Genomic DNA, 288,358 nt, shown 5'->3' on the forward strand with positions numbered 1-288,358 from the left:
TGGATAAAGAATTTCTTCAGCTACATTCAATTTTTTTGCCAGATTTGAAATATGTAACCATAAACAAGAATTATGGCAAAAAATAATTTCCAATTATAACGTAGAGGATGCTGCAATTCAAACTTTAAACCCGTTTTTCGCGAAATCAATATTTTGTCACTTAGTCCGGTCTGACTTAACACCGACTATTTCAATTATGCTACAGTTACCAATCGATTGAAGATTATTCGATTACCATGGCTGTTAATCGATTAATCGAATCACAATCGGACATCCCTATTAGGGACCATTCATAAATTACATAATGCAAAAATTGCCCAACATTGACTCCCCAAATTGTCACAAATTTCTCCATCCCCCCCTCCCCTATTACGTAACAAATTCCCAGAAAAAAAAATTCTTGGGAGAAAACATGTTACGTAACGATCTAGCTAACTCCCCCTCCCCCCTATGTCCCAACATGTCACAACTTGTTGTACCCCCACCCCCCTAAAACTGTTACGTAATTTATGAATGGTCCCTTACCAACGTTGCCAGTCTGATTTCAAGCTGAAATAACTCATCTTGTCGATTGTTAGCAGAAAAAAAAATTTAATATCTAATTCGAAGCATCGATCTTACAGTTTTAACTTTTTGATACATTTCAACACAGTTTTTTCCTGCTTTATTTTTACTATCCCATAAGCGTATGGTGACCAAACTATAAAGGCATAATGGGTAGTATATATCCAGGGGTACATTTAAATTTCTCATGGAGTTCCCATAATAATGATTGCATTCAAAATTTGCATGCGAGAAAACCTTACGTACAGCTTTGTATCGATCTTGCATCATACATTGCTCGCTAGTTGATAATATGAAGAACGACAAAACGATGTGCGTCTTAGCTACAGCGCCACACAATGTCTAGCGGACTCTAGTGGAAACACAACTTTGCTTGCAATAATGTTTAATCGATTCTCCCAGTGTCTCGGGTACGGCGTAGTAAAATCGGCTAACTTGGATGGTTCGGTATCGGTTCGGTTTTATTTTCTTAGTCTAGCTAAAATTTTTGTATCCGGACACGGACACGGAACAAAAAGTGGTGCCCCTCACGTGAAGTCAGTGTCCTTTTTCTTCAAATTTAAATGTAGATAGAACGTGACTGACGGGAAACGGAAACAGTTCTGATCGATTTTATGAACGCGCTAACATCACAATGTTTCCAGACGATGAAGTCATCGATTAATTTGCTGGTGTTGAAGAGAAGGGTAAGAAATCGTTGATGACCGGGTTTTTAGCTTATTTTAAAATGTTAAGGCTCAAGTTACCTCAAGGCTTGGTAGTATGCGTAAGAAAAATTGTGTTCAGCTTTGCCACCAGATTATCCATTTATACCTTTTCAAAACTCTAAAAGAAGAATATCAGTCGATTTATTAGATCATCAGGATTCAATTCATGCAAAATACCTGCTGGAAAAACCATCAGCTTAGCTGGATGGTGCTTTTGAAAAAGTGGCTGTGATTTTTCATCACACTACCACACCGAGCGGGGGTACGCAACACAACTGCGCAATGAAAAAACCACAGCCACTTTTTCAAAAGCACCATCCAGCTAAGCCGATGGTTTTTCCAACAGGTATTTTGCATGAATTGAATCGTGATGATCTAATAAATCGACTGATATTCTTCTTTTAGAGTTTTAAAAAGGTTTATATGGATAATCCGGTGGCAAAGCTGAACACAAATTTTCCTACGCACACTACCAAGCGTTCAATTCTAACACATGCTTAAAAACGGTAACTTGAACCTTAATAACGACAAAAATGAAATCAGGATCGATACATTGTAAAGACAGCATTTAAAGGGAAATTGATAGGTGCGAAAGGCAATTTGTATGTATATGCAAAGAAGGCAGATTCGCCGAATGAACTATTTTCCAGACCATTTTGAGGGTTAGTTGTCGAGAATCTTAACCCTAGAACGTTGCACTGGGGTACAAATGTACCCCACGCCTTCTTTGGAGCCGTGTGAAGACGAGAATTCGGCATTTACCGACCTGAGATCCTAACCATAATTCAATTTAGAGTTCCTAGAAGGAGTAGGAAAAGGTGGTATAGCCAGTTTGCTTATAGCCTTCATAGAATCAGGTGTCAAAGTTGGCGTGGGGTACATTTGTACCCAACTGTACGGTTGCCGTTAGCTTTTCGTCAGGTTTCGTGCTGTCAGTGGAAATTTGACTCGTGACAATATCAGTTTTAATACTGGTTGTTTTACTACGTAAGTAACAATTAGTATTATAAAAATCGTTTTTAATCATTTATTCAATTAATGTAATTTAATTTTGAAGTTGAAAAAAGATCGTCATTTCTGCTGATTTTTATTTTTTTATAGTTTTTAAAAACACTTGTCCGCAAGTATAATTTTCGCACAGTAACTGCTGTAACAGTAACGTTGCGTGTTACCAATGTATTAATGTTAAAAAATATTACTTCATTTCAATTTTCATCCCATTTCGTGGTATTTTCCAAAAGCCGATTTCTAAACATTCACTCTTCCAAATAATTGCACTTTTCAAAAATATCGAAATTCCATTTCATACCGTTTCCAGACCAACCTTCCAATTTTTAGAACCATTTGGTTTTTTTTTAAATCGGTTGAAAATTCGCAAAGTTATAGTAATTTTTGTGAAAAAAGTCATAACAGCGATATTTTCATTTTTTTCGTTCACTCCAATTTATGTACCATTTATTCAATAAATTCCGTACTTTCTCTTATGCAGCTGTTTTCGCAATTAAAAAACGAAGAAAATTATGTATTATAAATTTCTTTTGGTTGCATTTTTACCTTCGAAAATTGCGATCAAACGCGTGGGGTACATTTATACCCTACCCCTAGGGCTAAAAATGTATTAGTCAATTTTTTTAGAAGCACGTAAAAACTACCTTTAAATAATAAGTTCAACCTTCGGTTAGGTCTTTGATATACCTCACTCTTATTTTCTACAATTTTCATATCGAGTTCTAAGTACAGGGGTGGATCTAGAAATATTTTTTGGCGTGGGGGGGGTGATTCTTAAATTTTGATTTTGAAATTAACATTGTACAATACGTTATATGCAATAACAATATTTAATAACAATCAGCAAAAAATTTGATTTGAAGGTTTTGTGTTTGAAACTATTTTAAAATTTCTCAACATGTTGAAAGCCCCCATTAAGCAGTTTCATTGAAGACCATTAATTATTCTACTTCAGTAAGTAAGTGCCCTTTATTTCACAGTAAACTGTTGTCTGTGCTCCTTGCCCAATACTATGAATTTCGGATACTGGAAACTCAAACCTAGAATTTGCTAATTTCTAATATAATTTATTTAAAATTTAAATACATATACGTAGCATTTTCCTTCGTTAAATTATGAAAACTTAACAATCATCTTATTTTTCTGAAAAAAAAACTTGATTGCAAACTTTTCCGGACACGCTAGATCCTTGCGATATATTTTTACAAATTGCTTCGATTATGTTTTAACTCCTATTTTCTTGTAAATTCCTTATAAGGCAGCCATTAATTACATCCCTATGTTACATTATACATCATACGCCCTAAAAATTTCCGAAAGAAATCTAACATTTTGTTTTTGATTCTTTTTCTTTTTTTGCCTTCTAAGATATGATTTACGAATAAATTTATTGAATAACGTCTGTCACTATTTGAAGAAAAAATAACTAGAGCACTATAAACAGACTTGGTTGACTTCGCGCTGTCGAATTTTTCATTTATCATTACTCTACATATTATGTTGGCATCACTCTGTCCGTTTTCATCTCAAGTGTGAGTTTTTAAACATTAGTTTTGATCAATTATTATGGTCGTGGTTGTTGTTGGCTAACGATTATGTACATTCTTGTGGCGTTGAGTTTGCCAGTGATTTACTTGAGAAGTTGCGGTTGATGGAACGAGAGCTGGCTGAACGATAGAGGAACGTTGCAAATTTATAATATTACACTGTTGTTTACTCACTCCTGTTTACTTCCAAACGGGTGCCATTTGTTCGGTAAATATTTATCCACTCGGTTAACTATCACAATTCAATATTTGTTTTGTTTTTTTTTCACGGTAAATATTCATGTATAGCTTCTGTTAGATCGTTCTAGAATTCAACTTGTTCTGTCACCCGTCTTAAATTTGTTTGCTACAGTATTTAATGGTTTGTGCACTTTAATGATAGTTGTGGATTGCAATGAACTAGATTATAAAGTTATTCGGTTTTCTTTTTGAATGATATTTGTTGAAGAACCGAAAATAGTTTCCTTTTTGAAACTCGACGATCACTATACCTAAAGTAAACTGTTTTGAGCGCACATGATTCGTTAGATAATCGTAAGCTCGTTGCCAGACACAGTTTTATCTATACACAAAAATTGACTCGATTTACTCTTTAGTCCTTATCGCGTCGGCGGCGGCCTTCCGCTTGCCCGATAACGACGATGTTAGCTTCGATTTAAAAATACAGACTGGTTGTCCGGATTAGTTATGCTCACGGACGTCACCGAACCCGTGACGTCCCCGATTCGCTAGGAAGGTTGCTGCAGCCGAATCCGCAGGGTGCACCGTCGTTGTTGTTTCTGCCGGAATCAGATTTTCTGATCCGGTGTCGTGATATAGTCTCCGGCTCTCGATCGACTTCGCGTGACTAAGATGGGAGTTTTCGGTTTGGGTGTCTCGGTTAGTTTGATCTTGACGCGTCCAGTTTCCGGCGAGTAGACCGGACTGTAGCGGTCTGATTTGGGCGATGTGGGTGCATAGATCGGACTGTAGCGTTTGGATTTGGGCGACTCCACAATGTTTGAGGGTGGTTCGGGATGGAGATAGTTGGGGTTGCCGTTCGGCGGTAGGAACACTTCATCGTTCTGTGATGGCACATTGTGTTTGGGTTGGTGAACTCCAGCAGGATCACCGTTGCTCACAGGAGACAGGGTGCCGTTACCGTTCTGGAGCGGGACCGTATTATTATTGTTGTTATTTTGAGGCATATTTTCATAGAGACTTTCTTTGCTCTTGTTTCGGTCAGCAGGCACTGGTTTGAAGGATTCCATTGCTGACTTATCTAGCGAAGTTCGTTCTGGTTTGGTCGGTACGTAGTTATTAGACTTATCATTGAAAATCTTCTCAGCATCTGATTTGTCATTCATCAAAGGGGTTCGTTCTGGTGGATTGTGGCCGTTCTTTTCCACCGGTTTTCCCAGTAAAGTCTTATCCATGTCTTGCAGCTCGCGTCCATTGGCAGCTTCTACATCACTCTTATTACGACGGTTTCTAGCATCAGGCTTACGCTTGCACATAACCAGTAAAATTAGAGAAACAAGAAGAATTCCCAAGATTGTCAACAAAATATACGTTCCTTGGCTATCAGCATCAGCCCGGGTTGGTTGTTCGGAAACTCGTAGTTCTTCATCAGCAACAGTACTTTCGGTACCGGTAGAAGGATCTTTAGGCATCTCCATTCGTCCTCCCATGGGAACAACCGCTGCAGTGGTCTCTGTTGTCGTCGACGACGACGATGACGTCGTATCATCGTCGAGTCCTTTACCAAAGATACCCAAACCGTCCGGTGGGGTTATTGGTTTCTCTTCACTAACTTCCTCATCAACATCCTCAAAGCCGTCATCAGTACCAGGGCCTTCAGAGGTATGCGCTTCCTCGCCAATTCCACGTGATCCGTAAATTAGAATACCTCCTCCGCTGCCACTTCCATCATCCGCATCCTCACTCCCTTCAACAGCATTCTGGATTTGAGCTACTCGAACAACCGGTATCGTTTCATTCTTTTCTTCCCCGGATCCTTCCGATGCTCCAACATCAACCACCTTCCTGGCTTCAATGTTCTCTTCTACACCAATATCCACAGGAGCTCCATCTCCTGAACCCCCATCCAGATCTTCATCATTCTCGATCTCAATCGGAGGATCCTTCGCCTTCAGCTTTTCCCCGACAGGGAAATACTCCTTATTAAACTCATCCTCCTCCTCTTCTTTCTCGTCGTCTTCACCCAAATTTGCCTGATCGCCCAGCATCAGATCATTCTCGTCCTCGTAATCATCCCAGTTGTACCCACCCATCCTTCCGACTGCTTCGTGACAAACATCCGCCTGTTTAACCTGCAGCCACGGTCTACCCTTGAACTCTTGCGGGGCACTGCACTTGATGTGTTGGTCGGACCATACGTGCCTGGTCGTCAACCAGTTCCGGATGTGTAACGTCTCACACGTACAATTGATCGGATTATTTGCCAGCTCAATGTAACGGAGCTTCTTCAGTTTCATCAAATGCAGTGGCAGGTAGGTGATTTCGTTGTGTGTCAAATTGAGCGACTCCACAAACGACGGAACCTTTGCCAGCTTCCCAGACGTAATCTTGTTCTGACTCAAATCTAGCTTCCGTATCCGTTTGCCCAAGTGATTCACCTCCGAGAGATGGTTGTTGGATAGATCCAGTTCGGTGATGTTTCGAATGTTCTCCAGCTGGGCGGGAATTTTAGTCAACTCCAGTCCGGACAGCACCAATCGCTTGATGGGCAAGCTTTTGTCGATATTTCGTAAACCGGAAATGCTGGTACACTTGACAGTGGACTCATCGCACTCGCAACCATGTGGACAATTGAAGGGAGAGGTGGAAGAGCTGGTTGGTAGCAACAGGAGTAGTGCTATTACCGTCAGCGACAGAAGTTGCCGGGACAAGGGTTTCGCCGACGGTAGCATCCCGGACGGCGTCATCCTCGGTGAGCAGTGGAAGACAGCGGTGGCGGCGAACGGGGGGTAGTTGCGAATCTGAAAGAAGAAAAAATGAAAGTAAGATTAGTGTTCAGTTAGGGGAAAATGGAATGAAATAGATACTATTTTAGGTGTTAGGTTCGTTGGGTTTTTTTGAAGAAATAAGACTATCCACCAGCAATCCCAATGGAATTCAGCTTTTAAGTTGAAATTTATTCATAATTACAGAGGTTAAACAAATCTAGACTTGTAATAAGGTTTCTCTGTTTTAGGTTTGTTAACCTCCAATTCATTATAACTCACGTCTTTACCCGAAGGTTACCATTCGATATACGATATGCGAATATTTCCTCGTTCTTCGATTCAGTCGTTCTGGTTATCTAGAACTATCATCGAAGTTACTGTTGGCTTGCACGTGTTATCACTTTTGTTCTTTTTTCTCCCGCCGTTTATTTGATGTTCGGTCGATGATAGTTCGCAAATGGGGAGCGTCCGGAGTTCACGTCCTTGTTCGTTTGGTTCCAGCGGTTTTTAACATCCCCCTGCCCGTGTAGTTCCGAAGATTCCTCTTCTGCACCTTCCTTTTGGTCTAACCAAACATCTAGTAGTGCTAGCTTTACAGTCGGTCGAGTGAGAACTCCGTCGCTTGCCTGCACCAGCGTTTTCCGAACTTGTCCATTTATTGCTGCTAACTCCTTGCTGATCCATCATGTTAGCCATCCATTTCGTTAGTTCTCATCGACTACATACAATACGTCTCTTGTTTTCAGAGGTTTGGTCGTTTGAAACCACTTGGTTCGTCGGCAGATAATCACGGTCCCATCTTCTCCAATACTGGTCCACCAAGTACTGAGTGAGCTTCCAGCTGTCCTGGAGTGTTGATGCTGCAGTTGCGAACTCTGTTATTGAAGGGAAGACACCTCCAGCATCATAAAGCAAAAAGTGGTTGGGTGCGAGGGCCTCTCGGTCAACGTCGTCTAGCGGAAGGTGAGTTAGCGGTCGCAATTTGACCATCGCTTCCACGTCCAGCCCAACAGTCTATAGCACCTCGTCAGTGGAAGACGGGGATGTTCTGTAACTGCTGCCATAGCTGCTCTGACGGATCTGCTTCCAGGATACACCTATATGTGGTGCTGATAATGGGATGAAGTACAGGCTGGTTGCGTTCGTGAACGTCTCTGCGCAGTTTCCATGGATGTTCTGTATATGTTCTGATAGTAGGTTACTGGACCCCTTAAAACCCGTACCATAGTTGGAGTAGAATGCTGCTCAGCTCACGATTCGACGAATCGCATTCACGCAGGACTGTGTCGATAGACTGTGGACAAACTCCAGGTGGACCGCATGTATACTGAAGCATGTAAAGAGCGCAACCCATTGTTTCAGCAAGCGATTCTGTTTAACTAGAATTGGACCGAAGTAGCCTACGCCAGTGTAGCTAAATCCACGGATGTGTGGTGTAAGTCGAACCTCTGGAAGTGGCGCCATGATCGGCGGCTGGCGTGTTGTCTTCTTAATCTAATAACGCTGACAATTTTTGACGACACGTTTGATGACTGCACGCAGTTGCCAAATTCTGAAGCGCTGTCGAATCTCGTTGAATACCGTATCGTCAACTAAAATGTGCGTTAAACGCTATCTTTCGGCAAAATGATTCGACACTTAGCTTTAAATGGGGTGGTAGGTGCAGCCCCAACTCGGTTGTTTATCCTGATCACCTCTGCATTGTCCAAGAAAGGTGATGTCTTGTAGAGATTGCTACACTTCTCGAGCTGCTTCGGTGTTATTTCGGGGTGTTCCTTGTTATACTGTAGCGTACAATATTCGTCGGGATTGGATTGGCGTTGCACTTACCGCCAAAGAAAGTTTCGATTTCAATGGGAAAATCTGTTAATATTGACCATTGACGGCGGTAGTTCCTGTGGTGGTAAAACGCTGCTCGATACTCTTCATTCGTAGTACACTGCCTCTCGGCTCTCCACCATTCGATGTACAGAAAAGCTGTCGAGGTGTACGGTATGCTACTTGAACAGATCGGGTAATCCAGTGCTGAGAAGCACGAATGATAGTTTTCCACATAGATACACACATAATCGGAATCGTCGAAGCCCTACCGGGTAGCTCGTGAGTAGGCTAGATCCACCGCCGGGGATTGGACCGAGTAGACTGCGTTGAATATCTAGCAGTGGGTCGTTGGGGCACTGGCTAGCCCGTTGAGTAGGCTAGGTCCACTGCCGGGGACTAGACCAAGTAGATCGGGAAAAGCGGGAAGCTAAATAGCTCACGACAACGAATATCGGTATCGGGAGAAATCTTCCGCTCGGTTTCAGGAGTAACTCTCTCTCCGGGGAATTCTCCGTCGGAATAGGCTTGATCCATCGTCGAGGGCTAAACTGAGTAGTTCGCGAACAAGATTTTAGTAAAGTTGGGAGCTGAATGGCTCATCGGAGAAGTGGGGCGAAATGGAACGAGAGGGAAACCAAATGGCTTGAAGAAGTTGCGGTGCTAAATGGCACCGGTCAGGTAGCCAAAAGGCCAAGAAGTTGTGGTTCTAAAAACAAGGAAGAATCGGTAACGGGAGAACTTCCTTCTCCGGGGAACTTTCCGTCGCCGTAAGCTAGCTTCGCCACCGGGGACTAGACTGAGTAGACCACGACGTGAAAGCACCAGTCGTGGGTCGTTTGGGTACCAGCAAACTGGACACCCTGCTCCAAAGGAATCGCTGAACTGACCTCGACACCTGGTTGGTTGGCTCGGTTTTGGGATTCTCCCGTCAGGGAATTCTGCTTTGCAGTAGGCTAGGTTCATCGTCGACCGAGTAGTTCGCGAACAAGTCAGGAGCGGGAGTCGGCGTAGCGTATTGGTAAATCAATTGCCTTGTACGCAGCGCACCTGGGTTCGAGTCCCGACCCCGCACATAGGGTTAGAAATTTTTCCTAAGAGATTTTTCTAACCCGAAGAGGCGAATGACCTTAAGGTTAAAACCTCTATAATTGAAATAAAAAAAAAAAAAAAAAAAAAAGTCAGGAGCTCAACGAGTAAGTAATGCTGAGTGGTACGACAAAGGAGTTGTGGTACTGAATGGCACAAGGGAGCCAAGTCGTGGTGCTGAATGGCACAAGGGAGCCAACGGGCTCGGTAAATTAGGACCGGTTGTATCCAACGGGGAGAAACGATCGGAAATAGTGAGTGAAGCTAAGCAATCATGTGAAAAAAATTCCCCCCAGAGGCGGGTTCGCTCCCGTCATACCTCTGTTCACTGGGCAAGGGACCAGAAATCGACAGTTTTCATTAGCTGTTTCACCCACCGAAGTACGATAGACATCAGACGATAATAAAAATCCGGGCCTTGGTATCTAGCGGGAAATTAAATAGATCAAATGTGTTGGGGTGATCAGCTGCTGTTGTGTGTGATTCTCGCTTTGCAGGCAGGGTACGATCACCGTCGCCAGTGGGATAATCATATGTTCTTTCTAAGATGTCACCATACCCAGGGATAGCATAAGGGTTAGTGCATTGGGCCGGAGTCTCAAAGGTTGCGAGTTCGAATCTCGCCTCTGGGGGGACTTTTTTCACATGATTGCTTACCTTCACTCACCCTTTCCGATCGTTTTTCCCCGTTGGATACCACCAGTCCTAAATAAGGTATTGGCACTTAAGTAAAAAGACCAAAAATTGAATTATTAGTCGGTAAATTAGACAATCTGAAGTTTGCCGCCTAGATTGTCTTCGTAGAGGAAGATCACTAAGTCTCGACCCATAACTAGCTTTCTGACTGCCATGTAGAAATTGCCCGTCTGGTAGTGTAGCGAGAAGCGGTGATGTAACCCTATTAATGGAACTAAGTAATAAGTAGTAATAGTAGTCTTGCATTCTTAGGGCCTTTTTGAAAGTTTTTTCTATTCTCCGAAAACACACACACAGGGGGAAGCAGCGACTGGAAGGACAAGAGTCTAGGGAATTAAAGACATCCCCCACCAACGGCGAGTTGGGGAGGCTTGCTAAGATATGGTTGGGTTTGAATCTGCTAAACCTCCAAAAAAGCCATAACTCCGAAAGCAGCTCCGACGAAGCGAGTCTATGCCGATCTTAAGATTTCAGTAATCTAAGATCTTAGCAATAAAAGCACCCTAGTTCAACTGGAGTGCCAACCGGCATATCAGGATCGACGTCAGTAACGACGACCCTGGCAGATCTCCGAGTACGATCAAAACTCGTCTCCATTTAGTTGGTGGTACTAGGTTCGGTTGGTGCATTCCCGTTTTTACGCCGATCCGGCTCTGGACACTACTCCCCACGAAGGATAGTATGAACCCTAGCATGACCTCCCTGTTTGCATAGATTACCATGAAATAACAAGAGGCGACTACGTACAAAAGGTGGAGATAACGGCCCCGAGTTGGAACTCTAGAAAATTGAGGGAAAGAAAGAAACCCACGCGGCAAATCCGTTCGCCAGAGGTGATTTGATTAGGTCACCACCAACAGCAGCAGCAGCAGTTATTCAGTAAAGCAGAAGGAGGAGTAGCAACAGAAACAGTCACAGCAGCAGGTGTAACAATGGCAGCAACGGCCAGAGCAGAGCGGCTGAGCCAAAAGTAGTGATAGCGAAGTACTTGATGGAGGAGCTTCACAAGTTTGTGGACACGAGAAACAATGTCGATAAGGATATTAAGTAGATGGTTTTCAGAATCCGCTAGTGTCTGCCGTGAAGGAGTATGACACAGCAATATTGGCGTCGGCTAAGGCTACGATCTTCCTAGTCCCCCCTAAATAGGGAACGAAGATGCTGGATGGAGTGGAGAACACGCCATGACTTCAAAGAGGACAAGAGCCTCGCCAGGAGAAGGAAGACCAGGCGGGTCCATCAGGCAGACGCGTGAGGAAGGAGAAACACAATAAACAGCTAAAGCGGGAGGAGGAGAGAAAAGTGAAGCAGAAAAGGAAAGAAAAGCCTTCGGCTCGCCTTAAGCCATTAAAGGGAGAAGCCGTGCTAGTCAAAGCAAATGACGCAATGACGTATGTAGCGCTCCTCAAGAGTGTCAAATAGGATCCGGAGCTAATGGATTTGGAGAAAATCGTGGTAAGAACTAGGAGTACCCAAAAAGGTTAAATGCTCTTTGAGTAGAAAGAGGATTCAACGATTAACAGCTCGACTATGCAGGAGACCACTTCCAAATCACTGGGTGAAGAAGCAGAAGTTAAAGCCTTGAGCCAACAGACGGTGAATGTGTGCAAGGCCCTGATCACGACGGAAGACGAGCTGAGAGGTGCATTGAAGTAGCAATGCAACCTGGACGAGGTGCAAATGACGATCCGATTGAAAAAGGGATACACAGAAACTCAGACAGGGATAGTTTGTTCACCGGTAACCGCTGCTGACAAGTCACTGTAGGTAGGCAAAGTTACGGTTGGATGGTCGAGATGGCCATTAGGAGCCGCCTCAAGACAGAATAAACAAGCGGTGAAATGCTTCAAGTATTTGGACATTTGGCAGTGGCTTGCAAAGGCCCGAATAGATCCGAATTGTGCTGGAAATTCGGAGAGACGAGAGACTGCACGCAGAGGCCGAAGTGCTTTCTTTGCACTCCAGCGGACGGTAATGACCATCAGACTTCAAATGCTCTGCCTACAAGAGGACAGCTGCAGGCCAACGATAATGGAGATGACCCAGATAAATCTGAATCAATCCTTGATAGAAACGATGTGTGATGTTAGCTTTGATTGCAGAGCCGTATAAAGTCGCGGGATAGATCGGAAGCGACTGTGATACAAGTTATGGGCAGATTCACCACACCATTCAAGAGGTGGTAGAACGCTCATGCGAGGGCTTCGTGATCATCAAAATCAACGCCGTCTTCGTGTGGAGTTGTTACGCTCCTCACAGGTGAACAGTGAAGCAATTCAGCCTAATGCTGAAGCAGTTAACCGAGCAGTTGATCGGTCGGAAGCCGTCATAGTCATTGGTGGTGATCAACGCCTGGGCTGTGGAGTGGGGCAGTAGAGTAACCTACACAAGAGGGTGTATCTTGCAGGAAACTCTCGCGAAGTTAGACGTGCGATTGTGCAAAGACGGTTCCATTAGCACATTTCGGAGTGACGGGAGGGAGTCTATTGTCGTCGTCACATTCTGCAGTCCTTCATTGACGGCAAACATGGATTGGAGAGTATGCGAAACGTATACATATAGTGAACACCAGGCGATTCGCTACCTTATCAGCCAACGGAACCCTGTTGCAGAGCACGGAGAAGGATGACCGGCGAGCGACAGTGGAAGACGAAAGTCTTCAACAAAGATTTCTTCGTAGAAGCACTTCAGTCGGACAGCGGGACCGAGAACGTGGATGTGGCTGATGTAACAAAAAGGATTGTTACTGCTTGTGCCGCGAAAGCTGGAACTACGCAGTAGACGAAATCCAGCTTGTCTCAAAGCCAGAAAGCGGCTCAGAGAGCAGTATCGGCACCAGATAGAGAAGAGTGTAAGGCAGCGTTTCGAGAAGCTAGGGCCGCTTTAAAACGGGAGACCAAGCTTGGCAAATTGCCCCAAAAAGCTATGCCGAGAAGTTGATGCTAATCCTTAGATAGACGCGTACCGAGTCGTAATGGTGAAAACGAAGGGCTCGTCGGCGCCAACCGAAATAAACCCAGCTATGCTGAGGATAATCGTTGAGGGTCTCTTCCCGAAGAACGAATTTTTTGCAGGCGTCGGCGGTAAAACATAATGATAAGTTATGTTCTATCAACAACCATGCTGTGGACTTGGGTGCAACGCCCAACTCCTACTTAGCAGAAGGCAAAGGATTCTTCACATTTTCTTTCGAACATGTCCATATGAGCCTGCCTAGTTCTAGTTTTCCATTCTAAGTTTATAACTGATTCGCTCTAGCATACCTATCCGTTTATCAATTTCTTTGCTTTCGTTTCTCTTAGTCTTACATTTGCCGAAAATAGCCAACAAAATCGATACAGTAGAACCTTGCGGCAATTAAAACATAGTAACAAAATGTATTTAACAGCGCCGGCTAGAAATCCATCGCTGCACACAATTAGGGTTCCCGACTATCTATGCCAGATCCTGAGGAGCTATTTCCAGAGCAGAGTGCTGATGTACGAGACGAGCGAAGGGCAGAAGTCAATGTAAGTCACAGCGGGCGTCCCTTAGAGCTCCATTCCCTGTCCAACTCTTTGGGACGGGATGTACGATGTGATTGCATCGAAGCGTGCACTAAAGCAATTGTGAGTGATAATCAGCGACCGGTTGAGTTTCAACAATCACGTAGACTACGCGTGCGAAAAGTCGGTGAAGGCAACGAACGTAATAGCGAGGATCATGTCAACCGTCGGCGACCCGAGAAGCAGCACGAGACGTCGGCTATCTAGTGAAGTGTCATCGATACTGCGACATGGAGTTTTTGCGTGAAGTGCGGTGCTGAAGACAAAGGAAACCGTGAAATGCTGAACAGAACGTTCCGGCTGATGGACGTACGAGTCGCGAGTGCGTACAGAATAATATCGTCGAAGGCAGTATGCGTTATTGCCGGGATGATCCCCATCTACATCACTCTGGCGAAGATATCGAGTGCTACAATAGGAGAAACACCAGAAACGTGAGGAAGATGGATAAAATCGGGATACTGGGCACGCAACGTCCCTTTATGTCCGGAGTGTGATAACGTCGAGGAGACACCGGAGCATGTGGTCTTCGAATATCCGAGGTTCGGAGAGACACGCAGGGAGAAGCTTGAAACGATAGAACCGAACATCAACCCGAGATATGTCGTCTACAGAATGACAATCGACGTAAACGCGTGGAAAGCGGTCAACAGAGTGGTGACGCAGATCATGACCGCCTTCCAGCGGAAATGGCGTGACGAACAGCGAGCAACAGTTTCGGGAGAGCAATCATCGCCGGGAAACTCTTCGCCAGAGTAGGCAAGATCCGCCGAAATTAGTCGAGTAGACTGCGCCAAAGCACCGGATATGGATCGCCGGGGCGCCAGCGAATAGGACCCCAAGCTCCACCCAGAATCGCCGAACCGACTACAGCACCCTACCCCTACTGAGAGAAATAAAGCGAAACGCAACGAAGAATTGGTACCGGGAGAACTTCTTTCGCTGGGGAACTCTCCGTCGACGTAAGCTAGATTCAACGTCGGGGACTAGACTGAGTAGACCGCAACGAGACTCCACTAGTCGCGGGTCGTCAGGACGCCAGCGAACCGAACGCCTTGATCCACCGGTATCGGCCGAACTGACCTCGGCATCTGGTTGGTTGCATCGGTTTTGAAAGAACTTCTCTCGACGGGTAATTCTCTGACGGAGTAGGCTAGGTCCATCTTCGGGGACTAGAACGAGTAGTTCGTGAACAAGTCGGTAGATTAACGAGGAAGTGGTGCTAAATGGCACGAGAAGGGAGTCAAAGCGCCTAAACGAGTTGCGGCGCTAAATTGGCTCCCAATGAGCTCAAAAAGCTGTGGGGCTGAATGGCATAAGGAAGCCGAAAATCTCAATAAATTAGACAATCTGGAGTTTACCGCCCAGATTGTCCTCGTAGGGAAGCTAGCTGTGGGTCGAGAATTAATTCTCGACCCACAGCTAGCTTCCCTACTGCCATACAGAAATTGCCACGTTGTGTGGATGGACGACAACTGGTAGTGTTTCGAGCAGGTGTGCTGTAATCCAACTGAAGGAACTAAATACGAAGTAGTTGAATTGAAGAGTGTACTGTAGATTAGAAAAACCTCTCCCTGAAGATAGGCCGTGAGATAGTGTCGGGGAGGAATTGTTTTAGCGGGTTGCGGTGACTACCCAAACCAGCTCACGGAGTGGGTTTTTGTACATTTTTTCCTGTTCAGGGTGTTTTTGAACATCTTTTCTGGTCTTTAAAAAAATTAGTAAGCTGAGTCGATTCGTATATAATACTCGGCTCTCCGAGCCTCGAAAAAATCTTGAAAGCTTAAACAAATTCTATACATTTCGTTTATTAGAATTGACGTTATGAATGGTGCCACTATTCAACATCAGTTTGACCGTCGACATCACCACAAAATAACTCATCTACTGTTGTCCATCCATTTTCTTAAAAAGGAAGCAACCTGTTCTGATGTTATCAGCATAAAATGCACCTTTGAACTGACAAAACCGGATCCTTACTCTACTAAAATTTCAGTCGAATATGACTGGTCAATGTTCCGTTCTTGTACAATGATTTACAATGTTTACCCCCTGGAGGCAGACCTCATTCCTATAGCAAAGAAAACTAATGTCTTAAACATAACACGCAAGAGCGCATCCACCGGCAATGATTAATCGCACCATAACCTGTTGCAAGTCTTACGTACTATCCCCCACCACATTCTTTGAACTTGAAACGTCCGAGTTATGAATGGCAGCCGACGGACGATGTTGATTCTGTTCTGCTGCGGCGTCCATCGACCGTGGCGATTTGCGCTCTGTTCAATGAAGCACGCTTGCCCACTCAGTAGTCGGGGTACCTACTATGTAGCTACCGGCATATACTACACACCCTTTTCACTTTCGAGATGGTTCAAACTCTGTACTGAACATAGTCCGCCGGTCTGTCGACCTTGAACCGTTTCCTGAAACCATACGTGTTTGACGCCCTCGCCTTAACACAAATCACAGCAGGTTAGCGCGAGCGATCGGTCGAACGGACGGCGGCGACCGGCGTCTGCTAAATATAAGTGCCTCGGACGACACCCAGCGCCGCCTGACTTGAGGAATTCCACCGATACTTTCATTCTTTGTCATGTTTGGATGAGAGCAGCAAACCAAGACTTCTTCACGATCGGATCAGATGGACACTATTTCCACTGCAGATTCGATTACATATAGATTTCACTTTCGTTGAAGATGCAGAAACGGTTCGTCAAACAGATTTGCCGAGCGGAACGACCACCGAACAACTGCAAGATTAACCGAATGTATACTAGTCTCTATTTTTGACAAGGCAATTTTTATTTTCGCTACTTTGTTCAGCCCGTCTGTTGTTTTTGTTGCACTTTCGAACGAGGGAAGAAATATTTCACACCCATCTGTTTATTTGGTGAACTTTTGCTCTTGTGCATTCTACCCAAGTGAATGTAAATAGATTTGAACGTGAAAATTTATTCTTGCTTCTAGAAATACGACCTGGGTGGCAACTAAAAAAATGTATAGCAAATTTGAACTTTCCATTCGAGAACAGGATTCTGAGATTAAGCAGATATACACAAACTGAGATACTTAGCAGAAACCTGTTTTAAAGACGCTTCTATACATTCGTAAATATTTCTCAACCGCACAGATTGGCTGGCATTTGACCAACCAGGCCAAACCGTTTCGAAGATGCTCAACATTAATAACACACTGCGGAATTGATTTATTGTACAGATTAATTTATCACTTCGGAAAAGTAAAAAGCCAACCGACGGGACATAGGACCAAATTTCCATCTTAAGAACTGACAGATTATTGGTAGTAAATATCGAACTGAATACTAGTATGTTTATACTGGAAATTACACAGAGACGTTCTAATATTCAATTGCTAAAATCACATCTTTCTGTTCGCGGTTTCCTGGTCAGGCACGTAGCCAGAGGGGGGGCTAGGGGGCTAAAGCCCCCCCCCGAAAATTTTCAAAAATAAATTTAAGAAACAACATGTTTTTCGGTGACTCGTAAAAAAATTGTATCTTGTTTGGTTTCAACAAATTAATGCGAGAATTGTGAGGAAGATTGCTATTTCGAACCACCGAAGACAGCGGTCAGGATATCTACTCAGTATGCTGAGTGTGATAAAACAGTTCCCTTCATATTGTGTGACTCGTCGGAAGACAAACGAAACTGTTACTTTAATTCTTGCTGTGGGGATCTGTCGAATGATTGAGTCGCAGAAGCAAGAAGTAGTGCTCCAGCCAAATACGGAGGCTATTGACTTCAGGTCTTTTCGCATAAGATCGATCTTATGCGAAAAGACCTGAAGTCAATAGCCTCCGTATTTGGCTGGAGCAACATTAATGATGTGAAATATTTGCTGAAGGTGATTATGGAGGTTATGCTTACGAACATCGCCTTTAACGAGTTTAACCATGTCAGGCGTTCAGTGCTGATGCCATTTAACAAATTAGCCCAGGCGAAACCAGTCATTTTGCATAACAACTTGTAACATGTGGTTGATCCTCATATATATGGACGATGAGAAAATCAATGCTCGGCTACAAGATCTGATACCACTTACTTGCACCGTGGCTATTAAAAGATTCCTGTCACATTTGGAAAAAATGGTATTCATTATAAAGGACACATCTAGGAAGTATATTAAATGGTGTTTTTGTGGTGAAAATCTAGGTGAACAGACATATTTCCTCCAACCTGACCCTGCACGTAAAAACTGAATGCGATAGTATTATTTTACACATTATATCTTTGCATATACATAGTCTCCAAAACCATTTCCTGAAAAACAAACATTTGCCAAATTTTGGCTGCTGTTCGGATAATATTGACGGCAAAAACTGCGTCTAGTATCTCAAAATCAACGGTCGGCACCATCATTGAGGAAGTCGACACTCGTGACCCGTCGGAAATTCGCGAACATGGACATGGCAGTAACCACTATGATGATAAGGAAGTGTACGAGATAGAAATGAACACCACCGCGACACTGTTGGTTAGGAAAAATATTTCTCAGCCTAGTAAATAGTTCTCCACATGCAATCGCTAGTTGTTCGCACGAGATCTGTAGGACAACCATTTACGTTTTATCACTTTCATTGTTCACATCATGGAAATATATTGAAGGCACAAGGCTTCATTCAGCTAATGCATTGAACCGAATAAAATAAACGAAATATATAATAAAATTGCAGAAGTTTTATAGAAAAGTGAGCTCAAAAACTGTCCCAAAATGAGAACTTTATCGCTAGTGGTTGTGTCTAACAAAACTCAGATATTATGTTATATATTAGCCAGAATAAAGTTAGTTAAAGCATAAGCAGATTGAATTTCTGTAATAGGTTAGTGCACTGTACGCTTAGTAGAAACATCAGGCATCTCACTCAAGCGTGCTAGACAAAAACATTTCCGTTAGTTGATGACAATATAGTCGAGAAGACAGTTTTTGTTTTCGCGTCATTTTAATGCAATAGTATTTCTGTTGACACTCAATTTCATTTTATGCGGAGAATGCGGTCCGTATTTAAACATTATTAGTCCGCAAAGTAGTGATATTTTAAACAATCGAACAATAAGCAAGAAAAATGCCAAAAAATAAACAAGCCAAAAAGTGGTAAAACAGCGGTTTTTCTGAGGTGTTCATCAACCCAAGAATTGTATACCGTCGTATATTACTAATGTTGTTCACATACAGAAACGTACATAGTAGCGGTAGGACTATCTGTTGTGATTTTATCCTTACTTTTCAACGGATGTCAATAGATGCTAAACCACATAATAGTCAATCAATCATAATAAACTTAATGTTGTAAGCAGCAGCATTTCTGTCTCTTTCGATGGTTTCCAATTAATGTCCATGTAAGTCTAAAAACGACGTGACGATACAGTGAACAAACATCAGTAGCCTATCACGGAGAGCGACTAAAATGTTGTAACTAGTTGAGTCTACAGTCAATAAATTGGGATTAATGTTTCGATTTCATGTTTTCGTTTTATTTGTGTTCGTTATGGAATAAAATGAGAGAGATGAGCAGAGATCACGAAGAAAAGGAGAGAAAAAATAATAAATAAATTGAAATCAACCCAAGAGCAGCTGTTCTATATTTTCTGGGCACTCAACTACAGAACAACAAAAATCATCAAAGAAAGTTGGCCTTACACCTACGTTACTCTTCGACAGAGGTGAAGTAAGTGCGATGTATACCCGTCCATATGTCGGAATAAAGAGATGCTGAAATTATTGAGCTTGTTCATATTTATAATATTTCTTTTTTTTTCAATCTAAAATTTTATTTGAAACGGCTCAATGCGTTAGCACAACTGATCCGTGGGTCTTTTAATTTTTTTTACAATAAGTAAAAATAAAAAAATTCTAAGAATGTCGGTCTGCCAGATCTTGTTGACGCAGTTTGCTGCTGCGTGTTGAGATCTTTTTCCTTGGCGGTGAGGCCGCTTGGTGGTCATTCAGTCTGCCTTCTCTCGCGTTATCGTTCCCGTCCATGTCGTCATCGGTACTGCTTTCTTCCTGTTCACGATCAGAGGTTCTTATTTGTTTCTTGTTCTTATGGGTCGCTGTTGTATATCCGTCTTCATCGGTATTTGCTTCTTTATTGGCGATGCTAGTTGTTGGTTTGGGAGCGGTTGTCGTGGTCGTTGTACCTGCATTATTGGGTAATTGGATCGTTGTTTTAGGTTTATCTGAAGGTATCGGTGGCTGCTTGTTAGAGTTGGCTGTAGTAGATGAGTTTTGACTAGTTGCTTCGGCGCATGTTTTTCCGTAGTAGGCTGTATAGTTACAGAATTGGCATGTTGGGGTCTGCCCGGGATATGTAATTAGCGTTGTTTGCTTATAGGTCACGCCATCCTTCGGTGATTTGCATTCGATAGTCATGTAAGAAGGTATTGGTTTAGTCACTCGCATTCTCACAATACGAACGCCATTGGGAATGCCGGAGAAAAAATTTCTCCAGGTGTCATTCGTAATAGATTCTACTTCTCCATATTGCGACATGATTTGTTTGATGAAATCCTCCTTCGGGCGCGGGGCCAAATCATGGATACGCACGTCCACCATGTCGTTTTCCATATGCACGGGGATCTTGATTCTGGTGTTATTAAATTCGACCTCGTGTTGCATGTTGTTCTTTGCAATAAAGTTTTCGGCCTGTGCTAAGCTTCTAAACGTGATCAAAACACAGTTTTTACGTGATGTAGCTGAATGTAGGTAACTTCAGCGAGATTAAGCTCCATTTTCACTTTAACTAATTGTTCCACTTCCTTAACTGTTCGTGTTATCCCGTAGCACAGGCACTTTTGCTTCATTTGGCAAACTCATTTTACTCCGCAGCCGGGGGCAACGATACAATTTGTATGTGCACTGATATAGAACAATAGCTAGCTTGATTCACTGGTGCCTGTAGCCTGCTATAGCGTAGCGATTTTTTTTTGCTTCTGCTTTTTGCGACATCAGAAGGTAGACCTTCTAGTTCTTTTGGTAATACATTTAACAAATTTCACGTACCGTCAAGTCCCCAGTTACCGTGCGTTTAGGTGGATTTGACGTGACTTCAAATCCTGTTTTTTTATCAAAATGAAAACCGCCCTCATAGTCACCGTAAAAATACCTATCTAAATACGTCACAATTTAGAAATAATATAAAACTATTACCAACAAAACGAGAATAACTAGTTGAGGACATTTGTTTGGCACCAGTGCACGTTATATGATCAACTTACGGTGTATTTAAAATTTTGATTCAACTTTAGTTGGAATGTTTCAATAAAACGATGAAACGAAAGGATTTGGGATCTGGATCTCTCCGATGGATTTAGGGAGCTAGTTCTTTAAATTTCGTGATTTTGAAACTGCACGGTGAACGACACATGCACGGCGACTGGCGATTTGAAGGAAAATTAGAAGATATTAGTAATCAGTGTTTTCATTCGATTTGTAGACAATTTTCTTTAATCAATTAAATTGTGGGCAGTTTCCTTCAGTTGATTTAATCATTTAAATTTATATTTTGATCCTATTGATTACCAAAAATCCTTCCTAACTGGGGTTCTAATCTACCCGACCAAGGCTAGTCTTGAAAATAGTTTCATTTAAATAGAATATATCAAAAAATTGTGTTAGCATGATGCCTTGGAACTGGTAATACTCGCAGAACACCAGACAAAGAAAATAGAAGTTGAACCGTCTCTGCGCATCTACAAATCGCTTGCTAAATCAGAAGATTTTGTACGAATTTCGACATTCTCATCGTTCGAACATTTTATGGATATTTTTCTACTCATTTCGGTTTAGCATCTTCTACGCCTTTTAAAGGTGTAGCTTGGAACACCTAGTGTTTTCCAGCACCGTCAAGCATTGTCATATTCGGTTAGCGCATAAATACTGTGAACTCTAGAATATACTTTGTTGTAACGAGAGTAAGTACTATAACCTTTCTTGTGACAATGAACATATTTTTAGGATTGTCTTTGATTTGGAATTGATTTCATTATGAACTTTTCAAAATTTAATTTAGTTTCTAGTGACTATATCAAATTGTCAGAATTAAAAGCTTTATGCAAATTTTTTTAAGCCCCTCCCGAAACAAAATCCTGGCTACGGGCCTGTTCCTGGTTCAATTCCTGAATCCAAAACCACAAACAAATCATCCAAAATCAGCAACCGTCACACGGATTGTTTTCCGCGAAACATACGTCGAATTGGTTTTTATCGGATGATCAGTACTTATTTGGTAATTGCACGATGACAAGCACCATCATCATCTGTTCGTCTTTGCATGGTTCGCTTGCTGCTGCAGCAATAACTGTCAACCGGTTCTCACACATTCCACCAGTTCGAGGGAGGCCTTTTCTTTGGTTGTTTGGAGCGAGGAAAAACCGATTCCTAACCTAGGCAGGAAGTATGTTATGTGTGGGAAATTGAACGTAGTTCATCTGTTCTGCGGGTGTTGCAAAGATAAACCGCAGAGTTGTACCGGCTTTAATGGGCACTACCGTTGCGATGGTGGCGGGTTGTCTTCAATAGGAGAGAGCCATGAACGGTGGCCGCGTGGTGACCGCAGTGTTTCACAACGAACGAAAAACTAAATGCATCGTTCAATGTACCTACCTGTATCTATACAAAAAAACTGAGCGGTGATTCAGCGGTACTGATAGGACCTACCCAAAAGGGGACATTCTGTTCGGTTCTTTAGACAACTCAATTGGGATTCGTTGAAGGGACAATTCGCGGACAAAAGTTTCCAATTCGATTGGCACTGGACGATAGCAGCAAATTGCGGAAATCAATCAACAAGTGATGATTTACATCGAGATTTCAATCACAAATGTGATGTGTGCCGATGAGAGCGGGGCTTCGTTCCGACATCTCAATGATTAACCTTTTAGTGGCACCGTCATTGGCCTGCGCTTTTTCGACCCTGCGTTCCTCGCGGGGTTAGCGCAAACACCGATGGCAGATACATATGGCTGTTATTAACCACACCTCAAGGTTGGCTATCCATCACGCAGCTCATATATTGACAAGGGTCTAACGACAATCGAACTGGTGTCCGTTTCAGAATTCTATATGTTTACATTTTCTCCTGCTGCGTAATTAACAGCCGCGTAGAACAATTCAGAGTTTTTCGTTAGACTTTTTATTGTGACACAAAACATGACATCTGCTAGTTTTTGTCCGTTACACGTTATTTTTGCCCCAATATCGCACTTAAAAAATCGTCATTCAAACTTATTCAGTTTACACTTTGGTAACAAAAATACTGGCTCCAAGCAGGCGTGCCTTTCTCAATTTAAAGCATAATCAGTCTGAAAGCTAGCACTTTCACCGCGGCCCGGAGGGCCGCGTCTCATATACCATTCGACTTAGTTCGTCGAGATAGGCAAATGTCTGTATTTGTGTATGTATTTTCTAATCTCACTCACTTTTCTCAGAGATGGCTGCACCATATTGCTCAAAACTAGTTAACGAACGAAATTCAATACAACGCTCGCATAAGCTGCTATTGAGTTTTTTGTCGATCAGAATTCCTGTTCCGGAGTTAAGGCTTGAATAGTGCTGTCACACAGCCATATATAAACAGGCGGTACCGTGGTGGCCAAATGATGTAACACATAATAAAATAGATGCGGCATTACTTAGATTTGCGGATCTAGCTAACCAAAGATCATTCAAAAAACTACAAGGGGCAGCCCTATGGGGTTGCACGAGCTGTAGGCGTAGGACTATACTACTTAATGTAAAATATTTATTTTCTTAGTACATTTATAGTAATAATAAATCAAACATATTTCTTACGTATGGTTTAATCACAACCAATCAACATCGAATGTTACATATTGAACCAAACCTTCTTGGTTATCAGGTCATTTCATTTGTAGTAGGTGATCGAATTCGATTAAACTTATTTAAGAAGATCTGAAGAAAGTACAGAAAACTGTGACCGACCTAATATCTGGAACTAAATCTTTATAGAATAAGATTAGCTTGTAAAACCTTTTCGATTGTGTGTGGTAAAAAACCCGGACCAGTGAAGAATAATCAAAATTCAGGCAATATAATCACATTTCATGTGTAGACCATGCATTCTAGTTATATTTTGTCATTATTATAACTTTCCTAAAGTAATCATATATTGAAACTATAAATTTATAAGAATCGAAAACAATTTTATATATGCACAAGATGCGTTTTTGCAACGGTTTTACAAGTGGCAGTGTATTCATTCATAAATAGGCTTTGTAGTATGTACCTATTAGTAGAATCAAAGTACTATAGGCTGAGTGGAAATGAATCACGTGATGGGGAAATGAATCAATGAGTTGATCGAACGTAAATAATAAACTTTCGTTGTGCAATTTAGTAACAAATGAGATCTACCTACCTACACATTCGCCTCAAACATTAAACCCAAGCGCACAAAGCAAAATGAATCAACGCTGATGATGATCGGTAGAGCGAAAGAGACAACTAATACCACGACACTATGTTAACCGTGTTTGCAAATGGTTAAGCTTGCATGTACAAACTATTTTGTGTACGAATAATTATACATAAAAATGTGCTGGAAACGAGTACAACACAAAAGATAGCATACGGACAAGCTCATTCGCATTCACTGGGTAGCGTACCTCCACAGGCAGTGTAACGGACTTCTAAGTCAGCTACACTGGCTGTAAAAGAACACAGCGCAGTGATCTGCTTCGCCTGCCGCTCAACAGGCGACTGAGCTGCTTCGGCGAAATCCGTCCGTTTAAATAGTCGATGATGACGTCATTCATAGAAGCGTAGCGCGCTAGGTACACAAATCTGTCGTGCTGGACTAGGGAAGCGCTATCTTCTGTGTGTAAAGCGCGATATTTTGACTAGGTTGTTCATTATTTAAATTTTTAATGCCATGATATCAAAAATCTTTGGGTTTATCTATTGGAATCTATTCATAGAAGTATTTCGGGACGACATGCGCAAAAAATTTGAAAATTTATCGTGAGATGGCTGAATTATATGCGTTTAAAATTGGACCACTTTTCGTTACATGCCATTTTTGTAGAATTTGCAACGTGCACCCATATATCGAAAACAAAGACGTAGTCCTACGTCAAAAGTTTTGACCACATTAGCCGCCTATGACGGCTATTGATGCTCTCAAGGAATTTGCCAAGCGCCAAATTAATGTCAAACCTTTTTCGAGGCGAATTCTAGGCTGATTTTAACAAAAATGATTTCAAATAAAAAATACTATAATCCCATGGACTGCAATTGAATTTAATTCATGCCTGGCATTTGGTTCCGGAGTTACAGAATGGTTACTGCGACTGTTTGCGCCAGCTTTTGAATTAGATTCATACGAGGTAGTGAGACTTCACTGTAGTACAGGACAGTTAGGTATAGCATAATGAATCGAGTAGATAGGCGTTACGGAACAATTTGTTGCGTTTCGTTACCCATACTAGAGCTAGGTTCTAGATGATTCTTACTTCCTGAACAGAACAGTTGTGTTCATCTAATAGTGGTAGCAACCTATATATAGTACAAATTACAATCAGAACAGTCAGTCATCATACAAGATTAGTTACCACCAACAGCTAGAAGGTATCATGTCGTAGTAAAATACATTGTGTTATCTACAGAACAGTACAGTTCTTTCAGTGCATATGCACATAATTACTTCTCCTCAATAAACCCACTGACTTTAATAGTAGTGACCGCGAGTTCTTACTGCACCGCGAACCGAACAGTTTCCCTCATCATAAATATCCGACAGCTCTACAGACGCTTGAATGTGCGCGAACAGCGACCACATAGGAATTTTCCATATAAACCGGTACAATCGTCAAACTTCAAAGATTGAAACTCCATTGAAATTGACATTAAATTACTTCTATTTGCAACTCTAGATCACCGTTGGCCAATCGAACATTCTTTGAATGTATTGTCCATTATCGACAGTTCCGGATCTCTTGGGTTCTGAACGTACTCCAGAAGTAAAGTCACATCGGCTCTTCGGTAATGACTGAACCGATTTTCATAAACCATGTCTCAAACGGAGGGTATAATATGCGGTTGGGTGTTGCGTCCTCCAACAATCACTAAACCACCCCCTCCCCCCATACCCCGTTCTCCTTGCACCATCCTTCCCCACATTACCCCCTCCCCGGGTTGGAGTTACTTTTCCAAATTTATTAACTTTCTGTTCAGGAAAACAATACACTGCGAGCCGTTTTGACACAAAAAATGTCATTTGACACATTCCGCGGGCTTGTACACCAGAATGACGTTTTTGTTTTGTCTAATTTTGGTATCACAATATTTTTTCCTAGATTCGGTAGTGTTTAAACCATTGAAAAGTTATGTAATCCAATCATTGACATTTCGACAAATAGTTGAAAAATATATAGAAAAGTAAGTTGAATTTCAAGGAAAATGGCTTCTGAATTATTAACTTCTAAGAAAAGTTCTATTTCATGAAACTATTATTCAAATTTTTATCTGTTTAAAGGAATTTGTTCGTTATTGAGTGTAGTACTGTAAAACTAGAAAGATTTTTTTCTTGATTTGACCTCTAATACTTTTTGAAATAATAGAAGTTTTGACTGTTTCTGCGTTGTAACGTCACGAAAAATACCCATTTTTTAATTTTATTAAAAAACTAAAATTTTGTTCAAATTTTTATTCCGGATTCTCTTTGTATTCAAAAATATTTTTCTAAAAAGCCTACAATTTCTTTTATTGGATATGCGGAACTAAAGTTAGAACCTGATACACTTTGCGTTGTAACGTCACGCAATTCAACTTTTATCAGACGCTTGAATGATTTAACTGATATAGTGTCAAATTTTCCTAAGTATGGTTTATTTAAACGCTTTCAAGTTGTTTCGTGAACAGGAAATTATACTAGCGTGATATTCATAAATTCAAAATGTATATCCTTAAGTGCTTAAGGGGTTATATACCATCGACACATTCTTTCGTAACGTTACAACGATTTGACCAACCTTCATTCTATAAATCTGTTATAACTTTTTCAAATGAACTCCTTCATCAAACCTAATTATAGATTTAGAAAACAAACAAAATTTTATATAAGATTTGATCTACAACACTGGGGGAGTTATTTTTAATAAACGATTGAACAACGTCACATTATATTTCTTTGAAAGTCCACCTACATGATACGTTCCGATGCAATCACGCTAACAGCAACGTAGTCCAGGACATGCGATGGAAGGTTGTGAGGGATTTTCCGAACTTTGTTCTCGGGTTAGTATTTAGCCATGAATAATAATTCGTTCCCTGAATATTTTTTTCTCTCAGTAATCAACCATTCCACACTTCGCCATCATCGACGAGACACCCGTTTTAAGGTTCTCCGCAACCTCCGTTGTAGTCGCACGTACCGTCAGTTAGTAACTAACCAATTCTTCCGTTACAAGCCCAAATACATCATCGAAGCAGCTACATTATAGAAATGCCTGAGGTATTAAATCCAATATTGACGGGTATCTATTCAAATTTACGGGAGGTTGTAAAAAAATAATTGGGTCTACAGAGACCTATCTGGGTGACCGCACTAAATCGTCTCAATTGCTTAGAGACGGATAAAAAGGCTTTGACTTATCTCAAATTAGCCCAAAAAAGATAGATGAGGGAGTGTTTATTGGTGTTTGCAGACTTTTAAAAACCCGTCGAATTGACGATTGGATGTAACGCATTCTTTCGCAACAAACATGGTGACGTGTTCTTTTTCTCTGAATCTTTGCAACTATAATTTATACAATATTTCAATATACTTAGCACTGTCGATTGTCTTAAATTGTGCTCGCTTTTTCATATAAATCCACTTGCTTAAGCCCAACAATACAAATATCATACTATAAACTCGGATCGGGAACTTGATTCCTTACCAAATTAAGCAAAGCAATACTGCCAGTTTATTTTTGTTTGTGAAATATGTGATAAATGCTGCTCTTCTGGCTCCGTTAAACCACCATATTGAGCCCTGTCGAATAAATAAATGTGTCAAATAGCTCAAATCTATCCACAACAGATATGGAAAAAAATCTTGGTTTGATCAATTATTAGTGCTACAATAAAAAAAACTGTAGCGTGATTTTTCGACAACCCCATATTGTTATTCGAGTAAATTTTTATTAAAATGGCTAAATGTGATAAATATTTAAAATTTTACTCAAAACAATAGCCCCACCGTAACTTACAGAGTTATAGAAAAGTTGAAAATTTTCGTTACGTTACAACGCAACGAGATATCGCTTTTCTGAGAAAGGAGCGTTGTAACGTCACGAAAGTTAAAAGATGTTTAATAAGAAACAAAACAATAAAAAATTTAATTAATGACACCTAGTTATGCGTATGCTATTTAGAAATACACCATAGAAGATAATGTAACTGATAATGTAACGTCACGTTACATTATCAGTTATAAAACAATCCTCTTCCAGTATATTCAGTTTATGTTTATTGAATCTTTAGTGAAATTTTCTCTACTTTCCGAATCTGTAATAAGTTTTGATGTAGGCGTTCATTTGATAAAGTTATAACATATTTTTGGAATGAAGAATCGTCAAATCGTTGTATCGTCACGAAAGAATGTGTCATTTGTGTTCGGTTACTCTAGAAACAAATCGTTCAAGAAACCCTGCGAGGGTGGCAGGAAAGGGATGTAAGTCAAGTTGGTCGGCTTCTCTGAATCGGTTAACGTTTCGACAAGTTTCGATATTAGCAACAGTTGTGAGTTGATCAGTTACACAGCGAAGGTCGATCAGCGGAATTAAGGAGGAAAAACACGAAGTTGGAGAAAATCCGGATATCGTAGTTTGGAGAAATTTCATTGCCTTTGATCTCTCCGTCGTAGAGGCTGACAGCCAAATGACTCGCGAAAAAGTGCATCGGTATCGGGAGAAATATCGCCGCCGAGGAACTCTCAGCACCAGCTAGCAGATGCATAGGAACGTATAGCGCCATAAAGGATAAGAAACCCTTCGAAGGTAATTGTAAAGAGATGTAAATCATTGTGGCCGACGCTGGCTGATCGGTTTGTGCCTGCAGCAGGCCTGCGCAGGTCGCATATACTGCGAAAGTATAACATCAAGCAAGAAAAAGCAGCAATGGAAAAAATATGATCATTACGAAATAAAACGAGCAAGAGCGCAATCCCTACTGAAGTAGAACATAACAGTCGCCTCGCATGGATGAGGATTGCGAGGTACAAGAGGTTTAGGTTTAGTCGGTAAGCTTAACTACTACAAACCAACCTGACACTACCACGAGCCAGCAGAGAGTCTGTTGAAATTTCTTTCTGGATAACAGACATTTATTCAATCTGTTGAGCTGAGTCGATTGGTACAAAAGACTTGGCCCTCCACACCTCGACAAAAATCTTCAAAGAATAGGTGTTAGTGGGTCATATTGACCAGGATTTCGAATTCAGTTTTAGGACACATCTTCAGTTAAATATCTCTGTACTTGTACCCAAATTGTTTGTTTGAATTTCAATTTACAGTTTCTGGTAAATATTACTGTTTTTGACTTGGTTGGCCAGTATGAATCTGTGCCGAATGGGGTTATGTTTGGCATACATAGATGTATGCAGAACCGTCATCATAATCGAATGATATACCCTTATACGTTTTCGAAAATATCTCTGAGCTCTAGGCAAAGTTCGGCACGGAAGTTCAGATCTTCGAAAGTCATTATGTGACCATTTTCCAGTCATTACTACGAATCTAACCCAATGAAACAAATATTTTCAAAATAACTTGAGTGTTCTAGGGCTAGATTCATGAATCGACCAATTTTACGGATGTTTCGGATCTTCTGGAATATTTTCAAGCAGAATCCAAGGTCAATAGTTGAGTCCAAGTATCAATATCATTACAAATGGGATTTTATATAAGCTTTCAAGAATATTACAAAACTTTGAGAACAGTTTCATATTGAACACATTGTAGCCTGTTTAGTATGATGAGAAATACTATTGAACCACCGGAATCAGCATCGTAATCCGGAACATCCAAGATCGGTCATATCATATACAAAACTAATATTTGCATTCTTAATATTGTTTAGTTTGTGTTTTTTTATTAGTATTCTGTCAATAAGCCTGTGTTTTATGATGACGGTTCTGCATACACCTATGTAAGTGCTCTTTATGAAAAAGGAAAAGTCAGAATTTCTAGGTGCAAACCTTTAAAATATATCGCATCTTGAAAGCTCATTTTGGGTCATTATGACACCTAAAGAAGGTTAAATTTTTTTTTGTTCCAAGTATGTCATCGTCGACATACTGCTCATTAAGTTTGTGGCAGTCGTGCCCTTGTAAATATGTACCAAGTGTTATAAGAATGTCAAAGACATTTCCACAACCATTTTGAACATAACCAGCTATTGGATCTATGAGAAAGGCACAATTGCACCACTAGGGTGCTTAACAGAAGTTTTTTTTTTTTTAAGAGAAGCGCCAGTACTTTTCAAGGCTTGTTAACGATATAATAAGCTGTCATCCATGCAAATTTGAAGTATCTCGCATGAGGATTTTGACAGATGCGCCGATCAGAAGTTGGTAGCACTTCATATCAGCCACTCTGTATTTTATTTTTTTTTATTTCGATTGCAGAGCTTTTAACTTTAGGGCCATGTGACTCTCTTTTCGTGTTAGAAGAATTGGAAATATCTCTTACTCTATGTGCGGGGTTGGGAATCGAACCCAAGTGAGTTGCATACAAGGCAATCGATTTACCAACTACGTTATGCCCGTCCCCAATAGAAACATCTGTTTTTTTTTTGAAAAATCTCTAACCGTACGGTGCGGGATTGGAAATCGAACCCAGGTGAGTTGCGTACAAGGCAATCAATTTTATTTCACCTATCGATTTAATGCACTTTTTTAACATTGTTCAATTGTTCACTTGAGGAGCTGAACTCATTTAATTTATTTATTCTGTTAATTTGGTTTATATTATTCATTTTACTTTTCATGAATTTGATAACCTATTTGCCAATTTCTTGCATAACAATTTGTATAATTTCATTTGTTTTATTGATTTTCTACAATTCAGTGAATTTAGCTTTTTGCAGGGTTTATTCGTGCAGGACTCGAAACTGTTTTCATCCTACCTCTGGTTGGCGGCCTATTTCGGATGTGTTCTGCAAACTAATGATTGATTCAACAGTGATATGCGTAAGAAATGTACCATCTCACTGATAGGTGGATTAAGTCCTTTTTTGTTATTAATCAAGGCAGGCCCGTGTGCAAGGGTGGGGGGGGGAGGTTTGGGTGTTGAAATCCTTCCCCCCATGAGGGTTTTGAATTACTTTTAAAAATTTATTAACTTCCTGTTCAGGAAAAAAATATACTGACACATGAAATGTCATTTGAGTTTGGTCACTAGAAACAAGTCAATGAAAAAACCAAGGACAAAACTTTGCGAGGTTGGCTGGAAAAAGATGTATGTCAAGTTGCATGGCTCACGTTTCGACAAGCTTCGATATTAGCAACAGTAATGAGTAGACAGCAGATGTCGTTCAACGGGCTAGCAACGGCAGCTAAGGAGGAAAAACGCGAAATTTGAGAAAATCAGGATATCGTTGTCTAAAGAAATTTTACCGCCCATGATTATTCCGTTGGAGTGGCAGCGAAATCAATCGCGAAAATGGGCATCAGTATAGAGTGAAATACCGCTGCCGAGAAGTTCTCAGCACCAGCTATCAGATAAATAGGAACGACTAGCACCAAGAAGGATAAGAAGCCCGGCGAAAGTAGTTATACAGAGATGTAAATCCTTATGGTCTACACCTCCGGATCGGTTCATGTCTCAACAGGTAACGATATTTGTAGCAGACCTGAGCAGGTCAGATATATCGCGAAGGTCGGTCGCCAAGTAAAGAAAAGTAGCTATGGATAAAAACATGACGATTAACACAAAATAAGGAAGAACTCAAATTCCTAAAGCAGTACTTAACGGTTACCCCGGATGGATGCGGATTGCGAGATACAAGAGGTTTAGGTTTAGTCGGTTGGTTTAACAACTACTACAAACCAATCCGAATCCACCACGAGCCAGCAGGCTACAGTGGTCGGAAATGCCAAAAACGTAAACTTAATTCACTGGAGGCCAAACCATCGAATATATTCACAGGGTGGAGGAATTGTTCTTATAAATATACCCCACAATCTGATAAAAATTAAATTGGGGCATGGCTTACTAAGTTGGTGTCTTCCATAAAGTTTTAGAAATGCTCATAGTGAAGAATGTTGCTGAACAACTTGAAGTTGTAGGAATTAAAGTTATCGATTTATAAAGCGTTTTCTAAGGCAACCCCCTTAAATTTAGTTTTGTAATATAACTTTTTTCACAGTGACTTTTCGTGCAAATGATTTTCCACACAAATGTTGAGGTATAAAACCACATAATATTGTTGAAGACTGCATGTAAAAGTTTAATTATTATCAAAGACTGCATGTAAAAATATTGTTGAAGACTGCATGTAAAAAATTTACCTGGAATCGGCGCACACCTATTGAAAAATACTCGTTCGTTTTAGAGTTATTGAAGAATTTTAAATATTTTACACCAACTTCAACTTCGTATAAGAGTGCAAACCAAAATGGACGAGCAGGCACTACTTTCAATGTCCAGACTACGCATAATAAAGGTAAGAAGGTTTGATGCGTGGCACTCTAGAAACGTATGAATAGGATAAGCTCACTTTTTAATGTTTGTTTATACTTTTTCCATAAAAAAATGAACGAAAAAAATTTCGGTTCATTTTCGTAAAATTTTGTAATTGCTGGTAAAAAATGTTAAAATCTTCAATAACTTTGAAACAAATGAGTATTTTTACTTACAGTCTTCAACAATATTATGTGGTTTTAATGCCTCCACATTTATTTGGAACATGGTTTGCATGAAAAATCACAGTGGAAAAAACGATTTACAAATCGATAACTTTAAGTCGTACAAGTTCAAGTTTTTCATCAAAATTCTTCATTATGAGCATTTCTAAAACTTTGTCCAAGTCACCAACTTTCTACATCCTCAGCATAAAAAGTTATTTTTTTAGTTTGAGTGTAAGCCATGCCTAATTTTAATTTTTATCAGGTTGTGGGGAATATTCCCACAAAAAATTCGTCCAAAGATACCCTGTCAATATATTCGATGGTTTGGTCTTTAGTGAATTAAGTTCACGTTTTTGGGGTTTCCGACAACTATGCAGCGGTGTCTTTTGATGACTCCTTCTCGATAACGAACATTTACTCAATTTGTTGAGCTGAGTCGCTTGGTTCACAAAAGACTAAGTACATGCCTCTGAAAAAATCTTAAATGTTTGCGGGTTTCTGTACGTTTCTTTTAAATAAATCTTTAAAAAATCAAGAAATAAGAAAGTCAGGTGAGAGATGCGTAACATTTAGTAACAAAAATAATACCTGATCACAACAATCTAATCATTACGTATCGTAACATTGCATAGGGTAATGTGCCTATTTTGACCCTACTAGAGAGGGTGCCACAATATTTCATTATTTCTTAATTTCATTAGACCGCTTTACTTTGTTCTTAACAGTTATGTGTCCAACAAAGAAAAAAACCTTTAACAAGCCAACGAGGGTACCCGGGTACCCACAAACCACGAGATACAGCCTACCGATGAAATTCCAAGAATTTTGATACCCATATTGCTAGTATTCCATTGAAATTCACAAACAGTATCCCAGCACTGGAACATGCTTCCGAAAATCCGGATTCCCGGGCATTGAATGAAGTATCCCGATTCATTTTATTAATTCCAAAAGTGGATGAGTTCCTGTATCCAAAACACTCAAAAGTATCAAAATCAGTTGGAAATTACCTTAATTATTGGCATTTCAGTTTTGTGGGTACCTGAGTACCCACGTCAGCCTGTTACGTAGTAAAAAAATTTAGGAGCCCTTCCTCAATTCCCCCTCCCCCTTACCATATCAACAATATTATTAACCCAAAAGCTTGACTTGGTGAAGTTCTGAGATGTCACAAAGTTTCAATTTCCAGCTATGGATAAACATGGGTATTTCATTAATTGAAATCTAAAAAGGTACCCGGGTACCGCGTCGGGCACGTAACGGTTAAGGTTTCATCTAAAATAAAAATTTTCGAGTGTAAAGTGTCAAAACTGGCGTCAGGCTCCAGTAAAACGTGTTTTGAAAACCGATATAGGTCGCAATTCGTCGTCTACAAGCAGCAAACCAAAACGATCCTGAAAATTACATTCCGTATAGGCACCCCAACTTAAAAAAACGTGAAAAAATTCGATATAGCAACAAAATGGCGGCCACTTGAAAATAAAGTATCGCTTTTGGCCGGCTGTAAAAAATCGTTTATGGCCAAAATATTGCGATTTTGTAGGTTACAGAATTTTGTCTTCTTTTAGGCGGGCCAAACCCGAAGTTGATTGGTTGAGTGGTTCAAAAACGAGAATGCCCACAGATTCGAAAAATCTTGTGCGAAGAAAACCGCGATTTTGGACGTCATTTTTGACACCTTATACTCGAAAATTTTTATTTTTTAGATGATACCTTAGTAAACATTTTGTTGAATAGCTAAGTCATTTTACTGCTTCAACAAATTTTTTTTAAGCATTAGGTACTTTTTCCACTATTATATAAGAGACAAACAAAAACTATAAACAACATGAGCAAGAAGGAGTTATTCATTAGTAGATTTTTAAAATCACATTCACCGCTGACATCGGTGTGTAGAATCGACCTCGACGAGAGTAAGAAAATCCTCACCTGACAGATATTAACACGCATGTTTTCATACAATGTAATTAAACAATTTGCATAATGAGACAACCAAGCTGTAGTCATGCTGTAGTAGCTGACCCATTGCTCGTAGCGTGCGATGATGTGAGCACTACCACCGAAACGTCTAGCCCGTGCGGCTGAACGTGAACGTGCCATGATAATCTTTGATGAATGAATCAACCCTGCCGTCAGAAGTGATGTGGTTGCCTTCGATTGATTATTACTCCTGTTCTCCAATCACCGTAAAACGTTCCCACTTGATGTTGGCGGAACTTGAATGGCAAATTTCATTTACCTCGAGCAATTTGCTACAATTAGTCAATCACATTTTTAACTTCAGTTAATGACAGAACGATAACCGTTGCTTTTTCAATTTCGCTTAATTGGCTCATTCTGGGAGAATTTCGCAACCTGTCGGTGGTGTGATCGTTCTGCCGTCTTGAGGTTCTACCATCACGCGCGCGCAAATGACTGAAGCCCCCTCGGGGCTTTTGAAAATTATGTAGCCACAGCATAGCCAAGATCACTCTAATAGCACCCGGTATTGCATGACAAATTATGATTGCTACCACAACGCCACCGATCAGCAATACGTACACTATTTACCTTCTGTGTGCCATATCCACCGCTTCGTGGCGGTTGCTGAACCAAGCCTTCAAGGTCCTTGTGCTAACAGAATAGTCGTACGATTTACCTCCACTCGCACCAAAAGGCCGCAAAAACATGGTCAGAACCAGCACAATTGTTGCAACCACGCATGTCTTACTCTCGGCACAGACCTCGTAGGCCTTCAACGGAAAGTACACGAGTCTGATTGACTTGCCTGCTCACCTATTAAAAACACGGACCAATTATGCCAAGTGCGCATTTCTTGCCTCGACCGTAACCAGCCGGCAGGAGGTATAGGTTGGCTTAGTCAGCCAAGAGCTTGAGCCGATTGGCGGACAAATATGAAATCCGAACGCGGAACCATATCGTGGTACAGACGTACGCGCTTGAAAGTGAGAGTAGTTCTATCAATGGGAGGAAGTTGCAACATGATGAAACATGAGGTGTGGAAAATGTTATGGCCGTCGGAAGTCGAGCTAGGACGATGGGTAGCAGAATAGTGCATGGAAGTAGAACATGGTGTTGCGAAAGAATGGTCGACCTTACTATAGGCGTTGTAGGTCTCTGACCGTGTTCAAGTTTTTTGTAAAGACCGGCGAAAACCTTGGATAGGTCACAAATACAAACCAAACAATTGTAATTACTGGTGTCTTTCTTAAAGCACTATACAGACAACGACAGGCCCAACAATGCTGGTGGAAGTAAAAGTTTTAACTACGATTTATTTGAGAGGCGTATTAGTTGCAGTTATTTATTGGCTCTAAATCAAATGTTGTTGCACATGCGTAGGATGACCACCACCGGACTAAACTTGAATTATTGATTACTTTGCATGCTATAGCTTGCTGCCATCCGAACATTCAACGAACCACGATGTCCGACAAAGTTGCAAAGCATTTCTCGGGACGTTAAGTTTCACGGCGAAGCTAATAAAAAAAGGAAAGCATATTAGTTCCAATGAGAATGATTTAATTTCTCAGACCGGCCCCATTCGCAATCACTCGGTTCCCTGAAGACAAACAAATTTATCAGCTCAATTTTTTGCATAATTTACTTCCCATTACATGCTGATGGTCTACTGGGGCAGCCGGCCTCTCGAGACTGCTGTCTCAAAGAAACGGTAAAAAAGATATAGCGAAAAAAACACTCTTTTTCACCCGTTCGGGCAAATTTTACGGTCCGGACCGGGGCAACTTTCTAAAACAAACACACTCAGCAATGAGTCGTAAATTATTTTCTCTAGATACATTCCCGATGCAGTAGGTACGATGGCAATATCTAAATCCCTCCCCGCCACGTGCTTCTATGAGCGCAAACTGGGTTCAGGACAGGATTCTTTACGAGCCACCAGCAAGGTCTCCCTGAACGGAACAAGTCAATCTCGGTGAGTTGTTAATTGATTGTAGACAGCGTGTTGGAACAAATTTAGCACTTTCCCATCTACATCTTGAACCGAGGAATCTTGGACGCAGTCATTCCGCAGCGACACGCGACGTTCGCTTCTGGTGGAGGGGATTGTGGTTTATTGGATGTGCACTAAGCTGCTGAAATAAGGGCGTATGTACTGTGTGGCATGGTGGCATGATGTTTTCATTATGATAGCAGGTATGTTGGTTCATATCTGCCGAAAGGTCGAGCCAGTCTACCATAAAGTCAGGGATTGAGGTGAAGATGTGGCACTTTCTAAATTGCTACGGGGTGAAGATGATTTCAACATTTGCTATTGAGTATGAGCACTTTTCAACAAATTGATATTTTTTTGGTGTTGTTGAGTTGAACAGATTTTTGTAGCTACCGAACGACGATTAAATTTCTTTCTATAACTTTTGATTTTGGTATTTATATTTCATTAATTCATTTTCTTCAGAATATGCGGTACTGATGAACAGAGCCGTAGCGTGGTCTTCTGGTGCCCTTGGCGGAGTCTCAGTTGTGCGCCCCTTTGGTGTTTACTTTGGCTTTCTTTTTCAGTTCGACCTTCAATAATAGTTTGTGTACATGGAAATGGAACACCTATTCTATACATAATTCATGTTTGACTGTCGTTCATTTCATGTAAATTCCATCCGCAAATCTTTCACTGTATACTTATAAAATCGTTGACGCTAGGTGTTTGTAGGCGACGGAGGGATCATCTTTTCAGAAGACTGTATATTAGGGTGCCAATGCATTGATACCCTAATATACAGTCTTCTAAAAGGATGCAAAAAAAAAAGATATTGCAATGGCATGTATGGAAAACTAGTGATCATCGAATTTAATAACCAGACGCACCTCAATAGCATTAGAACCTCGAAAAAAGTCTCTTTGCAAAAGTTTAGCTTAATCGGACACGATAAAGGGGTTGTGCTGAACGCCCATAGTGCAAAAAATTTCTGTTGTGAAAACACGCAAAAGAACCCAAAGAATATTCAAAAATTGTCTTCAAATTTTTGATGCTTAGAATGTAATGAACCGTCGAGATCTACTGCCACCCTGACTTTTTTTTTAAAGATAGCCTTTATGGAACTTGGAAAATTCTGGATTTGAGTTGATAATAATAGGGCTTGAAAAGGCTGCTTTTAATTTATTTTCTATGCTAAATGTCTTAGAAATGCTTGATATAACGGATCTGGTATCTTCTCGTGAAAAATTGTTTTGACAATGTTGCCTCTCTGGTAGTTTTAATTAATAAACTGAGATCTTCAAATAAAAAAATAAAAAAAATTCGAGTTAAGACCATATTTTGACATTTCACTAATTTTTAAAACATTTGGCATACAAAAAAAAATAAAAACTGCCTTCAAACTTAAGTCCCATCTAAATTCAAGAATTTTCCTTGCACCACAAAAAACATTTTTTTCAGCTTTACACCAGATCTCGTTGCTGACATTGTTTTTCTATTGCGCTCAAATATTTGTATGCATTTTGAAATGAACATTAAATTACTTCGATACTCAGGCATAGATCACTGATAGCGAATCAAAGATTATTGGAATATATTGTCCACTATCGATAATTCCGGAAGTCCCGGATTCCGGGCAAATTCCAGAACTAAAGCCGCTTCGGTTATGCCTGAACAATTTTCACTAACCTCACTCAAATGGAAGGTATAAGATGCAGTTCTGGGTTGAACCCTCCATCGACCGTTCCTCCCCCTTCCTCTCAACCAACCATCCCCTTTTAGACCAATCACACGCCTGCATTCCCTTCATCCAACCCGTATACCAAAATAAGTTAGGTGGTTCCCGACGCATTCTCCTTCTCCCACTAGTTATACTCCTTCCCTTCCTCATAACCCCGCATTTCAAAATATGTTAAAATGAAAACAACTTTGAACTAACGTTGATTAAGCTGTTTAACTATATTTTTGTTTGTTTCAAGTGTGTCATCGTCGATATATTGCTTATCAGGTTCGTGACAGTCGTGCATTTATATATGCTTGTTAAGTGTAATAAGAATGTAATAGACATTTCCACAATGTTATATTGAACGTAATCCGGTATTAAATCATAGTTTTGATAAATGAGAAAAACACAATTGCACCACTAGGTGGATTAAAACGGGTTTTTAAATTTCAAACTAACTGATGTTCAAAACTGAATTAAAATTACAGAATAAAATCAGTATCATTGCAAATCAAAATGCATTTAACAAAAATCTTACCAAATGCAATAATTGTCGAGATATTTGGAATTTTGCTCCAATAAAACGATTAATTCGTGTAATTATGCCCTTTTTAAAAGTTATTCGCATTTCCCCATTATAAAATGTCAATAACCTAATATTTATCATTTGAAAAACGTAAAAAAAACTTTTTCGATATTGTAAAACATTTGAAAGCTACACGTAAGCAACCAAAATTTTATGCAACCGTAGGGTCTGATGTGAGGAATTCCGCGATTGCATCCGTCCGAAATTCTCTAAAATCGATGAAACTTTATAGGTTTCACCGGCATGCAAGACTAGACATTTTTAGATTATTATGACTCAAGAGCTTTTTTTGTTCTATGATTCTATTTTATACAGCAAAACTATCTGAAAACGAGTTACAGGTAATGAATACTTCTTCACGAAAAAAATATACACTGAAAAAAATGTTTTTGACAAAAACAAAAAAATATGTTAAAATTTAAAATTGCAAAAAAAACATTTCTTTAATTTTTTTTAAATTTTGCCAAAAAAAACCCTAAAGTGATAAGAGACATTTTGAATGTGATTGCATGATGGAGAACTTATTGGTAAAAAAGTTTTTCTAACAATAACTTTAAATATGTTTTTAAATTTCATTTCTAATTGACGTACAAAACTGTAATTTTATTACAGAATATAATTCTTAGTATTATTATAAATCAAATTGCATTTAACAAAAATCTTCCAAAATGCGATAGTTTCCGAAATATTTAGAATATGGCTCCAACAAAAACAACTAATTCGTGTAATTATGCCTTTTTTGAAAGTCACTCCCGTTACCCCATCATAAAATGCCAACAATCTAATGTTTATCGTTTTAAAGACATAAAGGAAACTTTTTCAACGTGTTTGGATCATGGAGAAGCTATCAATAAAAAATTGTTCCTAACAACAACTATTGACAAATTTCATAATTCATCCTAATTGCAATCAAAAATACATTTTTTTGAATATGAATCTAAATGCCATTTTAAATCAAAGTGATCATAACAAAAAATTTCTGAAAAGTGGTAGTTCTCGAGATACTTTAAATTTTGTTTTAACAACACAATTATTCTGTTTTATTACGATCTTTTCTAAAGTTATTCACATTTCACCATCAACAACGAAAAAAAAAACAAAAAAGCATTTGAAATATGGTTTTCTCGAAGAATTTTTTTTTCGATTTTATGGAGTATTCTCACTGATCTGTCACGTTACAACCAGAATCTGTCACGTTACAGTTCTGCATTTTTGTTGAAGGAAGGCTATCGAGACAGTTGTACACAAATCATCCTTGATTTTTGAAATATGTTTCAGGTTTTTATTAAATCTTTTATTTTTTTCCTGCACAATGCAATTACATTTAAAACTTTTTTTTATTCGCAATTAAATTTTTGCGTTTAGTATTTGTGAGTAACTTATTAAAAGGTCGTATTTTCACTACCAGATATTTTTGTTGATAAAAGAAAACAAAATATTTCGGAAAAATTTTCTTAAGAAATGATATTCAGTATTAATATTGTATAAGAAATTCATATTTATGACTGGCAAATACCGAGTAATTTAGAAGTATACTTAAAGTCATTGTTAAAAATGCTTTCTTACTAATAACTTCTTAATAATGCAATTACAGTTTCTTATATATTAAGGCTTGCGTTAACAAAAAAAGTCATTGTGTTTTGTAATTTTATTTTTAGACATTTTCTCTCCTTTTTTGAAAAAAATCGCCGAAAAATATTCACATAGAAGAATTAGGTCCCTAGAACTCGCCAGCATATAGTTTTGCTGAACAAATGGCGATTTTCGAACAATATATTTTGAAAGAAGTGCATTCAAGTCCTCATAGCCCTTTTTCAAATATTACTTATGAATAAAAATTGTTTGTTTAACAATGCAAAATAATCCCATTTAGATGCGACGTAAAAAGTTTCATTAAAATCGAAAATGGTCACCATTTTTTATGCAATTGAATCAAACTTGATGGAATTGCTTTACAGCAGAAAACATCTGTCACGTTACATAAAATCAACTGTGTTTTCTCAATAATGAATAAAACTTTAAGGTTTTTACAATACAATTTCAAAAAGTAGACTCAAAGTAGTAAGAAAAAAATATAGGTTAGATATTATATGCAAGCTGTTGGTGTGGTTCACAAAACTTTTTCGAATTTTTGAACAGTCACGTTACAAGTTATTTGTTTTTTTATTACTTAACAATAAAAAATAATCATTAAATCATATTCATCTCAATTTTTTTTAGCAATATCATCAAATTGAAATTAGACTACGATGGAAACATGTGGTTTCAGGCAAAAAGTTGAAAATATGAATTTTGTTTAGGGGAACATGGGGAGACTTGACCAAGCGCAAAATTCTATTTTCGGCTATGGCGTCTTCTATTCGATTCTTAATTTTTTTCAAAAATATTTTTATACTTGTTTCGATCTCTTAAGGTAATTTTGAAAGTTTGGAGTAAAAAATCCTTTCCTTGCAGAAAATATTACGTGATTAATAAATTTGCATTAAATGATGTAATTTTTTATCAAAATTTGTATGGACATATCTACTCGACTACTAATTACTATTAAAGGACTAATATACCATCTTAATCCTTGTGAAGCAGTGAAATGATTTTACATAAACTGTAACATTGGAATAGTTATTACTAAAATTCGCATGAAATTGAACGCAATAACTAAAGCTGGGGAGACTTGACCAAGATTTTATGGGGAGACTTGACCAAGTGGCGATCAGTTGAAGAAAGATACAAAATTCCTAATATTTATTATGCTTTGGTATCTACTGTTAATGTAAATCACGCCATAAAAAAATCCCACCCCAAACATAAGTCTTTATATTTTAAAATTTGTAAGCAAAGTTAGCAATAGTAGGACTGATTTCGTGACGTGTGAACATGCAATGCAAGCAGTACAGTTAATCCTTAAAAAGAAATGCATTTAAAAAAATCAAAATTTATCAAATGCAACTCTTTTATATTTTTTACTGCTACCTAAGGATCTCGACAATATGGGAAAAAATAATTACAGTATGTTTTATGTCATTATTTTTGGTTATGATTTTTCAAAATTCTCTTGGTCAAGTCTCCCCATTGCGGGGAGACTTGACCAGAAAAAACGATCACAGAAAAGCTTTTGTAACTTTTCAAAAATTTAATAAAAAATTCTGCAAAAAATCATGAAGATCTGTATGATTTTTGGGGGATTGAAGGCTTTTTTAGAGATTTATGCAGTTTTAGCTGAAAACCTGGTCAAGTCTCCCCATGTTCCCCTACCTTTTTATCTCCTGGCGATCTTTTGTCATTTTCAGGTCATGCAAGACGCACCAACAAACTTTTATAGATGACAGACATAGAATGTTTCCATATTTTAATATTAGAGGTTATATACATGCGGAAAAAACAGTTTAACGCAAAATTTGAAAAAAAAAAAATATTTTCACCTGTGGTTGCCATTTTCGGAGCCTTGACCATGAGTAAACCACCCAAGTAGCACGAGTTGTTACTGTATTCTGTTTCAAACTCTCTTGGTAACAATTATGTTAAAGAAAAAGTGCACTTTGTTTGTATGTTGTGCAACATGTTTCTAATTTCAGCAATATATTGAGAATGATGGCTGTGCATTTTGTCGAACACTCGGTAATCCGACAGTTCAGTGCGATGATGGAATGAACTTTTAGACTGTTTGTGTCCGCTATGTTAGTAAAGTTTCTGAATAGTTTCGCAACTATTAGTTAGTGAATGATGCATATTTGGCATTATTGACCAACTATACAGTGGCGCAGTGGCATAATCAGTTAAGAAACACGTGAAAAAACGCTTTAAATATATGTATCAACCAATACAAAATTTTGTGTGACAATTGAGTAAAATTACAAACTTTCAACAGGTTGCAACTGCTACTTGAACAAACCGCTTAAAAATGAATGGCTGATGCATTAGTAGCAACGAAATGGGTACGCCTGTGGCTTACACGATGAAATAATCCGGTCGATAAGATTTTCAGTTCTCTAAATGATCGATGTTGTTCGGAACTTCGTACCATACATTCGTTGGTTAAAACTAAATTACTTGACCACTTGAGACATTTCGTGGCATTCCATCTTACCCGTTAAGTGTGTGATTTACTGAAAAAAGCTACACCAGGGCGTCGCTTCAGAACCCCTAAAAAGGTAATGGCTAAGGTTGATGATTAGTCGAGCAAGCTGGGTATTCCATCTATATCTATATCTATATCTATATCTTATCTATATAGAAGCACGCACCATCCGAAGCAGATAAATCTCTTCGAATGCTTCAGCTATAGGTGAATTTGTCGTATCTCCGATATCATCTACCATCCTCTTAGTTGAGGTTAAAGTTCGTGGGTTCATTTTTTTCCGCTGTCCCTGACCCGAACGCTCAACATCAAACAATACATTGCAACATTATACTCATTTCATCGATGCTCCTTCGTAATCACTTGTACACAAAACATCGAGTATTTCGTATATCCAAACACAAACAGAGTGCCCTCTCACTAGCCCACCTTGAATTATTACCCAACCCACGTGTACACGTTCCGTCAACTGCTTTTTTCCGCCAATCATCACCGGTTGCAAGCGAAATTAAACCGACTCGAACAACTTAATGAACAACAAGTGCGATGCGATGCGATGCGACCAGATGAGATGTCGTCGTGGTTGCCGCTATCGATCAAATCAACTTGAAACTCAAAATCCTACTTGGACTCACGTTTTCCGTTCAGTGCGCAGACGCCGGATCGGATACGCGAGCTTGCCTCCAGCTAATAACGCATAAATGGATCTTCACATACCGGCATACAGGGTACGGCCTGCAAGGCGGGACGTGTTGTTTGAACGGGACTAGCGACGGACGACGTTTGTTGATTTAATCGGTCCTGTAACTCTACCGCAGCCAGCAGCTTATCTGGTGTCGCGTGGATGTAAACTGACTCGCAGTAGATACATTCATACAGACGGAGACTTTGCAGTGGTGACTGGAAATTGGACCATCTGCCAACGCGTGCGCCTGTTCGGCTGGACTATAGGGAATAGTCACAGTCGAACAGTGCTTGCACTTATTCCTGCTCGACGTCGCTTCAGTTTGTTTATTTATGTTTAGTAGTTTGAATCACATGTTTCCCTGCTCTCGCTCGGTCTCGTTGTAATGTTTGTTGTTGTTTTGATTAGGCCAGAAGTGGATAATCATTATGTATGGCAATAATAATCACAAACTGCTCAGTATTCGGTGGATTCCCACAAGGGACAAGCGAGATTGAGGTGCGCCCGCTACTTTAGCGGCTTGACGTCGTAGACTTATGGGTGACATCTGGATGACAGGATGTGAGATGTAGCGTTTCTATATAATTCTGATGAGAATTAGTGGAAGGTTCCTTTTACACTTCAAAATCTATAATCTATTAGTTATAATCAATAATTATAATGAACTACAAAGAATGTGTTATCATCTATACTAAACTATCCATTAGCGATTAGCTGAAACAATTTACCCGCCACTTTCAGATGATAAGCTTAATGCAGTGTCCCGCTTCGAAACGTAGGCCGAGCCAGCCCACATTATCCATTGAGAAATGAGCTTGGGCATGTTTATGCAAAAATATTTCATTTTTACGACTGAACCGAAAGGCGTCGTTGGACATTGCTAGTAGAAAGCACGACCGCAAAGAGAGAGGGAGAGTGCAGTGATAGTAAACCGATCTCGGCGTCTCTCATAACGGTGTATACAACGCGGAAAAGTTAAAAACAATTTAAATTAAAGCATTTCAATTAAACAGATTTACGACTTGCACCAGAACAGGAGAACTGGATTGTTTTGAATAATTGTTGATCATGGCAAGATCAAGGGTTGCTGTTCAAAATGCTTATTGTCATTTGTTGTCAAAAAGGATTTTTACGACGTGATACCCTAAAAAAACATTTTCATTGTTCTACCCATTACAACGATATTGCTGCTGTCGCATTGGAATAGCTAGAACAAAATCCATATTGAATATTTTTTGTAGCGTGTGTCCTGTCGCCTCGAGTGCGTACAGCTTAAAAGAAACGGCTTTGAAAAATATCTCCTTCTGACGATCTTTAAAGAACGAATGCGGGCTGTCTGTTGTTTGAAGTCTTTTTTATGCGGTTTTTTTATGCGACTTTTTTATGCGGATTTTCAAAGTTATGCGGTTTTTTATGCGAATTTTTAAAGTTATGCGATTCTTTTTATGCAGCTTCCTTTTAATTTCTAGGGCATCACCTGAAGCGACTTTTATCAAAAGAATGCACATGCTTAAACAAAAGACATAAAATGTTCATATTTTTATTTTAGGTTATAAATTACTAGACTTTGGGTTAAGGATATGAGAAGCATTCTTGATGCAGTAAAAATATAAACAGAAAATGACTGAATACCTTTTTACCTTTCTCATAATAAAACTTATGCAATCGGTCGGAATTTCGACTTTTTAACCAAGGCCCGCAGAGCCGAATCTTTTATACCATTCGACTCAGTTCGGCGAGATCGGAAAAAAGTCTCTGAGCGTGTTTTTTTTTTGACTTGGTGATAAAGCTTTTACGCCGACCCGGCACACGTTCAGTAGTTAGACCATACTACCGATTTCGTCCACCGTGTGCCAGAGTGAGGGACTCTGAACAGAGAAGATAACTTTGAACCCTATTTCTTTAAACTTCACCAAGAAGTCCGACATTTGCCTGATCTCCCGGATTCCATTTGAAATGACTACTTTTGGGTGGAGGCGTGCTAATGCACTTCACTTGATTCTAGGTCTAGCTGGTCGCGCAAGATTTCGCTTGTCTCGTAACCGCCATATCAGTCCTGCACGGCATGATATTCTACATGCCTTCCTCTCTACGTTGACCAGTTGGATGCCGTGGTCGATCTGGCGATTCCGGTTGGAGGGTGGCTTCCGGTTCACTGGTGCCCCAACGACCAGGCTCTGTCGCGTTCGGTGCTACTCGGCGTAGTTCCCGACGGTGGAGCTAGCCTACCTCGGCGGAGAGTTCCCCGACGAAAGAATGTCCCCTGCAACCGTTGACGGACACGTTATTCTTCCTTAGATGCAGTCCGGCAGAATGCCGAGGTCAGTCTAGCGATTCCCGGTGGAGGATTGCGTCCGGTTCACTGGCGCCCCGATGATTCAAGCCGGCGATTCGCTACGGACTACTTGAAATAGTCCCCGACAGTGGATCTTTCCTACTACGACGAAGAGTTCCGAAACCGATACTACCCGGGCAGATGCCGAGGTCGGTCCTGCGATTATGGGTGGAGGGTGACTTCCAGTTGACAGGCGCCCCGACGAGCATCTGCCGGAGCTACTTCCCGATCTATTCGAACTAGTCCCCGGCGGTGGGCCTAGTCTACTTCGACGGAGAATTTTTCCGACGTTGAAATTTCTCTCGAAATCGTTGTCTCGAGGCCGGTCGGTTAGGTACCGAGGTCAGTCTTGCGATTCCGGGGAGTCACGGTTCCGACAGCATAAATCATTAAGTGACTTTTCGCTTGTCTGGACATGCCGCAGACTCAGGTGGTTCGTATTTAATGCCAAAAGATCCTGACTCCTGCGTAGCAGAAGAAAAAGAATTAAGTAGCCATGAAACTCTAAGCTTGCTCATATGACCCTACTCCACGCTTTTCTCTAAACTTTTTTACTTCAAATCCTTGCTCTTCCTTCAGTACTATGGCTCTTAACATTGAAAAATATTTCACACCCTATGTGTTTTTTATGCGGATTTTCAAAGTTATGCGGTTTTCTTTATGCGGATTTTTTATGCGGTGCGTATCCCCCGCATAAAAAAAACTTCAGTGTATTGTTCAAATAAATTTCAGTTCAATGTTGTCAAATTTGACAAACCCTCAAAAAAGCTAGGTCGGTTAACTGTACGCCTAGTTCATATGGGCCAACGAAAGTGTCTTACTACATTATTAAGCATACTGACGACTATCATGCGTTTATGATTCTATAAACGCAGTTTTCGAAAATATTAGGCTTCGCCGCAAATAAGCAATAGAAAGAATCCACAATGCCACAAAATTAAAAATTGTGCATTTCAAGTTTTAACGATTCAATATACTGCGCTATGCTATATTTCTCCTTAGTGGCACTTAACTAGAAGTATGATGAACACAGTTTTTAGTCCTGCACTAATAAAACATAGAATAACCTTAATAAATGGAAGAAAATCAATTAAATAAAGAAAATAAAACAATAAAGCAAAAAAAACCTGTTTAAATCTACCTAGTGGAGCAATTGTGCTTTTCTCATTTAATTAATTGCTGGTTATATTCTATATAATTGTAGAAATGTCTATTACATTCTTATTACACTTGGCACATATAATTTTATGGACTTTCGACTGGATTATTGTTATCTAGAATTTTAAACGGCTTTTTACTGTCCTTAGTGGATTAAAACAATTTGTTTGTTTTTAAATCCCAACGTTTCGACGCTTTGTTTGCGCCTTCTTCAGGGGAGAAAAAACTGCTTATCGTTCCTTGTTAATATCACTGACATATAATAGACATGGATATAGTGATATTAACAAGGAACGATAATCAGTTCTTTTTTTCCTCTGGAGAAGGCGCAAACAAGTGGTCGAAGCGTATGGATTTAAAAACAAACAAGTCGTTTTACTCCACTAAAGACTGTAAAAAGCCTTTTCAAATTCTAGACTTGGACTGCCACGAACTTGATGAGTAGCATGTCGGCGATGTCACACTAGGAAAAAAATACAATGTTTATGTAGATAAATTAGAATGAGTTAAATGTTATCTTCGTGTTAGCATATTTTGTATTGCAATGGGAGGGGATATTATAAGTGTAAAAGAGGATGGTGGGTGGTCAAGTTTGTGCAAAAGGGGTCAGTCATCACCGAATAACCGGTGTGACTTTAATTCTGGGATGTACCCCATGCCCAAGAGTTCCGGGAATATCGATAGTATTCAATATAGTCAAAGAATTTTCAATTGGCCATCAATGATTTTGAGCTGCAAACCGAAATAATTTCATGTCCATTTAATTGGATTTTTAACGTTTGAAATATTAGGATTGTACCGGCTTATATGTAAAATTCCTATGTAACCTAATAACCAACTTGTAATACCGGAACCAAAAGTCAGATCTGAATGAAATCCCATAGCTGTCAATATGAGTATTGTATTTATCATTTGAAATCATGTTTCTAAAATTCAGTTAGGAATTTGTTGAGAAATAGACGTCACATTATCTTAGGAACTTGGCAAGCTCCCCGGAGGTTTAAAGAGCCGCCAGAGGCAGCCAATATAATCCAAGTTACTTTGATTGGTTTTTAGTTATCTGGAACCGCTAATCTAAGTAATGTTACATTGATTCTAATATGTATTACATCATTTGGACATCTCAATGGTGCAAGTTTATATGGAAATTTGCGGTGTGACCGCACTCTTCAACCCGTATATCCGGAAGTAGGATCAACTAGACACTCAATAGCAGCTTATTGGAGCGGTATAACCTTTCATTTGAAAGTAAGTTTGCGTAAATCGGTTCAGCCATCAAATTGAGAAAATTGAATGGCATTTTTGACACACACACAGCCATTTTGCGGTCTCGACAAATTTAATCGGATGGGACACCCAAAACGGCGCGCTCAGATTTTCTGTTTTCTGGCTCACAATCTCATTCCCAACAGCAATCACAGTTCGAGAGCGAAAAAAACAGATGCATTTCCGTTCTAAAAGATTCGTTTTGGGTGTATATGACACTTAGTACTCCGGGGCAGATCGTAGTAACCATCGACGGCGAAGGTGGAATTTTTCACTGTCGTCAGTTTTGCCTATAATAAAAATTCTACTCTTGAAATAAAAGAAAATATGAACATATCTCGGAAAAGTGTACCTTGGCAGTGAAGCGAGTTATGATAAACAGCACAATGGATTTCTCGTTATTAGGTTTACTACATTTGTGCTCGAAGAAATTTAGAGGCGAAATTGCTGTACTTTGTTGTATCTGAACCAGCGGTGTAGCTTTGGACGACCAGGGTGTGCTATTGTGGAGATAAGGCAGACTAAAAATTGAGCTTCCGGAGCTTCGGTCGTGCACAGATAAATTATCGTGGATGTCATCTGGTGAGAGATTTCCAATTATTCATGGTGAAAATGATGCTCTTATGTTATCTTATATAATCTTTGTAAAGTCTACAATGGGATCGTGTTCTGTGGTAGTCTTATGAGTTTTCACAGTGGCCTAGGAAGACAGAATACTTTGAAGTATCGGAGGAATGTAAAACTGACGGCTTTCATTTTTATCGTTTTGTTCCAGCTGAAATGCAGTATTCCATTACATATATAATCAAGTGCCCACTTTATGATTTGGGTCGTTGGACTTGCAATGGGGCCTTCACCGTCTATCCACAGGGCTTAACTGCCTATGCTCGCAAATCTGTCCCATAAAGATAAGAAATTTCATAGAAAACAGGACAAATATGCGATCATGAACAGTAAACATGTTTGCATTTATAGGTATAATTAAATAAACAGATGCAGACATGTGTCTTCCATGGAGGTGTTGCCAGCCAGTGCAGTGGTGGATTGGATTTTATGTTTTTCGGTTCTCGGAGTTGTTTAGGCGTGTTTGTCTTTAGGTTTAGTACTAATTAACTGATTTCGTCAATTTGCTCTTTCATTATTTCAGAGAGCGAGTATAGGCGCTATAACCGTGGTCGGTACAGCTGTCCACGTTTCTTTCTTATTCAAGGTTCAAAATAATTCGTTCGTCCGCTAATCGTAAGTTATTCAAACATGAATTTTGGCATAAAACATGTCACAAAAAAATATGGCAGGCCCTACATTGTAAAGTACAGCCTTTCAAATGCGTTCAACATAATTGGTTTTCATTTGCCTCCTTTTTATATATGAACCATTGCGGATCCCCTATCATTTAACATGGTTTTACATGCTTTTTAAAAAAAATATGATATTTATTCAGCCTATAACTTTGGATGTAAAGTGATGACATATACAAATTTACACACCAATCACCAACTTAGTGTGCCTCCGTTTTTTTAAATTACTTTCTGTCACTCCACTGTGCAACAGATGACACACGTTTACCCGGTTGTAATTTTCCGAAGAGAGATAATTAACCGTTATCAACCTATTTGTAGACCGCAATCCATTATGGCAGTGGGCCGGGTCATTAAGCCTTTATTATTTATTTTCACACCTGTTAATTCAATTTACTTTCCAGTTCTCCAGCAATGATTTAGTCATTTCCGCACGGTGTTTTTTCGCTTTCCATCAGCTGTTTAAATTGCTCAACAATCATCTCTGTTCGAGACAAACAGAAAACGTTTCTATCATTTTGTGGCAATTATTTTCTACTAAAATGGATTATAATAAATCGCAGGCTAGGATGAAAAAAGCAAAATGAAATTATTTAGATTGCAATGCTACGATTCAAACACCATCTAAATTTTTTTATGCGATAAAGTCATTTCCAGATAAAAGTAAATGTTTCGAAGGATATCTGCAGGTTCGTTCGCTACATCCAATCACGGTTTGAGAAAATTTGTGGTTCTAAACGATTGAACGAGACAGTCATGGCTGTCGGGGCACTAATCATTTAGTTTGATTTAGAAAATCATCGCAAATAGTCACTACGACTTCTTGCACTATTTCTGAATCCAATTTCACGTTGTCAACTCTTTAATTTGACCCCATAGAAAGTGTCGGGCAAATGCCAAACCGCAGACGCTACGCGGTTTTAATAAAAAATGGTTTTGATTTACGAACCTATATACAATGTTATTATACATACGTTCCGAATCGGAGGGTAGAGTGACTGAAAACAAAAAAAATCAACATTCCAAGATGCCGTTGTTAACCGTAATCAATGTGATACACAATCTACCACAAAACGTCACGCACGAAACAGCCAAAAACGGAAATATGACAAACGAAATTATCAAAATAAATTATCATAAATTACATTCGTACGATTCGTTTTCGTTTCGCTTAACAGTCACAATGCTATTACAGTAATCAGCGTCTCCGGATATAGTGGCAGTCAGTCACTTATTTTTTTTTTTTTGACACTGCTCGAAGAATGCAGTGGTTGTCTTCATAGCCTTGCTAAGGTCAGAGCAATTCTTTCGAACCATCGACCAGCCTAAGCGAGGTCCAATTTCGGCATTGAACGAAGCCGAGTCATACGTACGCTTCTTTCACTTGGTAATTCCGCCCCAGAGAAATCGTTACTCTCTTTGCGAAGCTTTGATCTCAGCTCTGCGGAAAATAATCGGTCCGTAATGAAATCACCATGCCTTGAAACCTCTCGGTAGGTCCGTAAACTACAATCGTACAATCGAACCATTCAATCGAGGCATTTCCTGCTTGGTAGATATAATGGTGATTCATTTTGGGGGGTTTTCAAATGAGATGTGGTTGATTGCGTGAGTTTGGGACCTACCGCTGAGATGTTTTCTAGATAATATTAAATATATTCGTTTGGATATCATATTATTCAAATAATGATGGTCGTTGAATTGATTTGATGGAGTGAATGAATGATCGAATTGTTTCAAATAACTTTAACATGCTGTCTATTACTAGATTTCACTGTGCAGCGTTCCAGTTTATAGTCAACAAATGCGCTCTGCTAAGGTAAGTCCAAGCCTTACAAAACTTTAAATTTAGAAAACTGTTTTTATTATGTGACAAAAATAGGAAGTGATTCTGGAAGAGCTAGTCCGGAAGCAGGAACTAGTATGATCCTTATGATATCTAAGGTGATATCTAGTAGACCATTCGCCATCTTGCCGAGATTACATGTCAATTGCTATGGTTGCATTCTCCATTTAATTGAACGGAAATGACATAGAACTAGCTCCAAAGAGACTTCCAGGATCCGGAAGTAACCAATGAACATAATGAGTCAATGCCCACAACCCCTGAACAAATAAAGGTGAATTGACCAGACGATAGAAATGGTTTCTGGTTGAGCTTCTTTGGAATTTTCATGGTACCGATTTTGGATGAACTTGCACAGGACCCGAAACTGTCCATATGATTTCTGATAGACCTGAAAACGTCGCATAAGACTTTTTTTACGTAACCCTTTTATTTTTTTTATCGCATAGAGGGTTCCAAACCAATTTTCTCTTGAAAATAGTGGGAATAAGAAACATAAAAAACCATTTTTCAAAATTATTTGTTTATTTGTTTTTGTATTTGTTTATTTGTTTATTTGTTTATTTGTTTATTTGTTTATTTGTTTATTTGTTTATTTGTTTATTTGTTTATTTGTTTATTTGTTTATTTGTTTATTTGTTTATTTGTTTATTTGTTTATTTGTTTATTTGTTTATTTGTTTATTTGTTTATTTGTTTATTTGTTTATTTGTTTATTTGTTTATTTGTTTATTTGTTTATTTGTTTATTTGTTTATTTGTTTATTTGTTTATTTGTTTATTTGTTTATTTGTTTATTTGTTTATTTGTTTATTTGTTTATTTGTTTATTTGTTTATTTGTTTATTTGTTTATTTGTTTATTTGTTTATTTGTTTATTTGTTTATTTGTTTATTTGATAATTTGTTTATTTGTTTATTTGTTTATTTGTTTATTTGTTTATTTGTTTATTTGTTTATTTGTTTCTTTGTTTATTTGTTTATTTGTTTATTTGTTTATTTGTTTATTTGTTTATTTGATTATTTGTTTATTTGTTTATTTGTTTATCTGTTTATTTGTTTATTTGTTTATTTGTTTATTTGTTAATTTGTTTATTTGTTTATTTGATTATTTGTTCATTTGTTCATTTGTTTATTTGTTTATTTGTTTATTTGTTTATTTGTTTATTTGTTTATTTGTTTATTTGTTTATTTGTTTATTTGTTTATTTGTTTATTTGTTTATTTGTTAATTTGTTTATTTGTTCATTTGTTCATTTGTTCATTTGTTTATTTGTTTATTTGTTTATTTGTTTATTTGTTTATTTGTTTATTTGTTTATTTGTTGATTTGTTTATTTGTTTATTTGTTTATTTGTTTATTTGTTTATTTGTTTATTTGTTTATTTGTTTATTTGTTTATTTGTTTATTTGTTTATTGGTTTATTGGTTTATTTGTTTATTTGTTTATTTGTTTATTTGTTTATTTGTTTATTTGTTTATTTGTTTATTTGTTTATTTGTTTATTTGTTTATTTGTTTATATGTTTATTTGTTTATTTGTTTATTTGATAATTTGTTTATTTGTTTGTTTATTTGTTTATTTGTTTATTTGTTTATTTGTTTATTTGTTTATTTGCTTATTTGTTTATTTGTTTATTTGTTTATTTGTTTATTTGTTTATTTGTTTATTTGTTTATTGGTTTATTTGTTTATTTGTTTATTTGTTTATTTGTTTATTTGTTTATTTGTTTATTTGTTTATTTGTTTATTTGTTTATTTGTTTATTTGTTTATTTGTTTATATGTTTATTTGTTTATTTGTTTATTTGATAATTTGTTTATTTGTTTGTTTATTTGTTTATTTGTTTATTTGTTTATTTGTTTATTTGTTTATTTGCTTATTTGTTTATTTGTTTATTTGTTTATTTGTTTATTTGTTTATTTGTTTATTTGTTTATTTGTTTATTTGTTTATTTGTTTATTTGTTTATTTGTTTATTTGTTTATTTGTTTATTTGTTTATTTGTTTATTTGTTTATTTGTTTATTTGTTTATTTGTTTATTTGTTTATTTGTTTATTTGTTTATTTGTTTATTTGTTTATTTGTTTATTTGTTTATTTGTTTATTTGTTTATTTGTTTATTTGTTTATTCGTTTATTTGTTTATTTGTTTATTTGCTTATTTGTTCATTTGTTTATTTGTTTATTTGTTTATTTGTTCATTTTGTTTATTTGTTTATTTGTTTATTTGTTTATTTGTTTATCTGTTTATTTGTTTATTTGTTTATTTGTTTATTTGTTTATTTGTTTATTTGTTTATTTGTTTTTTTGTTTATTTGTTTATTTGTTTATTTGTTTATTTGTTTATTTGTTTATTTGTTTATTTGTTTATTTGTTTATTTGTTTATTTGTTTATTTGTTTATTTGTTTATTTGTTTATTTGTTTATTTGTTTATTTGATTATTTGTTTATTTGTTTATTTGTTTATTTGTTCATTTGTTTATTTGTTTATTTGTTTATTCGTTTATTTGTTTATTTGTTTATTTGTTTATTTGCTTATTTGTTTATTTGTTCATTTGTTTATTTGTTTATTTGTTTTTTTATTTGTTTCTTTGTTTATTTGTTTTTTTATTTGTTTATTTGTTTATTTGTTTACTTGTTTATTTGTTTATTTGTTTATTTGTTTATTTGTTTATTTGTTTATTTGATTATTTGTTTATTTGTTCATTTGTTTATTTGTTTATTTGTTTATTTGTTTATTTGTTTATTTGTTTATTTGCTTATTTGTTTATTTGTTCATTTGTTTATTTGTTTATTTGTTAATTTGTTAATTTGTTAATTTGTTTATTTGTTTATTTGTTTATTTGTTTATTTGTTTATTTGTTTATTTGTTTATTTGTTTATTTGTTTATTTGTTTATTTGTTTATTTGTTTATTTGTTTATTTGTTTATTTGTTTATTTGTTTATTTGTTTATTTGTTTATTTGTTTATTTGTTTATTTGTTTATTTGTTTATTTGTTTATTTGTTTATTTGTTTATTTGTTTATTTGTTTATTTGTTTATTTGTTTATTTGTTTATTTGTTTATTTGTTTATTTGTTTATTTGTTTATTTGTTTATTTGTTTATTTGTTTATTTGTTTATTTGTTTATTTGTTTATTTGTTTATTTGTTTATTTGTTTATTTGTTTACTTGTTTATTTGTTTATTTGTTTATTTGTTTATTTGTTTATTTGTTTATTTGTTTATTTGTTTATTTGTTTATTTGTTTATTAGTTTATTTGTTTATTTGTTTATTTGATTAATTGTTTATTTGTTTATTTGTTTATTTGTTTATTTGTTTATTTGTTTATTTGTTTATTTGTTTATTTGTTTATTTGTTTATTTGTTTATTTGTTTATTTGTTCATTTGTTTATTTGTTTATTTGTTTACTTGTTTACTTGTTTATTTGTTTATTTGTTTAATTGTTTATTTGTTTATTTGTTTATTTGTTTATTTGTTTATTTGTTTATTTGTTTATTTGTTTATTTGTTTATTTGTTTATTTGTTTATTTGTTTATTTGTTTATTTGTTTATTTGTTTATTTGTTTATTTGTTTATTTGTTTATTTGTTTATTTGTTTATTTGTTTATTTGTTTATTTGTTTATTTGTTTATTTGTTTATTTGTTTATTTGTTTATTTGTTTATTTGTTGATTTGTTTATTTGTTTATTTGTTTATTTGTTCATTTGTTTATTTGTTTATTTGTTTTTTTATTTGTTTCTTTGTTTATTTGTTTTTTTTATTTGTTCATTTGTTTATTTGTTTATTTGTTTTTTTATTTGTTTATTTGTTTTTTTTATTTGTTTACTTGTTTATTTGTTTATTTGTTTATTTGTTTATTTGTTTATTTGTTTATTTGTTTATTTGTTTATTTGTTTAATTGTTTATTTGTTTATTTGTTTATTTGTTTATTTGTTTATTTGTTTATTTGTTTATTTGTTTATTTGTTTATTTGTTTATTTGTTTATTTGTTTATTTGTTTATTTGATAATTTGTTTATTTGTTTGTTTATTTATTTGTTTATTTGTTTATTTGTTTATTTGTTTATTTGATTATTTGTTTATTTGTTTATTTGTTTATTTGTTTATTTGTTTATTTGTTTATTTGTTTATTTGTTTATTTGTTTATTTCTTTATTTGTTTATTTGTTTATTTGTTTATTTGTTTATTTGTTTATTTGTTTATTTGTTTATTTGTTTATTTGTTTATTTGTTTATTTGTTTATTTGTTTATTTGTTTATTTGTTTATTTGTTTATTAGTTTATTTGTTTATTTGTTTATTTGATTAATTGTTTATTTGTTTATTTGTTTATTTGTTTATTTGTTTATTTGTTTATTTGTTTATTTGTTTATTTGTTTATTTGTTTATTTGTTTATTTGTTTATTTGTTTATTTGTTTATTTGCTTATTTGTTTATTTGTTCATTTGTTTATTTGTTTATTTGTTTACTTGTTTATTTGTTTATTTGTTTATTTGTTTATTTGTTTATTTGTTTATTTGTTTATTTGTTTATTTGTTTATTTGTTTATTTGTTTATTTGTTTATTTGTTTATTTGTTTATTTGTTTATTTGTTTATTTGTTTATTTGTTTATTTGTTGATTTGTTTATTTGTTTATTTGTTTATTTGTTTTTTTGTTTATTTGTTTATTTGTTTATTTGTTTATTTGTTTATTTGTTTATTTGTTTATTTGTTTATTTGTTTATTTGTTTATTTGTTTATTTGTTTATTTGTTTATTTGTTTATTTGTTTATTTGTTTATTTGTTTATTTGTTTATTTGTTTATTTGTTTATTTGTTTATTTGTTTATTTGTTTATTTGTTTATTTGTTTATTTGTTTATTTGTTTATTTGTTTATTAGTTTATTTGTTTATTTGTTTATTTGATTAATTGTTTATTTGTTTATTTGTTTATTTGTTTATTTGTTTATTTGTTTATTTGTTTATTTGTTTATTTGTTTATTTGTTTATTTGTTTATTTGTTTATTTGTTCATTTGTTTATTTGTTTATTTGTTTACTTGTTTATTTGTTTATTTGTTTAATTGTTTATTTGTTTATTTGTTTATTTGTTTATTTGTTTATTTGTTTATTTGTTTATTTGTTTATTTGTTTATTTGTTTATTTGTTTATTTGTTTATTTGTTTATTTGTTTATTTGTTTATTTGTTTATTTGTTTATTTGTTTATTTGTTTATTTGTTTATTTGTTTATTTGTTTATTTGTTTATTTGTTTATTTGTTTATTTGTTTATTTGTTTATTTGTTTATTTGTTTATTTGTTTATTTGTTTATTTGTTTATTTGTTTATTTGTTTATTTGATTATTTGTTTATTTGTTTATTTGTTCATTTGATTATTTGTTTATTTGTTTATTTGTTCATTTGTTTATTTGTTTATTTGTTTATTTGTTTATTTATTTATTTGTTTATTTGTTTATTTGTTTATTTGTTTATTTGTTTATTTGTTTATTTGTTTATTTGTTTATTTGTTTATTTGTTTATTTGTTTATTTGTTTATTTGTTTATTTGTTTATTTGTTTATTTGTTTATTTGATAATTTGTTTATTTGTTTATTTGTTTATTTGTTTATTTGTTTATTTGTTTATTTGTTTATTTGTTTATTTGTTTATTTGTTCATTTGTTTATTTGTTTATTTGTTTTTTTATTTGTTTCTTTGTTTATTTGTTTTTTTTATTTGTTCATTTGTTTATTTGTTTATTTGTTTTTTTATTTGTTTCTTTGTTTATTTGTTTTTTTTATTTGTTTACTTGTTTATTTGTTTATTTGTTTATTTGTTTATTTGTTTATTTGTTTATTTGTTTATTTGTTTATTTGTTTATTTGTTTAATTGTTTATTTGTTTATTTGTTTATTTGTTTATTTGTTTATTTGTTTATTTGTTTATTTGTTTATTTGTTTATTTGTTTATTTGTTTATTTGTTTATTTGTTTATTTGTTTATTTGTTTATTTGTTTATTTGTTTATTTGTTTATTTGTTTATTTGTTTATTTGTTTATTTGTTTATTTGTTTATTTGTTTATTTGTTTATTTGTTTATTTGTTTATTTGTTTATTTGATAATTTGTTTATTTGTTTGTTTATTTATTTGTTTATTTGTTTATTTGTTTATTTGATTATTTGTTTATTTTTTTATTTGTTTATTTGTTTATTTGTTTATTTGTTTATTTGTTTATTTGTTTATTTGTTTATTTGTTTATTTGTTTATTTGTTTATTTGTTTATTTGTTTATTTGTTTATTTGTTTATTTGTTTATTTGTTTATTTGTTTATTTGTTTATTTGTTTATTTGTTTATTTGTTTATTTGTTTATTTGTTTATTTGTTTATTTGTTTATTTGTTTATTTGTTTATTTGTTTATTTGTTTATTTGTTTATTTGTTTATTTGTTTATTTGTTTATTTGTTTATTTGTTTATTTGTTTATTTGTTTATTTGTTTATTTGTTTATTTGTTTATTTGTTTATTTGTTTATTTGTTTATTTGTTTATTTGTTTATTTGTTTATTTGTTTATTTGTTTATTTGTTTATTTGTTTATTTGTTTATTTGTTTATTTGTTTATTTGTTTATTTGTTTATTTGTTTATTTGTTTATTAGTTTATTTGTTTATTTGTTTATTTGATTAATTGTTTATTTGTTTATTTGTTCATTTGTTCATTTGTTTATTTGTTTATTTGTTTATTTGTTTATTTGTTTATTTGTTTATTTGTTTATTTGCTTATTTGTTTATTTGTTTATTTGTTTATTTGTTTATTTATTTATTTGTTTATTTGTTTGTTTGTTTATTTGTTTATTTGTTTATTTGTTTATTTGTTTATTTGTTTATTTGTTTATTTGTTTATTTGTTTATTTGTTTATTTGTTTATTTGTTTATTTGTTTATTTGTTTATTTGTTTATTTGTTTATTTGTTTATTTGTTTATTTGTTTATTTGTTTATTTGTTTATTTGTTTATTTGTTTATTTGTTTATTTGTTTATTTGTTTATTTGTTTATTTGTTTATTTGTTTATTTGTTCATTTGTTTATTTGTTTATTTGTTTATTTATTTATTTGTTTATTTGTTTATTTGTTTATTTGTTTATTTGTTTATTTGTTTATTTGTTTATTTGTTTATTTGTTTATTTGTTTATTTGTTCATTTGTTTATTTGTTTATTTGTTTTTTTATTTGTTTCTTTGTTTATTTGTTTTTTGTTTATTTGTTTATTTGTTTATTTGTTTATTTGTTTATTTGTTTATTTGTTTATTTGTTTATTTGTTTATTTGTTTACTTGTTTATTTGTTTATTTGTTTAATTGTTTATTTGTTTATTTGTTTATTTGTTTATTTGTTTATTTATTTATTTGTTTATTTGTTTATTTGTTTATTTGTTTATTTGTTTATTTGTTTATTTGTTTATTTGTTCATTTGTTTATTTGTTTATTTGTTTATTTGTTTATTTGTTTATTTGATTATTTGTTTATTTGTTTATTTGTTTATTTGTTTATTTGTTTATTTGTTTATTTGTTTATTTGTTTATTTATTTATTTGTTTATTTGTTTATTTGTTTATTTGTTTATTTGTTTATTTGTTTTTTTCATTTATTTGTTTATTTGTTCATTTGTATATTGGTTTATTTGTTTATTTGAATATTTGCTTGTTCAAATATCAGCACAATCCTCGTATTCCAGAACCATCAGCGATTGATAATTTAGTAACCATTTTGGTTCGGACCGTTTTTAAGTTGCCGTGTTTTGGTTTTGCTCAGATAATTTCGAATTAATTTATCATAAACCTTCTTATCTTCGAGTGCGAAAGTCGACTAGCGAAGTAATTACAAAGGCTTTGTTATGCTGAATTAGTTTTAGGATTCGAGTCGATTTAGGTTCGGTCTAATGTTTACAAAAGCTATAAAAATGATAGTTTCGAGCAAACCTAGAGCGACTCTGATCCAAAAATGAAATCAGCATTAGTCGTGGTCACTCAGTCGATTTGGCCGTTGTTCTATGGCAACTTGATATCCGGTCCAGTATATTCCGTTTCCAATCATCTAAATTGCTAATAGCCATAATTAGCTACCACGGTTGTCGGTTGTCATACGACGAGTAGCGGATCTTATTTTTTCCACTTCACAGCAGCCGGTAGTAGTTTGTGTGTTCCTAAGTGTATATACAATCGCGAATAGACAATTGTGAGTATCTTGGATTACACCTCGCACCCAATCCGAACTGCATATAACTCTACCCAAGCAAGTAGCTGCTGGAATACATCGTTGAGTGAGAAAAACCCATTACCTCGACTCTTAGGCTTGAACAATGCAATGGCTGTGATTCGCCGGCCGGTCACTAATTGGGAGCGGCTGCTAAACACGTCACACCGACCTATGCGAAGGCAGAACGGCGATGCCTAATGGTGCTGGCGCGGTGTACAAGGTGCTGCTATTCAATGTCAGGCCACTTAATACTCGCCTGGCGACGGACGCGACGATTCTCCACCAATATCTTATCAGCTCACTCAAACCTGAACTGCACAGATAATAGCAAGCAGGCATAAAAAAAACAATCAGTTTCGGGTCTACACATCATTTGCTGGGTGTTACAAAAATATAACAACGATAACATTTTAGTGTACTGCCTTGGCGAGGTACATAGAATGTTGAGGAACGGTTTGCGCAATCATACACAGAGCACTGATTTGCAAAATGACGCGTACCCTTGTCGGACTGTCACGGTGGACATGGTTTCGGTGGCGTCGGATGGTGATTGTGGCTGGGTGCGCACCGGACCGCAGAGATAAGGTGATGCACTTACGGAAAAATAATCGATGTACTTCAAATGGACGGTCCAAAGGAAGACGGTGATGACCAATGTGCTGAATTTCCAGTTAAGAAATATGAGACATTACTTCCTGCATTTCTGAGCGGTGTGTTGGCGGAAGTTGAATAGGGTGAGCTTGGCCAAATTACAATAGCATTTGAGTTTTGTGAGTACGTACTGATTTGCTTACAATTTTTAAAGGTTTTAAATCTTAAAGAAGCAATGATACATTATGTTAATTTCAATGTTTACAAGAATATATTGTTGGTCATCTAGTTTTGGTCATCTCGCTGTAATATTTTGGCATGTTAAATCGATCGACAAATCGGACTCTTCATTAAAATGATGAGTGAAAGGTGACTTACATTTACAACTAGCGTTTGCCATTGTGAACCATTTTCAATAATTGTTAAATTTAACTTCAGATGAACTCAATTTCCTGAAATTAAACATGTGCGAGTAGCCATTTTTCCTTTTGGAACTAGGGAAAGCAACAGGAGATATAGCAACCTTTATTACATACCGCGGTCTCCACAGATTCAAACGCGTTCCGTCCAGCTTAGTATCAGCCCCTGAAATACTCAAACGAGCGATGGATGAGATTCTTGCAGATGGCGAGAGAGTATACTGGTATCTTGATGATACCGTACTTGACTGGAAAGCAGTAGAAGAATACGATTTTCGTTTGAATAAGGTATAAATTTCGTCTGAATAATAAAATAAGCAATGCATATCTACGTTTGAACTTCTCTATTATGCTGAAAATGTCCTTCAACGCTTCAACGATACATGTGTTGTTCTTAACTGGGACAACTCTTAATTTAGGGTTACAGAATACGAGTTCTCAGGCTTCAGAACTAATCCGCAAGGAACACGAAACAAGATGCAGTAGAGAGTTTTAGGCAACCAGCTAAAGAAAGCAAGAAGGAGGCTTTTTAGGACTCGCCAACTATACGGGAACATTTATACCAAACTTGGCTACTGCTGACGAACCTCTGAGGAAGTTAACAAAAAAGCGAGCTCGGTTCCTTTGGGGAGACGCAGAAGAATTTTCTTTTCGGGAAATAAAAACAAAACTTGTCAGCTGTCTTGAGTATTATAAAACAAACAATAGAACATGTTTTGGGAGCCATTGTTGTCCAAACGAAAACCGCGAAAGAGGCAGGTTATTGAGTCAAAATCACTAACAGATACAGAATGAAGGTACTGTGCAACAGAGAAAGAGTCACTTGCATTAGTGTTGAGCGTTTTCCGTTATACCTAATTGGTAGAGAGTTAGATCTGATGACAGATTGTAAAGCTTCGACATATCTTTTCATCCCAGCCTCCCGTTCTTGTTCCCTGTATCGAGTATTGTGTGTTACGACTACAAGGATTCAAGTATAAAATAGGGAATATTACAGGACAAATAAATACAGCTGATGTAGTATCGAGAGCTATCTAAAACTCCTGCGAAGCCTTTTGATGAAACTGAGGAACTTATGGTGTGTGAAATTGTTGTATCGGCTGCAATAGCTACTGCCTTGAAGTGGGAAGCGATAAAAAGAGCATGTACGGAAGATGACGAAACTGCTTGTAAAACTTCAACTTGGGTGGATGCTGTAATTATTTACCCCTACCGTTCAAAATGATATCTGCGTCTGCCAAGTTGTGGTGGCCAAAGTTGGATCAACATGGTTGAGAAGTATGTCAAATCAAGCCAAGGATGCTCATTGTCATCAGCCCCAAATCCTGCAGAATCTATGATCAGATAATCTCCTCTATAGTGCCCTCGGGAACAAATACCCATGAATTTTTTGGACCATTTTTCATCTACTGGTATGAATCGATTACACATTATAATAGATATTTGGAGGTTGTCGTCATATTTAAAATTTCTACCACATCAGCTATTAAGGAGTTTCTGATCTGACCATTTTTTCACGATGTGGCTTACTTGAGGTACTACGGGCAGATAATGACCCCCAATTCGCTTCTTATTTTCAAGAGTGAGTATAATGAAATTTGGACACGGGAGCAGAGATATTGGAAGCGTAACCGGTACAGCGAGAACATGGAAAAAGCCGATCGATCTTTACTACAAAAATTACGGAAGCGAGGAAGTTCAAGGAACCCACTAAACAAGTGGAGTTTACAAATAGGTTTGAGACTCATAAGCCTTTATTTGGTTAGGATATGTAGCTTAATAAAGGCACACTAGTATCAGCATAGAAAATCGCCTCCTATGATTTTGTAAATCGGTTCCGGTTTGCTGTTCGTTATTTTCCTTGAGTGTTAACACATGGCAGTTCCTGGATAACTAAATGAAATAAACTAAGGAACGGGTATAAGGAAGAGATTTATATTGAGTAAGCTCGTTTCTTGGTTTAAAAGAATTCTGTGCGCTCTTAATTTAGCGATGGGACTGTGAAGCCTTTATTTTTCGCATGAGATAAAAAAAAAAGATTGCTATTTCTTCCTGTTCCGGAAGAAGCAACTAATCGTACATCGAATTATGCAGGTATCCCGGACGAAATTACCAAGATATGCAACAAGCAACACCTTAAATACAATAGAAAAACTACTATTTACTGCTTACAATTTGCAGACCTCCGCTGGCACGATGATAAATCCTTGTCGATGAAACACTGGCTAACAACTCAGTACGCGGGGAAACGGTGATATCCATTCTGAAAAAATTTGATATACGCCAAGAGCACAGCAGGCGGACCAACCAATCGCCACGATGGATTTCGAGTCCTTTTGATACAATAACACTGTAGATCCCTAACTATGTGCCTTTCGCCGGAACCTTGTGAACAACCAGGATGCGTATCGTAGCCCAACAGGATGAACAACTCAAAGTTTGAGAGCAACAACAACCGAACATACTACATAGAGTCCAAACACCGTCGGTAGCACTAACCAAGATCAGAGGGCCCTGCGACATGACCCTGTTGGCATGGGATATGGGAAATTATCGCAGCCCATTCAACCATAAGAAATGCAAAGAAAACTCAGTGAAGCAGCAATTGTAGTAAAGAATCTAGCCTCCAAAATTAGAGATTTACTAACAATATCATGTTAAATCTTTTTCATGCATTTTCAACAACTTGTTCGATAAATCGGGTGACCTCAAAGGTTTAAGCAGCTGAATAAATTAATATATAAATAAATAAATAAATAAAAAATAAATAAATAAATAAATAAATAAATAAATAAATAACTAAATAAATAAATAAAGAAATAAATGAATAAATAAATCAATCAATAAATGTGTTTGTTGACTAACCATTTTTTTGATTGTCAACAGTGGCGGGCATAAGCTGAGCTGAAGCTGAAACTGCAACTATAATGCGAAAAGTGCGAGGTCTGCTTGCTTCCAATCAAGGTGGGCCTGTCTCAGTATAAGCAAACAATCGGCTGTACAATTAGACGCAATCATTTTTTATTTGGATATGTTGTTTACTTTCTGAAATATGGGTGATTTTGTCAAAACACAACAAGTTTTAAGCATACAATTTGCGAACAGAGCAATCCTTTCACGCTACACCCAAAACGTACCCGGTAAGATTCGCATACATTAATGCAATAAATACGAGCGAAAATTGAAAGCGTTCTGGTAATGTGCGAAAATTGGAAGAAGCTTCCTTGCATGCAATGCAAGAAACAGAAAAACGAATTTTGCCTATGTATTGGAAAAAATTGCGTTGGAAAAAAAGACTGTTGGCATTGAAAATGAACTCCGCACAAACAGAACACTAAGCCATACTTTATCCATCCAACCATACTACCAGATAGTTATAATAAGTGGATTAAAGTCATATATAAGCACTTAGATGTTTTCACGATTAATGAAAAAAGTTAAACACGCACCCAGATTTGAACTCTGGCCTTTGCGCATCTTCGCGCTAACTATAAGCACTGATCTGTCCTAACACGTGAGAACGGGACGTTAAAACTCGTACAATCAGCACATCCGCAATTTGATGCCGCCTCGTGTGTAATGAATAAACCACAAAACTGCGTATGATGGTGAGGAATGAATAAAAAGTAAACGGAAAATAAAAACTCGCCGTGCGTTGCTATACCAACCAGCATAGGCACGTGGATGTGGTGGTAATCCTTTGACAGTGTGTTGAAGAAGGGTATGTACGTATAGCAAGAGATGAAGATGATTTTATATGCTTGCAACAATTGCAAGCGGCTTTCACTGCAAAATTGCAAGCGATGTTAACATTATTTGCAAGTGATTGTCGCTTACAATTATTGCAAGAGATTTTTGTTTTGGGTGTATGAGCATAAAAATATAGCACATAGGTAATATACCTTTCTAACAAACTATATATTGTCAAAATCCGTTCACGTACGGGGGAGATGTTAAATATTTTATATTTTGATTCCTTAGATGCGTACCAATTTTCAATAACTACAAATGAGATCGTTACATAAAGTGTACTGCTTTACTGGTGTGTTAGAGGCAAAACTAAACCGCTTTTGAGTATCGGGATATGAAAACAAATCTACGTGTTTCAAAGAATTTGATTCCGAAAACATGTTGTAAATTGACTCAATAATGAATAAACTATTTCTAATATATAAGTTCACTTCAACGACAAAATAATGTGTAAGTCGATTTTTGTTCAGAGATGATGTATTTACCCCTTGGATTAAGTATTGCGTTCAGCCGTCAGGTAAATGTTTGATAGTATATGAATACATAGATCACCAAGCAATCCACCTAGTAGATAGACAGATTTCCCATATAATTTATATTATAATTATACTGGTAGCATCACCGAGAGCAAATGTATTTTCGAATCCTAAAATTCTACTGAAAATATGGCCTCTTTTGCAAGATTTAAATTATTATGGTCATGGAGAATGAATTACCAGTTGTATTATTTATAATATCGCATAACCAGGGCCGCCGAGAGGGGGGGGGGACCGGGGTGTTTCCCCCCGGGCCCGGAGTTTTGAAGGGGGCCCGGATTTTTAACAGAAACTAAAATTTTGACAAATACTTTTTCGACAAAAATTTATTTGAGAATGCAATTAAAAATTCAATATCTTGTGCATGAGGTAACTAGAATAGCGAAAATTCTAAACTACTGCATATTTGAAATCAACTATATTTATACTTCGCATCGAAACAAGATCAGAATCGAGCGGGCATAGCGGAATTTGTACATTGAATGTCATGTACGCAGCTCACCTGGGTTCGAATCCCAACACAGGAATAGAGATTTTTTTTATAGGAAAATTCCTAATCTGAATGAAGAAGTGAATGACCTTAAGATTAAAATGTCTATAAATGTGTCAAAAATATGATCAGACTTGTAGGGGTTAAACAATTAAATGGTTTGATTAGAAGTCATCAGATTGTCTTCAAATTTCGCCAATATGAAATCGATTTTTAGCATTGAAAATGCTTTACTACACTATATGGGGCTGAGACTAGGTGTAAAATTAAAATCTAAAATTCGATCCGCGTCGCGAAAATGTGGCATAATTTTAAACGACTGCAGCGTTGTTAATTGTTGATGGAATTGCATCATTTACATACCAATCGATTCAGAGAAGTCCAACTTGAAAATTGATTGCAACTTTAAATTGGTATTTCAACTGTACACTATTGAAAAATCCGTATTATTGTAAATGCTTTGGAAAAATGTAAGAAGACATACCAAGTTTTCACTCACGTTTTATTAATTGTTTATAGATTTTCATGATTTGAACACTAATCGATTTAGAAAATTGCCAGAAAATTTTTTTTATCAAATTTATCTGTGTGTTTTATTAGCACACTATTGAAAAATCCGTAAATCCGCAGGGAAAACATATACAATTTTCACAAACTTGCGCAACTCTTTCCCTAACACAGACCTCATCTCCACACTCATAAACGTCTTACACATTTCATCGCATGACATAAAAGGAATGTTTCTGACCGAATTAATTCACTGCCATACCTATTCTGCTGATGGAACGAGGTAGGTTATTGCTACTGCTGCTGGTAGGGTCTCAGATACATCTTTCATTTGATACGAGCCATGGAAGGGGAGCGTTTCTGTGTGCTGAAAGGATTTTGCTCGCATTTCCAAGCGACGATGGCGGAACAAATGGCGAATTGCTGGTTTATGCAGTGCGTTTAGTCGTATAGGCAAGTCTCAAATAGTTTCATAGGATTCTCGTCCTGTATCACAAGACAGTTATTGGCAAATTGTCCTTATTAGGACGAATATATAATGGAAAAAGAATTGATGAAGAAAATTCCCTTTTTTAATTTGTATTAAGTTTGTGCTTGTCGATTCTGTATCTTTACCAGTAAATTATAATATAAGCAAATATTCTTCAAATTAATAATGTACAAACTAGAAGTCTTTTGCAAAATGAATAAACGTGGCAACCATGCCACTAAGCGAAAGCCACCCCAAAAAGAATGATGAAAATATTTTTATTTGTCGTACAAATGGATGGTCTTCTATCTGCACCAAAAAGTTGATAAAAGAGATCACTTTGTTTCAGTGCTTATTTGACATGAGCTGCGAAAGGAAAATGTTCGTGTGTGTACGTAGCAGAAGCGAATCGCCGGCAAGGTTCGAATCGTTTCAAAGGATTCTCGTTCCGTATCACAAAACATAGTTATCAGCAAATAGTCCTTATTGGGACGAATACATAATGGAAAAAGAATTCGATTAGAAAATTCCTTTCATTAATTTGTATTAATTGTGCGCTTGTTAATTCTGTACCATTCCCTAGTAACAAATTAGGTTTTAAGGTTGTTTTATAGCCACTCATAAAACTTAGATTGCACTTGTAGCGTGCTATAAAACTTCAATTTTTACTTGGGTTACCAGTGAATCATAACATAAACAAATATTCATACATTATGCAAAAATCCCTTTTATTAGCTTGTCTTAAATCTGTGCTTGTTAATAATCAATTCTGTATCTTTATCAGTGAACAATAACAAGAAAAGTAACAATAAGTAACAAGTGGTCGTGTCTTGTAGACAACCCTCTAATTTTTTTGATTTATTGAATTTCCAATCTTCGAAAGCGTTGGATTAGTATCGAAAGTAATTATTGAAAAAAACCCTGCTTAGGGTTGCCACACCGGTTTTTGGAGACGAATTTCGTGTCTTCGTTCAGGTAAATCCGAATTCGCCCGGAAGAATCCATTGGATTATTTTGCAATTTTGCGTTGCCCTTTTCTTTACCAGGAATCGTCCAGCACACAGTCCTCATAAACATCATCCTCGGGTTGCAGGCCCTAATTGTTAAGGAGGGCCTCTCTTGGTATTGACAAAAATTATTATAAAAGTGCCATTTGGGTTTACTTTACCCCATTGAACCCTCTTGGTATTGACAAAAATTATTATAAAAGTGCCATTTGGGTTTACTTTACCCCATTGAACCTTCGGTTCAATGGATCATTGTTCCTCACAAAGATTTTCGAAAGAAACTGAAGTGTGATTTCACAACCCGTGTTTGTTTATTGAGGAGCAGAGCAAAGCTCGCTCGGGTTATCCTTCACAGCGAGAGTGGCTGGTGCTTTTAGATTCTTTGTAGGAAGGAAGGAGAGCGAAGTACTACACCCAACTACATAAATCGACAAAACTGTTAACAAATGCAAAAACATACAACTAAATGTGAACGGCACGGAAAGGTGGAGTGCTTTAGCAAAACATTACACTCTACGGTGAATGTGAAGAAAATAAGATATTTTTCCTCCTAGTGCTACGAGCTGCATAAGAAATAAAACAGTGCATATTTATTTGTTTTTAAGCGTTTCATACAATAAAAATCACTGGAAGCGCTCCAAACTTCTGTCGAGTGATCACTTTAATTCGAAATTGTAATTGATACCCATGTGTCTCTTGAAGTCTATCCCCTGCTCAGTAAAACTCTACTGGTGAAAGTACCACTAGAGGCGGTAACCCTACCTCTATTTGAGAGCTCAATTGGTCAAATGAATCATCAAAAACTCTTGATATACCTAAATAATTCGAAATAATCCAAAAATTTAAATTTACAATTTAATATATTTTGTTTGCCGTTCATTGTTACAAAATCCATAAAAAATCATATTCAGATACGAGATGATACCGAAACATTTTTGTCTAGGGGTCGTACTCAAATGATGTAGCTTTTTTCGGAGATTTTCTTACAAAGCGGCCAGGAATGGAAAAAAGATAAATACGTTTTACAATTCTTTCAAATACGGCCTTTTATCAACATTTTCATTATAACAGCAAATTGCGTACACATCAGGCCCCTTTTATGAGGAATATAGTGTTAATAGTTTTGTTTTGAATTTTATATGTCATGGAGCATGAAGAGATGATCTCTCAGTTCACAATCCTGCAGCTGCCAATGATTCTAAGAAGCATACGTTCAACTAAATTACTAAATTATGTTTGATTGATTTCGAAGAGAAACTTTAACTCTGCTACCAAACTAAATCAACTAGTTAGCAAGATTACAAAATACATACAAAATCTTTCGTTTTGGAGCAGTGAGCGTGAGATTTTGAACGTCGTTTCCTGAAAGTAACGATTTTATTTTTATTTTTGAACTATTTACTAGAAATCAGTTACAACATTATTGTAAAATATTTTAAGGTGTGCTAACACACCAACACAAATAAAGAATAATTCATGTTTGTATAGGATTATGAATGTTTTCGAAACCAGCATAGCGTAAAATCCAACCCCAACCCTTATTTGAAATTTGATCCATGTTTCTCATTTTTTTTTAATTTTTACATGGATTTTTTTTTATTTTGTTAAAATTTCATTTATCTTTTTTTTTCAAGTTGTGGATTGTATTTGTATTTCTACAATTTTAAGATTCTGCCTTTTTTATGTATTTCCATTCTTTTATTTTATCCATCTTTTTACGTTCCTTACTTTTGCTTTTTTCTATTGCTATCACTATCACTTACTTTAATTTATAGTTTTTTCTCTGTTATTTCATTTTATTCACAATTTTTCGAGAAAATTCTGCTCTCTTTATTTAATTTTTCTAATTGTTTCATATTTTAATACCCTGCTTTTGTATTTGTTTCTTTTTTCATTCCATCCAATTTTTAGAATTTGTCTATTTACTACATTTATTCTTATCATAGCCTTTTTCTATTTCCGTTTTTTTCATATTTTTTTGCATTTCCATAAGCAATTTTACTTATTCAAATTCATTCCAATTTGTCTTATTGTTTAATTTTTACCTTTCTCCTATTTTCTTCCTTATGTTTTTAACTTTTCGTTTTTCGTAGTTTTATTTTTCCCACTGATTGTTTAATATAATTTTATTTATTTCTTATACCTTTTTCTTAAGATTTTATTCGTTATTGTTATTTCTTCATTGTTTCCATTTAACCTATTTTGAAAGTACTTTTTCTGTTGACCATTTTCTTGTACGTTTATATTGATTTTTTTTATTTTCCTAAAAAAACATTTGATCTTTTTTAACACTATGCGCTCTTTTCCTTGATTTTACATTTAGTTCGTTATTTTAATTTATTTCAAATTTCATTTCTAGTGTTTTTCTATTCTTTAAATAATTTAATCCATTTTATTCATTTTCTTAGTGTTAATTTCTCCATTTTTTGTGTTTCTATAGTATACCAAGTTGGCTTTTTCCTACTATCTTTGTTTTTCATTTTGTCTGTTTGCTCCGTTTTTGTTCATTATCCAATTTTCTTTACTTTTTGTCTTTTCATCATTCCATTTTTCCAGTTTTTCAAAATTTTCCGGTTCGTCCATTTATTTTAATTTCTCTATGGTTATTTTATTCTTGTCTTTTATATACACTCCTGAAATTTTATGCATTCTTAACGTTCTATTTACTTTTTCTATTGCTTTAAATATGTCTTGTTTTAAATGTTAAATAAATTTTATTATTCTTGATTTATCGAGTTTTTCAGTTTTATGCATTTTTTATATTAATGTTTGTATTCTTTTTAGTAGTTTTTCTTTCATTTTTATTTATTCCTAAAATTTTTCCTACTTTCTTATCGATTTTTCATTATTTTCAACATTTGTTCAATAATGTTCGAATATGTTTTTTCTAGTTACCTGTTTTCTTTTATCAATTTTTTATAGATTTTATTTTGGTTTTTCTAGATTAAACATTTTTTGACAATTGACATTAATTTGTTTATTTATTTGATTTTGTTGTTTGGAGCTCTTTTTTACATTCTTTTAATATTTAGTTTTCCTGTTGTTTTTCTTTTATCTATTGCCGTTGATCGCCGTTTAGATATTTTTAATTTTTGTAATAACTACATTTTTAATCTTTCCATTTCCGTACTTTTATAAATACTATTGACAAAAATGACGCTTTTCAAAGTCACCAAAACTGTCGAAAAGGTATTTAAAAAAAACTCCCACAGTAATGAATTTCAAATATTAACTTTTTTGTACTCAGACAATACACAGTGGTGGGGGCCCGTACGTTGGACCCCCCGGGCCCGTATTTTCTCTCTGCGGCCCTGCGCATAACATATAAAAATAATGTCACAGCACTAACCATCATTTACCATTCCTCTTCCTAGGGGAGGGGGGCCCCTACTCTACCATCATATTCGTGGCAACTGTCATGAATCACATCTATCCGGCTATTTTTCTATCCGTTTTTAAATTATGTCATAAAATATTCAACTAATCTGAAATATTTGTTAATGTCCAAGCTAGTTAGATGTGTGCGATGTAATAGGGATCTTTAGGGGTGTGCGGGTTAAGGCATATTCTGATACAGATTAGTACCGTGAGTTAATATCTCAGTCCTTTTTCAATTTTTAGGCCCGAAACTATTGAAAAAAAACATTTTTTTACTTTGTTTCCTTTTAGGACAATAACTCATCCAAACCCATGCGACTTGCACGACTCTATAGGTTGCCTTATCAGATCTACCATAGTTTGCAGATGAAACTTGGTATGGCAGGCTGCTAGCGAATTGCAAAAGTACCAGATCATGCTGTGTGGGATGCTGTCCCGGTTAACAATGAGGCGAACAAGATATTTGCAGATACGTCATTTGGTAGGACAACTGTCAGTTTGTTGGTTGAATTTAATTTGTTTTTTTTTATTTAAAAAAAAGAAAAGAATAGTTAAGGTTTAAGAATAATATGAGTGTACTCGTGAGGACAGTCGCTATCAATACATATGAAAAACTGACACAATTTTTCCAAATTAAAGATCCCTATTGTGTAGGTTTGGGAAGGCGAATCTAGTCTGCTGTTTTCCTGTAAATAGTTTTTGCATTTAAGTATGGAGCAGAGCCACTCGCAATTTAAGTTTTAACAACACTCAACAGTCTTAATTATTGGATTATTGCTGGATAATTCAGTAAATGTTTCGTTTGGGCATTCTACAAGTAAATTAGCGAGGATTATAGGGTGTTTAAGATTTGGACAAATAATTGATCTGACTACATTTTAGCCGTGCACATTACTGGGTAACAATAAATGACACTGATCTGCACTGAAAACCCCAAGATACCTTTTTGTTGGTCATCTTTTAGTTACATATCTTTGCAAAAAGGACTTGTAATATCAAGAATGCGCATGTCTCTAGAACAGTTTGTATATCCCTTACGTTTCCAAAATTTAAAATTATTCTGATAGTTTAAACCACTTTTTGTGGTATTGATTTGTAAAGGACCCATTAGTCCATATCTACAGAACGAGAATTTCGAACGAAACAATTCGCAAGCGATAATGATGACTGATAATTGACTACATTGTAATCGACTGAATGCACCGCTTTTTTACCAAAGACAATAATATAATCGCCAAAATAGCCCAGACACTTCGCACATACTTCTATTTACTTCAGTGCAAATGAATACTTTGAACTTTGAAATATCTATCTGTCTCATTCACGAATCTCATTCTCGCTCTCTCTCACTGTCGCTCTCTGATTAAGGGGCTTGAAAACACACGTGGCCTTACTATTTCCAATTACGCTTTAAAATACTGGAAGTGGAAATTCTGTTCTGCGCAAAAATTTTTTTTTCAGAAATCTGTGACCAAAAAGACATCTTTGAATTTCAAAACAAATTGAACGTTCCAATTTCCTGCTACTAAGATCCATCAATATAGTAGAAACACTAGATAATCTTAAATGTCACCGTCAAGAAAGAAAAAAGGAGAAAACGAAGAAAAATAAAAATACTAGAAAGTTGTATATTAATTACTATTTTTTCAATTAATAGTATTTTTCTAAATATTTCAGAAATTTCTGAAAAATGGTTCTCAAATTAAATTTTTATTAAATTATTTGCTTTATCTTAATCCTTTCTTTTAAAAATTTCATTCTGTGAGCTCATTTTGCTCAATTTATTCTTTTCATGAATTTTATTCGTTTTGCTTTTTTATTCATGTTGAATATTTATCTTATTTTAAATATATATTCGGCATACTCTTTATTCATTTTGTTCATTAAAATCTATTTTATCTATTTTATCTGTTTCATTCATTGGATTAATTCTGATCAGTTTATTCATTTCATGCATTTTTTTCATGCCATTCATTTAATTCATATTATTCACTGTTTTAATATTATGATTTCTATTTATTTTTTTTTAGTTCAATCATATTTTACAGTTTCTTTCTTTATTTTTTTTGTTTTAGTCATTTATCGCACAAGCTGAAGCAATAATCTATGTTAATAAGTCATTCATTTCATCTAAACTATCAATTTGACACAATTTAATTTATTATCTTAATTTTAAACCGCCTTTAATATCGCTTAATTCTTCCATTTTAATCTTTTTATTTAATTTTATTCTGTATATTTTTTGTCATTTTATTAAGGGGGGGGGATAAGGGCTTCAACGTGAAAAAAACACTGCGAATTTTTTTAGAGCTTTGCGTGAAGCGAATTGGTCATAACTTTCGTACATTATAGTGTATCATTTCAATAACATTCTATGTAAAAAATACCTAACCCCTACGTTGAGTTTTTGAGATGATTTTTCACTAAGGCGGGTTTACTCATCAAAAGTTGGAATTTTTCGCGCAAAATGGAAATTTATCGTCTTATTTGACAATTTATCTCGAAAACTCGACGTAGGGGTTAAGTTTTTTTTACATAGAATGTGCATGCAAAGTTTGAAAGAAATCGGTTAAGTAGTTTTTGAAGGGCAGCTAACACCGTAAATCATGTTTTTCCAGAGTCGTTCTACAAAAAACTTCGTCACTGAGTCGTTTGTCGTTATTTTTGCATAGGAAAATTACAGAATATTATTGCAATGATAAACTATAATGTACCAAAGTTTTTATCAATTCGCTTCCCGCAAAGTTCTCGAAAAAATCGCAAAAAGTGTTTTTTTTAAACTGAAACCCTTACTCCCCCCCTTCATTTTGTTAATATGGTTTAATATTGATTTTATTCATTTTATCTATAGTGTTAATTTTTTTTTTTTTCATTTATGTTATCTGTTAGTTTATTTTAATTATTTAATTGATTTTATTTAGGTATTTATTATTATTAATCTTATATATTTAGCTTTTTTCGTTTCATTTTTCTTCTGGTTGGTACATTTTATTCAGTTTTATCATTTTATTAATTTTTTTAATTCTATTTAGTCATTACTTTTATTCATTTCACCCAATTTGTTAGCTTGCATCAATTTAATTTATTTTATTATTTTGAACCATTTTGATTTATTTATTTAATAATTTCATTTATATTAATCACTCTACTCATTTTATGGATTTGAAAACGTTTTTTAATTTTTTTGCAGCATTAATTTTATTTATTTTATGACAGTAGCAATGAGTGTTGGAAGCAACAAATTTGTGCTGCTGTCAATTCTGTAAAAGTGTTGTAATTGTTCGACAAATTAAATATTTCACATTCTGCACAAAATTGAAAAGTTAGTTGTTAATTAGAAAAGTGTGTTCGTGGACACATCGAGTGCAACGTGCAAGGATAATCGGTAATAACTTTTCGCCGATATAAGAAGGATTTCTTGGTAAATGCGACAAATGCTACATGTAATGTGAACTCGGCTGTAGCCCTGTCCTCCGAAGATCATTATATGATTAGGATGTGACCAAGGCGAGCGGCATAAATGAAACATCTGTAAACGACGTGGCAGCGCAGGAGTGCCGTTCGACGAAAGTACAAATTCAGGAAGCTGTTAATTTCCCCGTGGATCTTTCAAGTGTGACACTTTTCTGAAGCAACTCGCTGCTTATACCAATCTCAGGACTCCAATGAATGGTATGACACACTCATACATAGTGAGACTAAATAAGGTGTCCTTTCCAATCGACCCCCGTAAGTCATAGATAAGGGGAGATCTCTATCCAGCTCCCGAAATGGCCGACACCGGATTTATCTCAGTGCACCGTTATCGAGATTGGCGAGTACAGCACAAAATGATTTGCCTTTCCGACCCTGAATGCAGCGATCTTAAAACTATCATCGGGATACAAGGAGAATGAGGTTAAACCTGGTGCTTGAAGCCTGAACCTATTGCAGGGCATCCGCAGAGAAATTTGGTGAGATCAACCCCATTTATTATTATTGCTGTTCTATCTTGATTTTCTATAATATCATATAATTCATACGAAATTCCCTTTCCATTTACCTTCCCTACTAACAAACTCCAACATCCGCCGTAATACCTATGAAGATTGCGTGGGTGCGCCGAATCTTCTATAGTAGGTTTATAACTAACATTACCTTCTCTTTAGCGATCATAAGGACATGGTCAGGTGTGCGGTGGACTATTATAGTAAGTATTTTATAAAAAGATTTCACTGTATCAGCCACCCATGATGAGAGCGGTCGATTTATTATTAGGTATTATTTTATTAATTTTATTTATTTTATTGATTTTATTTTATTCAGTTTATTCGAGATTTTTTTCGACTCGAAACTGTGTCCATCTCACCTCTAATTGTTTGCCTATTTCGCACGAGTTCTGGAAACTAATTAATGATCGAACAGTGAGATATGTAAGAAATGTCTCATCTCACTGCCATGTGGATTAAGTCTGTTTTTGACATAAACGTATGTTTTTGTGGAAATTGTCACAATTATTTTTCAACGCATATTTTTTGTGCAGAAGTCATTTTCTGAAACTCTTTCCCAGATAGTTTTGCTGCATAAAATACTGTAAACGATCAATTTATTGAAAAACTCTCCATTAAAAACTTCTACTTCTTTTTAAAAAACTGCTCTGGTGTCAAAATGTTTTATTTTCCAGAGCAAATCATAGAGATTTATAAACCAAACACATCTGCAAAGTTTTGTTCTAGTCATGGTCATAGTTTATGATTGGCCTCTTTTCATTGTATTGAAAACAATCATTAATTTTATTTAGTGCATTGTACGTCGTTATGTGAAAAATAGAAAAGCTAAACACGCCTCTCAAAAATTAACTGAAGCGTCACTAATTGTTAAGTAATTGCGTGTGTCGAATGTTGAGCACTTTACATAGCGCCAAGAAGCTACTTACTCACCCATCACGATCAGGAAGCGAAAATCTAAATTAAAACAAGCATTCCGACAGATGATCAGCAGACACCACGTAAGAGATTTTTGCGCGCCAGCATTCCATTCGCAAGCATTATGTTCGACTGCGAGTGCGTTTTGTCAAAACGAAACTCCAAGGTTTATAGTATACTTGTACGACGAAATAATTCCCAGCTAAAAACTCCCAAACACTGTGCGCGTCACCACCCGTTGTTTTTTACTAATCTGTAGAAGATTTGATTCCCGTTCAATTCCTTCCTGTTATTGGATTAATATTCATTTAGACTCATCTGAGGTTTTTGCTAAAAATGGTATAAATGCCATCTTTTTGAATGACGATTTAGTCCATGTTACGCTACCAAAAACAGCTATTTTATTGTCAGTTTGTCACTGAAAATTCAAACCAGTCGGGCAAGTCTGCGTCAGAGTGAAGCAAAAATAAGATCGCTTTGCGATAGTCGGTCGTTCAGATACAAAAATAACCGACAGTGAACTCCTTCGAGGTTTCATTTTAGGAGTTGCGCAAAAAAAATTGTGCTTCCTGGTTATCGCAGACAATTGACTCGTGCGACAGGTTACACAAACAACAACAAATAATTATAATCTTTAACAATAAGTTCTCATGAATCAATTTTGTTTGCTAGCATAGGTAATTATATCTCATTTGGTTCGTGTTTTTTTCTTCTGACAAATAAGATTGGATTGCCTGCCTCACTGAACTCTCAACCTTGACATTCAGATTGAGTTTTAGCAGCATCGGGCGCACGGGTCCTTCATTACGACACGTCATAAACTCTGGGGATTTTCGCTTAGTAATCATGAGTTCCCTTTCGCGCGATTTCACACCTCATTCGCATAGGTACTATCCAATCGTCACCTTTAATGGCTTTTTGAAGTCACACGAAACAACTCACCAAGGCAGCCACAGAAACGCTTGTCTCACCGACGAGAGGGCCGACCTTTTCAAGATCACACAGCGTTCGTGTAGACGTGTATACACCTATAGAGGCAGCATATGTATATGCATTTCGCACATTATCGAGTCACCGCTAAAATTGCACTTATCTGTAGCGCGCTGCATTTGCAGCCGGTCACTCTAGTGTTTTTACTCTTCCCCAACAGGCAGTCAAGCCTCGCACCGAGCAAATAAATCATTGAATTGATTAGCGAAAGATCGGCCGATCGACCGGTACGGCAGGCGTACATACTTTGGCATCAAGAGTTGAAGACCGGTTGGTTGGCTACTCACGTGAATTTGAGTGCTTCAAATGAAATCGCGTGTTGTAGGGTGTTGAGCCAATTCCAATATGTTCCTATTGTCGTTTTATTATTTATTTGAAACCATTATTTTCAGAAGCGTCTGCTAATTCGGATAAACAGTCTATTATCACATATACTATTTATTAAGAGCAAAGGAAAGTGTAAACAGGGTCGAAATAGATGAATCACCCGATATACAAGCACAATCCGACAACCGGGGAGTGTTGGACTGCATCCATACCGCAACTCTGCCCACGCCAGACTTGTCGCAATCGGAGCGAGATTGAGAGTTGCTTGCGGGCCGGTTCGGTCGGTCGGTGGGATGCGATCTTCGAAGATAAATTTGAGCTATGCGAACGCGAGGTTGATCGTAATGGGAGGTACAACTGACTTACAGATGAAACTCTAACCGGCTTGGCTGCTGCAAGAAGTCAACATCGGAGTAATTAACAATACTTTATGGCAAAATGCATTTCTTGTTTTCGGTTTTAGCTGTCTGCGGTTCAGACAAGATGTCTGGTGCAGACCAGTGTTGGCAGTTTTTAAACTTTATGTGTAGATAATGATGTATAGCAGTAACTATTATTTTTAATACTGTAACAGCTTTATTATAATCTCACCGGAAACATCAAACTTGCCGTTTGTAGCCTTCACCGAGGCGGCTATTTTAAACTGTTGACCGTCCTGATAACGAATTATCAACTGCCAATGTCCTACAGTTTTAATCGTAAGAAAACATTCGACTCATTAGCTCCACGTACGACTGTCGGCATCATGCACTGATTTGAACGTTGACGGTAGTGACGGGGTGATGTAAAGTCCGATTCCCAAGTTCTTCCTAACAGCGAAGAATCAACATCGTCCGACACAAGCGAATGAAACCGTCTCAAAACATGACGCACGTTGACATACTAGAAATCAATCAAGTCCATGATTTATTGACTATTCCACTTACCGGGGATGCGACACAATGGCGGTTGGATTTGCTTTACCAGAGTGATCCGATAATGAGATGCACGTGGAACGATGTAAGAGAAATAGAAGAATCAATCTGTTGTTCGTTCCAATTGGCGACAAATTCCCATGTCCGGGGTCCAGTCTGGTTTATGGTGTGTAATTGCTAACTCATGCGATAGTTGCCGCGGATTCGTAGAATGAGCAATTTTAACTCGAACGATGACGCAAATGATGTGGGAAAATACTTCAACGTAGGTATTGGGAAGGCGTTGCTGCTGTCCTGCATCCAAGTTATGAAGGAGGTGAAAGATCGCAACACAGCGGAACGATATGTAATCTAAATCTGACCGAGAAAAGGGGGTTTTCCACGAGCAAGTTGTTGTTGTGATGTACTAGTTAGTCTAATGGGTATGCGGATAGTAGTTTTAGATTGGATCACTGTAGTAAGTAGGGGTTTTACGAGATCGTATAGTGTTACAAAGTTGCATATTCATGTTGGGCGTCAGGCGGACGGTTACGTTAGACAAACAAGATGTGTAACTGTTCAGTTATCTGTCTGAATTGACACGCGAATGCATCACATCTAGAGTGCACAATAATGGAACCGTCATTTCGAAGTCTCGAATGCTATATGGATTGTATGGACGTCATCGAGTTTGAAGCTGTCGTGAGTGAAGCACTTGAAAAGGTCTTTAGAAACGAATCACTCACAAGTACGATATAAATATTGACCATTAATGTTAGATTTAGATTGGAGCGAGACTCGTGTGTGATGAATATTTTTCTTTGCATATTTCATTATAGTAGCTGGTTCCTATTCTTCAACCGCACAGTAGCACGACGAGTGATAAAACCCCAAAAATCAGTGTCTTGTAATTTTTTTGTAAATATTTATTTTATTTTTGTCTCAGTTTGAGTAAAATTATCTCAAATTTTTACGATAATCGGATGAAAAATAAATTTTTGATATAACATTGAAGCAAGTGATGTAGAGGATTTCTGTTCAATTCAAAAGGCGATATCTCAAGAACTACACGGCCGGGATGGGCGTAGCGTAGCTGATAAATCGATTGCCTTGAAAGCAGCGCACCTGGGTTCGCGTCCCGATCCCGCACATAGGGTTAGAAATTTATCATAAGAGTTTTTTTCCATCCCGAAGAGGCGAATGACCTTAAAGTTAAAACTTCTATAATCGAAATTAAAAAAAAAACTACACGGCCGATTGATGTAATTTTAAGTTCTTTGTAAAGAAGAATGACTATGCTTAACTGGTGTGAGTCTTTCATGCAAAAAATATTTACGTTTGTTCAGCATCAAGAAAAAGCAATGGAGAGATTGAATGTCATATCAGTAATTTATCTTTATGCGTCTTACAATTTTTAAGATGGTCTTCCATGGGTTACTTATCATGAATTTGACACAAAATTTAGTGTAGTTTTAAGATATATAGGCCTCATCTTGCGCATTTTTGCACCGATGTTTTTATATCTATGTTATTGAAAATATCCACATGGAGACGCCCTATAGCTCATCAATCTTCTTACAAATTGGTTGCCTGAACAATCAATATTACTGAAAAATTAGTGTTTTTGCTAGTTTCGTCAACCATTTCTGCTAACCGATGTGATTGAATATTTCTGCATTAGTTCTGCAGAAACACTGTGATTATAGAAAGTCCCAGAGTGCAAAAAAACCTTGGGCCTACGTTCCGTAGCGGAGCTTGACCTTCTATTTCGATGAATTTCGCAACCGATTCTTAGTATACAGGAACATTACATGGTTTGTGGTATGAATCTTCTTACACTAAGAATCATTTTTGATGGGGACTCGAATGTACGACGACTTGCTTATGAGATCAGTGTCGTACCTATTGAACTGCTGTTGGAGTGGTTATTGGCAGGGATGCAATGCACCTCAGAGAAAATAAAGAGAAAAATAAAAACGCTCTTTGCACTTTTCATGCGAACCACCGCTCTTCTCTTTTACAATAAACCTCTTTACTCCGATGTGTGTTGCTCCCACATGTGCATTCTACTCAATGGCTGCACACATAAAAGAGTAGAAATAAAGAGGCTCTTTAATGTGAATCTTGGTCCCACGTGTGCGGAAGCAGGGAAGGCAACCAAAAAACATATTAAAAGCCTGTTTTAATCCACCTAGTGGTGCAATTGTACCTTTCTCATTTGTCCAAACTACGATTCCATGGCTGGTTATGTTCAATACAATGATGGAAATGTATATTACATATTCAGTAAGATTTGCACATACATACAATCATTGCATACTCCTACCTAAGCCTTTATAGGTCGAAATTTTTTTCCGGGATTAGGTTTTAGAGTGATTGCATAACCTTTCTATATGAGAAAGGCAAAAATGTGCCAAAGTCCAAAGAAGTCAATTTTCGTTAAAATTTTTTTTCGAGATTTCATCAAATCTCAACGCTTTGTGCATTTTAAAACCATTTGGCATTCGATGTTGAAAATTCCCCATTTCATTTCAGTTAATATGGTAATTTGAATTATAGTTTTATTCACCTTCCTCCCTGTTTGCCAGCGAGGGGAGGCACAAAAAAGTAGCTCTTCAAGGTGACTCTTTTTGCGAAATACTGCATCTCTTGTTGCACAGCTCTTTCAAGTTTCTCTTTGTGCGGGTGATCTGCACATCGAAGTGTTCTTCAATATGCCATCAACAAAAACGAATTTTAAGTTATTCTGTGACATGAATTTTTACGCCTGCGCCAATTTGTTGAATGTTATCGGCACCGTGTGTGAAAATGACTTCCGAAAACCGTAGCTGCATTTTTCAGCGGATGTTCCACATTACGAATATTCGGTCTTATGCAAAAAGACCTGAAGTCAATGGCCACTGTGTTAGGCCGAATAATCACGTTTTGTTGAAGAGTCTCAGTCATCTTGATATATCAAAAGAAATAAAGTAACGGTATTCTTTGTTCTTCAGACAATTCACACAAGCAACTGTTTTTTCGTTCGCTCACTGGCTCGGACAGAAGCAGAAGCACGCTGAGTATCGTGACTGATGTCTCTGATGCTTATGAATGGTTATTTTTTTCGAGAGTTGTCCTACTAGAGCTGTAGAGCTAGGTTCTCGGAAGGGCTCCTTGTCAGAATCACTTAGTACAATTGCGGACGAGACAGACAATGTCGCCCACTAAAACACTGCTTAAGGCCAATTACAGTGGGCCGTGATTCTGAATGTGATATTTTTTGTACGATTCAGATATGTGCCCAGTCCTCAATTTAGCGTTCGCGTGTATTATCGCGAAGGTCTCGGACATTTGCAAGTTAACGTGTCCGATCGCGAGTACGTTTGTATGTCGCGTGTGCTAACGTGTATCTTCGCGTGTATAAATTTTATTTTATAACCGTGTGCCTTTCGCATATTCGCGTGTGTTCTGAAATGATCGCGCGTGGAACGTGAATCTGATACTCAATTTTTGGTGTACGATTCAAATTCTAGAAGAAAGTGGGTTCTTCCATATCATTAAAGTTCCTTGCCATGTCACCATGAAGCGTGTTGTCTAGTGGATATGAGCTTTATTTTTTGATTGGTCCAACTGAATGTAAGGACCTAAGTTGCTAGGACGGAACGTAAAGATTTCCCGGCGTGACTGATTCATGATAGCGCGAACACGCACGTTTGCGGGTTCGCGTTTGAGACCGCGTTTATAACTTAGTAAGTACTGTAACGTTCACCTTATTACCGAAGTCTTATCAAGTTTGCGTGATCGCCGGCGTAGGTGTGCGTAGATGATCGCGAAGGGCTTAAGCCTTCGAATGTTGACGTGTTTGTCGCGTGTGCTCGCGTGTATGTGACTTCGCGTGCATAAATTCGATTTTGTAACCTTGTGGCCATTCACATATTCGTGTGTGTTCTTGGATGCTCACGGCGATCGTCTTTCTGATATTTAGTTTTCACATTCAGACAGAAAGTGAGTTACCCCATATCACTAGAGTTCCCAGTCATGTCGTCATGCAACATGTTGTCCAGTGGATAGTGGAAAGCTTTCTTTTATTTTATTGGTTCAATTGAAAGCATGGACCTAGACTTCTCGAAGTGACCGATTCATGATCGCGCGAGCGCAGGAATTTATAGGTTCGCGCTTGAGACCGCATTTGAATGTATATAAGTGCTGAGATGTTCATATTATCACTTGGATGTCATCATAATCGTGAGAACGCGGGTGTAGGCTGCGTGGATGATCGCGAAGAGCTCAAGCGTTTGTATGTTAACGTGTATTGTTCTTCATTAGTCTTATACACCAACAAGCATACCAAAGCCCCAATGATGTTGGTCGTAATAATAATCTTATTTCAAGTCAAACACAAATATAATGGTCATAACGATAAAAACGGTCGAATGTAATTAACGGATTGATTAAAAAATCTAGAAAATCGTTCGAAATCGAAAGTTGAAGCAGCCTCATTGAAAATCCTTTGTAGACCAGTGGTTGCTCCATGCGTACTATAATTAGTGCGTCGGAATGGTAATCGGAACGTAATGTTGTTGCGTAGTGCTCGATGTGTGACGTTCATGTTGATTTTTTTTCCAAAATAACTGGGGCATCTATACGACCATGCAAAGTGTCGGCGACGAACAAAGCTCTTGCTGTATTCCTTCGACCTTATATGGGCTCCAGTTGAATTAGCTGACACCGGTTTTCATAGCTAGGAAGTCGGACAGGATCTCTCCACGGCAATATACGGAGCGCGAAACGTAAAAAGTGACGCTGTACGCTTTCAATTCTCTCAACGCCGCTATTGTAGTTTGGGTTTCACACGTCAGGGCAATATTCTAGGATTGATCGGGATAAAGAGCAGTACAGCGATTTGAGACAATAAACATCCGTAAAGTTTTTAGCATCCCAGACGCTTTACCAACTGCATAGAAGACGTGTTGTTTAAACGTAAGTTGAGAATCCAGAATCACTCCAGGTCATTCACGTGAATGACGCGTTCGATATCTGGTTCTAGTAGACGGTTTTTAAAATAGATCGAATCCTGTTTCCGTGAAAATGATATTACCGAGCACTTCTTCGGGTTTACATACATTCGGTTCGTGTTACACCAGTCAGCAAAGACAAGAAGCAGCTGTTGGAGAAATCTGCATTCTTCAATTGAACGAATTAGGCGAAAAATCTTGAGATAGTCCGCGAAGGACAATCGTGGAGTTTTCAGAACTAGATGTACATCATTGAAGTATATCAGAAACATCAACGGTTCCTTGAGGTATTCCTGATGTAGAAGTAAATATAGGGGCCTGGCAATCTCCTTTGACAACCGCTATCTCTCGGTCTGTGAGGTAGGATCGAAACCACTGCAAAACACTAAAATTTATTCAAAATTTATCTATTTTTGCTACTGCGATATCGTGATTGATCCTATCAAAAGTGGCAGTTCCATCGGTGTAAACGACGTCGGTTTGAGCGCGAAGTTTTATACTTTCTGTTCTGTAGCATGTTAGACACAACAGGTTAGACGCAGTTGACCGTCCGGACGTGAAGCCATGTTGATTGTCACTTAGATATTGCTTACAGTGAGCCTGAAGAGATTCGAACAACTTCGAGACAGCACTCAATGAAGTTATTCCACGGTAATTATGGACGTCTCGCTTGGTGCCCTTTTTATGTGCTGCGAACATATTCGCCAATTTCCAGCAAGACGGAAAAATACCTCAGCAAAAGATGCTCTAAAGATCTGAAGAAACGGAGTAACCAAAACTTCGATGTGCGTTTTCAGTACAGCGGAGGGGAACCCGTCGGGTCCCGTATTTAATGATGACTTCAGTCGAGCGGTAGCTCTCTGGTAATCATTGTTGCATTGACATCGATAGCACCAAGAGTTTGGCCCACAAGTGGGGCTCGGCCAGCAGCGAGTTTGGTTTTCTCAATAGTTAATGCCTCATCTGTGAACATATTTGCATAGTGCTGCGGTCACAGCGAAACACCTTGTGTCCAGTACCAAACACCTGACTAGAAAGCGTCTCAGCGTACAACCATGTTTCGACGAAGACGATGATGTCAAAACTCTTATTAGAGACTGTAAGGCGGTATTGCGCAACGATTGCATTGATACCACCAACATTTTGGTAGTATAGCAGCAGCTTATCCCGTCGTTGACCAAGGCTGGAAATCGAAGAGTTTGTCGCGTGTATGTGTCTTTGCGTGCATAGATTCCATTTTGCTGTCGCCATGGAACGTGTTATTTAGTGTATATGAGCCTAATATTTTTGTTTAGTTCACCTGAAGGCATTGAACCTTTGCTACAAAGGCCGAGGATGGAAACTTCCGGACGTAACCGATTCATGATCTAACCCGGGAATTTGGAGGTTCACTCCTGAGGCCGCATTTGTGAATTTATAAGTACTAAATCGTTCACTTAATCACCTGGGTATTATCCTGTTTGCGAGATTGTGGGCGTAGGTGTGCGTGGATGATCGCGATGGACTCGAACGTTTGTATGCTAATGTTTTTGTCGCGTGACCATTCGCATGTTCTTTAATGATCGCGCGCGGATCGTGAATATACCTACATGTTTAGTGTATGTCTTACTTTTTAACGACATTCAATTAGCTGGAGGTTACTAATTAGGGAAAGTTATGAAAATTTTAGAGCTATACCACTATAAAAAGAAAGCAAGGATGTGAAATATAAAGATCGAAAAACTAGAAGTGACAAGGTCATTAGAAACAGGTTTAAAATCTTGCGCATTAATCTGTCTTCTGCTAGCAGGAGTCGAACTTAGGCAGTATTACTACGAATAACTCAAGTCTACCAACATGTCTCACGGCAAAGACAAACTTGTCCCTCTTTTCCATGAGAACCGACAAAAGAGAAGTTACGTGTTGCTATTTTAATGATAGAGCAAGCTTTTGCCAACAACTTTGCTGAAGACACACAGTCTTTATCTTTGATATCTTCAATATTTTTACTTCTTATTGGTGGATGATCCCTTTAATTCAAATATATCAATATAACTTTTTAAACATTATTCTGACATGTTTGGTATGTTCCGTCAAATGGTTTAAATAATCAAAATGAAATACTTTCTATATAATATCAATGGATCATCTCGCGTATTTTCAAAATAATTTGGCATTTTTTGAAAAATATAGTATTTCAAATGGTGATTGGTTGTTAACGGGGAAACGATTGAGTTAACGTCAATAGTATTTTCGGAATACTTATCAAAAATAGGTTTGTCGTTTGCTGCTATGATTTTTGTATTTAATCCTATAAGATTTTCCATCTATTTTTTCAATAAATGACCTAACGTCTTTGGAAAAGTTGTGAAATTGTTTTCATGAATATTTTTGCTGAATACATGAAGTCTCTTCTTTAACTGCTTAAGAAGTTATAGCTCGTTATATTTGTATGACCCCCAAAAACATTTTATTAAAATATCTTTGCAATTATCATTCCTACGGGTTCCATATATTTGTCAAAATTCACAATTTTTGTTAACGTATATTTTTGTTATCTCGAGTATTTTCGAAGATAATGGACATTTAAAAAAAAAACAATAGTTTTTTTCAAATCATACATAAGTCTAATGGAGACAACGAACGACAAGTGACCTCTATTGTGTTTTATAGCGTTGATGTAGTATTTCTAATTGCAACTGGAGGTGGCTTCCCGTTTTAAAACTTTTGCTAATTATGCCAAAAAATACCCCATATCTTGTAAATCATAAGTCGCCCTCAAAATGGAACTGAAAAAGTGGGAAATCACAGTTATAAAGAATAATTGGAGTACTACACCTGATCTACGACAATCAAAGAAATTTATCACACCCAACGAGAAAAAAGCCGGGAGTTACTTAGACTAAACAAAAAGAGTTATGCATCATTGACAGGACTACTTACCGGACACTGTCCGAGTAAATATCACCTAAAGAAAATTGGTAAGCTTACAAAAAGTCCTCGGTAAAGGAACATTAGAGCCTTTTGATATTTTGACTGCAAATTCCAAGCAGGCAATAAACTTCATACGAAGGGGAGTGCCTAACTGGGTAGAATGTGTATCTCAATAACGACAGTCACTCATCAATAGTGATACAGGTCGGACTCGATTATCCGAGGATTTCAAAAAAAATCTCACCCCAGATAACCGAGTCACCCGGATAATCGAGTCAAACTTTTTTTGTGTTATTTTATTGGGGTGGGTGTAGCGTAGTTGGTAAATCGATTGCCTTGTACGCAGCGCATCTGGGTTCGAGTCCCGACCCCGCACATAGGGCTAGAAATTTTTCATTTTCATTTTTCTAACCCGAAGAGGCGAATGACCTTAAGGTGAAAACCTCTATAATCGAAATAAAAAAAGCTTTATTTGCGAAGAAATTGGAAATAAAATGATTAGGGTAAATTTCCCTATTATATTAATTGTAAATGTGCCCTATTTTGGCCCTAGTCGATTTTTCACAATTTCAAAATGCGATTTGTATTTTCAGTTGATTTTCATTTATTATTTATATTGGTAATGAGTTACGGGATGTATTAGTTGTTTATAGCTATTTGTGCGAAAATTCTAAGACAAACTTTTCAATAAGGCGTATCTTCTGCAATACAGATCAAACTTGATTTTCAGGGGTAAATTATTCGATTACTCGTATACTAGAAAAAATCAAATAAGTAAGTACCCTGGGGTTGTCTGTTCTTTGGCTCCAGTGTAATTTATTTGGTGGTGTCACATATCACTGCTAACGTTTCTTTTAACCCTCATTCTAGTTAGAAGAGTGCGCGCAGAGATTCTTGTATTTGTCCCTATAGGATAACGAGGGTATTTTGGACCAGTACCATATTTTGGACCACTTGACGATGATTTCTCGACAAACATATGATTGCGGCCTAAAAGCCAACTGTCAAAATCCACTTTGAATGGAAATTCCAGACAAACCGTTATTAGTCGAACAGAGTTCACAACAGTTTTAGAAAGAGAAAACTTTTCTCTTCCGTTTACTACCAACATCTGTGATTGGCGTGTAACGGTTTGTCCGGAATTTCCGTTCAAAGTGGATTTTGACAGTTGGCTTTTAGGCTGTAATCATATGTTGTACAGTGGAGATTTGCACATTTTTCCATTCAAAGCTCATAACAAATTGAAATATTGCTAATGAAACACTGAAATTATCATGCTAGAAAGCAACTCCCGTTATATTCTGAGCGAAATGGTTTAATAGGAAGCATTGAATTGAAATTTTTTGATTGTGTTTTCACATTTCAGCTGATCTTGTCCAAAATCAGGAGGAGGTGGTATTGTTGTAACCAACATCGAAGAGTTATTATTTCTAAAGTATATACATTTCAATCATGCAAATAACGTTATTATGCTTATAAAATACATAAGAAATCGATTTTAGGTTGAAAAAAGCAATCAGATGTATTGAAATTGTTATTTCAAGTATGTCCAAAATATGTGAGCTATTTCCAAATGATAATTATTATCGCCATGCTCCCAATTAACTCTGACACCTCGTTGCATATCTACTCTGCATTTAAAAAAAGTTCTCTGTTTGTTCCCAGAAAAGCACTTCTTACTCAATCAAATTCATCATACAAAGAAAGATATGTGAAAATTTGGATGGTCCAAAATATGTTTCGAGATCGGTCCAAAACATGTTTGCAGCAATGGCACAAAGGAAAGTTAATGGTCCAAAATATGCTTTGTTTACGGTCCAAAATAAAATTCACTGGTCCAAAATAACAAAAAAGCGCGTTCACGATTTGTCATTTTTCCCAAGTATTTACGTTTATTTGACTATATAGAACACTACATATCCAAAAAATGATAAGGCCGTACATATTAGCTTATTAAATGATCCAGAATACGTAGCCAAACCGTATTTTTTCAGATTTTTTTATCATGACTTCCTAAAGCGGTCCAAAATACCCCTGTTACCCTAGCATCACTTAGTTGACCAATGTCGTACCGGATTGCTAGGTGATCACTGCGCTTGTAGTCTTTGCAAACTCTCTTACTAATGTTTGTTATCAGCGAAGGACTACCAAAGGTTACGTAGATGATGGGTTCCCAGCCGCCTCAGCGAGAAGTACTGCTGGCGCCCTCTTTATATAGCCTAACATACATCTTTGCTTTAGTTGCCCAAGAATTGAAATCGCTTCCAGTGACTGCCGGGTTTCTTATCAAAATCTTGTTAACCCTTCCTTGACCAACTTTTTTCTACCGGTTCCAAAACTATTTTTACTTAGAACTGGCGTCATGAAACACGAAAAACTGGTTCTTTAATGCGCTTGGGAAATACGCATGGGCTTGTCTAAATGAATGATAACTTTTTAATTATGCATGAGGGTTAAGAATTGACAATTCGCTAGAACAATTCAAAACCGGTTACCAATTTGCGACAATCATTTCAGCACGCGAAATAAATGTTTTATTGTAATATTCAATGGTGTACTTTTAGTCCATTAAATCGTCAATCTATTATATTGAGCAAAGAATAAGTACGTACAATTTGGAGAGGTGGGTGTTTGATTCGTGCATGATATTAATATCGTTTAGCAACGCCGCAATTCTTTCTGTTTCGTGTCTTCATTGTACTGCCGCTATACGCATAAATGTCCCATGTTCTGTGGGTTTCCCTATACACATGGGACAATTATGCGTAGAGCGGTAGTGTAATATCGCAGAATTTAAACGCCTTAACATCTAGAACAATTAAGTATCCTACAGTAAATAAACTATTCAAACTTTTTATGCACGGAAATATATTCTCAGTCGCATCGCTTGCTTGAGGCGAATCCTGACTAACAATCCACCCCTTACCTAATCCGTGGTACTTATGGGAGTGTCACGGAGTCGGAGTCTTCCGTTAAGTAAGTACCACACCAACAATTCCTTTCTCATATCCAAAATTACGGTAAAAATGCCTGCAATGCTGGTTGTCAGGCGAAATTCTCGCTTGAACTGGATCAATTGTTATTCCCAGATGAGAGCTGGAAATGAGAGCCATCAGTCTGCAGTCTATGAAGTACTTAAGCAAAGCAACGCAAAAATTTCAAGTTGCATATGTGGCAACAATGTCGTTCTAGATTCTTTGAACAAATCCTTCAAAAGTCATATCGTTGATTGCATCTAGTGCAAATATTAAACCAGAAATATAATTTTTTTAAATAATTTTTAAAATTAGGAGAGTTCCCATGAACCGAGGAGTGGATCAATCAACACAATAATTTAGGTTATTATATATTGGATCTAGATGAACGATTTCTTCAAAACTGGTTCCAATGTGAAGGTCGATTCCAAGTTTGGGTATTTTTGTAACTTTGCATGGAATATATACCCATATATGTATAAGCTATTTTTGAGGTAGGCCAAAATTTTAGAGGAGGTTAACCCTGGACCCCCCATTCTCCGAAAAAAAGTTCTATTGACTGAAATGATCGAATTAGCCCTATCAGATATTCTAGTTGAAATTTTTTTTTTTAATCACCCAGATAATTAATACGACAAACAACAACACGCCGAAGCTTTATCTACGATAATTAAGAAGTTATGTTGAAAAAACGTTTTAAAGGGTTAACTTCGAGTGTACCTAAATAGATATTTTTGGTCTTCAGTAAAGATGTTCACAAAAGCAAGCTTTTTAACATTTCTGAAGACTTCATCTTATTTTCAATACTTCAAAAAAAAAATTAGCAATTATCTCACTTCAATGAGGATTAATCACTTTAACTATATCGTCAAATGAAGGTCTTCGATCATGATAAAACATTCTAAAATACATTATTGTACGTTTTACCGTTCTCGCGCGAATAATTTTTCGCACGTTTTTGACGAAAAAAACCACTGTGCAATGGAAGAGTACCTACTACTGATTGATTTTCATGAAGATTTTGTCAACGGTGTGAAGGAAAACTGGTTTTTTCGTTTTAAAAGATGGCCGCTCTTCCAGGTTTTCTGAGTTGAACCTTAATTGGCAGTATTGATACTCTATAATAGCGTTAGTAATCTCTGCACAGCAATGGTACAATATGTTAGCTTTTCTGGCATTATTTCAGCATTAAATCAGAATTTATGCCTTCGCTGAGTTTAACGGTAGCTCTACATGCAGATTTAAAGTCAATTTAAGGCCGTAATAATGATAATGCTTATTGGTTACTCAGAAAGGACACCAATAACTTAAAGTAGGATTTTTGTCATATGAATTCAACTCATAACCAACTAGCACTAAATCAGCACCAGTTAGAGACGAAATTCAAACGGTCACACAACTTGTCTAAACGCCAAAAGCAATTTTCTGGCCCAGAATGATGTCACGGGAAGCGAGAACGAACTCTTGTTTATTTGCTTCGTATTAAACCAGATCGAAACACAAAGCTCCAATTTTACCTAAGTTATCTTTATGCACAAAGAGCCGGAACTTTCTAGTCTTCTGCACAAAACTCCTTTTGATGAAATATTACGTCAACCACTCATGGCGTCAAATCTGGCTTCTATAACACTTTTTTTCCTTCAACTGCATTTGATCAAGATCTCTCAGTCAATGATTCATTTTATATGGATTCAACAATTCACAAATAAGGTAGTGTAAACAATCGTCTTACCTTCTAAGTCTTAGAACAAGACCGACGTAAGCGATCTTTTCCTGGTGGTTCCTGGTGTGTCACTTGGTGTAGTTCCCCGTACAAATCCAAATATGCATCGGAGAAACTTTATTTCTTCGGAATTTAACTTGAACGCAGTTGTATTTTTTCGGTCATAAAAAACTTCCAAAGTCGTCTATTATAATCGAGTAGAATCAATGAACGCGGCCACGTAATCCAGACAGTCTCGATCTAGACCACAAAGATCGTCCGCTAGCACAGCTACACTTATATTGCAACTTTTCACTAAACTGACGGATCCGCTCAACCACAGACACGATGATCTGGCACTAATGAAGTCATTTCATTCCGTACTTCATTTCGTCGCTGATAGCACTTGATCACTGATCACTTTTCTTTTCTTTCTTATTTTTACAACTTGGCTGAATTTCGCTTTACTTCATTCGGCTGCAACCACTTTGCTTTTCCTTCAGTTGATCGTGATGGTCCTAAAGCACCCTTTATTGTGGCACACTTTCATGATTTATCCGATCATATTTTTCTTCCTAATAGGTACCAATCAATTTTTTTTTCTTCCTCTCCTAAAACAATAAAATTAATTTCGGGCCTGATTACACCAAGATCAGCATCACACGGAGACCACCTTCCACGCGGTACCACACCTTTGCCTCAACTGGGATCGGAGATGATTGCGGAGGAACTTCGACCACACACACGCTCACCACCGGAGCTGTAATAGAGCTCGTTTTTCCTTCGCTGATAAGCGGTATCTCAATGAGTTTTGCTCACCGCCGGCTTAATTGGTGTGCCTTCGCGATACTCGAGCTTGGACTGCCGAAAAGAAGAACAATAAAAAAACGCGCAATCTAACAGTTTGTTGTTGTCCCTGTTGCAGGCCAAAGGTGTGATAAAAGTATACGAAACACAGTCACAATCGAGTGGATAAATTTAACCTCTTCTTTCCGCTTCCCATCAGCAGTCAACAGTGTCAAACGCTAAACTCACATCGAAATCGTTTCGTGAAAACATACACAAAAAATCGGTTTGTTTGTTAGTTCGATAGCGGTTATCAACCGAATTGTATGGGGTGACAACTGGCCCCAATACGAGAGGCAAAAAAAAGCTACACAGCACTATGTACGGGAGAACCGAATTCGCGTCAAGCCGCCAACCGCCGAAATGCTACTGAGTTGCGCTTCAGCTCACTCACAGTCACCTCCATGCGGAGCAGCACACGGGCACTGCTGCTGCTCCGAACTCCACTCGCTCGTTGCGTTGGCTCAAAGTGCGAGGGTTCAGCGCGACGGGCCTAGCCTCTGACAGCGACCGACGACGTTCAATATGGGTATGGTTCGTTGGACGAGAATGGATGGTTGGCGAGCAGAAGCGAAACGTGGTGCCGCATGCTGCTTGCTGCCCCGTTTGGTTATAGTTGTTGACGTTCGTTGTCGATGGCGACAACAACGGTGGCAAAGGCAGAGGTTGCGACGTCTGTCGACAGCGTAGTATTAATTAATTTGCCCGCTCGGCTTATACTTCGGTACTACTAACATCAGCGCACAAAAGGTGAATCGTTACTAGCGGTGTTTTTTTGCGCTGATAAGGTTGGTTTTTTTATTCGATTTTCCGAACTGAGCGGAAGTTTCAGGGTGGTTGTGAGGCTTTGGAATCTGAAGGATTCGTAGAAGTTGGTTAGAAGATTATGGAACTAGTGATGTATAGATGATCATTAATAGAAGAAATAGTTTTATTTATAATTGCCGGTGATATAAAATGAAATGAATCAACATGTGAGACTTCTAGTAGCACAATTTGGATGTCTATAAGAATAAAGCAGGGTGCATGAAAATAAGAAATTTGATTTAATTTTACTAATAAATCACTCTCCTAACCCTATGAGTATTCTTAAGCTGAAAAACTACTTTTTGCCATTTTAACTATAATATACGTTTATCATTTTACAGGTTTCATAAAAAATAAGCTTATAGATGAAACAAACGGATTAATTAATTATCACATATTTGGTTGTCGTGTGCCTAAAGTTTTAAAGAGTGTTTTATTATCATAAAATAAAAAAAACATTTTATATGATTTCATTAAGGATTGTTAAACCATGAACAGAAACCGCTATTTAAATATTTTCAAAGAAGTGCCCTTTATTTAATTACGTTGTAACATGGATAAAACGCAATTTAACGATTACACTGTATTTGATTTTTATAAATTTATTGTACATTTTCTTGTGTTACACTGCTCCAATCAATATTGAAATCGTAAGTAGGGATAAAGAAGCTTGTCGAGAAATAGCGCTATAAAAGAACGCAATAGATGCCCCAAATATACTTTCTCAGATTAATGTAAATGTGCCCGCTAGAAGTATAAGATCGTGGAATTTTTTAAGACTTGACTATCAAAGCACTGATTATGGACAGAATGAACCCATAAGGGCGATGTGTAGCGTATTTAATAATGTTTATGAATGTTTTGACTTCTCTGTATCAAGTGACGTTTTTAAAAATAGGCTTAAACGGCTAACTTAGTGCATAAGATGTGATTTAGATAGTGATTTTGATTTGTTAGATGTATTATTAGTAACACATTGTAATGTAATGTAATGTTATGTAATGTAATGTGTAATATTGTTTAATAATTGTATATGTGAAAAGATAATGAGGTTTTTACGCGCATTTGGAGGTTGTTTGATGGACTCTAAATGGGCTTTTCCTCATTCTATATTTCATGTAGACCATGTAGGTCAGATGAAAAATAAAATAAATAAATAAATAAATAAATTAAGTTATGGCTCTATATCTTAGCTAAAGTATAATAAATGAACTAATCTTCGTTCACCGTCTAAAGCATATTTCAAAGTTGGTGATCTACATTATAATGTAATAATTATAATATAAACAATTATTGCAATCAAACAACACGGATGAATGGACAAAGTGAGTTTAATATGCAAATTAGGCGGAACCAAGACAATCATGAATCATATACATCTGGATCAACACCAGATGTTGCTTCAAGTTGTGAACTAAGGTCATTTGAACTTAGGCTGACGTCGATTGGGTGCTTTAAGCCTTCGGCGGATAGTAGTAAATCGAGAGGGTACCCGATCAGAAATACATAACAGGAATATTCCAAAACTATATCTCGCATTGTTACTTGTTATGAATTCCTGTTATTTTAACTACTAACGAGACCTAGTTTATACCACAATATGTTACAAAAATTGTGTTCTGTTATAATGTTGGTATTTCATTCTGATCGGGTAACAACGGATATTTCGAATTTCTGCCTCTAGTCCAAGTGTGAGGCGACCCGCACCGAGAAATAAATATTTATATAATATAATAATTGTTATAAGAAATAACAAGCCGTACACGGAGCCTTTGCACAGTAGTGGTCGAAAACATTAAAAATGTGAACTTAATTCACTAGAGGCCAAACCGAATCGAAAATATTCACAGGGTGTCTTTGGAGGTTTAAATTAGGCATGGCTTACCATGCTTGAACTGAGAAAATTTCTTTTTATACTGACGAGATGAAAGTTGGTGTCTTCGACAAAGTTTTGAAACTGCTTGTGATGAAGAATTTTGCTGACCTTGAACTTATATAACGTTTTCTAAATTATTGAACATTTTATTCTTTTTACTTTTCTTATAAAAGAAATGTATAGAATTCGCTCAAACTTTCAAGATTTTTTCCGAGGCCCGGAGGGCCAAGTCTTATATACCAATCGACTCAGCTCGACGATTTGGGACAATGTCTGTGTGTGTGTGTCTGTGTGTGTGTATGTAACGGACAAATTCTCATTCGTGTTTCTCGGCAATGGCTGAACCGATCTTATCCAAACCAATTTTAAATGAAAGAACTAAAAAATAGTACGAACGCTATTAATTTGTTTTTGATTCTGATGTTTAGTTTCCAAAATATGAATGCTTGAATGCGTAAAAATGGCGTTTTTTGCAGTTTTTTTTTAAATTATCTGCCGGCATTGACAATAAAGATTAACAATTTATATGTTTTTAGACAGCTTTAACGAATACCTTTCGAACAAGCTATAGATTGTTGAAATCGGACTATTATCAAAAGATATATTTAACATTAAATGCGGACGAAAGATTTTTATCATTTCCCATTGCCAGAAATATGACCAAAAACATGTAATCTATTATTAACGCCAAAACGGCTTATTTTAGGTCAATAGTATCTTCGGAGAATTTAATGGAGGTAATATGCCCTTTCTTTCGGTATTGTGCTTTTGCTGAGTAATCCCCCTATGAGTGAGATATTTTCACAAATTTTCTTGAAAGTGATTATATCGAAATGATGTCTTCAGCAAATTTGTAGCTCTTACTTTTGCGAATAAGTTTACTAAAGACTTTAAATATCTATTTTGAATACTTTAAAAGTTATGGCTTGTTGTTTGTTGACTACTCTTTGTCGCCTATTTATTGTTCAATATAGTAATAATCCATTGAAATAAGCTAAACATTATTTCGATAAAACGAATTTTGTATTTCATTTTACTATCTACAACCGCTAGAAATAATCACCGAACACTTCCAAGTTGTCTGGAAGGAACTTGATAATTTATCAGTACAAAAATGTTCATTTGTGCGAACCTTCTGACTTCAATTTTTCTAACTTATAACCATCGGATTGATCTGAAACATATCGGAAAATGAAAAGCGAAAAAAATAACTCCAAGCAACGGCGTAGCCAAGAGAAGGTTTTGGGGTTTAACACCAAGTCGTTCTACGCTCGTTCACAAGAAACTTCTTCGAATGCTGAATATCTATTATAACACATTGAAACCCCAATTTTACCAGCCAAATATGAACATATGTTTGATGGGCTTTAGCAGACGAACAAGACTGAATTCGAGTAAATCCTTTCTTGAGCATGTTTTCCTTATCATGAAGATATGCGAAATATGCGAAAATAAAAAGTTCATCATAATCAGAAATAGTTATCAAACTACATCAAGGGATGAGAAGAATATTTTAACAGCTTCAGTTTATTATAAAGGGTTATTTTATAGACTTCTTCCAAAATTTGGCGAACCTATTCCAATTCGTATACCAATTAATTGGTATACTTAAGGGTTTATATGTTGCAGATAGAGAAAATACTGAAATTTTCAGCTTTTTTCCTACACAATATTACGAAAGCTTATTAAACAATTTTTCCTAATAAGTTTGTGAAAATTATAAACTATTTGAATTTTTTTAATAGTTTTATTTATTATTTAACCGTGATTTTTTAATAAATAGGGACCATCGCTTCACAACGTAGTCTATTTTTCATGGCTTGCGGTGAGCACGATCTCTCGAATTGCTGAACTGAAAATTATGGAATAGAAATTAATTTTTAGAATTCTTTACAGATTTAACTCGCCGCCCAGATAGCTCTGAATTACACCCGCTGGTGCCCTAAGACGATTTCGCTAGATTTTCAGAGCACTGTGCACCCAGTGCATTAACGCAAGTGACGGAAGGTTATCGAAAAGTTTCGCGAAAATGAAAATTCCAGTAATGATGATGATTTTCCCAAACGGTTCGTTTTCGTGAGGTTTATATTTGTTCTTTGGCATTAGGATTAGCGATAATAATTCAAATCAAAGATATTACTGGGAAGTCGCCTTTAGAAAAAGTCGATGTCGAAGAAAAATTTGAAACTATGCACGCATGCACTTCAGAGATAGCGTGATATTAGGAGCTACGATTTCATTTCAACGCTTTTTTGTGAAAAGGGCGATACTTACAAATGTAAACATAGGGCTTTTTTCATACATGCGAATGACGGCTTTGAAACGCAACAAATTAACCTAAAAATGTTGATTCTACGATATTGCTTTCTTAAACTACAGCAAAAAATACAACGGGCGAAACTGTATTTTTGTTTGTTTATTTAAAGTTTCGCCCTCCACGCTCCATGCAAACAAACAAGGCGATACTTTTTTTGCTAGCAGTTTAGAGGCGAAACTGTTATTTTCGTATTTATTTTTAGGATTATCAAGCTGATACCAGCTGTAAATAGTAACAATGATCTCTATTGAAAAAACACGGACAAAATCGGTGGTGTAGAACGGTAGTTATTGTTAAAAAAACGTAAGGGCGATACTTCAATGCTGATAGGTGGGACCGAAAAAGTAAACAATCGCCAAAGGGGCGATACTATCATTTTGTCAATTTCAATAGCAAAAACAAATTTTAATTTAATAATTTCAAATACTTTATGAAGTTTTGAGTTCCGATCACTGAATCATGCAATCTAGGATGTAAAAAACACAATAGTTCTTAAATAGGAAATAAAAGTCTGGAAATATTCACTGTTGATTTTCTTTGAATGGTGTCACTGCTAGTATCGCCCTTTTCAAGAAAAAGCGTTGATTTCTTAGTTCTCAGTCGCGTTGGTGATTTGAGTAAAGTATAAACTTCCAATCAATTAAAAAAAATGCGATTTTTTTGGCTCAGTACAATATATAACCCCTTTAGGAAAATTCAGTTTTCCCACCACAATGCATTGATTGAGGAATTTAGATATTTTATTAACAGAGCATTAGCAATAATTCGTTTGTATGTCAATTTTATGGGCCATTTTTTCGCTTTCCCGTTGATTTGGTTTGAGATTTCTAGCACTGATGTTGTCCTATGCTGATTTGAGCGATTCTCTGAGTCCTGCCACTATCCCATGTAGTATGTGTTATCAAAAACATCGCGAAGCATCAAGTTCTAAATGTTCTCAAACGATATAATATCCGAAGAGTGATAAGAGTTATAAGAAATGTCTCATCACACTGTTAGGTGGATTAAAAACGTTTTTTTCTCTGAATTTTGATTCAGGATACTAGAAAAAAGCTTCTCAGGGGTTTTGGTGGAATCCTTCTCAAAATATAATTCTGCTGAAGATTATGATTTATTCAAGATTCTGATAGAATCATTTTCCTATTTTCAATGAAATCCTGTGTAAAATTCTAATGAATATTCTGATCTGAGTTCCAGCGGCCTTTGACACAGTACATATTGCTTTTCTCCTATTTTTCCCTTCAACAATTGATTCCTACTCAGCATTCCAATGGTACTCCTCCATGCCTATGTTGTTGATAAACAACCACGTTTCTAAAAAACTATAACTTTTGGTTTACATAACTATATTTACAACGACAAGTAAAGCTAATAACTAGGACTAATACCTTTCATTCGAGCATCAAGAGTTATAAATATTATCAATAGAACAGAAGTTATTAAAATTTAAATGTCAAAAAATCTAATGTGTCTGAATTTTACCGATGGTAAATCTTCTTCCTTTTTATTCCTTAGGATTATTCACGTTAAACAAGGTACTTTAAAGAAAATGTTATTGAAGAATATTAGAAATATATGCATGAGAAAATGATTAAATCTAATTTTAATGACAAAATGCTCTAGAACCTAAACTTTTCGTATTCTGACAAAGACCACAATAGTTCCGTTCGATTTCTGAGACTTTTTTACATTTGAAATACAGCAAAATATGTATTGTTTATTAAAGGAGGGTGGTTGGGTAAGGGTTTCAATGGGAAAAAAAAACATTTCTGTGCGTTTTTTTAGAAAATTGCGTGAAGCGAATTAATTAAAACTTTTGTACATTATAGTATATAATTCAAATAACATGCTGTAATTTTTCTATGCAAAAATATCGACAAACGACTCGGTGACGAAGCCTTTTGTAGAACGTCTCTAGAAAAATATGACTTTCAGTGTTATCTGCTATTCAAAAACTACTTAAACGATTTCTTTCAAACTTTGCATACACATTCTATGTTACTATGTTTCAATTGCCGCAAGGTTCTACTGTATCGATTTTGTTGGCTATTTTCGGAAAATTTGAGACTAAGAGAAACGAAAGCAATGAAATTGAAAGACGGATAGGTATTCTAGAGCGAATCAGTTATAAACTTAGAACGGAAAACTAGAACTAGGCAGGCTCATATGGGCATGATCGAAAGGAAATGTGAAGAATTCTTTGCCTTCTGCTTAGTAGGAGTTGGGCGTTGCACCCAAGTCTACCGCATGGTCTATGGTAGAACAGAACTCGTCATCATATTTTACCGCCGACGCCGCTGTTTTGCTGTATAAAATAGAGCAATCGAACAAAAAAATTGAAATTTATGTACGTAGAAACGTCTTCGCCCTTTTGAAAATTTTCTCTTTTATCAAAATATTGCAATTGCTAGGGAAAATCATGGAGATTAATAAACCGAACACAACTGCAAAGTTTTATTCAAACCGACGATGGTCATATTTTGCGGTCCACCGGTTTCTCGTGGAAATGTCAGAAAAAAGACATATTTTATAATCTTTCAAAGATGGGCTCAAAACAATCTGAGGTTGTGATTAGAGGCAGATTTGGCGATTAGTTCTTCGTGAGTCTGTTACTACAGGAATATTATTTCATATTTGAATTAGCAAACACGTGAATGGATCTTCTAGGTAAATGACAAGATCAAAACAAATTATAATTTTTGTAATGTCCTCGTCACGCTTAGAATAATAGATATGCCCATTATTGAACAGAAAACACGTGAAAATAATAATCAAATATTTAATAAGCAACCGTTCAATATTTTTTTCATACTAAACTGTCCCCAATGAGAACCACCCTATGTTTTGTTTGCTCAAAGTAACTAATTCGCTCAGAAGATCAAAGTACAGTCATCGCTCGTACAGATCGGCAAAAGTTATTGGATCAATCGGATAATTCGGTTGTTTGTGTAGATTCATTCTATTGTGGCTTTGATCGCACGTGAATCCGAAATTCAAACCCATATATGCGAATTGTAAAGAACTTAGCTTACAATTTCACGAACACGAGTTCATATAGTCAGCCCAATCCCGCACCCCTATTTCAGGTTGGCAGACTGTGAACGGAAATAAACTTAAACCACGTTAAGCATTGGAGCGTATACGATGAGCGCTGCTATCAATTTGCGCTGTCGTCATCGTGAAACCAATACATCAATTGGAACCGAAAATAAGAAAGAAAAAAAACTGTGAAATAAGCACGCGGCGGACTCATTACACACTGACAAAAAGTGCCCGTTCGTGGTGGCTCCGTCGTCGTCGTCGTCTTCGTCGCCGGTAGAGGTTAACGCGATCGAACTTCAGCGAAACGCGATTGTCGTGATCTTCTCGATCGCCTCTCTGTTGGATGTTTGTGTGGTTGATTGATAGCTACATCGGTGATGTATTTAATTGCGGCAATTTCTTTTTTGTCTTGATGAATATTTTCGAATGTCATGTTATTCAACAAACCACACCAACTGGCATGTTTAGCACAGTTCATAGTCCCAAAACAAATGATCGTTCGAGTACCACGCGATGTATGCTGTTAAAAGGAACTCGATATCTTGAACGACACGTGCGGTGCTAGGAAGCACAAGCGTAAGTTGATATGCTGTCCCGCTATCTGATAGCGCAGCCGGGGCCATCAAGATTAGCCAATTAGTCGGAGTATTGCTTCAGTTGGCCGAGACACTTACAGAAGTTTACTGCGGTGAGTGGATCGTAGAATAACGGCAGTAGCGTCGCGTCGGTGGTACTGGCCCAACAGGTTCAATTTTAGACTGCGTCTGACCAGGTCCCCGAACCAGTCGCACAATCAATCTGAAACGAGACAAGATGAGAGATACATATTAGTTGAGTGGGTTGAATTGCTTGCAACGGATAGTGCACCGCACAGCAGCCACACAACGGTCAGGGTCACTTCGTTGCTCGTAAATTACGAGCTGTTGGAGGATTTCATTGTCAATGTCCAACCGGCGGATTGACCGTGACTTTTGTGTATGAAAGGTGAGATGGATGGGAGTATGCGCCGTTTGATGGCTGCAATTTGGGGTTGATTGCAGCTCAAAGTCAGCAGGCTGTTAAGGTTGATTGGAAACTAATTACTGATGATTAGTTATGCCGTCCAATTTATTAATACTTTGTTCGTTCGTTCGTAGATATCCTTTCACGAAGAATGAAAATAAAAGTGTTTGCTTTATTGTAATCAAATAAAATAAATCAAATTGCAAAATGTGCGAGAATCGTTAAATAGCTCGCAGAAATTTTGTGTGGATCGTTTTAATTGCTATCCACCTACTCACGATACGAGAGAAAACCAACCGACTCAAATAAAACATGTTTACCGAATTCCAACCGGTTTATTAAGAATTGTGTGTATTTCATTATCGCGATCAGATAGCAAAATAACTTAGCACAGCGAAGACTTTGGATTATTCCGATTGCAGCACCAATTCGGAAGACCTTTTTCAAACCGATTTGCTCTAATATGACGAAATTCGGTACAGATTATATCAACCATTTTGCAGAACTTTTCCTTTTCAGATTCACTTCGAAGCGATGAAGTGATTTCATCAAAACCGGGAAATATTTCCCCTGAAAACGGTTCGACACTTTTACGAAAACGGCATGTGAAGCAACCAAACCGAGGGCAAAGACATGCGCTAAATGTTTGCTCAACTTCTAGGCTTCTGATAAGGAAGACAAGAAATACTGATAAGGCGCACTTCGGTGCGGTGTGCTATGTTATGAAAGCGGCAGGTGATAACGGTAAACACCCGGACACTCGAATGTCCACAATACCCGAAGTTTCCATTAGATTCAAATATGTTATTGCGTTTTAGGTGTATAGTTATTAAATGAAAAAATGCTTTCAAGAGATTTGATTAACACAAACATAGTTGAAAATTGAAGTATTCATTGCAATGCGATATGATATCATGCAGATATAACAATAATAACAATAGTATAACAATTTAAGAACTATCCATCGATACTCCTACTAGAGGCTTAAAAGAAATGTTTCCTATAAATCATACTACGAAAAAAAAGAATTTTCACAAGTAAAAATAACGTTAACGAATTTAAAACATATGAAGAGTTCGGTAGAGCCTGACCGTTTCTTCTTAACTAAATAATGTTTACAAAATGATCCTTAAATTTTTTATCAATGAATATTATTAGACTGTTCAAGGTTAGCAAGCTGCATTATCGTGCAACATGAGGCCAATCGATGTCGCCATTCACCTCTGATACAGAATTCCTATCCCTTACCTCCCCGTGGTGCCAACCGGGGTACAGGCCACCTTTTGCCGTTTTTGCCTAAACTCGGGACTGGGCCGGGTTCTATCCCCAACCGCTGTCAGTTCATTCACTTCGACAGGTTGACGGATTGGAGTCTGTCTCAGTATCGTTTCGTTTCGAGCGGGAGTGGCATTAGTGAAGATCAGCTAGGATCTGTGGTCGTATGCTGACAGGGAAGGGGGACAAACGACGCGCGCGTGAAGCTGCTTGCGTCTTGCAGAGTGAATCTTTCGGTTCGGTTTGTATAGAAGCCTCGATTAAAATTTTTTCTCAATAAATAGTTGTTCGGCAATTATCCCCAAAAACCTTATTCTCACTAGTATCGATGATCACGGGTCAATACGTACTGAAAAGTTGCCGCGTCTGTTTTTATGAATCTAATTTCAATTTACTTTTTTGCTAACAAACCCGTGCATCAGATTAACGATCCTTTATATTCCCCTTCAATGTTCGATATTATCGTTCGTATACGTGTATTTCACAAACAATCCGGTATGGAAAATAGGAAATACTCTTTATCTGTACAACGTATTATCACTCGGTAATATATCGAAAATAAATAGCGAAATTTGTCTGAATGCTGTCGCAATAAATAGTGATCCGGACCATTATGCAGATAGGATTAGCTTTTCTAGGCAATACTCCCACGGTCGGCTGTGTGGAGTTCAAATTGCTTTTGTTTAGAAACAATTAGGATACCCTCGGTAGCCGGCTACCCAGAGTTTAAAAAGAACCAAAAACTAAACAAGATCTTTTTTGTACGCGAAAACCTACTAAACTACTACCTACCTCTTCGTTGTGGGAAATGCGGTGGGAATCATGTGAACGACTCCTGTGAAATGGATGTCAGAAAGTATCTCTACTGTGGGGGAAGTCCACATGATCTACCGACATGTTCCGCGTATGAACAGTCGCTACAGGGACGTTTTAAGCGGAAATGCAAAAAAGTTAGCTATGCCACAAGTCTCTACGAATATCGATACTAACTAGTCTACTGACGAAGGTGACTCTTATGACCCCCAGAACATCTTCGATACCATCAGAATTTAAATAAATAATTTAATATGCGATGCATTTGAATTGAATTTGCGTCGCATATCATTCGCCTAGATCGAGCAAACTCTTACGGACGAATATTTTTGGGCATCAAAAAGTGCTATTATTTCAATCGAATCGCCCTCCTCTCGACACCAGTTATTGAAGTTGTCGATTGTCAAACTAGAATCAAAGGACCTTTGCATTGTTTCCACCTACGTTCCCCCTAGAGCCTCAGTTGGTTACCGACGGCTTTATGAAATTGCGGAATTCCTCCTTCCTTTAGAAACTAGTTTTCTCTCTTTTCTCTCACTCACCACCACTAGCATTGACTCATTCTGTTTTGTGGTTGCCTTTCTTGTATACGCACACGATGTACGTAAACGGTGTTTAAGCCTAAGTTTGCACATCGTTCGTTTGGGTTCGGTGTTCAATGCGAACCTGTACACAAAGGCAAGGCATGTTAAAAGTTAAACGCGTGCACGAAATTTTGTGCACGGGTGCAAACTTGTCGATGTTCATGGGAAGCCCGTGCTTCCCGCACCGAGGCAAGTTTTAAGTGATTTTAACTCCTACGGTACGGCATGGGGTTGCCTTCATGACAATAATCGATCTACCTCACTCCACGAGCTTTGCGACAACTTCAATATGACCATTTTGAACACGGATGCCGGCTCCTCCAGCGCACCCGAGCGCCTTAGACTTGTCCCTCTGCATCACATCGCTGCGGTTAGAATGCCTGTGGAAGGTAATCCCTGATCTCCGCGGTAATTACTATTGCTAAGGGTTCAGGGCAACCAAATACAATCAATGTTTCGTATGACAACATACGAAATATTGATTCGAAGAGCTACGCGTCCGCGATATTCGGCAAAATCGAATCCACACAAGAGCTTCCTCTGGAGGAAGAGTACGGGTCCCTAGCTGGCTTGATTCTCGATGCCGCGATTCAAACTCAGACCAAACGCGTACTAGACGCGAACTCTCGCGGACGACCTCCCTTCTGATGGTGAGACAAAGAGAGCTCAGACGTGTACGCGAAGAAAGCCGCCGTGTGTAAGACCTTCCGTGACAAAGGGTTACCGCTAGTTATCGACAGTACACGACATTAGACACGCGAATGAAGAGTTTGATGAAAGCTAAGAAACGTAGTTACTGGCCCCGGTTCGATGACGGACTAACAAAAGAAACATCGATGAGGAGTCTTTACGGCACGGCCCGGCGTATGCGAAACTGAAACAGTACTAACCAGGGCGAGGGATATTCAATCCGTTGGATATTCGATTTCGCCAACAAGGTTTGGCCGGATTCCACCCGGAACAGAAAATCTACCGCGCTGCCTCCCCTTACGATAGTGCGAACGAAACACCTTTTTCGATGGTGGAGTTCCCACTTACACACTTATCATCTAATAAGAAAATCCCAAGGCCAGACAGAACCACGTCTCATTCAACTTGCTGAAGAATCTGTCACAGCCTTCCAAGAGACGCTTGGTGAACTTATTTTATAAGCTTCTTAGCACCATTGTCCTTCATGAATGGAGGCGAGCGAAGGTCATTACTATCCAAAAACCAGGAAACCAGCCCCCGACCACAACTCGTATCGACCGATTGCAATGCTATTCTGTATCCGGTAGTTGTTCGAGAAAATGATCTTCCACCTCGACAATTGGTTTGAAGCAAATGGCTTACTGTCAGATACACAATTTGGCTTCCGCAACTGTTAAGGGATGAACGACTGTCTTTCGTTGGTCGCAACAGTAATTCAAAGGGCCTATGCTATGGGGTGATTTAAATGGGTCTTCTCCAGGGCTCATATCTTAGCTCCTTACTCTACAACTTTTACGTGAATGACATTGACGAATGTATCGCCAGTTCTTGCACGCTAAGGTAGCTTGCAGATGACGGTGTGTTCTCTTTTACATCCCAAAGCCGTGGATTTGCAAGAAGCATTGCAAGACACTTTGAACAATTTGTCTGCGTGGGCCCTCAAACTGGGTATCGAATTCTCTACGGAGAAAACTGAGCTAGTCGTATTTTCAAGGAAGCGGAAACCAGTGCAACCACAGCTTTAATTAATGAGTCAAACCATTGCTCAGGTTTTTACATTCCAATTTTTCGGGGTATGGTTCGACTCTCAAGGTACCTGAGGATGTCACATTTTGAGACAGTAGTGCCAACCACGGATCAACTTTCTGCATACAATAAATGGAACACCTAGGACACCTGATTAAACCGTAACCAAACAACGGTATTGTCGGTGATAAAGTAGGGATGCTTCTGCTTACGCTCCGCCGCGAATTTCGTGGAATCCTGGATCACAAACGTCCGTAAGTGATCTCGAAACAATGGTCTAGAAATTGGCTCGGGATTTCATTCGTGTTATATCTCGGTTTAAATCCAGTTACAACACGTTAGGCGCTCGTTTCGGGCACATCGTGAATAGTAAGATCTGCGTTTTTGGTAACGGGTATCACGATATCGAAAATAATGTCTGGTCATGCACCGAGTATTGTTCTATCATATCTCAACTATTGGATTTCCTTCGGTCCCGAGGAAGAACACCTAGTGTCCCGATTTGGGATGTACTGCCAAGCTATGATCTCCTCTATATGGTCGGTGTTAGGTCAGACCGGACTAAGTGACAGTGCATTGATTTCGAGAAAAACGCGTTTAAAGTTTGAATCGCAGCATCCTTTACATTATAATTGGAAAATAATTTTTACCATAATTCTTGTTTATTGTTTCATATTTCAAATATGGTAAAAGTGGAATGTAGATGAAAAAATTCTTTATCCAGTGCTGTCATTAACTCATTTTTTTATGTTTTGCGACTTAATTCGGTCTGACTTAACGCCGACCATATGTCCTTCATATACATTTTCCAAAAAAACCATCATTCGAAGATTCAGCAGGGCATCACACACCATCCTTTGAGTGTCATTCATTCACTTATTTAGTTCAACATCAATTTCATGATAACACTGAATCAACAATTTGCCTCCACAATACTCGATTTGTAGCTGCAGCTCTCCAACACTCGCCAAATCACGTTCCAGTTAGTCCGCCCATCGTGCTCTCTGCGCTCCGCGCCTTCTTGTACCAACCGGATCGTTGGCGAACACCATCTTTGCAGGATTGTTGTCCGGCATTCTTGCAACATGCCCTGCCCACCATATCCTTCCAGATTTGGCCACCTTTTGGATACTGGGTTCGCCATAGATTGCAGCGAGCTTGTGGTTCATCCTTCGCCGCCACACACCGTTCTCCTGCACACCGCCGAAGATCGTCCTTAGCACCCGTCGTTCGAAAACTCCTAGCACTTGCAGGTCCTCCTCGAGCATGGTCCAAGTCCCGTAGTGCCCGTAGAGAACCACCGGTCTTATAAGCGTTTTGTACATGGTGCATTTGGTGTGGAGGTGAATCTTTCTTGACCGCAGTTTCTTCTGGAGCCCATAGTAGGTCCGACTTCCACTGATGATGCATCTTCAGATTTCGTTATTGTCAGCTGTTAATAAGGATCCTAGGTAGACAAAATCCTCCACTACCTCGAAGGTATCCCCGTCAATCGTAACGCTGTTTCATAGCCGGATCCTGTTGTTTCCGGTTCTACCTACCAACATATACTTTGTTTTGGGCGCATTTACCACCCAGTCCGACCTTCGATGCTTCGCGTTTCAGGCGGGTCTGCACTGTTCCAAATGTTCGGGCGATAATGTCATCCGCGAAACATACAAATTGGCCGGATTTCGTGAAGATTGTGCTCCGGCTCGTCGCATCACACCTTCCAGAGCGATGTTGAATAGTAGACACGAGAGTCCATCACCTTGTCTCAATCCCCGTCGAGATTCGGAAGGACTGGAAAGTTCACCTGAAATCCTACGCTGTTTTGTCCACCGTCCATCGTTGCTTTGATCAGTCGAGTCAGCTTCCCGGGAAAGCTTTTTTCGTCCATGATTTTCCAAAGCTCTACGCGGTCGATATCGCCGTATGCCGCCTTGAAGTCGATGAACAGGTCATGCGTTGGGACCTGGTATTCACGGCATTTCTGGTGGATTTGCCGTACGGTGAAGATCTGGTCCGTTGTCGACCGGCCATCGATGAAGCCGGCTTGATAATTTCCCACGAACTCATTTACTTTAGGTGATAGACGACGGAAGATGATCTGGGATAGCACTTTGTAGGCGTCATTCAAAATGGTGATCGCTCGGATGTTCTCACACTCCTAATGGTCGCCTTTCTTGTAAATGGAGCAGATCACCTCTTATTTCCACTCCTCCGGTAGCTGGTCGGTTTCACAGATCCTGACTTCTAACCGGTGCAGACAAGTGGCCAACTTTTCCGGGCCCAACTTGACGAGTTCTGCTGCGATACCATCTTTGCCAGCTGCTTTGTTGTTCTTAAGCTGTTGGATGGAATCCTTAACTTCCCTCAACGTGGGAGTTGGTTCATTCCCGTCCTCAACTGCACTAACGTAGTCAAATCCTTCGTAGCATTGGTCATCTGTATCTACATTCTCCTCGCCGTTCAGGTGGTCGTCGAAGTGCTGCTTCCACCTTTCGATCACCTTACTGTTGTCCGTCAGCAGGCTCCGGTCCTTATCCCTACATATTTCGGCTTGCGGCACGAAGCTTTTGCGGGATGCGTTGAGCTTCTGATAGAACTTCCGTGTATCTTGAGAACGGTACAGCAGTTCCATTTCCTCGCACTCCGCTTCTTCCAGGCGGCATTTTTTCTCTCGGAAGAGGCGTGTCTGCTGCCTCCGCTTCTGTTTGCATCGTTCCACATTCTGTCGGGTTCCATGCTGCAGCATTCTTCTCCTCCAAAACCGCTCTGCACTCCTCGTCGGTCCAATCGCTCCGTCGTCTCCGTTCCTCGTACCCGATAATGTCCGCAGCTACGTTGTTGATGGCTGCTTTCACTGTTCTCCAGCAGTCCTCTAGAAGGGCCCCGTCGAGCTCTCCCTCGTCCGGCAACGCTGCCTCGAGGTGATGTGCGTATGCAGTGGCGACATCTGGTTGCTTCAGTCGCTCCAGATCGTACCGAGGCGGCCGTCGGTACCGTACATGATAGTTTTGGGCGCAATTCAACCATCACCAGGTAGTGGTCAGAGTCGATGTTAGCGCCACGATAGGTCTTGAAAGTCGATAATGTCGGAGAAGTGCCGTCCATCGATCAGGACGTGGTCGATTTGCGATTCCGTCTGTAGCGGTGATCTCCAGGTGTAACGATAAGGGAGGCTGTGCTGGAAGAAGGTGCTACGAATGGCCATGTTCTTGGAGGCGGCGAAATCAATGAGTCGAAGACCGCTCTCATTCGTCAGCTGGTGAGCGCTGAACTTTCCAATCGTCGGTCTGAATTCCTCCTCCTGGCGGTTAAGTCCCCAATGATGATCTTGACGTCGTGGCTTGGGCAGCGGTCGTATTCTCGTTCGAGCTGCGCGTAGAAACCGTCTTTGTCATCATCGGTGCTTCCGGAGTGAAGGCTGTGCACGTTTATTATGCTGATGTTGAAGAAACGGCTCTTGATCCTCAACCTGCACATTATTTCGTCGATCGGTCACCGACCGATCACGCGCCTTTGCATATCGCATATCACAATAAAAGCTGTCCCTAGCTCATGTGTGTTGCCGCAGCTCTGGTAGATGGTATGATTACCTCTAAACGCTCGCACTACGGATCCTGTCCAACACACCTCCTGCAGCGCTACGATTCCGAACCCGCGGTCCTTGAGAACATCGGCGAGTATGCGGGGCTCCCGATGGAGTTGAGAGATCTGCAGTCCAAACGTTCCGAGCTTCCAATCGCTAGTCCCTTTTCGTCGCAGTGGTGTCATAATCTCCCGGAAGATATGAGATACGACGCACAATCGGTTACGGATCATGTGTCGCAGAGAGCATCCTGGACACTGTGATACAGTCACACATTCGGATAATGTAGTGCAACTCTTGTAGGCCATGTTGCACCAGATTTTATGCAAAATTATTTATAGAAAAATCAACATTTAACATATTTTTCAACAAGACAGATAATCTCATGTGAAATTTGAATAGGATCGAGCCTTAATGATACTACATAAATTATATTAAGTTTTTTTACGATCACATATACATTATAATCAAAAGAATTATATTTATTAGTGTAATCCTACGTCAACAATTCGTAAAACCCTATAGAGATGTACCTTGTAGTTTTTCACAACCAAATTAATTTGTTGGTAGTCACAGATTATAAATTGAAAATGTTAAGAAGGATCTCTAATGCCAGAATAAGTAAATATTCTTACATACTCATTCAAAAATTTCAAACTAATCTCGTATTTGTCTCGGAATGTTGTACCGTTGAAAGACATATTCCACTCAATTTCGAAAATAGCTTGATAGCAGCAATGTTGCTATCAATGTTGTGCTTCTTTTGCATTTAAAACAAATTGTTAATGATGAATTTTATGTTATCAACTTGGTGATACATAGCACATACATGAGTGTTACTTTTAGCACCGATTAGAATTCTTGGCGTGCCAATTCCTAGAAAATGACAACAAAACAAAAAAAATAAAATACTTTCATTCAAAAGTACCATCATATTCCACACAATAAACAATTACGTTGCATCCACCAGCCCATCCTCGGCTTGGTAATGACACACAGCGCCGCCTTCTGTAGCAAAGAAGCAGACTATAACGAATGAGGCTATCTTTCTGTGTCGATTAGTCCAGAACGGAATTATGGCTGAGAAATCAAAATCAGAATACAGGTCGAATAATAAACGAGTAGGCAGCACATAAAGCGCAAAATAACATAACCCTATACCCCGGCTAGCGTCGTATGTAGGACTTGGAAAACAACAAGAGAAAAACGGTTCGTTTTTTGTCTCTATACTGGCTGGCAGTTTTATTTGCAACGATTAATAACACCGTGCTGCAATTTGGAATGGTGTAATCGAGCGATATGAAAGTAAATGAACTTGTAAACAATACAGGGAAGACCCGTTTTATCTGCCCATTAGTGTATTTTAGGGTGATGCAATCGGGGTACATTTTTCTTTCTTTTCAATAAACTGAGACTGTTAAAATACTAGACTAGGTATCTAGATATAGCCATACAACTCTTTTTAATTATTTAGTACACAGAATTGGAGTTGGTTCATCTGCTAGAACGCATCGAACGGATTTCATGTGAGGCTGACAAAATCGGCTCAAAAAACTGAAAAAAAATCGCCAGTAGAAAAAATCGAGGGCAGACAGAATCGGGGGCTGATAAAACCGGGTCTTCACTGTCGTACTTACGAATCAACAATAATATTTTTACACATGTGATTTACAGTTAGTGTTCAATCTAATTTTATTACTGAATTGAAATACTCTAAAATGTATGAATCTGTTGTCAGTGCTTTTTGAAAAAGAAATTGTGACAAAATTAAGCTAATTAAAATCATAACCTAGTCATAATAATTTTTAAAATATGTGGAAAATTACTTGATAGACTTTACAGCACACATAAAATCATTAAAATGCATTAAATCGTTTCACACTCATTCCTTCATCGCCCCCATAATTGCAGATCAGTGTAGTAATTAAGCACAACAAGAAGTCAAATGGGAACCTCTTGTGGCACAATTAGCCTTCGACATACGGCATACGAGGTGTTCATGGCTGTGACGGAGAATCTAACCCAGAGACCCGTTTGAGTGGCACGCCTCGGGTTACATACGGTAGATCCGTATTCACTTCGGTATCAATCGACGACGACGACGATGACGATGACAACAGCAACGAAGACAAGACAATGGACGCTATTCTAATCGGTTGTCTAGAACGGTTTGTCAATGTATGCCAACATTCCGAGAAATTGATGAGGCGTACCTATCTGATTCGATGGCTCTTGTAAGCGGGTAGTGCTGGTTGCTTTCCTTTACGTAACTTCGTTGAACAGTAATTGCGATTATAATTACAATTTACGTGATGGGATAAAGTTATTTTTATAAAATAAGTATAGCATAATGCTATACATATATTTCCGGAAGGTATTTACATCCGTTTACATATTTTACTTTTAATATTTACACTGTCAAATGTCACGTATACCAAGTATGGTGTCCTGGTACGAATTGCTAAAGTTTTAATAACAGTTTACCTCGCATCACGGCAGCAGCGGGTTAAATTTTTCTGCCACGAAGTAGTCGTAATCTTGCTTCGAGGTCGATTCGTCCGGAAAGGTGTTAATTATGGAAGCAATAAAAACCAGCCGCAATCGAGAGTTCTTCTCTACCGGGCCCGAGTAGTTGCAATTAGCAATGAGATGTCATGGAGATTCGCGGAGTCCACGGACCCCGCGGTGTCGGTTCGAGTAGCTTGATTTGCTTTCGGTTGGCATTTTTTTCCAGTTCGAATCGAAACAGTAAGATGCGACCGTGAAAGGCAACGTATAGCTGCGCGGAGCTCTGTCGACCTTTTGGCAAAAAAAAAGTTGCTGGCCAGGGCAGTTAACTGTCTACATATCAACTGAACGGACCACTTTTCGAATCTTAAATGGTGTACGTCCATTAAATTAGAGGTTGGAAGCATTTCGACCAAATTTGAATTTAGCAAAACAAAATTGTAACACATAATAAGTAGCTCTGAGAGAGCAGCTGAAACTGATAACCTTTCAGAAACGTGTAGAACAATTACCCTGACTGTTTGAGATTGGCAACGTTTGATGAAGCGGAAAAAATAAGTTTAACGTCTAAAAATAGCATTTGAATAAAGGCACAAATTATACCGAATATTTTTATCGTATACTCCCAATTAACAAACGTCGAAGTCTCCCTTCCGACCAGCAGGCATGGATTCTTGTTAGGGTTCGTCGCGGTGCGGATGTGGGCGGTAAATGGATTGTCCGCACCGCAACCGCAAAAAAATATCGAAACCGCACCGCTTACCGCAACCGCACTTTATTTACCGCACGCGCGGTAATGCGGTAAATGCGGTAAATTTTTTATATTTTTAAAAATTGTGTTGAAAAATTGTTGATTTGTATAACCATATATAATGAAATGTTATTCTTATTTACACGAAATTTAACTTTAAGAGACTCCTCAGAATGTAATGTTTAAGAAAAAATCAACTTTTGCATTTTCTATTAATAAAACTCCGTATATTTAAAATGCAAGCATTATACATTCAAAAACGTTGTACTGCAGTAAAAGGAAAACTTTTATTTTAGCAACCCTTCAGTTAATTGATAAAATGTAATAAAAATGTAATAAGAATTGAAGTATTTTTTCTATAAATTGTCATATTTTCAATATGTTTGACATATGAACATGAAATGGATAATTTTCGCATTTACGTAGTAAAAACCACCTTTCATTCTTAAAGGAATTTCACCAAAACAAAATTTAAAGTCGAAATGCCAGTACTTCTATATAGTAGCGCATATATTCCAATACAGTGAAATAAAAACATTGTATTTCATCAATAAGAACGACGCCATATTTGGCGAAAAAAAATTGCTCTATACATTACATCTAATCAGGAGTCCGGTCTCAACCGGTAGAGAATTATTGAACATTAGAAAAACTGCTAAAAATGTATGATTTGTAACATACAGCAGAAATGTTATTAAAAATAGGGGATTTTATGGACAAAATATCCCAAAACTCTAACTTCCGCATTTTTCAAGAAACATATGTATTCTCATTCAGAAACTAAGATTTCTCCCTTTAAAAATATATGTAAGTGTAATTTTATAAAGGCTAGTTCTAGAAAGTTCTAGCATTAATTGATTTTCCCAAAGAGCCAATGGCAAAAAATTCAATTAAAGTGGACGGGAGTCAAACGATGTGGTATTTGGCAAAAATGGTTTTTTGCCAAAATGGTTTCAAAAAATCTACAAAATAGTCTTAACCCTTTAGCACACGCGCAGTTGTATTTTGAGAAACACCTTCCGAAACTCTAGCGAAATCTTCTTTAAGCAACAGCGGCTGCTCATTCGGGAAGCCATTCGTGCGAGTGCTGGAGGGTTAACTGAAAAATATTAGGACTTAATTTGGTAGAAAACTATCGTAAATTTGAATGGAAGTACGCGAAAAAAAGTTATGTAGCATACTTTTTGAGAAAGAGTCCAATAAAATTGACTGCATTGACTCACATTGAATTTACACAGCAATCAAAGAAGATTGAAATACGATGTTGATGAACGAATGATAGAATAATCATTCTAATTTGGACCTCTCCTTATTTTGAACGATTTCGTACATTTGTATCCTTTACTGCCAATTATTCCAAATTCGTTTGGTTTGATGAAGATAATTATATTCTTTGGGTTGTGTTTAAGTCCCAGCATAATTAGTTTATCTCTAACTTCTTTAAATTAATCAAAATTCACAGTTGAAAAATTGATATCGGCAACGTTTTCATTTCATAATTCATAATTCAACGATTTTCAACAAATGATGAACTTTTAAATTGGATTTAAGAGTAAAAATTTATTGTTTTTAAATGATCTAATAATTTTGTCTCTATTTGGATCTTGCATTTTATGTAGGGTAAGGTGGGGCAAATCAGACCGTTGGGTAAACCCGACCCCCCTCTGTTACCGAAAATCAGAAGCACTACGCGAACTAATATCAAAGTTGTCGTGTAGAGCATCGAAAATAATCATAATGGTGATATGACAGCATTTTATTAGTCTACATTGAGATGCTCATACGACAAAAAAATTGTTTTTACAACTTTTGATTTGACTTTTGTGCATCATTGACTACAGGATATTTCTGATTGTTAAAGTGATTGCATACAAAATGTAAGTGGATTTAAATTCTTTGTTTTAAGTCCTACAAAGTGCATAGATGAATTTGGTTCAACTTTTTTCAATTTTTTTTTAATTGCATCGTATTGAAAAATGACGCGGTGGGGCAAATCCGACCTCTAAATATTGTGGTAAATCCGACCGCTTTTTTGCTAAGAAAAATTTTATTTATCAAATCGAAATATATTTTTATTGTTATTATTTATTATTTTTATGCAAAATGGTTCATAATTACAAACGAAAGACACAAAAATGTGATGATTACAGTATTCGTCGAGCAATTGCTCTGATGCAAATGGAAATATCATTACGTGCTACTGCTCGTGATTTTAGCATTCCAAGATTGACATTGAACTCCATTTTCTTCATGTTACAATTCAATAACACAACATTAATTGATTTATCATTGGAAAACCATAAAATTTGAGTAATATCTGCACTAAATCAACGAACAATATAGGGGGTCGGGTTTACCCCACCATTTTTGAAAACAGTAAAAATGAACATTTTTGTAAAACGCTTGTATCTCAAGATGTTCCCAAGATATAAATAAAATGCTATATACAGAAAGTTTCCCAGGAGTCTAGCCTTTAATTTGGTATATAAAACGACTTGATCCGTTGTAAAATGAGCATTTTACAGCCAAAACCACTACTAGGCCGGACTTGCCCCACCTTACCCTATTTGAAATGGTTAGTTTGTGAAGTCTTACTTAGAAGTATAAAATCACTAGTGTCCAAAATATGTCGTAAAAAAATATCGTCAAAATATTTCGGACACAGCTAGATTTTCTTTCGTAATAACAGTCTGTTTATCAATTTAGAATAACCAAAATTATCACTTTATCAATTTTTTTTTGCGGTGCGGTTGCGGTAAAACCGCGCGGTAAAAGCTCTTTCCCGCACCGCATCTGCGGGAAAAAGTGTCTTACCGCACCGCAGATTTTGCGGTGCGGGTGCGGTAAATACCGCGCGGTTGCGGTAATTACCGCAACCGCGACGAACCCTAATTCTTGTCGTCCGGAAGCAGCTCTTGTTTTAATTTACACGACAAAAGATGAAAAATGATCAAATTGTAACCAAAAGTAAAACAAGCCACAATCATCTCATATTTTCTTAATAATCTCAGCACGATCTTCGAGAGGCACAAATCAACAACTTTAGCCTGAAGTCGGCGCTGGATCAAGACAGCAGCGTTTGCCGTGCTGCTGCTGCTGCGCACGAGGATTATGCAAATCAGCTTCTCCGTTCGTAACAAATAAATCGTCCAATAGCGCGAATTCGAATGCGCTCTTGTTGAGCCAATGCATATCATCACGAGACAAATAAATTGCACCGTCAATGACACTGTCAGATTCATTCTGTTGTTTCAGCCACGTCCTATTGAGTTCGACTTTCTAGACATTCGCAAACAGACTAACGAGTGACCTTACGCCCCCATCGATGGTTTACTTTTGTCTTTATGTGACACATGTGCATATTTTTTGAAATGCATGTTTTAAAATCAGCACCTACACTACATCTATTCCAAATGCAAAACGGTTGTCCTTTCCACCTTGCTTTGAACTTGTAAGTAACATTGCAACGTAAATATTTACTGCCGCCTAAATGTAATTTGTATGTTCATCTGAAATTTATTCAATTTTGAATATGAGGGGATATTTTTAGCTAGGGTCAACAGAGAAAGAATTATCAGTAGTTCCTAGTAATGTAATCCTACAAGATAAGCACTGACAAAAAAATCATGAATAGAAAAAAAATTCTATACAATGCATGAATTCTTTCTTCATTTTTCGCAATGAAAATTTTTCGAGCATTGTAAATAGTAAGTTTCGTTCATTTTACGAACTAAAGACTTAGGCAACGAAGTACTGAAGATCATCGAATCCCACGGAGCCATCCTACTAAACGACGGCAGTCCAACCTTTACGAGGGGCACCACATCATCCCCAATCGATTTGACTATATGTTCCAACACACTGGCCCCAGACTGCTTCTGGTCAGTTCTACCAGACGTCTGCAGCAGTGATCACCACCCTATACTAGTCACCCACAGGGCAGGCCCGCCCACCACCACCCGCAGACGGGGATTTACAAAGAAGCTGATTGGGCACAGTTTGAGGAACTCATCACAGACCATATAAACCCTCAAACATCCTAAACCCCCCAGCGAGCTCACCGATATCATCAACGCTGCAGCCGAATCCAGCATCCCGAGAACCAGCGGGTCCCCACCGGGCAGAGCTGTCCACTGGTGGTGTACCGATGTCGCCGCAGCCATAACAGAGCGAAGAAAGGCCCTCCGCTCTCTTCAAAAAACCACACCTCACGACCCAAGTAGAGAAGCCAAAGCCAATCTGTTCCGGCAAAAAAGAAATGCCGCTGGAATCGCCATCATCGAAGCAAAAACCACCAGCTGGCAAAAATTCCTGGATGAGATATCCCCGGACAGCAGCACCACCGAACTGTGGAGAAAGGTGAACGCCTTAAATGGCAAGAGGCGGCAGCGCGGCCTCACACTCGAAGTTGACGGAGCACCAACATCTGACCCCCGAGCAATAGCTGATAATCTTGGTCAATATGCTTCATCTTTATCAGCCGACTCCGCCCTCCCGCCCACCTTCCTCAGCAAAAGGACAAAGCTCCAAACCCCGCCGGTCCAATTTCCCACCGAAGACAACGAAGCTTACAACCGCCCTTTCACCGGACAGAAACTCTCCCCTGCCATTGCCGCTGGCAAAGGTAAATCCACCGGACCCGACGGCATTAGCTATACGCTCCTGCCGCACCTCCCGCCTATCGGCAAGAGATGCCTCCTCAACATTTTCAACCGCCTGTGTAACAACGGCACCTTGCCACAGGAGTGGAAGGAGGCCCTGATAGTACCCATCCCGAAGAAAAGCACCGGCCATCGAGCAGCCAACGACTTCCGGCTAATCAGCATCCTATCCTGCATCGGAAAAACGTTCGAACGACTCGATAACCATAGATTGACTACCTTCCTAGAGGAAAATAGCCTATTAGATCAACGACAATTCGCCTTTAGACAGGGTACAGGCACTGGATCCCACCTGACGGCGCTCACAGAAACCATCCATCGAGCGGTTGAAGACGGACTGCACGTCAACATACTCACCATTGACATCGCCAAGGCAACACCGTCTGGAGGGGCGGCGTTCTGAGGCAACTGGCCGACTGGGTGATCACCGGAAATATGGGGGCATTTCTACAAAATTACCTGCAGGACCGGACTGTCCGTGTCTGCATCGGTGGCACAACATCAAACATCTTCACAGAAGCCAACAGGGTCTCCCAGGGCTCTGTCCTTGCAGTGACGCTTTTCCTCATAAGCATGAACTCAGTCTTCCAAAAACTTCCCAAAAACATCTACATCTACGTGTTCGCAGATGACATAATCATCGTCGTCGCCGGCAGGAGTATCAAACTTACTCGACGAAAAGCACAAGCAGTGGCCATCGCCATCGAAAAATGGGCTACCTCCGTTCGATTCACTCTCTCACCCACCAAATGCTCTATTACGCACTGCTGCAATGGCTCCCACCGACCGACCGGGACATCCGTCTTTCTTTCCGGCACCAACATACCCTACGCGAAGGAACCCAGGATCCTTGACGTCACGTTCGACAACAAACTAACGTTCCTCCCCCACTTTCGCAATGTAAAAAGTGACTACGAAAGTCGGTTAAAACTGATGCGAACGATCAGCAACGGCCACCCCAAGTGGAATAGATCTTCAGCGATTAACGTCAGTAAAGCACTAATACGGAGCAGAATATATTACGGTATCGAAGCCACCGGACTCCGCCGTAACAACCTCATCACCACCCTGGCCCCAACATATAACCGCTACATAAGGATAGCATCCAACCACCTGCCCAGCACCCCTGCCAACGCGGCATGTGTGGAAGCCGGTCAGCTCCCCTTCCGCTGGCAAACCGCCATTGTCATCTTTCGTCGAGCCCTTGGCTACCTAGAGAAAACATCCGGGCAAGACTGCATGCTTCTTGACCTAGCTAAACAACTCCACCAACTCTACACCGGCAAAGAACTGCCCCAGCTGGCCCGGTTCCACTCTGCGAGAAATAAGCCGTGGTATAACACCAACATACCAGCAATTGATACCAGCCTTCACCTGGCAGACCTCCCACCCGTCGCTGCCAGAGCCAGGTTCCACGATAACACCAACAGCAAGTACAAAAACCACTACCATCTCTACACCGACGGCTCCAAGACAGCCACTGGAGTTGGCATCGGTATATCAGGCCCAGAACCAGCAACAAATACATCGCTACAGTTACCAACCACCTGCTCCATTTTCTCTACCGAAGCAGCAACGATCGCGTGGAGCCTTATCACTAAACCGTCCAACCAACCAACGGTGGTTTTCTCAGACTCACTTTCAGTCATCACCGCCCTCCAATCCGGCAACTGCCGCCACCCTTTCATCCAGGCAATAGAAAACCACAGCGACGCGGGAGTCACCATCTGCTGGGTACCCGCCCACTGTGGCATCCAAGGAAACAAAACAGTAGACCGTCTGGCAGCACTGGGACGATCCAGCGCGCTAATACAACACCCAGAAACACCAGCTGCTGACATAACAAAGTCTTTCACCAACCAAGTAGCCACCCGCTTCACCAGGCACTGGGGATCATCTTGGGGTCACACCCAAAAAATCAAGGGCGACACCACCAAGTGGACCGACCGGAGCTCCAGAGCTGAACAAAGAATACTATCACGCCTAAGAGTCGGTCACACCAAAACAACCCACACGCACACCATCTCCAGAGCAGACTCACCAACATGCGAGACATGCTACACCAGAAAGACAGTGGAACATCAACTGGTAAACTGCCTCGAGCTTGCTGATCTCCGGAGACAGCACGACCTTCCACCATCCCTGAGGGACATTCTCTGCAACGACCCAGTAAGGGAGGAGGTCCTACTGCCCTTCCTAAAGGATGCCGACTTGTTCCAGAAAGTATAATAAGAAGACAGCGGGCCCCTCGCCACACTCGGACTGGGTGATGGGAGGGTTCCCCGCGCCCCCCCCACGCAAAAGCCATCAACCACCGACAACACCTTCAACAGCGGAATACAACCAACAGACTACCCATCCACAACCGCGGGCCCCTCGCCACATCTGGACAGGATGCCGGGAGGGCTCACCGCGGCTCATCCAACATCACACCAGCAACTGCGGGCCCCTTGCCACCCGGAATGGGTGATGGAAGGGTACTCCGCCGCCCCCACGACAACAGCATCCAGCCCCAAACCTATCTACCGCTCACAACCGCGGGCCCCTCGCCACTTCCGGACCGGGTGATGGGAGAGACTACCGCGGCTCATCCAGATCAGCTGACTCCCGCCACTAAGAAGAGTCATGCCAAATATAAATCCAACCCAAATTCCAGTAACTTGAAATGAAATGTAATTATTTTTTTTACCTGGCGAATGACCCAAAAAGGTTAAAGCCACAAATAAACAAAAAAAAACTTATTGACTTGATGAACGAAATTTTTCACAATTGTAAATATTCAGTGTAAGTACATTGCACGAAATCCATCGTAGAAGACGAAACTATTTGTCGTGACGAAATATTTCGTTAGTTTTCTAAATGTTTGAATATAGCACAAATAATTCGTTAGTCTCACGATTTCAACAATAGCGGCAGGAGCAACAGCAGCAGAAACAACAGCAGCTGCCAAAACAGAGCGGAGTGAGCAATACCCCACAGAAGCCAAAAGTAGAGCCAGCGAAGTGCTTTCTGGAGGAATTTCACAAGTTTGGGGACACGAGAAACAATGCCCATAAGTACATTAGGAAGATATTCTTGTTGCAGTTGAAAATCGAAATAGTGAACTTGCGCCTTTCGGTTTTTCTCTTATTTTCAGCTTGTGCAACTAAAGCGCAACTGGTGTAGATGATGCGCAAGTTAATTCTCTAACATGTACACAAGATGCGCATTGGTTGCCCACTCTGCAAATAGGGAAAAAGCGAAAGGCGCAAGTTCAATATTTCGATTTTCAACTGCAACCAGAATAGTTCTCAAAATCCAAAAGGCGTTAATGTCTGCCGTGAAGGAGTATAACACGGCAACGTTGAGGGCTGATGTTGCTGGGCGAGCGTTGGCGGCGGCTAAGCCTAGCCCCCCCCCCCAAAGCAGGGGAACGAGAAGTTGGTTGGAGTGGAGAACACGCCAGTTTCCGTGACTCCAAAGAGGGCAAGAACCTCCCAAGACGCCGGAAGACCAAGCGGTCCAAGAAGGTGCGAGAGGAAGCTCTTACTGCCAAAGGGAAAGAAGCCACAGGAGCTGGAGTACCGTTGTAGGTCAGAAGGAGAAACACGGGAAACAGCGAAAGCGGGAGTAAGAGAGAAAAGCGGAGCAAAGAAGGAAAAGAAAACCTCCTTCCTGTCAGAAAGTGCCAAAGGGAGAAGCCGTTCTCTTCAAAGCCAATGACGCGATGACGTATGCAGTGCTCCGCAAGAAGGTCAGAAAGGATCCGGAACTGAGGTGCAAACGTGGCAAGAACAAGGCGTACCGACAAAGATGAGATGCTCTTCGAATTGAAGAAGGATCCCGCGATTAACAGCTGGACTATGCAGGAGATTCTTACCAAATCACTGGGCAAAGAGGCAGAAGTTAAAGCCATAAGTCCGGGGACAATGATTATGTCCAAGGGCCTGGATAAGATCACAAGCAAAGGCGAGCTGAGACGGGCACTGACGCAGCAGTGGGCCGAGGTAAATCCTTTGCACTCCAGCAACTGTTGTGGCAAATCCTGTTAAAGAAGCGGTATGGAGGAAGTCAGACAGTGATGATTCGTCTACCGGTAAACGCTGCTGACAAGGCGCCGGAGGTAGGCAAACTTACGGTCGTATGGTCGAGATGTCCATTGAGAGTCACCCCAAGAGTGAATAAACTTGCAAAGGACCGGATAGGTCCAGGATGTGCTGGAAATGTTGCACTCCAACAAATGTTGTGGCTGTCTACGACAGAGACAATGTGTGATGTCGCTTTGATGGCAGATCCGTCTCAAGCCCCCCTTGATAACGGTAACTGGGTGGCGGATAGATCGGGAACGACTGCGATACAAGTTATGGGCAGATTCCCCATTCGAGAAATGATAGAACGCTTATACGAAGGCTTCGTGATCGCCAAAATCAACGGCGTCTTCGTGTGCAGCTGTTACGCTTCTCCAAAGTTGACATTGAGGCTGTTCAGTCTTATGCTGGACCAGTTAACCGAGCAGTTGATCGGCCAAAAGCCAGTAGTCATTGGTGGTGACTTCAACGCTTGGGCTGGGGTGTCGGACAGTAGAGTAACCAACACAAGCTGCTATATCTTGCAGGAAGGTGCAGCGAAGTTGGATGTACGATAGGGCAATGAAGGTTCCGTTAGCACATTTCGGAGACGCAGGAGGGAGTCTATTATCGACGTTTCATTCTGTAGCCCTTCACTAACGGCGAACATGGGTTGGAGCGTATACGAGGAGTATACGCATAGTGACAACCAGGTGATTCGCTACCATATCAGCTAATGGAATCCTGCGCAAGAAGGATGACCGGCAAGCGAAAGCCTTCAATAAGGATCTCGGGATCGAGAATGTGGATGCGGCTGATCTAACAAGAAGGATTGTGATGGCTTGTGACGCCATAATGCCGCGAAAACTGGAGCCACGTAATAGGTGGCGTCCAGCCAACTGGTGGAATGAGTCGTCCAGTACGCTACGCGCTACTTGTCCCAGAGCCAGAATGCGGACTCCGAGAGCAATATCGGAGCCAGATAGAGAGGAGCGCTAGGCAGCCGTTTGGGAAGCTAGGGCCGCTTTAAAACGGCGGATCAAACTTAATAAGTCAGATTGCCACAAGGAGCTGTGCCGAGTAGTAGACGCCAATCCCTGGGGTGACGCGTACAGAGTCGTTATGACGAAAATAAAGGGCCTGTCAATACCAGCCGAAATGTGTCCGGGAACGTTGAAGATAATCGTTGAGGGTCTCTTTCCGAAGCACGATCCAACTGTCTGGCCACCGACACCGTACGGCGAAGAAGAAGGGCAACCACGGACGATCAGCAAGTGACTAACGATGAGCTCGAATAAGCATCGAAGTGACTGAAATCAAAGGAAGCCCCCGGTTCGGATGGAATTCCAGAAATGGTGCTGAAAACTGCGATCATGGCATACCTGGACATGTTCAGAATGGTGCTGCAGAAGTATCTAAATGAAGGCAACTTCCCAATAATTTGGGAGGTACTGAAGCTAATGTTGCTGCCAAAGCCAAGGAAGCCACCAGGCGAACCGGTCTCGTATAGGCCTTTATGTTTGCTGGATACACTCGGTAAACTCCTAAAAAGAATCTTCCTTGACAGACTGACAAAGTACACGGAAGGTGAGCGTGGACTGTCCAAGATGCAGTTCCACAAAATAGCGTCGACAGTTGAGGAAATTCAGACAGTGTACGAAAAGGAAATCGATGCTGCACTGTGGTTACCATAGATGTGATGAATGCATTTACCAGCGCCGGCTGGGGAGCCATCGCCGCAGCGCTGCACGGAATGAGGGTTCCCGACTATCTATGCCAGATCCTGAAGAGCTACTTCTAGCGCAGAGTGCTGCTGTATGGGACGAACAAAGGGCAGAAGTCAACGCGACTGATAGCGGGTGTTCCTTAAGGCTCCTTTCTAGGTGCAATTTTTTGAAACGGGATATACGACGTGATTTAGACACTGCGGCTGACTAGGAAACTGAAAATAGTGGGTTTCGCGGATGATGTGTCACGGTGATGAGTGAGACACTTTAAGGAGTGGAGGTGTCAGTGAAGTAGACAATAGACACGTTCGAGAACTGGATGAACAGGGTTAAGCTGCAGATAGTTCACCACAAGACGGAGGTGTTGTTGGTCAGCAACTGCAAAACCGTTCAGCGGATGTATATTAGGGTGTCCCAAAATGGCATCATGTTAAAAAAGTCATCGGGCTCACTTCTTAAATGAAAGGTTAGGGTATCAGGACCACTTTCTTCTTCGGAGTGAATTTGTTAAAACGCTCCCTACTACTGGCGAATTTTGATTTTTTGTAAAATGGGCCGATTTTAGGTAAAATTTCAATTTCATGCTTGTTGAAGTGCTCCTGAACTGTCTTAGATTTTTTTCAGCATTTTTTTTATTTTTCTGGAGATCCAAATGGAGAAGTTTGACTAGTTAGTTTGTACAAATTGTGGATTATAAGAGCAGTAGAGCCTTTAAAACTTGGTAAAAAGTTTAATTTTTGGTGTTTTTCATTAGTTTTTCTTCAAAACTGGGTATCTACAGAATTTTAAAAGTATAGGAAACACTTCAAATAGTTGAGCCAAATATAGGGGCGTAGTTTTGCTGAAGTGTATAGCTACGGCTAATGGGGTATGAGTTATTTAAGTTTTTGCTAGATAACCTTTTGATATTTTCAGCTATTCATAAATAATAACATTGTTCTACAAAATAAAACAATCTCAGTGTGCTTAGTCCGCATTTTGTTTTTCGCAAAATAGGAGGAAAATGATGAATAATGGCGTTTTCTGCTTGTCTCTACTACATCAGCATCGGTTTTTATGAGGATTTGACGATTTTTTTTAAATTATTTAGTATATTAATAACCACCTAGTGGGGTTGAAAATCATGAAAATTAGACAAATATGTCGAGTGAGTGGCAAGTTATGGCGTATATTTGTATGCCGAATTGATTAACGTATTCAGATTTTGTATATAAAGTCTCATTTCCATGTTAGGTACCTTAGAGTGAAAAAAATGCAGCAGGGTGGGGTGAATGTTAAAAAACTGATCTTTACGTTTTAGATCACGCAATTCTGAAATAGTCAATTTTGAAGGATTTGTATTTTCGAAAAAGTTTTACAACAGAATACAGCGCATCTTCTCGTACAATAATTTTGGTGAATAAGCCTCCAAGAAGTAATTGTGGAGAATTAACTTTTCAGAAAATATTTAAAGACTTGGCACCATTAGTAAAGATATCATTATTTTTATAATTGATGGTAAAACAATTCATCAAATTCTCATTAAACCCGATCCTGACGCACTAAAGACAAATAGAAAACGCCGTTTTAAATCATTTTCCTTCTATTTTCCAAAAAACAATATGTGGTCTAAGCATATTTGAATTATTTTATTTTTTGGAACATTATTATTTTTGATGAATTGGTAAAAATGTCGAAGGTTATATAACAAAAACTTATATAACTCATATCCCATTAGCCGTAGCTATACACTTTCTTCAGCAAAACTACGCCCCTAAATTTGGCTCAACTATTTGAAGTGTTTCCTATACTTTTAAAATTTTGTAGATACCCAGTTTTGAAGAAAAACTAATGAAAAACACCAAAAATTAATTTACCAAGTTTTAAAGGTTCTGCCGCTCCTATAATCCACAATTTATGCAAACTAACTAACCAAACTTCTCCATTTGGATCTCCAGAAAAATAAAAAATACTGAAAAAATCTAAGACAGTTCAGGAGCACTTCAACAAGCATGAATTTAAAATTTTACCCAAAATCGGCCCATTTCACAAAAAATCAAAATTCGCCAGTAGTAGGGAGCGTTTTAACAAATCACTCCGAAAAAGAAAGTGGTTCTGATACCCTAACCTTTCATCTGAGAAGTGAGCCCGATGACTTTTTTAACATCATATCATTTTGGGACACCCTAATGTATATCTACGTCGCGGGGCACGTGATCGCATCGAAGCATGCACTAAAGCAATTGAGAGTGATAATCGACCACCGGTTGAGCTTCAATAACCACGTCGACTACGCTTGCGAAAAGTCAGCGAAGGTAACGAACGCAATAGCGAGAACCAGGCCGAGACATCTACTGTTTAGTGTTTCGTCATCAATACGGCGATGTGGGGTTCCTCCCTGGGGTGCGGTGCTGAAAACCAAGCGGAACCGAGCAAAACTGAACTGGACGTTCCGGCTGATGGCCGCATAAGTCGGCCGGAGGAACACCACAAACGTGAGGAACATGGTGTGAATCGATGGCGAGGTAGCAGCATGAATGCGTCAATACAAAGAAGGAAAGGTGGAACTACAAGCTCATCCCAAATCTGTCGACGTGGGTTAATAGAAAGACGGAGAGGTGAACTTCCACCTGACGCAGCTCCTGCGGTCTTCGAATGTCCAAGGTTCGAAGCGACGCGCAGGAAAATGCTCGAAATGGGAAGACCTGTCATCAATCCGGATAATATCGTTTACAGAATGACAAGCGACGTAAACACATGAACCGCGGTCGACAGAGTGGTGCCGCAGATCATGACCGACTTACAGCAAAAATGGCATGATGAACAGCGAGCAACGGTTTCGGGAGAACAATTGCCGTCAAATTAGGTTAGATGCAATAGCGGGATTAGTCGAATAGACTGCGACAGACCACCGGGAATAAGTCGACGGGGCGCCAGCGAACTGGACGCTACGCTCCATCCGGAATTGCCGAACTGACCTCGGCACCTGGTTGGTTGGCTTGGAACTTCTCTCACCTGGAAATTCTCCGACAGAGCAGGCTAGATCCATCGTCGGAACTAGCCCGAGTAGTTCGCGAACAAGTCGGAAGTTCAACGAGGAAGTACTGCTAAATCGCACAAGGGAGCCGATGGGCTCAGTAAATTAGACAATCTGAAGTTTGCCGCTCAGATTGTCCTCGTAGGGGAAGAGCACTAATTATCGACCCATAGCTAGCTTTCCTACTGCCATACGGAAGTTGCCACGGAGGGGTAGTATAGCCTCAACAACTAACTGCTAAGTAGTTGGAATGAAGTCACCTCACCGAAGCAATACCGGAAGCTAGTGCCTCGGAGTAATCAGGTTCCGTTCAGCAGTAGTTGTTTTAGTGGATCGGTTGGCAGCCCAAACCCTGCTCAGGGTGTTTTTTCTGCTCTCTAAAAAACGACATAAACATATACAGTGAAGACCCGATTTTATCAGAACCCGATTTTATCGGCCCCCGATTTTATTAGCTTTTTAACCCGATTTTATCAGCTTTATATGAAAATTGATAGTTGGTGGTTTGATCTGCTCTAGCAGTCGAACCAAGTTAAATTCGAGTAAATCCTTTCTTGAGCATATTTTTCTTATCTTAGAGATCCCAAATATGTAAAAACAAATTTATTTTTTTTATTTTCCGCTGTCATAGCCCCTTAAGGGAAATTTAAGATAAATAATCAGGAATGGTTATGAGGCTATGTCTAGGGACAAACGAAGAATATTTTAGGAGCTTCGGTTTCTTAAAAGGAAAGAAAAATATATGACCCGATTTTGTCTATATCCCCGTTTTATCAGCCTAAAATTCACCAAGGGGTTGATAAAAACGGGTCTTCACTGTACGGACATTTTCCGATCTCGACGAACCGAGTCGAATGGAATACGCCCTCTTGGCCTCGGTTAGAACGTTGAAATTCGGAGTGATTGCGTAACGTTTCTATAAGAGAAAACCAAAAGGTTTCAGCGAATATCATGTGTAACCGCACTCCTAAACTCATAACTCCGGAATCAGAACTCCGATTCGTATATAATTCGACAGCAGTCAATAAGCTTCTATTTGGGATAAAATTTGTGGACATCGAGTCAGTTGTCCCGGAGAAAGAGATAGGGGACGGTGGGGAGTTGTGAGAATAGTTTTGTTAGCGGGGCATAACTACCATAAACATTGATCGATTTTCAATAAGTCAACTGTTATTTGAAAAGGACACCTTAATACATCCACAGACTAAAGCAATTTACAATAATCGTTATCTTGTTTGAGATATGTCAGATTGCGTACAAAGCGTGGAATCGGCATTTTTCAGTTGGGTGGGCAGTTGTGAGCCATTGCAAAAATAGGAGAAATGGAATATTTTTGAGGTTTATTTTTATTAGGGCTATAGAAGATAAATTTTTAGATATTTCTAAACTAATAGTGAGATGGAAAATTGATCTGATTCGCAATGAATAGGGAACAGATTCGCGACAAGCCACCTGAATTCGCAGTTGTGGTATGGGGCGATTAAGAACATAAGTTAATGCAAAATTTTCCAATGCGAAAGTGACGTCATGACAGCAGAAACATTTAACAGTAATTACCACATGTTTATAATACATAACCTAGCGGCTATTGACGTTGTTCACAACTCCCCATGCTTCACAACTTCCCACTGTCCCCTATGTATTTATTTCAGGGACTTTCTCATTTCCTTGAAGCTTCCAGTTCCATCGTAGGTAACCAAAGTTTCCAAAAAGTGACCCAAAATCAAAAATCCTAGCAATTTAGAAAATATTTTATTGATTTTTGTGTTACTTACATAGTAAGGTGATTTCGGTTTATATGAGAATTTGTTGTGTTACTGCTTTCTTCAATCCATAAAACCTGAACCCGAATTTTGATCCAAATAAAATTCCATAACAGCCTATAGCGATGTTACACCTTTCATTTGAATAAAATATTGTTGAAATCGGTTCAGACATGCAGTACTATTTTATTGCTGTAGCCTGAGTAAGAAAAAGGTCGTATTCACATCTGAAACCAGGGTGACTTCTACCTTGTAGGGTCAAAAACAAACAGTTTTAGAAAATTAGAAGATCGTAGGATGCGGCTGACTTCTGCCCTCTATGTTGACATTTTTACCAACACGAGATTAATGCATGTTCCTGCAAGTGTGGTAGATTGTGCAGGATCTGCTGTGAAGCTACCTTCTTGGATTAGCTCTCTAGCGGCAATCTTCCGCTCGATGTCCCTTTATCTCTAATTCTGTCTAATCTTGCGTCTCATTACCACCTCATTTAAAATACTGAAACATGAAAGAAATTCCCAAATCAACTCATTAGCATTCGCTGACGATAGCACGACGACGAAAAAAAACACTAGCAGCCGGAACTAGGCGTATGAAAGGGCGAGTAGATAGATGCTATAAAAATTCCATGAAACCGTCATACATTTCAGACATGACAAGTAGAACCACTTTTTACTCCTTCCAAGAAATAAATCGTCTGATAGTGCATTCCAAGCAGAACATAGAAAATCAGAAAGAATAAAAACAAAGAAATTGTATGAAGATATCCGCAGTGATTATTATTTATGCACTTTATGACCCTTTCCACACATGTGTGTAGTGTGTATGCACCGTCATTGACACGATAAATGTGATGTTGTTGACTGAAACTCTTCGGTTTTGCCACCACACGGATGCAAAGAACTTATGGGGTAGAAAACCATCGAAGAGAAAAAAAACTCTTCGCCTTCAACTATCTGCTGCAAGCCGAATCCGGACACGAATGACACATGTTGCACACATAGTTACTCGTGCTGCATGGCACAGGGGAAACGTACCAGTAGGTGGATATGTACGAGGAAGCATAAAATTATTTATCAACGCATTTCTATCACATGTGTTTCCCGCTTCGACCATATCGTCAGGCAGTGCAAAGTGTGGGGTAGCATCGGCTGGCGTATGTGTTTTTTAGTGCATGCCCAACTATGCTTTAGTCGAGTCTTCCGCGCAACAAAGAACAAGAATGCATTTCTTGCTTTGGCTTCTTCTGCCTGCGGCTAGCTGTGTGATGGCTGTCGTCATAAAGCACTTGAGCAATCAAAACAACACAGACGGCCCTTGAAGCAGTACCATTTGAGGACAGGGTCGTTATGTTCTCACATTAGCACATTAGCACCACACACGAAACTTGTGGAAATGGGACGCTATGAGAATCCAAATTCTTTTAAATGTGACAACGAAAAGTTTTCATACCATTTGAGTCAAATTCGTTTGTCCTTACCTGTAAGTAGAGAGAAAACGTGAATAAAAATTAATGTTTCAAGTTTAAATATGTGGTTGATTTTTCTTAAAACGATCATAAAATTCACCCATGCAGCCGTTAGCAGTAAGTCAACCATCCGTAAAGAGTTCCCTGAAGGCCACTGCCAATGCAGACGAAACGCAGACCGCATGGCCGATGTCTGAGAGAATAACAAATTATGTTTCCCTGCTTATTTCTTCATCTCGTATAAAACATCCAGTAGCCACTAGTTCAACTCCGCTGTACAAATATGTCAACTTTAAAGATTGCAATAGGGCATAGCGAAGAACAGAAATACCCGCGGTATGGTGGTTACCACCGCCGTACCGCTTACCAACCGTCGCCAGACCAGAAGTCACAGATGCAATATTATGTGTCATGGTCGGCCACGTTCGTGCACAATGCCAGATTATGACGAAATGTGGCGACGAGATTCGCGCATTTTGCGGACACTCTTGCGTCTGCTGTGCGGAATGATCTTGCAAAAGGAACGAACGGAAAAGGTAACTATGGCAACTGGCTACTCGCAACAGGAGTTTATCTGTTGACAGATCTACACCGCGCACGAATGGATCATCATCTCTCTCTTAAACCTCCCTGTTCGGTAAGCGATTCTTGTATTCAATGTAGGATGCTTGTCGGTAAGTTCGGACTCGTGGCTCTGAGTATACATTCCGGTTTGAGAAGCAGTGTTAAGGAAGCTGGTTTTTGATAAATCGTAAGAACTAACACTAAAAACGACAATAACAACAGATACCCTAGGTTTCATTTGTTCATTTCGCATCATGCTGGCAGTCACTTGTTTCCGAAATTTGCCATTTCCGTTTTCGACACGATTAAGAACAATTTAGAAATGTACGGACCTGATTGAAAATGCAACAAACGTTTTTATAGGCATTCTTGAACTGTCATGTTCTCCTATGTTTATGTTTTGTTTCTCCATTTTTAAGTTTAATGCCCACACTTGTTTAGTTATTTGGTTATTTCTACAGTTGAGAAATGTAATAAATTTGTCACGTTTTGCTTTATGTAGAATTTATTGAAGCATGCTACAGAATTCTTTCGAGATCATAAATCTTGTTTAATGGTTCCAAGTTGATGTGTTATTTGGTGTTCTAACGAGAGCGTAAAAATTGCTTCTCTTCGCAACAAGGAAAAGATGTTTCTTAAATAATCTCAGTAATCACACTTGATCGCTCAAACTCCATATCCATTCTTGTGAATAATTATAGATTTAAAAACCAACTTTTATATCAAGATAAAAGACGTAATGTAATTTCCAAAAAATGTCGTTAATTACTTCCGTTGTTTCTGATATTTTTAGACAACACTTGGTTGTGTTATAAAATTGAATCCTCTTACTCGTTACCTCATATTTATCTAAACTTTTCGCATAAATACTCTTACAATTTCATTTACACCTACAGACTTATTTTCTTCAAGTCCAGGTATAGGCATTTTATCAAACAAAGGATTTAGCAAAGGCATAGGAAATCGTCTGTGGTTGCTACTCCGTTATTGACTAGAACCAAGTGTTTCTGAAAAATGTTCATTTGAACAACGTGCTTGGGAATAACACGATGAGCCAAAAAAAATCATTGGAGAAGTCAGCATTAGATGTGAATCGAGTCAGTTTGCTCAAATGCTGACAGAGAAAGCCAATGCGCTGTTTGGTGAGAAATACGATATCGAAATCATAAAGGCCTTCAAACCCAGCATCAAGATTATTGGATTTTCCGAAGAAATTCTTGAAGATGAGCTTGTACCGAAATCGAGAAATTAAAACGGACTACCTCACTCGGCTGTACTGAATATTATTCGCGTAAAAAAGAATGAAAGATGGCAACATAATCCAATGATTGCTGTGCTAGAAATCGACGCCAGATCATTCGAATTTTTGATGAAATCAAAAATCAATATTCGAAGGGAACGTTGCACAATGGTGGATTTGCCTAAAAACGTAGCCAAAAGTCGAAAATTGCTTGGTAGTATTTTGGGTTCTAGTGCATATATTGTCCTTCAGATGGTGCTGCCGCATGCTTTTTTATGTGGAACGCTCCAAAATTTCTATATTTGAGGTATTGGCACATCCAAACAGTTTAAACCATCGCGTTTTGCTCATATTTTTTATCGAGCGCTCGAAATATCAGTATTATTCAAGTGCAGCTGGATTTTGATAAAAGTGCCGGTTTCGAATGTGGAATAATGGAAAGTTATGCTGACGGTATGTACTTTATTTATATTTATTGATGTCAAAAGATATTCTTTTGTTTGTTTATAGAAAATGTCAATAACTTTCACGCTTTTGCAGCAGACGGTTTCAACACACATTTTTGTTAAATTATGTTTCAATAAGTTCAATATGTTTCAAGGCAATTGTATGATTCTCCATTTGGAATATTATACAATTCTTGCACGAATTTGCCCGTGTTTGATTAATCTTTAATTTATTGGAGACGGAGAGGGATTACAGGATTTTCAGTTTAAAATTTCAACTCGTATTTTTAATTACTGCTGCACCTCAGGTTATTACAGCGAGTAGCACAATACTGCATTTTGATCAGGAAGAACTGTGTATTTAGTGGTGAAAATTTCATCGAGATTCATAAACATGTTCAAAAGGTATCAAAAGTGGAATGCAAAAGACGTAAATAATTCTGGTAGCTCATATTGAAAACCAACGAGGTCAACATAAGTGATCGCCAAAGGATCCAAATTTCAAAAATCGATTTTGAATTTCATGCTTCAACGTTACCAGTAAACTATGACGTTTGATCATGCAAAGCAGAACAAATCTAAAGGTGGAATATATTACTGGATACTATGAGCGAAAATCAGGAGAATAGTGCAAAAGAATACTGGAATCTCCGGCCGTGCTTTGGCCAAAATTGAAGTGAATTTCACTTGTTTTCGTATTTTTGTCATATTGATTTTTGTGTTACTGCAATTTGCAAGAAAACTAGTTGTTAATTTTCATTCCATGCATTTCGTCGCAGAATTGGCTTATTTTCTATAATTTAGAAAAATACTATTACTATTGAAAAATATGTGCATCGGACAGCAATTGAATAATAATCGTACAGAGAGTTTAAAAGTTTTGTAACTATGTTGTATAATATTTCAAAATGCATAGTTTGGAATGACTAATAACATCAATTCTCATAATAGCTACATCATCAAGACACCCAAACGTCTTTTTGCGTGCAAATCAACAAATTTTATCATTTAACTACACACCAATTAAAATTTGATACATTATAAACGTTATTGGCATACACTGGAACCATTAAATCTTCATTCATGAAAATTTACTTATATTTAGATTAAAATGTCGGCCATTTTGTATCCGACATTTTAAATTTTGAAAATCTGACATCAAAATTGTAATCTGCGCCCCAAAAAAACCGTGGTATGTATCTTTCCAGATCAATTAAAACCATCTTCGACTTTTGGCCAGGTTTTTAGGGAAATCCGCCTCTGTGCGTTGCAGAGTAGTCGAAGCGGTTGATGTTCATCGGTGTTTTAATTGCTCAGAATACGGTCATAAAGCATTTGAATGTAAGAAAGCTGTTTGCTGTGCCAAATGCACCGAATGTTCGAAAATGTGTAAACTGTCACGAGCGAAATACGCAGCAGAATCTACCAATCGAGGAATCACTTGATACCGAGTTCCGAATGCCCGCTATACCAGATACGTTTAAAGAGGGCCAAGCAGCGTGTTGACATAGCGATCAACTTCTTCATCAAGGATCTTGCCAGGTAACTTGATGAGCAGTACATGCCCACTCGAAGCTAAGGATGATGCTGCGAACTCTCTTAGTGAAATTCATCAATTTCAGATGCATGCCAACGATTCAACTGTCACTTTTGACGCACGCGGTGATACTTTTTTTTTGTACAGGTAATTTTCAAGAATGTATATGTCCGACTGAAGCTTGACAATATTCTGCACCATCTGAAAGTTACTAACGATTACAGCCGAACACTCTGCATCCCGATGCCTAAACTGATCTCTTTAGGGCCTTCTTCGAAGCGGTGGAAGACAGTAATATATGTGAGGACATCATTCGTCTTTGTCCAGGTATATATTCGGCCGAAGCAAGATTCTGTACCTTTTGAAAGCAACTCACAATTGCAGTTCAACGCTCAAACTGATATCTACTAATCATCCTACGAATCTCCGGCAAACAGTAATGTGCAACTCTCGACATCACAGCCTGCAGGGAACTTGTTAAGCATATATTATCAAAACGTGCGTGGATTAAAAATAAAACTGGATTCTTGGTTTCTTGCTGCATGCTGCAAATACAATATTATCATTCTGACAGAAACCTGGTTGGATGAACGAATACAGTCGGTACAGTTGTTCGGCTCTGCGTTTGATGTCCACAGGCGTGTTCGTAACAAACAAAACAGTCCTAAGAGCACTGGAGGAGGAGTTTTTGTCGCTGTGAGAAGAGGTTTGGACTCCTCGGTAGTTGTGACAGAGTATTGCCATGCGCTGGAGCAGAGTTGGGTTCGAGTTACGCTACCGAGCAAAACGCTTTTTGTTTGCTCTTTCTACCTCCCACCTGATAGAGTTAACGAGCAACAAATTCTGGAAAACCATCTCGCTTCGGTTTCTACGATTAATGCTTCTTCATCCGTCGGTGATGAAATTATTATAGTTGGTGATTACAATCTACTCCGTCTGTTCTGGATGCACAAAGAAGAGGGTTACGCAAAAATCAATCCAGTAAAGGTAACAGTTGGACGTGCTGGCTATGCATTGATCGATGGTATGGCTTTTTCTAATCTTGATCAGAGGAACTTGGTCTACAATTCCTTTGGTAGATCCTTGGACTTGATATTTTCGAACTCATCGACCCATGAAGTGTCCGAATCTGTTGACCTTTTTGTTTGAAGCTGACGCGCACCATCCTCCATTGGAAACTTCCAATGGAGGATGGTGTTACCTGTTAAATAAGAGCCACTGTTGGCAGATGACGAAGAAGCCTTTTATTATTATTATTATTATTATTATTATTATTATTATTATTATTATTATTATTATTATTATTATTATTATTATTATTATTATTATTATTATTATTATTATTATTATTATTATTATTATTATTATTATTATTATTATTATTATTATTATTATTATTATTATTATTATTATTATTATTATTATTATTATTATTATTATTATTATTATTATTATTATTATTATTATTATTATTATTATTATTATTATTATTTATAAAGGTTTTAACCACAAGAGTCATTCGCGTTTTTTAGAAATAATAAACATTTCAGATATTTACATTTCAAAAGTAAAAGAAAAATGCGAAAATTATTGCGATCGCCTGTCTTGGGCGCACTGCTTGCTGTTTGTCGTTATCTTTCTCGGGGGCGAAGCGTTATTGCCATTATTCCCTTTAGGGACCATCCATAAATGACGTAACATTTTTTGAGTAATTTTTAACACTCCCCTCCCCCATCGTAGCATTTCGTCACAAACCTCTAAATACCCCCTGGTAATTACGTAGCTTGACGGTAACTCTCCCCCCCCCCTGTCCCGTATTTTTTTTTAAATAAAAAACGATGTTAGTTATTCCCCTTTAAAAAAAGCTACGTAGCCTGACATGACCCCATACCCCTCGTCGTCACACATCATCACAAAATGCAAAACTCCTCCCTCCCCCATATAATGCTACGTCATTTATGGATGAAGCCTTACCGTTTGCTGCTTGTTGGTTAATCTATCTGTCCTCTCCATCGCTCTCGTGTACGTCCATATCGCTATCGCTAGAGTTGGTTGATTGCTCACTGTTGGCTCTTATTTGATGCTTCTTGTGTTTACTAGTGACCTCGGTGTATCTATCTTCTTTTGTGGTTATTCCTGCGGCCGGTGTACTGGATGTTTGCTTAGGGTTATCGGGGATTATCTTTTGGCCGGTTGTCTGTGGTTTAGCAGTGGAAGGCTGTTTATCAGTGCGTGTTGTAGTAGATCCATTTTTCGCAGCAGTTTTAGCGCATGGTAGTGTACCGTTTGGTTGCAGAACTGGCACGTGGGCGTCTACCCAGGGTATGTTGAAAGGGTTTTTTGAATGTAGGTAATCCCCTGAGAAGATTTGCATTCGAAGGTCAAGTAAGATGGTATAAGTTGGTACAGCTGCATTCTGACGATAGGAACTCCGTTGAGAATAACGTGGAAAACGTTTCTCCAGGTGTCATTCTTAACGGATTCCACTTCTCCGTACAGGGACATGTATTTTTTAATGTTGTCGTATTCGATTTCGTGTTACATATCATTCATGACACTAAAGAATTCTGCATCGGATACCGTCGTGAACGTTATTAATATCACGTTTTTTGTATGATGCAGCTGGAGGTGTGTAACTGCCGTAAGATCACTTTTATCAACTGTTCCACCTTACGCACTGTAGGTCTTCGTCGAGTTTGCGTAAAGTCGATCACGACAGTGTACTTCCTTAGCGGGCGCATTTTTCTTTTTTGTTCGCTCATTTTGCTCACAGTGGGGCAACGAGGCTTTTTTTTGTTACTGATGTAAAGAAGAAGCGAAGCGATGCGGATAAAATTCGTTCGTTTGCTTTGCTGTGAATGAGCGGTGTGCATTTAGCTTCTGGTCTGTGCGAGATCAAGGACTAGTCTGAAGAAGTCTTTTCTTTACTTGACCTAAAACGAGCCAATTATGCTGCACTAGCCAAATATTTAGCAGATTTCGATTGGTCTCCTGTAACTGATAACGTTGATGTAGACACCGCTGTACATTGCTTCACCAATATCATCATTGATTGGTTCAACGCGAACGTTCCTAGAATAAAATATCAAGGTGTCCCACGATGGAGTAACAATGCTCTCAAAAAACTGAAACGCAGGAAGAGTTTATCACTACGAGAATATCGTCGCTATAAAACGTCGGGAATGAACAGAAGAATCCGGCGTATTAGCACTGTGTATACAAGATTGAATGCGTCACTTTACACAAGATATGTTCGAAAGACGCAAAACAATCTACGAAGAAATCCTCAATCATTTTGGAGCTTTGTTGGCAGTTGCTCGTTGTTTGCTAATCACTTTACCAGTGCATTCTGCTATGAGACAACCTCAGATGATTCTGCTCGACGGGCTGCAGAGGATATTGCGGCGAACTCTTTGCAACTAGATATTTTCGATGTGACACATTCAGCGATATTGAGAGCGGCAAGCAAACTTAAATCCTCATTATCTCCTGAACCAGATGGAATTCCTGCTGTAGTATACAAAAAATTCATCGCTTCTTTGCTGGTACCGCTTGCTGCAATCTTCAACAAATCATGCAGTCAGCACCGCTTTCCTAAGCCCTGGAAACAGCCATTCATGTTTCCTGTTTTCAAAAAAAGACAATAAGCAAAATATTGCGAAATATCCAGGAATCGCTTTGTGCTGGCTCCATGTTATTTAAGCTAATTGTTAATGAGTATTTATTCGCATGAAAACCCATATATCAGGATCCTCTAATCTACCGCCATATGTCGAGAGGTGCCGGTTGATTGGGATGAACATTCTTGAGAGAAGAAGAAAGGCAGACCAAGCTGTTTTCATAGTCAAACTTCTGATATCCGAAATCGACGCCCCGCCACTCTTAATCAAACTATTACTGGCAATACCGTTACGACCTAGGCGTATACAATTGGTGCAATTCATTATAAAATACACACCTAGGAACTACTACCCGGTATTTCAAATGGTGTGTTGAGTATCCGGGTGGGCCACCCTATTTCCTTCTGCCTGAACCTGCACTTAAAAACATTACCCGAGCAAAGACGGATAACATATTGATTTTATATTGATACCATGTTATGTTATCATTGTTATAATTTTGATATTATGTTATCATCTTCCCATTTTGCGTGTAACTGGATCATAAAAGAATTTGTTATCGCTGCAGTTTTTGATGCCACCATTGAAAATCTGAATTGAATTTCTACAGTTTGACGATTTTACTCCAGTTTCCAATTTGAAGGCAGTATAGTAACATAAAGGGCGAGTCAAAAATTATTGTGACACTTTAAATTGATTGGTAAATCGGTTATACCCAAGTAGCATTTTTTAGTTTTAAAGTACACTACAAGTGCTAATTATGAATACATGATATAAGGTTATCAACGACTAAATCATTAAGCAACCAGTTATCATCAATAAACACTTTTATGAAAATGATAACTGGATGAATTATTCAATAACATAAAATGCATAACACAATTTGTTATCAACATGGAATCTGTGATAACTTAATTTGTTATTATGTTTAAATTCAAGATACAAAATTTTATTATCATTTTTATTATGTTGGCTGTTAAATCAACCAAATTAATAACAAATTAAGTTATCAAACTAGTGATAACCAGAGAACACAATTTGTTATCATTAAGTTATTTTCTTTTACTTGGGTACGCAATTGTATCATTACACACATTGCATCTTTGCACATCCAGAGTTTCATATATCATTACCTGAATCACAAACAATTACCAAATTTTCGGCAGCTGTTTATGTAATATTAACGGCAAAAGCTGCATCAAGTACCTCAAAATCAACAGTCAGCACCATCATTGAGGAAGTTCACACTCGTTACCCATAAAGCAAACAACAAGAGATAAATCGGAATGTTCGCAGAAACCACGAAGATGATACGGAAGTGTACGAGAAAGAAATGAACAACCGCGAAGACGCTGGTTGTGAAGAAAAAATATTTCCCCGCCTAGTGAACAGGTATCCACGGGCAATGGCTAGTCTCTGGTACGAGATTTTTCTGAGAGCCATTTAAGTTCGTTTTTCCATTTTTATTGTTTCCATCATGGGAATATAAAAAGACAGATCCGTTTAGCTAGCGCAAAGAACCAAGCCAAATAAACAAATTATACCGTGAAGACCCGTTTTTATCAGCCCCTTCGTGAATTTTAGGCTGATAAAACGGGGACATTGACAAAATCGGGATACAAATTTTTCTTTCTTTTTAAGAAACCGAAGCTCTTAAAATATTCTTCTTTAGTCCCTAGATATAGCCTCATAACCTTTCCTGATTATTTAGCTTAAATTTCCCTTAAGGAGGTCTGTTAGAGCAATTTAAAAAAAATCGCGTATTTCGGATCTCTAAGATCAGAAAAATGTAATCAAGAAAAGATTTGATCGAATTCAACTTGGTTCGTCTGCTAGAGCCCATTAAACTACCAACTATCAATTTTCATATGAAGCCGATAAGATCGGGTAAAAAAGCTGATAAATTCGGGGGCTGATTGTATCGGATCTTCACTGTATAATGAAAAAGTAGAAGATTTATAGAAGATTAAGCATTAAAATTCACCAGAAATGAACACTTTATCGTTTAGATTGCCACGTTTAACAGAACGCAGATATAATATCAATAGTAATTCTTCAAAAGGGCTAATGAGACTTTTGTAAACAAACTTATTTCGCTCATTATTCCGCTACCGAGTTGAATTTCATGAAAAATACACATGAATCATCTTTATCCTTGGTAGAATCAATTTCAAATATTTTCTGTGTTGAAATGATAACAAATTAGGAGAAATCAGCAAAACAAGAGTTTGTTTACAAATCTTATTAGCCCTATTCAAATGTTGATATGGATATTAAATATTGGCAAGTTTTTGCGAAGGCAGTTTATTGATCGAATTTTCCCTGAATTCAGGCAAAGCGGCGCTGATTAAAGCTAACTTGATATCTCTTTATCTCAGGTTCTAATCCAGCCCGAAAGGTTGAGTCGAAAATAAAATTTGAAACGTTTAGATTTGGAAAGGAGCCTGAGTCAGCCTCAAGTAAAATTGTCATTCAGATGAACAATTATTTTCATTCTTGAGAAGAACTGTCCTAAACACAACCTCCAGATACACGATCACCATCGCTTACGTCTGACGTTCCCATCGAACGGCAAGGCCGTTGACCGTTTCCCGTGCTACTTGCTGAGTCGCTTCGCCAACCAAAACAAAACTGAGCAAGCAAATTAGCTTACTCATATAGTGCTATACTCTCTCCACGCACAAACACACACACACTTGCAGTAGCAGCGAAGTAAAGTAGCAAGAACAGTTAAATTACGCTATCGACAATTTTAGAGGCCTTCTCAAGTGGTCGAATAAAAGCATATTTCGAAAGCGCAAACCATTACCCAAATTAAACCGAAACTTGGACAAGTTTGTTGAACTGGGAACCGCCGCGCTGTTTCACAAAGGGAAGACTGCCGCAAAGTTTACTCAAGTGTGTACGGTTGCGTAAGCGAAAAACGAGAAAGGAATTCAAATGACACCCGTTGTCGCCTTTTTTTATTTTGACCCAGAATCAGACTACCAGAACCGAACCAGAGGTTTACTCATGGAAGCCGGATAGCCGGTCACGTGATATGGTTTCTTGGCCTTTTGTGTGGCTTCTGGCGGAGCTGCCCGCTCCGTTTTCCAAGTGTCGGAGGCCTTTCCGTGGTCGGGGCGGCACTTAGTGAAATATTTACTTATCCGTTAACGAGCGCTTTGTTGAGCTTGTTTTTATTTGTTTTGTTTCGTTGGCCACATCTCAACCGTTTTGGGACGAGGTTTACGAGATCCAGAAACTACTTTTCCTTGTGATGGATAGGGTAAATCGAATGTTTCAGTTTTTGGGATTTTGATATAGGTTTAGAAGTACAGGATTAAAATTTCCAGTATTTATAAATATTAGCAAGCATATGAAAAGATAAATTAATAATGATCCTATTAATAGCCTGTCTAATCTTAAAATATACTATGAACAAAGCTCTCGCCTTAACAAATAAGAATATTAAATAAAAACCATATTTCTATTCATACTTTATTCGAACGAGTCCCCAGAAAATCAGACACATAAAACACATTCCGATGTGTTTACAATAAGTTGCATTCCACCGTTCTAGCCGATAACAGACTCGGCCTATTATTCACTAAACATAAAAATTTGTTTTCTAACTAGTTTCCTGCTGGAACCATCACAATAAAACATCTCCCAAAAATGCATTAACCACTATCGAAAGCTGCCGATTGTCACCGATTACTGTTGGCTGGCTGCGATAACAGTCGCTGCTTGACGTCAACTCTCCGCTCCGATCTTGGCCTCTTCGTTCGGGTGAAGGGCCGCCCCGGTGCACTAATGAAGTCGAAAATTACTCATTTTGATTGGATTATGCCGCTGCTGCTCTGCATTAATGCGTTCTCGAGTCAGTTCGAGCCATACTGACTTTCAATCCCGGATTAATCGGTGAATATACATTTATGCTGCACCGTTGTTAAGTGCCAGCCTTCGCGCCACTTGACGTCGCTTCGGTTGTTTTCAGTGCGGACGGGGATTTCTCGACAGCCGCCGTCGCCGCCGGGGGAGTACAGCTCGGAACGATAAGTGTGAGAACGGTTCACACTGTATATTGATCATTATGCATTCAATAGATGTTGGGGCCCTATTTAACAGGCCCTCGGTGCATTCTGGAAGATGGTTGGTCGTCTAGCTGATGCACATTATTCAACCGATAATGGTGTGAATTTCGAGACGGATTCTTGGCAGTTGGCGGCACCGGCGGTAGTTATTCGAATTCCGACGATGTAGAACGTTGATGATATATGAGCAGTTTAGTTATTACCGTGCCTATTAGCAGCGATAAGAATCCAGTAAATGAGTAATGTAAATTGCAATGCTATTCAGACTATTTGGTCTGACATTGCTGGGAGGATGGTCGTGTTTCCCAAGCGTTTAAGTTCTCTACACCCACGTTTCAATATTTGAAATAGTTCCTCCAAGCTATTATTTACTATGTCGCCAGAGCTCATTGCAGTTGGCTTCAACGGGTTGTCTAATATTTGACCACTTGATGGAGTTTGCTTAAAAAACGCCGCTTCAGTGTCGGTTTACCCGTTCGAATTCCAAAAAGAAGGTGTGAATCGATTGATGAAGATATCAACAACGGCTTGTTCTCGCTAAAGAGGAGGGTACTTGACGAGCTGTGCGCCACTTGTACTCTTTGATGGTGACTCCTGTCAATTGTTTTAAAAATGATTCAGAAATATTATCGAGTGTTCGGAAAAAAATGACGAACTGAAATTATATTCATCGTTGATTGTAATAGATAGTTTTATTTCTTCATCTTTCGCACCACCATGTTTAAAACACAACTCCCATATCCTCAAACCCACTTCTTAATATTTTGCTATTACATGCATGTATATGTATGAAAAGGCAAAATGTAGAAAAATACTTTATGGGAATACCCAACTAAGCACACCTCGAGATGAAGTCCTTCTCACAGCAGGTCCATTTAACGTTTACTACCTTAACCGTGTTGAAAAAATACACTGCAACCCCTTAAGCTAGACGTTGATTGGAATCAAATAATCGAAAAATTGCACTAGTTCGTGGGTTGCTGTCCATCCAGAAAAGCAATCTTTTCTGTGGTGTCATTGCCTACAATATCTTGCGCAGTTTTTTTTTATCTTCTTTACCCCGATATCTCTGTCTGCGCTTGTCGCATTGTTGTATATCAGACAGACACCGAGCGGTTATTATTGGACTAAATCGGATCGTGACTGGAAGTTGATTCAGTTTTGTCAATCGGATACCGGTTACCGGTTGTGTAACTCAACTGCCAAAAAAAAACTGTTGATATATAACACGCTACATACGTACATATAGCTGACCATGATCAAGGTCATTGAAACCACGCCGCGTAAATTCTAGCGATTCATTAGCCAACTCTTGACTCACCGGTAGGTTTTTACCGGCCAGAAGAAAGTTGTTCCAATCCAAGACCAGTCGCCTCCTCCTCATCGTATTATACCTTCTGATGAATCAAGTTTTGAACTCCTACCTTTCACAAATAGAAGGTGGTGGAGGCGGCAACGGCGGCGTTTTAACTCCGTTTCTCTTCGTTAGGTTTTACGAGCGGTGCTTATGATTCACACTCTACTCTTATTGACCAAAAACAACTCACCAAGTGGTGGCCTCGAAAGCACCAACCGTTCTGCGCTGCCACTAACGCCTTTTGCTGCCGCTATCTACCTTGAGGCTACGGCGCAGAGCGAGGCGTTTCTCCGAACGCAGAAGCGTGACCGGGTTGCGGCATTTAAACCTTCTAGTAGAGTGTGTGCGTGTTCCGGTATTGGACGATCTTTCGTGAGACACGTAGGTATTATTTGCACAGTTGCACAGATATAGTTGTGGATTGAGCGGTGGGGTGCCGAGGTAAATTGAAGAACGCCCAGAAAACGGCTGGTGCTGTTTATATATTTCAAAATATGTTATTTCGACAATAAATCAAAATTGTTCTACTATTAGACAACAATACCAGGATTTATGATCTCCTCATAGATCCTGCGAATTCAAGTCAAATTACATCAGCTAGTACTCAAAAACATTGAGATGTATCAGGATGTATATGGATTTCGGTATGATCTTCAATGTGTTTAGAATTTTCAGTTCGTCGTAAATATTCCAAATTTAAAAACTATCACATAACCTCTAAAATAGTATATAATCATCATGAACGTGGCGTGATGCTGCTAAATTTTAGAATCCTACATTTGACAAAATAATATACATTTAGACACACACACAAAATTCGACTCTGCTAATAAATCCATGCAAAATTCCAGTCAAGAATATTTCCATTTCCAAGAAGTCAGTATCAAAATTTGGAAGCTGTGTTCCAACAATAATTAATAAAAATCCTTTTTAACCTAAAAGATAATGCAAACCTAAAGAATTTATCAAGTTTAGATACTAAGTCCGTTAATGAGAATATTCTTCTAATTTAAACTCCACAGTAAAAATTCATGAATATTAATCATAACGTACTTTGAAAATTAATTTAATAAATATTGACGTTGAACTATATCTAATGAAATTTTCTATTCTAATGAACATAAATAAAAATCAAGTTACTCATAACACAAAGCTACAGTGTATCTCAGTCAATATTACTACAGAAGATTAAATCTTATCCATGCGACATTTAAATTTACACCACTCCACGATTTTTTCAATTACATGTCATTTGATAGTGTATGTAAAATAGGGCATCGCAAAAAAAAAATTTTTTTTTTTTAATTCTCAAAGGCCCCCCCTCTCATATTGTGACAAATGTCAAAGTAAGCTCAGATGCCAAATTTCACATCATTTGGACAATTTTAGACCCCCTTGAAATTTTTTGAAATTGGTACTATGGGAAAATATGGAGGAAAAATACATTAAATGCTATAACTTTTGAAGTAGCAATCAGAAAATTACAATTTATACCTCCTTTCGAAGGAAATAATCTTAGTATTTGAATAGAGTTATTTTTGTTTCTATGAAAATACGGAAAAGTGTGGTACTGGGTCATTTTGGCCCCAAAATCCCCTATTTTTAATGATTTTTCTGCTCCGTGATGCAAATCATACATATTTTGTAGTTTTTCTAATGTGAAAAAATCTCAGAAATCGATCGGAACCCTTTTGACCTTAGTCCGGATACGAGAAGTTGGGGTTATAGGGCTTTTTGTCATTAATATTACATTTTATCATTTTCTCATGCATATAACTTTATTATTCTTCAATCAATTTTCATAAAATATAAGTGGGCGTGGGTCTAAAATTGTCCAAATGATGTGAAATTTGGCATCTGAGCTTATTTTGACATTTGTCACAATATGAGAGGGGGGGCCTTCGAGAATTCAAAAAAAAAATTTTTTTGCAATGCCCTAATGTAAAATTATGTTTTATTTAAATGAAAATCGTGTAAATTTCAAATCACATGTAAAGTTAAGTTACAGGTTATTTAGCACATTTGTTATACTCAAGAAAATATAAATTTACTGGTTTTATTCGAACTGTGAATTCTTGTTGAAGTCATAGATTCTTTGATGACACAAATTTGAAAGGAAAATCCAACCTGAAACATTTTAAATATTTAAAATTATCTTATTCACCTAACTAGAATTTCACCTATTTTTAAAAGTTCTTCATAAAGAATTTGACTTTTGAGATCTGACGGTGGCAAGCTATTTTCGTCAGCGACCCTTACTACCTATTTTTATAAAATGATTCATTTACAGTGCTATCTTTGAAAATGAACCACCTCGGTTATGCAACTATTTTATTTATCGTATGTAATTTTGTTCTTTAATTTGATGGCATTGTAAGGGAATACGTATGCGCCGGTTGATGCCAATCGAGCTCAGATTTCTTTAGACAGAGCAAAGTAATAATTTGTTTGTTTAGTATTTATTTGTCCAATTAGGAAACTAATCAACTAATTTATTGCGTGTTTGAAATACGCATGATCTTGTCTGAGTGAATGATGATTTTTTAATTATATTTGAAATTTAAGAATTGACAATTCGCAAGAAGAATTCAAAAACTGTTACCAATTTTTGGCAGTCATTTCAACACGACAAACTAATTTTTCATTGTGTGTGGTTTTCAAATCATCAATCAATTATTGTTCTTATTCATATGCTTTGGAGCAGTATAGTTTTTCGATGTTTATAAAATCTGGGGGTACGATAGTTCACTATATTCGATGTTAAATAAAGCAATGTACACACCTAGAAAATTAGCGATTCAGCATTTATTTAAATAGTATGAATTCTGCACATCATTTAAATTTTTTTATTTAGATTTTAAGGTTTTAACCTTAAGGTCATTCGCCTTTTCAGGTTAGAAAAATCTCTTATAAAAAATTTCTTACCCTTTGTGCGGAGTCGGGACTCGAAAGCAGGAGCGCTGCGTACAAAGCAATCGATTTACCAACTACGCTACGCCCACCCCTTTTAAAAATTAATAACACAAATAATAAATGCAATTCATTGACGTCATGCAGCTAAGAATAAGAGGAGGTGAAAAATCATAAAACCGGGGAAGGAAATGTTGAAAAAACATATTTTTCAGCAGCTGCGTCTGGTTTTGTACTTTCAAATGATTTCTTCGCTGTCCACGTCATCGCCAGAGTGTGGTATTGAAGTTGTGCACTCCGGCTAACGCAGTTGCTTAGCTGTGCGACGATCACGTTTGCACTTCGGAGCATTTTTTTTATTCTTTTTCCTTCGCTTTTCCGATCATGCTTTTTGATTATCTACTTCAACAACACCTTGAATTATTATATTATAAACTCACGCGAAATATCTGAAGCGCTTTCATTGATGACCACAACTTTCCTTTCACACGAGCACGTAATATTTCGAACGGAACCTTGAATTGTTTAGAGGCTGATCGAATACTGGCACCATGTTGTACAGAGGCAATTGTGTTCTTTATGTCCTCTTCACTTCGTTTTGGCGTTTTTTGCACGAAATTACGCACAATTTCTCTGTCAAAATAATTCAAGTTTACACTATAGTAGTGTCCTATAGTGCCCCCAAACGGCTGACTTATCGTACCCACAGGCGTATATTTCATGTTGATGTCCGCATTTTTTTTCAAAAATAAAAATAAAAATACCGAAAAACCAAGACAATACTCGTATTCAGTATTAACTTTTACTTAAGAAAAAACTCACTTGACTTTTTTTACATTGATTAAATGTACTGTACTGAAGATGAAAGACAATGCGTTTTCGCAGAACAACACGCGAAAACATAAATTATTAAATTATAGTTTACCGTGATTGATACAGTTGATCCAAGGTAACAAACAAAATGACAGTCGTCAATGATGTTCCCTACCGTGTATCTAATTCACGCAACATGAGCGACCTGTTCGATAACATAGCTAGGATAATGTTCTATACCTATTGTATCCCCATATCTATTCGACTGAATTCTACCCTACCGTTTAAAATGCGCCTCAGCTACCAAAACAACGCTCGCGAATAATGAAAACATAAGAATCAACCGTCTGCGGAGAAAGAAACCAATACGTAATTGTCATTAATAATAATACCAAAGTTTACACACGATAAACTAAGCTTGTCACTCGTTCTGTGACTCTCGGACTGATCAGTCTATCTTTCCAGTTCGTGCAGTGAAACATTGAACAGAATAATCGCTGCCAAGGTTACCTTGTGCATTCTACGCTTTGGTAAGGTTTCAGTTTTTTCCCTTCTTTTGTTTTTCTGTTTCCGAGTTTACCGTTATCCGGCCAGTGAGTAGTGAAGCCGTGTTTTTTTTTCTAGTAAGGCGTCACTGTGTAATAGGCCCATACAAAAACGACTTCCTCTGACAGTGGTTCATCTCAAGGTGAGATGGATGTCGAACCAAAATCGGCTCCTCGGCTCAAGGCTTATCCATGCTCAGCCACCGGGCCTTACGTGATCTTCTTCCGGGCCAAAGACAAAAAGTGTTTGAATCTATTGCAGATACCTCGAGTTCTGGCGGAGCGATATTCGGCCGTGACAGAAATATCGAAAATTCGCCCTGATAAGCAAAAATAGTTTGAAGTAGGTAAACTATATTGCTGGCTACGGGCCCTTCACGAAGGAGTACAGAGTGTATATCCAGCTAACAGGGTTGAAGTCTATGGGGTCATTTCCGATTTGACTCTGAGTTGCGAGGACCTGCTGACACATGGGACCGGGTGTTTTAAAGACCCCATGCTTAAGCCAGTGAAGATACTGGACTGCAAACGTTTGCATTCAGCATCAATCTCGTGCGACATTCTGCGACAGGTTCTGCTCTACCCAACTAGGGTGATGAGCCCATTATCGCTATGTTTCTATTATCACGCTACCCATTTGAAGCCGTTGGTTAGAGCAGTGTCTGCCATCTTTGTTTAACGCATTGAGTCAAATGGTAGCGCAACAATAGGGGCACTCGATTCGTGTTTTCGTTGCGCTCAAACACGAGAATTTCACTGTTTTCAGCGTTATGTATGTTATTATCTTGGTACTTAACAACGAAGCACAGCTGTTGATGCCAATTTGTACGCATTCCATTGTTTGTAGGTCGAGTAATTAATGAATCAGTGAGGCACCCTCCTTAGTATGGTGAAAATAGGCACTTCACCCTACCTCCTCTTTGACAAGGGTTGTCTACCTGTCCGTCTTTTTGTGCAGCAAGGCATAAACTGTACTAATTGCAAACAACTGGGAAACGGAGCCTCCCATTGTAGCAATAAAATTCATTGTGGAAAATGTGGTGGGAATCATGTGGATACAAGAACACTCTAAGCGATCTTTTGCAGAAAAGCTAAGGATAGCTACGCCACCGGCCTCTACGAACATCTATACTAACTTGTCCATTGATAACGACGACTGTGATGAATCCCAGGAGCGAATCAAGAATCAAGAATCAGTAGCGACTAGCTCAAATGACACGTTAATGTTGATGTTGATCGGAGATGCCTTGCCATGATTTGTCTTTTCATCATTTCCCTGATGGGAAGAATTGGGATAGTGGTAAGGTTAGGGATAAGTAAAATAACAACACATCGTAGATAATACGGAATTTTTCTTCACTCGCAAGAAAATAACGACACTTCACGATGAGCGGATATACCAACACCAACTAAGGAATATTGAGAACAGACAACACCCCCGAAGAGATACTGTCTTTCAAATTTGGCTCAAACACATTTAGGTTTATAAACTGTTGCCATAACTTTTTGGAAGCCATAGTTCAGTTCATAACCCTTTTTCGCTAAAAAACTCCCGAGAACGGTCGTCGATACTGCAAAAATACTGCTGTATTTTCTCTGTAAGCGACTTGGTTTTCAGAACTTCCCAGAAAACTGCCCACGAACAAGGATTATGGAAATCTAGCATCATCAAAACATCAGTACTCTTCTAACAGTCCCTGGTCTTCCTACTTATCTTCTCCGATTTCTGTTTCAGCTAGGTACAATTTTGTTTGTTAACCAGAGAGAATCAAACAATACCATACCTTAAACCAAACCCCCAAAAACTGGTGATGAATGAGTTAGGAGGGGTTTAAAAAGAGATACCCGTGAAAGTTATCTAACAGATCATTATTCAGCGCAATCGAATAGTGACCTTTCTCTAACCTTGCTTGTATTCGATAAGTATTGTGATTCGAAGACTCCATACAATGTACCAAAGCAGCACCTCTGCGATTGTGCTTATTTTCTTTGATTTTGACAAAAAATCACATTTTTAAGGAATTAGAAGAAGTACGCTTCTCGCAACTACCAGTATTCATACCGAATGTTGTGGAAAGTAACTCAATTTTCGAATCCCAAAACATCCGAAAAGGATCTACACGCATCAACGGTTTAATCAAAAAGAGTGGGAATTTACAATCCAGCCAAGTCGACACAATTTAATCCAGTTTTTCTAGTACTTATTCAAAATTTATTTATCACCCAGTATAACCGCAAGAGGTTGCTATATATAGACTTAAAATGATCAAAGACGATGTACTTATAATCAGATAACGACGGTTCGAGCTCGTGTAGTACGAGCCAGTTTGCCAACTTATGCGCAATAGCGTCAGAGCAGAGAGTTACATCTAACACCTCTTCTTCACCAACTTATGCAAGTGTTGGGCGATTTCCCCACATTTCGTATGTGCAAATTTGTACTATTTAAGTATTTCATCAATTCGGTGCCGCTCAAATTGGACAATTACTTCACCGCCGATTTTTGAGGGGAAACCCATTTCTGCCATAATATGATACAACCCTTTTGAAATCATCAGAAGTTGGTGATTCATTATGTCCCAAATATGAAGTACAATAGACTTATTTCTAGTTTATATTATCAACAGTCATATGGACCGAGACAGCACAAATACCGCAAGCTGTGAGATCAGATATGAGACATGCGTCAAAGGCACTATTCACAAGTATACATGCACGGTGCATTCCACGTGGATTTGTTATACCATTTTTGTTGAAAGCTACAAAAACGGGGTTAAGTAGTTTTACAAAGAAGTTTTCTTTATGGAATTACGATTATTGAAGCTTTTTCTTCCTGCACATGGCAGGATAGATTCATATTTGTTGCACGTTTATGCTGACGACTAATTTGTGCTACTCTTCCATTGATCACAATACTATACATTTCATCATCAGCACTTACTGTACAGAAACTGGAAGATATCAAACACGTTGGCTTATAATCCTTTACAGCGAACCCCAAAATGAGTATTAGGAGCATGACCATCATTTGAATGCCACGATTTGCGAAAAAACAAAATTGACTACCTTGACTTGAGGATTTCTGTTTTCAGTCGAGGCTTACAACATGGGAGCAGGACCCAATGATGGAGATACTTCAATCCGAAGGATAGCACACGGTCTCTAGGCTAGTTTTGTCTGGAGAAAGATAATAGACTGTTATCAACCTCTTAGTGAACCACAGCCACAGCTGTTGTTAGTCGCCTCCTACAACATGGGAAAAGACAAATAGTGGGCAAATTGTTTGCTAAAATATTGCGAGAGATTTCAGCCGCCAAAAAGCACACGGCTGAATAGGAAAGGAATACTTAGAAATGTTTTAGCTACATCTGGAATCCCACAAGGAAGCCATCTTGAACCACTCATCTTCTTACTTTAATTCAACAATCGGGACTACAGACTGAGTGGACCATGGTTGATGTACGCGGATGACCTCAAAATCTTCATGGTTACGACTTTGGAGGACGCACATATACTGCAGCAAGAATTCGATATCTTACGCATTTGATGACGCGAAAACATCCCGAAAAATGTTTTGCAAAAACCTTTTCTAGGAAAAAATAAACAATTAACTCGCACTATAATCTATCAGGACTGACTATACCCCAAGAGAAGGATCTCGGAGTGCTGTTAGAATCTAAGCTCACTTACAATCAGCATGTCTCATAGCTAAATTTGGGGAAAGATGACGCACAAACCTAAAAATCAATCCTGTATCAAAGTAAACCATAGAATAATTGATAAAATCATTGTCATCAATTACAATAAGTATGAAAAATACACCGAAATGGTTTTTGTCATGAAAAAAAAAATTCAATAATCTTCCATAAATATCTCAAAAAAATAAGGTCATTCCGAGAGATTTGCCCCATGTGCGGGTGAGACGCCGCACCGTGGTCTTAAACTGAGCAATGGGGAATAAAAGTATCTTTTAGTGATTAAGTGTCGTCAGCTAAGTTTCATGAAGCGATTACGCTCATAAATCGGCTAGCATCTTCACTTTCTTAAGGGGGTACTCCCATTTCTATAAATTTGTTGTTATCCAACAATATAAAATTATTTTTCTTTCGCAACCTTGTGTAACAGTTAAGTGGGAATAACTTCAGTAAGGGTACTATTTATCTCTATTTTTGTACGACCGATATATGGTATTCGTAGGGGTTCCTTAAAAGCATTTTTTGACGGTTATCACTTAGGGGCCATGCACTAATGACGTAACTTTTATTCAGTGATTTTTGACCCCTCTCTCCCCCCTTGTAGCACTTGGTCAGAAAATTCTAACCTCCCCCTTCTAAATAACGTAGCATTTTCCAAGACCCCCCCCCCCCCGCTCGCAACGCTGCCGGCTGATGAAAAAAATCAATTTTTTTTCGCATAACTCTTTCAAATATATGTCTTTACAAAATTTTTGAAGGCTTTTTTCAAAATTTTTGCCATAACAGTAAATTGCATACAAAATGAATCCATTTCATGACAAAATTGTGTTGATAGGTTTGTTTTGAATATTATGTCATGGAACATGAAGAGAAGTTCTCTCAGTTAACAATCCTGCAGTTGCTATATTTTTGATTCTAAAAAGCGAACGTTCATCTATGTTACTAAATTTCTTTTGGTTGAATCAGAATAGAAAATTTAATTCAGCAACCAAATTGAGTCTACTTGTTAGGAAGATAAACCTTTCTTGTTTGTCTCCTGTAAAGTTTCTTTTTGGCGGTTTTTTGGAGAGATTGCAATACCGCGAATCGAAAAACTTACTACATGAAAAAGTTTCAAAAGTGTGAATTTACATTATTTTTTCTTACGAATAGAGAAACATTGAATTGTTTTCTTTAATCAATGGGTGTTGATGTGCATCAAAAAAATTAAACTTAATGCTACGTCACATAACTACTGACCCTACCATCCCCTCGTCACACTTCGTCACAAAATTGGTATATCCCTCCTTCCCCCTAAAATTCCACGTCATTTATGCATGGCCCCTTAGGTTTATTCATGAAAGTTTCATTAATTCGTTGAAATTTTCGTTTTTATAACAAAAAATTGACATCAATACAAATTCATGCGTTCACGAAAGTTAGTGTCTGAAACATTAAAGAATAAACTAAAGTAACCAATACTTAGATACATATATCCCGTTTAAATATATAGATAAATAGACTAACGATCCTATATTTCGCGGTGTTAAGTCCTTTAGTTTGTGTATATACCTTATTAAAAACCTAGATCTGACGCAAATGTTCATTTAATGACATTCGTACGGACGACAATGCATTTTAGCTACGCATCCTCCGCCATCGAGTGCGGCATCTCGCCCAATTGTAGAGATGAGAGATGCCGCACGACAACTTTTACCTCTGAAATTATAGATGACCATGTTTATGATCAGAATGCCTTCGAAAAGGTCCCTAACACATGATTTACCAAAAACAATCGAACAATTTAAAAAATACGAAATTTTCAAGTGGTTCTGAAAGTTTTCGGTATTTCGCGATGCAACATAATCCTGACCAAACTTTTTTGAAAGTGTTTTGATTAAGATATCATTACTGAATCCGTTTGCGGCCTGTTAGTGATTGACTTTTTTTAAATGAATGAGAAATAAATAGATTCGTGTTCTGATGTTCCCGGTAACCTGCAACGGTAATTTTATGAACAAATGTGTGTATTTCACCATACAAACTTTGAACACTTGCGAAAAGAGATTAGAGTTAGTCAATCTCGCTCATAGTTTTACAGTCTATTTTACCATGATTGGCAACGACACTGACGGTTCTAATTGGCGAAATTTCAAAAATAGCCGTACCGTAGAACAGTTCGAATTACATTGTTCGCCGCACTGGTACGCATTTTTTACTCGTTCGGATAATCATGAAACTTAGCTACGGGTACTCCGCCTAAACACAGCTGAATTTTTAAATCTGACTTTAACTCAACATCATCTCCGCTATCCAATAACCGGCAGTTCACCGCTGGAGCGATCGACAACCAATGAACACCAACGGTTACGCACCGGGGCGTCGTCGTTTCGAGTTTCGTTCAACTTTACAATCCCCATAAAATCTCCCGTTTCAATCACGTAGTTTTGCTAGATCAACTCTTTCGTTGATTTCAGCCGAAGATTTATGCTCGTTTGAAGTGAAGCGCAACCGCGAATTGTCGCTCTCTGCTGTTCACGGTTTTTAAACTGTGAACGTGGCTATAGAACATCGCATCTCATCAATGTTTGTTTTTTTTTTCATCTTCGAAAGGCGTCCGAAAGAAACGGCGGAAAAAAAACTCCAGATCCGCCTTTCATCTAGCTGGAATCGTTTGACGTATTATGTTTTATGGCTCACTTTTTACTTCATTTTTATACTGCTCAACTAATTCCCCGCACTAATCCGTGCCAGATAAGATTAGAAACTCGTCATAGGCAGCCGAGTGCGGGTAGCTTGAAGATGATCTGTGTCAGCGATGCGCCTGCAGCAGCGCCATCAGGAAGCATTCAACATAGATTCCCACCCGACCGAAGATCCGACAATTTATTCAAATCTCTCGGAAAACCATGGAATCCATTCGAAATTAGAATGCAACACATCACTGCTGGGGGACTATGATGGGGAACGCTTGCACATACACCACATGAAAAGGCGGCCGTTGCATCTTCCTTCACAGCAGTATGGTCCGCTTAGCGCACGGGAGCGAAACATAATCCATAGAAGTATTTTACTTTGGATTGGGTTTCGAGTTTTCACTAGCACAGTCGGCGGCGGCGCCGACTTTGTTCCAGTAGTCCCATCGTTAACACCTTTTTCTTTGAGTCTTCTTTAATCAGTTGTGAACTTTTCTCTATATAACTTCGAATGTGCTATATGTATGTAAAAATCAGAACAATTGGAGTGCTATCTGCTATAAGCAATTAAATAAATTTGTTTTATCACAACATGTAGTGGCTTGTAAACTGAAGTTGAGTGAAATTAAGTGATTGAAACTGCCTGTTCCTCAATAACAACTTGCGTAACCGATTAAATTATAGCCTTGTGGTTTTAACACAGTTGGCTGGATGTTAATTATCACACCGTTCACTTGCTCTCCTAGCCTCTATTCAGAAGGTTAGCATTGTGACTATGCAACGTGAGATTTCAACCGCGTAAGAGTTACACATGTCCGAACTGAGCGAGCGAACTAATCACCAATTTCCTCTGAAGCAATATAACACATCCCAGGTACATACACTATAAACTGCATTTCCGAGCTCTAGAGCTGACATCAGTATCCGCCAGATTCTTCACTGTCCGCTAGTAAGCCGCATGCTGGCAGCCGGTAGTCAGTCAGCTCGATTAGAATGGTCGTATAGTTGCGAGCTTCGGGTGACTAAACTAATCAGAACCAACACGACACTAATTTGATTGAGATTGAATGACTTCTCGAAGGTTAGCCGACTTGTCCAGGTTAACTGCGCCAGCCAGCGGGTTTTGGTTTGCAGGATTTAAACTAAATGTTTCAATTGGCTGCTTTTGTTTACGGGTTATTCAGAGGAATCGGATTGTTTTTGAATTAGATGCAATTAATTTTTGGTCGATGACGAGTTTTTACTTACTTACTCACGCTACTTAAAATTTAATTTCATTCGTCACGCGAAGAGTTTGAAAAATTTAATGGAAGCCATTGTGTTGCGTTGTGACGATGATTTTGGCGGATTTCTCGAAAATTTCATACTGTTTCATTCTGATTTTATAATATGAATCGCTTAGGAAGTTACAGGTAGGAGTAAATACCAATGCCTTTCATCGATGCCACCGAGGTAACTCCACCATCTAGACCCTAGATACTGAGTCATCAACACATGGATCAACAGCCTTATTTCTTTTGAAAAACTCTTAATGACCTCATTTAAGACTGTTTTGGTTGTATCTAAAGGGGTAAACAGATTGAAATAGTGAGTTGAACGGAAGCAATTATGTAAAAATTCACTCCAGAGGCAAAATTCGAACCTGCAACCCTTGCGACTCCGACCCAATGCACTAACCCATATTCTATCACGTGGCTATGATAACGTCCCATGATTATCGCATTAAAGGGGGTTTATAATATAAACGATCAAAATCATACTGAATCTTCACGCGTGGTTAGAAAAAAAGCTTCCATGTTGAACGCTTAAACCTTTTGTTATTTTGATGATTTTATTATAAATATGATACTTTTTTTTGGGCTGAAATATATTCGTTTAATTGGAAGATATTACCGCGCAAATTCGACTTATTTTTCCAGTTAGCGTCCCGGATTGCAAGAGAATGGCTTGATCGATTTTTATGATATTGATATTAACTTAAAGGTATTTTTTTCTTTTTTGTTTCGACTAATATGTAATCACATATTTTTTGCTTTTGCGACATACAATTAGCTAAAGATGACTGAGTAGGGAAAGTTTTGAAAATTTAGATCATAGTAATCAAGCGAGAGCGAGAATGGAAAACTAATCGGTTCTCATGGTAAAGAGGAACAAGTCTGTCTTTGCCATGAGACATGCTGGTAAACTTGAGTGATTCGTAGTTATGCTGCCTAAGCTCGACTCTAAAAAAACAAACCATTATTGTTTTATTGTTTTATTTGGAGCAGGGAAAATCCCCCTGAAGCTGGGTTTTATTCAAACCCTTTCTCCAGCAGGCATAAAACCTCCTCATCTTTTGTACCAACAGATTACAAACATCCAAATGATAAATTGCACAGCTTATTTCTACAACTAACACTAATACAATAGTTTTGCTACTGAATAACTAAACTAGGGACAAAAGCTAGCTTGACAAGGAATTCAATATTAATTCGTCAAAAGGGCGAAAGTGTTTTTTGTAAACAAACTTATTTCGGTCATCAGTCTGCCGCAGAGTGGAATTTCATGAAAAATATGCGTTAATGTAAATTTTTACCCTTCGTAGAAGTAATTTCAATTATTTTCTGCTTTGAAATTATAGTAAATTAAGAGAAACCATCGAAATAAAAGTTTGTTTACAAATCTTTTTCGCCCTTTTGCAAATTTAATATGGAATTAACAAACAAACGCTTATTAACGGTACGGGAAAGATGAAAGTCAAAGACGTGGGAACATCGGTTGAATAAACGACACATACTGGCGAATGGCTCATTATAGCCATGACTGGTTCTGGCAGTAGGAAGACGAAGGAATAGATGAGATCAAAGGCTAGGACGACGGATGTCGAAATCCAATAACTGGAGAAGATCAGGGCATCTCAAAACATGATTTTGAAAAACTGTGTCAATATCTCATTTGAAAGCGGTTCAATTTAAAGACATAATTTTTTGACCTCTCAAAAGAAAACTGTTTTCACCAGAGGAATGACATAAAATCTTCAAATTCTTTGTATTCATTTGTTTAAGTGAAGTCTTAAAGGGGGCGAAAGGGTTAAAAATCGATCGCAAAATTTGAGTTCGCACAATTACGTCAAATTTGAAATTTTTCGCCCGTTCTTAGGTAATTCCTTCAATAAGTTTAGTTTTCTACAGAGCCTTCAGAGCAGTTTTAGAATTCTACACTCACCTAACCTTAGACAAAACGACACCACGGGCGCCATATTGTTTTTTTTTCGACTTAAAAAAAATTAAATGAAGTAAATGAAGACGAAAATATATGCTTTTTGAATCCTAAAACTCCTTCATTCTATGTTTTTTCATTGGCCCACAAAAAAGTTCCGAATTTTGCCTAATTTTCGCTCAATTGAATGAGAACCTTCCGTTGAACATATTTGTAACAAAGTCTTCAAAATAAAAAAATAAGTTTGAGCCTTCAACATGCAATCTTTATTTTTTAAACTACGCGCAAAGATACCTCCGAAATAACCTTAAGTGAGGTACTGGCACTTACGTAAAAATCCTAACACATGATCTCGTCTGGGATTGAACGCATACACACTGGGGTGCAAAGCAGCCACGCTTACTACTCAACCACTGGTGCAGTTAGATATACGAACTTGACGTCATTTACGGAACTTAGAATTGGATTCAGAGCTGCAGTGATGAAATATAAGTTCTATTGGATTGATCTCCGAACAACTCTAGAGAAAATTTTCAATAGGACGTAAGTAACATTGAGAGCCTCTCTTTGTTTACTTTCTCTTTCGTTTATTACGACGTCATTACAACACTGCACTAATTTTCCAGTACATATCGAAAGCCGACGGTTTTTACTAGAATATTATGCAAAGAGTAGAGTAGTAAATGTTGAAATGGCCGAGTAATGAACAGAAGAGAAAGACCCCAAATAGAATCTCTCATTGTTACTTACGTCCTATTGAAAATTTTCTCTAGAACTATCAATTTTTGCGGTAGAATTTTGACGCCGATCTTCGTGCACTCCCTCTCATTACGTTACTATCGCTGAATGATGATACCACCCAGTCGAAGCCGTTTTAGAACAGCGTTAATAAACTCACGTGGAGTTATGCAACAGAAGACTGGTGCACACTACCCTATCTCACTTATTGACGTCCTAATTTAAAGGAAGCTCTACGAACTTCCGAAAAACTTTACAAGGGTTCGAGAAAAAAAGTTAAATTTCAATTTTGTGATTCGGCACGTATCGTCACATAAAATTCTACTGAAATACTGTCAAAATATTCCTGTACATATTTGGTAATATTCCTTACCTGTCAATCATCATCTCTTAGTTCCTCTCTCCCACATCTTATCTTATATAACTCACATCTCTCATAACTCCTCTTTTACCACTCATCTTTCATATGTTAACCTTTATTTCCATTTTTTTACCTTTTTATTAAAAACCTTTATTTTCATTTCTAACCTTTCACCTTATCTCGCGTCACAGTTGGCAAACTAAATATTCACTTCTAACAGCTCATTTTCTATCTCTCGCATCACAAGTCTAACTACTTTATAATCTCTCACATCTAACTCTCTCTCTCTCTCTTCTACCTTTTGACAACGTGATTTTTACATCTTACCTCTTTTTTCACCTTTCATCAGTCCCTTTTCTTAGTTCATTCGATATTACTCAACATGTTAAAATACTGAGCCATAGATCTTTCATGTTTTTGCGTCAGGTTTTGTTGATGCCGTTTGCTGCTGTGTGTTCAGATCCTATTTCTTGGCGGCGAAACATTCGCTGCGTTGTTCACCATCACTTGGGAGTCAGTTCGTATTTCTCTTCTTTCGTTATAGCTCCCGTCCAATATAATCAACGGGACTGCTTCCTCGCAGTTCGTTCTTGTAAATCCGTCTCATTGGTATTTGCTTATTTACTAATGGTGCTGGATGTATTTTTGGAGACACTATCCGTAATCGTCGTAATTTCGTCGTTGGTACAGACAGTTTGTCTAGTTAGAGAACTAGCACGTATGTATCTGTTAAGGGTAGGACTACAGCGTTAATGTTTCCTCTTCTTTTGTCTTCCAAAGCCAGATAGAGGGAAATAGGATCGGTCAGCCGCATTTTTACCACACCAACACCGTTGGGAATGTCAGGGTGGAGGGGGGGGGGGAGTTTGTCCAAGTATCGCTTGCAGCGTATTCCACATCTCCGTATATCGATTTTAACGTATTCTGGTCTAGTGCGCGGAGCTAGGTCGTGTAGGTTTATTCCAATTTTACGGCATGCACACAGTGATTTTGGTTTTAACATTGTCATATTCGACGCCGCGTTTCCTGTTGTTTTTCGCACTGAAGTTTTCTGTCTGCCAAAACTTGTAAATGTTATCAATATACTGTTACTAATAGGTACACGGATGAAGCCTTAATAAATTATGTGATGAAGTCTCACTGATCGCTTCAGAATCTGTGAATCATGTACCAGAGAGTATGAAGCTCATTCTGGTTCTAACGAGCGCTGGACAGTCACGGACACGGAAAAAATCTGACCATAAATTAATGAAAAAAATCACGATTTTGTGAACTGAACGATTTCCGAAAATTGTGACCAAGTTCCTGATATTATGAATAACAATCCTTATAATCATGAAACTTTGTGTATTTTCAAAAACTTGTAATTTTTTAGAGTAGTCCTACTGAAGCTATAGAACTGGGCTCTCGTAAGGGCTCCCTGTCAGAATCACTCACTACAGTTGCAGACTAGACGGGAAATGTCACCCACTAAAACAGTGCTTAAGGCCCATTGCAGCGATTCTGATAGTGATATTGAGTGAACGGTTAAGATGTGCGGGCACGTGGAAATGAGTTAATATTTGTGCGCACTTAAGGCCGCATTGATCAGATTTTAAGTGCAACGGTGTTCACTAAATCATCGGGGCATTTTTGTGTTTTTGATTTCTTAGGCGTAGCTGTGTATGGATGATTGCGATTGCATGTTCGCCTTTGTGTCATGACGAGGACTCGAGCACTTGTATGGTAACGTTTTCTATCGCATGGGTTTTTGCATGCTGCCTTTGATAACGTCTATGCAACTTCGCGTGTATATTTTCGATTTTCTAACCGTGTGGCAACTAACTTGATCGATTCACCATCGCGAAAACACGGGCGTTTGTAGGTTCACGTTTGAGACAGCGTTTATAAATTTATAAGTGCGAAAATGTTTACTTTATCGCTGGGGTGTTATCAAGTTGGTGAGATCGCGTGCTTAGGTATGCGTGGAGGATCGCGAAGAGGTATCGAAGATCACCTGGTATTTTGTTATCTTCGGAAATCTTGGCACGGAACACTTTCCTCCTTGAGAACAACCTCTAGTGGTTCTCTTGATAATTGTGGAATTATCTTTTCTTTCGACAGTGAAACTAGTCTATTCCCTTTGATAGAGCCACACGCCGAATCGATTCTAAGGCAGTATTGTTGTATGCTTCCTCAATGTCGATGAAAAGCACATCCTTTATTTATCAAAGCCTTTTCAAACTTTTGACAAGTTTGTGCATGCAGTAACCGTTAATATCCCAGGTTGGTGGTAAACTGTTTGTTATTCAGTTCTTGTCAGCTGAGAAATTCAGCATACAATTATACAGTTTCTCACGTGATGTAGCTGTATATAGGTCACTTCTTCGAGATTAAGCTCCAATTTCACTTTTAGAAACTGTTTCACCTCATCTATACTGTTGGGACAGTAGATAAATGAGAAAGCGATCGGTAAAATTGGTTCTTTAATGATATGGCTTTAATGGAACAATTTTTAGCTTTTGTTCTGTGTGAGATGATAACGTAGCCTGACCCACCATTCACTTCTCACCGCTTACTTATAAAATCTCATCTCACTTCTCACAGATATTATCTCATCTCTGGTCCTCTGCTCTTTTTATAGCTTGTATTTCAGTTTTTTCTAGGATAACGATATTTTCAACACGGAACGAATTCAAAATATGACAAGTATGAGTAAAAAAATTATTCGTTTACCGATACTTGACTCACAACTCTCTACTTTTTATTAGAATTAGTCTGAGCATTACAAGTAGTCTAGACTAGGCTCGCAAAGAGCGGAACAGTGCAGGCTAGCCGCACTTCCACATCACGTACTCCGTTATCTATATTCAGATTTTAATGTACCAGGAAGCATCTTCTCTGTAATGCGACGCATGGCAATATGAATTTGTAACAGTCCTATCTCGATTGTCTAGATAGGAGATCTTCTTTCGAATGATTCCGTGCTCATTGTTGTGTTTCAAGTTGTTTCGGTGAATTATGATATCTGCAGTAACTAACGTTCGAAATGAAGTCAGTAAACGAGATTAACCTTACTTTTTAGTAAATGAAGTAAGACGATTATGACATTTTATTCTAAATCTTTCCTTGCAGTGAAAATTTACAAAGATTTTTTAATTATTTTAAAAATTACGAAAGGTGTCGTTCTAGAAATCTTATTCTTTCCAATAAGCTCCAAATTTTTTGGTTTTAGTATTCTTTTTGAGTGGAATTCTTTGGTCATAAAAAACAGTTACGAAAGTACGCGTTCCATTTCTTTTTCATTAAATAAATATTTATTGTGAATTAGTCTTGGAATTTGTCTTTCGATTTCGTTTCATCAGAATCCGACACTAACTTAGTACCAGGACTAAGCTAAAGCCGGACTGACGTTAGCTCCAAAAACCAAAACACTATTTGTGGTTCTGAGTAAATCCCTAACCAAGGTTAATGGAGAAAAATAGGCTTTCACCTAAATTTTGCTCCTTAGGTTTAAATATAGTATAGTATTTATTGTGGCAAAATGTATCAGAACAGTTGCATTCACAATATTATTCGCACAGTATTTCATTCCGGTTCTCAACACGCGTTTTCTGTTGATTTATTTCGTTCTGATTGCATCGCTGCTATAAATGCAGCCTGTTCGTCGGATATCTACTTCTGATGGGTTATATTAGCCGAAAAATTCACTTGATTGAATCGCTTTTCTTGAACCAGGGGACAACTGGTTTATAATCTAAGGAAAAAGCAATGTAATCAACTAAACCTCCCAATCAATAATTCAGAATCCAAAACTAGATCCGCATATTCATCTTTCGTTCACCCCGGGTAATTGATCGAGTTGCTTGTTCGTAAAGCCCCAAAGTATCATATATGCGGTGTTCCTTGTGGTTGAATATTTCGCAGGTCCCCAACTTCGTGTTTGCTCTACCAACGGCACCACTATCCAAATTGTTTGCGATTAACACACTTGAAGAAGATGGTTCATCTAAAGACAGAAGTATAAGATACATATTTATTTTTATTTATCTGCAATTTGTTTTCTACTTATTTTCACTAGCGAGGTGAGGTGAAAATTGATGCACAGTGACTGTAGGTATTCTCTTCCAAGTGGGTGGGTTTCAGCTCGCCGAAAATGGCATCGTTCTACTAACATCACGCCATATTTTTTTCGCTGACTGATCCGATGCTATGACTGTTTAGCTGGCGTCACTCTAGAGACTTTTGTTTTCACTAATTGTACAAATCTGCCACGACGTCCTCGAACCGTGACGATATTGCTTAGTGATGATTCAGTATTTTTCGTTCGGGCATGTTAACCAAACATGTATTTGCCTTAGTTCAACAATGCACACGTGATTTTGAATAAGGTACAAATCTTTAAAACCACAATTTTAGCTATATTGGAAATAACTAACAGCTCGATAATTTCAAGGACGTGAGAATGAAGGTCCGTAAAAGAGGAACAAATAACAACGATCATTTTTCTTATGCATGCTGTTTGTTTAGCGGCCCAAAAAAAAACGAAACGAAAATATCGATCATCCCAGAAACAATGCAGCCACACGAAGCATGATTTTTTGCGGTTAACAACTGAGGTTTCTCGGAAACATGACTCAAAAATATAGCAAATGCGGCCAGAATTTGAATAACATAGCGCGTATAATAGCATGTTGAAAAGGTCCGGCTCCACTTTATTGTATGTATGTAGGTATATGGGATCAACCGATAAAAAAATGCTGCCAGAAATGTAGAGGAAAAACGCTCGACATTCGATCCGCAGGTTGTCGGAGTGTGTTTTTAATTACGAAAGATAAACCTGCTAAAATGATACTTTCGATTTGTGCCTGTCTTCAGCGTTGTTGAGCACAACATTCCTTGATGGAGTCAGTGAGGACGGAGAAGTAGAGTGTGGATCGTATTATTTACATCTCCATCAGCTAGGTGTTTGGTGTTTCTCGAGGCTTGTGCAATAGAGCAAAAAAGTTGGACAAATTATTTACCATTTCGAGAAACATATATTTTTCTTCAAATGCAATCTGTACGTCGTGTCTGTTATTATTTTGATGGTAAGGTTTCACAACTGATTTTTTAAAGTTAAATAATCTGATTGATATATGCGTAAAACGAAAATTTTTGTGCAGATTCATTAAAACCTATATTTATGAGAATAAGAAGAGGAATTCAAATTATTTTTTTAGAACACATTAGTAAATCTGATATTACAGAATGTTTTGAGTTCCAAAATGTACTTCAAATAATTTCTGAATCCGAAATGTTTTCAAGTCATTTCTAAAAAAAGTTCATCAAGCTGATAATAAAATGTACAATCTAGCTACTCGCAATAGCTTGCCTTATCACTTCAATTCAAGGGATTTGATATTACTTAAATTTCAGATTCCGATTCTTTAACGAGATTGGGAACACATTTTTGTGTAAATATACATATACATATACGGGTAACAACTCCGGGTTTCCGGGAAACAGACGAACCAATTCAATTTCTTCTAGTGAGGTCCAAAAGTCGATGATTTTTAAAATCCAAATTGGGCTTCGATCATCAAATTTCGGTGTGTACTGTTGAACCTGTATATAAACTAATGTGGCGAGTTGAAAATATTTCAGTCAAGAATTGATCCACTCTTCGCTAGTGCGACGCAAAACAGGAGCCCCTAATTTCGGTAGGTGTAGTTCTGTACCGAAAGCTTAATGGCTGGTGAGTCCAAAATATGTCAGTCGTTCACGGAGTATCATGGCTTTTCCTCTAGCCGAGTCCAGCTAACGTGTGACACAGTGGACCGTGTGGACTCGTAAATCGTGGTAATGAACCTATGATCGTGTCCCATTCAAACCTGATATGCCTCGCTTCATGCGTTTACAACCCGGCTTATGTGGAGCTTCTAGTGATTGTACAATATTTGTTGGGAGATGAAAGGTACAGTCTGCTAACCAACAATGGTTAGACTAGCACAAATTAATTTTCTGCATAATCAGAAATCATAATAGGGTGATGAGCCTATTTTGGCACCATTAGGGAGAGGGTCGCACTATTTTTTGTACAACTTTAAAAGAAGCCATATTATCTATAACCTTTCTCAGCATAAAGTATCAGTGTACTGTTTCTTAAACATCTATATAATGCTTATTTAGCAGAATTGCCTCAATTTTCAGCATAAATGAAAATAAATGTTCCATTCTGTGCATCTATTCCCACCTCAACGATCCAATTATCGCCTCATGGGTGTGCCAATTTCCACCTCATCGAAAAACAATTTAGTTGAAACGCAATGCCTCATATTCCATTTGCGTCGATTCTAACTAGCTATCCAGATCATGGACGTCAACGTGTGATTTGTAAAACGAATCATTCTGCTTTTTTCAGCCGATCAAAACAAACGTAAACATCACGCACATCAATGAAACTCATCAGCTGTTAGTAGAAGAGCGCCCAGAATTGCGCACGCAGAAAAAACCATTCGAAGGTTAGCAACTGGAATGACAAGTTTCACATCACACATTGCTTTCTCACGATCCGAATTGTATGTGCAGATGAAAATAAAATATCTGCAATCAACAATTAGTTGAATAACTTGAAGTAATTGATTACTTATACCTGAAATTGCATTACATTATATTTATAAGTTCATGTTTTGGTTTGGCCGCACTGGTGATTCTTTTCTGTATGATGGATACAAAAAGTTGGTTTTGATTGTGGTAGTGTATCAGCAAAACATGCCAATAATAGGAACCCCCGTATTTAGTTTTATCCTATTATAACACTAGGCCTATTCTAGTGTTTGACGAGTGATTTTAAAGTGAAATTATCGTAAAAAGATTCTCCAGCTAAAATAAAGGTATGTATCAGTGCAATGTTTAGTATATTTGTGCTGGAATAACGAGATATGAGGCGGTAAATGCTGGCTCGTAAGTGTTTATTTTGCTAAGCGCCGTTGCATCCAGTTGCGGTTCACTACGTGAGTGAGGCGGATTAGTAGATATTTCTATAAGGTGATTTTGTTTTAATTAAAAGTTGGATTTAGAGGATAGTTCTAAATACATATGTGCACAACAAATAAAGAACATAACTTGAGCTTATTTTTTCTCACCTGCTTTAGCCAAATCGATAGTGTCATTATCTCATATGCTTGGTTCGAAACCAAGGGGTACGAAATAGGGTAACAATAGGCTCTACTGCCATAATAGGCACATCACCCTATCTCGACTTATACATGAAGGTGAAGCTTCCGTAGTATTGGTTCCTGAACGATACTTACATAAAGGAATATACTATATTGAAAGTTTCTGAATACTGCCTTCATTGCTCACAACAAGACAGGCATGACGAATCAGCGTGAAATGCCTCGTTCGTGCATTCTTAGAAATAGAGCTATGGACGCGTTTCTCATATCGGATCTCACAACTCGCGATTTATGTGCGGTCACAGTTATTCCGCACAGCTAAAAAAATCTTGTAACTTTACGACACACGATACACATAAAACGAACGTCCAAATCCACATAGATTTATATTTTATTGCTTGTAAAAATGTGAGTTATTCGCCAAAGGAAATATTTTTATTTTTTTATTCTCATTTTATTTTAATTTTTTCTAAAAGTGTTGTTGCACTGTCGATAACATATACAAATATATTTGTCGCATAATGAGTTACAACCTTCTGATAATTTCAAAAGCGTTGTTTCATATTGCAGAAGCAATAAGCTTCTGCTCATTATGGGCCGTGATGCAAATGTTCATTGCATTGTTTGGGAAAGCTCAGATACCAATTTGAATGACTCTGAACTGACGTACATGAATAGTATAAATCAATATAGTCTAAATGACGGTATCCAACTTCATAGAGATCTGAAAGAGAGAACATGTTGCACATAACGCTTTGCATTGAAAGATTTTCGCATAAAATGGGTAATCGACAGGTGCTAAAGAAACTCTATCTGATCAAAAATTTATACAACTTTACGACTAACTGTAATTTTTTATTTATTTTTGATGGCTTCAGTCTTTGAAGAATTAGTAGAATGTATTTCAATTAAAGACTGACTTAGCCGTCAAAAATTAATAATAAAAAATTACAGTAAACCGTCACAGTCGAATTGAACATATAAAAATTGGTGACTAACTTTCATGGATATTTTCTAACATTTGGTCAACCAGACCGACGCCGTGGAAACGTTCATAATAACTTTGTACTGTTAAATCAACTCTTAGCTTAAAAGAATCAAGGAGGATCCGAGAAAAGGTTTGTGTGAAAAACAAAGAATACGTTTATTCTAGCTGTAGCGCTTTATTGAGATGACTAAGTATCAGCAGCAAAATATGGTGCTCCGGCCCAATACGGTGGTCGCTGACTTTAGGTATCTTCGTACTACTCGTAGTATTCATGATATGGTGCAATTAGTGACGATGAAAATGTAGCTTAGGTTTATGGAATTTACTTATATTCAATTCCACCACATCGACAACATGTTCTGATAATGTTCAAATCTGGCGCAGCCAAAAATATCAATTTTGAATAATTACCTAATACACGTCATTGAGTGTAATAGCGGCCGAATCGAATTCCTCGTACACATGAACAATGATAAAATGGAGGTACGGCTATATAATACGGCACTACTACCTTGCAATGTTGGCATTGAATAATTAACCCAGCAATTCGGAAATTTGGAAATCATTACTGAGATGCATGGAAAAATTAATTCCCAGGTGTCTGTTCTGTTATCAGACGGCCTACTACAAAAAACTATGAGCAGAAACCGCTAAGACAAACTCGTTCAATCAAATCCAATACGTCGAATTTAGCCGGATGTGTTATTTGGAAGATTGCGTCATTTGAGCGAATGCATTATTTGCCCGAATGCGTCATAAGGCCGAATGCGTCATTTGGTCGAATGCTTCATTTGGCTGAATGCGTCATTTAGCCGAATGCGTCATTTGACATACTGCGTCATTAGGCCAATTGCATCATTCGGCCGGCTGTATCACCTGGCTGAATTCGTCATTTGGTCGACTGCGTCATTAGGCCAAATGCGTCATTTGGCCGAATGCGTGGTTCGACCGAATGCATCATTTGGCCGATTGCGTAACGTGACCGAATGCGTCATTTGGCCGAGTGCGTCATTTGGTCGAATGTATCATTTGGTCGAATGCGTCATTTGGCCGAATGCGCCATTTAACCGAATACATCATTTGGTCGACTGCGTGATTTGACCGAATGTGTCATTTGGTCGAATGCATCTTTTGGTCGAATGCGTCATTTTGCCGAATGCATCACTTGGCTGAATGCATCATTTGGCCGAAAGCGTCATTTGGCTGAATGCGTCATTTGGTCGAATGCGTCATTTATCCGAATGCATGATTTGGTCGACTGCGTCACTGGGCCGAATGCGTCATCTGGCTGAGTGCGTCATTTGGTCGAATGTATCATTTGGTCGAATGCGTCAATTGGTCGAATGCATCATTTGGCCAAATGCGTCATTTGGCCGAATGCGTCAATTGTCCAAATGCGTCGTTTGGCCGAATGCGTTATTAGGCCGAATGCGTCATTTGGCCGAAGGCGTCTTTTGGCCGAATGCGTCATTTGGCCGAATGCATCATTTGGCCAAATGCGTCATTTTGCCCATCGCGTCATTTGCTCGTATATCGGTTAGCCATGTTGTGTGAACTGTTTGAATTTAGTGTCTAACAGGTGCCAATTTCGGTGTATGATTGGACATATCATCTAAATGACAGCAAGTTGGCGTCACTTACTAACGAGTGGAACACGAAACATTCAAATCCAACTTTTCTAGTTTAGGTCTTGTGCCTCGTGGTCTCTCCATTTTTTTTTTTTTGGAAAAAGGTTGCATGCAAATAATTTATTTCGTCGCCATACATAAATACATTATACATTTTGTGCATTGTGTCTAATTATATCGTTCCTTCTTTACAACATGTACTGTTTTTTATAGACCAGTAAACGGATTATTGTATATCTTATTGTAGAAAAGTTTGTTGTTTGCTCTTCAGTAACATTCAATGAAACGATTCAGCGTATTCAAAATGACAAATGATTACATACATTTTTGACAATTTTTGGCTTCGGTTAGTTGACATTCGGCCAAATGTAATTCGCCCTATCGATCAAATAGTAGATCAACAATTTGCTTTGGCTAAATGGACCATTCGGTTAAATAACATTCGACTAAATTACCTATTCGGTCAAATGGCATTCGACCAAACGGCATTCGGCAAATTCACTTGCAACCATTTACTATTCTACAAAGTGTAGTTAAATATGTGGCTGATGTTCAGGTCATAACCCTAGTAACAATTGTAGTTTTATGACACTTCAAGGCTTTCTTAAAACCTAGATTACACTAGTAGTGTGCGATAAAATTTCAATTGGTACTTGGGAATGATAATAGCAAAAGCTGCATCTAGTACCGTAAAATCAACCGCGTGCACCATTAGTGAAAAAGTAACCGCGAAAGACGACACACAGTGGGGTCTTTCCAAAAAAGATGGGACAAAATGTGAGGCCTTAGGTATCAATTTGGTGCCAGCTTTTCTTCGTAGGATATGTTCACAATATTATTCTGCAACTTTGTATGAAAAGATTTTTGATTGGACTAAAATAACCAAGAAAATTTCAAAATCGAATTTGCATTGTTGATGCCAAATGACTTTAAAATGCATGAAACGTTGAGATTTGATGAAATCTCGAAAAAAAAATTTACCAAAAATTGACTTGTTTTGGACTTTGGCATATTTTTGCCTTTCTCATATAGAAAGGTTGTGCAATCACTCTAAAAATCGTCAACCTATTTTTTTTACCTATTAAGGCTTAGGTAGGAGTATGCAATGAGGGGTTGCTACTTTAAAATTAAAACTAGTTTAAAATTTCTTAACAAGTTAAAAAATTTCGGCAGGATCCGAACCCCCAGAATCTTCCGCCTTGATCCACCGCTGGTTTCAAGAGATGTTTCAGTATCGACACATAGTATCTCAAGATCTTGGCTGTCGATCCATTGTATGTATATGCAAATCGTACTGAATATATAATATACATTTCCATCATTGTATTGAACATAACCAGCCATGGAATCGTAGTTTGGACAAATGAGAAAGGCACAATTGCACCACTAGGGGATTAAAACAGGGTTTTTTTTGTAAATGTTATCTAAAAATCAGTTGTTCGACTTTTTCGTGTTAAAACCTTAATTGATTATTTTAATGTGTTCTGAAAACTTGCAGGTATCACTAAAATATAACTTTTTGTTGAAGGAACCAATACTGTAAAATCAATGTTTTGACATCTAAAACTATTTTCTTTTTTCAAAACCACTTCAAGGCAGCCAAACTTAAGCTATTCCGATATTAAATTATTCCAATAATAAATTAAATATTACATAGGAACAGGGTATAGTCGGACCCATTGTTTGGGTGACCATTTATGTTCATAACATTCATCTGTACGGTATCTACCGAAGATTGGAAGAAAGAAATAAATAACATAAAATGTGTTGCTATTATTTTTAAATTATATACACTATTAGCTATAAGCGAAATGTTTCATTCTACGCGCGGTTACAAGTATGTAGAACATATTGAATTGGTCAATTACGGTGACAATATGGAAAGGTTGAAAAATATTAATTTTGAGGTTAAACAGCCAAAGAATAATGTTTTCCGATCAAAAATAAATCTACACTTTGTATACGATATTGCCAACAAAATTGTTCCAAATAAAATATTTGACAACTTTGCTGAAGACCTCAACCATTGAAATAAAATTTGAATTTGGACAAAACCGGGGAACCTGCTTTAGTTTAACTCATAATGTTAAATTCGCAAATTAACAAGGGTGTGACAATACCAATCGAGGCCTTAGTTAGGGATAAAAACTGAGGTAGAATTGGAAAAATATTCACAATACAATTCTACAATTTCTATTTTTTTAGATGGTTTAGATCTTCAGCAAAGTTGTACAATATTAAATTTCGAACATTTTTGTTGAAAATGCCATATACATACTGTAGCATCCTGTTCCTTTGTATTATTTAATTTATTTTTGGAATAATGAAGTACTGCCTAAAATTTGGCTTCCACAAAATCACTCTGAAAACAGAAATCTTTCAAGACAATAGTGCAAGTTTATATGAAAATTAGTTTTAAAAGTCAAAACATTGATTTTACAGTATACACTAGCCAATACTTCTACAAAAAGTTGTATTTTGGAGATAATTGCAAGTTTGTAAAACATAATAAATTAATTAAGGTTTTAACATGGAAAAGACGAAAAACTTATATTTTAGGGCATATTTTGAAAAAAAAAAAAATAACTAGTTCGCTTTGAAAATAAGGTCTACCATCTGTGGTATCTTTAACAATCTTATTTAAAACATAATATTGTTCAACTTTGCTGAAGACATCTTAACCAGACTCCTGTGAAGAAGACAAAATAAATTGTCGAAACGTTGGACAACATAGACATTAGACTGCCCAGAAAAATAATGAATTTTTGAAAACTCAATCGGCCCACCCCTGAGTCGATTCCTAGTCCCATCAGGAGTACTTGCTCCAAATTTAAAGCAAATCGGACAAGTCTAGCTACCGGACCAACGTGCTTGAAGTTTGTATGGGATTTTTCGACAATTTACATGGAGAAAACCCTCTTGTTCACATTTTCGCCGCTAGGTGGCACTGTACACATCAGATTATCACCAAAAGTGAAACTTAAGAAGATAATTTTATTATCTACAACTTTGTTGAAGACTGCAAAGCGATCCGACTCCAACAGGAAAAGTTATTAAACTTTTAACGAAGTGATGTCTGGGTCTGTTTTGCATGGGGCCTAGCAGTGCATGATAGTGTATCAGTACTAGGTTTTAACAAACTAAACATTTTTGTGGATTAATGGTTAGATTTAGCTGAATAGTATGTTCGGAAGAATTGTAGTACATAATACGAGTTATGTTTTGGGTAGAAAATTGTAGTTCCACATCTGACCGCATAGATGGCGCCAACACTAACTTTTCAACGGAGAGAGATAGAATATCGAGATGTTTGGAAGAATTACTGCAATATTCTTGTTCTACAACTTTGTAGAAGACACCTAATTTCTATCTCTCTTCGTTGAAAAGTTAGTGTTGGCGCCATCTATGCGGTCAGATGTGGAACTACAATTTTCTACCCAAAACATAACTCGTATTATGTACTACAATTCTTCCGAACATACTATTCAGCTAAATCTAACCATTATTCCATAAAAATGTTTAGTTTGTTAGAACCTAGTACTGATACACTATCATGCACTGCTAGGCCCCATGCAAAACTGACTCAGACATCACTTCGTTAAAAGTTTAATAACTTTTCCTGTTAGAGTTGGATCGCTTTGCAGTCTTCAACAAAGTTGTAGATAATAAAATTATCTTCTTAAGTTTCACTTTTGGTGATAATCTGATGTATACAGTGCCACCTAGCGGCGAAAATGTGAGCAAGAGGGTTTTCTCCATGTAAATTGTCGAAAAATCCCATACAAACTTCAAGCACGTTGGTCCGGTAGCTAGACTTGTTCGATTTGGCTCAAATTTGGAGCAGACACTCCTGGTGGGACTAGGAATCGACTCAGGGGTGGGCCGATGGGGGTCATTTTTTTCTGTCACTCTAATAGACATACGTCGTATGTGCTGCATTATTTGACTGAATCGCCGAAAACCATTTTACAATATATTGTTAACATACGAAGAAATGCTGGCTTTAAAATGACATCTAAGGCCTCAAATAGGTTTTGTCCCACCTTTTGCCTTTCTCATATAAAGAAAGGCTATACACGTACTGTAAAAATCGTCTTTTTGGATTGGTCCCACTGTGCGATGGGTTTACTCTCGTGACCCCTTAAAGCAAAGATGAAAATTTTATCGCGAGCATCAAGGCAACACTAACTATTACCACATGAACGTGTGCGACAACGAGAGAGACATGCATGGCACCCAATATGTAGTTGGCGAGTAAACAAATACATCCCCGCCGCAAAAATAGGTATCCATGCGCAAAGGTAAATCACGCGCAAGGAGTACTGTCGGGCCACTAATATTCGTTTCTTTTAATTTATTCATCTCGTAAGTATATAAATACGGCTCGCTGGGCATTGAGTCAAATAAATGAATTTAAAGAATGGTTATACATAAAAGGTTGAATCAGTTTAATTTCCCTAATCGATATTCAAATACGAAGTCATAGTTTTATGCATTTCTATTGCTTCCGGTACTTTTGCCAAAAACGTACAAAATGTTATCTCCTGTAATAATTATTTTTGTCTAGCTGCTGGCATTATTATCACATGTTAAGTTATATTAACTCGTCGACAACCTTATAATTTATCCGATCTTTTTCGTACTACGAGCCAATCACGTGATTGCGTCTTTCCCCAGTAGCCACTATACAGTTTGCCTTAGCAAATCTTATGTAATCTCTTATTGAAGTAAATATTTTAAAAAAGCAAAAAAAAGTTTCTTCAAATGGCCGTGGGATGTCAGGAAGATCGTTGTCATCAGTGAAACTAAAGAACAAATGAGATCCCACGATAATGATTACGTTTCTTTGCACATCGGATCTCGAATGTCACACAGGCTGACGATTGATTTTGATCCATACATATAATAATAGAAAAAAAAACAAATTTTACAGGCATTCAAATATTCTAGAATAACCTTGCCTCCACAATTCACGCGCTTTGAATGAAAAAAATAAAACTCGTTCACACTACCACCATGTCTCAAAAACGAACACCACAAATTCCCCAATTCATTTCGCTTTTAATGGGTCAGCTAACAAACGAGAAGAAATGCAGTTACACTGCGATTTAGTCTTCTCTTTCTTATATCGCTAGATATCATCACTGCCATCGTTGCTGGTGTGGTCGATCGTCTGACACTTGTACATAACACGAAATATGTAGAGACAGATGCCGGAACGAGTGATGGTGACATTTATTTTTAACATTTAAGTAAAGCAAACACTTTATCTTCCGCACCTTGGAATACCGTCCCTTCTAGAGCGACCAAATTCGAAATTGGCATCATTCTGTGAGGGAAATTTCACTTTCAACATTTTATCATTGGCTGCCAAAGGCTAAGAATGTTTTAATTGTTTTTTGATTGAAATAAAAGGGAACTGAAAAAGATACAGTTCGAGTTCGAAAATTAACTATTTCTACAATTTGGAATTTAAATACTGCCCATTGTTTCATTGTTGAGAAACTTTTTCTCAAAAATGGCTTGCATTTCACAAATAGTCAAAATAGATCTTTAACTACGGAAATTGAGTTAAAATATTTAATCAAAGCTGAAAAGTTTCTTAAAGTGTCTTCACCTTGTTTTTGAGAAATTTTTCCTATGGAATTTCATCAACTATTTCAATTTCATATACAATTTTTGAATATAATTCCAAATATTTTTATATGAAGCTTTGAATCATTTTTGAATAGATTGCAGTCTTATGAGTAGAACGATTGTTTTCTTCATTCTACAGATTTCACTTTTGTTGCTATTAAGACTCCCTCAGCCTTTCGAGACATTTTCTTGACTTACAGTAATTTACCATCAAGTCACGTTTCCAGCAGGTTTAAATAGTAGATACCTTTCCAAACCTGTGCGTCATTTCTGTTTAATACCCCGCTTGGCGTGATTCCTGAGGAAAAAAATCTTTAAAAAAATCGCCTGGAAACCATTCCTAGAAGGTCGCATTGGTTCCTCGGTCACGCGGATCACCTCGCAATCCCAACCATAATTGGCACATAGCATACAACATTGTGTCTTTTCTTTGCTGACTGTTACTGTTCCGATTTGCCGTCATGCTGATCTGTGCCGCTTCCCGGCGGCGGTAGTAGCCGACACATCTTTGTATTTTCGCTGTTTTTCCACAACGGGATGAGTGGCCTCCTACCGATTAGAATCGCGATCGAGGCCACACGATTGTGGCCGGTGGTCGGTGCCCAATCGCTATCCCTCTAATTTCGCGGCATGGCGCGTGCGTTGACCGCTCGATGAATGGGCCTTCGCATGATCACCATCGAGGGACGCTAATGCATTATTATTATCAACTTTTTTTTTCGTCTGTTTCGTGTCATATTTGCACGGGTCTTCCTAAAAGTATCTTCGTAAATTTTATCGGGGATCACGGTATAGAGTTTACCCTATTATTTCTCAAAATCAACTACATTCAGTTGGGAATTGATGTTTTCGCATGACTGGGCTCTTGGTGCCTCTCAATAGCGGCAGCGATGGTTTCTAAATAGCAACAAAAAATCAAAGAGAAAAACCTGCAGAGATCCACGGATTTAGGATCGATTTTGGGCTTGGAACCGTGGATCGAAAATTATCTACGGTTGTTTTGCAGGTCTTTCCGCGCTTTGCTCTAAAATTTGCATGTGTGTTCGTGCACGGTTGAGGTTACTATTAATAGAAACGGTATGCAGGGAAGCGCTGTGAATTGATTTATTTTGTTTCCGTTTTATTCATACTGGAAAGGCCACTTGACTGGAGTATACCTTGTTACGAAGATTGTTTTTTTTTGTTCAGGCCATACATGCGATTAACTTTGCGAAAGAAGGGTCCAAAGAAGGTGTTCCTTCCGATGGGTGAATGTGCCCTTTCGTTCTCTCTTTACATTGTGAATGGCCTTCAACTGAATGAGAGCAGTGGTGATCAAGCATTGGATGTGTATTATTCACAGGTTTGCAAGTATAAAATAGTGTAACTATGAAATGATTGCAACATCAATTGCGAAAATTCGTTTAAAATCCATTTTTATTTACAATCTACAAATTGATACAATAACAATATACAGCAAATATTTTCTAGTTTATTTTTAGGTAGATTCAAATATGTTTCATGATCCTTCAATATATCAAATGAGGAGGTTACCAGTCAGTTTCCCCACACCAAATTCTCTAAAAAAAATTGCAGGGCGGTACATGACATCTGTTTAAAATGATTCTCTCCATGATGGCCTAGAAACATCGTATCCATTAGGGTTCGTCGCGGTGCGGATGTGGGCGGTAAATGGATAGTCCGCACCGCAACCGCAAAAAATATTAAAGCCGCACCGCTTACCGCAACCGCACCGCACCGCGCGGTAATGCGGTAAATGCGGTAAAAATCATGTATTTTAAAAATTGTGCTGAAAAATTATTCATTTGTTTTGTATAGCCATAGATAGTAAAAAGTTATTCTTATTTACACGAAAATTAACTTTGACGGACTCCTCAGAATGGAACATTTATGAAAATATTCAACTTTGCAAGTTTTATTAAGGAGGTAAGGGTTTTGGCGTAAAAAACACTTTCTCGAATTTTTTAAACTGCGTAAAGCGAATTGATCAAAACTTTTGTACATTATAGTGTACCATTTCAAAAACATGCTGTAATTTTTTCATGCAAAAATATCGACAAACGACTCGGTGACGAAGCTTTTTGTATAACGTCTCTGGAAAAACATGATTTTCGGTGTACCTGCCATCCAAAAACTACTTAACCGATTTCTTTCAAACTTTGTATACAGATTCTATGTAAAAATACCTAACCCCTACGTTAATGTTTGGAGAGAAATTTTCAATTAAGGCGAAAAATGTCCAAACTACGCAAAATTTAGCATCTGGGTTAACTTTGACACTTGTCACAATATAAAGGGAGACCTTGAGGGAGACTTGGAGAAACACAAAAACAAATCGCAATGCCCAACACTAACTTCGAAAGCTTTACTTTCAAAAAGTTACAAAATACTCTTAACTGAAAAATATTATTTGTTAATTTGGTAGAAAATATTCCCAGTTGGACGAACGCGAAAAAAAAATCCTCCAAATTCGTTTTGGTTTGATGTCGTTGGTTTGATGATGATAATTACATTCTTTGGATTGTTTTTAAGTCTTAGTATCATTATTTCATATTTAAGTTCTCCAAATTAATCAAAATTCACATTTGAGTGAATGTCATCGAAAACGAGTCATTATTCCACGATTGCTAAGAGGAATAAGGAGAAATGATGCATTTTGTAATTGGATTTGACAGTAAAATTCAATTGTTTTTCAATTTCAATTTCGCGTTTTATGTATTTGAAAAGGTTCGTTTGTAAATTTTTTCTTTGAAGTATAAAATAAATAGTTTTCAAAAAAAGTCGTAAAAATAATGGTGCCAAATTATATTGGGCACAGCTTATAGATTTTATTTCTTAGTTAAAGTATGTTTTATCACATTAGAATGACCAAAATGTGAAAAATCAAGTAGCGATAGGTCGAATACAGATTATATTCGAATTTCTTTTCAAATCATTGTCAAGTCAATGGAAATTAGAGCAATTAAATGTTTATCATGTTTCTCTATTGTAGAGTAATAAATAAAACTCGAACGTTCTGACATTCTAAGCATTCGTTCAGAAAATAAATCTAGTCGTGTCCTTCTCAAATAGTAAAAGTCATAGTTTTGATTCACTTTTTAATGCAGACAGCAGACTTTATCAATTATTTTTTGAAGTGCGGTTGCGGTAATACCGCGCGGTAAAAGCTCATTTCCCGCACCGCATCCGCGGGAAAAAGTGTCTCACCTCACCGCAGTTTTTGCGGTGCGGGTGCGGTAAATACCGCGCGGTTGCGGTAATTACCGCAACCGCGACGAACCCTAATATCCATAGTCTACTCGCACTTCAAGGGTAGTTTTGGTCTCTGAGTTAGCGTATATTTTATTTCTTGCAATTAAATTTGTGAACTGTGAACGATTTTGGTTGAACGAAAAAAAATCTACACCGGTTAGATGTGACCAAAAAGTTGACCGCCCAGATGCTGACGAAGTCTAATTGCCGCATCATGGAGGATGAGACTTATGTCAAGGCGGACTTCCAGCAGCTTCCGGGGCACCCAGCACAAGTTTTATGCTCCGGAGGATGTAAGGAAGCAGAAATTTTCAAAGATTTCCAATTAATACATGGTTTGGCAAGTGATATACTCATGTGAAAAACAGAGTGCTCCGTTCGTGACTAAACGGGAAGATTTACCTCAAGGAGTGTTTACAGAAGCGTCTGCTTCCTCTGTTGATGCAACATGAGGGCCCTGCGATCTTCTGGCCGGATCTAGTTTCGTGCCACTATTCGTATGTTGTCCTGGAGTGGTACGAAGTGAACAGTGTCACTTTCGTACCCAAGGAAATGAACCTCCCAACGCACCCGAACAAAACCCCATCGAAAAATACAGGGCAACTATGAAGTAGGCACTATGGAAGCATCCCAAGACGGTCAAATCTGGGAAAGACATGAAGAAAAGTGGGGTCAAAAATTTAAAAAAAAATTAAAAAAAACCCAAAATCTTTAATATTAAGAAAATTAACTTATTACTTTCGAAAACACAATATCGCCCACAACTTCTACAAAACCTGATGTAATGCAACATAAACATATTGGAGAGTATATTTAACATTACTTGAAGTAAAGATCGAGAAATCGCACCATATCTATAGCGTTTGAGTGAAAAAACCAAGCGTATGACTTCTGATCCGCCAAACGGGGTAGTGTGAAGAACTGCCCAGTTGCTTCTGACGACGGTGGTGGTACATTGCGGTCAGGCAAAAGGCGTAGAATGGCTGCCCAGAACGATACTGATGTTAACACCCCGACAGATGATTTGACTACTACCACTGAACTAGGCTCACCGATTTAACTAAAAACAAAGAACATTAGAAAAATGGTGCAAACTGTTTTGTTCAAGCCGAAAGAATCACAGCAAATGGAAATGACTAAAAATCAAATTCGTGAAAATATAAACCCGATCGCTTTTGCCGTCAAAGAAGTTCACTACCGCAAAAGTGGGGAAATTTCTGTTCGCTGCGAATCAGCTGAAGTTGCACTGAGGACGCCAAAAAGCTGCTGGCTACAACGTCGAAATTGTGAAACCGCTACGACCTATAATAAAAATTGTCAACCACTGCTCTTGGAGTACGCAGTGTCCTTTATATCAAAAGTGTCTGAAGAAAGCCAAGAATAGGATTGACTACACCGCCTAGCAATCAATGCACAGTAGCTCGTCGACCGAGAATGATGAGTTAGTAGATTCCCCTGCTCTGCCAGGTAACATTTTAGAACGTATATGTTCACCCGAAGCTGGGCGAGATGCTGCTCTCTATGATAGTGTTACAATCATTGCAGTCCAAACCTAATGCCCACATTGGCCCGCCTGAGAGTCAACATATGAGTGCATGAGAAACCATACCTGTGGATTATAGCATCTCCTCCGAACTCAACATCAACCCTGATACCGATTCACCTCTAAATATGCAAACATATAGAAATGCGTGCTCTGTTTTGTCAGGTAACATTATAGAACGTATATGTTCCTTCGAAGCAAGGCAAGATGTTGCACCCGTTGACAACTTATCCCCCTTGCAGTCCATTGACGTCTTTGGATCAAGAACGCCCAGCAACACCCAGATACCAGAACTTCAACAGCGGAATCAGTTAGGGATCTACTAACAGAACGTGTAAGGTCTGCGTACAAAAATTAACGAACTTTGTGTTGCGGTCTATGACAAATATTATTACGTCATCGTGTTGACCGAGACATGGTTGAACGATGAATTAAATTCTCTGCAATAATTTGGCCTGTACTATACCGTTTACCGCAACGATAGAGATTGAGCTAAAACAGGTAAAAGGCGAGGTGGTGGTGTCCTTATCGCTGTGACTAATCGGTTGGTATCTAAAACAATGGGTTGCAATGATAGTTATCTTGAACAACTGTTGGTGACCGTTATCAGTGAAAACCGCATGATCTGTATAGGAGTTATCTACATCGCCCCATATCTTGCTCATGACCTCAACGTTATTGAGTAACATATCGAGACAATGCTGATTACGTCAAGTAAGCTCAAATAACACGACTTTTTCTTAATGTTCGGTAATTATAACCAACCTGGACTTGTCTGGAAGAAAGCTCCCGCGGGATACGTTTACCCTGATCCGGCTGGCTCAACATTCTCAAGATCTTGCTCCACTCTTTTAGATGGGATGCCGTTGAATATGACGCAGATGAACACTGTAATTAACATGGGGAACCCAGTATTGGACCTACTGTTCGTGAATGAAGAGACATTACCTAACTGCTGTGTCTGCGAAGCTCATGAGCCCTTAGTCGAGATCGAGTCACACCATCCCCCGCTGTTTGCAGTTGTCGATTGCCCGCAATTTATCGAAGTGCCTGAAGATAGAGAATTCAACTTTACCAAAGGTGATTTTAACGCACTTAGCAATTCTCTTCGAAACATCGATTGGTCGACGGCACTCAACGATACACTCGATGTTAACGCTACAGTAGATACATTCACAAGAATCCTGAAGAATTTTTTCAGCCTATACATTCCTACTTCGCTACCACGCCCTAAGCCGCTTACGGGAGCTGAAACGATTGAGAGCAGCGGCCTTAAGAAACTTCTGTAACCATCGAAATCCTATTTCGAAGCTTCAGTTGTCATATGCAAGCACTAGGTACAAGAACTATAATCGCTTCCTATACTCCAAACATGTGATGCAAACCCAATTCGATCTCAAACAGAATCCTAAACGTTTTGGTCGTTTGTGAACGGAAAACGGACTGCCATCCAGTATGTTCCTGGCGGATGAAACAATCTGTTCACCAAATGGAATCTGCAATCTGTTTGCCAACCACTTCTCTAACGTGTTCCAGAAAGTTAATGTTATCTCACAGCAAGTGGAAAGCTTTCTCCGCAATGTTATGGATTTGAGCACCGTTGATTTTTCTAATGAAGACATCATTTTTTTTTTTTTATTCATTTCGTTTATTTGATAGGCACAAATGCGTTAGCTTGGCGGTGCCAAATGCTTTTGTTTTTACATTTTGGATATCTTAAAACTAGGAGGTTACAATGTTGAAATATTTTTTTTTTACAAAGGAAAAGAAAGTTTACAGCTATCTTAAGACTAGAAATAAGATTCAATATACAAAAGAGGGCCAAAAGATTTTTTTATGAAAAAATTTAAAACAAGGGATTCACTTTGATATACAAGAGGGGGAGTAATAGTATTTTACGAAATATTTTACGGTTATCTTAAAACTAACAATATAGTTTAGTACACAAAAGGGGGAACAAATATTTATGAGAAATTTCACAGAAATCTTAAAACTAGGGATTCAATTCTATTTACAAGATGGAGGACAAGAGTTTCAATAAAGAGTAAAAATTATAGCTATCTTAAAACTAGGAATACAGAATACTAATTTGAATTTTTTAACTAAAACTTATGCTTGGTCAAGATATTCAAAGGGTGGCTTATTTCCGCATCAGTGTAGCAGCAGTTGTATCAAGGACAGGGGAGAGACAGGGAAAGAAGAGCAAAACTTGCAACTTTCGCTCGAACGGCGGGGGGGGGGGGGGGGGGAGGGAGATCAGCGTATCAAATTTGCGCCTCAGTCTAGTAAGTCGTCGAGTACCGGATTGGCGGATGGTATTCTTCGGACCCGCGGGGAATCCTTCAAAAGTCATCGGACCTCGAGTCGCTCTCGCTTCAGTTTCCTTCTATGCAGGCGTAGTGGTAAGGGCGATGGCGGTTACATAGTGGCACTCTGGAGCTGATCGGTTCCACAAGGCAGGAGGAAACTCTAAAAACGAGAAATAAAAGAGAGGGGCTAAATTGGGATATTTATCGTTTTTATGAAGGTATAAATAAGGGACATATAGGGGAAATCACGAGTTGCCAGCATATCTCGGACTGGTACATTGGGTGGTCTACCTCGGGCCCGAAGGGATTCCTTTAACTGAGACCTGGCGTCACAATACCCGGCGCACACCCAGACAACGTGTTCGATGTCGTGATAGCCCTCGTCACAAGCGCACAGACTACTCTCCGCAAGCCCAATACGCCGCAAATGCGCATCCATGGTGTAGTGATTGGACATAAGTCGGGACATTACACGAATAAAATCCCGACCCACATCCATCCCCCCGAACCAAGGCTTCGTTGATACCTTTGGGATAATCGAATGTAGCCATCGTCCAAGTTCCCCATTGCTCCACGAGGTTTGCCAACTGTTGAGCGTCCTCTGACGACAAATACTAAAAAATTCGTTGAAGCAGATTGGTCTTTCGTATATGTCACCATTTAATGCGCCCACCTTTGCTAATGAGTCGGCCTTTTCATTGCCCGGGATAGAACAATGAGAGGGGACCCAAACAAAGGTAATCTGATAAGATTTTTCAGATAACGTACACAAGGACTCCTGTATCTTCCCCAGAAAATACGGTAATTGCTTTTTAGGCTTCACCGCACGAAGAGCCTCGATAGAGCTGAGGCTGTCCGAAACGATGAAGTAGTGATCTGTGGGCAGAGTGTCGATGATCCCAAGGGTGTACTGAATTGCAGCTAACTCTGCGACGTAAACTGAAGCGGGATCATTGAGCTTGAATGAAGCGGTGATAGTATTGTTGAAGATACCGAAGCCAGTGGACCCATCGAGATTTGATCCGTCAGTGTAGAACATTTTGTCACAGTCGACTTCTCGGAATTTATTATAAAATATATTGGGGATCACCTGCGGGCGTATATGGTCCGGGATTCCACGAATCTCTTCCTTCATGGATGTGTCGAAGAATACAGTAGAATCAGAAGTATCTAGGAAACGGACACGGTTGGGATTGTACGAAGAAGGATTGATGCTCTGTGCCATGTAGTCGAAGTACAAGGACATAAAACGGGTTTGAGAATTAAGCTCGACGAGCCTCTCGAAGTTTTCAATTACCAACGGGTTCAGAATGTCGCATCGGATGAGCAATCGATATGAGAGTTCCCAAAATCGATTTTTTAGCGGAAGAACGCCCGCCAGCACTTCGAGACTCATCGTATGGGTCGAGTGCATGCAACCCAAGGCAATGCGCAAGCAACGATACTGGATTCTCTCCAGTTTGATGAAGTGTATGTTCGCAGCGGATCGGAAACAGAAACACCCGTACTCCATCACCGACAATATCGTTGTTTGGTACAACCTGATCAGGTCTCCTGGGTGAGCACCCCACCATGTTCCAGTTATTGTTCGGAGAAAATTGATCCTTTGTTGGCATTTCTGTTTCAGATACCTAATGTGACATCCCCAGGTACCTTTCGAGTCGAACCAGACCCCGAGATATTTAAATGTGAAAACCTGGTTGATCGTTGCACCCATTAATAAAAGCTGGAGTTGCGCCGGCTCACGCTTCCTAGAAAAAACAACCAACTCAGTTTTCTCCGTGGAGAACTCAATACCCAGCTGAAGAGCCCAAGCAGACAAATTGTCCAAGGTATTTTGTAATGGTCCTTGCAAGTCGGCAGCTTTGGGCCCTGTAACAGAGACCACGCCGTCGTCTGCAAGTTGCCTTAGCGTGCATGAATTGGCAAGACAATCGTCAATGTCATTCACGTAAAAATTGTAGAGCAGGGGACTTAGACATGAGCCCTGGGGAAGACCCATGTAGCTAAATCGCGATGTTGTTAAATCGCCATGCGAAAAGTGCATGTGCTTTTCAGACAACAGGTTTAGCAAAAAGTTATTTAAAATTGGTGAAAGACCATGCTGGTGCAGCTTCTCTGACAGAATGTTGATAGAAACTGAGTCAAAAGCCCCCTTAATATCCAAGAAGACTGATGCCATCTGCTCTTTGTTAGCATAGGCCATTTGGATTTCTGTAGAAAGCAACGCAAAGCAATCGTTCGTCCCTTTGCCTTTGCGGAAGCCAAATTGTGTATCTGACAGTAAGCCATTTGCTTCAACCCAATTGTCGAGGCGAAACATGATCATTTTCTCGAACAACTTCCGAATACAGGACAGCATTGCAATCGGCCGATACGAGTTGTGGTCGGAGGCTGGTTTTCCTGGTTTTTGGATGGCGATGACCTTCACTTGCCTCCATTCATAAGGGACAATGTTACCCTCAAGAAACTTGTTAAATAAATTCAACAGGCGCCTTTTTGCAGTGTCAGGCAGATTCTTCAGCAAGTTGAATTTGATTCTGTCTAACCCTGGGGCGTTATTGTTGCACGATAAGAGAGCAAGTGAGAACTCCACCATCGAAAACGGTGTTTCGTTCGCGGTATCGTGAGAAGACGCGGCGTGGTACGTTTTCTGTACCGGGACAGAGTCCGGACAGATCTTCTTGGCGAAAGCGAATATCCAACGGTTTGAATATTCCACGTTCTCGTTGGTACTATTATGATTACGCATACGTCGAGCCGTACCCCAAAGAGTGCTCATCGCTGTTTCTCTCGTTAACCCGTCGACGAACCGGCGCCAATAACTGCGTTTTTTGGCTTTCATTAGACTCTTCATTCGCCTTTCTAACGACGCGTACTGTTGATAGCTAGCGGGTAACCCGTCTTCCCGGAAGGCCTTATATGCAGTGGACTTTTCCGCGTACAGCTCTGAGCACTCTTTATCCCACCACAGGGTGGGAGACCGTCTATAGGTATTCGCGCTGGGTACTGGTTTAGTCTGAGCTTGATTCGCACTGTCGAGAATCAAGCCAGCCAAAAACCTGTACTCTTCCTCCGGAGGAAGTTCTTGAGTGGATTCGATTTTAACGGATATCGCGGTCGCGTAACTCTTCCAATCAATGTTTCGTGTGAGGTCATACGATACATTGATTGTTTCCGATGGTCTTGAACCGTTAGCAATTGAAATCACGATAGGCAAATGATCGCTACCGTGGGGATCAGGGATCACCTTCCACATGCAATCTAACTGTAGCGATGTCGAGCATAGCGATAAATCCAACGCGCTTGCGCGTGCTGGTGGTGTAGGAATCCGCGTCATTTCTCCCGTGTTTAAGATGGTCATGTTGAAATTATCGCAAAGATCTTGGATTAATGTTGATCTATTATCATCATGAAGACAGCCCCATACCGTACCGTGCGAGTTAAAGTCTCCCAGAACTAGCCGCGGTGCCGGTAAGGATTCCGTGATATTACAAAGCGTTCGGTGCCCTACCGAGGCTCTAGGAGGAATGTAGATGGAAGCAATGCAAAGGTCTTTACCTTTGATTAAAACTTGACAAGCGACAATTTCAATGCCTGGTGTCGAAGGGAGGTTAATTCGGTTGAAAGAATAGCACTTTTTGATCCCCAAAAGTACTCCTCCATAGGGGTTTTCTCGATCCAGACGAATTATATTAAAGTCGTGGAAGTTGAGATTTATATCGGAAGTTAACCAAGTTTCACATAATGCGAAAGCATCACATTTTAAACTATTTAGTAAAAATTTAAAGGAATCGATTTTCGGGAGGATACTTCTGCTGTTCCACTGTAGAACAGTGATCGAATCGGTGACCTCGTTCGATGACTTAGCCATCGAAGGATACGATCGCTGCAAGGAGGGGCCATTTAGTAGTCAACTGCTTCAAAAATGTTTGCACTATAGGGAGAAAACGTATCAGAAGGCTTTTAAGAGGATCAGTAACATTGAAAGCTGTGAAAATTAAGTCCACTATGTCAGAAAATTTCATTAGTCCGCTACTGGACTGAGTATCTGTTTGAAAAAAGGGGACACTTGGGGTTTTGGATGTCCCTGGAAGTGGTGGGTACTCCTTGTTAGAATTAATATTTCCAAGTCCTGGAGCAAATTGCTTCGGCTTTTGTGCATCACTTCCGGTGGATTTATTGGTTGTAGATGGCGCACTCTGAGTGGACGACACCTTGGCACCCTTACGAGGCAATGTAGGGGAGGCTGGATTTCTCCTTTTCCTGGATTCCCCTGGGTTAACCAAAGATGTTCCCTCTCGTGGGTCGTCAGATTCTTGCTCAACGTTAGCCAAACCAGCATAGGGATTTTCGGACAGGACAGATGGCGAAGCATTCTTTAGCATTTCTGCATAAGAACGCCTTGAGCGTTCCTTAAGGGAGCGCTTAATTTTATCCCCGCGCTGCTTGTACGCAGGACATGATTTAAGAGCATGTGAAGGGCCCCCGCAGCAAATACACTTTTCAGTTTCTTTGTCGCAAGAGTCATCCTCATGCTCTCCTTCGCATTTGCCGCATCGTTTCTTATTTCCACAATATGTGGCTGTGTGGCCCAACTGCTTGCAATTGCTGCAGCTCATGACCCGCGGTACAAACAGGCGAACTGGTAGGCGAACCCTGTCAAGGAGGATGTAGTTGGGAAGAGAGGACCCGGCGAATGTCACCCGAAGCGAGCCTGATAGAGAGTAGGTAGTCTTACCTCCCTCGGTGTTTGCGGTATACAATTGTTTGCATTCTAAGATCTTAATCTGTTCAAGAGAGGGGTCCTTAAAGCAGCCAACCCCGTGCTCCAACAGTTCTTCGCATTTCAGGCCCGGTTCGGACACTACCCAATCGATTTCACAGGCCACACAAGGCACGTACGCTTTAAATTCCCGCGTAAAGCGCTCACAGCAAGCAATCGCGTTTGCCTGGCCGAGATCACTCACTAGAACACGTATCTTGTTTGCCCGAACACGTGTTATCTGAGTTACGGCCGGGTAATTAGCAGTCAGATCTCGAGAAAGTTTTAATATATTAACCGGTTTCTCTCCGGTCCGAAAATATACCACCCATGGCCCAGAGGAACCTTCTGGGTACTGCTTTATACGGGGAGCAATGCGAGTATTAGGGGGATCAGGGACTTCCATGATTACATCAGATGGTATTTCGCCCTCGGCCATTTAAGCACGAGGGCAGAGCGTTATATAAACGGGAATGTGTCTTATTATTTGATTACAAGGTAGAGTAAAAGTAGGGAAAAGGAAAGAAAGCAAACGAGGAAAAAAAATAAAGCAAAACTTATCTGCAAACAACGTCGATTGTTCCGCACCAGCGAAAACAATGTACTGGATTTACTGTCGGCACCAGCAGAACGGCTGCTAACGAACGAACAAAGGATGACCTTGACTCACTAAAATTTACACACCGAGCACCACTGTGAAATATAACGATCCGTTCCGTTCAAAGGTTGGGAGACGTATGAAGACATCATTGATGCAATCACAAAACTGAAATCTTCTAAATCAGCGAGACCTGATGGCATTCCATCCATAGTCTTGAAGTAGTGTGCTCTTGCTGTATGTAGCCCACTGAGATTAATTTTTAACCAATCGATTTCTCATTCAGTGTTCCCCATCGTTGGAAGAAATCGGGGATGTTCCCTGTTTTCAAAAAAGGAGACAAACGAAAAATCACAAATTACCGTGGAATCACGTCATTGTGTGCTGGTTCAAAAATGTTGAAGATCTTAGTCGGCGATCGACTGTTCAATTATACTAAACAGTACATTTCCGTGGATCAGCATGGTTTCTTTCCAGAAAGATAAAAAACACAAATTTGGTTCAGTTTACTTCATTCTGCATAAGAAATATGGAGGAAGGCTCACAAATTGACACCGTCTATACAGACCTCAAAGCAGCTTTCGATTGCGTCGACCACACGTTACTATTAGCAAAAGTGGAACAACTTGATATGGCTTCCCATTATGTGGATTGGCTGAAGTCGTATCTCACGTTCCGCTCCCTATCTGTGAAATTGGGAATCAATGAATCATACTGCTTCGTAAATACATCCGGCGTACCACAAGGCAGCAACCTCGGCCCACTGCTTTTTTCCATATTTTTCAATGATGTCAGCTACGTGATTTCTCCAGGTTTCAGGTTAATTTACGCCGATGACCTCAAAATTTTTCTTATGGTCATATCAGTTCAGTGCTGTTTGGAGGTACAGAGATACATAGATCTTTTCAAAGAATGATGCGCAATCAATTTGCTGATACTCAGTGTATCAAAATGTACAGTGATCACTTCCGCTCGGAAGAAGAATCCGATTGTTTGGGATTACAACGTGTCCGATGAAATGCTATGCAGAACGATAGTAGTGAAGGACCTGGGAATGCTGTTGGATACAAAAATGACCTTCAGAGACCATTTCCCAGTATCGTGACAAAAGCTAACAGGAATCTCGGGTTAAGTTTTAGAGTTGCCAACGAATTTTGTGATCCGTATTGCTTGAGAGCACATTATTTTCACTCGTACGGTCTATTCTTGAAACAACGCCTGTAGTTTGAAGTCCCTACACCATATTCTGGAGCAGCAGAATAGAAGCAGTATAAAGAAAATTTATCCGGTACTCGCTTCGATTTCTACCGTGGCAGAATCCAATAGAATTACCGCCCTATGAAGATCGTAGTCGTTTGCTCAACATGGATACATTGGTCAAAAGAAGGAGCATTAGTCGAGCTGTATTTATTGAAAAGGTTCTAACCGAGTCTATTAATTCAAGCTACATTCTGGCGTATATCAACATCAACGTGCCACCTAGAGCGTTCAGATCAAGAGAGTTTCTGTTTCCTATTTCGTTGAAAGTCGCAGCAACGCGTGATGGGTATTAGCTAGTATCTAATACAAACGGGGAAAAAGGAACTCATTAGGTTGCTGAAAACGTCGAAACTGCCAGTAATCACAATGTAGTTGCGAAGAAAACGTTTTAACCATAAGATCGAAGTATCTTTGATCTTATATGAGACTTGTCTTAGTGGACGTTGGATAAGATCATTACACAGTACACTCAGGATTTTTTTACGCGGTGAAGACGTGCGCGTAAAAAACCGCATTATTTGAAAAATCCTCGAAAAACCGTGGTAATTCATAAAACCACTTAAAAAGCTTTTTTCTTATCGATTTGGATTCTCCTGCAAAGTTACAGTTCAAACACGAAACTTTGTTCAAGGAACCGTATTTTTTTATTTGTAAAATTTGGAGATATGAAGTGTTTTCCATTGAACCCCGTTTCGTATTCCATTTCAACCACTTTAATTTGAGATTCATGTAATGATTAAGACAAATACGTAATCAGTACAATGGCACAGTTTTCCCACAGGATTGAGTGACAACTTATTTGTCCCTAGGGGGGTACTCCTGTTTTCGGACAACTTTTTCTTTTAAAGCAATGAAAAATTGTATTTAAATGCCTCTAACTTAAAAATTACACTTTGTATTTCAAGCCTATTGATTTCATTAGAAAAGTGAGAAAATTCCATACTAAATGGTATCATCATATATTTAAGTTATTGAGTTTAAGCAACATTTTGGAAATAAAGTATTTTAAAGTTAGAGTTTTTCTTCTAGTTTTTGTCCATTTCTTGAAAACTTAAATAGTTACCATCATTATTTTAATACTTCAGATTGTTCGTATGAAAAAGCTGCAAAATTTGTTCTTTGACGTCATACACTTATCTCTTCTTGTTTCCGCGTGTTTGGGTTAGTGAACTTGAATATTCATCTTAAGAAGTAAGTATAACAATTCTAGCTATAAATAAAAAGTATGTCACTTATCATATTTTTTTGTGTTTCCAAGGGAAAGCTAATAAAATTTTACAAAGAAAAGTGCACTAATATCTTACAGTTAAGTGAATTTAGTACTCTTTTAGAATTAAATTAGTTCAAAGTTAGCGTATTATTAGCGTTTTTGCAAATTTTCTTCAAAATATTAAATAAAAAACATAACCTTTATTATTATCGAAATGATGCATCTTAGCATGTTACAGAATTCCTTCTTTGAGTTTGTATCAGTATCTTTTATCGTTTGGACGCAAAATCATTTTAATTACATCATTGCATAGGCAAAAACGACGATTTTGAACCTACTGCGTTTGTGGCGACGTCATGTTGTTTCTACTATTAAATTGCAGAAAAATAAAGAGATACAGATAAAGTGTCAAAAAACAAGTTGTAAATATTAAGGGTCATGAAATGAACAATCGCAATGATGAAGTTTGGTAATTAGTATTGAGACAAATTACAAAACTCCTCTCAAACATTAATTCTAAACTACCTTACTTGTGAAACGTCATTTAGTACACGTAACTGAAATGTATTTGTTTATAATTTGGTAGGATTTTTTCTCAGCTTTCTAATGAAGTATATAAAGTATATTTTTTAGGTTAGAGTCTTTTAAGCACTTACAAGTCGACTACAGAAAAATTAAATTAAATTTAAACGAAAGGAGAAGGAATAGGAATATGATATTAAAGAATAAATTATGTCCATCGTTCTTAATTTTGGGAAAACTTATAAAAACTTAATCAAAATACAAGCTTTTAATCACTTAAATGTTAATTAATTCCATTAGCTGAAAAAATATGAGAGCTTTATTCAGTAGAAAATTTTTTTACTTTCCAATGGAACTAAAAGATTTGAAATACAAAGCACACTTCTTGAATTAAAGGTATTTAAACAAACAAACAAACAAACCAGGTAAAAAAGAGAAAAAGTTCAATAACTCTGCAACGGTTGTGATTTGATAATATGCGTAGAATACTTTTTCCCCAAATATGATACTCCATCATCCCTTGAGAGATTATTAACCATAAATCAAACACCCTGTATACCGCTCGCATAAATACATATAGTTAAATAAAATCTTCAGCTAGGTTACTAGATATTGACCGTTATACAAGGTTGAAGAAGCAAAAATATCTTTCAGTGTTTTATAAGAAAAAGTTGTCTGAATATAGGAACACCCCCTTTAAGATAAATAAGGTGCTAGTCAATTTTGTTACGTAATCAAGTATAACCAAATTTTGCTGAAGTGACTTTATCACGAAAACATCATCGAAAGCCAGAACATACTTTTAACCATCTTTTTTAGTGTTTGAAGCAACTGTGCGTAGATTATATTTCAAAATTGATGTCAAAACTAGTTAGTGATTTCATGAAAGTTTTGCCATGTAATTCGTTAGTAAGCTGAAGCTTTCTTGAATAATATAAAAATTAATCGTATGGAGAAAACGTATGGAGAAAACGGATTTTAAGGCGATTTTTAGGGTACTCAGCAAAGTTAATTCAAATCAACAGTTCTACAAAGTTGCAAATGAAAAAGTATTCTTTATTGACGAATTTCCTAAAATGGGAGCACCCCTTAAACAATTACGGTGCTAATCGAATCAGATACTTTATCAGGTTTAATGATACTTTGCTAAAGCCGTTAAAGCACGACAACATCATCGGGAATCGGTCAATTCTTTTGACCGTCTTCTCGGGTTTGTGACCACTGTGCGACGGTCACCGAATATTCATTTCATCTAAAATAGCTCTAGCAATTTTTTGCGTGGTTTTTCGAATTATCGCGGTTTTTGAAAAGCGCGTAAGAAACCGTGTTAATTTAAAAATGCGCATAAAAACGCGTAAAAAAGACTTCAGTGTACAGCAAAATTTTCCACAATTAATTTTTCCAAATGATTGACTCCCAGTCCGAAATCTTCGAAATGAATAGTCCCGTTAATTCGATTCACTCTCACGTCTCACCAATACGACGGAGTTTTGCATGGAAAAATTTCTTGTTAAAATATGTTTTCTGCGAGGATAATCCCGTTCTGATATTTACGGTAAGGGGGCATCAAAGTATTCAAAGACGTTTATACAGGTACAGTGAAAAGTTTAAAATAAAATACTCGACCCGACCCGTACCCGAAAAAAAATTAATTTTTGAAGCACCTGTACCGGGCATGACAAAAGACGAACCCGGGTACGGGTTCGGGTCGGGTATCGGGTGAAAATACACATATCAGCCCATATGTAGTAGTGATGTTTTGTCGATACTACAATTCAGCCCTTTCAGATTCCAGGACAATCTCATATGGTCGATGAAGCGGGAGATTATTTATATGACCATTAGTAAACGAAGTCTTTAAGTTCAAAAATGTTGCTAGTAAGTGAAGTTGATAATAATGTTTATCTGTTTACCCGAAAATTCGGAATAAGCCCATATAAGTCTTTACCAAACCAAACGTTTCGATTCTATATCAGTAACAATTTTTTGGCCGTAAATTTCTCCACTTTACCCAGGAGATCCGGAACAATTTCAGACAGTTGAAAATGTCAATAGAAATCTAACGTTGTAATTCAATAATTGTTACCAACGCTTTTTTGGTGAAAAATTTCGACCATTTCTTTAATGTGGCCAAATAATGATTACAATAGCTGAACCTGTAATTCCAAAAATGTTACTACCAATTTTCGTAGCGTTTTGTTTAGCTTTTTTTTCTTTTCTAGCTTAGATTTACGGAGGTGGCGTACATTCAGTATCATCATCTTCGCAATACAGCGCACTAAAAAAAAATCGTAGACAGAATAAAAATGATCGTACAATGCACGAGTTTAGTTGTCGTTTTCTGCATCGAAGTATTTTCGTGCAATGTAAACAGTTGATTTCGTCCACTACACGAACTTAAAAATTGACCCCTTGATGAACAAAAGTTTTCATTTTCAAAGTTTTCGTATTTCTTTTCTCTTAGGATCGATGTTTGACAACATCGATGTTTCTTTAAATAAAATGATCGATCTGACAAAATCAATTTTATTTTAAACTTCTCACCAGTATTAGAATGAGTATGGTATTTTTCGTTCGTGACATGTAATACGAAATATGTTTATGAAAGTTAGATGCACTCTTGTAGTAACCATTTTTTATGAAAAAAAAATATTGCGTGGATTTTGTGGAAAAAAAAACTGTGAATAACGCAAAACAAATTTCGAGGGTTAATGACGAATCTGTTTTACTAATAGCAAGATTTTTTTGAAAAAACAACAATAACTTCGCAACATTTACGAACATCTTTAGGGGCCCTTCCACGCATTATAAAAGTTTCATTACTAAGTAATTGTTTAGAAATTCTGTCATTATACTCCTTACATGGTCATTATAAGCAACATTACTACTCAGTAATGACAAAACTCTTACTCATGTCTTGTGCTTACACTTAACTGTACTTTAAATACTGCAAATATTTTGTAGATTATTCAGCGGAAAATTGCCTCGTGGGCGCTTAAAGTACACCCGAAGGGAGGGGACAGGGAGGCCCTAGAGTCACAACAATAATGATGGCTTCCCAAACATCCGAGACTTTTCATCAGTTGAAATATTGGCACTGCTGCGGCCGAACAAGGAACGAACTCAGTTTCTTTGTGAATTAGCCCGGAAGAGAAAAACTCAAACTAATTCATATCAAAATTAACGAGCGGTTCACGATGGCCCAACTGAACTCGATCGAGTCCACACTGCACCGAATTCTGGATCAATTGGAAGCGAAAGAAGTCCAGGACATTTAATCTTCCCGAAACTGATGGATACGGACGAAGTTACTGACTATTTGACCGACGTAATGATCAACAATTTTCTTACACACAACAACAAGAACACCATATTCTAGCTCTTTTAAAGTTGGTTTAATTTTCGTTTAGGTTTGCTCGTTCATAATACAAAATAAATATCATGAGATGGTAAAGGAATGTGCGCGAGGGTGTGGTGATGGATTCTTCGGGAAAATAGTCCATATTACGATTGGTGCTCGTAAATATTAGAAACGCGAATAACTTATGAAAAGGTCGTAAAAAACAAAATAAGTGTGCTGTTAAAACAAAATTTAAAATATCTCGAGAACTACCTTATTTCAGAAAACTTTTCCCAAGAGCATTTTGATTTCAAATGGCGTTATTCGAGACGAAAATTGTATTTGTGACTGCAAATAGTTTAAATTATAAAAATATGTCAAAAGTTTTTGTTAGGATTTTTTTTTGCTGACAGCTTCTCCATGATCCAAAGATACTGAAAAAGTTTCTTTAGCGTCTTTAAAACGATATACATTAGACTGTTGATATTTTATTATGCAAACGCGAATAACTTTTAAAAAGAGTATAATTACACGAAATGATTATTTTTATTGGGGCAAAATTCCAAATATCTCTACAACTATCGCATTTCGGAAGATTTTTTATTGCAATACATTTTGACTTGAAATGATACTTGCACACATAAAAATAATGAAATTTAAATGACATGTAAATCAATACGAATGAAAAAATATAAAGCTCGAATCAAAAATTTGATTGAAAATTAAGTTGAATTAGCTTGTGATTTTACACTTTTATTCGTGTGATATTACATGTCACTTACTTTACAGCAATATTGAATTAAAATTACATTAAAGTGCATTGGTATCCCGTTTAATGAAGCTGTAATTTTCAATCAACGTGTAAAATTATAATAAAGTTCGTTGAAGAAAGCACTATAGGTTGTGTGTATTTGTGGTGGAACTTAATTTTACATTTATATTCATGCTCCAAATATGTGCATGAAAATAAATTTAAAATAACAAAATATTTATTTCAGTATAGAATCGTATGCTGCAATAAAATTACAGTTTTGTATGTCAATTGGCATGAAATTCGGAAACAAGTTATCGTTAGAAAGGCTTTTTAAGCGATGAGTTCTCCATCATGCAATTATATTCAAAATAATTAATTTCTTGTTACATTTTGGTTGACAAAATATAAACAAAATTAAAAAATGGGGTTTCTCGCAATTTAAATTTTTAACATAAATTTTTGTTTTTGTGAAAAATATCATATTTTGTCAGTGTATATATTTTTTTGTACAGAAGCATTCATTCCCTGCAACAGTTTTGCTAAAATACAGCAATCGAACAAAAAAATGATCTTGTATCAAAATATTGCAACTGTCAAAGAATATCATTGAGATTCGTAAACCGAACACAACTGCAAACTTTTGTTCGAATCGGTGATGGTCATATTATGCGGTCAACTCGTTTCTCATGGAATCCCTCAATAATCTATTTTCGCTGATCGATAATTTACTATTAATAATTATCAATAAAAATTTCTTTGCCTGATGTAACTATCTACTATCTATCATCACATATGCTCACGCAATACATTCCTCCTCTAATCTATGGTTGAATAATTTCTTGATAACATAACATAGAAACAAAAAAATTAAAAAAGGAACAAAACATACCCCGAGTTAATTAATTTGCCTGCCAGTTGAGCGTGGGTAATTTTTTAGAGTTAAACTATTTCCAGGCACACCGGCCGGTACGGCTCCGTTCAGTTGTCTAGTTTCCCCATTCCACAGTCGGTAATAAATCAACCCAGAGGAAAACTGTAAAAAATTCCCCAAAGCCAACAACAGCCACTGACAAAGCACGTGTATCCGCCACCCAGCTGGGTGCGGGGAGCGATGTCACAGGCCACAGACAAAAGGTAATTCTTCAAATGTCTTTTCGGTGTTGTTTAAAAATAAACTCAGAAAGCAATATACAGAGACAAATAAACAGTGCATAATTAAATATTCACCTTTCTCTTTCGCCGGGTGGCGGCAGTGGAACGATGACGATGCCGCTACCCAGGAGAAGTCTCGTCTGTGACGTCTGCCTCCAATTACCAATTTTCCAGTGAAATGTTTTTTTGTTTGTTTTCAAACGAAACTCCAATTGACTTTTTGCACGTTGCACATTTCACGTAGAACGGTGTGGCGTAAAACCAATTTGGAACACTTAATTGTGCCTCAAAACGTTCACTTTTCACGAAACGATTCGAAACTTTTGCACCGATTGGAAAAATTGCAATATTCAATTAGCTCAGTTCAACTGCTGGGGAAGAAGAAGATAGGGGTTTTCACCCCTCACACCGGCGAACCACCGTTCGTTTCATCAACACTACAGGAACCAGAGGAAAGAAAACCTTCACATTGAATCTAAAATATACGCCAAATTATCCCAAACCACGATAGGCAAGAAATAAAACTTCAGAATTTGCACTCACACCGACTATTTTTCTTCTTGGCAATAAGCACTATATACCGGCAGAAGCACTTTCCGCTACTCACGTTTATTCGCGGGTTGGTAACGAGAAAGAAAATAACTGAAATAAATTGAAGAAACAGAAAAAACCCCGCGAAGCGTACGATTACTGCCGATGTCTTCAAGTTCACTTTTGTTTTCTGCTTGGGTGCGCGAGAGCACTACCGACTGACTATACGCACGGTCGATGCCTCACGTCAACCACGAACGGACGTAGAATGAGCCGATCCATTCTCTTGCGACCGGCCGGCAGTAGCAGCATCCAACGGCAACGGCCAGTTTTGCGTCCAACGATCGTGCAAGCACTCGCCTGTAGATCGTCGCTCTCTTCAATGCAGTACCTACTACTCACATCAGCCCACACTCTCAGTTCAAATACATTTCCATTCAACTTTTCTCACCCACCCGATCCGAGACCTTAAACGATTTGTTTACCCTTCGTATTCTTCGCACCATCGACTGTTTGCGCGGTCGAGGCTTTTCTAATTTCCACATTAACACTCGCTCATTATGGTCTCATAAATAAACATGATAACACCGAACTTCACTTGACGCAGCCACTAAAGATGTAACACGCCGCGGATGAGCGCACGGTCCCGGTCTCGCGCGCTCTGTTTATACTCACTCTATGAACGCTCTCCAACCGTCAGTTGAAGGTGGGTTGGCCTCTCTCTCTCGAACTAAATTTAAAGATTATCTTCTACTATAGTTTGTGGAAACCGGCATGTTCTACTGCTCGAAAAAGACGCACACCACAAAAGTATAGACGTTGATGCGATGAACGGACGCAAAAGAAAAACCAACTTTTCTCGGTGAAGGCTTTCGATCGACTGAACTGTTTCTCGTTCGTTCCCATATGCACGTTTTACCATTGGATCTATGCTGCTGTATGGTCGTGGCTGGTACAGCAATCGACTATTCTGCAATTTACCTTTACAGTATTGATGCAAAATGTTTGGATATTTATCATCGCAATATTGCTATGGACATGTATTTGGGTGCTAATAAAAGCTTCGAACAATTTTCTAAAGTAATATTTCAAATCAATCGTTAACTTTTTACAAGAAACATATGCACCTCAAGCGACTTTGTCCCGATGACAAAAACATCTGGCTGGGTTACCAAAGAAAACGCGTTCGACCTACAGCTGTTATAAGTTCGGTTTGAAGCTCCGTTCGATCCTGTCTTAACGCTTGATAGTTATTGGACTGCCTAAAGCTATTCAACTGCAAAAGTCTCTCTTAAGACTATTTTCATTTTATACTCATTCAGTCTTTTTCAAGGCCCAATAACAAATTGGTAATTTGTGAGCAAATATTTAGACCGGCAATGCTGTAGGCTGTGCTAACATAGGCAAGTTGTTGTGCTACTAGGTAAAAAGTATGTTCAAAAGCTTCAAAGTAAAGTTCTGAAAATGAGTTTGATGCGTTTAGTATAAACAAGTTGTACAGAACATAGAAACATTAGAAATTTTGACGAATAGTACTATAAGCAGTTTCCGACAATATTTTACACTGCGAAACAAAATAATAAAAAAAACTTGAGAGCAGCACGAAAAAATGGCGAAAGTGGTGAAGAAAGTTTGTATGGAGAACTAGGGGTGTTTAATAGGGAAGATATCAATGAAAATGGTCATCTTAAATTGTCGCATAAAATCTTGCATAAAATGCTAATTACATCGAAAAAGGAATCTATGCAGTTTTTTAGCTCAATTGGACATCATTAAAAGATTGCGGCGTCTGAATATTGAATTCATAATATTTGAAAAATCTAAGAAGTACATGAAAAGCTGAAAATCAAAAAAAAAATGTCGAAATATGTCTAAAAATAGCATGAAACACCAGCATCTAGTGTCAAAACAAACGAAAATCGCCTAAAACTAATTTAAAAAATATCAAAAACTTGCAATACCTAATGATTTCAAAATGCTAATGATTTCAAAATGCTTAAACCGTCGAAATCTGATGTCGAAGCAAAAAAGTAAGATCTGAAAAAGAAAAAAAAGAAAATAAGTGGCAAAAAGCGTAGAAAATAATTGTTTTTGGGGACATTCTAGTTGAAAAAAAAATCATTTTTTGGTGTTCGAAAACCTTTAAACATAGAATTTTTCTAACGAACTGGGCTTGGGAGCAGAACAAACTCAAATGATGGCGATGATTTAGGGTTTCAACTAAATCACTGCGAAGCAATTTTTGAAAAAAATGGAACGGGACTTCACAGTTTAAAACCAATGTTTTGGGAAATTAAAAAAAACTGTTTTAATCCACCTAGTGGTGCGATTGTGCCTTTCTCATTGATCAAAACTATGATTCATTAGCTGGTTATGCTCAATATAATTGTGAAAATGCCTATTACATTCTTATTATACTTAGCACGTATCCAAATCATTCCGTATTTTAAAAAGTATGATATTTAATTACATTATTCAGCATGAGACGAATTTCGCGCCAACTCGAACAAATGTTGGCATCACCCTCTTAGATTTTAATGAAACTTTCTGTACATGAGAACTTTGTCACACAAAGCCACTTTGCATACTTTGTTTTTCCAAAAATAATCTAGACTGTCTTTTGAAAAGGGCCAAACTTTTTTTGCCTTTCTCATATAAAGAAAGGCTATGCAATCACTCCAAAAATCGATTTTCAAGCCGAGGCCCGAAGGGCCGAGTTTCATATCCCATTCGATTCAGTTCGTCGAGATCGCAACATGTCTGTGTGTGTATGTGTGTATGTATGTGTACATAGTGTGTCAAATAATGTCACTCAATTTTCTCAGAGATGGCTGAACCGATTTGCATAAACTTAGTTTGAAATGAACGGTATAACGCTACTATAAGACGCTATTGAATTTTTAGTTGATCCGACTTCCGGTTCCGGAGTTACGGGTTGAAGAGTGTAGTCACACAGCAAATTTCCATATAACCTGGTAACCCTATGATGTCCGAATAAAGCAATACATATTCAACATTACTTTGATTTGCGGGTCTAGATCACTAATGACCAATTGAAGCACTTTTGATTACATTGGACACCTATGACGGACCTTGACCGGAATTGGGAACTCGCCAAGCTCCCGAGCTAATGTCACACCTATTTGTCAGCAAACTCTTAACCGATGTTTACAAACTTGATTCCAAATGAATGATATAATACTCCCATTGACTGCTATTGAATTTCATTCAGTTCTGACTTTTGGTTCCGGGGTTACAGATTGGTAATTGCGGTCACATAGGAATTTCTCATATAAACCGGTATAATTGTAATACCTCATAGGTTTAAAATCTATTGAAATAAACATCAATTTACTTCGATTCGCAGGCCTAGATCACTGATGGCGAATCAAAAATTATTGGGATATATTGTCCATTATCGATAATTCCGGAAGTCTCGGGGTTCCAGGCAAATTCTAGATTTAAAGCCAAATTGGTGATAACAACCAAATTTCACTAACCTAGTCTCAAATGGAAGGTATAATATGAAGTTCGGTTTTAAACTATCCATCTACCCGTCCACCTCCTACCTCTCAACCTCCAATCCTCTCTCACCCCCACTCTCTCAGACCAACCTCCCACATGCATTCCCTTCATCCACCCCGCATACTACAATAAGTTAGATGATTCCCGATGCATCGTTCCTCTCCCACTAATTATATCCCTTCCCTTCTCCACCATGAAGTTAACATGAAGACAACATTGAACTCATGATGATTAAGTTATATAAATATTATATTTTTGTTTGTTTCAAGTGTGTCAGTTTCGACATGTTGCTTAACAGGTTCGTGACAGTCGTACCATTAAATAATAGTTTGGATAAATGAGAAAGGCATAATTGTACCACTAGGTGGATTAAAACAGGTTTTTTCAAATGGCTATAGTCTAAAAATGACAAATCGTACAAAAAAAAATGTTGAAGGAGTGATTTTCACAAAATTAGTCAAAATTTTTAATAAAAATATTGGAAAAATTCTTCATTGACTCCTACACTGAAAAAAATCGATTTTGAAAATTTAAAATCGATTTACAAAAAAACATTTTTGATTTGAATGAAATTTTGTTTTTATCGAAATCTATACCAATGAAAGTCATCCCAGAATCCATTTTCCCAGCTGCTGTTGCCCGATACATGCAAAAAATATCAGTAACGAATTTGGTATATATTCATAACAAACTTGAATGAAGACGGGAAGACTGGAAGACTAAAAGACTGGAAGACAGGAAGACTGTAAGATTGGAAGACTGGAAGACAAGAAAACTGGAAGACGTGAAGACTGTAGTTAATTTGTTCTTCTCGAAACTGATAAATTTTATTATGAAACAATTGACAAACTTTTCTAAAATTTATTTTATGTCTGATGGAGAAGCAGCACGATACAAAAATAAGAAAAACTTTGCAAGCTTGTGTAGATTCCAGTCAAGGTATGAGTTAAACGCAGAATGGAATTTTGTTGCAGCATCTCATGGAAAAGGACCCTGTGATGCTATTGGTAGCACTCTCAAGCGTATGGCGAAAAGAGCCAGTCTTGCTCGCGACTATGGAAATACCATAACAAGTCCCCGAGAGTTATATAACTGGGCAGTAGAACAAACTGATAAAAATATCACAAAATTAATTTTCTGCTACATATTCACTGAACAGTACAACAAAATGTCAGAAGAACTCTAAGAGCTGTATAATAACGCCAAAACAATATCTGAAACCAAAAAATTCCACAGTTTTGTGCATATTCCTGGGGGCAAAGTAGAGACGAAAAGATATTCTAATTCAGAAGATGAACCAAAAATATGTTCCTTGTATAGAAATAATGCAAAATAGCATGCATGAAGATAGTTTTAAGACAAATGTAATATATAAAAATAAATAAAAAATTATGTAAACTTCAATACATAATGTTGTGGTAGTTATTTCTTTCTCTGATTCTTCCTCAGCACTTAACAAGAAAATAAAAAAGTAATAATGGAATATTTGTTTAACGACATAAACTCTTTTCTTTTCTAAAAATTCTTGATTAAGGGGTTACATACCTTTTAGTGATAAAAATGTCAAGACGGTTTGAATTTACGTAAAGGAGGGATTTCATGAGAAACCAGCCGACCGCAAAATATGACCATCGTCGATTCGACCGAAACTTTACATTTGTGTTCGGTTTATGAATCTCCATGTTTTGCCTTTCTCAATAGAAAGGTATTGCAATTGCTCTGAAAACCGACTTTTTAACGGAGGCCCGGAGGGCCGAGTGACATATACCATTCGATTCAGTTCGTCGAGTTCGGCAAATGTCTGTGTGTGTATGTATGTGTGTGTGTATGTATGTGTGTGTGTGTGTGCGTCTGTGTGTGTACGCGAACACAATCTCACTCACTTTTCTCAGAGATGGCTGAACCGATTTTGACAAACTTAGTCTCAAATGAAAGGTGCAACGTTCCCATAGGCTGCTATTGAATTTCTAATGGATCCGACTTCCGGTTCCGGAATTACAGGGTGATAAGTACGAACACGCAGAAAATGTCGATTTTAATAAATTCTGCAATGAATGTATAAAGGTGAAAATTTTTCCAAAATATGACCACAACTGCTTCGATTTGTAGTATTAGGTCACTAACATCCATTCAAAGTCTATTTGGCCACCATCCTCGGTTCCGGAAGCCCCGGCGGAAGTATCTAAATTCAGAATAACAGTCACATCGGTTTCTCGGAGATGGCTAGACCGATTCGACTAAACTTGGCCTCAAATGAAAGGTATTGCGTCCCCGTAAATGGCTATTTAATTTCATCCCGATCCGACTTCCGGTTCCGGAGTTACAGGTTGTGGCGTGCGATCACATAGCAAATTGTGATTCAAACCGATACTCCGATGAAAGCAAAAAAGGTAAAAATTTCGCTAAAATGTCTCTCAAACAACTTAACTTTGCTGTTCTAGGTCACCGACGGCCAACCAAACTTTCGTTGACTACATTAACCACCATAGACGGTTCCGGAAGTGCCCGGGAAAAGCGGTCATCTTTCAAAATTTACGAACTCACATCAGTTTCCCGGAAATGGTTGGGCGAATTTTCACAAACTTAGTCCCAAATGATAGCTATAATATCCCCATAGATGTCTATAAAATTTCGTACGGATCGCTTATATGGTTCCGGAAATATAGACTAAACCGTCCGGTCACATATGAAATTCCCATATAAGCCGGAACTCAAATTTTTTTTCAAAGGGGGGACCTCATGAAATTTCAGAAATCGAATTCGTATTTTTGATGCCAAACATCTTTAAAATGCATGAAACGTCGAGATTTTATGTTATCTCGAAAAAATTTTTTTTATAAAAATCGACTTTTTGGGACTTTGCCGATTTCGCACCTTTTTACATTTCTTATTACATTTCTTATAAAAGAAATGTATAGAATTCGCTCAAACTTTCAAGATTTTTTCCGAGGCCCGGAGGGCCGAGTCTTATATACCGATCGACTCAGCTCGACGATTTGGGACAATGTCTGTGTGTGTGTGTGTGTGTCTGTGTGTGTGTGTGTGTGTATGTAACGGACAAATTCTCATTCGTGTTTCTCAGCAATGGCTGAACCGATCTTATCCAAACCAATTTTAAATGAAAGAACTAAAAAACAGTATGAACGCTATTAATTTGTTTTTGATTCTGATGTTTAGTTTTTAAGATATGAATGTTTGAATGCGTAAAAATGGCGTTTTTTGCAGTTTTTTTAAATTATCTGCCGGAATTGACAATATAGATTAACAATTTATATGTTTTTAGACAGCTTTAACGAATACCTTTCGAACAAGCTATAGATTGTTGAAATCGGACTATTATCAAAAGAGATATTTAACATTAAATGCGGACGAAAGATTTTTATCATTTCCCATTGCCAGAAATATGACCAAAAACATGTAATCTATTATTAACGCCAAAACGGCTTATTTTAGGTCAATAGTATCTTCGGAGAATTTAATGGAGGAAATATGCTCTTTCTTTTGGTATTGTGCTTTTGCTGATTAATCCCCCTATGAGTGAGATATTTTCACAAATTATCTTGGAAGTGATTATAACGAAATGATGCCTTCAGCAAATTTGTAGCTCTTACTTTTGCGAATAACTTTACTGAAGACTTCAAATATCTATTTTGAATACTTTAAAAGTTATGGCTTGTTGTTTGTGGATTACTCTTCGTCGCCTATTTATTGTTCAATATAGTAATAATCCATTGAAATAAGCCAAACATTATTTAGATAAATCGAATTTTGTATTTCATTTTTCTATCTACAACCGCTAGAAATAATCACCGAACACTTCCAAGTTGTCTGGAAGGAACTTGATAACTTATCAGTGCAAAAATGTTCATTTGTGCGAACCTTCTGACTGTAATTTTTCTAACTTATGACCATCGGATCGATCTGAAACCTTTCGGAAAATGAAAAGCGAAATAAATAACTCCAAGCAACGGCGTAGCCAAGAGAAGGTTTTGGGGTTTAACACCATACAGCCCCCCCCCCCCTCAGATTTATTTTCAAATTTTCAGCTTTTTCCTACACAATATTGCGAAAGCTTATTAGACAATTTTTCCTAATAAGTTTGTGAAAATTATAAACTATTTGAAATTTTTTAATAGTTTTATTTTTTATTTAACCGTGATTTTTTAATAAATAGTGACCATCGCTTCACAACGTAGTCTATTTTTCATGGCTTGCGGTGAGCACGATCTCTCGAATTGCTGAACTGAAAATTATGGAATAGAAATTAATTTTTAGTATTCTTTACAGACCCGCTGGTGCCCTAAGACGATTTCGCTAGATTTTTAGAGCACTGTGCACTAGACTGCCCAGAAAAATGATGAATTTTTGAAAACTCAATCGGCCCACCCCTGAGTCGATTCCTAGTCCCACCAGAAGTACTTGTACAAAATTTGAAGCAAATCGGACAAGTCTAACCACCGGACCAACGTGCCTGAAGTTTATATTGGATTTTTCAACAATTTACATGGAGAAAACTCACTAGCTCGTATTTTCGCCGCTAGGTGGCACTGTATGCATCGTATTATCACTGTAAGTGAAAATAAGAAAGATATTTTAATTATCTACAACTTTGTCGAAGACTGCTAGTAAATCGGGCTATGTTAAAAGAAGTTATTAAACTTTTAACGAAGTGATGTCTGAGTCAGTTTTGCGTGGGGCCTAGCAGTGCATGGTTGTGTATCAGTACTCGAGTCCCGCGAACTATATATTTTTGTGAAATAATGGTTAGATTTAGCCGAATAGTATGTTTACAAGAATTATGGTAAATAATACGAGTTATGTTTTGGTTAGAAAATTTTAGTTCCACCTGTGACCGCATAGAGGGCGCCACTACTAACTTTTCATAGAAGAGAGATAGAGTATCAAGATGTTCAGAAGAAATACTGAAAAATGCCTTTTCTATAACTTTGTAGAAGACACCAAATTTCTATCTCTCTCCGTTGAAAAGTTAGTGTTGGCGCCCTCTATGCGGTAACAGGTGGAACTAAAGTTTTCTAATCAAAGCATGACTCGTATTATTTACTATAATTCTTCTGAACATACCATTGAGCTAAACCTAACGATTATTTCACAAAAATGTTTAGTTCGTGGGAATCGAGTACTAATACAAAACCATGCACTGTTAGGCCCCATGCAAAACTGACTCAGACATCACTTCGTTAAAAGTTTAATAACTTCTTTTAACAAAGTCGGATTTACTTGCAGTCTTCGACTAAGTTGTAGACAATTCAATTATCCTTCTTATTTTCACTTACAGTGATAATACGATGCATACAGTGCCACCTAGCGGCGAAAATGCGTGCTGGTGGGTTTTCTCCATGTAAATTGTTGAAAATTCCCATACAAACTTCAGGCCCGTTGGTCCGGTAGTTAAACTTGTCCGATTTGCTTCAAATTTGGTGCAAGTACTCCTGGTGGGACTAGGAATGGCCGCAGAGGTGGGCCGATAGGGGTCATTTTTTTCCTGTCACCCTACTGTGCACCCAGTGCATTAACGCAAGTGACGGAAGGTTATCGAAAAGTTTCGTGAAAATGAAAGTTCCAGTAATGATGATGATTTTCCCAAACGGTTCGTTTTCGTGAGGTTTTTATTTGTTCTTTGGCATTAGGATTAGCGATAATAATTCAAATCAAGAATACTACTGGGAAGTCACCTTTAGAAAAAGTCGATGTCGAAGTAAAATTTGAAACTATGCACGCATGTACTTCAAAGATAGCGTGATATCAGGAGCTGCGATTTCTTTTCAACGCTTTTTTTGTGAAAAGGGCGATACTTACAAATGTAAACATAGGGCTTTTTTCTTACATGCGAATGAGGGCTTTGAAACGCAACAAATTAACCTAAAAATTTTGATTCTACGATATTGCTTTCTTAAACTACAGCAAAAATGGGCGTTGTATGGGCGAAACTGTATTTTAGTTTGTTTATTTAAAGTTTCGCCCTCCACGCTCCATGCAAACAAACAGGGCGATACTTTTTTTGCTAGCAGTTTAGAGGCGAAACTGTTATTTTCGTATTTTTTTAGGATTATCAAACTGATACCAGCTGTAAATAGTAAAAATGATCTCTATTGAAAAAACCCGGACGAAATCGGTGGTGTAAAACGGTAGTTATTGTAAAAAAACGTAAGGGCGATACTTCAATGCTGATAGATGGGACCGAAAAAGTAGACAATCGCCAAAGGGCCGATACTATCATTTTGTCAATTTCAATAGCAAAAACAAATTTTAATTTATTAAATTCAAATACTTTATGAAGTTTTGGGTTTCGATCACTGAATCATGCAATCTAGGATGTCAAAAAACACAATAGTTCTTAAATAGGAAATAAAACCAAGTCTGAAAATATTCACTGTTGATTTTCTTTGAATGGTATCACTGCTAGTATCGCCCTTTTCAAGAAAAAGCGTATATTTCTTAGTTCTCAGTCGCGTTGGAAATTTGAGTAAAATATAAACTTCAAATCGATTAAAAAATAAATCGTTTTTTTTGTTTCAGTACAATATATTACCCCTTTAGGAAAATTCAGTTTTCCCACCACAATATAGATATTTTATTAACAGAGCATTAACAATAATTCGTTGGTATGTCTATTTTATGGACCATTTTTTCGCTTTCCCATTGATTTGGTTTGAGATTTCTAGCACTGATGTTGTCCTATGCTGATTTGAGCGATTCTCTGAGTCCTACCACTATCCCATGTAGTATGTGTTATCAAAAACATCGCGAAGCATCAAGTTCTAAATGCTCTCAAACGATATAATATCCGAAGAATGATAAGAGTTATAAGAAATGTCTCATCACACTGTTAGGTGGATTAAACACGTTTTTCAGTTCAATATTACCGTGGCTGTTTTTTCTTTTTCAAAATTTCAGAGCTCGAATAATGATGTATTTTCCTGTATATAGTTGTCATGTAATGTATAATAATAAAATGTAATATATGCATTTAAAAGCTTTTAATGAATATAAACAATGCAGACATTCTCGTGATTCATGATTGAGAAAGGCACAATCGCACCGCTAGGTGGATTAAAATAGGTTTTTCTCTAGCAATTGCAATATTCTGATACAAGGGCCATTTTTCAAAACAGCGTAGACGTTAACAACGTGCAATAATTTCAATTTTGTTTTGTTCGATTACATTATTTTATAAAGTAAAACTATCTGAGAACAAGTTACAGGGAATGAATACTTTTGCATGAAAAAAATATACACTGAAAAAAATGTGTCATTTTTCACAAAAATAAAAATTTATGATAAAAAATCAAATTGTAAAAAAAACATTTTTTCTAATTTTTTATATTTTGTCAACAAAAACCTAAAGAAAAAAGAAACATTTTGAATGTGATGTCACGATGGAGAAATTATCGGCAAAAAAGTTTTTCTAGCAATAACTTTATACTAGTTTTTAAATTTCATACTAATTGACATACAAAAATGAAATTTTATTACAGAATATAATTCTAAGTATCATTTTACATTAAAATTCATTTAACAAATATCTTCCAAAATGCGATAGTTTTGGAGATATTTGGAATTTTGCTCTAACAAAAACAATTAATTCATGTAATTGTGTTCTTTTTAAAAGTTATTCGCGTTACCCTATCATAAATTTTCAAAAATCTAATGTTTATCGTTTTAAGGCCATAAAAGAAGCTTTTTCGGTGTATTTGTGTCATGGAAAAGCTTTAAATAAAAAAGTTTTCCTAACAACTTTTGACAATTTTTTATTATTCATACTATTTGCAGTCAAAAGTAGAATTTAACTTTTGAATATGATTGTAAACGCCATTTTAAATCAAAATGCTAATAACAAAAATTTTCGGAAATGTAGTAGTTCTCGAGATATTTTAAATTTTTTTTTAACAGCACAATTATTTTGTTTTATTACGACCTTTTCAGAAGTTATTCACGTTTCTCCATCAACAGCAATTAATTTTTCGTAAGGCCCATAACATTTCCTGTAACTTCCCCATTGACATCAAGCGATATTATAAACCATTTGAAAGCTATACAAAAACAATCAAAATATTATTCAACCATAGGATGTGATGATTAAACTATATACTTAAATTATATTTTGGTTGATTTCATGTAGCTTTCAAATGGTTTACAATACCGCCTTGATGTCATTAGGAAAGTTATAGGAAATGTTATGGGCCTTACGAAAAATTAATTGTTGTTGATAGAGAAACTGAAAAAGCTTCTTTTATGTCTTTAAAACGATAAACATTAGACTTTTGAAAATTTATGATGGGGTAACACGAATAGCTTTTAAACAGGACCTAACTACATGAATTAATTATTTTCGTTGGAGCAAAATTCCAAATATCTCGAAAACTATCGCATTTCGGAAGATATTTGTTAAATGAATTTTGATGTAAAATGATACTTAGAATTATATTCTGTAATAAAATTATAGTTTTGTATGTCAATTAGTAAGAAATTTAAAACATGTATAAAGTTATTGTTAGAAAAACTTTTTTGCTGATAATTTCTCCATCGTGAAATCACATTCAAAATGTTTCTTTTTTCTTTAGGTTTTTGTTGACAAAATATAAAATATTTAAAAATGGGTTTTTTACAATTAGAACTTTTATCATAATTTTTTGTTTTTGTGAAAAATGACAACAATTTTTAGTGTATATTTTTTCATGCAATTAGACACATTCTTTCGTGACGTTACAACGATTTGACGAATCTTCATTCCATAAATATGTTATAACTTTATCAAATGAACGCCTACATCAAAACTTATTACATATTCAGAAAGTAGATAAAATTTCACAAAAGATTCAATCGACATAAACTGAATAAACTGGAAGAGGGTTGATTTATGACCAATAATGTAACGTGACGTTACAACGCATCACAAATTAGAACCTTCAGCGTATTTCATTAAAAGTCAAAATATCTGCTCTATAAGATTTTTTATCAAGAACCAATCTTCTATGAAGTATTTCTAAATAACTTACAAATAATTAGGTGTCATTAAATATAAAGTTTATTGTTTTGTTTCTTTTTAAGCATCTTTTACTTTCGTGACGTTACAACGCTCCTTTCTCAGGAAAAGCGATATCTCACTGCGTTGTAACGTCACGAAAATCTTCAACTTTTCTATAACTCTGTAAATCACGCTGGTTCTATTGTTTTGAGAGAAATTTTAAATATTTATTAGATATAGCCATGTTAATGATATTTTACTCGAATAAACATATGTGGTTGTCCAAAAATCACGATACAGTTTATTTTTTAAATGTGGTAGAAATAATCGATCAAACCAAGAATTTTTTTCTTTCATATCTGTTATAGATAGATTTCAGTCATTAAACACATTTATTTATTTGATACAGCTCAATAATGTAGTTTAACGGAGCCGGAAAAGTAGGTTTTATAACATATTTCACAAAAGAAAATGAACTGGCAGAATTGCTTTGTTTAATTTGGAATCAGGTTCCCGATCCTAGTTTATAGTATGATATTTGTATTGTTGGGCTTAAACAAGTGGATTTATATGAGGAAGCGAGCACAATTTAAGCACCAGACAATCGATAGGGCTCGGTACACTGAAGTATTGTATATGTTATAGTTACTTTTTACTTTGGGAGACGACCGTTATAGATACAAATATTGAAGGAAAAAAAACACGTCACATCATCGTGATGTTACGAAAGGATTTGTTATGTCCAGTCGTTGATTCGACGGGATTTAAAATGTCAGCCAGCTCCAAAAAACACTCTCCATTTATCTTTTTCGTGCTCATTTGAGACCATGACCACAGCCAAAGCCTTTTTATCCGACTCTAAGCAATTGAGACGATATAGTGTGGTTAGCCCCAACTATTGCGTTGCAATCTCGAATAGATAATCGTCCATAACGGATTTAATACCACAGGCAGTTCGATGATGTAGCTGCTTCAACGATGTATTTCGGTTTGTAACGGAAGAATTGGTTGATACCTGACTGACAGCACATGCGACTACAACTGTGGTCGCGGACAACCTTATAACAGGCGGCTCGTCGAAGATAGCGAAGTGTGAAATGGTTGAATGCTGGGAGGAAAGAAGTATTCAGGGAACGAATTAATATTCATGCCTAAATACTACCCCAAGTGCAAAACTCGGAAATTCCCTCACAACCTTCCAACGCATGTCCTGGACTACGTTGCTCTTAGCGCGATTGCATCGAAACGTATCATATGACCAGCCAGCATCGAGGAGAATACAGCGGAGGTGAACTTTAACCCTCTGACACTCACGCCGTTGTATTTTGTGCAACACCTTCCGAAACTCTAGCGAAATCTTCTTCCAGCACCAGCGGTTGCTCATTCGGGGAGCCATTCGCGCGAGTGCCGGAGGGTTAATGAAATATAATGTGACGTTGTACAATTGTTTATTAAAAATACCTCGCCCAGTGCATTCGAGTTTTGTAGATCGAATTTTATATAAAAATTTGTTTATTTTCTGAATCTATAATTAGGTTTGATGAAAGATTTCATTCGAAAAAGTTATAACAGATCTATAGAATAAAGGTCAAATCGTTGTAACGTCGCGTGTGTTGATGGTATGTAACCCCTTAAGCACTTGAGGGTGTACATTCTGAATTTATAAATATCACGCTAGTGTAGTTTCCTGTTTATGAAACAACTTGGAAGCGTTTTAATAAACCATTCGAAGTAAGCTTTAACACTATATCTGAAAAATCATTTAAGCGTCTTATAAAAGTTGATTTACGTGACGTTACAACGCAAAGTGTATCCTGTTGTAACTTTTGTTCTGCACATCCAATAAAAGAAGTTGGAGGCTTTTTGGAAAAGTATTTTTGAATACAAAGAGAATCCGGAATATAAATTTGAACAAATTTGTAATTTTTTGATAAACTGAATAAATATGCATTTTTCGTGACGTTACAACACAGAAACAATCAAAACTTCTATTAGTTCAAAAAAAATTAGTAGTCAAATATGAGTGAAAATCTTTCTAGTTTTATTATTCTACACTCAATAACGAACAAATTCCTTTAAACAGATTAAAATTTCAATAATAGTTTAGTGAAATAGAACTTTTTTTTAGAAGTCAATAATTCAGAAACCATTTTTCCGTGAAATTCAACTTACTTCTCTATATATTTTTCAACTATTTGTAGAAATGTCAAAAATTTGATTACATAATTTTTCAATGGTTTAAACACTACCGAAACGAGAAAAAAAATTTGTGATACCAAAATAAGACAAAACAAAAACATCCTTCTGGTGTACAAGCCCGCGGAATGTGTCAATAGTATTCATTCCCTGTAACTCGTTGTCAGATAGTTTTACTGTATAATATAGTGCAATCGAACCAAAAAAATTTTAAATTATTGCACGTAGAAACGGCTACGCCCTTTTTGAAAATTGCGCTTGAGTCAAAATAATCTTATTGACTGTGTAAAATGTTTAGTCTTCCATGCCGGTTGAACCTGTAAAGTTTCATCAGAATCTAAGATGGTCGGTCACGATTTTGGAGATTTTCGGACGGATCTTCGTGAAATTCTTCAAAGGAATAAAGCAATGATTTCATTACATCAAACTTATAATATTTTGGCAGTACATTTTTCAGTGAAATAAACAAGCATAAGTTTATAAAAATAAATTGATTTTTCCCGAAACACTTTTTTATTTAAGAGGTTTGCGGTAATCACGATTGGAGACCAATAGATCATATAAAATCCCAAAACTCAGAAAATTCCATTAGTATATGAGTATTCCTCGTACCTTAACTGTTAGTTGAATAATTAATAATTTTTTCCTGCATTCGAGAACGTTTTAGTAAAAAATCGCTCAAAAAATTGTATTAAAAAATTCTTATCCATGAAACAAAAATTTATGAATGAAAAAGGAATCGATAAAGTTCGAGAATAATTTATTACGATCAATTGAAAGAAAAAAATTAAGAAAATTGATTGAGTAGTTTTTCGGCAATCGTGACCACGGAAAAACCATTTTTAGTAAAACGACATTTCGAGATAATCGAGTTTAAAATTTCAAATTACCACTGCTCTTGGTAGACGCGCTTGGAAGCGCTGTAACTTTCGATCTATTTCTCGGATCTTTATAAAAATTTGGGAAAACATTCTCAAGGAGTTGTACTTTCAGATAATGTAATAAAAAAATTTCGATTTCATGAAAAATGAAAAAAGTAGTTAACCCCTTAATAAAAATATGCTTAGTTGCTAACTTAGACAACTTCTTCTCACAAACTGAGTTTTATTGGATTCTAAGATGATTATGGCTTTCATTGGTTTAGTTTGCGATAAAAATACACTGAAGAAAAAAATCAGTTCGGACAAGGAAAAGTTTCTTTCAAATAACTTTTTTTCCTTAAAAGCAAGCGCCCAACTTGAATTTTTGACGGTAGATAGGGAACACAATTATCTATCTTGGAACAAAATTTCATCTAAATCAAAAATGGTTTTTTTGTAAATCGACTTTAAATTTTTCAAATCGATTTTTTTCATTGTAGGAGTCAATGAAATTTTTTTTCAATATTTTTATTCGATAATTTGACTAATTTGTGAAAACCACTACTACAACATTTTTTGTAGGATTAGTCATTTTAGACTATTCAAAAAAAAATGATAAAAAAGTTTGGCCCTTTTCAAAACACAGTCTAGATCATTTTTGGAAAAACAAAATATGCAAAGTGGCCTTTTGTGACAAAGTCTTCATGTACAGAAAGTTTCATTAGAATCTGAGAGGGTGCTGCCAACTCTGAAAACGATTTGACGCGAAATTCGTCATGAGTTTAATGTTATCTTCATGTATATAATATTTCGAAATGCAGGGCGAATGGGTGTGGAAGTAGGGTGGATGAAAGGAATGCAGGTGTGAGTCTGGTCGAAAGGAGGGGGAGCCACGAAGAAGAAGGAGAAGCAAGGGTAAGGGGGACGCAACTTATTTTCATTTTTTTTCTTTTTCAAGTCTTACTTTTTTGCTTCGACATCAGATCACGACGCTTCAAGCATTTTGAAATCATAAGGCATTACGATAAATTTTTTGATCGCCGAATTTTTTTTAGTACTTGGAACTAAAAAAAAATTAATTTGTTTTTAGCGGTTTTCGTTTGTTTTGGCACTAAATGTTTCATGCTATTTTTAGATATATTTCGACCATTATTTTTTTTTAATTTTATGAAATTTAATATTCAGATGTCGCACCCCCTTAATGATGTCTGATTTAGCTAAAAAAAATTATAGTTTTTGTTTCGATGTAATAAACATTTCATGTAAGATTTTATGCAAAAATTAAGGATGACCATTTTCATTGATATCTTCCCTATTGAAAACCCCTCCATACAAAACTGTGAAGCCTTGATACGGGGCTTCCCAAGTAACCATAAGCATTAAGCCATTGCACTATATTGACTATACATTTGCACTAATGTTGCATTGAATCTCCATTACAGCATTAACAACGCAATAAAGCTCTATATTAGCATCAATAATGCATAACTGCATAGCCGACATATAGCATTATAGCTTGCTCTATATGCGTATATAAAGCTGATATAACGCGTACATGCTTCAAGGATCTTAAAAGCATGTAAGCTTTACAAGTGCATTTAATGCCATTATAGAGCAAATAAAAAGCTGATATAATGCTATTGTAATGCTGTGGGTTTATTTGTTATGCAACTCTTCTTGAAGATTATATTCGGCACATTTCATTTCAATCGAACATATACAGTATAGTCCAGGAAGCAAACGCAGTGCACTTACCGTGAAGGACGAGCCAAGACTTACTAAAGGTAATTTTCGTAAACATTCATAACATGTGAGAACGAAAACCCATTAAGGATATTCATTACAATGCATTAGAACAGAGTCAAGTACGGTTTTAAAGAGAATATTTTTTTTCCTTTTTGCTCATCATACCGAAAGGAAACATAAGAAATGGTTTTAAAACCATGGCGGACAATGACAACCAACTGAAGTTTTTAATAACATTAGTAATGCCAATATAAAGCTTTCAAATTTGACATTTGTACGCTTTTGCTATATAATAGCATTGGTACTTCAGAAACGAGCTGTCAATCTCTGCACAGTAATAGCACTATATTTCACCTTTTCTGGCATAATATCAGCATTGTATAAGTATTTAGGGCTTCATGGCTTTTTAGGACAGCTTTATATGTGAATCTAAAGCATGTATTAGGCTACGTTATAATGCTTATTGGTTACTTGGTTTTTTTCAAGAATTTATTCACTAGAAGTCCCCTGGGACCCCAAACGTTCGCTGTGCTATTGCTTTCGTTCTGATGTCCGATTTTGTGTTGAGTAGTGTTATTGACGCAATCATCAAATGCTATAATTGGGTTACTTTATAGTTTTAAAGTTAGTTTTCAAAAATCGTACTGCGAAAATGTTTTAACTGTCCTCATAGTACATAACCAAGTTATGTGAATAATGAAACAAAAAAATAGCAATCAATCAAAAATTATATTTATAAAAAAGCTGATGCATATTTTATTAATTATAGTTTTCACTCGCTACGAAAAACAAGCGTGCACATACCATTTCTGGTTACTTTTTGAATATTGAATAGGCGCTATATGCGATTATAAGCCGATGTGTTTGGTGTCTTTTAGTTGCTGTACAACAAGTGCTGATATGGAATGTGATTTATCACCTTCTGATGATTTCAAAAAGGTTGTATCATACTGTGGCAGAAATAGGTTTCCCACCATAAACGGCGGTGATGTGAATGGGGTTGCTAAAATATCATCAATTTGAGAGGCACCGGGTTGATGGTAGTTAAGTAGTACAAATCTGCACATGCTTAATGTAGAAAATCGCCCAACATTTCCACGAGCTGGCAGAGTAGATGTAACTCTCTGCTCTGACGGTATTACGCATGAGTTGGCAAACTGGCTCGCACCAAACGCGCTCGAACCGTCGTTGTCAGATCATAAGTACATCGTCTTTGAGCATCTAAACGCCTCTCTAGATATCACTTTTCGTAACCCAAAATCTATGAAGATGGCTTGGCGACTTGGTTTCATGTGTATCTTACGACGATTCAATCTCCAAGTGACTTGGATGAGGTCGTGGATAAAACAAACTCACTCATAATAGCAGCAAACCAAGCTTGTCTGATTCGAGCTATGCGTGCTTCTAGAGAAACCCCTTGGTGGAATACCTAACTTGTTCGACTCAAAAACTTATGTTGATGAGCTTGAAATTGCAGACGCAGGGGCGGGTTGGAGGCATTTAAATTGGCTCGCAGAGCATACAAGTGGGCGAAGTGCTTGGGAAAGCTTCTGCTCAAATGTCTCAACGAGACTAGTAGATTAAATAAGTTATTTTCGAAATCGAAAGACTTTCATGTCAGTTCGATTCGATTAGATCTGTTAATGGTGGATACTCGTCTGACGAAGATGTAGTGCTCAACTGTCGTTTTGACAAAAGCTTTCCAGGCTGTACGCCATCACTGACGACTTTCCCTTTTCCAGTAGTTCTAATTCTTGGTCATTTCCTTTTTAGAATTGGTCGGTGTTAGGTCAGATCGGACTAAGTGACAAAATATTGATTTCGAGAAAAACGGGTTTAAAGTTTGAATCGCACCATCCTCTACGTTATAATTGGAAACTATTTTTAGTCCGGTCTGACTTAACACCAACCAATTGTGATAACTGAATCGATCAAATGGTCGGTGGAAAGTTTTGCTCCGTATAAGTCTCTGGGAAAAGATGAAACCATTCCAGTTCTACTTCGAAGAGGATATGAACATATTTTGAAAAATGTGTTTACTTATAGCAACAGGATTGCTTACGTGAGCGTGGCGGGGAAAAAAACTACAAAACTCATTCCCGAAGGCGGCCGCGTCTCTTATGATTATGCAAAGAGCTTTAGATCGATCAGTTTGGTCTCCTTCCTTCTGAAATCAGTGGAACGCTTAATTCGGGATGTTAGCTTGGGCGAGCACCCACTGCATGTAATGCAACATGCGTATCAACGGGGAAGTCTACTACCACCCTGTTACACAATGTTATCAACAACAGTGATAAAGCTATTTCGCAAAAACAATCAAGTTTAGGAGTTTTTCTTGATATTGAAGATGCTTTTGACAACGGAAGCAGGACGAGATCATGGATTCATCATATATCACAAACTGGATACACGCAATGCTTAGCAACCGACATCTCAATTTCATCGTTAACACGTGTAGAGATAAAGAAACTGAGTGTCTGTGGATGTCCTCAAGGTGGTGTTCTGTCATCACTTCTATAGAACCTTGTCGCCGATGAATTGTTGAGGAAACTGATGAACTTGGGTGTCCGACAGATCGGTTCGCCATTGATTATCGTATAATGATCACCGGTATTAGCATCAACACACTTTTTGATTTGATGCGAGAAGCCTTATGTTTAGTTGAGCAATGTTGGACAACTAGTTCATCCAAATAAAACATCAATGGTGCTTTTCACGCAATGGTGGATTACAACCGGAGTTCGTTCGCTGCAGTTCTTTTACTCTGATCAAGTTGAGAACTATGGGGCAATTATTGACTCAATACTAAATTGGACAGCTCACATCGATTTCAGACTCAGACCAGTTCTACCACTGTCGATAAGGTGGATAAAGCACAAGATTCGTTTTTGGGCTGCATCCGAACATGCCATCCATTGGCGTAGCTTGCAAACTTGCTAGCAGCTTTTCTGAAGAATGTGAGTCCGAAAATGTCAAACAATTTTTTCAAACACATTTGTAGTATTCTATTTAGGGCTCTGATTGGATATTGCAAACATAATTATCACATGGCTACTGTCCAGCGTGCTGAGTATTATTCGTGTGATCTTTGTGGGTCCGATCACGGAACTTCATATCATTTGAATGCAGTAATGCAATTGCGTATTCGGATTTTTGGTGCTCCAAACATAGATGAACATATGTACAGAGAGCTGAAACTCAAGGATATACTATTGTTCCTAACCTAGTGTGGTAAAGAGCTATAGTTTAAGTCGTTTATGAATGACAATATCCCCTCGGGGCTGTTGATATATCTGTTCATCGAGAAGTGCCTTTTATTCCCTTGGGAGTGAAGGATATTTCCGTATTGTCTATGTTCTCTATGTCGTTATTTCCTTTATCCCTAACCTTACCTCTTCCGTAATCCTTTCCATCAGGTAATGATGAAACGACAAATCACGGCAAGACTCAAATCTCCGATCAACATAGGGAACGTGTCATTTGAGCCAGTCGCTACTAATGACTGCTACCCCATTATTTTACATTTTTTTTATTTCTTGTTTCATTTTGAATATTTTTGGGTGGTTGTGCATTGTCAAAATGGCCATTGAGCAATTTGTTCAATGTTGATTTTATCACAGGATCGATTAAGCTTTACATTGTCTCCTCTCAACTTCAACAATTCAATTTTACAAAGATAATATATAGAAAAACGATATCGTGAAAACTTTTTACTTCCCAGTAACATCTACTCGCTTTATCATTCATACATTTTGACGAGCTACCTCTCAAACATGCTGCTTTCGGGCGCCGGTCTCCACCCAACTCAATCCATGTCAAGTCCGCATTGCTATCTAGACGGTTCATGTTTAGAAGACGATTCATGTCGCTCTGGTTGCCCCAAGAGAGCCTGAATTAGAGATGAGCTCAGATTGGACTCAGGATATGTAAGTGGAAGAATTGTACATTCAAAAACATGCTGTTGCTTTAGTGCTATTCGTCGTCGTCGTCGTTGTCGTTGTCGTCATTGTCGTTGTCGAAAAAAACATACACTTTGGAAGTGGAAAACCTAACCTACCATCAGACGATATTTCACTTGTTGATGCGATTCCGTAGACAGTGTATGTGGTGACTCCCAAATAAAACTGCTACTCACGCATCTCGCGCAACATCGAGAATGGTTCGAGTAATGATCCCAACATCCATTCAATAGTAATTCTTCAAAAGGGCTAATGAGACTTTTGTAAACAAACTTATTTCGCTCATTATTCCGCTACCGAGTTGAATTTCATGAAAAATACACATGAATCAACATCTTTATCCTTGGTAGAATCAATTTCAAATGTTTTCTGTGTTGAAATGATAACAAATTAGGAGAAATCAGCAAAACAAAAGTTTGTTTACAAATCTTATTAGCCCTATTCAGATGTTGATATGGCATTGTCTTGAGTTCCGGAATGGGAGCGGGTTGGTTAGTTTTTGTCGATAGTATCGCTACAGGAACGTTTTATTGTGCATTCTAATGCATACTGTCTTATGAGGACAGCGCCGCATAGCAACGATGTGAAGTATGACGACAAAAGGTAGGTCGATTCATTGCAATGCAGGGATGGTCCGATTTTGTCAGCTACACTCAGGGTTTTAAGCGGGGCCTACGTGCGCGTAAAAACCCGCGCTAATTCAAAAATCCGCGTGAAAACACTGCGCATGAAAAGACTTCAGTGTAATTGCCTTCGGTGAACTCAGTGTCGGTCTCAAATATTAAATTATACTGTTCGGCACATAAGTTAATTTTTGTAAACATACAATACTAAATTTAAGAATATTGCAATTCAAATCAATCTTAATCACCCGAATTGTAAACAGCTCGAATTCGAATATTATGCCAGCTACTCAGTCTGTGCAAATCAAAACGAACGCTACTTTGCACCCTCTCCAGTGTAGCAGGTAGAAACTTTACAGAGAGAGAGAGGAAGATGAAACCATCGTCGCGATCACAGCTGATCCCGGCTGGATATATGTAATTATAATTGTATATAGTCAGTTGAAAATAGATCTGGTGAAGGAAGGTTGTTCGTTTTCGTTCTCGGTGCGATTTAAAAGAAAGCCGTCGGTAATTTTGCCTAAGTCAGCAGGCAGCAAATTTTACAAGTCCCCAGCGGGTTGGTGGACTTAGTGTTTCGGTTCGTTTTTTAATACGGTGAGCCACAGTGCAAGTTGGCTAAGTTCCCTAGCGACAGGTGAACTATTCGGTGCGGTACATTTCGCGTGTTGTACCATCGGTGATCGCGGTGAAAGGGCGATTCCGATCGATACATTAAACCGGCCAAATTGAAGACGGTGAGTGACAATAATTGGCCGTGTTTGGTACTGTTTTCGTGCGCGCTTGTGAGTTGCTGGTTTCTAAAACCAGCGAAGAAAGTCCTTCGGTGGCCGGCAAAAGTTCGTGCTCGAACATTTTGGTCCTTCGAGCCGGATAGAAGGCAATTCAAACCGCAAGTGCGTTGTGCGGTAGTGAACAAATCGCGGAAAAGGTACCGCTTGGGCAAAGTGTAGCCATTGCGTGGCTGAAAAAGATCGCCATCGCGTTTGCGAATTGGCGGGTGCGCCGTAGTGAAAGTGGATTTTTCGGGCAAACGCGATCGCGCGGTAATATAAATATTCGCGCAAAGGTAAAGGCGCAAGTGAAAGGGCCGAAATACGACGGCTAGTGTTTTTCGATTGTGTGGTGGAAGATTTTCGCGCTACCGCGATTACTGTCGCGTGTGAAGCGCTTGGACTGTGGCCATTTTTCAAGCCATCGAGTGGGCCATTGTGACTGGTGGCCATTCAACGGATCGGGAGGTAGCTGAACCCCGATAGCCGCGTCTGCAGAGCCATTTTGGACGCTGAGTGAGCGTCGCTTGGGAAGCTGTTGTTGTCAGTGAAGGTACTGGTGATAAATGTCCCTGCTTGTCATTGAGCAACACTTCTGATTCCGGACTGGAATCCCCGGTGAGTCATTTCCAATTTTCCGCCACACGTGGCCTGCAGTAGCATTTTTTTAGTTTTAAGAAAGTGGGTGACCTTCAGTCATTGTGGCAATCGGTGGACGGTCCGCGAATCGAGTGGAAAATCGTTTCGCGCCCTCGATTTGCGATACCGCGTAGAAGTGGGTTAGTTCGCGACGGGAAGGAGCAATCGTTCGATTAAAAAACTGCTCACTTCCGTTCGAATTTCGCGTTCGCGAAGGGCAATTCATCGCGTCGGGAAGGATTTAATCGTTTCGAGTGTGTTTTGTCCTCGTTCGGTTCGGTTTCGCGTAGAAACGGTTAGTTCGCGTCGGGAAGGAGTCCGTTATCGATTTAACTGCCGTTTCCGTTCGTAGTGCGTCGTGATGCCACCCAAAGAGGAGAAAGTGTTGGGAGACCGGCTTGTCCAGCGCAATGGATTGCTGGCAATTCGTGATGCTTTGGAGAAGTTTATCATTCGGTACGATCCTGCACGTGATGCTTTTCAGTTGAGTGTTCGTATAGAGTCGCTGGATAGGGCTTATGCGCAGTTCATGGAGGCGCAGGATGCAATTGAAAGACTGGACAAGGAGGAGTTTCTGGCATCACACCTGGCGGAACGTGTCGATTTCGAGCAGCGATACTGCGCAGCGAAAGGCTTCCTACTCTCCAAGGTTCCTGTAGAAGCGAATAACTCAGCTTTGAACACATCCATGATGGCAAATCAACACACTTTCTTGACAGGATTCCACCTCCGTCTTCCAAAGATCGACCTACCGAGATTTGATGGCGATTTCTCACGTTGGTTGTCATTTCGAGACACCTTTACGTCCATGGTTCATTCCAATGGGGACATACCAACGGTCGCCAAGCTTCAGTACCTTCTACAATCGCTTGAAGGGGACGCAAAGAAGCCGTTCGAATCAGTTGACGTCGAAGCTGACAACTATGCGTCAACATGGGACGCCCTACACAAGAGGTACGACAATCGCCGTTTTCTCAAACGTCAGCTGTTTAGGACACTCTACGAGCTGCCAGCGGTCAAGCAGGAATCTGCTAAGCGCATCCACAGTCTGGTCGACGATTTTCAGCGCCATGTACGGGCGTTGGCGAAATTGGATGAACCTGTGGAGCATTGGGATACGCCGCTGGTGAACATGCTGTCGTATAAGCTGGACCAATCCACATTGCGAGCATGGGAGGAGAAAACGAGCAGCCAGGACGATGTCAAGTACGAGGAACTGGTTGAGTTCCTGTACCAGCGGGTGCGCGTCCTCAATTCTGTCGGGCCAGACACGCAGCAACCGGCACCTCCAAAGGTGGCCGGCCCCCCGAGTTGGAAGGGCACGAAGGTGAAGTTCGCAGCTAACGCAGCTGCTACGCCCAACCAAGATTCTCCATGTCAGTTAGCATGTTCAGACAGCCACTCCCTCCGCAACTGCCCAGTGTTCCTAGGAAAGGATGTCCGCCAGCGCCGAGAGCTGGTTTCGCAAAAACGGTTGTGTTGGAACTGTCTGAGCTTCGGTCACCCAGCCAGGAAGTGTGTATCGAAGTTTACGTGTCGTACGTGCCACGAAAGACATCATTCCCTGTTACACGATTCCTCTCCATCCAGGGTGTCGTCGAGTCCTGCCATTACGGGATCATCACAACAATCTCCACCGGTTCAACAGCCGCATTCGTCCAGTTCGGGTTCTGCTCCACCGCAGGTCAGCATGGCGGTCCAAACCGCATGCAGTATGGTTCTACTGGAAACGGTTATTCTCAACGTTGTTGATGATCATGGCAGGGAACACAAGGCTCGTGCTCTACTCGACTCGGCGTCAATGTCCAATTTCATCTCCGGTCAGTTAGCGAAGGTTCTCCTCAGCCGTCGCACCAAGGTGGACATTTCGGTCGCAGGAATCGGTCTCTCAACGCAAAGGGTGAAAAATGCCATCACCGCCTCCATTGAATCGAGAACTCAGACATTCTCCACTAAGCTCGAGTTTCTCATTCTGAAGCAGCCATCCGCAGAGCTGCCGACCATGCCGGTCGATACGTCGGCGTGGAAATTCCCGCAGGTTGGATTAGCAGATCCACAGTTCCACGTCCCAGGAAGGATTGACCTCGTCATCGGAAGTGAGGCCTTCTGGGAACTTCACACCGGTAGGAAGATCTCGCTCGGAAACGGTCTTCCGTGGGTAGTCGAAACACCGTTCGGATGGGCGGTCTCTGGTTCCGCGTCCAATGGATCTACCTGCATTCCCCGGATCTGCAATCTCTCCATTACCAATGAAGATTTGGAAGCCGCACTTCAGAAGTTTTGGGAGTTAGAAGCGATTTCCACTGGGCCTGCACACTCACCCGAAGAAAATCGCTGTGAAGAGTTATACTCCAGTACAGTCAAGCGTGATTCGACTGGAAGGTACGTCGTACGTCTTCCTCACAACGAAGATCCAGAAGTCTTCCTGGGGGCCTCTAGAGCCATCGCAGAACGCCGTTTTTACAGTCTGGAGCGCCGTTTGCAACGAGATCCTGCAATCAAGGAATCGTATCATCGCTTCATGGATGAGTACCTACAGCTCGGTCACATGAGAAGGCTTGACGAGCCTGTAGATGACGTGAAGGCTCACTGTTATCTCCCACATCATCCCGTGTTCAAGGAGTCGAGCACTACTACGAAAGTTAGGGTCGTTTTCGACGCGTCCTGCAAGACGGCGTCAGGATATTCGCTGAACGACACGCTGTTGGTCGGACCCGTAGTTCAGCAAGATCTACTCTCCATCGTGATGAGATTTCGGACACATCACGTCGCTCTGGTTGCGGACATCGAGAAGATGTACCGGCAAGTATTCGTGCATCCTGAAGATCAGCCGTTTCAGCGAATTCTTTGGCGCACGGGCCCTGATGAACCCATCGCTACGTACGAACTGCAGACAGTAACGTACGGAACAGCGAGCGCTCCGTACCTAGCTACGCGTACTCTGCAGCAAATTGCACAGGATACCAAGCAGTTGTATCCAATCGCGAGTGGGTCAGTTACGGAAGACTTCTACGTCGACGATTTTCTTTCTGGGGCGCCGGACGTAGAATCCGCCATCAAGCTGCGTCGTGAGGCATCGGCAATGCTAGCTTCCGCTGGATTACCGCTCAAGAAATGGGCATCGAATTCTCCTGAAGTTCTTGGGGATGTACCACCTGATGATGTGGCAATTCAGCCGTTCCACAATCTTCAGGATGACCAGGCCGTCTCCACGCTCGGCCTCATTTGGGAACCAAAGTTGGACATACTCCGGTTCAAGGTTCAGTTGCCGTTAGCCGCATCCGTACTGACGAAACGCAAGGTGATGTCGTACATCGCCCAAATCTTCGACCCTCTTGGACTCGTGGGTCCAACGATCACCAAGGCCAAACTCTTCATGCAGCGACTTTGGGCTCTGAAGCAGAATGGCGAAGCATGTGAATGGGACACGCCGCTCCCGTTTACACTCCAAGAAGAATGGAAACTGTTCCATAACACACTACACCTGTTGAGTGAAGTTCGCGTACCCCGCTTCATTTCGATGCCCGACGCCGTCAGCATCCAGCTTCACTTCTTCTGCGATGCGTCTGAGCGCGCATATGGGACATGCTGTTACGTCCGAACTGAAGCACACGGCACAGTTTCAGTCCAGTTGCTGGCGTCTAAATCAAAGGTAGCTCCGCTTTCTACTCGCCAGACAATCGCCAGACTGGAACTCTGCGCCGCAAATTTATCGACCCAGCTGTACAAGAAGCTGAACGCAACGCTGAAGCTTCCTGCAACTGTCCACTTCTGGACAGATTCCACTACTGTCCTCCAATGGCTTCGCGGGAACCCGAGTCGTTGGAAGACTTTCGTCGCAAACCGGGTGTCGCAGATACAGCTTTCAACCGATCTCAACCACTGGAAGCATGTTCCTGGAGTCGACAACCCTGCTGACGACATTTCCCGAGGATTGAGTCCTACTGATATCCTCAACCGTACACGATGGTGGACTGGGACACAGTGGCTAGCAAGGTCTCCGGATTTTTGGCCAAATCCAACGTTACCCGCAGCAGAAACTCCAGAAGTGTCCGCCGAAGGACGCAAGATACCACTAGTTGCCATGACCACGACACAACTGAGTTTCTGCACCGATTTATTCGCTCGCTACTCCAACTTCTCCAAGCTGCGCCGAGTGACAGCGTTCATTCAGCGTTATCTGCACGTGCTTCGTGAACGAGCCTCGCAACGTCGTTCGGAAAAGGAGAAGTACAAGCCACTCGTCATCCCGAACATTAACCCGCACCCAGTCCATCCGCTTACCGCACAAGAACTCCAACACGCCGAACTTACGCTCTGTCATCTCGCGCAGGGTGAACTTTTCGCTGAGGAGATTTCCGATCTCGCTAGTGGCGAACGTGTCGCAAGATCTTCCACGCTGAAGTGGTTGAACCCGTTCGTCGATCCCGAAGGCACCGTACGTGTCGGTGGCCGGCTTCGCAATGCCGCGCTGACCGATGCGAAGAAACACCCGATCGTCCTCTCTGCCAAGCATCCGCTCGCTGTTCTGTTGGCTAGTTTTTATCATTTGAAGCTACTGCACGCAGGCCCTCAACTCCTGCTAGCCACTCTCCGCCAGAAGTTTTGGATTCTGGGCGGCAGAAATCTTGTGAAATCCGTCTTTCACCGTTGCCACACTTGCTTCCGTAGCAAGCCCACACTAGTCCAGCAGAGCACAGCAAATCTTCCGGCATCGAGAGTATCTCCAACCCGACCGTTTTCCGTCTGCGGAGTCGACTATTGCGGACCTTTCTATTTGAAGTCCGCTGTCCGCAACCGTGGCCCAACGAAGGTGTACGTGGCCATATTCGTCTGCTTCTCTACGAAGGCAGTTCACATCGAGCTAGTGAGCGACCTGTCTACTCCAGCGTTCCTAGCTGCACTCCGTCGTCTGGTCGCCCGCAGAGGAAAGGTGGTAGAGTTGCACTCTGACAACGCTACCGCTTTCAAAGGTGCATCGAATGCACTGAACCGCATCTACCGCATGCTGAAGGTCGATGAGTCTGATCGGAATCAGATCTTCGACTGGTGCTCCGACAACGAAATTCGCTGGAAGTTCATCCCACCTCGAGCACCACACTTTGGCGGTCTTTGGGAGGCTGCAGTGAAGTCAGCGAAGACACACCTGTTGAAGGCAATCGGCAACGTGAACGTTGCGTACGAGGACATGCTCACACTGCTGGCGCAGATAGAGATGTGCCTCAATTCTCGTCCGCTGACTCCAATGCCGGACGATCCGTCCGATCTCGAGGTCCTTACGCCAGGACATTTTCTCGTCGGGAGCAATCTCCAAGCTGTTCCGGAAGCTGATCTGAAGGAGACTCCTGACAACCGCTTGGACCACTGGGAATTAACTCAAAAACGGTTCCAAACTATTTGGTCTCGCTGGTACCCGGAATACCTGCAACAGCTGCAGTCTCGTGCTACGAAAGGCTGCAACCCGCCTGTCTCCGTCGACGTTGGCAGAGTCGTCATCGTGAAGGAAGACAACATCCCGCCAACCAGTTGGCCTCTCGGCCGAATTATCAGATGTCATCCCGGAGCCGATGGCATCGTCCGTGTAGTCACTCTACGAACCGCTGCAGCCAAGGAGGTTGTGCGTCCTGTGGCCAGAATCGCTCTACTACCGACACCACCGGAAACTCAACGAGCCGACTGAGAGTTGTCATCCAGGTAGAGCAACCCGGACGGGGAGAAATTGCTCGATGCGCACCTGCGCATTGCACAGGTAATTGCAATTCCAATCCCCTAACCCCAATCGTTCGATCTACCTGGTCTTTTTTTTCTCGGTCGATGGCGATGAACTTCACTGGCAATGGTTGCCAATCACTGGATTTGTGGTCGACATTCAACATGACTGATCCAGCGATAAACCCCTACAACCACAAGGTTCACATCCGCTATCTTCAACCGAGCTCGCCGACATCCAACGACTGAAGCCTAAATCCCATCAGGATCAACCATGTGAAGTTAGTTTTGAAACACCGTAATGTTTCAAGGTGGCCGGAATGTTCGGCACATAAGTTAATTTTTGTAAACATACAATACTAAATTTAAGAATATTGCAATTCAAATCAATCTTAATCACCCGAATTGTAAACAGCTCGAATTCGAATATTATGCCAGCTACTCAGTCTGTGCAAATCAAAACGAACGCTACTTTGCACCCTCTCCAGTGTAGCAGGTAGAAACTTTACAGAGAGAGAGAGGAAGATGAAACCATCGTCGCGATCACAGCTGATCCCGGCTGGATATATGTAATTATAATTGTATATAGTCAGTTGAAAATAGATCTGGTGAAGGAAGGTTGTTCGTTTTCGTTCTCGGTGCGATTTAAAAGAAAGCCGTCGGTAATTTTGCCTAAGTCAGCAGGCAGCAAATTTTACAAGTCCCCAGCGGGTTGGTGGACTTAGTGTTTCGGTTCGTTTTTTAATACGGTGAGCCACAGTGCAAGTTGGCTAAGTTCCCTAGCGACAGGTGAACTATTCGGTGCGGTACATTTCGCGTGTTGTACCATCGGTGATCGCGGTGAAAGGGCGATTCCGATCGATACATTAAACCGGCCAAATTGAAGACGGTGAGTGACAATAATTGGCCGTGTTTGGTACTGTTTTCGTGCGCGCTTGTGAGTTGCTGGTTTCTAAAACCAGCGAAGAAAGTCCTTCGGTGGCCGGCAAAAGTTCGTGCTCGAACATATACTTTAAATAAGCTTTTTTTTGTTGAAGTTTATGGTAAGTAAAATCCAATGAAATGTGTGTGTAATCTTTCTTGAACGCATTTTTACCTCTTCTAGATGGAAAATATGCATGAATAAAATATCGATTTATTAAATTTTTACAACGGATAGGAAATAATTTAAAAGCGTTGATATTTTTTTTTTTACATTGTACTAGTCTCCACCCAACTCATTTGGAGCTGTCTGTTAGAGCAGTGTATGCCATTTCTGTTCAACGCGTTGGCTCAAAGAGTAGGGTGATAATTGGGTGCTTGATTCAAGTGGGGTCTAACACTTATTTGTAACAATCTTTTGAAATCATTCCATTTCTTAGGCCCAAATCGAAGAGATTGATAACAATTCATACGCATTTCATCGATTGCAGGTATTTCGATCGGAATACTCGCTGATAGAGTCCTCAAAAAGGCCCATCACGCTATTTGAAAATAATGCAAAATTATTATGATGAAGTCTAGATGAATATGAAGAATATTTAAACATCACTGATTTCTTAAAAAGAAAGACAAGCATATTGATATTGACCACCTAAAATATAACATTGGGTTGACAAAATCGGTTCATCACTTTATTTGGCTCTTGTCGGAGGAGAATTCGAGGTTGACTAACAGAAGCATTCCGTTCAATCATTCTTATGAAAATTTACTTTCCAGCTTTATTCTGTCTGTTTGTGTGCCTGTTTGTCTGTCTGTCACACGATTTATATTGGCTGGTGGTATATTTTTTGGGTTGTAGCACTACGTCGAGGATGGCATGTTTTGAAACGGTTGTATGGCAAACGTTCTGAATATTTTAGAACTAGAACTGTTCAAATAATGTCGATTTTCAACCAACGGAAGACTACACAGATCTATTCTGAAATTCTCTTTATGATGCCTCACGATAATCATCACTCTTTCCGTTTTTATGTAATTGTTCCCAGGATCAATGTGTGGAGTAGGATGACTCTTAGGATTGTGTTTTTCTTCTGAACGAGATAAGGAAGCAGACTGCCATCCAATGTTTCTTAGCATCCAATTCTCTGCTAAACGTTACAGAAAAATCAACTCGAATAACTTTGTGGCAATTAAATAGAACAATTGATGTGCTATGAAATATTTCAAATTTCTTTACACGCGCGAGTGAAACGGACCCGTGTGCCTTTTAAAAATGAATAAAAAATGCTTTTTTTTGCCGAAATCCCTCCTAAATCAAACCCGCACGGTCAGAAATATAAATAAATAATTTTCTAATAACAATAGTATTTCACTGGTGTCAGCGTTCAAGACCATAGCAGATTAGGCGAAACCAGTCATTATTCAACGTGACATCCTTTCCTCAAGCGCCGAAACGTACGTCCACCGAATACTGATGTGGGAAGTTGCACACTAAACGCCACTCTTAGTGTTGCTACTACGTGAGCGGCATCCCAAAATTTCCAACTTCCTCCTTGCAACGCTGTCGGAAGAAACTAATTAAAAAAACAATGAAAACATTCTAGCTGCGTCGTCCAACGTCACAATTCACCAATTTATGCATATGCATTTAAGTGTACATAGTGGAATTCTACATTGCAATTGCACAATGTTAATTCAAGTGTAATACGGCTTCAGTAAACGGTTAGAAAAAAATCCCATTTGCGAAGGAGTAGGATTTTATGTGAGCGCAGTAATCCTAGAAGATCTCACTTAATCCTAATTGCTATATAATGACCAACTGACCTTGCTGAGTTTAAATTCAATTAGATCCGGGCCAGCCATGCACCATGTTCCCATTTCCCCATTGCCCGTTCTCAGAATACAATGTACATTGCACTTGACACTACTAGCGGAATCGATTGAAAAGGTTGATGCTTTTCAATAATTGGGCATAGTTCGTTGCTTTAGCAAACGTAATAAATTCTATACGACAACAGTGAGTTAAAGGATATCGGGTATTTAAATTATGTGTGCAAAGTTTCAGCTCTAATTTCGCACTATTCTAGACGTTTTTTAACAGAACATACGAGCTCAACACCACCAGATTAGCGTAGGAGCAACCGTACTACGGAAGCTTGTATTGCTCACAGGAGGAAAATATCGAGCGGAAATAAAACTTTTCCTCGACACATTTCTTCGAATCTTGCCGGCGTGATTGAAAAGCGCTATTCAACCTGTTGTCGTTTAAGATTAATTTTGAATTAAAAAGAATATGAATCTTAAGCATTACTACCGCCAAATTTATTTTGCCTTTGCCGATTTCTGACATTTTGATGTTTAGAGATGGCAAAATTATGTTCTAAATATAAAAAAATATTTTTGACAAAATTTTTTAACGCAATTGTCCCTGCAAACTGTAAACTGCCGAATGGATGTGATTCGTGGCATAAGAGTTATCTCGCCGTAATTATACAAAATCGTTGTATGTGACCACTTTTAATGATTGTTCAAATAAATTCGGAAGTTTGATAACATTCTTTCGACTTCATGGATGGTTGATCCCCCTTAATTATAAATAAAAGGATAATTTAATGCATATTGCAATAAATAATATAGAACTCCATAATTTTTTAATCTGGAAAAGATTTGAAAAGTACGTCATCATTGATATTTTACGAATACACTCAGGTTTTTTTACGCGGGGGATACAGGTCGCGTAAATAAAAACCGCGTAAATTAAAAAATCCGCATACAATACCGCGTAAAAAACCTGAATCTAATAAAATAAACCAAGATCAGCTGATGTTTTGTAATGAAATTAATTGAATAATGCAAGAGCGATGAAAATAGTCTAATTTTAATGATGTTTGTGCTTTTCAATTTTCATAATTGAAAATTAATTTGCAAGTAATTGCAATGTTAACTATTGTCTATTACATTATTCAAGAATCTGTGCAATGTATCATATGCATATCTAATTCTCTAGCAGTCAACAGACTTCCATTGTTACAGAAATAAGATTTAATTCAAACCAGTCAAACCCTGTAGCTCACCTTTGAATAGACTGTGTATTTTAGGTTTAGTTACCCTTAAAAGCACAAATTAATATGCTCGCATTTTTTTGAAAATGGTCTCACAACTTTAATATGTTAGTACGATTATTTTAGGATGTTTTTACGATATACCATTGTGCGTTTAAAGCTGTTCGCTCACGAGGCGACAGGACGCACGCCATAAAAAATATTCAGTATGGATTTTGTTCTACCTATTCCAACGCTGTTGCTATTGCCTCGTTGGAATAGGTAGAACAAAATCTATAGTGAATATTTTTTGTGGCGTGTCAGCTCGTGTGCTCGAGAGGGGCATTTATTCTCTGCTTCTCTAATCTATGATTCTACAAAACCAAAAAAAGCAAAAACGAGTAGAACCAAATTCTTGTATATTGTAAACAACCTTTTGTTCGAGGTTTGCCGAACTTGCATACAAGACCATACAAGTTTAGCTAGCAAAGTAGTTGGACAGAAGACGCCGAATTCTGAACCATCCTTATTGGGGAAGATGGAGTAAAATACCCTAAGGAAATATAATTATATCTTTGCTCCAAATCGTGTATTGTGAGAATTTAGTTGATGATATCCGCTAACCAACAGTTCTCTTCATAATCACATCGGTTTGCGGTTTGGGAAATATTAAAAAAATATTACATTTTTCGAAAGCATTAACAAATCCGCTCTAAAATTTAGGTTCGGCAAAATGCATTTGAAAAGGGCCAATATGCATACTGTCAAAATTCACTTTGGGAGTAAATTCTAAACAAACCATTAATCGCCCATTATAAATCACAGCAGCAGACGAAAGAGAAAACTTTTTTCTTTCATAAAATGTTAGCAACCATTCTCTGCGAGTTTTGGTTTGTCCGGAATTTTCTCTCAAAGTGAATTTTGATAGTATGCTTATTGGCCGTTTACAAAAAACACGCGAGATTTATGGCTATAAAGCTATTTTTCGGGACTTTTGTCGCTAAAAATTAGCTACCCTGTGATTTTTACAGCCGAGTTTCAAATTTTTAAATGTTCTGTAAAAAGAAGAAATGGCGTTTTCAACGGTATGCTATGTAATTTATATTTATTGAAATTTCTAGCTGTTTTGGTACAACAAATTGGTAATATCGATTATTTTACAATTTTTTCTTGAAAATATGAAAATAACTGAACTTTTTTTTTATAAAAAAGCGTCTCCATTTTAATGAAAATTTCGAGGGAAAATTGAGCAAGTTGTTTATTCCGGGAAAATTGAATAACTCTGGAATTTTTCAACCGTTTTCAATGATAGAGAATGATTAAATCTGGAGAAAGTTTAGATAAGGTCTGACAGCCTTTCTTTATTTATTTTTTAAAATTTTGTTTTGTATTTGATTATATTATTTAATTATTATGATTGGATTATTATGATGTTTAGTTTGCATTACATTTCCAATTCAATATATTGGGTGTTCAGCCAGAATTGGTGACTTATCATCCTTATTGTTTATATCAGTGATTCGCAACCTGGAGTCCACGGACTGCTAGGGGGACATGAAGTCGTTGCTGAGGGTCCGCGAATAAAAATATATTTTCCGATAGCAAATTGAAATTTCAAGTCTTGTTTCCTAACAAACTGTAAATAACATATTGCTAGCATACAAAATGGATGTTCATCCGTCGGGGTCTGCAACAGTCCAAGGTGATTTCTAAGGGGTTCGTAGTACGAAAAAGGTTGAGAACCGCTGGTTTGCATGATTCGGTTAATTATTATTGGGATATAATATGCTTTCGTTTTTATTGTTAGGATATAATATACTTTCGCTGTTAGTGATTTTTGCAGTAGGAAGTTTTGAGCCTACTTGTCAAGTGCATAAGGCGCTACATAATTCTTATAAACTAACTATGTAAGCTATAAAAAAAGCGAAAATTGTTTATAATACTGTTCGTCGTAATGTGTAATGTTCTCGAATCTATGAAATTCGTTTGTACTAAACCAGGGCGGACACTTCAAAACCATTTTTAGAATTTTGTTCTGAATCCTTTGAAGCATTTTCTTTCTAGTAGCACAACAACTTGCCCAAATTGGAAATGCATATAGCAGTGCTGGTCTAAATATTTGTTTATAAATTAAACGTTTGTTCTTTAGACAGAGCCAAGAATTCCTGTTTATAAAAGGGTATAGACATTTTATGTATTTGTTGCATTTTGCTTGCATTCCCGCAATGTGATGCTTAAAAATAAGTTTTATATCGTAAATCGAACCCAACTTTATCTAGCAACATTAAATTCAAACCATTAAATTTAATAATATGGTTATTATTTAATTTAAGAGAAGAAGCTTGGCTTATGCGGAAACACAATCAATTGTGTTTTTGCCGCATTAGTGGAAATGTTCCATTTTTTCGGGAAAAACAAACATTGAAAGTAGGGGAGAGAGGGTAACAGTGGATCAGCAGGAACTATGAAATATTCGCAATAAAATAATAACGCATGGTCAGAATCGTCTCATTCCCTCATATTTCACAATTTCTAATTCTTTATACGTGTTGCAGTATTTTGAGAGAGAGATCTGCTAACTGCATCTCATTTAATGAATATTTGTTTGTTTTGTTATAGCCAGAATAAATTTGCAATGAAAAACATTCCATCTTTATGAGTTAACATCCATTGAATAAATATTTAGTCCATTGTTATTTATAGCAAATTTTATGCTCAACATTTGCCGCGAACAAAGTTTTTTGGGGGAAAATGTACTTTTGCATATAAAATATTTAAAATAATCCATAAAGAATTGTAAAACGATCCATAAAAAAGTTGTCAATGTTCCATAAAACAAAACTGAAAATCCATAAAACTGTGAGAATGATCCATAAAAAAGGGTGATTTGATCCATACTATCTGAATAACTATCTGAAGCGAAAACGGACACTTTATACACGAACACTGACTAATGTGGCTACGCCACATCGCTTTCTTGTGCACTGTCCGACTTCGCTGCCGCTCAGTCGGCTTTTAACTAGCTATAGCCCCTATGTTTAAGTAAACCGGGCAAACGAGAGAACCACAGGTTTGCCTGCAATTCCAGCTACGGGTTAATCAATGCCTCGTCCAACGGATCCTCAGCGGCTTTGCGCCGCTTCGGATCCTTGGCCTCGGATATGCGGCCAAGCCGCATCACACTAGCTCCCAGTATAAGCTCACTTGTTAAAACACTGTCACTGTTATGAGAATTATTAAGCACAACTTATTTTTTAAGTTTACCATAAAATTTCGCATGAATTCATTAAATTTATTTTTTCTAATGCATAAGCACATATTAATGGATCGTTTAACATTTTATTTTCTTATGGATCGTTTTGTAAATATCCATGAACCATAATTTAACGTTCGATATATGAATCATTTCTAATGTTCATTTTTACATCTTCTATGGACCAAGAAAAATTATTTAGCAAACATTTTCATCAAATTTATGGAACTTTTTCTGACATTTTATTGCTCCATTTTGTAATACCGTGGAACACTTTTGTCGATATTATGGAACATATCGACGTGTTTTAATGTACATTGTTAATATTCTATGGATCAATGTCAGTTAATTTATGGCGCAAAATGTATCATTTTATGGAACATTTCCAATATTTTTATGGGGCATTGGTTCATTTTAATTGCTCTTTTATTACTATTTTAGTGCTCTTTTGCGATTATTTTATGGTTCAATTTTACATAATCTATGGACCAAATCACCCTTTTTTATGGATCATTCACACTTTTTTATGGATTTTCAGTTTTGTTTTATGGAACATGGACAACTTTTTTATGGATCGTTTTTCAATTTTTTATGGATCATTTTTGTTGTTTTAGCGGCGCAAACTTAGGGCTGCCGTTTTTTTGGTAACTTGTCATGGTTCTGTGTAATTTCACAATTTTCGGGAATATACCCATTGCGTAACTGTAAAACGATAACGTACGGGAAACAGTGGAATTTTCTTGTTTTTGTTGTCTGTCTCAAAATGAGAATGGGCTCCGATTTTCCACAGTAAATACTACTCATATAGTACAAAATTGGTAAATTTCGACAAATTTTGTAGAAATTGTCGCTACTTTCAGGATTGCAGCTAATATGCATATATGGTAGTCCTATGTTACGCGATGATATAGTGATTTCTTTCGTAAGCAAGTAATTTTCGCCTCAATATAACATTAATTCGAAGCGTTTGGATAATTCTTCGTCAAAACAAAAGAACAGAATTTACAAATAGAATATTTCACTATAGACGACGTCGTGTTTCATAGTTCCTACCCATGGGGCACAATGGTACATTTTACCACCGACTGTTTATTACCCACAAAAACTTATTTCCCGTGAGTTTAACTAGTTGGAAAAAATATATGTATTACTTAATAATAGAGTGGTACTATGTACCACTTTTGGCTTCCCAAATATTATGTATTATCATCAAATTTAAATAGTAGAAAAATGTGTTTTACTGTTACCCCCTCTCACCTATTCAACAACAATCTGGTCTAAAGACAATACATTATTTGAAATGCTTTTTATAAGACTTCGTTTTCAATAAAACTCACAACGTTTAGATTAAAATTGTGGACGCTCTCAAACTGCTGAGCAAGTTTTCGAGCTTTATCCTCGTTTGTAAGAAGTATGTGGTCCTTCCTTCAAAGCTGGAATCGATTTCTGAGGTTTCTTAGGAACATCAGAAAGTTTTCTGAAAGGTTTAAAATATGGCATGATTTATTTATTTATTTATTTATTAAGGTTTTAACCGCAAGGGTCATTCGCTTTTTTAATAGATAATATACATTTCAAATTCAATCAGTTCAAAAAAAATTGCGGAAAAATTATTGCGATCTTCTATCTTGGGCGCACTGCTTGCTGTTACGAGTGATCTTCCTTGGTGGAGAAGTGTTATTCACGTTATTCCATTTACTGCTTGTTGGTTGTTCTGTCTGCCCTCTTCCTCGCTCTTGTGTACGTCCATATCGCTATCGCTGGAATAGTTGTTGTTTTCGTTTTCACTGATGGTTGTTTTTTGATGCTTCTTGGGTTTCTGGGTGACCTTGGTGTATCCGTCATCGTTTTTGGTTATTCCGTTGCTGGATATACTGGATGTTGGCTTAGATTTATCGATGATTATCGTTTGACCGGCTGTCTGTGTTTTAGCATTGGAGGGCTGTGTGTCAGTATGTGCTGTAGTGAATTCATTTTCCTTAGCAGCTTTCGCACATGGTTTACCATAGTGCGCCGTCTGGTTGCAGAACTGACACGGGGGCGTCTGCCTAGGATATGTGCATAGGGTTTTTTGAATGTAGGTGATCCCTTGAACAGATTTGCATTCGAAGGTCAAGTAAGAAGGGATAGGTTGGTGCAGGTGCATTCTAACCACACGAACCCCGTTGAGAATGCCGGGGGAAAAGTTTCTCCAAGTGTCATTCGCAACGGATTCCACTTCTCCGTATTTGGACATGAATTTTTTAATGTACTCGGAGCTGGTGCGCGGTGCCAGATCATTTAAGCGTACTTCCGTAAAATTTTTATCGATATAGACGGGGATCTTGGTTTTAATGTTGTCGTATTCGATTTCGTGTTGCATGTCATTCATCATACAAAAGAATTCTGTTCCGGCTAGAGTCTTGAACGTTATTAGTATTACGTTGTTTGTATGATGTAGCTGGAGGTGTGTAACTGCCGTAAGATCAAGATACATGTTCACCTTTATCAACTGTTCCACCTCACGCACTGTAGGTCTTCTTCGAGTTTGCGAAAAATCGATCACGACAGTATTTTCCCTTAGTGGGCGCACTTTGTTTTTTTGTTCGCTTATTTTGCTCATCGTGGGGAAACTAGGCTTTTTCTGTTACTACGTGTAGAAGTAGCGAAGCGACGCGGGTAAAGTTTATTCGTTTGCTTTACTGTAAACGAGCGGTGTGTACTTTGCTTCTGTTCTGTGCGAGATCAGGCGCTAGACGAATATGGTATGATTTGTTAAACCACTTTCGCGAAATTTTCATTTTTTAAGAGTGTGAATGTATGCTTAATTTCTTTTTGTAGATTTTTTATGATAGATACATTTCATAACGGGATCACGAGAACGTTGATGTTGACGTCTTCAGATACTCTTCAAGCGAATCAGAAGTTGAGGATCGTCGTCAATTATATGAGCATTAAATGTTAACTCTATTGTTGGTACTGATGAATTTCTAGCATCAACTATAGAATCAGTTAAATTTTGTAATGCCATATCAATGTTAGCTTTATTTTGTAAATCATTATCATGAATAAAATTATTCTCCACATAAGTTTTATACCGTTCCCAATTCGCTCTGTAATAATTAAATACTGCGCTAATGGGATTGGTAACAGCTTGTTGAGAATGTGAGCAAGTAACTGGAAGGTAATCAAAATAAAAGTCAGCATGTGTATTCAATTCGCTATGAATGTGATTTCGATCTGTCAAAACCAAATCAATTGTTGATGGATTCCTCACAGACGAAACGAGCGTAGGCCCATTTTGGATCAACATTGAATAATAATCAGCAGATCAATCATTAAAAAGTAGTTTACCGTTGGAATTGCTTTGAGCATTATTCCAGATCAATGTTTAGGGTTAAAATCATCGATTATTAGGAATTTCCGATTTCTTGTAAGTTTTCGTAAGTCTCGTTTCATGAAATTAGATGGTTTGCCAGTGCAGTGAAAAAGCAAATACACTGCTGCAATAAAATTAATACCAAGATCGGTTTCAACTTCGATACCCAAACTTACAATCATCTTGGTGTTAAGAAAGAGTTAGACGCAATATTTTATTCTGCGATTAAACGCTATTTCGACTCCTCCGATTCCAACAATTCGATCAAATCGTTGAATAACAAAATTAGATTTAGATTTAATATTTGATATTAAAAAATTTCCGTCACAAAGGCTATATGCACATTATGTATCTTCAAGTAGTTGAAAAATTCACTCGTTTTAAATGAACGAGCATTCTAATTTAATAAATTTAAATAATTATTTAAAGTCTTTATTAAACGTTAAATTCATTACAATTTTCCCTCCCAGTTTGAAACACTTCAAACATGGGGATAGAATTTGACATTGCAGTCATGAACTGAAACATTGATTGTTGCAAGAAATTTAATTTTTCTTCTGTTATGCTACCTAGATCCATTGAAGCAAAGGAATCGTGTGAAAACGAAATTAGTGGACTGGTAGTCATCGTACTTTTAGCCGTGTTATTTGCCACTGAAGCATAACATGACACACCATTGAAGGATGGTGTGACGGAGATAGAAGATCGTTATATAAGTAGAGAAGTTGTTATTCTATTTCGAAGCGGATTAACACGTTTAAATTTGATTTCTTGAAGTGTACCTGAAGAAGTAGTTTTTTTTTATTTGTCGTAGTTGTTGCTTCGAACAATAATTTATATTTTTTCTCGAGTAGGACATTCGATTAATGGTTTTCGCTACAATTTGAATTTTTCTGTAGTCTCTTTCTCAGGGCAAGCGTCCTTTGTGTGCGATTTATCACAACAGATCATACGTTTGGTATCCAAATGACAATTTTTTGTGCCCTAGCATCTATGACACTGGGTCAGATTTTGAATTCTGCTCCCATGTTGTCTATAAGGGCTGTTTTGAACGCGACAACGGTTGGTTGTTGCCTCAGGGCCAGGGGTAGTCCAATCCAGGCGATAGCACCAGCAATGAAATCGCTTTTCCCTCCCGAAGTGGTGTGCTGTGGAACGATAGAGCTTCTCGTGCGGTTTAATTGGCCTTTTTGCAGATGTTGGATATATTATGGTTGATTTCCCAAGTATCCTTGTCGCATAAAATAGAGGTTTCGGTGATGATAGTTTGTATCGAGTTCATGTCCAAGTATTGAACTATGCACCGTATCGGTAGATTATTTTCGAAGCATGTCATCAAAATACCGAACGGACGATTTGAAGCAACGGTTAAGCTGTTCTTTGTGTGATCCGGATAGTACACGACATATCAGTAGGTCAGGAAAGGAACTATAACGGCTTGGACAAGTTTCTTCTTGGTGGCGGTGAGGCGGTTGGTAGAACGTGAGCAAACTTTCGGAAAGTGTGCAAAGTTTCAAAAAATTTTGCAGTGACGCTGTCGATTTGAGACGACTAGCAAATATTGCTATCCATATACAGACCCAGATTTAAAAATTTTCCTGCTATCTGGATGATTTCCGCGCAGAAAACAATTTCAGTGCTCGGGGTTACTATGCCTGTTTTACAGAAAATTATGGTCTGGGGTTTTTCGGGTTCGGGAACAAAGCATTTTGTCTTGCCGCGATAAGCATATCTACATGTACCTTTGGTCTAGAAATGTATATTTTCAAGTCATCAGCATAAAGTTGCTACTGACACTTCAGATCTCGTGGCAGGCTGTTTATATACAAACTGAACAGGAGGACGCTCAAACATGATCCCTGAGGTGTACCGTCAGTAACGGGGTGAATATCGGAAATTGCATCGATGGCTTTCACAACTTGAGTTCGGTCTGCCAGAAACGAGTTAATTAGACTGCAGGCGGTTGGGTGTGAAGTTTGTTCTGAAGTATCTGATTGTATCTCTGCAATCTTTATAGAGACTTCTTGCTTGTTGGTATGCTGAAAGCTAAATCGATTTTCGCATGTACGTTGGTCCTATCTACTACGCCGGTGTTGTGAGGTTGCGCTGAGGGTTGTAGCTGACGATGGCCGTGTTGTTGTGGATGCCTTCGTGACGCAGATTATTCCACAATTTATGAGCTGACAGGTTAGGCGAGAAATACCGTTCTCCGTACTGCCTCTTCGAAGTTGAAATGAGAGTGGCTGCTATTTCCCGCTTCTGCATGTAGTCACACCACTAATTGTCTCCTTTCATGCGGTTAGGGCTGCGTGAGTAGAGGGTGCAATCGAGATCCCTGATGTAGATGCCATGTTCGATTGTTGCTGTGATCCATGGCGATTTCCTATTCTTGATTCTAATAACTTTTAGATTGGTGCCTACGATATCTGTAATATTTTCAAAATTGCTGGTCTGGAAGTCTGCTTGGAGTTTGGTAACGTTTACGGCACGGAAATCTCTAACTGTGATTCGTTGGGCTGCGGGCCTTCTGATTTTTACGTCGGAGATGAGGAAAACTGTTTCGTTGTCAGAAATGCAGTTGGTTATTGCTTTGGAGGTCACAATAGACTGCAGGTTGTCTGTCCCCAGGACATCGATGGTAGTGGCGAAGACATCGGTGATCCTTGTAGGGGAAGTTGGTAGAACCGACAAGTTGAAGGCAACGTGTATTCGATTCAATGCGGCATGATTTCCTACAGGATGTGGAAGAGACACATTTATGTTGTAATCGCCCAGTAGAAACAACCTGTCAAAGCTATGTTCCTGTATGTCCAGCAGTAGTTTTTCATACTCTTGGCAAAACTCTGGTTGCTGGAGTTAGGGTTGTAGACAATGGCGATACCGATGTTGAGGGCGTTGATTCGAGTTTGTACAATGAGAAATTCAAATCTTTGATTAATTGGTGTATCGGGGTTGAAAGTAGATTTCAGAATTGGTGTTGCTTTTATACCTTTCAGAATATACATTCCACCGCAGGACTTGCTGTGTCGACCTCTACTTGATGGTAGGCTGTGTTTGATGAAATTGTACCGGTCCGATTGGGCTGGATGACTTCAACTTAGTTTCAGTTACACCGAAGAAATGGTACTGATTTTTATCTACAGCAAGTTCAATGCTGTCGATATGGCATTCCAGGCCACGCACATTAAGATGGCTGATTCGTAGGTGGTAGTAGTTGTTTGGCATGTAGTGATTTTTGTACAGAATCGTTAGCGCTGTCTTGTCTGCAGAGAACATTCCGTAGATTCTGCATCAAAGAATATAGAAAACTCATTGAAGCTGGAATCGTGTTGGAGCAGTTTGAGGAGATGGCTGGTGTCTTCTATTTGAGTGTATTTCTTCTGCTTAGGAAGGCGTACTGCGACTCTGTCATTTCGGATGTACACCGATCCCACCAACTTTTTCTGTTTCATTCTCAATGCCAGATTGCGGATCCGGATGCTATTGACAGATAATATTTCATTGACCATGAAGCGGTATTCTAGTTGAAGCCTTGTTTTCAAGTTGCACAGTTAAGCTTCTTTGTGCTTCTCGAAGTATTTCCGTAGGACGTCTGATGTAGTGCTGACGCTATCGAATGCAACCAGGATGATCGGCGTAGTAGACCGGTCGGTCCATTTGGATGGTCTCACTGGAAGGCGGAAGCACGAGATTATGAAATTCATTGAGTCTGGGATGCCTAGGAAACTTTTGACAATGGAACGTTTCACAAGCTTGGTAGGGAACCTTATTGATGGAGATTCGATAGCTATTGACACTTTCAAGCAAATTCTGGCAAACTTCACTCCCGTTCTAAGCACTATTCATACCTGTCCGGTCCGATTCAGTACTGTGCACGGACACCAATATTCCATCATACACATTGCTGCGTGTGGCGTATCGCTCTGCCTGTTTAATGGGAAGATGGCGCAAACTTTACCAACTAACACTTTAGCGCCATCCGCGAAAGCAGATGTGTTAGCGGTTTTCTAATTAATTTGCCCGGACTCTTACCCCAGGGGGGGACATTCAGATTCGCGCTATCTTTAGGTATTTGGCAATATCGTGGGAAAGCCCAAAACTACCACAAAAATACACAGAAATACCGAAAATCAAGAAACAAAGGAAATACAAATATGACTTACCCACGGACCGCCAAATACGTCCTCCAGCGGTCTTTGCACGGTTTCTTCGGCATTTGCTGCGGCCAGGATCCAGAACTAGGCGAAAATCCGCTTCTAGGATCCACTTCTTCACACTTCACAAACCGAGAAACGCACGACACAAACCACGGAATTTGGAACACCAAATTTATTCACCGGACAGAACGACGGCCAACGCAAAAACCACAAAAACAGCCAAAGTACTCAAACTGGACTCTTGACTATCCAGCGATTCAAAAGTAAGAGAGCGATCGAAAGCTTCCCCCAGTCACAGGAAAACTCCCAGTCTTTCTCCTATTAGCTGTTACCTCATAAAAACCGCGCAAAGCGGCTAGAAAAAGAGATATTTTCTTGCACTTTTAAGCTCGGTTCAGTATGTGACGCGTAGCAAGTCATTCCGTACCCCAATGCCTCTCAACTCTCGTGTACCCCAGCATATTCCTGTTAGTAATCATGAACTCTTCACGACATTGCAATTTATTTCATGCATTTTCCGTTGCAACGCAACAACATCAAATGCGAGTATTCCTACTTGTCCGTCACGGTGCCATACCGGAGAAGTGTGAATGCTCCCATTTAAATGTATAAAAGAATATATGTCCGTGCACGGTACTGAACCGTCACTGAATCGGATCGGATAGGTGTAAATTTGGCTTTAATCGCCTCCAGTTTGGTCTTTGACTTTGGGAATCAAACTTCCAGTTACCATGCATCGTTCACACAGGTACTGACATGCGCTGATGTCTGCAGGCAGTGATTTACTAACTCGTACGCAGATGCTGTGAAACCACTTTGGACACGAGTCACAGCAAATCCATCCAATTTGTGATTCAATCTTCTTCCCTCGTTTGGTTGTCTTCTTTGTGTTACTGGGGGGGGGGGGGGTTCCACGAGACCAAAGGCTAAAAAGGCTAAAGGAGGACGAAAACTCTTGAAAAATATTTAATTAACCCATTATAACCCAGGGGTTTCAAAAAGTGAGCCAAATGCAGTGATATCTTCAATTCCACCAAAAAATGTATCAAGGATTATGGGAAAAATAAAATCACCGCTTAAAATGGTTTTGAGAATGAAAATATCTCATGCAAAAAAATTCGTACCATTAAATAAAAACAACAAATTTTAAGTTGTTTGACATATTTCTTCGGATTTTCTGATAGACAACACTTCTTTTACACCAGTGGGAACGTTTTGTCACATAATGGAATTATTAGCACGAATTCCAACAATAAAATTCAATTAAATGTATTGCTTACTTTTCAGCCGCCATTTGCCCCAACTATACATGGTTCAAAAATGTAAACAAAATTATAAAAAATGGCAGTTGTCTTGTTTCACAATGAAATATGAGGTGCAATGATCCCATTAGTGCAATAATAAAGCAGTTAGATGCCAAAATTCTGTAGTAAATACGCGTAAAACGATGGATAGTTCTGCGTATGAAATTTCATACGCTAGGATATAATGGGTTAATCCGCTTGATAAAACTAACCGACGCGGCATTACCTTTTCCAGGTCACGGAATTGACCGGGCGGACACAGCTGCTGTAGTGAATTTGCTGATTCAACTGGGTGTTGCGACGGTGGCGGATACCGAAGAACAGCTCATAATTATCAACAACCAGCAAGACATGTACCGAGAAAATTCATACGATTATCGGTGATAACGAGTCGCCAGGAATCACTACGCCAGAATCGTCAGAAGTTCCACGGTCTAATCCTCATCAGGAGACGATTGTCATCGACGGACGAAACTGTGGAATGCAGTGATTTTAATTGTCACTTTCAGCATATGAGGTAATTCGTAGCACTCAGCTATACAGAATAATAGTAGCATCAGATTTCAATAGTCCTCCAGTAATGATATGATAAATGATAAGTATTTCTATAGAAAATAACACAAATTTCTCGCTAAAGATAGCGATATTTTGTATGTAAAGATAGTATTGTCAAGGAAATTTTCTGTACAGATAAAAATACAGTAATAAAAATACAAAATAAAAAAATAATATTATAACCCCTTTATGATGCTGCAACAAACGATTTCCATTCTAAATTATTTGAATTAAATGTTACAATTCGATAACATACGCATCGAAAACATTCAAAATTAATGCATTGCACATTGGGGGTAATGCGCAAATCAATCGTCATTGAAGTGATTTTCTGTTGATTCCATTACACTTCATTTAAATTGCGTGTGATTATCCATTAATATTTAAATGGAAAACAATCAGAGCTCAATGCACCGCGCATTAGTAGTCATGAACAAATCAATCGCAATTTAAGTGATTTTTTGTTGATTGCATAGTGGTATTTTATGATTTCTTTCAATAGACTTGCACTTCACATTGCAATGTTTAGCAAGTAGTGCGAATTCAACAGCAAATCACTTCACATTATCGTGATGATTTTTTACCGTGTAAGAAACCGTTGCTGCAATCTATACTGTGCAAGTTTTGCTCTACGCATGGAGCGAAATATTCCGATGGTCTACAATCTTGCACACAATGTTGGAAATATTTCAAGTGGACAGATTTCACAACTAGAGTGCAAAATTCAAGGCATCGTGCGCTTGCATGATAGAGTGAAATGAAGCTTCCGCTTGGTTGTTATCTGCCAGATTTCAAAATTTGTGACATAGAAATATGTACATGGTAGATGTTAACAAACTTCTCGGCAAATGATGAATGATTTCGGTTAAAATAAAAAATGACAATCTCAAAACCCAATACCATTTCAGTTTATTTGAATCTCATTACAATATACAATTTCACCGGTATTCGGGTAATCAACATATAGGGCAGAAACGCTAAACTGAGTCTGGAATAACTAGCATCAGAAAGTTGCTAACACAAACAGTTGTCTCAACCGGGTGGTGTCATATTGTTTTGTTTATTCAGAACTTTGACGAAATATCAATCTTCACGCGGTGTCTTTTTTTTCTTGATATCCCGAAGCTTCCAATTTGTTTCACTGATCGAACAAACACGAAGAAACGAAGTCTAATACCAAACGAACCATCTACAACTGAACGTGTAGCTACAATGTATAGAGACTCTAGAGCACGATTGTTGCACATCACATTGTTTTTTTTTGTTGAACAGTTATAAGCGGATTTCTTGCACTAGCTGCGCGAGCTATATTTACAAAGGACACTGCTGACTGTTGTTGGGAATAAAAAGCTACTTTGTCGTGTATTTCTTGGAATACGTTTCACAAAACTGTGGTTCATCTTTGGGAAAACGGAAAAACGATTCGCAAATACTTGCTGTCTCAGTTCGTCACAGATTACATTCAATATATAGGTGATACTTTTCGCGTTTTTTTTTATCTATTTATTGGTAAAATCTATTCTTTGCTTTTTACAGTATACATTTTATACGATTTGTTTTTACTGTTCTCTATTAGCTGGTAAATGTTTCACAGAAAAATAATGCTCCACTGTACAAATCAACTACGGTTTTATACGTTTCTATGGGCTTTTGCACGCTTTTTTTTCTACACCGGTTGTATGATCCGAAAATTTTGCTACCAAAAAATTAAATAATCGTGTTTAAAAAATCGTTGCTACCACTGTAAATACCTGACGACGATTTTATTTCTTTTGGTTTTTATAACAACTGCGTGTGTTTCCGAAGGGGCTATTTTAAAATACAAACAAAAATATTTGCTACCGCTGACTGCATTTCTCTATAGGTGCTGCGCTGCTGCTTTGTATTCTGCCCGCTGTGTGTGTCATTTTGCTAGTACACACACACACACACTCTTAAACGATATTCGTGTGTTTGTTTGCATCTCACATTGACATTTAGTGTTTCGTATGCTGCTGTTTGCTGTGTGCAGGTGTGACATTTCACTTCTGCTTCGTCTACAATAGTTTCTTCAAAAGTTATATTATGTTTGTAAAGCACTTGAATTGTATGGCAATAAGCTATTTTACGATGGACGCTCCGCCGATCGTCGGGAAACATCTCGTAAAATAGCTTACAACAGGGCAAACCAAACAGAAATATACTCTCCATTTCTTTTAAATTAGGTGCGAATTTTAAACGTTCCGGTTGCGTCGTGTTTTCAGTTCTTTCCCTGTATTGTTGCATACAAAATTGTTATTTTTTTATTTTTCGTTAGTTTGATTCTTTCGACTGGGAATAGATAAAATGAAACAATTTCAACTCAAACTGTCAATATGCACTTGTTTGCTCATCAACTAGAAGTTATAGTTTAGGGTTAGAATAGATTCTGTTCAAACAAGAAGCATAAGCAACATTTAGGTAGGTGTGTACGTGAGAGTGTGTTTGTATATATGCATGTATGTATATAATGCGCATTGTTGTTTTGTTTGTATTTGTATTGTTTAAAACAGAGATCTTCGTTTGTTTCTCAATTATTTTTATAGTTTCAATTGATATGATGTCATTATTGTTCTTGTTTCTTGTTATTTCGCTTTTGTTTTCTTTATTTTCTAGTTTTTTTTCTTGAAACAAATCGGGAATCCAACTCAGACAAGATTTGTTCGAAAGGCAGAGAAAAGAATTGACTTATATATACTTGATGTGTAAGGGTTTTTTCAGCAGTTTTTCGACAAATTCTGATAAACTCATTCTGATTCATTCACGAGTGGGTTTTTTTCTCAACAGAACTTGATATCAGTTTGTGACTGATGAAACTGAAGCTAGAGTACCCTGAGTGTGCATATTTTTCAGTATTTGTTCACATTCACAACTCAGCGATAAACTGCTCCAGCTACCATCGGTCAAAAACTTATTTCTCATTACACGGCTACTAGACAATCAATTTCTACTACTCCACCAGCAGATAGTGTGTGTAAATCTATCGCTATAAACATTAAATATTACAGTTTCAGTACCTAAACCTTACACTAGCTCATTATCCTAAAGTTTAATCCTTAAATATAAAAATTTATTTAGTCTAAGTCGGTGTGTAGTTAATCTGCTTCACATTCACCCCCATTTGTTCAACTCTTCGTCATCAATCTATTACCATGCTACCACTCACTCACTCACTGACTCACTCACTCCACACAAGCGATAGTTACTCTGATGGACGTTCAATTGATGTTACTTCTACTGCTGCTGCTGCTGCTGTTACTGTTGTTGCTATTCCTGTTGCTACTACTGCTACCACTACCGTTGGTCAGCCAGTTCCGAGGGCCAGGTCCCGTTGCTGTGGCATCCACCGCCATCGGCGTGTCCACTACCGCCGCCACCTAAGTCTACCTTCAAGGGGCACCCGGTTCCACGTTGTGTGCCGTGCCCAGTATCGTCGAGTCGAAGTTTAGCCTCAGCTCACCGGCCAGTATCAGCTCCGAAATGCAACCAACGATACCGGACGTGTATCGTTGCCGGGTGTAGAATGCAGTCGCCGGCAGTCCACCTGGGCCGGGGAGGGAAAATTGAAAAGCGACGGGGAAATAGGTAAAGGAAATATAATATTAAAATTACTATCGATTGCAAATATGTAAAAAGTTAGATAGCTTGTGCTGTTCGGTCACGATCGGGGCTATTTCAGTATTGTAGGGTGATGTGTTTCGGTTACAGGGGATAAAAATTAAATTCCGTTCAAACGTGTTGTATTTAGAACCTTAGGAGGCATTTTACCCTTCATTCCACAATATTTAAAAAGCATAAACATAGTAACAATATTTAAAAAGCCACACTATGTGATGTTTGTGCTATAGGTTCCGGGTTTGTTGAATCAGTCGACAGAGATGTTTCATATCAACTAGGAGTCGATCCAAACCATCGATGGTGTACGGTACAGGCGGAAGAGGGTACTTCTAGGAATGATAACCAATATAAAAGGGGCAGATAAATCCGATATTGATGGTTTTTAGACAGTTGTATGTTGCCGCTCTACGCGTTGTTGTTCCATGTGTATAGGGAATCCCACACCACATGGGACAGTTATGCGTACAGCGGCAGTATACGTGGGACATATAGAGGAGATCGTGGCTTGCCAGTACATCTCTAACCGGGACATTACGTGATCTTCCTCGGGCCCGAAGGGGATCCAATAGTTGAGATCAAGCAGGATAGTAATCGGCGCATGCCCAGACAATATGTTCGATATCGTGATAACAGTTATCACAAGCCCAGATACCGCTATTTGCGAGCTCTATATGTCGGAGATAAGAATCTCATGTGTAATGATTGGACATGAGCCGAGACATCGCACGAATGAAATCCCTACCCACATCTATTCCTCTGAACCAAGGATTCATTGATACCTTCGGGATAATAGAATGCAACCACCGTCCTTACTTTCCATTACTCCAAGATGTCTGCCAACTGTCTAGCGTCCTCTGACGAGAGATATTGAAAAAATCATTGAACCAGATTGGTCTTTCGTAGATCTGACCAAGTGTCTGCTTCTTAATTACCTGGGATGCAGCAATGCGAAGGAACCCAAACTAAGGAAATCTTGTACGATCTTACAGATAAAGAACGCAGGCGCTCCCAGATGTGCCCCAGAAAATATGGAATGTGCTTTCTAGGTTTCATTGAACGGAAAGCTTCTATTGAGTTGAGGTTATCCGCGACAATAAAGTAATGATCGGTGTGCAAAGTATCAATAATCCCAAAGTTATCGCATCGGATGAGCAATTGATATGAGAGGTCCCAAAACCGATTTTTCAGCGGAAGGACGCCCGTCAGCACTTCTAGACTCATCGTATGAGTCGAGTGCCTGCAACCCGAAGCAATACGCCAACAGAAATATTGGATTCGCTTCAGTTTGATGAAATGTATGTTCGCAGCAGAGCGGAAACAGATACTTCCGTATTCCATCACTTACAATAACGTTGTTTGGTAAAGCCTGACGAGGTCTCCTGGGTGGGCACCCCTACCATGTTCCGGTTATTGTACGGAGAAAGTTGATCCTTTGTTGGCACTTCTGTTTTAGATACCTAATGTGACATCACCAGGTACCTTTAGAGTCGAACCAGACCCCAAGATATTGGAAGCAATAGTTTGACCCATTAATTAAAGGTATACTTGCGGCGGCTAACGACTCCTTGAAAATACGACTAGCTCAGTTTTCTCTGTGAAGAATTCCATACCCAGGTGGAAGGCCCAAGCAGACAAATTGTCCAACAAAGGTTCTTGCAAGTCGATAGCTTTGCGATCCGTAATTGGAACTACACCGTCATCTGCAAGCTGCCTTAGCGTATAGAAATTGACAAGACAATCGTAAATGTCATTAAGATAAAAGTTGTAGAGAAGGGGGCTAAGACATGAGCCCTCGGGAAGACCCATGTAGCTAATTCGTGATGTCTATAAATCGCCATGCGAAAAATGCAGCAAGTTTAACAAAAAGTTCTTTACAGACTGGTGCAGCTTCTTCTCAGAAAGAGTTTTGATAGAAACTGAAAATCCCCTTAAGCCCGATCCAAGAAAACTGATGCCATCTGCTCTTTGCTAGCATAGATAATTTGACTTTCTGTTGAGAGCAACACAAGACTATCGTCCCTTTGCCTTTGCGAAAGCCAAATTGTGTATCTGACAGTTAGCCATTTACTTCGATCCAATTTCTAGGCGAAACAAGATAATTTTGACGTAGGACTACGTCTTTGTTATCGATATAGGGGTGCACGTTGCAAATTCTACAAAAATGGTATGTAACGAAAAGTGGTCCAATTTTAAACGCATATAATTCAACCACCTCACGATAAATTCTCAAATCTTTTGCACATATCGCCCCGAAATACTTCTAAGAATAGATTCCAATAGATAAACCCAAAGATTTTTGATATCATGGCATTAAAAATTTAAATAATGAACAACATAGTCAAAATATCTCGCATTTACACACAGAAGATAGCGCTTCCCTAGTCAAGCACGACAAATTTGTGTACCTAGCGCGCTACGCTTCTATGAATGACGTCATCATCGACTATTTAAACGGACGGTTTTCGCCAGAGCAGCTCAGTTGCCTGATGAACAGCAGGCGAAGCAGATTACTACTTTGTGTGTTTTCACAGCCAGTGTAGCTGAGTTAGAAGTTCGTTACACTGGCTGTGGAGGTACACTATGCTATCTTTTGTGTTGTGCTCGTTTCCAGCACACTTTTATGTATATTTATTCGTACACAAAATAGTTTGTACATGCGAGCTCCATTTGCAAACACGGTTAACATAGTGTCGTGGTATTAGATGTCTCTTTCGCTATACCCATCATCATCAGCGTTCATTCATTTTGCTTTGTGCGTTATTGGGTTTGTTTGAGTCGAATGTGTAGGTAGGTAGATCTAATTTATTACTAAATTGCACAACGAAAGTTTATTATTTACGTTCGATCAATTCATTGATTCATTTCCCCATCACGTGATTCATTTCCACTCAGCCTATAGTATATTGATTCTACTAATAGGTACATACTACAAAGCCTATTTATGAATGAATACACTGCCACTTGAAAAACCGTTGCAAAAACGCATCTTGTGCATATATAAAAATGTTTTCGATTCTTGTATATTTAATAGTTTCTTTTTTACGTTTTAACGACATTCAATTAGCTAGAGATTACTGGGTAGGGAAAGTTATGAAACTTAGAGCCATAGTACTCAAGTGAGGGCAAGGATGTGAAGTAAACAGATTGGAAAACTAGAAGTGGCAGGGTCATTAGAACAGGCTTAAGGTTCAAGTTACCTTTTTTGAGCATGTATTAGTTTTGAACGCTGGGTAGTATGGGTAGGAAAAATTGTGTTCAGCTTTGCCACCGGATTATACATTTAAACCTTTTCAAAACTCTAAAAGAAGAATATCAGCCGATTTATCAGATCACAACGATTCAAATCATACAAAATAGCTGCTGGAAAAACTATCGGTTTCGCTAAATGGTGCTTTTGAAAAAGTGGCTGTGATTTTTTGTCACACTACCACACCGTGCTGGGGCATGCAACACAACAGCGCAATGAAAAAACCACAGCCACATTTTCAAAAGCACCATTCAGCTAAGCCGATGGCTTTTCCGGTAGGTGTTTTGCATGAATTGAATCGTGATGATCTAATAAATCGACTGATATTCTTCTTTTAGAGTTTTGAAAAGATTTAAATGGATAATCTGGTGGCAAAGCTGAGCACAATTTTTCTTACGCACACTACCAAGCCTTGAGGTAACTTGAGCCTTAATATCGTGCGGGCTTAATTTTTGCCTTCTGATAATGAGGGTCGAGCTTAGGCAGAATAACTACGAATCACCATGATAGTGAACTCGGGTGATTCGTAGTTATTCTACCTAAGCTCGACCCTCATTATCAGAAGGCAAAAATTAAGCCCGCACGATATTAAGCCTGTTCTAATGACCCTGCCACTTCTAGTTTTCCGATCTGTTTACTTCACATCCTTGCCCTCCAGGCCCGTAGCCAGGAGTTTATTTCGGGAGGGGCTTAAAAAATTATTGCATAAAGCTTTTTTTATTTCGATTATAGAGGTTTTAACCTTATGGTTATTCGCCTTTTTTCGTGTTAGAAAATTTCTTTAGAAAAATTTCTAACCCTATATGTGCGGGGTTGATAAACGAACCCTGATGAGCTGCGTACAAGGCAATCGATTTACCAACTACGCTTTACCCGCCCCCTGCATAAAGCTTTTAGTTCTAATGACTTGATATTGTCACTAGAAGCTAAATGAAATTTTGAAAAGTTCTTATTGAAAACAATGCCAAATCTAAGACAATCCATGTTCTTACAACGAATTATTGATGTTTAATATGATATTTATCATTTATTAACAAGTTACAATTTACTCTCGTTGCAACAATGGATATTCTAGAGTTCTCAGTATTTATGCGCTAACCGAATATGACAATCCTTGACGGTGCTGGAAAACGCAAGGTGTTTTAAGCTGCACGTTTAAAAGTTGTAGAAGACGCTAAATCGAAATGAGTAGAAATATATCCATAAAATGTTCGATCGAAGAGAATGTCGAAATTTGCACAAAATCTTCTGATTTAGCAAGCGAATTGTAGATGGTTCAACTTCAATTTTCTTGATCTGGCGTCCTGTAACTATTACCAGTTCTAATGCATCATGCCAACATAATTTTTTGGCATATTCTATTTAAATGAAACTATTTTTGAGACTGGCCTTGGCCTAGCAGATCAGAACCCTAGGGGCAGATCACTTGTGATGCATTTTTAAAAATCGCCTAAATTAAATGCATTTCTTTCCATCAAAATAGAAATTCATAATGTATTTTGCGTTGCGTGTAAGACGTCAAAGCCCTACACAAACTAGCCCTACATTCAACAAAACGTCGAACAAAGTGAATCAACGTAGGACGTTTGTTAAACAAACTTTTCTGCGAGGAAGTGCAAAGTTGATGCAAAAATGGAAATTAAATGAATTTTTTGATGCAAGTTTGTTATACATTTCTAGAGTGATCTGCCCCTAGTCAAAACCCCAGTTAGGAAGGAGGATTTTGATCAATAGGATCAAAATATATGGATCATTCCACGTCAGATTTACAACCAAAATATTAATTCCTTCCAATTTTTTTTCTTGCATTCATTAGCTATAAATAATTGACACGTATTTTTTTTATTTTGGCTGAATATGATTTATTTTCAAGTTATTAGTTTTTAAACTTTTGAAGTTTATAACATTGATCATTTTTCAATCACTCGGAAACGATTGGATATATGGAAAAAAATATTAAATAAAAAAGTTGTGTTCTCTAACGAGCTTACTGAAAAAAATTGCAATTTCTTTTTGTTATATAACTTATGAAATTTGCAATTGTTTGAAACAAATTGATTTTTTTTAAAGTTGTGCCAATTTTTTTACTTATTATTAAGTATCATGTTAAAATAGTTGTGCAAAACTTTGGGAGTGCATATCAAAATACTTTGCGAGATATTACAATTATAAACTTAAAACAAAGCAATTTTACACCAAACGCCTAGTGATAGGTCTATTGTAAATGAAATATCTCGTAAAATACTTCGAATTCCTTCTGAAATTTGTACACAATCTTCTCGATATAATTATAAATTATTTGAAAATGCTAAAAATATTTTTTTGGTTCTATCCTGAAAAAAATTATTTGTTACTAATATTTGCATAATTCATCAATTATATAACAAAAACAAATATTACAAAAAAAATCCGGCGAGATCATCCGAAAACGCAGCTTTTATTATTTAATGCTTAATGTCTTAATTTAATGTCCAATTTTATTAAATTTATAAAACTTTTAAAAATATTATTAAAAGTCGATAGTTGCATGCATATGATTTATGGACTCCCAAACGGCTTAACCAATTGCCGTATAAATTTATACATAGTTGGAATTTGTTATGGAGCGTGTTTTTTTGTGCTATTGGTTGGGGATTATCTGCCTACAAGATGGTGCTTCGGAACAAAACGCGCGATGGGTACTAGCTAGTATTTTATAGAGTTAAAAAACTCATAACTTGAAAAAAATATCAAATTCAGCCAAACTAAAAAAATCGTGTCTATAATTTTCAGCTAAAAATGCAAAAAACATTTGAGGGAACTAAAATTATAGTTGTAAATCGTGGAAAGACTCGCATTCTGCAAATTTAAGACTTTTTTGGGGGTATTCAAATGTTAAAAGCAAATATTTTTTAAAAGTCCCCCAAAAACAAATTTATTTTGATTACATAACTATATTAAGAAGATTATGTGAAAATTTCAGAATGGAACTCGAAGTGTTTCTCGAGATATTTCAGTTGTAACAGACCTATCACTGGGCGTTTAGTGTAAAATTGCCTTGTTTTATGTTTACAATTGTAATATCTCGCAAAGAATTTCACTGCCAAATTTTTACACAATCTTTTTAACATGATTTTTAATACTTAAAGAAAATAATAAATAAAAAATATGGTCCAACTTTAAAAAAATTCAATTTGTTTCAAGTAATTGCAAATTTCATAAGTTATATAACAAAAAATGGAGGATGGAGGAGGATCTTTGGTGATGTGATGTGATTTTTTTTGTTAAGCTTATTTGAAAACGTAACTTTTTTTATTTAATATTTTTTTCATATAGCTAGTCGTTTCCGAGTTATCAGTGATTGAAAAATGTTCAATTTTATTGACTTCAAAAGTTCAAAAGCTAATAACTTGAAAAAAAAATATAATATTTAGTCAAAACAAAAAATACGCGTCAATTATTATTAGCTAAAGAATGTAAGAAAACATTTTGGAAGGAATTGAAATTTTGGTTGTAAATCTGACGTGCAATGACTTATGTATTTCAATGATTTAATCAACTAAAGGTAACTGCCCGGAATTTAATCTATTCAAGAAAATTATCCACAAATCGAATGAAAATCACTTAACACTGATTACTACTATCATCTAATTTACGTAAAATTTTACTAAATGCTTCATTGCTGACACCAACAACATAACTAGAAACTATAAATGTGAACAAGCTCAATAATTTCAGCATCTCTTCATTTCGACACATGAAAGGGAATACATCGCACTTACTTCCCCTCGATTTCAATTTATTGATCCCTTTTTGCTTTTTTTCTGCATGATGTCTTATCATCTTATTCCATAAAGACCAAAAATAAAACGAAAGACTGTCATATACTGAAAACATGAAATCGATACAATAATCCCACCTTATTGACTTATAGACTCAACTAGTTACAACGTTTTAGTCGCTCTCCGTGATAACCTACTGATGTCTGATCAATCTATCGACACGTCGTTTTCAAACTTACATAGGCATTAATTAGAAACCATCGAAAGCGACTGAAATGCTGCTGGTGGTTGCAACATTATGTGGTTTAGCATCAATTGATCAATTGACATCCGAAGGAAAGTAAGTGTAAAATCACGTCAGGTAGTCCTACCGCTACTGTGTACGTTTCTGTATATCAACAAAATTAGTAATATACGATTCGTGGGTTGATGAACACCTCCGGAAAACCGCCGGTTTACCACTTTTTGGCTTGTTTACTTTTTCACGTTTTTCTTGCTTATTGTTCGATTTTCCAGACTAACAGTGTTTTCGCATTCCCCACATAAAATGAAATTGAGTGTCAATAGAAATACTATTGCATTAAAATGATGCGAAAATAAAAAAAAACTGTCGTCTCGGCTACAACTAAGTCATCAGCTAACTGAATTATTTTTGTTTAGCGCGCTTGAGTGAGATGCCTGACGTTTATATTAAGCGTAGAGTGCTCTAATCTATTACAGAAATCCAATTTCCGTATGATTTAACTAACTTTCTTTATTCAGGCCAATATCTAGCATAACATGAGTTTTGTTAGATGCAATCACTAGCGATAAATGTTAATTTTGGGACAGTTTTTGTACTCAGTTTTCTATGAAACTTCTAAATTTTTATTATATAATTCGTTTATTTGAGTCGGCTCAATGCATTAGCTGTTGACCTGTTTACTGGCTGCGAAATATTTTTCATAACCAAACGCGTCTTGGTGGTCGTTCATTTCATCTCGTACACTTCCGTATTATTATCGTGGTAACTGCCATGTCCATGTTCGCAAATATCTGATTTCATCTTTGTTTTGTCCCCTTACGGGCCACCAGTGTCGACTTCCTCAATGATGATGCTAACTGTTAATTTTGATATACTAGGCGCAGTTTTTGCCGTCAATATTATATGAACAGCAGCCACAAATTTGGCAATTGTTTGTTTTTCAGGTAATAGTATTGGAGACTATGGATGTGCAAAGATGTAACGTGTATAATGATACTATAGCATTGCGTTTTGTACGTGCAGGGTCAGCTAGGACGAAATCCTAGCTGACCCTGCCCGTCTTATTCCTAGATGTGTCCTTTATAATAAATTCCATTTTTTTCCAAATGTGACAGGAATCTTTTAATGGCCACGGTTCAAGTAAGCTAAGTTTGTTTATTGGGGCTTTAACCTCTTGGTCGTTCGCCCGCGGTTCAAGTAAGTGGTATCAGATCTTGTAGCCGAACATTGATTTTCTCATCATCCATATAGATGAGAATCAACCACGTGTTACATGTTGTAATGCACACTGACTGGTTTCGCCTGGGCTAATTTGTTAAATAACATAAGTACTGAATGCCTGACAAGGTAGAACACGTTAAAGGCGAAGTTCGTAAGCATAAGCTCTATTTTCACCTTCAGCAAATAGTTCCCAGCATGAATATTCGGTCTTATGCAAAAATTCCGGAAGTAAATAGCCTCCAGGTTTGGCTGGAGCACCACTTCTTGCTTCTGCGATTCAATCATCCGACGGATCACCCCAGCAAGAATTAAAGTAACAGTTTCTTTTGTTCTTCCGACGAGTCACACAATATGAAAGGAAGTGTGTTATCAGACTCGGCATACTGAGTAGATATCGTGACCGATGTCTTCGGTAGTTCGAAATAGCAATCTTCCTGACCATTCTCCCATTAACCCTTAAAGGCGCAAGCCAATTTTTTTTCATATTTTCTGAAAATTGTCTCACGGTTTTAATACGTTGCTACGATAATTTTGAGATGGTTTTTGCAATGTTGTTTTAAAACAACATTGCGCATTTAAGGGTTAATTTGTTGAAACCAAACGAGATACAATTTTTTACGAGTTACCGAAAAACATGTTGCTTCTTAAATTTATTTTTGAAAAATTTCGGGGGGGGCTTTAGCCCCTTAGCCCCCCCTCTGGCTACGTGCCTGTTGCCCTCACTTGAGTACTATGGCTCTAAGTTTCATAACTTCCCCTACCCAGTAATCTCTAGCTAATTGAATGTCGTTAAAACGTAAAAAAGAAAATGTGACTAACATAGTCGAAATAAAAAAGGAAAAAAAATTTAATAGTTTCGATATATGATTAAGGCCACTGCATTCGCTATATTTGTATGCGTACTTTAGGAAAGTTACAATAATAGCAAAATATAACTAGAATGCTTGGTCTTTATATGAAATGTGATTATATTGTCTAAATTTTGATTTTTCTTCACTGGTCCGGGTTTTTTACCACACACAATCGAAACGTTTTTACAAGCTAATCTTATGCTATAAAGATTTAGCTCCAGATATTAGTTCGGTCACAGTTTTCTGTCCTCTTTCTTCAGATCCGCTTAAATAAGTTTAATCGGATTCGATCACCTACTACAAATGAAATGACCTGATAACCAAGAAGGTTTGGTTCAATATGTAACATTCGATGTTGATTGGTTGTGATTAAACCATACGTAAGCAATATGTTTTATTTATTATTACCATAAATTTACTAAGAAAGTAAATATTTTACATTAAGTAGTATAGTCCTACGTCTACAGCTCGTGCAACCCCATAGGGCTGCCCCTTGTAGTTTTTTCGAACAATTTCTGAGTACAGTACACTATTGCAATCGGCCGATACGAGTTGTGGTCGGAGGCTGGTTTTCTTGGTTTTTGGATGGCGATAATCTTCACTTGCTTAGCGTCACGAGGGACAATGTTACCCTCACGAAACTTATTAAATGAATTGAACAAGCGTCTCTTGGCAGAGTCTGGTTGATTTTGCAGCAAGTTGAATTTAAGTCTGTCTAGCCCTGGGACTTTATTGTTATATGACGAAAGAGCAAATGAAGACTGCTCCATCAAAAAATGGGTTTCGCTTCTTGATGAAATCGAATATTTAGCGGTTTGAATATCCCACACATCCGATAGTACTGTTTCGGTTTCGTATACCGCAAACTGTGCCCCAAAGAGTGCTCATCGATGTTTCTCTCGATAATCTGTCAACGAACCGGTGCCAGTAACTATTTTTATTGAATTTCATCAAGCTTTTCATTCGCATTTTAAACGTCGCGTACTGTCGACGTTTGAAATGCGAGTGTACCCGCCATTCGGGTAGATCTTGTACGCGGGGGTGTCCTCCACGCACACGTCTGAGCATTCTTTGTCATACCACGGGTTGGAAGACCTTCCGCGCTAGTTCGCGTCTGGTACACACGTTTAGTCCGACCTTTAATCGTGGTGTCGAGAATCAAGTCAGCCAGGGACCTGTACTCCGCCTCCGGAGGAAGCTCTTGTGGATAAAATATTTCGAGTGAAGTCATACGAAACATTCATTGTATTCGGTGGCCTTGAACCGTTAGCAATAGTAATTATGATTGGCAGGAGTCGCTGCCGTGGGGACCTGTCACATGCAATTAAACCGCAGCGCTGTCGTGTAGAGGGACAAGTCTATTGCACTCGGACGCGCTAGCGAAAAATGTAATTTCACTCGCGTTCAAAATAGTCATATAACAGTTGTTGCAAAATAGACCGATTATCATCATAAAGGCAACCGCATGCCATGCTGTGAAAACTAAAATTACCTAAAACTAATCTCGGTTTGGGCAGAGGTTCCACGATGTCGCAAGGCCGTCGAAGGCCATCTAAGGTACTAGGGGGAATGAGAATGGAAGCGATGCAAAGTCTTTGCCTCTAATTCTAGTTTGCCAAGAGAAAAATTCAATTCCTGTCGTGTCGTGTTTTATAAGGCCAGCACTGGTTTTTTCTCTGACTGGGATATGGGAACACTTAGGGTTTTTGATGTCCCAGGGAGTGTTGAGAGTTCCTTATCTGCACTCAGGATTCTGACGTGGTAGTTAGGTAGAGTAGAGCCGGCGAAGATCACCCGATAAGAGTCTGAGTTGACATATTTCCTTTTCCCGTCAACTGCGACTGATGCTGAGTGCTATCGTTTGCAGTCCAGTATCTTCACTGGCTGAAGCATGGGCTCTTTTAAACAGACAAACTCATGTGTCAGCAGATCCGTGCAATTCAAACTCGAATCGGAGACGAACCCGTCACATTCGACCCGATTAGATGGTACGTATACTCTATACTCCTTCTTAAGAGGCCCGTAGTCAGCAATATCATGTGCCTGTTTCAAACCCTTTACCACCACCAGAAGCTTATCAGAGCGAATTTACAATATTTATGTCATAGCCAAGTATCTATGAGAACTCAAGAAATCTGCAATAGAATCACAAGTGGCTCTATGGCGGAGGGTGGGCACAATTACAGTCGGGGAGGCAATTTTATTTCGACGTCCATCTAGTCTTGAAGCAAATCATTATCAGGCTTACTAGAAAAAAAACATTGCTGCTTTACTGTTTTTGGCCGAATAACGGTTACACATGTACACACAAAAGAAGCGAAAAAATGCTGAAACCTCTACGAGACGGAAAATGCGCAAGATAAGCTTGACAACGGTTTAGCACTATTATTTATAACTTCATAATTATATAGTCCGCGCGTCACCGAACGAATCTTTCTTTTATAAGGAACGTAAAAAAACAATTTTCTGAGCACGGGCCTGCTTTGGACATGTTCAGGACATGAACCACTATAGATGCTTGGCAAACTGTGTAATATTTTTAGAAATTAGTTCCAGAACGGAATTAGTATCAATGATGCAAAAGGGGAACAGAAATTGGTTAAAAGCTCGACCCTGGTTCTCACGCTTTGGAACGCGATGTACAATGGCGTCCTGACGCCTAAAATGGCTAGCGGTGCAGAGATCGTCGGATTTTTGAATGGCTTCGTGGGGCCGACTTGTTTCTGGAATAGTAGCTGCAATTTTCTGGAATGTGGGTATTTTAAAGCGGAAAGCAACTTTCATCGTCCAGCACGAATGACGTCCCGTGGTAGTTCTTCTGCATCCACCGGCACTGCGATTTTACGATCGCTATCTGCTCATCCGTGTACTCGGGAGACCGAGTCTTCTTCCGAAAGATGATGTCCTCCATCTTGAGGGTTCGGTAAATCAAGGTATGGGAGCAGTGATAATTTTGGCCGGCGTCACGCAAACTCGTTCCGTCCTTGTTGTCGAACAGCTTTTGCAACGCTTTCTTCTTTTTATTCTTCTTCTTCTCCTTCTCCTTCTTCTTCTTCTTCTTCTTCTTCATCATCATCATTATCCTGGCCGGACGGTCACTCTCGGCTTCCGCTCCACGCTCAGGGATGCCAGGATCCGGCAAACTCTACTCACGGGCACGCTTTCGTCTCGAAAGTGGCCTATCGAAATTTTTTTTTCCACGATGACCATGCGTTTCGTAAAACCGTACAACACGCTCGCGGAGTGCTGGCTGTTTCGACGCCATCTTCGATTGAACTGACAGTACCCGAGCGAAAAGAAACATGCCAACCATTTCAAGGGAGTACAGAGAGCAATTCTTTTGGAGAAAAAAAAAATTACGCTCTTTACTTTAATTACAGAAAGGTATTGAAATCATTCTCAATTCATACTATTGAAAAAATTATTTTGTATAGTTTCTCAAAACAAGCGGGTTTTATTGCATAGTTTCTCGAAAACTTCTCTGGCTGTTTTTTTTTGTCATGGGATCATCGTATCATACATAAATATCGTGTTATTTCGCAAAACCGTGCAAAAAGTTGTGCAAAAAAGTGCAGCCGATCCTGAGATGATTATGACTTTCATTGGTTTAGTTTTCGATAAAAATACACTGAAAAAAAATTCAGTTTGGACAAGGAAAAGTTTTTTTTTTTCAAATAACTTTTTTTCCTTGGAAGTGCCCAACTTGATTTTTGACGGTAGGTAGGGAACATAATTACCTATCTTGGAACAAAATTTCATCCAAATCAAAAATGGTTTTTTTTGTAAATCGACTTTAAATTTTCAAAATCGATTTTTTTTCAGTATAGCAGTCAATGAAGAATTTTTTCGATATTTTTATTCGAAAATTTGACTAATTTTGTGAAAATCACTCCTACAACATTTTTTGTGGGACTTGTAATTTTTAGACTTGAGCCATTTGAAAAAAAAAATGGTAAAAAAAGTTTGATACTTTTCAAAAGACAGGCTAGATCATTTTTGGAAATGCAAAGTGGCTTTTTGTGACAACGTCTTCATGTACAGAAAGTTTCATTAAAATCTGAGTGGGTGCTGCCAACATTTGTTCGAGTTGGCGCGAAATTCGTCAATAGCAGAAACTTATCAACGATTGCCATTTATCGCTATTTTGTTATATAAACCAATCGGGCATGTTTTAGTTCACAGTTGCGTTGCGTTGCGATGCGTTGCTTTGCGTAAGCACGGTATACTTCGTAGATTGCAGACTGATGACTACTTGAGGAACATTGTTTGGGAAAAACAATTGATCCAGTCCAAGCGAGAATTTCGCATGAGAATCGCCATTGCGGGCCACGACCATCTTTACCGTAGCTTGGGATACGAGAAAGGAAGTGTTGATGTTACTTAACGGAAGGCCCCGACTCAGTGATATTCCCATAAGTACCACGGATTGGGCAGTGGGTGGGTTGTTAGCGATGCGACTGAGAATATATTTTCGTGCACAAAAAGTTTGAATAGTTTATTTACTGTAAGATACCTTAATGTTCTAGATGTGTAAGAGTTTAAACTCTGGGTAACCGTTTATCGAAATGTGGTTTCATCGAAAACAACTTGAACTCCGGACAACCGGTTATCGGGAGTGTTGTCGACAATATAAAATGGACCACAAAAAGTGGTATTGTGGACAATCCATAAATTATGTCACGCAAAGATAGCCCAATACAAACTAAATTTCTCTCATATTATCACGCTCATTATCCCCTTGGTCTAACACGAACCAAATGATTTCGGTTTTTCCTTTTTTGTAGGAGCACAATAGTGCCGCTGCATGCAAAAGTGTCCATGTTCTATAGAATTTCCTATGGGTAGTGGAATAAGTTTCCGCCTTTTTTTCTTTAAGTTTGTTATTTATTTGAACATATGCTTACAAAGTAATGTTATGCAAAGTATTCCCCATTAGATGCGACAACTTTCGCCCATCTTTCTGGCAGTAAGTGGATTCCTTTGTAGAAAAAATCTGGAATTTTCGACTTGATCCAATTTTCTAGCCACGTTTAGATGCATTCAGAAGATGTGAACTTTTCTCCAGAAAGCGCAGACTGTATAGATCGAAACAAGTAAAAATTTGAAGGGGCGATGTCTGGGGAGTACGGCGGGTGCGCTAAGATTTCCCATTTAATTCCTTCTAAATAGTTTTTGACAGGTTTTGCTACATGGGGCCTGGCGTTGTTATGTAAGAGAATTAATTTTTCGTGTCTATCGTTTCATTCTGGCCTTTTATAGCTCGGTTCAATCGTATAAGTTGCAGTCGGTAGCGATCTCCAGTGATAGTTTCGGACGGTTTAAGAACTTTATAATACACAACTCCTTTTTATTCCACCAAATGCACAACATAATCTTCGAACTGTGGATATTTCGTTTCGGCACTGAGAGGCTGGGTTCTCCTGGCATAGCCCATGACCTCGGTCGCTTAGGGTTGTCGTAATAAATTCATTTTTCATAACCAGTAATAATTCGATGCAAGAAACTCTTTCTTTGGTACCGTTGAAGCAACATCTCGCAGGTAACCAAACGTCTCTCAATATCTCTCTCCTTCAGTTGATATGGCACCCAATTTTCGAGTTTTTGTACCATACCCACTGCGTGTAAGCGTTTACCAACCGTTGATTTATCAACATTTAGTGTATTCGACAGTTCCTCGAGCGTTTGGCATGGATCTTCACTAAGTAATTCTTTCAGCTCAACATCTGAGAATTTCTTTGGGGTTCCCTCGCGTTTTTTATCTTCAAAATTGACACTTTTGAATCGCCGAAAGCATTCTTTATAGGTTACCAACAACCTATGTGTTTCAGCAGCACTTTTATCCATAAGGAAATAATACAGCAAAACTTCCCGCAAATGATGTTTTGTTGGAACGAAAGTTTACATTTTTGACAAGAAATTTGAAATATCTATTCTATTGAGAATGAGTGCCAGCAACTGCGTTTCAAATCATCCAAACACGCCTTCAAAATACATGTATCATCAAGCTGCTAAAGACAAAAATAGTACCCTAGTGACACCTTTCGGAAAAAAAGACGGAAACTTATTCCACTACATCGTATAATCGTGCGTAAAACAGTTGATTGCGTCAAAGCACATGACGTGCTCTCCATCCCATTTATCTCACTACTTGTCATAGTTCTTCCCCCCCCAATAGCGTGGCAGAATTAATAAATGGTCCTTTATAGGTATTATTATAAGCATATTAAGATCCCGTAACTTGAAATTTTCCACCTCCTCGAGTAAATGTTGCGATACAGTGAAGACCCGATTTTATTAGCCCCCGTCTTTATCTACCATATTTTCAGCTTTTGACCCGATTTTATCAGCTTCAAATGAAAATTGATAGTTGGTAGTTTGATGGGCTCTAGCAGACGAACCAAGTTGAATTCGAGTAAATCCTTTCTTGGGCATATTTTTCTTATCTTAGAGCTCCGAAATATGCAAAAAAAATATTTTGCACTGTCATACCCCCTTAAGGGAAGTATAAGCTAAATAATCAGGAAAGGCTATGAGGCTATTTCAAGGGACCAAAGAAGAATATTTTAAGCGCTTCGGTTTGTTAAAAAGAAAGAAAAATATATGTCCCGATTTTATCAATGTCCCCGTTTGAACAGCCTAAAATTCACCAAGGGGCTGATAAAAACGAGTCTTCACTGTATTACAATGAAGACGCAAAACAGAAAAAATATCGATGCTGCGTTCCTAAACGATTTTAATATCATGCACGAATCAAACACATCTCGTCTCCAAATAATACGTACTTATTCTTGGCACAGTATAATTGACTGATTATTTAATGGACTAAAAGTAAACCATTAAATATGGCAATTAAAACATTTGTTCCTCGTGCTGAAATGATTGCCGCAAATTGGTAATTGTTCTTGCGAATTGTCAATTCTCAACCCTCACACATAATTCTAAAGTCATCATTCACTCAGACAAGACCATGCGTATTCCCCACGCGCACAGGCTCAATGGATTCGTTTTTTAGTTGATCAAATAAACACTAAACAAACAAATAAATTACTTTGCTCAGTCTAAAGAAATGTCTGCTCGATAGGCATCAAACGGCGGATACGTGTTCCCTTACAATTCCATCAAATCAAAGAACAAATGACAAAATATGTGAAATTCGGAATATAACGAAATGAAGACTGCTTAATTATTTGCATTAAGGGGTAATAAATATATTTATATATATTTGTCATAGCTCTTCCCCCCAATAGCGTGGCAGAATTAATAAATGGTCCTTTATAGGTACCGTAAACCGGGGTGACTTTGATCATCGGGGTGACTTTGATTATCGGGGTGACTTTGATCACTCGAAACTTTTTTCGTAGATCGCTTATTAAACCAGAATTGTCTACCGAATCAATTTAATTTGAAATTATTTTTACTCTAAACTTATAAAATACTGATTTGTTATACTTTTTTAGTATATTGTTCTGTTTTTGGGTACAAAATCTACAAAAAACCGAAATTTGACATTACCTGATTTTTACGAAGCTTCGTAAAGTGTCTATTTTTTATAAAACAAATAAATCTCAGATTTGAGCAAGAGTAATAAATTACAAGCGAGTTTTTATTTTCCTTTGGATTGGGATATGCTAAATTTAGTTTTAAGAGTTTGTTTATTTTTAATACATTTTTTGTGGAACTAGTTGGCAATTATTTCAAATTATTTTAAGCTAAAATTCGCAACATTTTTTTATTGTTCAATATTCCAACGTGTTAAAATGGATGAAACTTTTTGTACATTGATAAAACCCTGAAACAAAACAATTTTAGCAGTTTTAAAGGTTTTTAGAATCTTTTATTCTAGTTGAACACAAATTATGCGAATTTTGGCTACTCCAATTTTACAGTACATTGAAATACTTTGTATAATACCAATTAACATCTATTTAACAATGAGTATCTTTCCAGAATTAGTTTGAACAAACATTTGAATGAAAAACATTGACATCAACAACTTAATGTGGGTGAACATGCAGGTTATCAAAGTCACCCCGGAACACGAAAACGGACTTCAACTTGAAATCATTTTTGAAAAAAAAAGACTGTAAGCGGAGAATTGTAGGTAAAACCATCCAGTCTTGTTCTCCATACATCAGTACATGGTTTAAAAATATTAAACTTGAATAAAATGTGTTGCGTCTAAAAATATGCAATGATTACTTCGAAAAGTGATCAATGTCACCCCGGTTTACGGTATTATTACAAGCATATTGAGATTCCGTAACTTGAAATTTTCAAACTCCTCGTTGCGATACAGTGAAGACCCGATTTTATCAGCTCCCGTCTTTATATACCCCCATTTTGTCAGCTTTTTGACCCGATTTTATCAGCTTTATATGATAATTGATGGTTGGTAGTTTGATGGTTGGTAGTTTGATGGGCTCTAGCAGACGAACCAAGTTGCATTCGAGTAAATCCTTTTTTGGGCATATTTTTCTTATCTTAGAGATCCGAAATATGCAAAAAAAAATTATTTTGCTCTGTCAGACCACCTTAAGGAAAGTATAAGGTAAATAATCAGGAAAGGATATTAGGCTATTTCTAGGGACCAAAGAAGAATATTTTAAGTGCTTCGGTTTGTTAAAAAGAAAGAAAAAAATATGTCCCGATTTTATCAATGTCCCCGTTTTATCAGCCCCTTGGTGAATTTTAGGCGGGTCTTAACTGTATTACGATGGAGACGCAAAACAGAAAAAAATATCGATGCTGCGTTCCTAAACGATATGATAATATCATGCACGAATCAAACACGTCTCCAATTAATACGTACTTATTCTTGGCTCAGTATAATTGACTGATTATTTAATGGACTAAAAGTAAACCATTAAATATGGCAATTAAAACATTTGATACTCGTACTGAAATGATTGCCGCAAATTGGTAATTGTTCTTGTGAATTGTCAATTCTCAACCCTCACACATAATTCAAAAGTCATCATTCACTCAGACAAGACCATGCGTATTCCCCACGCGCATTAAAGACCCAGTGGATTCGTTTTTTAGTTGGTCAAATAAACACGAAATAAATTACTTTGCTCAGTCTAAAGAAATGTCAGCTCGATAGGCATCAACCGGCGGATACGTGTTCCCTTACAATGCCATCAAATCAAAGAACATTTCAAATTGCATACTACAAAATATGTGCAATTCAGAATATAACGAAATGAAGACTGCTTAATTATTTTCATTAAAAAAGATCGGAAAAAATTACTTGCATATCCAAGATGGTTCATTTTCAATGATAGCACTGCTGATGAATCACTTTATAAAAATAGGTGATAAGGGACGCGGACGAAAATAGCTTACCACCACCTCTAGCTATTTTAGTTCACAATTCAAGATAAACTATTCTCAAGAACTGCCAAAACACTTTTAGGTTAACGATTCGGTTAAATAGAGCACTAGTTGCTGATTGTAAATAAACGAGAACGCTATTTTTCCCCAAACTCCAAAAAGGCATATCAATTTCAGATCGAGACACCCTACACATTTTACTTCCAGCCAAAACGACGAGCTGATGAGGTGAGCGTATCTGGAGCTTATTTGTACACCTGATTGGCACACGCATATCCGCATAACCGAACAGGCGTTGGTTTGTGGCGGTAGCATATGTCGAAATGTGGCTTTGGATTTTCATTTTAGATTCAAACAGCCACCGATGTACCGATATCAATGCAATGCCATCACTCTCACTGTTGGTAAGTGCAGGCGACAGGTGTCCCTACAGCAGGCGCGGGAAAACTATCGCTGAACAGAAGCAAATGAAAAAAGCCCGAACAACTATTACACAGCTAGGTATTATCCTAAATATTCGACCAAAACCTGGCTGCGTTAATGGGGTTATTAGGCATGATAATCAGTGCACGTGCAATGTGGTTTTCTAGCGCTTTTGTGTTAATTAATAATATAATTTGCCTTTTGATTAGGTAATTCGAGAGGATTACCAGTTGGTGACTTCCGGATTTTATGTTTGATTCATTCTGATATAATTACTTTATTGGTAGCTGCAATTAAGCGCACACAGAGTACGGAATTCGGGGGAACAGCATACAATTTGAAATCAATACACGATCATTTATTCCGGAGTGAAATTGTTCGTTTTTATGTTATAAAATAAATGAATCAATACTAGTGAGTAAGTAGAAACAACACAGGCGTATCCGGTATATGTTATAGAGACAAATTCCAACAGAAGAGGCGTTTCAGCCGAGGAGATGCTACACGAAGCTAATGATTTCAAATTTCTTTTATTTACTCGCATTTAGAAGAAAGTAAACAGAAGTACCTACCAAACTCTGTAAATCCCACTGTGAACACTAACAGCGGGTCATAAATTGGAATTATACTCAACTGCTGCCTTCTTTCGAGCCATTTTATCATCGTCGTTGGCATCGTCGTAGCAGGGGAGGTTTTGGCCATTCTTAGGTCATTCTAGCAAAGTGCTTTGGAAAGGAACAATATGGCATCAACGATTCTCTGTGTGTGGGTGTCACATTGCTCCAATTTCCATACCATGTATACCTCAAGCAATAATGCCCGGAAACCAGGTCAAGCTGCTGAGCCAATATTTGGAACTGTTTCCCATGTCTCACAACCGAAAATAAAGCTGATGTTTATAAATGCTGCATAGTGGGACGTGCGATCCGAAAGATCATTCCTATATAGCGTATGTTGATAGCTTAGTGATAGTTCTATTTTGAATGACTAGTCGTATGACAAAATATAGGCTTCACTTTGAAGGAACATATATTAAAACTACTGTACCAAAATATCACGTGTAATAAAAAAAAAGTATTCATACTGATGCTTTATACTCCAACGTGAAACTGAATCCAGATAATCTTTGGTAAATTTATTCTATTACGTTGTTTATGAACGAGCTTTTCACTCTCAGTAAGATTTTCTTTTGTGTAAAGGTTTTTTGTAGGTCCCATGTAGTCTAAAAGAGAATGTATCTAAATTCATTTGAAAAAGCAGGTTCTCTTGTAAGGTCTTATAATACCCGATATCTATTGTAAAAGACTAACAATTTATTATCCGCTTATCGAAGGAAAAAAAAATAGTGGGTGGTGATTTCAAATTGCTTCTCCTTTCGCCCCGAAACGGAATTCAATAATGTGTCTCAATACTGTACGTAACTTTAGAGGGTAGCAAGTGTTAATTTGAAATTTCTGCCTACCAATAAATTATAAAATCTTGGTTCTTATCATCCCTTCGCTCGTTACATCTTCCCGTTGTGGTTGTCTTCGGCACTAGAGAAAACGCATTCCATGCGCCCCACTTTATTGACATTTTTCAACAAGATGGTGTTATTTTATTACGGTCATAAATTCAAACCTTTTGCCCCACCTACCACTTCCCGGCACAGGCCCTTCGGATGGACAGGCGGATGAGAGTGCTTCGTCCTGTATGCGCTACCCCGGTAACGGGCAGAGAAAATATTTAATTTTCTCTTGAAGAAGTTTGCTGCGCTGCTGCTGTATGGGATGTTCGCATTCTAACTGCTTTGGCCACCGCCGCACCGTCAGTCGGCAGCAGCACAACGTAGGGCACGATAACGTCGACCAATGCGATTGAATAAATCAACTGTACATTGCTGCGTAACTAAAACTTATTGCATGACTGATGGATGGCAGCTAATGAAAAGATCCATCATCTGGTTCAATAATAAACGTTGATTGCTTTTTCTAGAGTCTTTTTATCTTATTAGCGTTTTCTTTTATCTTGATGTCTTTTTAAGATCAATATTGTAACCCTCTGGATGTCGCTTAAAAAGTACACTGAACGAGCAGTCGCTGATGTTCAGACGATTTCGCTTTTTGTATTTATTTACTGAACTAGCGGCACTGACGGAAGGTTTCAGCAAACCGCATATTTACGAAACTAATAATTATGCATTTTTTACATTTTAACGACATTCAATTAACTAGAGCTTACTGGGTAGGGAAAGTTATGAAAATTTAAAGCCATAGTACTCAAGTGAGAGCAAGGATGTGAAGTGTACAGATCGGAAAACTAAAAGTGGCAGGGTAATTAGAACAGGCTTAAAATCTTACGGATTAATCCTTTGTCTTCTGCAGGCTGGAGTCGACCTTAGGTAGCATTACTAGCAGGGTTGCCACCTCTGGAGAGGCTTTGACCCGGAGATTTTCACTGATCTGGGGGTTGTGAATTTTGAGTGGAACGAGCCAGAAATTGGAATCTCGGCATTTTAGAGCACTTTAATCGCTTTTTATATCAAAGTAAAGCTGTAAACTTTTCACGGTTGAAAACGGTTTTTTCGGTTTAATCTGTTGTAGTATTTCATTTCCCAGCCTAAGCGTCAAGAATACAAAAGCACCAGCTACTCTCACTGTGGAGGATAAGTCGCACGAGCATCGCTCTCCTCCACAACTAACAGAAAAAGGAGAGCAAAGGAGGCAGGGTTGTGGCATCACATGGAAAGCACTATGTGGTGTCAGTTATTCATCACCAGAGATCGCAACAAAGGGGCAAAACAGGGGGCAACTCCCCTACCCAACACACAAGGGTCGCTGCAGGAGTAACAACAACACCGGAAGGACTCGTTTGATGTTGACCTAGTCAGTTTAGGTAAAATTAGTGTTTAGGTAAAATTTGTAGCGAAATAACTTTTTTACACCATTTTGAGCGACTTAGTGGAATGCAACATTTCAATTGTGGCATATAGCAAAATATTACTTTCCTTGATTTGTAGTAATTTTTTTTTATTTTTCATTTTCATTGCTTTGTGAAACCAATCAGCAAAATTTGGTGAATTCATCTTCGCCATCTTGAAAAAAAGGGTTAGTCGGGAAAAATAATTCTGAACCAGAGTAATAGTTAACTTAAACTTTTTAAATATTTTGTGAAGAACCAATTAATTCCAAAAACATTGATACTATGCTTCTTCGAACCAAACCCGGAGAAATTGATATAAAACCCAGAGGCCCCGAGATCGCTCCAGAAAACCGGAGTCTCCGGGTAAAACCCGGAGGGGTAGCAACCCTAATTACTACGAATCGCTCAAGTCTACCAACATGTCTCCCGCCAAAGACAGACTTGTCCCTCTTTACCGTGAGGACCGATAAAAGAAAAGCCACGTAAGATCACCACTAAAAACCTGTCGACGATTAGCATCAATGAAATTGCTGCTGTTCATCTCTGTTTGTATTTCGAATGCCGGGAAAGATTTTTATTAGACTATTACCATTGCGCTCGATAGGTTTTCAGTGGTGATCTTACGTGGCTTTTCTTTTGTCGGTCCTCACGGTAAAGAGGGCAAGTCCATCTTTACCAGGAGGCATGTTGGTAGACTTGAGTGATTCGTAGTTATGTTTCCTAAGCTCGGGGGGATGAGGGATCAACAGAAAACAAAAGTTAAGCCCGTAAGGTATTAAACCTGTTCTAATGACCTTGCCACTAACTCAGCTACACTGGCTGTGAAAACACACAGAGCATTGAACTGCTCCGCCTGCCGTTCAACAGGCAACTGAGCTTGTCCGGCCCAATCCGTTCTTTAAATAGTCGATGATGACGTCATCCATAGTAGCGCAGCGCACTAGGTACACAAATCTGTCGTGCTGGACTTGGGAAGCGCTGTCTTCTGTGTGTAAATGCGCGATATTTTGACTAGGTTGTACATTATTTACATTTTTAATGCAATGATATTAAAAATCTTTGGGTTTATCTATTGGAATCTATTCTTAGAAGTATTTCGGGGTGATGTGCAAAAAATTTGAAAATTTATCGTGAGTTGGCTGAATTATATGCGTTTAAAATTGGACCACTTTTCTTTATATACCATTTTTGCAGAATTTGCAAAGTGCACCCCCATATCGAAAACAAAGACGTAGTCCTACGTCAAAAATATCTATCGGAAACTATACATCATTTCCTATATCAACCGTAGAAGAATTTCTGTTTTTGTTCAGTATCTCACGGCGTGATGGTTTTGGAATCAAAGCTTTGCCATTAGTCGGTTTTGCAATATTTATTTCTCGTCATCTCAACATTACCGAAAAGATTTTTTAATTTACCAAATTTCTATAGATGGAATATTATATAGTGAAACAAGAACTAAAACATAAAGTATAATTATTTGTATTTTGATAAAAGTTCTTCATTTAAATTAAGTTTTTAAGAGTTTCGTCTCTTTGAACAGACCATTAAAAGTCATATTTTAAACTAATCAATGAAGAATAATTTTTGATCATGCTAATGAAGCAAAATTTATATTCTTATAATAATTTTTCAAATTCATTTTCCGATCATTATCACCGAAATCTAATGGTCCTACAGTTTCCCTAGTTAAATTCTCGAACGATAAGCGCGAAATGTATATGAAGCTTCGCCATCCCAATCCTCACATACTACAAACTATTTTTTAAGAATAATTATGTAGGCAGACCGATTGCTATTTTGTTAATCTTCATTTTTTGTCCATTTATCATCAATAAACGTTAGCAAAATACTGTCATATTCAGTACGAATGAGATACCTATCTGAGATATAAAAAATTCTTTCTCAGCAGTGTGAATCCATTCCCGGAATGTTCCGTTCCCATGAACTCTACAGATTGATTGGCACATGCGTCCAAACAGTCGAAGCACAATGCATCTGTCGCACAACTACCGAGTTCCGGAGCCGTACAATTCATTATCGAAGGCCACTGTGGCATCTCGGACGGCCAAAAATCGAAAAAAAGTTGTCGCTTCTACGCTTCCAAATTATTTAGAGCATTATGAATACTGCGTAGGATATTAGCTAATTCCAACAACCACAATTATGCAACTACACAAGAGAAAAAAATTTTATAAATTTACCAGGACTTTTTGAGCAACATTCTTACACTCAAAATAATGTACTTCTCTGTAATAAATTATCCAATTCTATAAACATTTGCATTAACTCTTACGTCTCTAGCCCCCATTTTAAAGAAAATATTTATTTTCAAAAACGTGGTTGACGATCGCGTTCGAGCGAACCTTACTGGACCAGCGCATTTGAAGTTTTTATGGGATTTTTCCACACTTTACATGTAGAAAACTCACTAGCTCGTATTTTCACCGCTAGGTGGCACTGTATGCATCAGTTTATAACAAAAAATTAAAATAAGAAAGATAATTTTGTTACCTACAATCCTGTCAAATCCTGCGAATAAATCCAGCTTTAGTAGGAAAAGTTATTAAAATTTTAATGAAGTAATGTCTGAATCAGTTTTGCGTGGGCGAAACAGAGTATGGTGTTGAATCAGTCGTAGAATTTCACAAACTTTTTTGTTTGTGATATTACAGTGGAGTTTAGCTAAATATTATTATTCAGAGGAATATTTTTACATAATATAAAAACACGGTGACTATGGTAGAACAATATTCAGACAAAAAAATCAGTATCGCTGAAATGTTCACTAATTGAATGCTTAGATACTCCTCTTTCATCTGAGACTAAATTTGAAATGGTCTATCAGGGGGTCTAGAACAATATTTTTTTACATTTTGATGATTATTTTTGAAGATTGCGTTTCAATGAAAAGCTCTCAGAAGTTATATCACTTTCAGGGGGATGGATCTTTGGACATACAGTATCAGAAGGAGAGGCTTGTTACGTTAATAAATACCTCCGAACACACCACTGTCCGATATTTAACCAATTTCGGGCTGATTTAAATTTAAAATTTGAATAATATTTTTACTCGGAGCATTTTTTTTTTGTCTCTGGCAGAACAATATTTCCACAAACAAATCAATATCACTGATGTACTCACTATCCGGAAACTTGTCTCTATTTTAAACGAGACAAATTTTGAATTGTTTTTCCTAAGGTTCTAGAATTTTTTTTAAATATCTATTTTTATATACATTCACTTCATAACTCAATTTTGAATACTTTCTTTTTGGATTTGCAATCAATGCACTAAATATTTCTATATATTCCTTAAAAATGCTACCATACAGAAAACGATCCAATTTTTCGCATCTACCTAGTTGTGAAAATATTAAAATAAATTCTTTTTTAGTTTATTTATTTTAACTAATTGAGTTTTTGGGCCAACATAGGGTTTATACCTGTTACAATAACTTTTTAGAATTTCTTCAAATCCGCAAAACAATACCCTTTTGTTTATATTTTATGATAAAAGAATTTTTTGCTCGGGATTCTTTTCCGATCCTTTTCTTGTTCAAAATTATATCATTTTTTGGATTCCTCAGAACATTTTACCTTTATTTGATGTATTTAGATCATTTGTTTTGTTGACTACTCAAATCAAAATACTTGGTAAAGTGCACTTTAAAATTTCAATTTTCCATATTTTCTATAATAGAATTGCTACTTTGAACCAATGAACAATACCTAAAAACACCCTACTGCTTTCAAATATTTTCCAAATCAGATAGTATGAAATGATTTTGCGGAAAATATAATTTTCTGCTAAAATGTGGACCACTGCTCCTACGCGTTCTAAAAAGAGAGTCTGTCCATCGTGTTTAAACTCGTAATTTTGAAGGAAACTAAAAACTAAAACAAATCAAATTGAGCAAAAATTGTTCCAAGAAACCATACAACAATGATAGAATTTTGAATGTAACATTAGTTACAAAAAACCCCGAGCAAAAATATATTCTGAAGAAAAATAAATTGAAGGAAATGATTTGTTTTGCAAAGTTCAAGACCTCTTAATACCAATGCGAAGCTGGCTAAATGGTGTCTTCGGAGCATTTCTGTTGAGTTACAAGTCCGTTTTTCTGACAGTGTGTTCTCATTGATTTAACCTCCTAAAAGGGAGATGTATGTTTTGAGCTATTCATTGAAAAATTACCTAAAAAATTGATCAAAATGTTGAAAAAAAATTGTTCTAGCCCCCCCGATAGAACATTTCAAAGTTATGCTCAGATGAAAGAGGAGCATCTAAGCTTTCGATTAGTGAGTATTTGGGCGACACTGATTTTTTGTTTAAATATTTTCTACCAGAGACACCGTGAAAAATCTATTTACTAGAAAATTTTACATCCATATTTCACAGAATAGAGGGCACCATCATTAACTTTTAATGAAGAGAGTTATCTCTATACTATAACTCTCTTCAGATAATTACTGAGAAATGGCTATTCTACAACTTTGTAGAAAACTTTTAGTTTCTATCTCATTACTTTAAAAAGTTTGCGCCCACTACGCGGTGAAATATGGAACAGAAATTTTCTAACCAAGCGATGACTCATATTATGCATTAAAATTCTACGTCTTTGACAAAGTTGTAGGCTATAAGTCTATCCTTTTTATTTTCACTTGTACTGATAAACTGATGCATACAGTGACATCTAGCGGAGAAAATACGAGTTAATAAGTTTTCTCCATGTAAATTGTCAAAAAATTCCATACGTTGGTTCGTTGTCCGATTTGCCTCAAAGGAACAGATACTCCTGATGGGACTGGATAGGGTTCGTCGCGGTGCGGATGTGGGCGGTAAATGGATAGTCCGCACCGCAACCGCAACCGCAAAAAAATAAAACCGCACCGCTTACATCAACCGCACTGCATTTATCCGCACCGCACCGCGCGGTAGTGCGGTAGATGCGGTAAAATTCATGTTTTTTAAATTTTGTTGAAAAATTATTCATTTATTTTGTATAAGCATATATAATAAAATATTATTCTTATTTACACGAAAATTAATTTTGATGGACTCCTCAGAATGTAACATCTATGAAAAAATTCAAATTTGCAAGTTTTATTAATAAAATGCCGTACATTTTGAGACAAATACTTTCGAAACAAGGTAAAACATTCTCATTCCTCTAAATATTAGCATAGCACTGAAGTCCTATGAAATGTAGCTGTATTTCATAATTATGCATATAAAAACGTTCTTGCGCAGCAAGTAATAGAAAAACTTTTAATTTAATTATCCTTCAGTTAATTGAAAAAATGGATAATAAAGTTGCATATTTTTTTCTTTCAATTTTTATATTTTCAATGACTTTGCCACATGAATATGAAATGAACGTTTTTCGCATTTACATAGTAAAAATCACCTTTAACTTTTAAAAGAAATTCACAAAAAATAAGGAAAACACCAGTACTTCTATATATTATCCCAATACAGTGATATAAAATATGTTGAATTTCATCAATAAGGACGTCGCCATATTTGACGAAAAAATCAGGAATCCATCTCATCTCAACCGGTATAGAGTTTTCGAACATTAAAAAAACTGCAAAAGATGTATGATTTACAGCATACAGCAGAAATGTTATTACAAATAGGGGATTTTAGGAACCCCAAAACCCTAACTTCGTATTTTTCAAGAAAACGGGTGTATTCTTATTCAACTACTAAGATTGCTCCCTTAAATATGTATGAGCTGTAATTGTCTAACGGCTAGTTCGAAAGTTCTTGCATTTTATGTAAAATACATAAAACTACTATTTTTCCATAATGTGAATGGCAAAAACTTCAATTGAAGTTAGAAGCTTTACTTTCAAAAAGTTACAAAACTACTTCCTAACTGAAAAATATTAATTGTTAATTTGGTATAAAATATTCCCAGTTGGACGAACAATGGACGTACGCAAAAAAAAGTTATGTAGAATACTTTTTGAGAAGGAGTCTTATAAAACGGACTGCAGAAAATTCATTGCGAATTTACATAGAAATCAAAAGAGATAGAAATACTATCTTGATGGACGAATGATAAGATAATTAGCCTAATTTGGACCCCTCCTTATTTTGGACAATTTTCATAATTTTATCTTCTTTACTGCCAATTCCTCCAAATCGTTTGGTTTGATGATGATTATTACATTCTTTGGGTTGTTTTTAAGTCGCAGTATTATTAGTTTATCTTTAAGTTCTCCAAATTAATCAAAATTCGCAGTTGAGAAAATGTCATCAAAAACCATTCATAATTCTACAATTGCCTAGAGGAATCGCGAGAAATGGGGCATTTTTAAATTGGATTTGACAGTACAATTCAATTGTTTTTCAATGATCGGATTGTGCGTTTTATGTATTTGAAAAGATTCGTTGTAAATTGTTACTTTGAAGTATTAAATAAATAGTGCTCAAAATATGTCGTAAAAATAATGGTGCCAAATTATATTGGACACAGCTTATAAATTTTATTTCTTAGTAACAGTAACAAATACAAATACAAATACATAACCAAAATGTAAAAAATCAAGTAGTGATAGGTAGAATACAGATTATATTCGGAATTCTTTTCAAATCATTGTCAAGTCTATGGAAATTAGAGCAATGCTTATTATGTTTCTCTATTGTATGGTAATAATAAAAAGTCGAACGTTCTGACAGAGAGATTTTTCTAATAATGACATTGCTAAGCATTCGTTCAGAAAATAAATCTATTTGCGTCCTTCTGAAATGGTAAAAGTCTTAGTTTTTTAATTCACTTTTTAATGCAGACTGCAGACTTTATCAAATATTACCGGTAATACCGCGCGGTAAAAGCTCATTTCCCGCACCGCATCCGCGGGAAAAAGTGTCTCACCGCACCGCAGTTTTTGCGGTGCGGTAAATACCGCGCGGTTGTATATATGAAAAAGATTCACGACCTAGTAAAACTAACCCATCCAGCTGTATCAAATAAAAATAGTAAAATTAGTATCGTCCGAAAAAATACTTAAAATGGCATGAATTAAAACATTTTTATGTTATGCTGTATACTATTTGTCAAATAGAAGTACACTGAAAACTTCATTTACGAAGTTGTCCTCGATGTAATATTCAGTTTTCGTTATTTTTATGAATTAGATTCGAAATAAGCTTATCTAACTAATACCAGTAAAAGTTAAAAGCTCTAGAGGCATAAGCGTTCAACCGATAGATTACACTGCGAAACAAAATTTTAGCAATTTGGGAACAGAAAATAAATAACGAAAAGTACCCAAAGTTTGGGGTCCCAGGAAATCTGTGATGAAGAAATTTTTAAAAAAAATACCCGGGCTTCACAGTTTTAAACCAAAATTTGTATAGAGAACGACGGATGTTCAATAGGTACCAATGAAAATTGTCATCTTTCATTATTCCATAAAATCATGTTTATTGTTTCGAACAAGGAACCTAAGCAAATTTTTAGCTTAATCGGACATCATTAAGGGGGGGGCTCCGTTCGAATATTTTTATTTCAATATTTGAAAAAATCCAAATGTTGGAAATCGAAAATATTTTGTTGACGAAATATGTCCAAAAATAGCATGCAGGATTTTGTAGCAGGCGAAAAACGATGTAATTCCTTTGCAATTTTTAACATTTCGCCGATCTCCTTTATTGAGCACAGGAAACATATTTGATTTTTTCCAGTTGGAAGGATAATGACACTGCCTGAGTACACTTATAACTCAGCTATTACTAGATGGATTTTAATCATTTATACACCAGCCGATTCAGAAACGCTTAACTTTTTTTTATTTCGATTATAGAAATTTTAACCTTAAGGTCATTCGCCTCTTCGAGTTAGAAAATCTCTTGTGAAAAATTTCTAACCCTATGTGCGGGGTCGGGACTCGAACCCAGGTGAAACGCCTAACTTAAATATTAGTAAAAATTTAATATCTGTGCAGTTAACGTAGCCTATTGATCTGTAATATGCAAAAATTGAAAAATTCACGAACAAAGTTAGAATTACCATTCATGAGAGAGTTTTTTTCAGGCAGAGCCATCAATAGGAAGTACCTAAGTGGCCTAATTACATACGAGAATTTATAAATAGGCACCTCTATCTATAACCTCTCGTATTTGAAACATTCGTCGTATTTTGCTCGTGCAGCCCAGCCCCTTGTTTGCAAAGAAAAAGAAGATGGGACATGATCATTCAAGCGAAGAAAGGGGTGATACAAAGAATACGAGATACAATCCGCCGAACGGCGCGAGGAATAATCTCCTACGAAGCAACCAGTACTGTTAATAAAATCATCAACAAATGCAACTTACTCATCCGGTCCTTGTACCCGCTGATATGTAGAACATCTGAACTGAGCGTTATGAATTAGATGACTGTCTACAAACAAATAATCTACTCTACTATCCAGCATGCAGTACCCGTATGGAGGGATTGTGCCCAGACACATAGAGTGAGATTCCAACGCATACAAAACAAAACCTTAAAGATGAGCCGAAATCTGCTGTTCCTGTGCCTCACTTCAGAAATGGTAATAATTCAAAATTTGAAAGCTTGAAATTAGTTTTGAAGTTGGCATAAGATAGGTAGGATTTTCTTTAACTATTGAATCATCTACATGGTTAAAAGGCAAAATAGGAAAAACTAACCTATCATCAAATATTTTAATAACAAAGAAGATCAAAGATGGAAAGCTCAAATTCTGATTGCTTACTATGTACAACATGTAATTAGACACAAAACACAACATGAAATAAATAAAAATGCATGTAAAAAATTCCGTTTGAAGCATTCGTTGCTCGCTTGCCAAACGAGCAACATAATGACAATAACGTCCGGACAGTACAATAAGCGGTAGACGCTATGGATTTTCGGCAGTGGTTGCATTAACCTACACACAGTTAAGCCGTGTAGAAATTTTTCGGGTGCCTGTACCACTTGCACCAGTTTCCTCGCTGTAGGCAAAGTTTATCGTGTGCTCTTCAGCCTTCTGTGCGATTTGCAACTTTGCAAACATGCACGAGTATAGAAATGCGGTAGGTGCGAGTCGAGTATACTCGATGATTTGCAGAGTGAAGGGGGGGGGGGTTAAGATTGAGTTCATCACTGCAGGGTGCGACGTGTGAGCGCTGCTTGTGGGTTGTGGTCGGGATAAATTAATTTAGTTTCGTTTGTGTGTGTGTTGAGTTGATAATATATAACAATGCTCATGCGAAAATGTTTTCGGCGATTTGTGGATACGTAAAGTGATGCTCATTGGGTTTTATATTTCGGATTTATGTCATGCATTTTTTATCACTAAGGCCTCTGACAACATGCTTTTATAGGTATTTCTAAAGCACGAGCAGACTCAATGGGATTTGCGCCTGCTAAAAAGCGGGTGCTAGTTGGTGATTATAATGTGTCAAGAGATTGATTAATGTTAGCGAAGCTTCAGTTTTGATTAGTTTTCCAAAAATTGCGAAGCTACCCAATAGCGGTTCTTAATAGTCGAACCAAAAGTAATGCCATCTGATCAAGAGAAAGCACGGATTGGTTTTTATTGATATGACGGGTTAATAGTTTATAGCAATTCAATTCCTTGCGGAATGTTCAGCGGCTTGGTATTTTATATAGGAGTTTCAAAGTGGGATTGAAATGGAAACAGTCTCATCAGTAGCAACGCGTTTTGATTTATTATTTCGAACCTACATCCTAAATAACGCATATTTTTGCGACAACCACTCCTAAGCCAACAACTAGCATCACCAATAAAGATGCAAATACTGATGAAGACAACAGCGACCCGTAAAAACAAGAAACAAAAAAGAACCTCTGACGGTGAACAGCAAGGAAGCAAGGAAGAAATCATTCCTGCAAGGCAGTTTTGTATAATTTATTACATGTATTAAATTAAGCTATGTCAATTTGTAATTCGTATTCGGAAGTTTACATGATGTCAGAAAATAAATTTGGCTCAAACTATCTGCTTTTAAAAAAATAATGTGCCCTTTTTAAATTTGAGCCGCCATAATGCCACCAAAGTACCACCAAATTTGTGAGCTCAAATCCTTGTTATTCCGTAACAGTTTATTTCAATTGCAATCAATCTTTATCATAAATCAATTTTATTATTAAACTTCCGTTAAAGCAGGTACAACCTATTTGTTTCATTTGACCAACTTAACAGTGCTCGCTTAAAGTTTGTTTGGGATACAAATGTACCCCACAAAACCGTTTACGTTAGTGTTTTGTCTAATAATTCGGAAAATTTATTATCTTTTTTTAAAAGCAAAATATCAATACATAGTAAGCGATAAACTTGTGTAAAATTGTATAAGTTCCAATTCTGCCGAATAATAGAATCTGTTAATTGACATTAGAAAGCATTATAGCCTATAGTAACTAGAGCGCTTGGATCGGTATCGTAATCTTTGCTTTTGCGGACGAAAGTGGCAAAACACGATTCGTCATCTTCTGCAGCCCAGGCTCTGGAACATACTTTATATACACGTACAATGCACCCTTTCTAGCTGTTCCTTCGACGCCTTCATGTTTCATCTCCGTCACTGCATTTTGCTGTATTTTTACCGTTTGTATTGGCGTTTGGTGTTCAAAAAAGCATCGGATTAAATACACTATTTGACCGGTTTTTGAATAATTTTGTTGAAAAGGAAATTTAATAATCTTTACAGCACCGTATAGATGGTCAAAATCGGTTTGAAACTACTGGAGTTATAGCAATATGAAAGAAAAAGGGAATTTTGACGTATTTTAAAGACTTGTTCTATAAAAAAGAAATATTACATCATTAAATAGTCAAAACACGAATATTTTTGAACAGGTTCTTAATGAATGCTTTTAGAATAAAAATATCCAATTTATCTATAAATTTAATAAAAATTAGACATATTAGAGCGATTTTAGTTCTGTGGTACGAATGTACCCCACAAAACCGTTTACGTAGAGAAAAAGTCGCCGCGGCCTAAGTATGGGTTTTAAAGTACCTGTCGAAATTTATATTCTATAATAGAAAGTTGAACCGATATTTTCCGATAAATTCCTCTTGATTTGGTTTATCACTAATAGGGCATTGCAAAAAAAATTTTTTTTTGAATTCTCAAAGGCCCCCCCTCTCATATTGTGACAAATGTCAAAGTAAGCTCAGATGCCAAATTTCACATCATTTGGACAATTTTAGACCCCCGCCCACTTCGCTTGAAATTTTTTGAAATTGGTGCTATGGGAAAATATGGAGGAAAAATACATTAAATGCAATAACTTTTGAAGTAGCAATCAGAAAATTACAATTTATACCTCCTTTGAAAGGAAATAATTTTAATATTTGAATAAAGATGTATTTGTTTCTAGAAAAATACGGGAAAGTGGGGTACTGGGTCATTTTGGCCCCAAAATCACCTGATTTTTCTGCTCCGTGATGCAAATCATACATATTTTATAGTTTTTATAATGTGAAAAAATCTCAGAAATCGAACGGAACCCTTTGTACCTTAGTCCGAATACGAGAAGTTGGGGTTATAGGGCTTTTTGTCAGTCATATTAAATTTTATCATTTTCTCATGCATATATCTCTATTATTCTTCAATCAATTTTCATAAAATGTAACTTATTGAACGTGTAAAATTCTGAGGAATAGAACAAAAATAAAAACGTTAAAGGTAAAATTCAGAAAAATCAAACTTTTTGATATTTACTCTACAAATCTCATTTTTTCATTATTTGTCCTAATACCTCAACTTCCCCTATTTTTCCAGGAATGAAACTTTTCTCATGTGATCCCTAAGCATATTTTACACTAAAAGTAGTAAATTAAATAAGAATTTTGTTGTTAAATGGAGTTAATATGTGCGATTTTATGATAAAAATGTGAAATCGACACTATATGTCAGATAATTTGATGTTCCTGAATTTTACCGGTAACGAATCTATTTTTGTTATAATCCTAAGGATTTTCCACGTTCAACAAGGTATAGTTTATGAAAATTGAGTGAAGAATAATAGAGATATATTCACGAGAAAATGATGAAGTTTAATATGAATGACAAAAGGCCATTTAACCCCAACTTCTCGTATTCGGACTAAGGTCAAAAGGCTTCCGTTCGATTTCTGAGATTTTTTCACATTAGAAAAACTACAAAATATGTATGATTTGCATCACGGAGCAGAAAAATTATTAAAAATAGGGGATTTTGGGGCCAAAATGACCCAGTGCCCCACTTTCCCGTATTTTTCTAGAAACAAATATATCTCCATTCAAATACTAAGATTATTTCCTTCCAAAAGAGGTATAAATTTTAATTTTCTGATTGCTACTTCAAAAGTTATTCCATTTAATGTATTTTTCCTCCATATTTTCCCATAGCACCAATTTCAAAAAATTTCAAGCGAAGTGGGCGGAGGTCTAAAATTGTCCAAATGATGTGAAATTTGGCATCTGAGCTTACTTTGACATTTGTCACAATATGAGAGGGGGGGCCTTCGAGAATTCAAAAAAATTTTTTTTTTGCAATGCCCTAATCACTAATTATCATGAAAAATAAATCGCAAGAGGTTTTAGATGTGAAATACGAATTGTTGAATGCTCCTTCATGAATGTTCGTTTAAAAAATTAAATATTTCAGGCAGTTTGCGAATCTGAAGAGACGAAATTTTATGCAAGAATGAATAAATACAATATTTGAGCACTAGAAAATACGACGAATTCTAGCGATTCAAAGGTGCTAACAGTTGGTGCGGTTATTATGTGTCATCCATTCGTATCTCAAAGTATAATTCACTACAACAAAAAGAGACTGCGTTTTGTGTACAGACGCAAACAGCGTCATGAAATGGTTGGGTTGTTTTGTTGAAAAACCCAAACCCGATCCGACCCCGATAATTTGTAATTTGAAAAACCGGACCCGAGCCCGAAAGTTCAAAATTTCAAAAACCCGGACCCGACCCGAACCCGAGAGTTTCAAATTTGAAAACCCGAAACCCGACCCGAACCCGAAAGGCTTAAAATTACAGAACCCGAACCCGACCCGAAACCCGTCGGGTTCGGGTCGGGTCCGGGTTTCGGGACCAAAAACCCGAACCCGACCATCTCTAATGTGAACTATAACCCGAGAGAAGGCTGACTGAATGACTCCCAAGCTACGCCGAAAAAGGTAACTAATGCTTCACCGCCAAAGAACGGGATCCCAATACGCAGCAGCAAACCGCGTCAACTAGATGTGGCAGACAGACAATCTTAGTATTTTTTTTAATTTTTACTCATTGTTAAAAACTCCACGGCTCAGTTGTGCTAACGCTTTGAGCCGTGTCAAATAAACTTTCAGAAAAATTTTTTTTTTTTGATTTTGTGTCCTGCAATTTATGCAATGGCGGAAACCCTTCGGACTAACCATGGTAAACTGATTAGCGTCGTCCGATTGAACTTGAACAGATGGAATAAAACAAACTGACTATTGAATTGAGGTTAGAAAAAATTAAACATTAGGTATTGTTTTCGAGGACGTTGTAATTCAACCATATAACCGAGAAAATATTTTTGGTCGTCGGCACTGGTGAAAATCGACCATAGTGCACCCATCTCTGTCCGATCGATGTGAGGTAATATTTCAACAATTTTATTTGCCATCGCAGCATATTTTTCGGAATGCACTTGAGTTTGAGTGGAAACGGGCAGCCTTCACCCGGTGAACAGCACATATCCTACACCCATTTACAAAGGGACGCAAATGTTTTCTACATCCTTTACCTGCCCCATCCTGTGCATGGCTTGCCAGGGCTTCTGCTGATGTTGCGAATAATGGCATGTGTGCAGCTTGTTGTAACGTGAATAATTGTCACAATTATGGTAACATTTATCATTCAAAAAGTTTGCACAGTGGATTAGTTAAAAAATTGCTCTACGGTAGGATTCGCCAGGGCCTGTTATTTAACAATTTATCAAAGCTCGTCCTGGCGCTGTGGCCTCATTGTGGGTTTGGCAAGGATTGTGAAATTTGTTCGCGAAAGCTTTTAACCGGTGATGAATAGCTTTAACAGGAATGTTAAGTATAGTGAATGGGATTGTGCTGTGGATTTTTTGTTGATGGAAATTAGTTTAAATCTGATTTGGTTGAACTATTTAAGTTTGAGTGCGCAACACAGATCAGCGTTGTGATGATCTCGTTAGTCAGGAGAACTAGTTCGAGTTCTGGAAATGGCGTTGCTCAATGATCAGCGTGGTACATTTGGTTGGAAACGAAAACTGAATAGTATTTTTTGGTTTGAAATATAGAGATTTTTACCTTAGGGTTATTCGCTTCTGTTCAAGGGAATTGTGAACTCTTGTACTTCCATACTGTCGGATTGGTTAGTAATTCTTTTGTTTTTCTTTATACCATCCATACTCTACACTATATTTCAAACATAATTTAAATCATATAAACTCAAGTACAGCGAAGCACTCACAAAATGTCGCAAGTATTTTGTTTCAGTTCGTTGTGCTTCAACTGCACTGACCAACAGAAAAAAACGGGATATACCCGTCTTAGAGCCTTCAACAGCTTTTTTTTCCTTTCATCGCCAGAAGGACAAAGAACCGAGTGACAAACGGGAATGGAATGAGAATATTTCCCGCGGTAAAAGCACCCTTTTTCGTGGACGAAGCACACAACGAAAAAAATAAACAAAAAAAAACCCTTCTACTCACCGACATACAGCCCCGTGTCCGTGTTGAGCTGTCTCAGCTTGCCGGGCGATCTTCGGGTAATTGGCTTGCCACCGTCCACTTTCAGAGTGCCGTCCTGGGAGTTCCTGCAATGGACGGGTTGGAAATGAAACGTGTCGTCTGCTAGTAGAAGCGTGGTGCCATTATTATTTAACAGTGTTTTTGTTCCCCCGTACAACTAAGTTAGACCCCGGGACGAGTATTTATGGATCCGTTGGAAACGATTTTCACTTCGCCATGGTCATTTCTCCACCCGATGGTCCTGCGCTCAACCGATCCGTGCTTTCGTCTTCTGCTGCGATGCTTTGATTGATTGACTGATTTATAATGCATGGAAAACAGTTTCTCGTGCTAGAAAAACACAACCTAGAGAACTGAACTCAGGGCGGTGTGAGTAAACGTGGAAAAAAGGACGTACTACTGACATATTGTTGCGTGGAACGTGTCACGGAATCGATGCCACATATGGACCCCACGGGTGCTGTTGCAAGGCGAAAGTTCTTCCACTTTTCGTTTTAACAGCTGTTTTGCTTTTCGCATATTTTTCTACTGAAAACCACGTAGACTGAGTGGCCCGATGTCCCGGCACGTCTATACAGATAACAGCGATGTAGAAATTTTTTATATTAAATTTTCGTGGTTTGGTTGGTTACGAAATTGACAAAATACTTGCGCTTAAGGAATTAATATTTGAAGCTTAAATTTAAGTGTATTATGATTTCACGGGATTACTGTATATCTGTAACAATTGCACTTCGGTGATCTTTAATAGTTATTTGATTGAGACGGAAGCGAAGTTGTTTTGGGCATAAATGTATCACGACCTAATTGAAAACTAAATTGGGCTCGATCTGAGCATTGCATCCGATCTGCTCGCATTGCTAATATTTGATGTTAGCTCTAACAAAAAATCCGTTTGAATAAACCAACCAGCCTTAGAAGACTCAAGCAAAAACGAAATGCTCTCACCGCAACCGGTTGTGAAATCTCAAAGCTCTACCGACCGCAGACCATGCATACTAAATTCCCGACAAAAAGCAAGGCAGGACATTTTCCTTTCTGATTATCTTTATGATAATCGACTTCGTCTTTCCAAAGTGTTTGGCTTGGCAACTCCGACGAGCGGGAATAAGCGAAGTAAAAAGCACTCGTCCCATTCGGTGGCTCTTCTATCCGAATCTGATATAAGAAGGTAAAAGTGACGTTTATGACTAGTGTCTTTCTGCCAGAAAAGTTTCTGCTTAAGTCAGAACAGCTTATAATTACCGCACTTTGTGAACTAGGTGCAGTATTTGAGTATGATCATATTCGCCAGTTTTTACGTTATTTTTGCATCCAAGGATAGTGTTGATGCTGCTACGGAACAGGAAATGGGATTGTTTGTTTTTCTTACCTTAAAGCTCTCACCCGATGCCACAGACCGTCGCTGACTTTCGTTGAGTTATATTTGATATTAATTTCGCCTGACCCCAGGTTGTATCGCAGATGAAGATAGCTGAAGCAAGGGAACAAAAAGTAAATGTGAGATGAAAGAAATTTTTCTAAAAATACTAAATGTTTAATGGATGCAAGATAGCTGAAGGCTTGGAGCTGAAAAGCTGATTGTGAAATTCATTTCATTCGTAATTGAAAGATAAGATTCTAAAATTGTGGAACATTGCGAAAAATCATATAAACAAAAACCTTACTCGAAAATTATTTCAGCAATGTTTTTAAAGTCGAATTTTCATCATATTTTTCAACCCACTGCAAAAGGCAAAATATTTGATTGGCCCCAGGTATCATCACCGACCGTGGTGGCAGTTTTTATTCCACACCTCATTAGCCATAACCAAACATTTGCTTATTCAAATCACGTTATCGAATGGGGCTCGGAGTAGAATCATAACGTGGAAACGATACTCGCTGAAAAAGCTGAAAAAGGTTTTTCATCCGAAGGCCGTTGGCGGCTATAAAAGGCTCGACGCCAGGTGTTGATATGGATCTCCAATTCTACGTGCAGAAGTTGCCTAGTCCACAGCTTTAAGAAACCGAAGCATAATTCTTATTTCGGGAAAAAACCAGGTAACGAAAATGTGAATTGATTTTACTATTGATAATAAAAAACCTATAACTCGGAAACTAAAAAACCTGCTATAATCCACCTAGTGGTACAATCGTGCCCTTCTCGTTATTTCAAAACATGGGTTCATGACTATTTATATTCAATAAAATTGCGGAAATGTCTATTATCGTACTTAATTAACTTAATTAGCATTAGTTCAATTCTGTTTTATTGCTAATTTATTTGAAAAATACTACACTCTTCATTTAAGACTAAGGTTACTATAGAGTCAAAATTTTTCAAACGGGCCACCCAAATTGATATCGAGATTTCGATGAAGGATAAAATTTTTGGTAGTATTTAGCATTGTAAAACCAAATCTAGATGGGTTTCGCGAAAAAACATGACCATAATATTGACATTTCAAGTTTTCAGCCCATTTATTTTAAAAATATACTACGGGCGACCTAATTGATCGATTTTAACAAACTAACCAGTAATGAATATATCGTAAGCCACAGATTGGTCGTGATTTTTTCCGATCCAAAAATTTACTATTTTGCATATTTCTTACACAATTGTTTGTAAAAAAATTAAATAAAATAAAGGCCAGCCATTTGTAACTAAATAATTCCACGCCGAACGTCACTGCGCACGGCTTTCGATCAATTGAATTGAAAGCGTAAACAGCTAGCGTCGCGGTGACTCCGCATGGACCAGCGTGACTGTCGCCAATGCGATAATCATGTGTTCTTCCTGGGACGTCATCATAGCCCAGGGATATCATAGAAATTGAGCATTGGTCCGGAGTCCCAAGGGTTTCATTTTTAAAAACCCCTTTTTAGTGTCGTATAATATTATCAATTCAAAGAAACTTTTTGCGCAAGAACATGAAACAATTTTAATCACCTATTTGTAATAAACTTTGTTATAGTGAAACAATGGTTCTAATGTTCCTCTAACTTGTTGCATTGTTTTACTTTATTTAAATCATTTTGTGTTCAATTTCATTCCTTATACTCACTTTTTCAGTTGATTAATTTTATTCATTAATTATAATTTAATATTATTATTTTGATGGATTTTCTTTTGTTTAATTTATACGATTTGAATATTGGACTAATTTAAATTATACGACCATTTAGCTAATTTATTTAATTCAGTATTTATTATACTCATTTTGGTCAGCTAATTATCCCATCGCGTTTATTAGTTCTATTCTTTGGCCACATTCTGCTTATTCGATTTAATGCATTTAACTAATTTTATTCACAGTTTTCTTCATTTTAATGTTCATACTATTTTTTTATTAATTTATTTTTATAATTTAATTCATACAATGAATTAATTGATGAGATTCATGTTAATAATTTCATAAATTTTATTAATTTTATTCAATTCGTTTCATTTAATTCATTTTTTATTTTATAAATTTTATTGATATTATAAACCTCTTTCATTTTTTTATTTTATTCATATTATACTTTATATTTTTTTCCTTACATGATATTCATTATATGCATTTTATGCAATTTATAGACTTAATTCATTTTAATAATTTTATTAGTTTTATTCTTTTCACGCACTCCATTCATTTTATTCTTTACGTTCATTGAATTCATTTTATTCATCTTATTTCTTTTATTCATGGTATTCATGCTATTCATTTTATTCGTTTTATTCATTTTATTTATTTTATTCATGCTATTCATTTTATTCATTGTGTTCATTTTATTCGTTTTACCCCATTCCATTCATTTTATTCATATTATATATTTTAATCATTTTATTCACTTTATTTCCTTTATTCCTATTATTCAATTTGCTCATTGTATACGTTTTACTCATTTAATTCATTTCGTTTATTTTTTTGTTTTCTTCAATTTATCCGTACAATGCATTTCATTTATATTATGCATTTTATTATTTTCATTCAAATTGTTCATTTTAATATTTTTATTATTTTACCAAATTTATTAATTTTAATGATTTTATTAATTTGTTCAATATAATTCATTCAATTAATTTGATAAATAAAATAGTGTAATTCATTTATTTTAATTAATTCAAAAATCATTCATTTCGTTCATTTAATTTATTTTCTTCATTTGGTTCTTTGATTCTTTTTTCAGTTATTACATTTCCTTATGTTTATTCATATTAATGATAATAGTAATTAAGTTCAGTTATTTCTTTTTTTTTCTTTTCATTCAATTCGTTAATTTGACTCAATTTAATTCATTCTACTATTTTATGCATTTTATTCATTTTATTTATTTAATTCATTTGATTCATTTGATTTATTTGATTCATTTGATTCATTTGATTCATCTTATTCATCTGATTCATTTGATTCATCTGATTCATCTGATTCATCTGATTCATCTGATTTATTTGATTCATTTGATTCATTTGATTCATTTGATTCATTTGATTCATTTGATTCATTTGATTCATCTGATTCATCTGATTCATCTGATTCATCTTATTCATCTGATTCATTTGATTCATCTGATTCATCTGATTCATCTGATTCATCTGATTCATCTGATTCATTTGATTCATCTGATTCATCTGATTCATCTGATTCATCTGATTCATCTGATTTATTTGATTCATTTGATTCATTTGATTAATTTGATTCATTTGATTCATTTGATTAATTTGATTCATCTGATTCATCTGATTCATCTGATTCATCTTATTCATCTGATTCATCTGATTCATCTGATTCATCTGATTCATCTGATTCATCTGATTCATCTGATTCATCTGATTCATCTGATTCATCTGATTCATCTGATTCATCTGATTCATCTGATTCATCTGATTCATCTGATTCATCTGATTCATCTGATTCATCTGATTTTTTTTTTTTTTTTTTTTATTTTGATTCATTTGATTCATTTGATTAATTTCATTAATTTCATTAATTTCATTAATTTGATTCATTTGATTCATTTGATTCATTTGATTCATTTGATTCATTTGATTCATTTGATTCATTTGATTCATTTGATTCATTTGATTCATTTGATTCATTTGATTCATTTGATTCATTTGATTCATTTGATTCATTTGATTCATTTGATTCATTTGATTCATTTGATTCATTTGATTCATTTGATTCATTTGATTCATTGGATTCATTTGATTCATTTGATTCATTTGATTCATTTGATTCATTTGATTCATTTGATTCTTTTGATTCATTTGATTCATTTGATTCTTTTGATTCATTTGATTCATTTAATTCATTTGATTCATTTGATTCATTTGATTCATTTGATTCATTTGATTCATTTGATTCATTTGATTCATTTGATTCATTTGATTCATTTGATTCATTTGATTCATTTGATTCATTTGATTCATTTGATTCAATTAATTCATTTGATTCATTTGATTCATTTGATTCATTCGATTCATTTTATTTAATGTATTCATTTTATTCATATTATTCATTTCAATCTTATTTTCATTTTATTTTTTTTATTCCTTGTATGCAGTTTGCTCATTTTTTTCATCTTACTCATTTAATTCATTTCGTTCATTTTTTTTTTGTTTTATTCAATTCCTCCATACAATTCATATCTTTTATATTATTTATTTTGTTACTTTTTATTCAAATTGTTCTATTTTACCAAATTTATTATTTTAGTGATTTTATTCATTTGAATTAAATTGAGGCATGTATGTAATTTATTTAATTTAATTAATTCAAAAATTGATTTAACAAATTTCATTAATTTAGTTAATTTTATTCATTTTGATCGTTTAATTTATTTCGTCCATTTAATTAATTTTCTTCATTTGATTCTTTGATTCCACATTTCCTTATGTTTCTTCATATTAATAATATTAGTAATTTTGTTCAGTTTTTCATGTTTTTCATTTCATTAAATTTGTTAATTTGACTTAATTAAATTCATTCTACTATTTTTTTTTTACTTTCTTGAAATATTAATTTTGGAGCTTGAGTTGAACTAATTTGATTTATTTGTTTCATTAATTTGATTTAAATATATGATTCTACCCTTTTAATACATTTTTTAACGCTTTTTAATTTTTTTTTGCATCATCTTTTTTTAAAATTTCATTCGTGTGTTCATCACACCTCTAGTTGAGTGCCTACTTCGCCTCTTCTCATTGCTTGATGGATTAGATCGGGTTTTTCTTTATTTTTAATAAACTGAAGTTGTTCAAATATTTTTCTTTACTGCATGACCGCCAACTTACCCCAACCGCATAATTTTGTCTTTGAATTTCATTCCTTATACACACTTTTTCAGTTGATTAATTTTATTCATCGATTTTAAGCTTATATTATTATTTTGATGGATTATTTTTTGTTTAAATTATGCGATTTGAATACAATCATTTGGCTAATTTATTTCATTCAGTATTCATTATATTCATTTTGAACAGCTAAGCTCATTCTACTTATCTCATCGCTTTAAATAGTTATATTCTTCGGACGCATTCTGCTCAGTTTATTCGATTTAATGCATTTAACTAGTTTTATTCACAGTTTCCTTCATTTTAATATTCATGCTATTTTTTTATACATTTACTTTTATAGTTTAATTCATTCAATGAATTAATTCCTGTGATTCATGTTAATGATTTCATAAATTTTATTAATTTTATTCAATTCGTTTCATTTTATTCATTTTTATTTCATAAATTTTATTAATTTTATTGATATTATAAACCTCTTTAATATTTTTTTTATTTTATTCATATTGTACTTTATATTTTTTTCCTAACATGATATTCATTTTATGCATTTTATTGATTTCATTCATTTAAATAATTTTATTAGTTTTATTCATTTCACTCACTCCATTCGTTTTATTCTTTGCGTTCATTGAGTTCATTTTTTCCATCTTATTTATTTTATTCGTGGTATTCATTTTATTCGTTTTATTTATTTTATTCGTTTTATTTATTTTATTCATGCTATTCATTTTATTCATTGTGTTCATTTTATTCGTTTCACCCATTCCAATCATTTTATTCATCTTATTCATATTAAACATTTCAATTATTTTATTTATTTTATTCATTTCATTCAATTTGCTCATTGTATACGTTTTATTCATTTAATTCATTTTGTTTATTTATTTTTTGTTTTATTCAATTTATCCGTACAATGCATTTCATTTATATTATGCATTTCATTATTTTTATTCAAATTGTTCATTTTAATAATTTTATTATTTTACCAAATTTATTAATTTTAATGATTTTATTAATTATTTCAATATAATTCATTCAATTAATTTGATAAATAAAATGGTGTAATTCATTTATTTTAATTATTTCAAAAATCATTCATTCATTTCGTTCATTTAATTTATTTTCTTCATTTGGTTCTTTGATTCTTTTTTCAGTTATCACATTTCCTTATGTTTATTCATATTAATAATATTAGTAATTAAGTTCAGTTATTTAATTTTTTTCTTTCCATTCAATTCGTTAATTTGACTCAATTTAATTCATGTGCAGTTTTTCATGTTTTTCATTTCATTCAATTTGTGAATTTTGCTTAATTAAATTCAGTCTACTATTCTTTTTTACTTTCTTCAAATATTAATTTTGCAGCTTGAGTTGAACTAATTTGATTTATTTGTTTTATTAATTTGATTTAAATATATGATAAATTTTTTAACGTTTTTTAGTTTTTTTGCATCATCTTTTAAAATTTCATTCGTTTCTTGATTTTTTACAATTTATTGAGTTTTTCGAGGTTTTCTTCGAGCAGTACCAAAACTGTGTTCATCACACCTCTAGTTGAGTTCCTACTTCGCATGAGCTACGCAAAATAATGAATTATGCACCAATGATATTTGTCAGAAATGCCTCATCTCATTGCTTGATGGATTAGATCGGGTTTTTCTTTATTTATAATAAACTGAAGTTGTTCAAATATTTTTCTTTAGTTCTTACGTATAGTATCATAATCCTTTGTAATTTCCCTTAAGGGATTCTTCCAGCGCAAAATAAAAAAAAGTAAAAACATAGGAGAAACAGACAAAAAATAAATTTTGTTGTAAAGTGACAATAATTAATAAAAAATCCTGTACGTGGCAGAGACGATAGCTAGGCATTTTACAAACATTCAAAAAAAATTTTGAGCTTTTCGGTTAAGTATAGTTCAACCGGAATGATGGTAGCCAGAAAAACAGCGAACTTCATTAACACAGCCAATTTTCCGACAGATGGCATGAAAAATATTATGCACTTCCCAATATACCTTCGCCATGTGTTAAAGCAATATCTTTGTAAAATAAAAGTTTAAATAAAAAAAAATATCATGAAAAAAGGTCAGATTACCCCACTAACCCCTTAAATTCAAAACTACTCACCCATTCTCGACTCCCAGGGACAGAAAATCATCCTCTTCGAGCGCACTATGCCTTCCGGTCCACAGGATCAGACCGCTGGGCGAATGCGTTTTGAATCGAAGATTCAAATCAATCTCATAGCTGATTACACGTCGCATCGTCTCAGCATCACTGTAATGGAAAAAACTTTCCGTTCCGGTGAAGCAAGCACCTTGGTAGCGTCGAAAATATTTGTTCTTATACTTGATGCTGCGAGTCACATCGTCCTCTTCCTCCGCATGTTTCAGCTGTTGGCCGAAACTATTACCACCACTACCACTACTGCTCCTGCTTCTACTCAGGTCGGTGCTGTCATTGCTTCGCCTGCTGCCCTCAGACCGACCGTGACCGTTGAATGCCATTTTTATTGCACTCTGAAAATGGTTAGTATTTTTATCACGACGCTGGTTGTTTTCATTTCCATCAAAGTCAAGCACGTCGTGAAGGCTATCAATATCGTCCGCATCGGTATCATCATTGGTGGAGCTCTGCTCACGGATGGCATCCTCATCCATTCTAGCACCAGCGTGCCTTCTCTCTTCGTCGCCAATTCCAAGGTTCCACCCAGCACCTACCGCGCTCGGATCGTCTTCCTCTCCGTAGTCATTTCTATTTTTCATTATTCTATTCATCTCCTCGATTAATATTTCATCAATGTCAGCATCCAGATCCGGTTGTTTCTCTATGGCTTTCCCTCGTAACTGCTGTTCACTTTTCGTCTTCTTGATCAGATCTGGGCGATACGGTATTCTGTCTCCCATGTGATCGTAATCTTTATTATATTCGTCGTTAGCGTAGTCCATGTCCGCAGTCTTCTGTTGTCTGGCATCAGCTGGGACGCTTTCTTCCTTTTTAGCTTCGTCATCGGTGGTGGTCGAAATTTGCCACGTTTTTCCGCCCAGTTTCTTCACAGTATCACTCTTCAACGATTTTCGATTCTTGTCAGATGTGAAAGATTTTTCCGTTTTTTGAAAATATTTTTTTCGCGAACTACTTTTCATATCTACTTTTTCCCACACCGAGTCCTTGTCATT

At 37.6% G+C, this 288,358-nt stretch overlaps 4 protein-coding genes across 13 annotated transcripts in view; 2 read left to right on the forward strand and 2 right to left on the reverse strand.

Moving 5' to 3' along the window:
- Positions 1 to 3,854: 3,854 nt before the first annotated feature.
- LOC131692571 (protein windpipe) lies at positions 3,855 to 193,821 on the reverse strand. 7 transcript variants are annotated; one of them, XM_058979693.1, is made up of 3 exons: positions 193,440 to 193,821; positions 90,790 to 91,370; positions 3,855 to 6,807 (listed from the first exon to the last, which is right to left on the reverse strand). In XM_058979693.1, the coding sequence occupies exon 3, from the start codon at positions 6,751 to 6,753 to the stop codon at positions 4,615 to 4,617; it is 2,139 nt and encodes a 712-aa protein (XP_058835676.1). In that variant the 5' UTR covers positions 6,754 to 6,807; positions 90,790 to 91,370; positions 193,440 to 193,821; the 3' UTR covers positions 3,855 to 4,614. The 7 variants fall into 7 exon arrangements, 6 of the variants coding, with proteins under 6 accessions (XP_058835676.1, XP_058835678.1, XP_058835675.1 ...); XM_058979695.1 differs by lacking the exons at positions 90,790 to 91,370; positions 193,440 to 193,821 and adding exons at positions 100,322 to 100,445; positions 192,499 to 193,231; XM_058979692.1 differs by lacking the exon at positions 193,440 to 193,821 and adding an exon at positions 192,967 to 193,230.
- LOC131688120 (uncharacterized) lies at positions 116,967 to 118,760 on the forward strand. Its single transcript, XM_058972271.1, has one exon. The coding sequence runs from the start codon at positions 116,967 to 116,969 to the stop codon at positions 118,758 to 118,760; it is 1,794 nt and encodes a 597-aa protein (XP_058828254.1).
- On the forward strand, positions 124,667 to 221,941 carry LOC131688121 (uncharacterized). The gene is made up of 3 exons (XM_058972272.1): positions 124,667 to 124,877; positions 132,913 to 133,325; positions 216,614 to 221,941. Exons 1-3 carry the CDS (start codon positions 124,667 to 124,669, stop codon positions 221,939 to 221,941), a joined length of 5,952 nt encoding a protein of 1,983 aa, XP_058828255.1.
- A 17,504-nt stretch (positions 221,942 to 239,445) lies between these two features.
- Positions 239,446 to 288,358, reverse strand: part of LOC131691972 (pikachurin) — a 788,885-nt gene continuing 739,972 nt past the window's right edge. For all 4 annotated transcript variants that reach the window (XM_058978784.1, XM_058978785.1, XM_058978782.1 and 1 more), the window contains 4 exons: positions 287,307 to 288,358; positions 280,285 to 280,386; positions 278,874 to 278,977; positions 239,446 to 242,121 (listed from right to left, as the gene is read on the reverse strand). The exon at positions 287,307 to 288,358 is cut by the window's right edge and continues 687 nt beyond it. In XM_058978784.1, coding sequence (XP_058834767.1) covers positions 241,967 to 242,121; positions 278,874 to 278,977; positions 280,285 to 280,386; positions 287,307 to 288,358 — 1,413 coding nt within the window. In that variant the 3' untranslated portion in view covers positions 239,446 to 241,966. The remainder of the gene's footprint in view (positions 242,122 to 278,873; positions 278,978 to 280,284; positions 280,387 to 287,306) is intronic.

Source organism: Topomyia yanbarensis, chromosome 3, assembly GCF_030247195.1.
Source record: "Topomyia yanbarensis strain Yona2022 chromosome 3, ASM3024719v1, whole genome shotgun sequence".
Lineage (NCBI taxonomy): Eukaryota > Metazoa > Arthropoda > Insecta > Diptera > Culicidae > Topomyia > Topomyia yanbarensis.

Coding starts and splice junctions, on each gene's coding strand:
- LOC131692571 (XM_058979693.1), bottom strand. CDS start 6,753: ATGACGCCGTCCGGGATGCTACCGTCGGCGAAACCCTTGTCCCGGCAA.
- LOC131688120 (XM_058972271.1), top strand. CDS start 116,967: ATGGGGGCATTTCTACAAAATTACCTGCAGGACCGGACTGTCCGTGTC.
- LOC131688121 (XM_058972272.1), top strand. CDS start 124,667: ATGTGGGGTTCCTCCCTGGGGTGCGGTGCTGAAAACCAAGCGGAACCG. Junction 124,878..132,912: donor CTCATCCCAAATCTGTCGAC/GTGGGTTAATAG, acceptor TCATTCTGACAG/AAACCTGGTTGGATGAACGA. Junction 133,326..216,613: donor CAAAAATCAATCCAGTAAAG/GTAACAGTTGGA, acceptor TTCCGTTCGTAG/TGCGTCGTGATGCCACCCAA.